Source organism: Lynx canadensis, chromosome D4, assembly GCF_007474595.2.
Source record: "Lynx canadensis isolate LIC74 chromosome D4, mLynCan4.pri.v2, whole genome shotgun sequence".
Lineage (NCBI taxonomy): Eukaryota > Metazoa > Chordata > Mammalia > Carnivora > Felidae > Lynx > Lynx canadensis.
Window position 1 is genome coordinate 62,406,882 of NC_044315.2, and position 288,358 is coordinate 62,695,239.

A 288,358-nucleotide genomic window follows, 5' to 3' on the forward strand; every position below is an offset into this window, starting at 1 on the left:
AGCCAGGAAGGCTGTATCAACAATGCTTGTTTCTTTTTAAGTAATTGTAGCTCCCAAAGCTAGGTTTTCTTTGTCCTGTCAATTCCTCATAGGTTTATTGTCTTTTTGTCTAAAGAGTATAAAAACTGCCTGACTCGGTCATTTCTTTACGTTTCAATTTCATTATTGGGCCTCTGTGCTCACCGAATAAAACTGTGGCTTTTTTCTCCTGTTAATCTGTTTCATGCAAATTTAATTCTTAGTCTCGCTAGAAGACCTTGAGGAGTGGAGGAAGAAATTTTTCTTCCTTCCATTAGTTTCTTACAGTAAAATGTCCACCATAATAAAGCAATTTCCATGATAGAAGAATTCCGCTTCTAGGCATGTACCCAGAAGAAACGAGTGCACATGTCCAAAAAAAATTGTACAGGAATATTCATAGCAGTTTTATTCATAGAAGCCGAAAATGGAAACAACACAGCTGTCCATCAGAGGAAGAATAAATAAAGAATGGAATACCGTAGTATATCGCACAGCAGTATAGAGGAATGATATTAGTAAACACTGTGTGATTCCATTTATAAGAAGTTCAAGAACAGGGGCACCTGGGTGGCTCAGTTGGTTAAGCAACCATTCTTGATTTCAGCTCAGGCCTTGATCTCAGGGCTGGAGTTCAAGCCCCGCACTGGGCTCCATGCTGAGTGTGAAGCCTACTTAAAAAAAACCAAAAACCAAAAAAACAGTGGTTGTAATGTGCCAGGGGAAGGGCATGGGGGCTGTAGGGCATGGGATGAGGAGACATGAAGGAATTTTCTGAGGAGAAGGAAATTTCTTTATCTTGACCTAGACAATGGTCACACAAGTATACATGTTTGTCGAAATTCATAAAGCTTTACACAAAACTTGTCCATCTTTTTTTTTTTAATGCTTATTTATTTATTTTTGAGACAGAGAGAGCTCAAGCACAAGCAGGGGAAGGCTACAGGGAGACAGAGAGAGAGAATCTCAAGCAGGATCCACACTGCCAGTGCAGAGCCAGACTTGGGGTTCCATCACACGAACCATGAGATCATGACCTGAACCGAAATCAAGAGTTGGATGCTTGACCAACTGAGCCACCAGGTGCCCCTAAACTTACCCATCTTAAAAAAAAAACTTTTTTTAATGTTTATTTATTTTTGACAGAGAGGGAGAGACAGACAGAGCATGAGCAGGGGAGAGGCAGAGAGAGAGGGGGACACAGAATTTGAAGCAGGCTCCAGGCTCTGAGCTGTCAGCACAGAGCCTGATGCGGGGCGCGAACTCACGAACCGTGAGATCATGACCACAGCGGAAGTCGGACGCTCAACTGGCTGAACCACCTGATTAACTTGTCCATCTTTTAATACCGAAGTCATACACCACTAAAGTACTGTTAGGATAAAGAGTTGGAGAATGGACGTTTGTATGTTTTCTGAAGAGGAATACAGGACATGTCAATGGGCTCTAAAAGTTGATGGTATTTACTCTTTATTTAATTTTACTCAGAAACTCTTTTATTTCCTTTCCCTGTGTCTATAACTAGTACTCATTTCACCTGGTTAGTTCCGTTTCCAGAAATAAAATAGAACTGAGACAAGGAGAGAGAAGAAAAAGTTGTACATGATGTACTATGATAAAGATAGAAATAGATTTAATTACTTAATGAAAAGGCTCTAATAGAATTAACTAAATTGTAGGTAGTGACAAATACAGGGAAAGAAGTATTTCTCCAGAGAGAAGGAGGGATATCTTGAAGGAAGTCTTTAGAGAGAAAAGGTGAGCCCAGAGCACTAATTAGCTGTATATGACCTCAGGGAAGTCACTTAGTCTCTCTAGGGATGCTTCCATTTTACAGATTTTCTTGCATTTTAAATGATAGGATTGAACTGAGCTCAGAGCATCATGTTATTAAAGTACAATATAATAATTAATGTTCCTGAGTCATCCAGAAAAGGTTAATTTCTATTCTCTGTATTTTGTTTCATTAGGTAAAGTATGTAACACATTGATTCGTAACAAAAAATTACTATTGACATATTGAATGTCTACATTACTGTGCCAAGTAATGTCCTAGGTAATACACTTTCATTGTCTTATTTAACTTCCATTTTAATTAATTAGCAATTTTTATAATTTGTATGATTGGATCAAATAAAATGTTTTAAAATAACATTTATATATTTTTTTCCATTGTAAAAACAATATAGCATTTTTGCCAAAAGCAAGGAAAACATAGAAAATTATAACAAAAAAATAATCCTGTCACTTCAGAATTGACTGTCACCATTTTGGAGCATTAATATGTTGAATCTTTTGTATATATACACATCTGTTTTTAATTTGTTTTGTTTTATAAAATTAAGATCAAATTCAACATATATTTTGTATCCTTTTTCTTTTTTTAAAAAACGTAATTTTTCAATCAACAAATAGCATTCAATTTCTGTAAATATAACTGATTAGAAAATCCATTGTTGTTGGCTATAAGAAAAGTCTTGACACCAGTGATGTAAATTTTACTTACACGAAAAATTCCCTGGGGCAATGTCTCAATCAGGGTCCCAGGGGGAAACAGATGGCACACTTCAAGAGAGTAATTTGAAGAGTGTTTAACACAAGATCTATTCAGAAAGGAGTGGGTAGGGATTAGGGAAATCACAAGTAATAATGCAGTATGCGACACACTGGGCAAGAGGAGGGAGGAGTGGGCAGTTACTGGAATGTGGAAACAAAGAACACTTGGTGGAGACCCCTGCCTGGTCTAAGCTGTAGTAGGCACTTGGTTAAGGGAACAGACTGCCCGCAGCAATCCTGAAAGAGAGATCAGAGGAATAAATGCCAAAATACCCCACCTGGCTCTGAACGCCTGTCTGTGCTCCCCGCTCAGATTGTTTTCCCCAGTCATAAACCAGAGGGCCAGGGAGTCTTTGGTGTGGTCCTTACAGGTTGGCCTCCTTAGATAACAAAGCATGGTAGAAAAGGTGGAGAATGTATCTGGAGGGGTAAATGGAAATCTCTCTGTAATGGCCTGGTCTGTGAGTCAGAGAAATTTTCTGTTCAAAAAAAATTTTTGGGGGGGGTGCCTGGGTGGCTCAGTTGGTTGGGCGACCGACTTCGGCTCAGGTCATGATCTCACAGTTTGTGAGTTTGAGCCCCGCGTCGGACTCTGTGCTGACAGCTCGGAGCCTGGAGCCTGCTTTGGATTCTGTCTCCCTCTCTCTACCCCTCCCCTGCTCACACTCTGTGTCTCTCTGTCTCTCGGTAATAAATAAACGTTTAAAAAATAATAATAATAATAAATTAAAAAAATTTTTAATGTTTGTTTATTTCTGAGAGAGAGACATAGACAGAGCGTGGAGAGAGAGGGAGACAGAGAATCCAAAGCAGGCCCCAGGCTCTGTGCTGTCAGTACAGAGCCGGATGCTGGGCTCAGACTCATGAGCCGTGAGATCATGACCTGAGCTGAAGTCAGATGCTTAACCCACTGAACCACCCAAGCACCCCAAGAGAAGTTTTCTCTTAAGAAGTTATGTTGAATCTGAGATCTAAAGGATGTGTAGGTGTTAAGAATGTGATGAGTACAAAGAAGACATTCAAATGGCAAATGGGTATATGGAAAGGTGCTCAACATCACTAATCATCAGGGAAATGCAAATTGAAACCACAATGGGAAGTCACCTCACACCTGTTAGGATAGCTGTTATCAAGACAAAAGGTAACATGTCGGCAAGGATGTGGAGAAAAAGGAATTCTTATACTATGTTGATGGGAATGTAAATTGGTATAGCCATCATGGAAAACAATATGGAGGTTCCTCAAAAAATTAACAATAAAACTACTATATGATCTAACAATGCCACTTCTGGATATACATTCAAAGGAAATAAAATCAGTATCTCAAAGAGATATATGCATTCCCACATTCATTGCAATATTATTGACAGTAGCCAAGACATGGAAAAAACCTACATGTTGCTGGTGGATGAATGGACAAAGAAAATGTGTATATATATACCTCATATACAAGTAAATGAAATATACGATAATAGGTAATAATGTGTAATATGTAATAAAAGATAAATGTGACAGAGATATAAATATATATAAAATATGAGATATATATTTCTCATAATAAATATAAACATTTATTTCTCATAATAAATATAAAAATAAATACTTTTCAGTCATAAAAAGAAGAAAATCTTTTCATGTGCAACAACATAGGTGAAGGTGCTATGCTAAGTCAAATAAGCCAGACAGAGAAAGATAAATACTGTATGGTATCACTCATGTGTGGAATCTAGAAAAAAAAGCCAGTTTCATAGAATCAGAGAATAGAATGATGGTCGTGCCAGAGGCTGTGGGGGAAGAGGAAATGGGGAAATGTAGGTCAAAAGGTACAACTTTCAGTTACAAGAAGAATAAGTTCTGAGGATCTAATGTGGAGCAAGCATGGCAACTACACTTAACATGGTATTGTACACTTGAAAGTTACTAAGTAGATCTTAAGTATTCTCACACACACACACACACACACACAAAGAGTGTGTACAAAAGAGTTAACTTTGTGAGGCGATGGATGTGTTATCTTTATTTTGGTAATCATTCCACAATGTATATCAAACCATCATGTTGTACACTTTAAAAGTATACATATTTGTTAATTATTCTTCAATGAAGTTATAAAACTAAAAAAATTTTTTTAAAGAATGTAATGAATAAGAAAAAGAACATACTAAACAGAAGGAATAGCTTGTACAAAGTTCCTGTGGTAGGAGAGTATGTTTAAGGTATTGGAAGGACAATGGATGAAACAGAAAGACAAAAGGGGAGAACAGAGTCAAAGAGAGTGAAGATTTTGGCAGGAGCACATTGTAGGTTCCATTAAGGATTTGGGTTTTTATCCTTAAAAAATAAAGTAAACCATTGATAGGTATTAGGCATTCAATGACAAATTAGATTTGTGAATTAAGAAAATTCTTCAGGGGAGGGGTACCATGGTGGCTCAGTGAATTGAGCATCTGACTCTTGGTTTAGGCTCAGGTCATGATCTCAGGATGTGGGATTGAGCCCCACAACAGCTGGGAGATGATTGTGGAACCTGCTTGGGATTCTTTCCCTTCTTCTCTCTCTGCTCCCCCCCCCTCAAAATACATAAACATTAGGGAGAAAGAAAGAAAGAAAGAAAGAAAGAAAGAAAGAAAGAAAGAAAGAAAGAAAGAAAGAAAGAAAAATTCCTCAGGGGAGAATGGATTGTCAGGGAGGCCAAAAATGAAATGGAGGTGGAGATAGCAGTAATCCAGGTGGGAAGTTAGACTAAGGTGGTGGATGGTGATGGAGAGACAAAGAAAAGTTTGAGAAATATGGGGGGACATAAAATTGAGAAGACTTTGTAATATACCTGACATGGTGGTGTGGGAGTGGGGACAATTACAAAAATTCTGAGATTTCTTGATTGTAAGACCGGAAAGATGGAAAGCTTTCTGGAACTGGGACATTATAAAATAGTCAATATGGGCCGCTGACTGGTTAGGTAGAGTATGCAACTCTTGATCTCAGATGGTGAGTTTCAGTCCCACATTGAGTGCAGAGCTCACTGAAAAAAAAATTTTTTTAAGTCAATATAAGTAAAGAAAAAAAACAAAGATTTGGCTGCTTTTTTTAATGAGTGAAAGCCTCTATATTCTGGAAAGGAAGGCAGTTTAGGAGCTGAACAATGGGAGCAGAAACTATTTCTACAATTTAGGTTTGTTAATTACTAGGGGAATGTGATAAGCCTGAGGAGGAAGAACTGGAAGGGAGGGCAGAGGGGTGACATGAAGTAGACAGTGAAAAAATAGGAATTTATGCAAAAATGGCTCAAGTTGCTGCAGATTTGAGAAACTAAAACTTTGGACAATATAGAACTGCAATAAAAATAGTTTTTCACAAAAATACAAATAAGCAAGGGAAATCATATTTTTCTATCCATTACTTATTTATTTTGCTTTCTCCTAGTTAACAGCACAGCATGCTGTTTCCATTCTTTAATTTTTCTTTTTGTCAAAGATAGTGAGCTTCCTGAGGGAGGCGCCTCACTTTCTCAAGTATTTTGAATATGTCAGGCCTGTCTTTACCTACTTACTTTGAACCACAGTGATAATCCTGGGGACCATTGTGAGGATTGTGTGTCTTCTACAAACCCTCTCCAGCTGTTTGCCCCTCCGTTGAGTGCAGGCTTTCCTCATCTTATATTGTGGTGGAGTGTTCTAAGCCCACTAGAGTGTAAGCTTCTAGAAAGCAAGATTGACGTTAAGTGCGGAGTAAGTACAAGTGCCATGGAGAACAGAAGAGAGTGTAATGGAGGCTTTAGAAGCAATCTGACTACCATTTCCCTCGTAGGTGTGGATATGAACCCTGACTTAGGCCTATATTTCCTCCTACTGCGTTAGATATTGTCATGCATGGGTGTTGGGAGGGAGGGGGGAGGGGGATTTCAAGGAACATCTTTCACATTTCCTAGTCTGTCCCTCTCGCATGTTTTATCTGTCAAATGCGGGAGCCGAGGGAGGACAGTATTCATGCCAGGTGGGCTTCTGCACACAGTAGTCACTAAGACTTATTTCTGGAATAAATGGATGGATGATGAAACTCTTGTGCATGGAAACATCTTGAGGTTCCTTCCCGGGAAGAAGCTCACTCCCCACCATTTATTTCCGCAAGCCCAAAGCCCGGGCCTCTCGCAGTTTACACAGAGGCCCCACCCACCTCCAGGCGTGGCCCCGCACCAAGCGCCCCTCAGCACCTGTCCCTTGCACTTGAGGATGCGCGGAACCTTAGTCAAATTCCAGGCTATAGTGCGCTTGCGTTGGAGGCGCCACCCCCAGGCGCCCCCCCCCCCCCCCCCCCCCCCGGCTGGGGGGCGGGGCCTGCGGAACTCAGCCTGCGGTCATAAGGAAAATACGGATAGGATCCGAAAAGGAGTCGGCTCTGGCTCCTCGGAGTTAGTGCAGGTGGGGCCGGGTAGGGGGTGTCGGCGGATACTCAAAGGGAACCTGTTGGAGACTGACCTCAGTTTGCACACGATGCGCCTTTTACCGCTAACTGTAGAAGTCTGTTGATTTTGCCTTTCAGTTAAATTTAATGGTCAAGAGCTCATGCTTTGTGGGTTCCAATCCATTTATGACTTAGTGTGACTGTGGCTTTGGGCAAGTTAATCGCCTGAGACTACCTGTATAACTTGCCTTTGGGCAAGTTAATCGCCTGAGACTACCTGGCTCAATCAGGTGAGCATCCTACTTTTGATTTTGGCTCAGGTTGTGATGTCAGTTGGTAGGTTTGAGTCCTGGGTTGGGCTCTGCACTGAGGGTGCGGAGCCTGCTTGGAATTCTCTGTCTCCCTCTCTCTCTGCCCCTCTCTCTCTCTCAAAAATAAGTAAATAAACATTTAAAAAAATAAGATAAAATGGAACCGATAATAGTCATGGACTGCAACAGGCTTTTGTGAAGATTAAATGAGACTGTGTGTAAATTGCTTAGCACTCTGCCTAGCACACAGAAAACCCCCGATAAGTGGTAAGTACTATTATTATCATTATCATTATTAATAGCATAATAGTCATCATATTGTGGTTTTTGTGCCAGGATCTTTTGTTTGCCATTGCTATGCTAGTAATCCTTGGAAAATGTCAGAGTATGTGTGTAGTAACAGGAAATTCAAGACTGGAACATGTTCTGATTTTAAAAAGGAGAAAAAAGTAATCTTGAAAAATGCCATCTAGTAATCTTGACTTTTACTGAGCACCCATACACACCCAGAATGGATCATATCAAAGGTAATTTGTAGGCATTTAGAAAAAGAACTGGTGTTCATTATGCAGCAGTCTGCAGTAAGAATAAATCAATCCAGGTGTGCGTGGGTGGCTCAGTCAAGTAAGCTATCAGCTCAGGTCATGATCTCACATGGAGTCCTGCCCTGTGCCTCTATGCTGACAGTGCAGAGCCTGCTTGGGATTCTCTCTCTCTCTCTCTCTCTCTCTCTCTCTCTCTCTCTCTCTCCCCGCCTCTCTCCCATGTGCAAGCGTGCTCTCTCGGTCTCTCAAAAATAAATAAACATTAAAAAAAAAAGAATAAATTAATCCATACTAACCTTTTTGAATGGAGAGTAATCTGATAGCTCAGCAGAAAATCTTTTGTCTTCCTGGGTTTAAGTCATCTGAAAAAAAAAGCCTGAGGTGCTACCCCATTGTAAGCTCCTTCCCTGTCAGCAAGTCCCTTTCCATTTGACATCAGTCTTATACAAAAAATGTTTTTTTACTTACATAGGTAATATGTGTATACCTTTATGTTGTAAGAGATTCAAAAAGTGAAAATGAAGCTAAAGCCTCCCAACATCTCCTCCCCATTCCACACCCACCTCCAGTTGTCTTTTATCAGTTTAGTCTACACTTTGTTCAGATATTTTTAAATCTATCTCCACACTTGTATGACTCGTGGCAGTTAGGACTCTATTCAGCCAACTGAATACCCAACAAAAGAAGGCAGTTCACTGGTGTCTTCAGAAAGAAGCTCAGGGGTAGACAGGGCAGAGCCAGCAATGCAGGACAGCCCTGTGATATCATCAGGAGCCCAGGCTCTTTCTTTCATTTCCACCATCCACAGCATTTGGCTTTTGTCCTCACAAGCCACAAGGTGATTGCTGCGCCTCTAAGAATGTGTCCACACACTAGACAGGAAAGGACAAAAGTCATCTTCTTGCGAAGTTTTTTATTTTTATCAGGAAAGGAAGCCTACCAGAACATCTGCCTATAATTCATTGGCCAGAGCTGTATCACATGACCCGTCTACCAACAAGGGAGTCTAGGAAAGTAATTTACCTTGCAAGTATCTGAAGTATAGAATGGCACAGTAAAAGCAAGTTGTGAATATCTTTTAGGTAACCAACTTTTCAGTGTCTGCTACAGAAATATAGAGGCTGATTCTGCTTTTTCCATAAATGAGCTCATAGTGTATATATTTCTTGCAACTAGCTGTTTTTCCTTTGCAATATGAATTAGAGCTTTGCATGGTAGCATATATGAAACTGCCTCGGTCCCTTTAGCTGTGGCCTGATATCCTTGTTTCATTATTCTAAGGCACACATTTTCATTCACATTTTATGATCTTTAAAATTGATATGCACCTTACAATTGCTGTCAGCTAGGCAGCAATAGTGATGTAGCCGTCATTGCCTGCTGGATATGCTTCAAAACTTGCAGAATGGATGTTAGCAGCCTGGAATATTGATGATTCGGAGTCTAAACATGATTCAGAAGGTTCAGGCTCTGAGAAGAAGATTTAGATGTGTCTTTATTTTGTGAATACTTTCCTTTTAGTGTATGCACAAGGATGATATGAAATTTTGAAAAAATCCATGCCTTAAGTCTTAGTTGGCTTTCTGAATAAGTATGAAAAAAATATGAGTGATAAGTGTGTCATAATTAGGAGCATTTTTCTTAGTGATACATAAAATAATGATGTCTATAATTGATGATGCCTGTAGTCAATGAAATGTGGTGTTCTACACTATGGCTATTCCATAGTTTATTTAATCATTTCCCTATCAATAGATGTTTTTTACTTTTTTTCAAATAATGCTCCAAAAACCCTTGTCTGTACCCTTTTCCCATATGTGCAAGTAGTATTTCTCTAGATGCGCAGAATTTCACAATTAAAAATTCTAATAGTTACTTCCCTCCCCCAAATCCATAACCCCCATCTAATATTGAGAAAAACTGAGGGACATCCTATAAAATACCTAATACTTCCTGAAACTGTGAAAGTCATTCCAAACTAAAGATAGTACAGTGTTTGCATATACCCCCCACACCCAATTTTTCCTATTGTTAACCTTTGATATTAGCATGGGGCCTTTGTCACAATGAATGAACCAGTGTTGATACATCATCATCAATATCATCATCATCATCATCATCATCATCATCATCATTATTTGATTATTGATTATTGATTATTATCATTATCATCATTATTTTTTTTAACCCAATCTGTTTTCTATCTTGCAGTCAGCATTCTCCCCACTATGTCCAGCCTGAGGTTGGGAAAAGGAACACTGATACATTATTATTAACAAAAGCTTATACTCTATTCAGATTTCCTTTGCCTAATGCCCCCTTTTGGTTCCCGGTTTCATCCACACAGCACATTATATTTAATTGTCATGTCCCCTTCAACTCCTCTTGGCTATGAAAGTTTCTCATATATTCCTTCTTTTAATGACTTGGTCATCAAATTTTTGACCTTGTCCAAATTTTTACATTTTTATTTTACTGAAATTGTAACTGAGAGGATTAATAAAATCAATTCCTTTATGAAAAGTTTCTATTTTCTATTTAATTGGTTAGCTTTTCTGCTATTTGAGTTCTAGTTTATAATTAGCATTTCTAGTAAATTCTGTTTTTGCAAGTCAAAGTTGGCAGATCTGACATCTGCCATGTGCACTTTTAGCCACTGTCAACTTAATTTTGTATTGTGTCCACCAGAAATATTTATTATGAATTGGATAAAATACTGACAGTTTATACTAATTCTTAATTTGTGAGACTATGTAAGGAAATCCTTTCAGGTGTTCCAGAGGAGTAAAATCTCCTTGTCATCTTCTGTAGGTCTATTGCTTTTTTACCTTTGCTTACAGGACCAGCTATTCATATTCACTGTAGAGTTAAGAGCAAGCTAACTTTTTAGTTGCATCAAAATGGATCACAACATCCTTAGATCACAATGTCCTGGGTGAAAATATGCCCAAGACTAAAATATGTACCAGTTTAAAATTGTGGAGTCAAAATGACTGGGCAAAACCAAACAAAACCAAAATTAAGCAAACAAAAAACCCCACATCAATAGAATGCTTTGTTGTCCTATAAAAAAAAATCATAGTTTATTGAAGTATTCTCCTATTGATGGACCCTTAGGTATTTTCCAAAATTTCCTTCTCCCTTTATCCTTTTCTTTCCTCATCCTTTCCTCCTCTCCTCCTCCTTGTTCTTCTTCCTTTCTGCATCTCTCTCTCTCTCTCTGCCTCTCTCCCTCATGCCTTCCTTTACGTTCCATCATCAAAGCTGCAGTGAACATGCCTCTTGGTAACCACAGGTAAATATTTTTCCAGAAGAGACACCTAGCAGTGGAATTGCTGTGTTAGAAATTGGATAGTGAAAGGAAGACAGGAGTGGCAAATAATGCCAAAACAGCCATCGAGGATGTAAACCAAACTCTTCATTTTTCAGGCACTAAACCTCCCTCCCAAGGTTTCACAGCCTATTAGTGGCAGAGGAGGTCTAGAAATGCAAAACAGTGTCAAGCAGTTTTATGAAAAGTAATGCAGGCTTGCCCCAGTGTCTTTGGACAGTTTCAAGGGGTTAGGCCTGACGTAATTGTGACAGCTTGTGGAACAGTGTGTTCAGGCTGCTGTTGCCTCGAGTCTAGTGTTGAGCCTGGATGTAGATGAGATGAAGGACAGACGAGCACCTGTGAGGACAAATTCGGGTCTACAAAGAACATTGGAATCTGCCTCTTGCCCCAGCTGACATCTTGACTGAAACCATCTGACAGACCTGGAAGAACTGTTCAGCTAAGCTGCTTCCTGCCCCACTGAAACTGTGAGATAATAAATGTTTGTTGGCTTCCGCCTCTAAATTTTGGAGTGATTTGTTACACAGCAATAAATAACTAATACACCTAGGTACCAACAACATGTTCCCCAAAACCACTTCAATGTTAACGTCAAATTACTATGGCACCAGCAATTTTAGTGGCCAGCAGCTTGTGAATCCAGCCACTTTAAAATAGACAAGGTGGGGCACCTGGGTGGCTCATACAGTTAAGTACCCTACTTCAGCTCAGGCCATGTTCTCATGGTTTGTGGGTTCAAGACCTAGATTGGGCTCTGTGCAGACAGCTCAGAGTCTGGAACCTGCTTCAGATTCTGTGTCTCCCTCTCTCTCTGCCCTAGCCCTCTCTCTCTCTCTGTCTCTCAAAAATAAATAAACATTAAAATAAATAAATAAATAAATAAATAAATAAATAAATAAATAAAATAGGGTGGGGGAGGGAGTCAGTGCCTGGGTGGCTCAGACAGTTAAGTGTCCAACTTTGGCTCAGGTCATAGTCTTGTGGGTTGTGAGTTTGAGCCCCACATCAGGCTCTGTGCTGACAGCTCAGAGCCTGGAGCCTGCTTTGGATTCTGTTTCTCTTTCTCTCTCTCTCTCTCTCTGCCCCTCCCCTGCTCGGTCTCTTTCTTTCTCAAAAATAAACAAACATTAAAAAATTTTTTTTAATAAATAAAGTAAAACAGATAAGGTGGGTCTCAGGGAAAGGTAGAGGGCAGTGTTCAACTCAGGTTGAACTCCCTGAGTCCTGGAAGTTTCAGGCAGCCTGGATTTCACGTTGGCCTCTCCCCCCATCACTTTCTGATCTGACACTCCTCTAGATTGTTCCATCAACACTGGTTTTTGTTCTTAACAGCTTCACCTGTAGCCTCTTGTTCAGCGCTCCATGCTCTGTGCCCCTCATTCCTTCCCTCGACAGATAGGTCCTGTAAACTGAGGCATTTTTGTTGATCTCAGTGCCCACGTCTTATGAAAGATATTTGGATATATGTGGCCATTGAAGAATAATAGCCTACCTTTCTCTAACTTAGGCAAGGAGATGTTCAGATAGAATATTAACTCAATGCCCTCAGTGGTAAGATCCTAGGAGGAATCCCTGAGGCTTCCTAAAAACTATCTTCCTGCTTATCTGTGCTTAATATTGTATTTAAAGAGAAATGTGCCAAGAGACAGATGGACCAACAGTCAGGGATTGCCTGATAGTATAGTTGCACCTTAGTAGGATCACTACAGATAGGTCTTCCACTATGTGATAATAGCTTGTATTATATGGGAACTACTTAAGTGATTTTTATATACAAACCTCAGTCCTCTAAACAATTCTGTGACGTACGTATGCTGCTTTATAAAATCACTCACCATCTTAGAGTAACTAATATTTTCCAGAAAGGTCTCAAGTTCAAAAATCTGTGTTTATTATTGTCATTAGCTTTCAAAATGCTTCAGAAGTTTTGATATTTTAGCATCACAACTATATCTCCTAGATTACCTCTACCATCAGAGAATGGATTGCAAATACTCTTAGTACAACTTATCCTGATATTTGGCTCAGAAAGTATGATTTTAGTGCATCTATCCACCCATGCCCATATCCAGTGAATACCCCCACTCCCAGTGTCCGTTGTGCTGGGTGGTTATTTTTGTACTGGATGATACCTCCCTTATATCCCACAACTGCCGATTGAGTCAGAAATGGACTTCTAGTCCCAAACTAGTCAATTCATAAGCTGCCAGCTTGTGTCCTGGCGTGAAATGATAAGCTAGACCAATCACATTTTTTGTGTGGGTAAATATGAACCAAGAGACAAGGAGGAGGTTTCTACCCTAGGCCAAGGTACCCATGATGGTCAAGTGCAGGCAAGTAAGCAGAAGGAACAGGCTGGGAGATAGGGGAGTACATGGACAGAGGGAGACAAAGGCAGGCCAAGACAAAGAGAGGGGACTGAGAGACAAGAAGAAAAAGTCAGAGAGGCAGAGACAGAAAGATACACCTCAAATAAGAGAGAGAAATGTTCCTATTGGCTCTTAGGTGCCTGTGAGGCCCTGCTCAACTTGGGTTCTTGTCTTCCAATTCACCCGTAATTCAATAAACATCTTTTTCTTTAGCAAATTTGAATGAATCTACTCCTTACCCCCCCCAAAGAGCCAGATGAAAGAAGTCTCTAATGTCTATACTTCATTAGATTTTAGGAAGACTGGATCTGGCCGGTCAAAATCAAAACAGGCACATGGATAAATGAAATACCAGTGCATTAATTTTCAAAGAGAACTGTACTTTCTCAGAACTCTAGAGTGTTCAGTTTAGATGATCCGTCTATTTTTCCTCCTGTAAGGAAACTTGTGTAGAAACCAACTCCTATGTCGACTGCTTGGTGAGACTGGACCTGAGTGTAGAGGAGACCATTTGCAGAGTTGTTCTCCACGTGCTGTCAGAGCGCAGTGCATCGTGTGCCTCCAGCATGGGGATGGACCATCTGAGGCAAGCCCCATGCTCTTGGGGAAGAGACGAGTCACCTGGATGTGTTCTTTCTGTAGGACTTCCTTTTACTAGATATGTGGACCCTACCCTTCTGTTAACATTTTCTACAGAGAAGTTATAACAGCTGTATTATTATTATTAACATTTTTTTAATGTTTATTTTTGAGAGAGAGAGAGCACGAGCGAGCAGGGGAGGGGCAGAGAGAGAGAGAGAGAGAGGGAGTCACAGAATCCAAAGCAGGCTCCAGGCTCTGCACTGTCAGCACAGAGCCCCATGTGGGGCTTGAACTCATGAACCGAAGTCTGACGCTTAACAGACTGAGCCACCCAGGCACCCCAATAACAGCTTTATTATTAATAATGAAATAACAGCTAACATTGATTAAGTATTTTCTATGAAACTTGCATTGTGCTAAGCCCTTTAGAGACAGATACAGTACTGAGTCATCAAACAATCTTGTTAAGTGGGTATTGCTACTCTACTTTCCAGAGAAGTTTCAGACAGATTAAAGAAGTTTGTTCAAGGGAAAGGAACACGAAGAGAAACTCAGTTAGGACACGGAGAGAACTGGGAGGGCAGTGACCACATTACAGGTCTGAGTAGATTCCCTGGTCATGTTTGTTTTGGAGAACGTTTGCTCTCTTGATTCGAGGAGGAGACACATGATTAAATATGAGTTTTCTGGGGCACCTGGGTGGCTCAGTTGGTTAAGTGTCCAACTTCGGCTCAGGTCATGATCTCACGGCTCTGTGCTGACAGCTCAGAGCCTGGAGCCTGCTTCAAATTCTGTGTCTCTGTCTCTCTTTGTTCCTACCCCACTCACGCTCTCTCTCTCTCTCTCTCTTAAAAATAAACAAACATTCAAAAATATTTTTTAATTTAAATATGAGTTTTCTGTGTTTCCTTAACAGCATTTCAGCATGTGACTCATGTCAATCATCATTACTTTAAATAAACAAAAATAACAATAATGATACTGGTCATTTACTGAAGTCAAGTAGGTTAATCTACCCTGCCAAGTTAGGTATTATTATTCCTACCTTAGAAATGAGAAAACTGAGATTCAAGGAGTTTAACTTAGTTCACAAAGATATAGGCAGTAAAGTCAGGATTCAAACCCAGAATCTATCTGTTAAATCCACCGTTTTTCCCATTCTGTGCCCTCTGTCGATCACATTTCTAATCCCAGTTGACACTCTTATTTTCACACCCCAGTTGTTTTCTCTGGACCATATCCCTCTTTAAGAAGGAAATATTCATGGATGTCTAATGTGGCACTGGGGTGGAAAACTATAGTAGAAATGGTATCTTGCCTTGGGTTCCAGGGACGTGATTGTCATAAAGTTTGTTTATCAATAGCAACTCCCTCAGGCTGGTCTTAGTTTCCAGGTTCTCTGGAAAATTTCAAAGCCACTTGGATACTAGACAAATTCTTGTTATGATAATAAACAAGAAGCAGTAAAACTCTTATAATATCTTCATTTTTACTGGCGCTTTTGATCCTGGGAAATCCTAGGTATGTATATCTCAAAGAATTGAAAACGGGCACCCAGTCAAATACAATTACAGGCATGTTCGGGGCAGCACTATTCACAAAGGATGGAAATAACGGAAATATCCATCAATGGATGATGTATAAACTAATTGTGGTATACATACAGCGGAATATTATTTGTCCTTAAAAAGGAATGAAGTACTGATAGATACATGCTACAAGATGGATGACCCTAAAAATATCAAGCTAAGTGAAAGAAACCAAACATAAAAGGCCACATATTGTGATTCCATGTATATGAAATGTCCATAATAGGCAAATCCAGAGAGACAGAAAATAGATTAGTGGTTGCCCAGAGATTGGGGGGGGGGGGGAGGGGAGTGAGGAGGGAATGGGGAGTCACTGATGGGTAATAAAAAATTTTCAGAACCAGACAGAGATGTTGGTTGCTCAACATTGTAAATGTAATAAATGCCACTGAATTATTCATTTTAAAGTAGTTAATTTTAGGTTATGTGAATTTCACCTTAATTAAAACAAAAAGTTCAACAGCCCTTTCCGCCCTTCTGAGCTTGGAATCTTCTCGACGGACACAGGACATAAGAAACACCTAGCCACCATCCTTGTGGGAGGTGCAATAAAACGTGCCTTGTTCTACACTTTGATATGTTGTGCATTCATTGATCTGCGCGTGAATTTCCACTTACTCAGCACAAAGTGTCTGACCCAGGTCCTGGGCTCCAGACGGCACACACAGTCCTTGCCCTAGGAACGCGCAGCCTAGGGGGAGACACATCCCGCAAATAAAAAAACAAAACAAAACAAAACTCCGTGATGAACCAAGCACGCGAGGGCCGGCTGTTTCGAGTAGCAGGGAGTCCCAAAAGAAAAGGGGAAAAGGGGGCCCTTTTCAGACAGAGGACTTGGACTGAGCTAACTCGTGTCCATGGCCGCCAAATCCCTTGTGACAAATGGATTCTTTTGTTGTTCAAGGAGATGAAACACAGTTTCTCGGGGCCTCCAGGAGCCCCTCCGCAGAGGTGGGAAGAGGGAACTCAATCAGCACTGGGATGTCGGCACGGAGGAAGACGGTCGGGTGGGCGGGGGACACCCCGCGCCCCGCCCCGCGCCTCGGGGGAGCCCGGCGGCCGCAGCTCAGGGAGGTGGGGACTGCGCGGGGCCGCGCTCCCGCCCTGCTCCGCGCCGACGGACCCGCAGCCGGCGGCCGGCCCGCGAGGGGGCGGCGGCTCCCGGGCTTTGTGGCCGCGGCGCGCGCGGCGGGGCCTGGCCGGCCGGGGGCGCGCCGCCGCTGCCCGGTGCTCCGGAGCCCGCGGCCCTCCCGGCCGCCCCGCCTGCGAGAGGAGCCGAGGCCGCCCGCGCTCGCGCCTCGCCGGCCCCTCCCCCGGTCGCCTCGGCCGCCGCGCCGCCGCTGCAGGTAGTAGGCTCCCCCTCCGGGCTGGGCCGCAGCGGGGCGGGGGCGGGTGGCGCGGGCCCGGCGTGCGGGGGCCGCGGGCCGGCATGGCGGGTTTCCGGGCCGAGCCACCGCGACCCCAGCCCCGCAGGCCAGGCGGCCGCTTCCGCGCGCCGCGATTGGGACTCGGTGAGTGGGGCCGGCCTGCGGCGTACAAAGCCCCAGGGCGCGGACCTCGGGGTGATTCGGCGGCGCACCCGGGGTGGGGGTGGGAGGACTCTGGTTCCCCCGGGCCGGGGGAGCAGCTAGGGAGGAGTCCAGGCGACCGCAGTGCCGCGGTCTTCTCATCCCAGGGTCCCTGCTCTTTGCCAGACACTGTGCTCAGCGCTTTTCCATACTTGTCTCCTTTAAGGCCCCCCGGTGCCCCGTCCGAGGGTATAATGGGAGGGGTCCCTCAGTCAGAGGCCGAGGGCCGAGCATCATCATATCGGTGCCCGCCTGACCTTGGGAAAGCTTCTTTACTCCGAGCCTGGGCTGCTGCTACTGTGAATGGGGTAAGGAGGAGGGGGTGCTGGGGTTTGGGGAATGCGTGATATAATACCCACCCCCTGGTACTATTGTGAGAGATAGTGTACATAAATGATCATAGCCAAATTTTGAGTACTTTTTGTGTACCAGGCCCCAGGTACTAAACAGTTGGTATGAGTTATCTAAATCATCACACCAGTGCTATGAGGTAGCTATTGTAAATTGCACGAATAATCTTTATTTAGGAGTAGGAAACCATGAAGAATTTATTTAGCCTACCTCTTCTGATCGGAGAGATTGGTTGTTTCTTAGATGTGGTAACACTTAAGATTACAAACGTTCCTGCAGTACAGGAGAAGGGTTGGATGCAGAGCTCTATTTGTCACACACTTAAAACCAGGTGGAAAAATACAGGAGCCAGTGATGTGGATTTCAGCATGCCAGATGAGAGTTTGTGTTACCAAGGGAATTGTTGAATATGAATTCAAAACCATAGTTCCTAAGTTAAGATTGAGGGCTGTTATGGGAGTTTGGGACCAGGGAGAGAAAGGGGTGGACTGGGGAGGGGGAGAGAGAAGAATTCTGAAGCTCTGGAAGATGTTGAGGAAGGGACCAGAGTTCACTACCCCAGAAGCATTCTGGACCAAGATTCCATCCTGCCCTTAGAGACCAGGCATCCTGCTCCCAGGGAGGGGAAAGGGATGCTGGGATGAGATCACAGGTTGTCTTTTCTTACACCCAGGCCACCCCAAAAATATTCAGATGGGTTGAGAGCCAGATGATTGGGCTTCCTAAAATGTCATTGTCCTTCTTGTGATTCCTGAAATTATTTTCATGTGTTTCAAGAGATTGGGGTACTCACAGATGCTAAAGGTTGATAAGACACTTAAAATACAAAGGTCTGACCGATGTAATGAAGGAGTGTGTTTTAAATTTTTTTTTTTCAACGTTTATTTATTTTTGGGACAGAGAGAGACAGAGCATGAATGGGCGAGGGGCAGAGAGAGAGGGAGACACAGAATCGGAAACAGGCTCCAGGCTCTGAGCCATCAGCCCAGAGCCCGACGCGGGGCTCGAACTCACAGACCGCGAGATCGTGACCTGGCTGAAGTCGGACGCTTAACCGACTGCGCCACCCAGGCGCCCCGAAGGAGTGTGTTTTGAACACAGTTCACTTGGGGTTCAGTTTGAAATGGGGAGAACTTGAAGGTTTTGGACCCTGAAGACTGGAGAGAAAGGCACGAAGGCCTAGTGACTGTACCCCAGGGAAAGGGACTGGTAGGGGGAGCCCAGGACCTCACAACACCATCTGCAGAATACCTATGCAGCCTGCTCAGTTCTCACCTACCCCTACTGAGAAGGTGCCCTTTCCTCTCCTGAATTGTGGCTGTTTCTTACTTGAGTGTTGTGGAAGGTCTGGGCTGGACCTGAATGAGTAGGAAAGACTTCTTGGAGAAGGGTTTTTTTTAAACCAGACCTTGAAGGAGTGGATATTTGAGTAGATAGTGATGGTGAAGGTAGGGAGCAGTGTGCTAATGGAAAGAGCAGTTGCTTTGGAGAGATAGTTTGGGGTTCAAATCCTGGCTCTGCCATTTCTCAGCCATGTAATTTTTTTTTTATGAGGATAAAACAATGTTTTTTCAAATGCCTGGTAGGGAGCTCACCCAACACTAGTACCCTCTTCCCTGTCCATGGTGACATTCATTCAACAAATGTCTGCTGAGTACCAGTTGTCTGCTGAGTCATATGCTTCCTGCTGGGGATACAGAGATGAGTCAGAAATTATGTATTCCCTTATGAATTTCTCAGTCCAGTGAGGGAGATGGACACAAAGAGCAAATTACAAAAAAATATGGGAAGTGCTACAGTATAGTCATATACAACTGGCAGTGAGCTCACAGAGGAGTAACTAATTCATTTTGGATAGAAAACTCAGGGTCAAATTATCTCTAACAAGGGGAGTATGAGACATTATGATAGAAGTTTTGAATGCTACACCACTCCCTAGCTTCTGGGCTTTTTTTAACCCTTGCCTTATCTTTGCCCTGATATTCTCTCCAAAAAAAAAAAAAAAAAAAAAAAAATATATATATATCTATATATATATATACACATACACACACACACAAATATATAAATATATACACATACATATTTGCAGTGTGTGCATGGTTTGTCAGCCACCTCAAACTCCTTTTAGTAGGAAACTATTGTAAATTAACATGACAGCCTGGACTTTAGTTGAAGAAGATGTCATAAAAATGCCATGAGAGTTGGATCTTGAGGGATGAAAATTAGCCCTTGGTGGGGCACCTGCTGGCTCAGTTGGTAGAGCATCTGACTCTTGATCTCAGAGTTGTGGGTTCGAACTCCATGTTGGGTGTAGAGATTACTTAAAAGTAAAATCTTTAAAAAAGAAAAGGGAAGAAAGAAAATGAACTCTTGGTGGACCTTGGATTCCAGCCAGAGGAAGCCCCATGTACAGAGTCATGAGAATACAGCATATTCAAGGGCATGAAGGTGAGTTTGGTCTGCTGGGTTGAAAAATATAGGGAAACAGGGGTGGGGTGGAGGGGGTACTGTAATCGGGGCCAGATCTGAAAAGGCCTCGAATGCTATATGTGGAGTTTGGACTTGATCACTGAGGAGTGAGGGTTAGGGTTAGGGTTAGGGTTAGGGTTAGATGTAAGAGGTTTACGCGCAGGAGTTATGGCATGATCACTGAGTTTTAGGAAGAGCCCTCTGGCAGCTGTGTGGAAGAGGGGCTGGAAGGTGGGAGATGATTTTGAGAACTGGGGCCTGACCTCAGGAATATAAGGCAATAAGGATGAGAGAGGAGATAATAAACATTAAGGTAAAATGTACACTAGGTCTTAGTGATTGGTTACCTGTGATGGAAGAACATGCTGAGTTTTCTGCTTTGACCCAAGTTAATGTGGCTGAAGTCATCGGCAATCAGGAGGTTTAGGAGTAGGGGAATAGTTCATTGCTTTTTGTGCATGGAGAATTGGAGATTTCTGAGGTGCCCACAATGGACAGCTAGACAGAGGTAGCTGGTGGACAAGTGGAGACGTGTGTGGTGCTGAGGGGAGAGAATGGAGCTGGGGAGAGAGGATCTCCCTGACACCCTTACTTTCTTTTGAACAAACACTGAGAATCTGCGGTATGCTAAAAATACAAATAAGGGGCGCCTGGGTGGCGCAGTCGGTTAAGCGTCCGACTTCAGCCAGGTCACGATCTCGCGGTCCGGGAGGTCACGTCAGGCTCTGGGCTGATGGCTCAGAGCCTGGAGCCTGTTTCCGATTCTGTGTCTCCCTCTCTCTCTGCCCCTCCCCGGTTCATGCTCTGTCTCTCTCTGTCCCAAAAATAAATAAATGTTGAAAAAAAATTAAAAAAAATACAAATAAAACGTAGTTCCAAGCCTCAAGAGTTCACCCTCAGATATTGGTGACCCTTGAGAACATGGATAGATCATAGTACTGAGTAATTCTGAGTGCTGCAGAGGGGTAAATACTTGGGATCCTTGTCCCAGAGATCTGAGAGCCCCTGGTTGTTTTGAAGTAGTGGGGGGAGAGGAGCGAGTACCCACAGGCAAGAAGTGGGCTGGAATGGGAACTTACTGTATTATAAAAGGGCTTTGTGTAGACGATACTTTAAAAAATGATTTGCGGGGAATTTCAGGGAGCTTGGGGTTGGGGTGGGGAGACGGTTTAGGTTGGAGCTGTGAGGGAGGGAAGGTACGGGTAGGGACTTTTAGGAACCTTCATCTGGTCTATAGAGGAAAGTGTGAGGGTGGAAAGATAGGAGGTATAAGTTCATGCCTTAAACACAAGGCTGGTTCTGGTCACAGTCACACTCAGACACAGATGGTAAAAATAAACACTTCCAAGTTACATGGCCGCCTGGGGTGGGTAGTGAAGGGGAAGACGAGGGGGAGCATTAGAGGAAGCAAGTTCATGGCAACGTATAAGACCGTAAAGCCCTCTGAAGGAAGGAGGTGGAGAGGGCCCAGGTGAGTGGCCATCTGGAGTGGTCAGGTCTGGACTTGTGAGAGCAGGTATACGGGGAGGTGGGCACAGGCACCATAAGGTCTGATCACTCCTACCTCTGGATAGAATGAAATCATGAAGCCATCACCGTCATAGTGCAGCTCTTAGAAATTTGGCATACAGTACAATAGCATTTACAGGGAGAAGCAAAGAAGTAATTTCTATTATAAATGCTCTATAAAAGGACAAATTTTAGGTAGTAGAACAATTAGATATAATTAGTAAAAAAAAAAATGCAAATGGCGAGCAGGTTAGTTTCAACATATATCCCACAAATATTTATCAATATTTATTAATATTTGGCGCCTTCTGTGCGCCAGCTACATTCTAGTTGCTGGGGCTACTGTAGTGACGAGGGCCAATCACCTGTTTCACCTGGAACTACTTAACATCTAGGTTAAACCTGTGTACGGGCCTTCACTGGCCCGTGTTCATAAAGTGCTGAAATCGCTTTACACTGTTGTTTCAGTGTTCTCTTTCATTGGCCAGTAGCACCACCAGCTTCATAAATAACCAGAAGATACCGTTGATGTGTATTTGGCAGAGAACTGTGGAAATTAGGTTGCAGAAAACCCATCATAGCCTCAGAGTTACTACGGACTGCCAGGACTGGATGGGGCTTTAGAGAACACCCACTTTAGCTTCATAAGTTCGAGATGAGGAATTGACAAGGAGGGAAGTGGACTTGCCCTAATTGTCACAAATTTAATGTCAGAGCTGAGAGCAGTTTCCTTCAAGTTCCCGGATAGGATGGATAGCGGGGAAGGCTTGAGGGCACCTCACAAAAGGACATCTTGACCATGAGAGGGTCCCAAAGAGGAGATGTGGGGGGGAGGGGTTGAAAACAAATGAGGAAGCTTTGCTTCTAGTCTCCTCTGTTGCTAGAATCCCAGGAAGCCCCCTATTTTGCTATGAGCCCCAGTTTCCTCATCTGTAAAATGAGAGGATTGGACTTAGTTTTAACATGTTAGGATCAGTGTCATGGGGATGCCGAGTGAAGACACCGAGGCAACAGACCAGGTTAGGAAATAGCCTGTCATCTGTCTCCTTCAGAGCCAAATAATCACGCATAACGTGTTGCCAAGCCTCTCTTAAGGGAATGGGTGCCACATCTGCCTCCCCTCCACTCACCCACACATCTGTATGCATTCCTTCAGTGTCTCCCAAGTCGTGGCCCTACTTTGCTCCAATGCTAACTCTAATTCCAGTCTATTCTAGTAGGAATTAAGGTTCTTAATCTAGATCCCCCCAGTCCTGGAGTAGGGTCCCTAGGCACATCTCTGTCATTGTGCTTATCACTGTCACCAGCCTGCCCCACACAATAAGCTGTACTATGTTAGGTCTTCATTGAAATATGTATGACCTCCTCGATCCTAAACAATACTTCTCTTTCTGGTGCCTGCACAGAGTGGGGGTTCCTGTACCCTCGTTGCTTCTGCCTCCTCTTGATCCCCCCACCCTCGTGCAGACACACACACATGCCTTGGTAATTTCTCACTTTGAAACAGCCTCTGGTGTGCACCTTCTCCTTCCCATTAACATGGTCACCACTCAGAGTCTAGGCCCTTACCAATTACTTATCTGAATGATCTCCTTCAACTCTCTGTGTTCATATCCTCTACATTCTTAAAGATCTAGCTCCAAAGTCCTCTTGTTCATGAAGAATGCAAATTAACCTCTTCCCTTCTCTGACTGCCCAAGGTGCTTTGTCCTCTTCTGTGGTGTCTGTGTCATTGTGCTTCTCTGTTATCAGTTTAGGCATGCCAGCGTTCTTTCCAGGCTGTAGGCTTCAGCTTGTTTTTGTGTCTCCTGCATGCTCTAGGACAGTACATAGCCTTTGGCAGGAATTCATTACATTTGTTGAATTGTGTGTCTGTGCAATAAAAGAGCCAATAAGTATTCGAGTATATCTTGTATATAGACCACTATTCTATTTTTGGAAGCAGCTTAATATGAGTGGGAGGGGTGGAAGAAACTAAAATTTATTGCAGCTTTAGTCTGTGTTTCTTCTTTACACCCATTGAAGGGTAGCTGTGCAGAGGGAGTGAGACAGAGTAGGGGTTTAGCCTCATTTTACAGTGAAACACTGGAGATTAATTGACTTGGCCAGAGCCACACAGCTAAGCGAGTGCTCAAGTCAGGATTTGAGCCCAGGTTTTCTGCGTTCAGTGTCTTGGTTCATGTCACTTCACGAGCAATAACTCATTAAGGTTTAAAAGGTCCTGACATCTCTCCCAGGTCTCAGCTCTACACAGATCTTCAGCCACGGTTCCTATTCTGAGTACTGACTTCAAAGAACTCCCTTTTCCATGAAAGGTAATACTAAAATCTGGTCAAGTTTCTCTCGTCTTGGCTCAAATTTTAGGACTTAGATTGACCCTTGGTGGACTTAAAATATCATTCGATGGTGTGTTAGTTTGGACTGTCATAATGAAAATACCACAGGCTAGGTGGCTTAAATATCAGAAATGTATTTCTCATAGTTCTGGAGGCTGGGAAGTCCAAGATTAAGGTGCCAGCAAAGTAAGTTTCATTCTGAGTGAACCTTCTTCTCTAGGCTTGTAGGCTGCTGCCATCGCTCTGTGTGCTCACGTGACCTCTTTGTGAGCCCCTGAGAAGACAGGGAGAAAGGGGACAGGGAAGGAGGGAGAGACGAAGGCAAAGGGAAAGAGAATGTTGATGTCTCTTGTAAGGACACTAAATCCCCTTGAACCAGGGCCCCCCGTTTATCACCTTATTTAACCTTAATTACTTCCTTAAAGGCCCAATCTCTAAATACAGTCACTGTGGGAGTTAGAGCTTCACCACATGAATTTGGGGGCTACAAACATTCAATCCATAACAGATGGATTTTTGTTTTAAAGTGATATTAAATGTACTTATTATAATCTTCTGGTGGTTTAGTCAATGGTAGTGTTTGGAGAATTGTGCTGTATTCTCTGTTTTTTTTGTTTTTTTTTTTAGTTTTTGTTTTTTTGGTATTGGATTCATGCTCTTATTTAGTCCTGTCTACGAGTCTTTGCCTGGCCCAAGGGCAACTTTCATTGCATTTGGATTTTGCTATTTTTTTGACCACTTTTACTTGAATGCAGCTTTTGATGTACAGACTATTATGTATGATACTCATTCTGTGCATCATCATAGGCAGTTTTATGCCTATATCAAAATGTATTCATCCATTAAATGGTTTTTAAGTTTATTTATTTATTTTGAGAGAGAGAGCACAAGCTTGAGCGGGGAAGGGACAGAGAGAGGGGGAGAGAAAGATCCCAAGCAGGCTCCGCATTGTCAGCGCAGAGCCCAGTGTGGGGCTCAAACCCATGAACCATGAGATCATGACCTGAGCCAAATCAAGAGTTGGATGCTCAACCAACTGAGCCACCGAGGTGCCCCTCATTCATTAAATGTTTAATGAAGGCCCACTCTGTGAGGGTCACTGGGCTGCTAGTTGAACCACAACCACGCATCAGGACCAGTAGCACTGTTGTCTCCAGAACAGCAGACAGAAAAGATGATCTATATTGAGCAGAGTTGGGGGGCAGGGAAGGCCCGTCTTTCTCTAATAAAAGCTGATGCAGCAGAGAAGGCTTGTTATGTTGTCGTCTATAACTAATTATGGACATTGCTGAGTAGTTTTAAGCTAGAATGTATTTTCTAGCCTTGACGTTTCTATTAACAAGCTTTGCCTGGAGATTTCTTACTTTGGGAAGTTTGTTTACTTGGGACTGTCAGATGCTTAAGCTAAATATTAATGTTCCCCTGGGGCTTAGACAATTTTAAAGCTCCATATCATCTCTTGAGTTCGAGCCCCAATCGGGCTCTGTGCTGACAGCTCAGAGCCTGGAGCCTGCTTTGTTCTCTCTCTCTCTCTCCCTCTCCCCCTCCTCTGCTTATGCTCTGTCTCTGTCTTTCTCAAAAATAAATAAACATTTAAAAAAAATTTTTAAAAGCAAGCTCCATATCATCTCTACAGTTACGTTTCAAACATACGTTCCCATCAGGTCAACAGCAGAACTTATTTCAGAGCTCTGGTTAGAGAACCGTACACTGGGGCGGGGTGGCTGTGGGCCCTAGGTCTGAGACATAGAGGTAGAGGTGATGGGAGGGAGGGGAAGAGGCCCCAAAAGGAGATGGACAGAGGCGGGAACATCTCCTGAGTAGCTTTACCCTAGGACCTTTCCCTGCTAACATTGCTAATTGACATGTAATTCGAGCAGGGACACAAGCAGTCACTAGGTCTGAAGAGGAGAGCTAAGCAGGGTGGAGTGCAGAATCCTGGTTCTGCCACTTACTCTTTGTGTGGCCACAGGCAAGTTACTGAGCCTCACTTTTCTGATCTGGGAAATGGAAGTGGTTACTGGGAATAAACAGCCTCCTTCATGAAGCTATTGGGAATCCATAGGGGACCTTTGGGGTACACCATCTCATACCAGAATCCTTTACAGCCCTGCAGAATGCAACCACATGGCCCAGGGAGGCCTGCTGTTCTACAAAATTAAGCAAAGTAAATTGGTAACTCTGGATTTACTTAGCTAGTGATTAAATAACAGTTTAGTTAATAGGCTATTAATGGTCCCCAGGTGTTGGTAATTCTGAGTTTGCTTTTGAGAGCAGTTGTATAATTTCTTCTGGTACTTTAATAAAGTCTTTTTTTTTTTTTTAACAGAAAATACTGTAGTGTAACAAATGGTAGTCTCAGGGACTATTTTTGGGAGTATTAAATGATAGAGTGCATATTAAGCACTTAGTATAGTGTCTAACCCACAGTAAGGACTCAATAATGGTTATCTGCCACTGTTATTGTAGTTATTAGAGACTCAAGTGGTCACACACATCAGTAGACTTCCCACAAACGCACCACCACCTGGTGGTACCTTGCGGTACTGCATACATTGTAAGGTGGAACCGTTTAATTGCTTGAAATTAATTCTCTGGGGTTTCAGTTCCACCAACTACCTCAGAGACTTTGTTTAGAGTGTGGCTTATTTGCCTAAGAGCAGGCATTCATATTTCATTAAACAGTGAAGCGACATTTTGCACCTCCACAGCTGGGATAGAATAAAAAAAATGTTAACAGCAAGAGTAAATGGAGTGGGGAAACAGAAGTGCTCATGTGCTGTTAGTAGGAATGTAAATTGGTATACCATTGCTGGAGGACAGCTGGTGATGTAACAAAAGTCCTTTTTTTTTTTTAAGTTTATTTATTTTGAGAGAGAGCACGAACAGGGGAGGAGCAGAGAGAGAAGGAGAGAGAGGATCCCAAGCAGGCACTGTGCTGCCAGCTGCCAATGCAGAGCCTGATTCAGGGCTCAGGTTCACAAACCATGAGATCATGACCTGAGTGGAAACCAAGAGTCGATGCTTAATGGACTGAGCAACTCAGGCGCCCCAATGTAACAAAAGTCTTAAGTGTTTTCATCTTTTGTGGCAGCCATTCCTCTTTTAGGAATTTATCTTGAAGAAATAAAGTTATTTTAAAAAATGTTTTCTTAGAAAAAATACAGATACATATAAGTAAGATAGCATTACCTATGTTAGAAAAAAATAGGGAACAATCTCTTTTTTCATTTGTGAATCAGACTTCTTAATCCTTAGAGCAATGATTCTTTTTTTTAATTTTTTTAACATTTATTTTTTGAGAGACAGAGAGAGACAGAGCGCGAGCGGGGAGGGGCAGAGAGAGAGGGGGAGACAGAATCTGAAGCAGGCTCCAGACTCTTGAGCTGTCAGCACAGAGCCCGACGTGGGGCTCAAACTCATGAACCGCGAGATCATGACCTGACCTCAAGTCGGTCTCCCAACCGACAGAGCCACCGAGGCTCCCCAAGAGCAGTGATTCTTAAAAAGAGTGGGAGTGTGGGGGCACCTGAGTGGCTCAGTTGGTTGAGTGTCCGGTTTCGGCTCAGTTCGTGATTTCACCATTTGTGAGTTCCAGCTCCGTATCGGGCTCTGTGCTGACAGCTAGAGCCTGGAGCCTGCCTTGGATTCTGTGTCTCCCTCTATCTCTCTGTCCCTCCCTGCTCATGCTGTCTCTCTCTCTTTCTCTCAAAAATAAATAAACATTAAAAAAATTAAAATAAAAAAAGTGGGAGTGTGACGGAAGGTAGGCATATTGACATCTGGTGCAGAAAAGCTGGGATGGGGGGGGAATCAGAGTCTGCTCTAGGAGCTGTGCAGTTTAAGAACATTCAGGGGCGCCTGGGTGGCGCAGTCGGTTAAGCGTCCGACTTCAGCCAGGTCACGATCTCGCGGTCCGTGAGTTTGAGCCCCGCATCGGGCTCTGGGCTGATGGCTCAGAGCCTGGAGCCTATTTCCGATTCTGTGTCTCCCTCTCTCTCTGCCCCTCCCCCGTTCATGCTCTGTCTCTCTCTGTCCCAAAAATAAATAAACGTTGGAAAGAAAAATTAAAAAAAAAAAAAAAAAAAAAAAAAAGAACATTCAGTATACCTATTAATTTTATAATAAAAACTACATAAAGTTGGATATAGATATCTTGTTAGAGATACTACAGAAGAGTTATATTGTAGCAGGTGTGTATTAATAAATTTCCGTTTGGGGAATGTTGGTTAATAGGGAATAGGAATATTGATGTAGGCAAAAAGTTTTGGACCTTTGGGGAGGAAGGGGACTGGTTATTATAGGGACATTAGAACAACACGATTTTCAAAAAAAATTTTTTTAATGTTTATTTTCTGAGAGAGACAGAACGTGAGTGGGGGAGGGGCAGACAGAGTGGGAGACACAGAATCCGAAGCATGCTCCAGGCTCTGAGCTGTCAGCACAGAGCCCGATGTGGGACTTAAACTCACCAACTGTAAGATCATGACCAAACCGAAGCTGGATGCTTAACTGACTGAGCCACCCACGCGCCCTGAACAACATCATTAAAATACAGGCCTGGGAAGTTAAGGGTTCAGTGATACATCCCCAAAGATACATTTCTCCTTGTTTAGCTTTGTCCAAGACCTGAGGGTCAAAGCACTTTGACATGTATCTGAATCTCTTGATCTGTGATACTGATATGTCCACAGTGAATGTGAGGCAGGGTATCTGGTATGTGGAGATGCCAGTCACACTAGTCCTTCATTCTAATCTTACCTTTTGGGATGAGGTGGTGCATAGTGAGAGACCCTGATCAGGTTCTATTGCCTTCATGTAAAGCCCACGCTCCTTGGCCTCAATCTTAAGGCTCTCTGATATGGCAGGATCTCCTCCAGCCTCAGGTCTAAGATTTCAGCTCTTCACAACTCTCTTAGTAACCTCTCCCCAGGCATAGTATGTGAATAGCTAGCTTGTAATAATGTGATTTGAAATTAGTATACCGTGTATTTAAAAGTCACTGCCTTTGTTCCTTAACTTAAAAAAAAATTGTTTTTAAAGTTTATTTTGAGAGGGGTGCCTGGGTGGCTCAGTAGGTTAAGCATCCAACCTCGGCTCAGGTCATGATCTTGCAGTTTGTGAGTTTGAGCCCCACGTTGGGCTCTGTGCTAACAGCTTAGAGCCTGGAGCCTGCTTCAGATCCTGTGTTTCCCTCACTCTCTGCCCCTCCCATGCTTGTGCTCTGTCTCTCAAAAATGAATAAACGTTTAAAAAAATTTTTTAAGTTTATTTTGAGAGGGAGAGAGAGAGAGAGCATGAGCAGGAGAGGGAGAAAGAGAGCGAGAGAGAGAGAGGGAGAGAATCCCAAGTAGGCTCCACGCTGTCAGTGCAGGGCCCTATGTGGGGCTTGAACTCATGAACCATGAGATCATGACCTAAGCTGAGACCAAGAGTCAGATGCTTAACCACCCAGGCACATCCCCCTAACTTTTTATTGTGGAACTTTTCAAACATACACAGATATAATAATTTAATGAATATTTGTGTACCCATCGTCCTTGTTGATGTTCAGATATTCCATTTTTTGGCTAGTGGGACTCTTTTCAAGTGATTCCTAATTCTTTTGATTTGAGTTGATCAGTTTTAAATGGACTACATCATCAGAATCTTGATGCTTGCCTGTTATTCTGAAAAAATCAGAGGCTTGGAAAATAAAAGGACTGAGGTGTCTTGGCTCTTTCCACAAAGGGAAATATGCAATGCTCAATTGCTGTATTCAGTGTTACTTAGGAACATTCTTCCCATAATGTATTTGAGAGATTAAGTTTGTAGGAAGCTTAAGTGGAAAAAGTGTGGGGTCACAAAACACACATAGGTTCAGGGGAATAAGACATTTACTAAGCACCTTTTGTTTGAAAGATCCTGGCTCAGTAATGGGGAGGATGGTAAGATGACCTAAGGTAATCATGGTTGTTGAGAAATTTGGAATCATCCAACGTGAGAGTCCAAGAGATAGTTGTGAAATGACACAAACAATACCAGACTATTTAAACACACCTTACCAGGGATTGAGGATGTGGTGGGAGAAATGGGAAGATAATAGACAAAGGGAACAAAGTTGCAGTTATGTAGGATGAATAAGTCTATGACAAAAGTTACTAATACTGTATTGAATACTGGAGATACGTGAGAGAGTAGATTCCAGGGCTCTTGACATACACACAAAAATGGTAGCTATTTTGGGGCACCTGGGCTGGTTCAGTTGTAGAACATGTGACTTTTGATGTCAGGGTTGTTAATGTCAAACCCCATGTTGGGTGTAGGGATTACTTAAAAAATAAAATCTTGGTGCACCTGGGTGGCTCAGTTAAGTATCCAACTCCTGACTTTGGCTCAGGTCATGATCTCAGGGTTGTGTGATCAAGCCCTGTGTCATGCTCTGCACTGGTTGTGATTCTCTCTCTCCCTCTCTCTCTTTTCCCCTCTCCCCCACTCACTTGCTCTCTTCTCTCCTTCAAAATAAATAAACACTTAAAAATAAATAAATATATAATACATAAGATCTTTAAAAAGGTAACCATGTGAGATACGTTAATTAGCTTGTAATTATTTCATTATGTATATGGCTGTCAAATAAAATTTATGTACGTTAAATATCTATTTTTTAACTAAACATAAAAAGGTATGTAGACTTATTCTTAAAAGATAATGGAGAAAATGTATATTTCAAAAATTATAAATAATATATAATTGTAACTAATTATAATATGGAACAAAGACTTTAAGGGAATATGCATAATAAAATGGATATTTGGTGTGTTCAAAAAAAAAAAAAAAGGATACCAGATTATTAGGACAGTCCAGGTTCTTGACCTCCCAAGGTACCATCTTTGTGATCTTGGGCAGTCCAGTTCACTCGCCCTTAGTTCCTTCACTTGAAAAGAGTGGTAGGGGCCCCTGAGTGACTTAGTCAATTAAGTGTCTGACTTTGGGGGCACCTGGGTGGCTCAGTCATTTGGGCATCTGATTTCAGCTGAGGTCATAATCCCGTAGTTCGTGAGTTTGAGCCCCATGTTGGGCTCTGTGCTGACAGTTCAGAGCCTGGAGCTTGCTTCAGATTCTGTCTCCCTCTCTCTCTGCTCCTCCCCCAGTCATGCTCTGTCTCTCTCTTTCTCTCTCAAAAATAAATAAAGCTTAAAAAAAATTAAAAAGGGGTGCCTGGGTGGCTCAGTCGGTTAAGCATCCGACTTTGGCTCAGGTCATGATCTCACAGTTTGTGAATTTGAGCCCCGCATCGGGCTCTGTGCTGACAGCTCAGAGCCTGGAGCCTGCTTAGGATTCTGTGTCTCCCTCTTTCTCTGCTCCTCCCCCACTCATGCTCTCTCTCTCTCTCTCTCTCTCCTTCAAAAATAAATAAAAACATTTAAAAAATTTTAAAAAAACTAAAAAAAAAAGTGTCTGAGTTCGGCTCAGGTCAGGCAGCTCACGGTTCGTGAGTTCAAACCCCACATCAGGCTCTCTGCTGTCAGCACAGAGTACGCTTTGGATCCTCTGTCTCCCTCTCTCTCTGCCCCTCCCCTGCTCACTCACTCTCTGTCTCTGTCTCTCTCTCCCTCAAAAATAAATAACCATTAAAAATTTTTTAAAAAAAGGAAAGAAAAGAAGGGTACTGGCCCTTTCACCTCTGAAATTATGTGAATTATTTACATAGGACTGTATACTTAAAAGTGGCCTCAGACCTTAGGGATCATAGACTCCAAGCCTTCATTTTAAAGGTGAAGAGAAACTGAAGTTCCTATTGGGAGCATGGCCCTATCCAAGGTCACAGATGGAAGTGATGGAAATGTCAGTTCTTTTTCAGGTGATTTCCTGATGATTCTGAAATCTCGATGTTTATATTATCCATTCTATTTGGTTACTCGGTGGCATTTCTTGTTTTCAGCTGTGACAAAACTCTGAGAAAGCTGTTTAGTTGAAAAGCTGCCTAACATGAGTTTGGGGAATGATCAGTTCCCTGATATTGAGCAGAAATGAATTAACAAATTAAGAGTTCTGCCTAGATGTTCAAGCTTTCTTTTCTTTTTTCTTTTTTTCTTTTTTTGCCGTGGCATACAAGATATTCACAAAATGGCCAAGAAATACAACAAAGGACCTACTTGAAAACCTTCTTTGAAGTAAAACCCCACTCCTAGTGAACTTCTGAATGTTTTCCTGAGAATATCATAATTCAATACTAATGGGAAAGAAAGTACTGTATTTCAGGCAAGGGAATCAAGTCAGGGATTAAGATTGTGTGATTTGCTGACATTTTTATTGCTGGGGTTAGTAATTATTGTTTTGAACTTCCTTTTACAGGATAGCTAGCAGCCAGGAGAAATATAGTGGAAAATGCAAAACAACGAAATTATAAAACCTGCCAAATACTTTTCGGAATTGGAAAAGAGCATCCTGCTTGCTTTGGTAGAAAAGTACAAATATGTGCTGGAATGTAAGAAAAGCGACGCGCGAACGATTGCCCTCAAGCAGCGTACCTGGCAGGCGCTTGCCCATGAATACAACTCTCAGCCAAGTGTGTCACTGCGGGATTTCAAACAGCTAAAGAAGTGCTGGGAGAACATCAAGGCTCGGACCAAAAAGATTATGGCCCATGAGAGGAGAGAGAAGGTGAAACGGAGTGTCAGCCCTCTTCTGAGCACCCACGTCCTAGGGAAGGAGAAGATTGCCAACATGCTGCCAGAGCAGCTCTACTTCCTGCAGAGCCCCCCGGAAGAGGAGCCCGAATACCACCCCGACAGCGCGGCCCAAGGTACTGGTTCTTGAGGCCGGCGTGCGTGTCCTCCCTGGGTACCTGCTGGACTTGGTGATTTTAAAATCTTTAATTTTGAGGCAGTTTAGTAAAGAGAAACTTTCACGGCAAACTTGATTTTCCCAAGTCAAAACCTCCAGATTATATGGAACATTCTAGTCGTGTAGCACATAAAAAACAAAGGGACTTGTTAATATCCTTGTTCTCGCTCTCTCTGAGATCTCTCATCTTTATTCTGAAGAATAAGGAAAAATAAGAGGCTCTAGTCGTATAGTTATGAATGAAGGACCCCTGTTGCTTATCTCAGCCTATGTCATGTATATTAAAGGGAATTTCTTTGAGAATCTGTATTTATTCACTCAATCTTATTTTTTGTGAAAATGATTTTTTTAGGACCTATTAGGTGCAGAGCACTGCATTAAGTCACTCAGAGGCCACATTAAAATAAGTGAACTATTTCAGACTTAAGAATTAAGTAGAAAACAGTATAGCAAATACCTATTTAACATTCATCTGGGTTAAAAACCAGCCTTCCTACCCATTATAGTATTGTGATGCACAGTTTTGGTTTGTGGTACTCCAGCTAACTTGAGAAATTCTGGGAAAAATTCATTTTAGCTTTTTTTCATCTTAGATTTAATATACTTTCATTGAAAAAGAAAAATAGGTTATACGTAATTCTTAGGGAAGGAAAAGACTGTCATGGAATCGAGGATATTATGATAGTGTGTCATAGCTTGGAAAGGCTATTGAAATGACTCAGCAAGGGGAGGATGGGAATGCATATAGATAAATTGCCAATAATTCTTGCCTCCTTTAAGATTGAAATGGCCAATTTATATAAAGATTCATTGCAGTTTGCAGAAGGCACATCTTGAAGCAGAGGAATATTCCTGGTGAGGCCAGAGGGCTGCTCCAAGGACCCAGCAAGCACTTGTCTAGGAAAGCTGTGATCCTTGGCTTGCAGGATGAGAAATTCACTTATTAGCGTCCCCAGAGTAGATTGAGCTCTGAGGCAGTGGTTAATTAAAAGTCACAAGAAACTATCTGAAACCAAGAATGTTATCCACGTAGAGTGAAAAAGATAATAACCAAGTGAATTGAATACATGTTTTTGATTAGCACGTTTTTTCGCCCTGTAGGCAAATCATCCTGGAAAGCTGCATTGTGATCAAAAGTTTGCTGATCATTTACCAAGATTAAGTCCAGGGAACCAGTTAGATGACCATAGTGTCATGAACCTCACGTACTGTTTTCCAGTGTAGAAACCTTATGTGAGTTTTGATTCTTGAGTTCCCAAGCTGGGTATCTCCCAGCAGACAGCATTTATATGGACACGGCCAATTCTCTCTTTCCTCCCTTCCATGTTACTTCTGTGGTGGATGGGGCCCACTGCTAACTGACAGTGTCCATGCTTTGGAGATATCCCTAGCATTAGCCAGTTACTCTCCATCTTGTTGGCCTCAGAGCCATTCATTCTCTGCAGGCGGTGAGGGGAGTGGGTGCTGAGGGAGGGAGGCAGGTGAATCAGCAGGGCTGCTTGTCAAATAGCTTCATTCCCTGGGAGATGTTGCCGAGGAAGATGCTGATGTAGACCACTTTCAGTTAACTTTGCAGATCTTTGATCTGGATTACTGGGTATTGATTTCATAGGGTTATTCTAAGGGGACAGTCTTATTTCCCCATTTTCAAATTCTAGAGTAGGATCTAGAAAGTTCACTTCAAAAAACCCTTTCTCTTTCTTTTCAGAGGAACTGATGTAATTCATTTACTCTTAAAACACAACTTCTAAATTTCCGGCAAGAAGGGAATGAATGTGGATTCTCAGTGTCTGTAGTGACATTTCTAGAGACTCACTTGTAAAAGGGATTTATTTTAGAATTCAGTGTTTGTACTTATATGACACAGGAGACTTCTCTTTTTGCTAGTGATTATTAAAGTATAGCCTGTGCTGACTATTTTTGTTTCTGGGCCACACCGTGGAGAACCAGGGTGCTTTGTCAATTGGGGAGTGTGTCCAAAGTAATCTGTTAACACTAGTAGTTAAGGTGCTAGAACTCTCTTTATACATTAAAACAGCCTTGAGGTTACCTTACTCATTTTTTATTTCAAATTACTTTCAAGAAAGAAGAAGAAAGCTATAATTGTCAGTCATCCCTTCAGGGTCTTGGGGGAATAAGTTGAAAACTTGCTGTAGGGTATGGCTTTCATTTTGTTGTATTTCATTTGACATGTGGACTCTGTGGTGTGTGTGTGTGTGTGTGTGTGTGTGTGTGTGTTAGTTTAGTTAGTGTCTCTAACCCTGGGCTGTCCAATACAGTAGTCACAAACCACAGGAGGCTCTTTAGCACTTGAAACATAGGTAGACTGAATTGAGATATGCTCTAACTATTCACACTGAAATAGAAATGCTGTTTTTAAATTTTATTTAACTTAATTTTTTTATTTTTAGAGAGGGAGAGAGAGCACAAGTGGGGGAGAGGGGCAGAGGGAGAGAGAGACAGAGACAGAGACAGAGAGAGAGAATCCCAAGCAGGCTTCATTCTCAGTGTGGAACCTGGCACAGGGCTTGATCCCACGACCCTGGAATCCTGACCTAAGCCAAAATCAAGAGTCGGACACTCAACCAACTGAGCCACCCAAGGCACCCCTCAAGAAGACTTTATACCAAAAAGAGAATGTAAAATATCTTACTAATAATTTATATTTTGATTACATGTCAAATGATCATGCTTTAAATATAGTGATAAAAATGTTATTAAAATAGTTTAATTTTATCTCCTTTTACTTTTTAAAATTTTAAATTACACATGTAGCTAGTATTATATTTCCATTGGACAGTGCTGTTCTAACACCTTACACATTGCCTATTACAGAGTTAGGTGATTAGAGATTTGTGGAAATTCATTGAACAGGACGGAACCTGGCAGGATTCCACTAGAGGCCTCCCTCCAACTATCTCTTGTGCGAAGTGCTTTCAGCTGTGTCATCTTGATCGCCATTCCCTGGATGTTCTTAGCTTTGTCCACAACTTTCTTGAAATCTGCATCTGTATTTGAACACAGTAGTCTTAAGATTTAACACTAAGGAATGTATTTTCTTATACAAAACAAACAAACAGTATTTTCCCCTTCAATACATTCAAACAATTTGTACCCTATAGATTTATAATATGGCTCATTTGGCTGTGACACCTATCTCCCGTTACCTTGCGGCAACAGGTTTGCAGAACAAAGTAAGGGAGCCAACAAAATGTGCTATAGGGGTGGTCAGGGGGGTAGGATGACTAAACATCAAATACATTTAAGAAAACTAAGCTCTCAAGTACTCAACTATCTTAAGAGAACTTCCACTTAATTTCATATTCTATTATTTACTGTAAAGCTATATAAGCAAATAATGCAAACATGGGTACACAAAGCTATAATTAAATAATGCAAATGTTTATTAATAAATTCCATTATTATTGGGGTATCTGGGTGGCTCAGTCAGTTAAGCGTCAGACTTTGGCTCAGGTCATGACCTCACGGTTCGTGAGTTACGGCCCTGTGTTGGGCTCTGTGCTGACAGCACAGAGCCCGGAGCCTGCTTTGGATTCTAGGTCTCCCTGTCTCTGTCCCTCCCCCACCCCTGTTCACACTCTGTCTTTCTCTCTCAAAAAGAAACACTAAAAATAAGCAAATAAATTCCACTACTATCACTTTTTAATCCAATCCCCTTCTTTTGGGGATGGGAACTCCAGTACAGAGACTGAGTTACGTATCCAGTCATGGCACATTAACAATCATTGGTCTGTGAAAAGTCCCTATTTTGTGTTCCTTATGTGTTGATTCCCTTGTCATTTGTCACCATGCACCTCATTTATTCTTTTCTTCTGCCCCCTAATCATAACAATGTGCTCGTGCGTTCTCTCACATGTTCTTGAGAGCAGGTGTTGGTGTTTGGTGTACATTTATTTTATTATTAAAATTTTTTTTAATGTTTTTATTTTTTTTTTTTTTGAGGTATGTGCGTGGGGGAGGGGCAGATAGAGGGAGACAGAGGATCTGCTGACAGCAGCAAGCCCTACGTGGGGCTCGAACTCAAAAACCATGAGATCATGACCTGAGCCGAAGCCAGATGCTCAATCGACTGAGCCACCCAGGGGCTCCTGTGTGCATATATTTTAAATTTACATAGATTGAAAATTGTGCTTTATTTTTTTTTTTTTTTTAAATTTTTTTTTTTCAACGTTTATTTATTTTTGGGACAGAGAGAGACAGAGCATGAACGGGGGAGGGGCAGAGAGAGAGAGAGACACAGAATCGGAAACAGGCTCCAGGCTCTGAGCCGTCAGCACAGAGCCCGACGCGGGGCTCGAACTCACGGACCGCGAGATCGTGACCTGGCTGAAGTCGGACGCTTAACCGACTGCGCCACCCAGGCGCCCCTGAAAATTGTGCTTTAGATAACATTTCCTTTTCTTTTTTTTTTTTTTTTTTTTTTTTGCTTTTTTCATTTAGAATGTTTTTAAGATCTGTTCCCATAAATTTGTTTCTTTTAGTTGATGCATGACATTCTGTAGTATGCACTCACTGCATCTTATTAATCCATTTTTCTAGTCAGGTCTATTCCCTTTGTTCTACAGGGGAGAAGAGCTGGGGTTTGGCCTGTGCACAGTTTCCTTTCCATCCATTTATTGCCATAATAGGTATTTTCCTGCTGATATTAAACTTACTCAAATTGCCCAAGTGGAAGAATACCTCCTTGCAGTGTCCTCTGCCCCCAGGAAAGCCCTTAGGCCATCCTATCCATTTTGCACAAGACTGAGTTGTTTTCTATGTTGGGTGGCTTTGTTTTACCTGGGAGACAGATTACATGGTGTGTGTTTTTAGCAGGTTGCCATTCCCAGCATAGTCTTTTTCCTAATAATTAGGAGAAGATTCTCCCCATCTGAACACTAGCTTCCATTCATTGGAGCTAATATTTGTGTGAAAGTTAAGTAACTACTCCATCAGGCTCCTCTAGTTTTAAGCTCCAGCTTCTGCCTCTTAAGAGGCCTGGATTTTTTAAAATATTTATATATTAGTACACATTTAAACTACAAAAGAACAGTTTGAAAGTAGAGTCATTTATTTTCTCTGCTCCCAGACATGACCGTACTTGACTTCATGTTCCCAGCTCTATAGAGACAAATTTGGAGATAAAAATTTGGAATATGCACCCATATTCTTAATAATAAAGGGGTTTGTAGTGGATACAACTTGGAGGCAGCATTTTAAGATGCATAAGTGGTCAGCTGAGCAAGGAAGGAGGGAGAGGCTGGGCGTTGTAGTGGTTGAGCTTGGATTTTGGAGTCGTGCAGACCTGGATTAGAGTGCTGGCTCTTTTAGCTAGCCAAATGACTTTGGATATTGTATTTGGTTTTCTCTAATAATACCTCCCTCAGAAGGTTGTTTAAGGATTAAATGAGGTGATGCTGCAAAGCACTAGCCTAGTGCCTGGTTAGCTACTCAGAAAATGGTAGCTGCCTTCACCATCATCATCATCATCAGGCCCCTAAAACTTGGAATCGTTTAGACAAAAATGAACATTTAGAAATGGGAAGAGATGAGCAGCATTGTAAGGGCATGAACTTTAAAGACTTAGAGGAGCATACAGAACTATCTTCTGGAATGGAATCAAAGAAAACAGAGGCCAAAAGTGCCAAAAAATGTCTATGTGTCCAGTCTTCAAAGAAGATACTTTCAGATCTAAGGCTAGATGGGACGCAGATGAGGTAACCTCTTTGCCGTTGTTCACACCCGAGGGATCTTATTCCCGGGGTGAAGCCTTTCCCATTTCCTTGTCCTGTGCCTTGGCTCCACTCAGAACACTGTCCTGTCTACACAGTTGTGCTGTGTTGGGAGGGATGTGACCCACCGCAACCAGTTCATTCCCGCACATTTCTGACGTGGCCAGCATCGTCCAGGCCCTGGAATGTGTTCTCCACGAGGATGAATAAGAGACACTTTCTGTCTTCAGAGTATTCAGAGACTGGATGGGGAGGTAGTTAAGCCACCAGTTTTAACAAGTGCTCTGCCAGAGGTACACTCAGGAGGCAGCAGGAGCATGAAGGAAGGACATCTAATTAAGGCATAGCCCTTGGAGTTGGGAAAGATTTCCTAGGGAGATATTTTCATTATCTCTGGATGACACAGAAGTACTTTTAACCTTCTCTTTCAAAAGTGAGACTTCTACCTTCTTTCTCTTTAATCTTAATTAGGGACCAGTTATGGTTGTTACCTAACCCCTTGGAGTGAAATAATCTAAACAGTAGCCATTTTCCTTTTATTAACAGAGTATTACGAGTTAGGTTTCCCCCAGTAGCCATTAACATTCCCGGCATCCCATCTTCTGGAATAATGGAGTGGACGTAATAATGTAATCAACTCTGTTAATAAATTGATATTATTTTTCTCTAAGGAGACAATTCTCATTATTGGGAACATAAAGCTTCCCAAGAAAGCCTTGGAGTCACAGCTGGAAGACTCCATGGGTTAGTGGAGTTAGTGTCTTCCATATTGAAACTCCTTAATTGATAAAATGTCATTGCCCTATAAAAATACTAGTATGAATGTGGCACCAGCAAAACTGGCATCTTTTTGTATCCATAAGCTCTTCTCCCCTGTGTTCAAAGCTTCAGTCAATAAATATTTACTAGGCATCCTCTATGTACCAAGCAAAATAATTGGTGCCCAAGGATAAAAGAAATGAATAAGGCATGGTCCCAAAGTAATACTAGAACATGGTAAGTGCTATTACAGAGGAGTACTCATAGAGAAAGGAGCGATCTGGGGTTTCGCAGATGCTGAACAAAGTGGGGGTTGTGGGGAGGTTGGAAAGGAGAGTCTGGAATAAGAGTGCATGCTTGAGTGAGTGTGGGGTCCTGGGTGGGGAGGGAAGAGGGATGAATAGCTGGCCCAACTTCAGGCTGAAGGAACAGAGACAGAATTATAAAAAAGAGCATGGTCTGTAAAGAATGTGAAGTTTTTGGTACGATTGAAGGGCACCCAGGGTATTTTGGAGTAAGGCGAGAAAAAGCAAGGTCAGAAACCAGATTATGAGGGTTACTAGGCTGCAGTGAAAACTGAGCCAAAAAATGGGAACCCCAGAGGAATATTAAGAGGTGAGTTGCAGGTGCAGTAAGAGTCTGAGTCCTGGAAGGAAGCTTGAGAAGGAGCAGTCAGAGAGGAGGTGTCGAAAACTGAGGAGAGAGCCATGGTGTGGAAGCTAACAGAGGAAAGAGATTTCAGGAAGGATTGTCAAGGGCTAGGGAAAGTGTTCACGGCCAGATGAGAAACTGAGACAGAGAGGTCAAACTGATGGAGAACTTAATCTGAAAACCCACCATTGTGCTCGTACCATGGTGTTCTGCTTATTCGGAGTTGTGCACACTTCGGTTTAGAACTTAGGTCAACAGTTCTTGATAAGCACAGTCTCGGACCACTGTTCCTATAGTTCACAGTTCTAGAAACCACATGACGAAACCCTTTATCATTGCTTCTGGAGGGAACACTGGTTTTGACTTGTGGGTTTTGAAAAGTCAGGTGTGGCAAGAGTACCCATAGACAAAGCAGGCCAAAGCAGACACTGTTTCCGCTACATCCTGTGATGGGGGACCTGTCATTTGGAATAGGATTGATACACTCTCTGCCTGTAAAATCTTTGAACGTATGTTTTCTGCTACTGTTTTTCAGAATCATTTGCTGTTTCAAATAGAGAACTGTGCGATGATGAGAAAGAGTTCATACATTTTCCTGTGTGTGAGGGGACCTCTCAACCTGAACCCTCGTGTTCAGCTGTCAGAATAACAGCCAATAAACACTACAGGAGCAAAACCTCTCAGGAAGGTGCTTTAAAAAAGATGCATGAGGAAGAACACCATCAACAAATGTCCATCTTACAGCTGCAGCTGATACAGATGAATGAGGTGCATGTGGCCAAAATCCAGCAGATAGAGCGGGAGTGTGAGATGGCAGAGGAGGAACACAGGATAAAAATGGAAGTTCTCAATAAAAAGAAGATGTATTGGGAAAGGAAGCTACAAACTTTCACCAAGGAGTGGCCTGTCTCCTCATTTAACCGGCCCTTTCCCAATTCACCCTAAGACTGTGGGGGCGGCTCCCTTGTAACCAATCTGTGTCGGCAAAGAAAGCCTGGAACATGAACTTGCGGTCAGTAACTTGTAACAGAGCTACAACTAGGAAAATTAGAGCGGTAGTAGTCACGTACTTAAGAATACATTCAGGTAAACTGCTGCACCCCATGTACCCCTTCAGTGGCAAAGAAGCTGATCCAGTCTCCTGAAAACTATCACTATGAGTGCTATGATTCTGAATGTAATGTCTCTTAATTAGAATTCATACAAGAACCACGTGTGAGTGTTGTTGTTGTATTTTTTTAATCAGATGCAAGTGTGACTATAAAGGAGTGTGGCTGATTTTTTTTTTTTTTTTTTTTTAATAGCGGAACTTTTCTATCCAAGTGAACACGTTCCCGTTGAAAGTGGCCGAGAGTCCCTGGAGGCCACATGTTTCTCCAGGGGTGATGCTATTGCTCAGAACTCGCTGGAGGTCTTTAGGGAAACCTCCATGAGAGCCTTTTTCCTTCCCCCCACCCCCAGTGTCATTCTTTGAGTGGCTTTTCTGATTTTAAACACCCAACATTTGGAAGGATATTTTCTCATGTGGCTCATGAACTGCCTTTGAAGGCCTTTCCCCAAAGAGGGGCTCCAAATAATGGCTCCAAAAGCAGTAGCTTTGTTGGAACTAAGGATGTAACTGCTTTGAGGGACAAATGTTCATTTAGATTTCTATAACCTATCATGTTTGTTTTATTAAAAGATAAGACTTGCAATTTTATAGTCACACTGTGTATGTTTTTAAAAGGTGCTGCCAACCCCACTGTGCTCATTTTTGCTTTCCCTCTGTAGTTTCCTCCCAACTTTGTGCTACTGAGTTAATGGGTGCCCTGTTTTTAATCATCAGCCACCTAGGGAAAGGCCCTTCCCTCACCATGCTCATGGTGCTAGCTATTAGTAATGCTGTGGAGTTTGCATCACACGGTTAGCATTGGCTTTTTAAGAACCCGTTACCAGCATATTTGGAACTATGGATTGGCAAATGGATATTTTGATTTAGTTGTGAGATAGCTTCTCCTGTAGCCTAGTGTTAAAACCAGTTCTGGGATGTTGGGCACAGCAGTAGCTGGAACAAGAAAAGTGACGTGTCAAGGCAGGTCAGCAATTTCTGAGCATGAAATTTCAAGGCCACGTGCTGGGGAAAGAAAAGTATGTGTGGCAGAGGCTATGTAGGGGGGTGTAGGGTGAGAAGCCATGGCCTGAATTCTGATCTTGGCTCTGCCTCAGAGTGCTGTGTGACCTGGGGTACCTCCTTTTAATCAGTGCCTGTAATAAAGTAAGGCATTGGTTTAGATAATGTTTAGAATCTTCTGCAACTCCTTGACTGTGGTGTGGTCTGCATAGTCTTGAATGGGTACTGCTAACATCTGAATTGTCCAGAAGGTATGGGTCATTAGGGAACAATTGATTACTGCTTTGGCTAAGCTTCCCGCCTTCCTAAGTTTTGAATTTGGGTCCTGGGGACTATAAGTTGAGTAAGATAAACATATACTTGTTATTTAATTTACGCACTACATAAAACTTAAATGGATATCAATTTATACTCTGATCATATTTTAAATATCTTAGAAGCACTGGTTATTTGAAGGAAAGCTATAAAGACTAGATTTGAAAGAAAGGATCCTTTTGTAAGGATTTGTATTCTTAATTTCATGTTTACAAAATGGACCCTTTAGAGAAGACACATCTAGGTAAAGTCCCAAGCTTAAATGGTTTATGGAAGACAGAACTTGACTCTCCATGCCCTCCTACCCGCTCAGGATTAGGGCAGGGAATGGCAGGCCCTCAACACAGATGTGAACAGAGTGAAGTTTCCCTTTGTTTCACCTACTGATCCATCTGGAAATCTTGTTAATATGCAGCTTCTGGAGTGGGGCCTGAGATTTTGCATTTCTTACAAGCTCCCCAGTTTTGCCAGTTCTGCTTGTCTGGTCCCCACACTTCCACGTAGCAAGGTTTTTTAGAGGCCTTTGTGAAGTTTTTACTTATCATCCTCCCCAGACTCTCCCAAATTGGGTTAGGTACACTTTGTGTATAGCAGTGTGCTGGACATTATCCTCTCTCAGGATTTATCACTTAGGCACACAAACAGCAATGCAGAACAACCCAAAACATGCTCACACACATAATGAAATTATGAAAACAGAATGAATTCCTAACCACATAAAGGATAATTAAACCGAAGCCTAAAGTACCATGCTCTACTGTTAACGGTATTTATGAGTTTATAACGGTAGTTTTCAACCTTGGCTATGCATAAAAATAGTATTTTATAAATAATTAGTCCCACCTGGTCCCAATCCCAGAGGATTCTGGTTCAGTTGACTTGGGTTGGGGCCTTGTCCTCTACATTTTTCAGAAGGTTTATTGGAGGTTATGATACATCACTGGGATTGAGAACCAGTGGTGTAGAGTTCAGTTATGTCTCATTTGATCCTTAATCCTGTGAGGTCATGCAGAAGTCAGGAAATGATGCTCAGAGAAGAATCATCTGGTACCAGACCAGTGGCTGGTAGATGGCAAAGCAGAACTTCAGTCCTAGGTCTCTCGACTCCAAAACAGATAGTCCCACCTGCCTGCCCCTATCCCGTCCCTCAAAATTATATCATGGATTTGTTTTATCCTGAGAGATCACACCTGCAGTGTACTTTGGTGTCTTCATTCGTGGGCAGGTATATGTTCATTTCACCATTGAGCAGTTCCTTACTGAGTTGGATATGCAATAACCAATTCTTGGTAGGTGCTGTAGGGAATAGACAAATTTTAAGACAGTTCACCATCCCCCACCCTGCCAAATCGTGGACACACCCAGTCGGGGAGGTAAGACTTACACACAGTTGTCATGTACTCCATTAGTGCATGTCTTCAAGTGCATTTGTAGCTCAGAGGAAATGCCACCTCCTCGGGGAAGGAAGACCTCTTGGGAGAGGTGGTATCTGAGCTAAGTCTTTAGAGTTGGCATTTGGACAGGTGGAGGTTCAGAAAGAAGAGAACCTTTGCTAGATGCAACAGATGCAATCTGTTGAAGATTCAAGATGATGAGACACATAATTGGGAGGCAGTGAGAACATGGTGAATTTCCAAAGTGCAACTGAGTTTAGGGAAGATTGGAGTGCAGGAGATTAGGTAGGAGGGTCTTGCCCTGGTCAGGATGAGATGATAGGATCTAGAGGAGGCTGTCGTCAGACAGGGAGACCAATGTGAAGGGCACTGCAGAGGTGGAATCAGTCAGGCTTGGCAGTTGATTGCTCTTGTTGGAGAGGAGGGGTGAGGTGTTAAAGCTATGTGCCAGAAAGAACCATGCTGCCGATTGAAATGAAGAAAGGATGCATTTCTGGCTCTGACCCAACCTAGGAGGTGCCGAGAGATGAACTAACATTGTTGCCTCCATGCAGCCTCGAACATGGAATGGGAGGGAGCACCTCTACCCATCTCTGCCGTGGCTGGCCTCTCTTTGCTCTGACTTCTTCTTCCGCCTGTCCCTCCGATGACACTTTAGCCCAGGGTCTTCGTCAGCCCCCTCATTTGGTGCTGCCTCGGCCACCAGTACCTCCAATGCAGGTGGTGGTGCATGTCACCATCACTTACAATGGCTTTGCCCTAGAAAGATCAGAAAAGGTCCTTTCTTTAGTGTCCCACGTTGTAGAAAGGGGCATTGGCCGAGAGGGGCTGTTCATGCCCATGTATGCCTATTACAGCCCCTTTATAAAAGTCAAACATGGAATTCTACCCTACTCATCAAAGTTTTAGGGAACGTTTTAGGAATTTTGCAGAGAGAATCTTGAAAGGCATTGACTTTGTTGTTGTTGTTTTGTAGTTGTTGTTGTTGGAAGAAAGAGACTAGAAGAAGAGGCAGCATGGTGGGAGAGTGCATTTGAGTTGTCAACAGCCTCTGCAGTGTCAGGTCAATTACATCAGCACTTGGTTTGGACCAGGGGAGAGGAATGGCTCTGCCCCCTGGGAATGTCAGAAGGACCTGATAATTATATTTGGCAAAGCCACGAGGAATGGCTCTGTAATGTCATTGTGAAGAATTACCCTTTTAATAGCATTTCTGGATGTCTGAGCTTTTCACATGGAGTGACACTTCTTTTCTGCTCTGGCTTTCTTCGTTGGGCTGCCTCCCGTGGCTCCTCCTGTTCTTCCTTGCCCTTGCTTTGATACCAGTTCGTGTTTTCTGTCTTCCACCTTCCCAGCCCTGTTCCTCCAGCCCCTCCTCCTGTACCCACCATAGCTCCTACTCTCCCCTGTTTTAGAGGTGGAGTCATGTGAGAATGTGTGTGAGGGAAATACTGGCCAAAGGGCAGCACATTCAACATCTGGGGTCAACAAGGAGAAGCGTAGCCTTAGACTAGCCAAACTGAGGACAACCTGCTTCCATGCTGCATCTGCTACTTTTGTGTTGGTGGGACTCAGAAGTCATGGGGCAAGATCACCAGTGATCCGTGACTGCAACAAATTATTTTCCTAATCGTGCCATATATTATGCCCTTCAACACAATTTACTAATCTTTGCCTCCGTTTCTCCATCTGTGAAAGTGGTGTAATACTTATCTACCTCCCTTAAATGTTGTGAAGATTAGTCTATGTTAGTAAAGCACTTTTGAAATAAAGAGTGATGTAAAGCATTTTAACATTATTGTTGTCATTGTGGAATGGATGCCCTCCTGTAGAGAAACTCCTTTATAGGGGAAGTACCCAGGTGCACTATGGTTCAGGAACACCCAGTGTAGAAAACTTACATAAAGTTACAAGAGTGAGATTATTTTCTTTGTGAAAAATTTCAACATGACATTTCCTAAAACAGCCCTTTGGTGCATTTAGAATGAGGTTCAATTTATAGAAGGGTGATTTAAGTACATTTTTTAAAGAACATACCTATTGAACCTCCATAACCCACTGTAACTGTCAGGATTGCAAGCTGACTGTTACCCCAACAGTGCAGTTTATCATCATTAGGTGGAAAACTTATATTCCTACATTATCCAGATACCCAGATTCTGTGTGAGGGTTCCCTCACTGTTGCCACTCACTGGAATGGACGGAATGGTGATCCGCTACTTCTGAATGAGAGGATCAGAAGCTCTAGTTCTGCTTGCAAGATGCCTTGACAGCACTGCCACTGTGTGTGTGTGCGCGCGCGCGCGCGCGCGCATGTGTGTGTAAGATTAACCTGTACCTTTATTAAAGGGCTCAGGGCGGGAGGTTCTCCATCCATAAATATGGGCTTCCTTCTCCTGGTGACTGCCAAGAGATTTAATTGGGTTCTGTTCTGAGTTTTCTTTTTGTGGGTTTATTGAGGTGGGGGGGGGAGATTCCAAACCCTGTTACTTAAGAGATAGGTTACTTTTGATAAAAAGAATGCTTGTTAATAGAGAAAGTACTGTAAGTAGCAGAAGTCAGTAGAAGTAGAAGGTGTCAGGTTTTGTCCCATTCTTCTGGTTCAGCTTCCAGAGTCACCAAGAAGGAAGCTCAGTGGTTGTTGCTCTGCTGGTGAAATACATACGGATCTAGATTCTTATCCTTGAGTATTTTGTTTGTTTGTTTAAGTTTCTTTATTTTGAGAAAGAGAAAGAAAGCACAAGCATTCATGTGTGGAAAAGGGGCAGAGAGGGAGAGAGAGAACACCAAGCAGGCTCTGTGCTGTAAGCACAGAGCCCAATGTGGGGGTTGATCCCGTGAACCCTGAAATCATGACCTGAGCTGAAACCAAGAGCCAGATGCTTAACTGACTGAACCACCCAGGTGCCTCAAAATTCTTACCCTTGAGTCTTTTTTTTTAATTAAAAATTTTTTAAATTTATTTATTTTGAGTGAGAGACAGAGAGAGAGAGGAAGGGAGGGGCAGAGAGAGGAAGAGAGAGAGAGAATCCAAGCAGGCTCCACATGTCAGCGCAGAGCCTGACATGGGGTTCGAACTCACGAATCGTGAGAGCATGTCCTGAACTGAAATCAAGAGTCACCAAGCCACCCAGGCACCTCTTAATTTTTTTTAACATTTATTTATTTTTGAGAGAGACAGCATGAGCAGGGGATGGGCAGAGAGAAAGGGAGACACAGAATCTGAAGCAGGCTCCAGGCTCTGAGCTGTCAGTACAGAGCCTGAGGTGAGGCTCGAACCCATGAACCCCAAGATCATGACCTGAGCTGAAGTCGGACATTCAACCAACTGAGCCACCCAGGCGCCCCTCTTAAACTTGAATCTCGAAGAGTGTCTTTGGATGGGCTAGTATTAGATCTTCTGTAGGATTGGAGGGTGGTTACTTCACACTTAACCACTGAGAAGTCTAGGGAGTAGCAGGGCAGAAGCTATTCAGGGGAAGCTCTTCTCAGTGTGATAGCAGAAGTACAAGAGGACAAGCCCAACTGTAGAAGCATTTTTATTTCAAATTTTGGTGTTAAATCTGCTAATATTTCCTTGGCCAGAGCAAGTCATATGGCTGGGCGCAAAGTCAAGCAGAGGGAAGTAGAGTCCTCCTAAGAAGGTGAAGTGAAGAGGTGAATATTTTGAACAATAATTTAATCTACCACAGTATCCCAAGTCGAAGGGAACCAGTGGAATACCAGACTTGAGACCATATAATAACAGAGAATCTAGGAGGAAATGCTTCCCTGTTTTTCATCTTCTACTGAGGCACTCCTTCCTTACTTCTTTCACTCCTCTTTGTCCTGGAGGAGAGCTTTTAAAGTAGTGATGATAATAGATAATAGGGATGTTGGATTAAATGAGTAATATGTATTTAGTTCTATGCATTTAGAACAGAGCCTGGCACATAATAAACACTAAGTTTTAGCCATTATTTTTTTCTCTCAAGTTTATATGGCTTCTAAATGGGGCCAGACAGATTTAAACCCAAGTGACCTGGCTCTGGAGCTTATGCTTTTTTTTTTTTTTTTTTAATTTTTTTTTTCAACGTTTATTTATTTTTGGGACAGAGAGAGACAGAGCATGAACGGGGGAGGGGCAGAGAGAGAGGGAGACAGAATCGGAAACAGGCTCCAGGCTCTGAGCCATCAGCCCAGAGCCCGACGCGGGGCTCGAACTCCCGGACCGCGAGATCGTGACCTGGCTGAAGTCGGACGCTTAACCGACTGCACCACCCAGGCGCCCCTGGAGCTTATGCTTTTAAGAATCATAATACACATGGGGCACCTGGCTGGCTTAGTCAGTAAAGCATGCGACTCTTGATCTCAGGGTTGTGAGTTTGAGTCCCACATTGAGTGCAGAGATTACTTAAAAACAAAAAACAAAGACAAGCAAACAGACAAAAAAAGGATCATAATACACCGCCTTGCTATTCAGAGCCCTAGTTCAAATCTTAGTTTTGCAAAGAACATGACCTTCTGAATATTAGATCATCATCTGTATAATATCTATTTCCCAAGATTGCTATAATGAGACTACAAATATGGAAGAGCCATATAAACTATAAAAAAGAGTCCCTAAAACTCTCTTCTGATATTCTGTGTTACAAGAGAATCCAGGACTTTCTTCTAACGTCACAAAACTTCATCTTAATCTCTCCTTCCAGCCTCCCCACTCTGACACTTCCTGGGTACATTCATCAGTCTCTCCATTTCAGAGCCTGGCTCTGTGAAATTACTTCCATTGATCCCTCTACCAGGAGTGCTGTCGGCCTCTCCATAACCCCTTCCCATCACCTGTGCTGCTGAAGTGTCACCCATTCTTCAAAGTCAAGTGACACCAGGACACACTCCTGGAACCTGGGCTCTGGTCCCAGGTTTGCTAGTAACTCATCATGTGAGTGAGGGCAAGTTACTAGGTCTTTCTTGATATTAATTTCCTTATTTGTAAAATAAGGCTGTTGGAGGAGAGAATCTCTAAATTCCCGTCCCCTGTTCTAATTAGTCTAATTCTCAAGGTAAACTAATCTTTTCAATTTACTGCATGTAACCCAAGTTTTCAATTTAGCATCTCTTTAAAAGATTATGTGCACATGAATGGAATTCAAATACTGCATCCAAGTGGATCAGCCCCAAGGTTGAAAGCTCCACTTGTAAAAGTTATTGATGTTAGGATAATGATTGTACTTGAATTGTTTCTAAAGCAATCTAAGTACAGTCTGTGCAAGAACTTCTATATAATGGGTACAAAAGGGTTGCTGCTTCCCAAAATGTAATTTTCCCAACAAAATGCAATTGGGTACTCTTTCCTTTAGCTATTTCAAACTGGCCAATGCTATAGATTATAGAATAGTTTTATTTTACAAATTGCCCTGTTCTAAGGCAATAATATGTACATTTTTATATATGCTTTGAAATTCTTATCAGTTGATTTCAGTAGATGGCATCTGTTGTAAAATCAGCGCTGTCTGAAATCTACTTAGAATGAAAGGAAGGGAGTTAGCATTTATTGAACATCTTCTGTGGGTTCTAGGCATGTATGTGTATCATTTAATTCTTTTTTTAAATCTCGTTTAATGCTTAAAATACTCTGCAGCAGTAGGTAATATCACCTATATTTTAAAGTTAATGAAATGGAAGATTAGAGAGGTTAAGTGACTTGTTCAGTATCACATATCTGAACTGTATGCTTAAAAAATTGTTAAAATGGTACATTTTATGTCACTATAAGAAAAAAAAATCACATACCTGGTAAATAGCTTAACTAGATTTAGATACCAACTCAGTTTGCTTTGATTGTCCGTTTACAGCACGTGAGAAGATAAGCAACTTTGGTTATGTTTATCGAATATCTTCCACCACTGAGGAGCCAGAAACAAAGAGAAGCCGAAAGAAGAGCTAAATGAGGTTAAGGGTGTCAGCAACAGCAAAGCTAGTAGCTCAATTCTGTCTGACAACAAGCGGAGAATCAGGACCAAGACGAAGAAGAGAGGCCACCGATCAGTTTTGGCATGTAGATTAGTGTTTCTCAAACATTAGTGTGCATGGGAGTCACCTGAGCATCTTGTTGAAATTGCAGATTCTGGTCCAGTAAATCTGGGGTGGAGCCAGATTTTGCATTCCTAACAAGCTCCCAAGGTGCTGGTGATGTTGCTGATCCACGAACCAAACATTGAGTCCAAGGATTTTAGATCACGGTAACCTCCACGGCAGTGAAGTGTGGTTTTCAGATCCCTCTCACCAGAGAAAGTGAGGGTGCTTTCACAAAGCAAATTCTGGGCCCAACCCAGACCTACTGAATCAGAATCCCTGAAGGCCGGACTGGAAATCCACACTTTTTTTTTTTTAATAAATTTTGTTAATGTTTATTTATTTTTGAGAGAGAGAGCGCAAGCAGGGGAGGGGCAGAGAGAGGGAGACCCAGAATCCCAAATAGGCTCCAGGCTCTAAACTGTCAGCACAGAGCCTGACATGGGGCTCACACTCACAAACTGTGAGATCATAACCCGAGCTGAAGTCGGCCGCTCAACTGAGCCACCCAGATGCCCCTATACTTTTTTTTTTTTTTTAAGTTTATTCACTTATTTGAGAAGGGGGGCCTCAGAGAGAGGGAGAGACAAAATCCCAAGCAGGCTCCACGCTGTTAGCCCAGAGCCCAGCTCAGGGCTCAAACCCATGAACCATAAGGTGAGATCATGGCCCGAGCCCAGATCAAGAGTTGGACACTTACCTGACTGAGCCACTCAGGTGCCCCTGTAGATCTACACTTTTAACAAGCTTTCCAGTTGCTTGTTAGGTATAATACAGTTCTGGAACCACTGCTAATAGGACATCAGCATGGCATGATAATAAAAATCACTTCACTTGCATACTCCTTTCCAGTTGATAAAGCCTTTTCACATTCTGTTTCTCCTGTACCTACAGCAAGATGATGAAGGCAATACCATTAGCCCCACTTTGCTGACAGAGAATCTAACATCTCCTGTGGTTAAGTGCTGGACTCAAAGGTCTTCTGACTCCTAGGAAAGTGTTCTTTTTATTATTTTGTGGCTCTCTCTCCCACTTTACCATATCTTCACTTATACTCCTACACAAATTAGAAGTTCTTTTATGTCTAAAAAGCTTTGCAGAGCAATTTTCTTGCTATGATGCTTTTAAAGATTTCAATCTAATTTAATTTAGCACATTAAGAAGCACAGTTTATGCTTATAAGCATAAAGCTACCCAAGGTCATGGCAAAAAAAAAAAATGTTTGATGAAGAAATAGACTGCATTGAGTATTTTAAAATCTTTTTTTTTTTACCCTCCACCTAGATTTACCAATTGTTAATGGCTTTTCTCTCTCTCAAGCACTTGAAAGCTGCAGATATGACACTTTGCTCCTAAATTCTTCAGCATGCATGCACTAAGAACATGTTCCTACATTACCATGATCCCATTATCACACCTAAGAAAACTGATATTAACTCAATAATATCATCTATGTGTAATCTACATTCAAATTTCTCAAGTTGCCTTAAGAATGTCTTTTATTGCTATTGATTTTCTCAGATTCAATCAAGGCTTATTGCATTTGGTTGGTTTTGTCTTTTTAGTCTATTTTAATGTAGAACAAACCTCTCTTCTCTCCTTTTTTGTTTTTCATGACATTACATTTAAAGTCCAGGCCTTGTCAATGTGCCCCATATGCTGGATTTATTTGATTTCTTCCTCATGATTAGATTTGATTCAGGTTAAACCTCTTTGGCAAGACTAGCATGTATATTATGTTATATTCTCATTACATAACGTGGGGAGTTACATTGGTGAGGCTAAATTTGATCACCTGGTGAAGGCACTATCTGCTAATTCTCTCCATTATAAAGTTGTGTTTTTCACTCATAGGTAATAAGTTATCTGTGGGGTGATACTTTAAGACTCTGAATATTCTGTCCCCAACAAACTTCCACCCAATGGTTTTAGCATCCATCAATGATCATCACTCTGATGTTATTTCATGGGGATTACAAAATCATTATTAAATTAGTCTTGACTATTTGCCAGCATTCATATGGAAAGAAGGTATGCCAGATCTGAGAAAAATCTGAATTTAGTTCAGAAAGCAAAGGGTCCCCTTTGCCCCTTCTTAAGAAGCTGTCTTCCTTAAGGGCGCCTGGGTGGCTCAGTCAGTTAAGTGTCTGACCTTGGCTTAGGTCATGATCTCGTGGTTCATGAGTTCAAGCCCTACATCGGGCTCTGTGCTGACAGCTTGGAGCCTGGAGCCCGCTTCAGATTCAGTGTCTCTGCCTCTGTCTCTCTCTCTCTGCCTCTCCCCTGCTTGTGCTCTGTCCCTCAAAAATGAATAAATGTTAAAAAAAAGAAAAAGAAGCTATCTCCCTTAGAACTCCTCTTCTGGAGGTGAGTAGGAAGAGGGGTAGGTTTTTCCTCTCCCCCCACCCATGTTAATAAGTGCACACCTGAGATAAAAGGCTCCTAACTTCCTTTTCCTAAGCACTCCTGCTTCTGGGTACCTTTCTGGTCTGTGCCTCTGGTGCTGTGGATCTCTCCTGAGCTGTGCTGGGAAAATCACGTTTTCTTTCCCCTTAACATCAATGACCACTCTTCTCAAATCTGACCCCATGTTTCTCTGTAGTAGAGCAGTAATCTGGCTAAGAGAGAGGGCTAGGTACCTGATTTGAAGTGGTGTCTAGTACATACATTGCATGTTTTAGGTCAGTTTTTTAAAAAAAAGGAACTTTGCATAAAAGATAGGGAGAATGAGATTGTCCACATCAATGATGGTTGATGAAGACTGGGGTAGAAAGTCTAAGGAGGGAGTTTATGGGATTACAGTGGGGCCAAAGCTGCCTTCACCTGCCTTTTGATCCAGCCACTTCCCCCACCCACCATGCCCACTCCACCCCTATTTCCCTTTCTTGTCAGAGAACATCAAAGCCAGGATCCAGGAATTTCTTCAATATCTCAATACCATATGTGTAATACCCACATGAGTCAGCCTCTATTCTATCTTCCCTCTTGTTACAAAGAAAGTGTCTTCTCTCAAGTCAATCCCTCCATCTGTGCTTTGAATTCCACCCCTTCCTGTCTTCTCAAGTATCTTGAAATTATCCTTATCCCACTACTGGTTATCCTTTATCCTGTTTGTATACTCAACTCCCCCCACCCCACTGGATCTTTATCATCATTATTTAAATACTGTACAGTCTCATCTCTTAAAAAGTCCCTCTTCTACCTACAGTCACCTTCTCTTCACAGCCAAGCTGTTTAAACGTTCTTCTCCATTTTCCACTTATTACTCATGTCTCAACATGCTCTAATCTGGATTCTGCCCCTACCACTTTATTGATGGCTTTTGCTAAAATCACCGATGACTTCAAGTGGATATAGCCATTGGACACTATTCAGGACTCATCTGCTTGATCTTTCAGCAACATTTGACTAGTTGACCACGTCCTGCTTCTTGAAATACCTTTTGGTCACTATGACATTGTTCTTTCCTCATTTTCCTCCTAATTTTCTGGCAATTCTTTTCTAGTCCCCTCCATTGGAGTTCCTCAGGGCTTCAGCCTAGGCCCTCTTCTCATTTTGTAGAATCTCCTACACTTTCAAGTCATCACATCCACTTCCATGACTTCAATTAATTGATCCTTTGATGACTCCCACACTCTATGCCCAGTGTAAATCTCTTAAGAACACCAGACTTATAAATCCAACTGCTACTGATGGCTTGATACAGATACCTCACTGGCCCCTCAGACTCAGTGTGCCTACAACTGAACTCATCATCCTCTCTCCAAACCTGCTTCATCTCTGAAAATGGCTATTTTAGTGAATGCCACTGAAGGTAGGGCTAACCCTGGCTTGACACTTTCTCTCCATCAGCCCCTATATATCTAGTTAGTCACCAGATTCTGTTGATTCCCCCCTCCCTTAATCTAATTCATTTACTTGTCCACATCTTCTCTAGTCCAAGCTACCATCATCACTTACCACTGCAATAGTTCTCCCATGGTTTTCTTGGGTACACTGTGCCTTTCCAATCCACTCTGTACACTGCAGCCCAAGTGATTTTTTCAACAGCATCACTGAGATATAATTAACATACCTTACAGTTCATGCCTTTAACCAAGTAATCTTTTAAAAACACAAATCTGAGCAGGCTATTTCCTGTTTATAATCTTAGGATGGAGTTTGAATCCTTATCCTGGTTTAAAAGGCTCTGTGTGATCTGGCCTGTGCTTCCTGAAGTCTCCAACTTCATTCTTTTTTTTTTTTTTTTCAACTTCATTCTTTATGTCATTCACCTCCTCACTTTCTAAAACTTCGGCCACAGCTGTCTTCTCTGTTTCTAACCTTGCCATATTCTTTCGTTTTTTTTATGTCAAACTTTCTTCATGGATTACTGTTCTCTTTCTATCTCCTTCTAACTCTTCATCAGTCTTCCAGCCTTAGCTTAAATGTCACTTCTCTGGAGAAGTTTTCCTTGATACTCTTAGCCCCTGGTATGTAAGGGGTCCCTGTCTGATGCTTTCACACATACTTTGCAAAACCCTTCACAATTGTAATGGATTGTTTAAAGTCTGACTCCCTATTGGACTCTAGGACAGGGACTGTGTCTATCTTGTTCACTTGTGCATCTTCAGTGCCTAACACTGGCACATAACAAACACTGTTAGATGGATGTCGGATGAATGGCACTACTGTCACCACTCTCCATACCCTACCCTGACCCCTGCTCCCACTGTTGTTGAAACCACCACTACCAGAGCTGCCCTGAGTCTTATTATGATTGTTCTGTGTTGAGAGAAACAGCTCTAGCACGCAGTCTTTGTTTCACCTTTATAACTTCCTTAATTAGGAACCCAGACTAAGTGCCGAGTCTAACTGTATTGACCCTGATGTTGAGTCCTAAGGCCATCAGACTGTAGGAAATAATTTTCAACTTAGAACCAAAGGAGGAGAATTAAAAAACGGCTGACTCAATTTAAGCTCACATGTACATGTACCGATGATTTGCTATATATGGTGATGTGTGCATGGATACACACATGTAAATGTGCATGTACAAACACAGAGCCCAGCTGTTACACTTAGATTTGCATACATACACCCTCTCAGAGAGGCAACCTGATATATACTCATTCCCCACATATGTACACAGAGAATAAAATGGCATATGCTTGGCACTTTTGCATATGTACAGAGGCAAGCTGATATACTCATTACATATGTACACACACAGGCAAATGACATATGTTCCATACATATGTATACATACAGAGGCAAGCTGACATACTTAAATACACACAGTGGCAAAATGTAGTTATTTAACTCCACTGGGCTCACTTTAATTCCTCCACGTAGTTAGCTCCTTGCTTTCTCTCTTTTTCATGATTCTTAGCTCAGTGGATGCCATTCTCAAGTTCCCAGACTCTTGGCTGTAACCTCGTGTCCTTCCCTTTGACCCACCCACCTGGCTATTTGTCACCACTTTCCTCCTCCTTGTTTGGCTGCCTCCGCCAGTCAGGAGGCTGCCCTCCTGCAGGTCTCTCCGGCAACCAGCCAGCTCATATGAACTGTTTTGACTGCTGACTTTATCTCTTTTGAGTTTTTTTTTTAGACCATAGGCTTTCGAGTCAGACAGACCTTGATTTCAGCATCAGTCCTGCTGACCGCTCACTGTGTAACCTCAGGCAAATGACTTAACCTCTCCAAATCTCAGTTTTCTCATCTACAGAATGAGGATAATAATATCACCTTCCCCATTAGGTTTTTGGAAACATTATATTAGATAATACACATGAAGCTCTTAGCCTAGTATATAAATGCAGTTAACGGCTACTGCCACTAATAAGAACTATCACTTATTATGTGCTTACTTTGCCACGACTACTCCTAGCCAATTATTTATTGAGTACTTACAATGTACTAAGCATGAATCTAAGCATTTTGCCCATACAAACCCATTTTCTTCTTAAAACAGCACTGTGAGGCAGATAGAAGTTTGATTTCCACGTTACAGATTATGCAACTGAGGCATAGAGAAGTTCAATAACTTGCCCAAGGTCATAGAGGTAGCAAGTGGCAGAGTTAAGATGCAAAACTAGATGGTTTGGTTCCAAAGCTTACACTCTTAATTACGATGCTATACCTCTTACTACCATTTATGTGTGATTGTCAGAGAAGCTATTTCTTTGGTACAATCCTTTATGAGTTAAACCCTGGGAGAAATTTTTGAATTGCAGCTGAAAATTTCCATTTGCTGAAAGATGAGGAAAAATCTTAATTCTGTATTCAGGGCAATACTGCACAACTGAACGACAAGAAGACCTGCAGGAGAAACCCAGAGATGCCGCCTCCGTCTCCCTACCCACTCATAGAGACTGTTTGGGTGAGAAGCCTTTCAAATTGACAGAATTATAGTGTTGAAGCCTGTTCTCCAGGCGGAGTGAGGCTACTTCTCTGGATTCCCATAGCACTTTTTTGTTCAGATATCTGTAACCCTTGCCTCCTTGGCTTCTGCCCATCTATGTAATTGAGGACAATTAAGGGGATGTGGGTAACAATCATAGTGCTTTCAACTGGAGTTGTAATTACAAGCAGTGTAATCACATTACTGTAATCCCTGCATGATCACAAGAAGCCCCAACTAAAGTCTCCTGACATGCTGGCAGGGGGCTCAGGACTGTTTGTGCACACTCCTTGGTGGCTGCAGTCTCAGTGGTGACAATCTTTGCTCCATTTTGTATTAGATGATGATGCTTCTCCACCAGCTCGCTCACCTTAGTGATGTGGCGGGGCTCTGGAACCAGAGTCAGGTGACTCCAACTTCCTAGTTTTGTAGTTTGAGTAGTCACTTACCCTCATAAACCTCAATTTCCTCATTTATAAAATGGAAATAATACCTACCAACAGGTGGGTGGGAAGATTAGTGACAACGAATACAAAGTGGCTGGCAGTACCTGGGATGTAGTAGGTCTTCTGTGAATTATAGTTGCTTTTGTTATGGCCTGATCCAACAATTATTCTCTCCCACTGGTATTATTGTTATGAGGTCTCCTCACTAGACTAGAAGTTTTATAAGAAGCAGGGACTTTGTTTTGTTCACTGCTATTTCTTGGCATCTAGAACAGTGCCTACATCATAGTAGATACTCAGTAAATATTTGTTGAATCAATGAATGAGGTTTAAAACAAGCTGACCTTGCTGTCTTTACTACACTGGCTGACATTCAGACCCTTTTTACTCACAGGCATTTGCTCATGATGTTCCCTCTGCCTGGAACTCTCCCTCTTCACTTGGTTAACTTTACTCACCCTTTTTGTAAACCTCTGAACTTCCCCTTCATAGTATTTATCAACATTGTTGCAATTTCACTTAAAAAATGTTTTTTTATTTATCTTGAGAGACAGAAAGAGAGAGAGCAAGCAGGGCAGGGGCAGAGAGAGAGAGAGAGAGAATCCCAAGCCAGTTCCATCGGCTCTGTCAGCACAGAGCTTGATGCCAGGCTTGATCTCACCAAGAGCGAGATCACAACCTGAGCTGAAATTGAAAGTCGGATGCTTAACTGATTGAGTCACCCAGGTGCTCCGCAATTTCACTTTTATTTGCATAATTGTTTAATATTTGACTGTAAACTTCATTAAGACAGGGACCAGGTCTGTTGTGCTCACCATTGTATTTTCAGGAATGAGAAGTAGGTCTTTAGTACAGACTTAATGAATGAATGAATGATTTCACTCTTTAAAAAAAATTTTTTTTAAATGTTTTATTTATTTTTGAGACAGAGAGAGACAGAGCATGAGCAGGGGAGGGGCAGAAAGAGAAGGAAACACAGAATCTGAAGCAGGCTCTAGGCTCTGAGCTGTCAGCACAGAGCCCGACGCGGGGCTCGAACTCACAAACCACAAGATCATGACCTGAGCCAAAGTCGGATGCTTAACCGACTGAGCCACCCAGGCACCCCTACTTTTTTTTTTTTTAAAGGGTTGCTTTCTCTAGGAAGGGGAGTCCAATTTCTCAAGAGGGCCAGAGGTCAGCCCCAGGCTTGTGTCAGTGCTGTACCATAAATCATTTCAGTGTTTCTGGACTGAGCTCAAGTGCTGGGACTCTCTCCTACTAGGGCCAATTTGTCAGTCCCAAATTGTCTCATTACCATTTATCAGGCCTTCATTATGCAGCTAGACCCTGCAGCGGGAGGTCCAGAAAAGCCCAAATTTTGGCCAGGCTGGGAGTGTGGAGTAGGATTTGCCATTTACTCCTACCCCCGCCCTCATGCTCCATTTCAATCTAGTGTTTATCACACTGAGTTGTAATTGCTAATTTTCAGATGTCCTCCCCTCCTCCTCCTGAGACAGTGAGGCAGAATTATCTCTCACCCCTCAAGGCTACTGTGGTGCCTAGCACACAGCAGATGCTCACAAAGAATTCTTGAAGGAATGCGATGTTTTCCATGAGTGAAGCCTTATTGAGGACAAAGCCAACTCATAGGAGAGGGCACTACTTTTTGCCTTTTTTTTTTTTTTTAATTTGAGCCCATAAATCCTTTTTTAAGTTAATTTGCGTTGGTTTTTCTGTTACTGGGAGCTGAAAATATTCTGACAGAGCATAAATAATGACATTCAAGTACAGGATTTCTGATAGATTTTTTTTTCAAAAATATTCACCCCGTATTCACTCCCTCTCACTCACCTCCACAGAGTAGAGTTCCTTACTTGTTGTCTTTGGGTTCAGCTAGGAGACTCAACTGAGCCAGTGGAATTTTAATAGACAAGTGTAAGCAGGGGTGTGAAAAAAGCTTGCACAGTTGGGCTTCCCCTGCTGCACCACTGCCAACTCCATAAGAGTTCCTCCAGGTAGCTGCTTGCTGCTCCTTCAGCTGGGACCCCCAAAAGAGTAATATTGGAGAAGATCAGAGTCAAGTTCAGCTAGACCTGCAGCTTGAAGCAGAGCCATTCAGCCAAGCCCAGTCTAGATTAATCAACCCCCAGATTTATGAGAAATGAATGTTTATTGTGGCACACTGCTAAGGTTTTATGGTTGTTTGTTTTGGAGCCGTAACTGATCAAGGTTAGATCAGGGGTTTCCAAACTGGCAGTCCATGTGAGGTTCTAGAGAACTTTAATATAAATAAGGGATACTTGAATACCCCCCCCCCCTACCCCCTGACTCCCAGCATGTCTGGAGTGGTGTTCAGAAATCTACTTTCTTTTAAAACTCTCTGGGTGGTTTTCATGTAGTGAGTCCCATACTCTTTTGTTACCTGACATTTTGGGGTCACCAATACTAAAGCACGTGACGTTTGTGTTAGATGACCACTAAGATCTTTTTTTCCTGAGATTGGATAATTAAGGTCAGAGAAATCCTATTTCTGAAGTAGAGTCCTTTTCAATTTGACAACTTTTGAGAAATCTATGCTTAATTTTTCCTACCTAATTTGGAGGAAGGTGCAGATGTAAATTAATTGGTGATTTATGGCCACAGTGTTTTTGCTTTTTATTTAAGGGTTGTCTCCTCTTAGTTTTTATGCCTGAGCTATGGTTAGCAGTCAAATGAAAATTAAAGGCAGAATACAGGGGGTGAAAGAGCCAAGACAGAGGGCAAAAAAGAAGCATAGAAGAGGTCAAGATTAGCAGAGAAGCTATTGAGGGAATGGTCTGAGAAGGAGCCTTTAGCTAGCTGTGGCTTAGCAGTCAGGAACCTGGGATCATACCTGAACTGGAAGCCAGAAGCTGAATTTTCATTGTAACAATTGCTATGCCACTGCTAACAGTTCAGAGGTTTGAGGCAAGTCTTAACAAAATGTTAACAATATGAATTTATATAAAAAGTATGTTGAAAATACAATTTGAAAGAAAAGAGAGTTTTAAATTATAACAAAAATTTTCATTGAAAAAAAATTCAGACAAAACAGAAAAATATAAAAGACAAGGGCCACTCATAAGCCCAATAGTCACAGTTAATATATAGCTGTATATTCTTCTTGACTTCTTTCTTATGGATATGCGCACACACACGTATATTTTAGAAATACAGGATTTTATTATACTCATCAGTAGCCTGCTGTTTTCCATGTCAGTAAACTATGATGTCAGTTAATCATCATAGTTAAAACTGCAAAATACTCCTGGGTACAAAGAGGCAGGATACTTTGTTTTCCAGATGGACATTTAGATTATATTTACTATTATAAAAAAGCTCTGATGAACATCCATATGCACATTTTTGGGTGCTTGTACAATTATTTCTTTAAAAAAATGTTTATTTTGAGAGAGAGAACATGTGTGTGCGAGTGGGGGAGGGGCAGAGGGAGAGGAGAGAGAGAATTCCAAGCAGGGTTCATTCACACTGTCAGTGCAGAGCCCCACTCGGGCTTGATGTCATGAACCATGAGATCATGACCTGAGTGGAAATCAAGAGTGGGGTGCTTAACCTACCGAGCCACCTAGGTGCCCCATGTACAATTATTTCTTTTGGATAAATTCCAATACACAGAATTCCTAGGTTTAAAGGGTACACATATTTTAAAGGTTTTTGATATATATAGTCTAATTGTCCTCCCCAAATGTATAAATTAATAGTGCTAGGTTTTGTCAATTCTTTTAACTATTGTTAATCATCTTCAGGAAAAAAATCTTGTGGTTTTAATCTGCCTTTCATTACTAGTGGGTTTAAATATCTTTTCATATATTTACTGTATTTTATGTGAATAAGACAAGTCAGCCCCTCTTCTCATTTTTCTGTTGTGTCAACTGTTTCTTCTGGATTTATGTTCTTTCTATTAAGTACATTGTCTCCTATTCACATTGAAAACATTTCCCCTGATGTGTTTTTGCTTGTGGTGGCTTGTCCCACACGCTAAAAATTTTGAGTCATATTTATCAGTTTTTCAGTGAGACTAAGAAATTTCTTCTTAGGGGAGAAGCAGCATAGTCTATGAAAAAAGTCAGACACCTTCGAACAATTCACTCCATAATCTTACTACCTGAGGCTAAATCTCATCTATCATGATGTGATAGGGAGAGCACTGGATTGGGAGTCAGATCACTTTACCTCTGGGTCCCAACTTCCTCATCTGTGGAATGGGGATGAGAATGAAAACTCCCTTGTAGGGCTGTAAAAAAGAATTGGAGAGAATGCTCTGCTCGTAAAGGGCTTCGTCCAGGTCTTGAATATGGCAAATCTGCTCTCTACGTTGGCTATTATGAGTGGGAGAGGGCAAAACAGATTTTTAAATTCAGTTGGTGTCTGTGGGAAAGGGTGGGGGTGAGGAGCCTAGAAATTTAGCCCATCTCTAGGAACTGCAGAGTTGGGGGTCGGAACTTGGGTTCCAATTCGCGTCCTGGCCATTTCTTGGTTTGTGACCTTGGACAAGTCACCTTCACCTCCCAGTGGCTCAGTTGCTTCACCTAGAAAATAGATGTATAATAGACCACCTGCCCTTCTTTCCCAGCCTGGCTGCTGAGCGAAGGAAATGCTTCAAAACCACTTGCAAAGGGCGGCAAAAATGTCTGTCAGGGTAATGCCTACGGAGCATCCCCGCGCCCGCCAGCTCCCCGCGGCCGGGCGGAGGAGCGCCTACGACCCCCGCCCTCGGCGCTCCCGCCCCGCCGCAGGAACAATAGCTCCCCCGGAGGCGGCGCCGGCCGCGGGCGGGGGCGGAGCTGCCGACGCGAGCGCTGGGGGTGTGCGCGGGGCGGGGTCGCAGCCACCCCTCCCGCCCGCGGCTCTGTCACGCGCCCCTCACCGGGCGGGCCGGGGTCTTTGTGACGCGGTGGCGACGGCCGCGGACACAAAGGGAAGGCGAGCGGCGAGTGAGGGGCTGGGTCTGCCCCCGCCCCGCGACCCCCGCCCGCCGCGCGCGCGCCCGTTCACGCCCCCAGCCTCGGTCTCCCCAACGCGGGCTCGCACCCTCGCGCGCACCCTCGCGCGCCCGCGACCCTCGCACGCGCCCGGACCCTCTGACTCCGTCCCGAGCGCGGCGGGCCGGGGCCTGGCGGGCGCTGCGGGTGGGACCGGGATGCTGAGGGGCTGCTCCCAGGCGCAGCGGCGCGGCTGCTAGGAGGCGCCGAGGCAGCGGCGGGGCTCCCGGTGCGCGGCTGGATGCCCCGGGCCTGCGGCTCCCTGCGCTTCCCGCCGTCCAGGGGCGCCAGTCATGGGCGCCGCGGCCGCTGAGGCGCCGCTCCGGCTGCCTGCCGCGCCCCCGCTCGCCTTCTGCTGCTACACGTCGGTGCTTCTGCTCTTCGCCTTCTCTCTGCCCGGGAGCCGCGCGTCCAACCAGCCCCCGGGTGGCGGCAGCGGCGGCGGCGGAGACTGTCCCGGCGGCAAAGGCAAGAGCATCAACTGCTCAGGTAGGAGCGGCCGGAGCCCGCCTCTGCGGCCCCTCCCTCCCTCCCTCCCTCCCTCGCCGCCGCTGCTGCCCTCCCCGTCCCGGCGGCCGCGCTGGGAAAGGCCCGGGCCCGGGCTTCCCGGAGAGTGTGGCCGGAGGGTGAGCGAGGGCGGAGGGCAGGGCGCGAGCGTGAGGCGCGGGCTCGGGGCCCGGCGTTGGGCATGGGGAGTGGCCGTGAGTGCGACCATGTGTGTCGAGTGTCTGGGAGAGAGCGGCCCGGCCCGGCGTGCTCTGAGGTGGTGGGGACGGGACCCGGCGAGGCGGGGGAAGCCGGCCGCGGTTCCTGGTGTGACTGTAGGTGTGCACGCGGGAGCGCGTGTCTGTGTTGTGAAGGCACAGGGGAGGCAACGAGCGTGTGTGTGTGTGTGTGTGTGTGTGTGTGTGTGAGAGAGAGAGAGAGAGAGAGACAGAGACAGAGACAGAGACAGAGACAGAGACGGTGAAGGACTGGGGGTGCCGAGCCTGAGGGCCAGGGGAGTGACCATGTGCTTTGGAGGTTCTTAGGACACTGGGGAGTGGTCGTGTGGGTAAAGGTAACGGGTGTCCCAGAGGACGTGGTTTGTAGAAGTGACTGTGTGTGTGTGTGTGTGTGTGTGTGTGTGTGTGTGTATGTGTGTGTGTGTGCGCGCGCGCGCGTATGTCCTTTGGGTTTAGAGGTGGGCTCTGGGGGCCAGGAGTGACGGCGGGTCTGTGGAGGTGAGCAGGGAAAAGTCCTGGGGCCCAGGAAGTGACCCTATGTTTTTATGCGTCTTGCGTGGGGCTCAGGGGTATACCCTGGGGTATGCATTGAGGAGAAAGGATGGGAGTCCCGGATTGAACCCCGTTAGTATCCTTCCAGAGGGAGGGAGCTAGGGAGTCATCCTGTGCAGGGTTTGGGTATTGAAAGAGGTAATTAGATTTCAGGAAGTGCCTCTGTGTGACCCTGGGTTTTTAAGGTGGTGTGGAAAGAGGGAACCGGCTCAGAGAGTATGGTCCTGTGCGAGTGTTTGTGTTCTGCTGGAGGGCCTGGAGATTGGCAGCTACGGGAGCAAGGGAGTGACCTCTCCCCTTCTCCAAGGCCGCCTGTCCCGACCCTCCCCCCCCCCCCCCCCCCAGCTCTTGGAAACAAAGAGCTTGCTGGGGCTCTAATGGATAAGAATGGGGAGGAGGTATCTGAGCAGTAAAGTTCCTTCTTCCTTTCAAAAGGGGTCCCAGAGGAGCCCTGGGGCAAGGAGAAGCTTCCAGGTCTCATTTAGGAGTGGGTGGGTCTTCCTGGAGCTGGGCTAGCAGATGGTAGTGGTCCTCAGCCATGCCTTTCTAACTTACCCTTTTATCAATTCTCAATTCTCCACTTGTCTTCTTTAAACCACGGGGGCGGAAGAGGAGGCGTGGTGGGGGTGGGGAAGGGGGAGGAGGGGAAAGGAGGAAGGACTTCAGGCCACCTGGGATCTACTGGTCTGTCTGCCTGACAACCTTTGTACCTTTGGGCAATGGAAGGGGCATTGTTTCTGGGGGAGTGAGGAGGGAGTAAGAGGGCCTCAGCACAGATGCTGCCCTCCATGAAGAAAACCTTTGGCTTGCTGTTTAGATTTCAGGGTCTAAAATCTTTCAGTAATTTTCATAATGGTGTGTTTTATGTTGGGGATGGGATTTTGAGCACAGTAAACAATGGCATGTCCGTTAAAAGCCTTTCCATCGTGTAATAACTTTAACTTTATTCTTCTAATGTTAAGTGGGATATGGGATAATGTTTAATAAATAATCACGCATTCATGGTTAAGAATAAAAACCATTTGTATATTAGAGTGCCTTTTTGTAGTAAATATTTGTTATCAAACTTGTAAGTGATCACACCATGTCAAAATATTTCACTGGCTAATGTGCAGTGATTATTTGTTCTTGCTAAGCTAATTTGTCCTTAGCAAAATAGTGTGTTGACGGATGTTTTTGTGTATGTATGTTTTCTAACTTTTTAGTGCAAAGTACAACTTTTAAGAAAGGAAGCAGAGGGCTGAAAACCCACATGGTGTAGGAAAAGGAGACCGATTTGGAGATCCTGACCCTTGCTAAGCAGCTGTGCTATTTGGAGCCAAGTTACTTAATTTTTAAAAATTTCCTCTTCTATTAAAAGACGGACTTGGATTTAATATCTAGCCTTCTTTCAAGGATTTATTGATATGTCAATAAATTAGGCTTATCAAATGAAATGTTTTCTAATGCTAAGATGCATTTGAATGACTCTGGGTCTAAAGCTAGAGTTTTAACTAAGTGATATTTGTAGATTCTTGTTATAACTATTTCTAGGATGAAAATCTGGGAGTGATTCATATGGAAAAAGATAATTTTTTTAAGGAGTATAGAAATCCAGTGTGGTTTTCTGCATCTATTAATGAATGAATGCATCTTGAGATTTTACATAGTTTTTTTTCCTAGTTGCTTTTGTTACCCAGGTATTTCCCCACATAAACCGAAGTTTAGTCCTTCATAGATTTGAGTTTCAAAATCTAAATGCTGGTCTTGACTCCCTGTTAATTTTCATTTTGAATTTTGGATCATTTCAGCCTACTCTGACCTTTTGGAGCCTGATTCTGTCAGGTTGTTTGCCTTTTGGGTCACTCAGCATCGTGGCCCTTGCACGTCTGAAGACCAGGTCTGTGCTTTATTAAATTAATAGAAGATGTCTAGATCATGGGAAAAGATACCACTCTGCGATTTTTTACTCGAGACTTCCTTTCAAATGGGTTGATGTTGATACATTAATCAACCAGATGTTCAGTCGGCTATGCACGCTCCTGGTAGGGTTGAACAGATTTTTGAACTTCTGCTGTTCAACATTTTCTCATTTTGTTCACTAGCCTATTATTTAAAGATTCTGTCAGATCATCTTGTTAGAATCAGTTATGTATATGTATCATCCTCTGTTTTTCCCATTTTAGTGATCCTATCAAAAAGCAAATGTTGTATAGCCTGCCTTAATAAAGAGCCCATAGTGGCTTTTTACTTTTTATTGTGTTCAAAAACTTACCTACACATTCTAGACTTTTTCAGGGGATACATGGCAAGTTTACCCACTGGTGTTTTCCTAGATCGGCATTTCTCTTTTTTTGAAAACTGAGAGTTTTCTTCGTTTCTGGTCTTCTGGCATCTTGTCATCTAAAAGTTTTTCAGTGTCGTAGAGTGTAATTTGTTTATGTCAGGATGCAAATTTTGAACTAGCTCCATATTCTGTTACGGTCCTTTCTTCATTGCACTTACCTGAGATGTTAGCTTCCTTTTATCAGAGTTCTGCCCTTCCCAGTTTGAAGATCATGGTCCTTGATGAAGATTACCAAAGCAAAGAAGAAACTGAATGGGTCTGTATTTGTCCTTGTCATCTCTTGACTATTACAACATCTTCCCAAAGCAGTGGGCCTTTTGTTTATTTCTTCTTGTTCTAAACACACCTTTTTTTATTGTTCTCATGCCTCGAGTCTTCAATCATTCTGGACTTTATAATTGTTGCTTTGGTCTTTTTTTTTTTTATTTGTACTTATTCTTTGAAAATTTAACTTAATCAGAAATTTCCCTGTTCATCCAAAGAGAAGAAAGTTGGGAAATACATGATTTATGTGAAGAAAGATGAATTTTGAACTTGAGAGACCAGGTGACCTTAGACATGGCGTTCTTTTCTTATTTGCAACATGAAGATAATGATGGTTCTTTTTGACTCTAGGGTGTTTGAGAAGAACAGATGAGGCTAAATATGAGCATTTTTGTCTTAAGGAACGTGGTTAAAGGAGTGGAAAAACATACTGAGAGACCAATAAGTGGCATTTGGTGATAGATATAAGGTAGAGAATTTGGATTGGATTTAAAAAATGTCACAGAAGTTAGAAGTGGGTCCTCTGGATTGTGATATGGTGGTAAGGATGGTATGAATGGATGGTGTAAACTTCATATTAAGAGACATGCCTTGTTAGTGGCAATTCAGGATTTTGGGGCCAAAAAGTGAGTTTTTTCAATCTGTTTGGAATCTTCTAGATCTCTGGTATGTAATATGTGGGTATTTAATAATTTATTTATTGAACTTGATTGAATACCAGCTTAAGGTACTCTACTATGCTAGATGTTAAGGGAAATAAATGAGAGGCCATCCCTGCCTTCAGGGGCTCTATATTCTAACAGAGGTAGTTAGTTAGCCTCTTATAAATCTATGTGAAGAAATTTCTATTTAATACATCCGGGCTTTCTCTCCTACCCCAGTTAATAAGCTGTTTATTGAACACTGACAGCAATGGGATTTTTTAAAAGATACACAATTAAATATATTCACAAAGTTGTACAACCATCATGATTATCTAATGACAGAACATATTCATCACCTCAAAAAGAAAACCTTTACTCCATGTTCCTTTCTTTCCACAACCCCTGACGATGCTAATCTACTCCGTCTCTATGGATTTGCCTGTTTTGGACATTGCATTTAAATGGAATTATATAATATATGGCCTTTTGTGATTGTCTTCTTTCACTTAGGATAATATTTTCAAGGTTCATTCGTGTTGTAGCATGTATCAGAACTTCAGTGCTTTTTTTTTCTTTTTTTTACAAAATCTTTGAGTCTTTCATAGCATTTTTTTTTTTAATTTACATCCTAGTTAGTTAGCATATAGTGCAACAATTATTTCAGGAGTAGATTCCTTAATGCCCCTTACCCGTTGAGCCCATTCCCTCCCTGACAACCCCTCCAGTAACCCTCTGTTTGTTCTCTATACTTAAGAGTCTTTTAGGTTTTGTCCCCTTCTGTGTTTTTATATTATTTTTGCTTCCCTTCCCATGTGTTCATCTGTTTTGTATCTTAAAGTCCTCACATGAGTGAAGTCATATGATATTTGTCTTTCGGAACTTAAATGCTTTTTATGGTTGAGTAATATTCCATTGTATGGATACATACCACATTTTGTTTATCCATTCATCAGTTGAGGGACACTTGAGCTGTTACCACTTTTCATCAATTATGGACAATGCTGCTATGAACATTCATGTAGAAGTTTCTGTGTGGACATATGTTTTCAACTCTCTTGAGTGTATACTTAGAAATAGAATTTCTGAATCACCTGATAACTCCATGTTTAACATTTTGAGGAACTCCCAACCTGTTTTCTAAAGCAGCTGTACCATTTTACATTTTCACCAGCAATGTGTGAATGTACCAGTTTGCCCATATCCTGGCCAACATTTGTTACTGTCTTTTTGATTATAGTCAACCTTGTGGGTGTGAAGTTGTATATCAACGTGGTTTTGATTTACATTTCCCTAACAACTAATGACGTTGAGCACATTTTCATGTACTTATTGGCTATTTATATATCTTGTTTGGAGAAATGTCTATTCAGATACTTTGCCGGTCTTGATTTTAACTTTCTGGATTAGACATTCCCTTAGTAAACCATTCTAATCGATTCCCACAGCACACAGATGCTCAGGCTGGTAGATTAACTCTAGTTTGCCCATGTATCATTTATTTCTTTGCTTACCAAGAAAGAGTCAGTTGTGTTTGTTTTCAAATTTATTTATACCAGTGGTCCTTTGAGTATAAATTAATAAAAATCGCTCAGATTGGTGCAATATAAATGTAAAATGTTGTTTTTTATGAAATACTTCAGAAAGAGTTGATAAAGGTGAGAGGCTGAGAGAATTGCCTTTCAGTGAATTTGACTGTGGTCAAGACAACTGAAACAGATTGGGGAAATCTTACAAATCTCTGGAAGGATTCTGCTCCTACAAAATTTTGCAGGTATTTTTAAGTCTCCCTTTTACTTTAAAGGAAGGGAAAGTGGACATTGTAGATAGTAGATTATGGGTGTGGCTTATCCAAGAAAGGAGGGAACAGCATTTTGTAGACCCAAAGGTTTTGGTGCTACATAGGAAAATGAATATATGTTTTATGTGTGAAGTTAAAAACAGTTAAAATGTTTAATTTTCAACAAAGTATGTCTTATTTTTAAATGATTTTCTCCTTTACAAGACTTTTGATTAATTGATCAGCAACCACTCATATATGTTTGAAAGGAGTTTTCACTGTACAAGTGTTCTAAGAAAGATAGTAGTACAGTGTTGAGGGCATGAATAATTCTGATTTGAAGGAATCAAAAAACAGTCTTCCCAAGTACATGGCACGCAGTTGGGCCCTATAGTCCCAAGCTGAGTAGAATGTCAGCTTGAAACACTAGGCACCCTTTTGCCTGAGGCCTTTGCTGTTGATATTCTTTGCTTGGAAACTTCTTGTCCCAATTATTTATCCCCTCAGCTCCTTCAGGTTTTTAATGTCACTTTCAAAATGATGCGTTAAAATTGAATCTTTTTCCACCTTCCATCCCCTCTGCCCCTTTCCCACCTTAATCTTTCTTAATGTTTTTTTCTTGTGCCAAGGCACCCTTTCCTGTGTGACTTAACTATACATGTTATTATCTGTCTGCTCTGTGTAGCTCCATGAGGGCAGGGGTTTTTCTTTGTTTTGTTCACTGCTATATTGACCGTACCTAGTTAAGGGCCCCTTATATATTTACTTGTAGAATGAATTAATAACTGAATAACACAGAAACTGAGGAAATCTGGGAAGGGTAGGTGTTCTAGGCCGTGGGAATGGTGATAGAAAAGATGGGGAAGCAAAGGGAATATTTTGAGATACTGAAGTGTGGGGATTAAGGCAGGAGATGAGTTGCACATTGCCACATTAGTGGAAGGCCTTGAAGGCTGAGCTGAAGGTTTGGCACTTGCCTTGAAGACAGAGGGAAACTTACAGGATTTGAGCGACATCGTGGTTTTACTTTATTTATTTTTTAAAGTTTATTTATTTATTTTGAGAGAGCGTGAGCACGTGTGAGTGGGGGAGGGGCTGAGAGAGAGGGAGAGAGAGAGAGAATCCATGCAGGCTTCAAGCTATCAGTGTAGAGCCCGACTCCGGGCTGGAACTCACAAACCTTAAGATCATGTCCTTAGCTGAAACCAAGAGTCTGAAGCTTAATCAACTGAACCACCGAGGTGCCCCTGGACTATTTGTTTTTATAAATATTCACCCACTTAAATGGGTGTAATTAAATGAAGTAATTATGATATTTGTGTTACCCTCCATCATCATCATATAGCCTTCTTTTTGGCTATTATGAATACTGTGAACATTCATATACAGATTTATGTGTGGACATATGTTTTCAGTTCTCTTGGGTTTATAACTAGGAGTAGAATTGCTGAGTCATTTGGTAAACCCTATGTTGAACATTTGAGGACCTGACAAATTGTTTTCCAAAGTGGCTGTGCCGTTTTACATTTTCTCCAGCAATGTGTGAGGGTTCCAGTTTCTCCATATCCTGCTCAACACTTGTTACTGTCTGTTTTTATTATACCCTACCATTTTCTTTTTAGTTCATTTCTTTAATCCCTCATTTCCCCTGTATATGTAGTTTCTTTAATAGAATTTTAAATTCTCAGTTTCTTTTAAGCTGGATTGGGAGATAATGTCAACCCATTTATCCTCTTCCTCCCCCTCCTCCCCCTTTTTTTCCTTGTTGGAAACATTGTTTTAACAGAGCTATTTTCGTTATTCCTACAATTAGTTCCATTATTAGCTTCTCTCATGGGATAAATGAGGCATTTAGGAGTTGGCATACATTCTCTTCTCATGCACTTTGAAATTCTGTTTGAATCTTAAAATTCCCTCAGTATTTGCTTTTAGTTTATTAGATGCTTTACTGTTAATCCTTTGTTACTATTTGAATATATTTCTTTTTTACAGGTGTCATGTATTTTTCATGGCTCAGCTGTTTCATCATTTTTTGAAAAGTCATTTCAGGTTCTGAAGTTCTTAATACATTCTTCTGCCTTCAGAAACTTTGACAGGTATTATGTTTTCAACCATAGCTCCATTTCTCTTATTTTTGTGCAGATATTCTGAGTTTTCTTTTCCATGGTTAAAAAGAAAGAAAAACCCATCTTTTTGTTGCTGTTGTTGTTACAAAGGCAGCATTTATTGGATGTTAAACACATGAGGAATACGGAAAGATATAAAGGAGAAATCTGTGATGATTGCCATTCTCCTGTATAATATTTTAATGTTTATACTGAAATTGTTTCATTTTATACCAGAAAAAATTTGAACTTTTATCTCGATTTCCCCTATTTGCTTTGCCATTTTTATGTTAACCTGGAGATCTTGTTCACAGGTCGGATCACCTTTTCGAATTTTTAAGTTCAGTTTATTTTGCATGGTCAGCTTTCATCTAATACTGCTTTGCAAGTATTATCTAAATAGATACCTATCCATGTCTAAACTGCTGATATTTCTTTATCAGTTCGGTTTATAGCCTAAATGATACGTTTAGATTCCCCATTGTTCACAAGACTCTTTAGTCTGTGTTTAGTGTCCTGTGTTTGGTTTTTCATACTTTTTTTCTTTGAAGTGGTTTAAGGTATTTTTTTAGGTGGTGCTGTTGTTTACCATTATTGTTCCCTTCTTCAGGTTCAGATCATAAGCATTTCCTAATTACAATTAGACCTAGTTGTGTGTGTGTGTTTTTTAATTTTGTAAATTATTTATTTTTTAAATTGTTATCATTTTTTTTAAATATATTTATTTTTAATTTACTTTTGAAAGAGAGAGTGCAGGGATAGGGGGACAGAGGATCCAAAGCGGGCTCTGTGCTGACCACCCAATGCAGGGCTCAAACTCATGAACTCGTGAGATCATGATTTGAGCCGAAGTTGGACACTTAACCGACTGAGCCTCCCACGTGCCCCTGTGTGTGTGTGTGTGTGTGTTTAATTCTTCACTATTTTACAACAGTTTTTTGAATTTTAAGGTTGTGATTGTGTCGTTTTAAAGTTTTGGTTCAGCACTTGGGTATCTCAGTCTGTTGAGCATCTGACTCGTGATTTTGACTCAGGTCGTGATCCCAGGGTGATGCTGAGCGCGGAGCCTGCTTAAGATTCTTTCCCTCTTCCCCTCCCCCCCCCCCCCCCCCCCACTCTCTTTCTCTAAAATAAAAGCTAAAAAAATGTTTAAAAAAAAAAGTTTTGGTTTTGGTTGTTTCACCTAAAGAGGAAAAGTATCCTGTATAGTTTCCATTTCTCTTTTGTAAAGATCTCATTTACTCCTTGCAATCCAATGAGGGATTGTTAATACCCATTTTTACTTAAGGGAACCGAGATTTGTGAGCGAGATTTATTTAGTGCTTGGCCAATATCATACAGTTATTTTATCAAATAATTGGAACTCCAAGTCTGGAACTCTTCTTAATGCAGCAGAGTTTTGTGAAGTCTTTTTTAAATGCACTTTTAAAATAATGTCAGATTCCCAAGTGCCAACTTTTAGCTTGTTTTATAGATTTTTGTCTTTGTGGGTGACTTCCCTGGATTCTGGCTACTGCCTATTCCACTTAGTGTTGTAGACACTAAGGAATAGTGGTTGAAAATTGAGCCAGAGGGGGATATTGTTGTGTTTAGATTTATTTATTGATATTTATTGGTAAAAAAACTTTGATGCAGGAAATGTGTTAATTGTACCTACAAAAATCTTAAAATACATATGTAAACATGTACATGTTGTAAAATCTAAATTGGATTATAGCTCTGTATAGTTTTACAACCTGCTTTTCTTCACTTCACAGTGGATCTTGGTCTTTGGATATCAGTGTATATGTTTCTAGTATCTACCTTAATGGCCACGTAGTATTTCATTAATAGTTTATTTAACTAATTTCCAACAGATGGATGCTTAGGCGGTTTTCTACTTTGCTGTTATAAAAAATGCTGCTGTTAACAATCACCTATGCATTCATTTTTGTATGTTTTTCTTCTATCCCTGTTATAATTTCCTAGAAATAGAATTGTTTAGTTAAAGGGTAAAGATTATTAAAACTTCATTGTTTATTGCCGCATTATTCTGTGAGAGGTTCTACCAATTCACACTTAAAAAAATTTTTTTTTTTAATGTTTACCTTTGAGAGAGAGAGAGAGAGAGAGAGCGCACACAAGCAGGGCAGGGGGAGAGAGAGGGAGACACAGAATCTGTAGCAGGCTCCAGGCTCTGAGCTGTCAGCACAGAGCCCCACGCGGGCCTCGAACCCATGAACCATGAGATCATGACCTGAGCCAAAGTCGGACGCTCAACCAACTGAGCCACCCAGGTGCCCCCAATTTACACTCTTATAGTTGGTTTGAGCGCTCATTTTCCATACCTTCTCCAGCAATGGTGTAAAAAATTAAAAAACAAACAAAAAAAAGCTAACAGTATAGCACTTATGATGTGTCATGCACTGCTTTGGGTGCTTTCCATATCTTTATTTAATTCTTTGCCAACATTATGAGATAGGTACTTTTATTATCCCCATTTTACAGATGAGAGAATAGAGGTAGAGAGTGGTAAATTACTAAGGTTACAGAGCTGATAAGTGTAGAGCCAGGGTACTGATCTTGGCGGTGGGTCCTAGGGTCCGTTTCTTAAACATCAAATTATAATCCCTGTTCATTTCTGTTTGTTTCATTTTTTTTTCACAATTTAGTAAGATTGTTTTATCTGATTATAAAAATTATTTTTGTTTTTTATTGAAATATAGTTCACAAAACTTAAAGTTTTGAAGTATACAATTCAGTGGTTTTTTTTTTTTTTTTTTTTGAGAGAGAGAGAGAGACAGATTGAATGAGGGAGAGGTGGAGAGAGAGGGAGACACAGAATCCGAAGCAGGCTCCAGGTTCCATGCCATCAGCACAGAGCCCGACATGGGGCTTGAACCCATGAACCGTGGGATCATGACCTGAGCCGAAGTCGGAGGCTTAACTGACTGAGCCACCCAGGTGCCCCAATTCAGTGGTTTTTAACATATTTAATATGTTGTGTAACCATCACTACTATCTACTCTGTAATTATAGAACATTTCCATCACCCCAAAAAGAATTTCCATGCCTATTAACAGTCAACCCTAACACCTCTCTGCCCCCATCCTCTGCAACCATGTAGAGACTTCGTGTCTGTATGGATTTACTTATTCTGGACATTTCATATAAATGGAATCATACAACATGTGGCCCTATGTGCCTGGCTTTGTTCACTTAACATAATTTTTCAAGAGTCTTACATGCACATATTTGTTTTATCGATTAATTTTTTTAAAGTTTATTTTGAGAGAGAGAGAGTGAGCGCTCAAGCACACATGAGTACGAGTGGGGGAGGGGCAGAGAGAAAGGAGACAGAGAATCCTAAGCAGGCTCCATACTGTCGCTCCATGCTGTCAGCGCAGAGCCCGATGTGAGGCTCAAACTCACCAACAGTGAGATCATGACCTGAGCCGACGTCAAGAGTGGGACGCTTAACCAACTGAGCCACCCAGATGCCCCTCTTTTGTCTGATTTAAAAAGTAATACAAGTTCATTCTGAAACTCAGACAATTCAGAAAAATACAGAATAAAGAAGAAAGTTCAAATTCCACCAAGTGATAACTGTGGCTTGTATTTACATGTATATACCTTTAGATTTTTGTATGTAGGCATTATAAATTAGTTTGTGACATACATTTAAAAAAGTCTGCCTTTAAGAAAAATTTACTGTGTTATGTCAGGAAATAGGGAGATTCTTCATCATTCTTTTTAATAACTACAATGTAATAGTTTTTAGATCCACAAGAGGGAAAACTCACACAAGTTTGCCAAGCTAGTCAGAAAAAGGAATAGGGGAGAGTATTGCAGTTTGGGATCTGTGGTTAGTACTGGGTAGGGCTGGGAAGACCCTGAGTATCTAATACCCAGCTTGAGATCTGGATTTTTTGTTCTTTCTGATCCTGCAATAGACAGTCCTTCCCATCATTGCCAGAAGCAGAGGCATTTAGAATTGAGGCAGCAGGGAATGATTTTAGGTGTTGGGTGGAGGATTGACACTTTCAAAGTGGTGCTTAACAAAGGGTAGTTTGGCAGTAGTGTGTAGAACGGGATGAAAAATATCAGAGTCAATTAATTGGGTGGCATATGTAAAATTTTTTTGTTAAATATAGCTTAGAAAAGTTTTAGTCATCTCTACCGTTAGTGCTTTTTAATATTAATGTAAACTACTTTTGGATTTGTATCATGAAATACTAAGTTTATTTTCCCTCATATCTTTATCATAGGGGATAACTAATATAATATGGTTAATTTAATAAACAAATTGAAGAGAGTTTAATTCCTAGTTCATCTTATTTGCTTGGACAAAAGCCATCATTTACTAAACTTACTGTTTGATTTTCACCCTGAAATGTATTTTCAGTGATTTGTGTCATTAAAGGTGTTCCTTAGATTGGTCTGGAGAAAGAAAGACACAACATTTTTTGTTGTTTACCTACTTGTTCTAGGCATTGTTGCTTTTTAGTACATATCTATCATTATAATATCTAGGAAAGAGAAGGTGTTATTATTCTAAGAGGTGAAGAGCTAGCATGTGAACCTGGCCCTTGTTGACGTATAAACTAGTGCTTTGTCCATTGTATAGGCAACCTCTCTTTGGGGCTGTGTTTGGAATCACATTGAGTTTTTTCCCCTATTAAGTATAACCAATATAGAAACTTAAAAAGAAGGGAAAATAATCTATTGCTCAACTGGTATAAAGACAGTACCTTTACCATTTTGTTTTTTTCTGGCTGGGTTTTCCTATATGTGTTTTTTACACAATTATGGTCCACGTGTTGTCTTCTGCTTTTTCACTTGACATTTATAAGCATATTTCCATAGTGCCACATAATATATGCAGCCTTTTAAATAGCTCTATAATATTCCATGGCTGTACCACACCACTTCCTGGTGTAGGGTGTTTTAAATATTTAAATATTTCAAATATTTCTGCTGTTTTCAGTGTGGATATTGTGGACTTTGTCAGAGACTTTCTCATCAACAGTTGGATACAGGGTCAGGAACATGCCTGCCTTGTTTTGGGAGTGAAACCATCCAGCAGGATGTCTAGTCAGATTGGATTGGTGTGTTTTTCTAAAAAAAAAAAAAAAAGGGGGGGGGAAGGTTTTCTCGAACACTGTTAACATATAGACATGTGTATAAACCCCTTGAAATGAGGTTATTCTTAAGAAGAACAAGGTAAAGAGTTTCAACATGTCCTGTAGGGAGTCAATAAGAAATTAACTGGAGATGAACTAAAGATTCCCACATGTTGATGAGTACTTTGCATTCATTATAGGACGTTCCCCCTGCAGTGCTCTGAGGACTGGCAGTGACAGGTGAGATGACTTTAATAAGGTTGGGGAAAAGCAGGTTTGAAGACTTGAAGTGGTGTAAGTGAGATGAGAATGCTCAGAGAAAAGAAGCAAGACAGGACACAGTGGGATGGCTAAGGGCAGGACATTTTTATACATAGTAGGAATCCTCTTGTCCTGGTGCCTTAAGATTCTTGTAAGTTAGTTGGTTAATCAAGAAAGTCATTTAAGGGGCGCCTGGGTGGCCCAATTGGTTAAGTGTCCGACTTCAGCTCAGGTCATGATCTCACAGTTTGTGGGTTCGAGCCCTGCGTTGGGCTGTGTGCTGACAGCTCAGAGCCTGGAGCCTGCTTCAGATTCTGTGTCTCCCTCTCTCTCTGCCCCTCCCATGCTCATGCTCATGCTCTGTCTCTCAATAATAAATCAAAGTTAAAAAAAAAAAAAGAAAGTCATTTAAGATGGGAGTCACAAAAATGATTTATAAATGTGTGTAGCATTTTATGTGAACCTAAAAATATACATACATTTATCACTTTTTAAATTTTAATTTTATTAATGTTTTATTTATTTTTGAGAGAGTGTATGCAGCAGGGGAGGGGCCAAGGGAGAGTGGGATAAGAGGATCTGAAGCGGGCTTTGCATTGACAGCATAGAGCTGGATGCGGGGCTTGAATCCACGAATCATGATATCATGACCTGAGCCAAAGTTGGACGCTAAACTGACTGAGCCACCCGGTGTCCCTGGAGGCAATATATTTAGGTCCCTCTATTGAAATGAAAAATAGCCATGGTCAATGAGGAAGAATGAAATCTGACCATTTGCAGCAGCGTGGATGGAACTGGAGGGTATTCAGCTAAGTGAAATAAGTCAGGCAGAGAAAGACAGATAACCATATGTTTTCACTCATATGTAGATCCTGAGAAATATAACAGAAGACTATGGGGGGAGGGGAAGGGGGAAAAAGTTACAGAGAGGGAGGGAGGCAAACCATAAGAGACTGTTAAGTACTGAGAACAAACTGAGGGTTGGTGGGAGTGGGGGAGAGCGGAAAGTGGGTGGTGGGCACTGAGGAGGGCACTTGTTGGGATGAGCACTGAATGTTGTATGGAAACCAATTTGACAATATATTTAATATAAAAAAAATACCCATGGTAATGTGCAGAGGTCTTGGAGATTGCTGCTTATTTGACTTAATTTTCTTTATAGTGAAGAGAATGAAACATAAAGCCTTTAATCAAGGCTTTGGTCATCTTTGATAGTGGTTCTCAGTGGATGGTAATTTTCTCCCCAGTGGACATTTGATAATGTCTGAAGACATTTTTGGTTGTTACAGCTGGGATAGTCCTGCTGGTATCTAGTGGGTAGAGGGCAGAAATGTTGCTAAACATCCTCCAGTGAACAGGATAGCCCCATGCATCAAAGAATTATCTTCCCCAAGATGTCAGTAGTGCTGAGGTTGAGAAGCCCTGAATTCTATTGTAACATCTTGCAAGGTTTGTTCACTTTTGGCTCTCCATTGGTGTTAGCTATCTTATAAGATTCCCTTCTGTTTAATGGAGTGGTGGTAGAAAAGGCCTATCATTCTGGAGGGCTAAGGGGGTCCATTTTTTAATTAAAAAAATTTTTTTTACATTTATTTATTTTTGAGAGACAGAGAGAGATAGAGCATGAGTAGGGGAGGGGCAGAGAGAGGGGGAGACACAGAATCTGAAGCAGGCTCCAGGCTCTGAGCTGTCAGCACAGAGCCTGACAGGGAGCCCACGAGCTGTGAGATCATGACCTGAGCTGAAGTTGGATGCTCAACCAACTGAGCTACCCAGGTGCCCTCTAAGGGGTCCATTTTGAACTGTAACCTGAACCTAGTTAGCGCTGCCAAAAGTTGGGGATTTTGGCTGCTCAGGTTCAGAGTGAGTAGGGTTCCTTTTTCTAGTGTTTATGGTTTCCCAGCTTTGAGATCTTAATGAAAATTGAGACAGACTTTTTGTTTCTTTCTTTGTTTTTCTGAGAGAAGTTTTACATTTAGAGAATTGTGTGATGGGCACATTTGCAACCAGAGCAAAATATTTTTGTTTTGAGCCACTTTTCTGAGTGCTTCTTTGTGTAAAATATTTCTGTTTGGAGAATTGATTTTTGAGGGCCTTAGTAATGGCTCATCTATTTTGCTGAATTTCCATTTTGGGTTCAGGAAGGCAGCTATGTAATCATCATCATCATTGACAGGTAGTAGAGTGCCCTCTTGATGCCTGGTATTGTACAGAATACTTGAAAAGAAGTAACATTCAGAAGATGATCCCAAAATAGAATTCCTTCTGTACTGAGTTTGAGCTAAGGCATTGGTTCTCAAATTTGTGATAGAAATTGGAATAGCAGGAAGTCATGTTCATGATAAATTAATTTTATCATGTGGACTGGAATGTACCACCAAATTATTTAAGGTTTTGGCTTAGAAATATCTATCTTAATTAAATTTATATGCAGTCATTATGTCAGGATTATGTTTTACTACATGTATCAGTGACCTGACCAATGGTGGCTTAAATGATAAGGGCTTTATTTATTTATGTGTTTATTTCCTATGACAGTAAGTCTGGATGGGTGAAATCCAGGGGAGGTGTGGTGATTTTATAATTCTCTCTTTCCACACTCTTGCTCCTGTCCTTCTGGTCTACCATCTTTAACTTGTAGCTTTCATCATCATATATGTAAGATGGCTGCTACAATCTTAGGCAAGGGTTTTACTCTCCAGGCAGGACAAAGAATGGAAGAATGAAGGAGGAAGGGACAGTGCTTACATATGGAACTATGGTACATTGCAAGGGGGTCTGGGATATACAGATTATTTAGCTGAGCATCTTGCTTCCTTGAACAAAGGAAGCTTCCTTGGGGTTCTTAAATTTTTTTTTTTTTTTCAACGTTTATTTATTTTTTGGGACAGAGAGAGACAGAGCATGAACGGGGGAGGGGCAGAGAGAGAGGGAGACACAGAATCGGAAACAGGCTCCAGGCTCCGAGCCATCAGCCCAGAGCCCGACGCGGGGCTCGAACTCACGGACCGCGAGATTGTGACCTGGCTGAAGTCGGACGCTTAACCGACTGCGCCACCCAGGCGCCCCTGGGGTTCTTTTACAAAGTAAGAGTAGATCCAGGGTAGGCAATTAGCTGTGACTGCCACAATAACAAAACAACTTAAAATGTACATTCATGAGCTTGTGTTCTCATAAAACACTGTTGGAGTTTTGTTTATTAATATTCTTTATTTGAGGAACATTGGTTTTGTTGACAAGTATCAAGGAAGTAATCTCAGATATTGAAGGTTTAAGAAATATGTGAAAAACTTAAAATGAGAAAATTCTTTCCATTGACTTTTTTCCCCTTGCAAATGAGAAAATGAAACTCTTACTTGATTTTAATGTACATTAAATGTATATTTAAGGTACAATGTAATCTAAGAGAGCAGTTTTCATAAGGACCATGGTTTGGGAACCGCTGGTATTCATATTTATGTGTACGGTTTATTTATTTGTGTCTCTACTTTCACTTATATTGTTTTCCTAGATAAGAACATTCTCTTTCAGTATTGTATGGTGTGGGCAATTAAGACATTATTTATTAAAAACATTTTTTTAAAATGTTTATTTTTGAGATGGAGAGAGACACACACAGAGTGCAAGTGGGGGAAGGGCAGAGAGAGAGAGGGAGACCCAGAATCCGCAGGAGGCTCCAGGCTCCAAGCTGTCAGCACAGAGCCTGACATGGGGCTCGAACTCACAAACTGCAAGATCATGACCTGAGCCTAAGTCAGATGCTCAAATTGACTGAGCCACCTAGGCGCCCCGAAAACATTGTTTATTTTTAAAATTTTTTTTTTCAACGTTTTTATTTATTTTTGGGACAGAGAGAGACAGAGCATGAACGGGTGAGGGGCAGAGAGAGAGGGAGACACAGAATCGGAAACAGGCTCCAGGCTCTGAGCCATCAGCCCAGAGCCCGACGCGGGGCTCGAACTCACAGACCGCGAGATCGTGACCTGGCTGAAGTCGGACGCTTAACCGACTGCGCCACCCAGGCGCCCCATAACATTGTTTATTTTTAAATGTTTCTAAATTCTGTGTAATGATCCTGTATTTTTTTTTTTTTAAGTTTATTTATTTATCTTGAGAGAGAGAGTGCACACACTAGTGGGGGAGGGACAGAAAGAAAGGGGGGGGGGAGAGAGAGAGAGGGAGAAAGAAAGACAGAGAGAATATCCCAAGCAGGCTCTGCACTGTCAGCACAGAGTCCAATGCGGGGCTCAAACTCATGAACCACAAGCTCATGACCTGAACTGAAATCAGATGCTTAACTGACTGAGCCACGCAGGTACCCCTGTTTTTTTTTTTTTTTTTAATCCTGTGGTTTTTTTTTTTTTTAATTTTTTTTTTTAATGTTTATTTATTTTTGAGACAGAGAGAGACAGAGCATGAATGGGGGAGGGTCAGAGAGAAAGGGAGACACAGAATCTGAAACAGGCTCCAGGCTCTGAGCAGTCAGCACAGAGCCCGACGCGGGGCTCAAACTCACGGACCGCGAGATCGTGACCTGAGCCGAAGTCGGACGCCTAACCAACTGAGCCACCCAGGCGCCCCTAAATCCTGTGTTTTATAATCAGCAAAAAAGTCTTACTAATTTTTCAAAGTCAGTGCAAGTCTTGACATCTTTGACCCTGCATCCTCTGCCTCAAATCCATTTTTATCCACTTCTTTTTGTAGAAGTTTATTTTTTATATTTTTATTTAAGTGATCTCTATACCCCATGTGAAGCTTGAACTCAAAACCCCGATATCAAGAGTTAGATGCTCTTCTGACTGAGCCAGTCAGGCGGCCCTTTATCTCCTACTTCTTGAAACTCCTAGAGCAATTATAGCTTGTACAACAGCATTTTCTCCTTATAGACTATATTGAATGCATTAGTAATTGTTCCATATGTTAGCAAGATCACAGGCTCCCTGTTAATATTTTTCTGTGTGCCCCAATTTCTTAGCATAGTAATAGATATATAGTAGATACTTGTTTCCTGAATCAACTAAATAATCACATTTAACGCATTAATACACACAAAAATATCATGAATTTAATAACAGGGTAGGCATAAAATGAAACATGACTAATAGCCAGTGTAATCAGAATTTCATGACTTTTGCCCTCACCTATTAATGTGGAACCTCTAGCTTCCCCAGATTGCTCTCCCTCCAGGTTTATTCTTGGAATCACCAAAGGGTGTTTCATGTGGGCTCACTAATGTATTCTGGCCACTGCCACATGGCACATCTTTTTCCTCCTGCCATGTTTGCTGCCCCTAGATATCAGAGGTGTATCTCTACGCCTGATTATCTCCTTGGCTTTGTGCCATTCTGCCAGGTGTGGTGCTGATGCTGGGGCTTTTGAGGTGTCCCAGCCTTTTTTCTCCCCCGCTATTCTGTCTTGTTGTGTGGACATCAAAGCAGAACTCTTTATACCTTGTTGTTTCAGAGCTTTTAGCGAAAGCTGCTATTTAGTTTCTCACTGTAGCTCCTCTGTTATGTTGAGTTCTTGGGGCTGGGCTGGGGGAGTAGTCCAAGTGATAGACACCATCTTGTGCACAGGACCACTCCTCCTGTTCAAGCTCTGTTTATTGAACCAAGCTTTTCTGCCTGTCTTTAGTAAGGATGATTATTGTCCTAAAATGTTTCTTAGTCCTTCATGCAAATAGATGCTTTGAAAAAAATTTTTTTTAATGTTTATTTATTTTTTTTGAGAGAAAGAGACAGAGCATGAGAGGGGGAGGAGCAGAAAGAGAGGAAGACACAGAATCTGAAGCAGGCTCCAGGCTCCAGCTGTCTGCACAGAGCCGGTCGTGGGGCTCAAACTCACTAACTGTGAGAGCATGACCTGAGTCGAAGTCGGGCACTAAACCGACTGAGCCACCCAGGTGCCCAAACAAATATATGCTTTGAACAATCCTCAGTCTCCAGAGATGTGTGAATCTTAGTATCAGGGATTGTTTAGGTTCTAGATTTCAAGGCCATTGTATAATTTTATTTATTTATTTGTGGGGTGGGTGGGGAGAGGGGCAGAGTAAAAGAGAAAGAGAATCTCACGCAGGCTCCATACTCAGTGTAGAACCTGGTGCGGGGCTGGATCCCACAACCCTGGGATCATGATCTGAGCTGAAATCAAGAGTTGGATGCTCAACTGACTGAGCCACCCAGGCACCCCACTGCCATTGTACTTTTAAAATACAATAAGTAAAATATACCTCAAAGATTCTCAAGCCCAAGTAGCAAGTCAGAGCTACTCAACCATGATCTTGATCCCCGCCCCCCAAAAAAAAAATTTATCCTTGTTTTATATGTCTGATTGTATTGGAACCCAGTGTGAACTTTAAGGCTACAAAGAAAAGGAGGAGAAATGCACTCAATTTTATTTCTCAAATTGTACAATTCTTTTTATTTCTATGGCCCGTAAAATTGACTAAGCATGTAGTTGAACAAAAATATTATGCATTGTTATCCTCTTCTCCAAAGCGGTTCTTTATTAATATTTAGTTAATCTTCCTTGGGTTTCAAGATGTACATTAGAGTGTATTTGGAGCGGCACCTTGTGCAAATTCCCAGTAGGAATGAGGGTATATAGAAAAAAAGCAAGCCCCACACTTAGGATTGAGTCTCAAGTACTAATGCAAGTCATCAAGGAGGAGAAGGATGAGTAAGCAAAAATTGGGAGATGAGGGGAACCAAGAACATAGAGCCTCCATAGCCAGATAGCCAAGGTGAAAGGAGTTAAAAGATGATCATCTGTGCCTGAAATAGTTTGTGAAACAGTGAGAACAACAAAATAGCTCTAGTAGTTTCCTGTTGTTTTAAGTTTCAGCTCATGTCTTTTTTAAAATGTGAGTTTCATTTAAGGAAAAGAAAAAAGTTTTGTAACCTATAGTTACATAGATGTATAGTTAACCTAGTGTGCAGTGCTTGGTTGAGAGTGGTTATTCAGATAAGTACTGTGGACTCCTTGGGTATTTAGGTACTTGACTGCCAGTTCCTTGGAGGGTCAGTTCTGAGGAGTAGGACACCCAAGACACCATTGCAGAGCAGTGAGAACAAACGGGGCAGAGAGATCCAATGAAATGTCACCAGGACAGATGCCATTAGATACAGAGACACTGGACTCTGTGTCTCTGAGTCCACTGAGTCCTGCTTTGAAATCTAGAAATAGAAAACAATGGAGGAAGGGGGAATGCTGAAGAAATGCTCCCTGAGATCTGTTTGCCAAGACTTCATCATGATCTAGAGGTTCAGGAGACCTTGTGCCCTTCCCAGGGTCCCTCAGTTACTGAGTGACAGAGTCAGAAGCTACTTTAGGCCATCCTGCTCCCAGACTTCTTTCTTTACCTGTACAATGGAATGGGTTTTCAAAATAATCATTTATTTATTATTTGTTATTGTTGCTGTAATTTTATTGTTTGTTGTTTGTTGTTGTATGTCTCATTCCTAATAGAATATAAAAATTGCATTATAATGGTTTTTATTTACTTCCATATGATTCTAGGTAGCTTAATTTGATAGTTCCAGAGCAAGACCGATGGTCTTGGAGCAGGAGCAAAATGGCCACAGAATGCTAGTATTGTTGATTGGAGCTACTTCCTGTGGTAGAGTGAAATTAAGTCATTAAAAAATTTTAAGAGTGAGATTTTTAGTCTTTTTAATTCTGTGCACATAAATGCTCCATATATATCAATTGTATGATATTCAGGTTTACTTTAGAATTCTTTTCTAATTAAATTAGTTGGTCTAGAATGAATTATGTTCACCTGAAATTTATTTAGGTACCAAAAGAATTAAGATTTCTTCTAATTATTCTCATTCTCCTTAAAAGTAACTTAATCACTAGAAAAATGATCTAAGGGAGTGCCTGGCTGGCTTAGCCGTTAGGGCATGCTACTCTTGATCTGGGGGTCATGAGTTTAAGCCCCACATTGAGTGTAGAGATTAGTTTTTAAAAACCTATTAAAAAATAATCTAAGATATTAAGACAATGGTAAGAAAACTGTCTTAAGCTGTTGGTAGCCAACTAGAAAAATTCTGAGATTTACCTTTGGGAATTCTGTGAAATCCTGAAATTTTGAGTTTTATTTTGGTTTGGGTTGCTTATTAGGCATATTATTATGCAAGGTTCTCTTTGGGGAATTTTGAACATTTTGTGTCCTTGCTTTTCGTATGTTATGTCTTGTTACACTGTGAATGAGACGATGAACACATTTTAAGGTTTTTTTTTCTTTTATATATGGACATTTGGATACAAAAAGACATATGAAACATTTTTTTCTCTTTTTCAGAATTAAATGTGAGGGAGTCTGATGTAAGAGTTTGTGATGAATCGTCATGTAAATATGGAGGAGTCTGTAAAGAAGATGGAGATGGTTTGAAATGTACATGTCAGTTTCAGGTGAGGAAACCAATCCTATTTTGAAGAATTTTACATTTTTAACATTTTATCATTCTACATTTTTCAAATTAAAAAGCTTAAAGCACCTTGAATCCCATAAAGAAGTTGGACTTCCCAGCCCACTGATTTTTTTTTGTCAGATGAAATACTATTATTTGTACATTCTTTGCTTCTTTCTTTGAGTTAAGAGGGCAGACTGGCAATAATAGATGTGAAGATGCTTTGAAAAAATATTAAAAGTTCTATTCAAATGTAAGTTCTACTTGTCACTGAAAAGAAATGAGTTTCTTATTTAAAACGTTGGCAATTTTCCCCCTTTCCTTCTCTTTCTAGTTTTTTTGCTTTCCATTAAATTTTTTTTTTTTTTAATTGGAGTGTAGTTGACCCACAGTGTTAACGTTAGTTTCAGGTGTACAACATAGTGATTCAGCTTCTTTATATGGTATGCTCTTCCCTTCCATTTTTATTTGCTACTGTCTCATCTCTTTATGCCAAAGAACATGGCTGACTCAGTGCCTCAGGGTAGGTCAGGGTTAGAGGTAAACTAGACAGAGGAACCTCAGACTAACATCTTTGCTTTTCAGATGCTCTTTTAGGTTGTGATTGTGTTGTCTAAAAAAAAGCTAAAAAGAAGGAATGCAAAGGCTGTTACATTCAATTCTTTTTATTTGCTGGGATTAAATTATAATCTGGCTTCAAAAAGCTGCTCAGAAGATGGTCCCTGATTTAGGATTTGAGATGAAACAAAGACAAAACTGGAATTTTTTTCACTTATCATTTTATTCTAATTGGACCCATCATTTTGGATTTTAAAGGAAGGAAAGGGTACAGAGATTAGAGACAAAAGCATAGGACAGTCAGTATTTCCAGTAACCCTATAACCTCAACAAGTTCCTATATGTTCCATCTGAAAAGAGATGTTTTCTACCTTTTTTTCTACCCTTTTTTATGTTTTGTACCCTTTTTTATGATACTGTAATGAGAATCAAAATCAGAGAGGCTGCATATGAAATCTCTGAAAACTTTAAACTATTGGAGGAAGAGTAGGGAGGGAGATATACTATTGTCCAGCTACACAGACCCTTCATAGTCAAAAGCGACTTTATAATGCACTATTTATTCACAGTAGCTATCTTTGATGTGGTTTAGCTGACCTTGTGCCCGCACCTACCTGGTTACTCATGCAATGAATGTTCTCTTCAATGTGTTATGTTTGGCTTCCCTGCCTGCTCCCTAAACACTCTTGAAAGGGATAGCAACTAAAGTGGGCTTCTTTCCTTAAAAGAAGGTATTGGTGTATATAGTGTTACTAAGCCCTTATGAACTTTTACCTCTTTCTGTTCTTCACCTTAGATAGTTTTTTATGATCTGCCTTCAGATTCCCTGATCTTTTCTTCTCTTCTCCATTCATTACATCCAATGAGTTTTTATTTTCAGATATTTTATTTCTAGAATTTATAGTTTTGATTTCTTGACTGAGATTTCCTGTCTTTTCATTCATCACAAGCATATTTTCCTCTAGCTTAGATCCTATTGCTGCTTCAAAATCTTTGCTAATTTCAGCATCTGGGACATCTCAGGGATCATCTCTGTTGATTGTCTTTTTATTTGAAAATGGATTGTGTTTTCCTTTTTCTTTGTATTAGAGTAATTTTGAATTTATTGTACACAGTGTGAATGATATGTTTTAGAGTGTTTGAATTTTGTTATGTTCCTCTGAAGAGTACTGTCACTTGGAAGCAATTAAGTTGGCTGAACTCAAACTGCACATTCTCTTCCCTGTTGTGGGAAGCAACACAAATATCAGTTCATTTCTTTTAGTCTTTGCCTGGGCTACTTAGAATCTGCCTCATGAGTGGTTTGGGAATCAGCCAGAAATTTGATCTGAGTTTATATACAGAATCTGGAAGGCCCTTCTGACTCTTTCCTTTCTGGGTTTCTCTCTTTTTAGTGGCTCTGATTGCCCTGAACGCTATTCTTTGGTTCATTGAGCCAGAAAGATTGGAGGTTACTTACTGGTGTTTTAGCCACTCCTGTATTGGGAAGACTGAAGCTGTTCCCTCTTCCAGCTGTCTTACATTTCTTTAGGTTACATTCCTTGATGTGGAAATGTTGAGCCAGTGGATGCTTATGTACAGATAACATTCTCATCAATAACAGTACATTTGACTGCTGATTTCCTCTTAGCCTCTTGGTAATGGGTTTTGTCAATCCTTTAAAAATTTTTTTTATTTTACTGTTTACTTATTTTGAGAGAGAGTGATCATGAGAGGAGAAGTAGAGAGAAAGGGAGAGAGGGAATTCCAAGCAGGTTCTGCGCTGAAAGTACAGATCTCATGAACTGCAAGATCATGACCTGAGCTAAAGCCAAGAGTTGGACTCAACTAACTGAGCCACCAGTCACCCTTCAGTCCTTTTAAATTGTAAATCTGTATGGCCAAAAAAAATTTTTTTTTTTAATTTTCATTTGATTGTTAGAGAAATTGAAAATTTGCCATGTGTTTATTGACCATTTTTTTGTGAATTCATATTTCATATTCTTTGCCCATTTTTTGGAGTATTTTCTTTTCTCCTTGTGTTGATATGTGAAGACATATGCATACTCTATATATAGTATACTATTTGAGTACTTATATATTGCTTACTATGCTGAGCATTATCCATTAATAGTTCTAAATGTGTATATACATATGGACATATATATACACATGTGTGTGTGTGTATATATATATATATATATATCCATATATATAAAAGCCTCTATAACTCATAAACTCCCATGAGAACCTGTGATATAGGTACCGTTTTTATGTTTTTTAAAAGAGTAATGTATGCCCATTTACATACATTGAAGGATTGACAACAACTTGAACATTATATAAGAAGATGTATATGGGGCGCCTGGGTGGCTCAGTCGGTTAAGCGTCCGACTTCAGCTCAGGTCACGATCTCGCGGTCCGTGAGTTCGAGCCCCGCGTTGGGCTCTGGGCTGATGGCTCAGAGCCTGGAGGCTGCTTCTGATTCTGTGTCTCCCTCTCTCTCTGACCCTCCCCGTTCATGCTCTGTCTCTCTCTGTCTCAAAAATAAATAAACTTAAAAAAAATTAAAAAAAAATAAACATTTAAAAAAAAAAGATGTATAATACAATGAAAAATGTCTTTCACTCCAGACTACCAATTGCTCTTCTTTTTTTTTTTTTTTTTAATGTTTTTATTTATTTTTGAGACAGAGAGAGACAGAGCATGAGCAGGGAAGGGGCAGAGAGAGAGAGGGAGATACAGAATTGGAACAGGCTCCAGGCTCTGAGCCATCAGCACAGAGCCCGATGCAGGGCTCGAACTCAGAGACTGTGAGATCATGACCTGAGCCGAAGTTGGATGCTCAACCGACTGAGCCACCCAGGCGCCCCTCAATTGCTCTTCTTAAAGGCAACATCTGTTACTTGTATTTCCTTCTAGAAATATTGTACATTCTATAGGCATATGCGATTGACCCTTGAACAACACAGGCTTGACCTGTGTGGATCCACTTATACATGGATTTTTTTATAGTACAGTCCTGTAAATGTATTTTCTCTTTTATGTGATTTTTTTCATAGCATTTTCTTTTCTCTAGCCTACTTCATTGTAAAAGTACAATATATAATACATGTAACATACCAAATATGTGTTAATTGTTTATGTTATTGGTAAGGCTTCTTGTCAATAGCAGGTTATTAGTAGCTAAGATTTTGGGGTGTCAAAAGTTATGCATGGGTTTTTGATGTGCGGGGGATTGGTACCCCTAACACCCATGTTGTTTAAGGGTCAATTGTAGGTATTTTAGTTTCTCTTTTAAGTTTTAAACCACTCAGTAGTATTTACCTTAGAGTGTTCCTTTTTATTTTTTATTTTTATTTTTATTTTTTTTTAAATTTTTTTTTTCAACGTTTATTTATTTTTGGGACAGAGAGAGACAGAGCATGAACGGGGGAGGGGCAGAGAGAGAGGGAGACACAGAATTGGAAACAGGCTCCAGGCTCTGAGCCATCAGCCCAGAGCCCGACGCGGGGCTCGAACTCACGGACCGCGAGATCGTGACCTGAGCTGAAGTCGGACGCTTAACCGACTGCGCCACCCAGGCGCCCCGAGAGTGTTCCTTTTTATTTATTTATTTTTTTTTAATTTTTTTTTTTAATGTTTATTTTTTTTTTTTTTTGTGAGAGAGAGACAGAGAGAGCACGAGCGGGGGAAGGAGCAGAGAGAGAGGGAGACACAGACTCGGAAACAAGCTCCAGGCTCTGAACTGTCGGCACAGAGCCCGTCGCGGGGCTCAAACTCACAAACTGTGAGATCATGACCTGAGCCGAAGCTGGACGCTCAACTGACTGAGCCACCCGGGCGCCCCGAGTGTTCCTTTTTAATTGAGAGTACAAAAGTTTTGAAGAAGTTATTCTAGTGTCATTTTCATTTTGTTTATAATTTTTAATATAAATAATTTTTTTAATTTAAATTCATGTTAATATATATATTATATGTGTGTGATATAAAGAAGTTTAAATTTTTGTATCATATTTATTTTATTTTTGTCTTTATGATTCTGCTTTTCATTAATTGAAAGTCTTTCCTTGCAACTTTAAGATTATAAAGAAATAGCCTCTTTGACCTTTGTCACATATTTGGACAGCTAGAAAATCCTTGTATGATCTGTCTGAATCCTTTGCATTCTTACCTGGTGGCAAAGCAAGAAAGAGAAATAAAAGTTAGGAGTTGAGATCACTAGATATTTATCCAAGCCTTTATCCAAGGCTTGCTTTGTGCTTGGTGCCAGATGCTGAGGATATAAAGATGTTTAAAGACAAGTTGCTTGCCCTGTAGGAGCAAACTGCCTCAGGGCTTACAGCATGATTTGATCCTGCTGCTGAACAAACCTTCCTTTGACTATTCTGCCTTCTTATAATTTATAAATCCGTTCAATTTAGACCTAGGTGATTGCCAGTTGAAGAAAAATCACCTCCTATGTCCATTAAACACTTATTTGCTGGTTTCTTTAGCAGTATCTTCCAATTAATTTAAAAAACTTGGTTATGATTCAGCATGCTTTTAGTGTTAATATTGTTTATTAACCATATTATAATTTCTGGCTTATAATTTAAATACATTTTAACAGATAATAACAGGAGTTTAAATAAAGTCTAAAATTGTTTTTTTTCAGTCTGCTAGTAAGAGCTATTATATCTTGTGACATTATATACACAAAGCTACTTTTATTTTGTACCAAGAAAAATGATCAGTATTGCATCTTTCTGTGAATACTTGGATTATATCCAAAGAGGAGTGCCTACGACTTTCCTCCTATTTTCTTTTTTCCTCTTTGTCCTTCTCCTTCTCCCTGGAATACTCCAGACTGTGTTTTTTTTTTTTTTCCTGAATTTATCAATGTCTGCTATTGCTAGGTGTTGCATGCCCTCTTATTAGACCTTTGTATTAGAGTTCTCCAGAGAAACAGAACCAATAGGAAATACACACACACAGAATGAGGGGAAAAGGAAGGGGACGATATATTTTAAGGAATTGGTTTGCTTGATTATGGAGGCTGACAAGTCTCGTGATCTGTTGTCTGCAAGCTGGATGTCCAGGAAAGCTGATAGTGTAGTTCCAGTCCAAGTCTGAATGCCTGAGAATGCGGGGAGATGAAGGTGTAAGTCCCAGTCTAAGACTGAAGTCCTGAAAATCAGGAGAATAGCCTTGTCCCAAATCCAGCAGTCAGGCAGGGAGACCCAGTTCTCCTTTCCTCTACTTTTTTGTTCTATTCAGGCCCTCAGATCGATTGGATGATCCCACCAACATTGGAGAGGGCACTTAGTCAGTTGATTCTAATGGAAATTCAATCAGAAACACCCTCAGAGAGCATCCAGAGATAATGTTTAATCTGGGCACCCTGGGGCCTAGTCAGGTTGACACATAATATTGACCATCACAATCTTGTTGCTATTTTCTTACTTATTATATTCAGCAAAGTTCTTGACATACAGTAGGCACACAATACATGCTTGAATGGATGTGGCTCAGAGTTGTACACTCTGCACCTTTCTAAACTACTTCAAATTACATTCTTCTAGCTAAATAGAAGGTATAGGGAGAATTGTTTCCCCCAGCAAGGGTGGCAGTATGGAGGAGGCGGACCTTAGGTTAGAGTCAGTGCCCACGTCAGAAGTTGCATGTTGTTAAAATCGCCAATTCCTTTCATTTGCCTAGAGCATAATGAGAGGCTCCTAAGAGAGACCCCTGGAAACAGACTGACCAAAGAATAGCAGGTCTTCTCCTTCCATCTCATGCTCACTCCTGGGTATGTGCTTGTTAGGTTGAATTTCAGGCATGATTTTAAGCTCCCTGTTCACTACCACCAAATGACACATGGTAACACCCTGCTGAATAACTCAACTGTGTAGTGGTTAGAATACATCACTTGTGAGAAATTGTGGGTCTCCCACTTACTAGCTATGACCGTGGGCAACTACGTAAGACTCAGAAGTGATGATAGCATAGCAAAACCAGCTAATATTTACTGAGAATTTACCATGGCCAGATATAAATGCTAAAGATGGATTTCTCTTATTTAATCTTCACAACAACTTTATTAGGTAGATGCATTAGGTGGAGGAAATGGCAATGATGCTAGCCTATAGTTACGTGGATGGTAGACCCAGAGATCATGTATTTCTTTGTGTTTTCTATAGCATTTATCTTGGGACTTTGCATTCCAGTGGTATTGAATAAATGAATTTTGATTTTAATGAAATGACATTATATAATTAGTGCTTATTAGCTTATTATAAACATAGCCAAGAATTTCTCTCTTACCTCATTGGATTTTTATAGCAAGCAAATGCACTAGATAGCACAGGGATTTTCTTATCTTTATGGATAGTTGATAGTTATTTTCATTATAAATGTGAAAAAAGGTGTGAGAAAATGGTATAACTCTCTTATTTAAACCAAACAAAAGAACAAACTATTCTGTAGAAGTATGTCACAGTACTATGGTATTGCATTCATAAATATGAAGTGAACTATTAATATTCCTGCTTAGTTTTGAAAGTTTATTTTTGTTTCTTTTGCAGTGCCATACAAATTACATTCCTGTCTGTGGATCAAATGGGGACACTTATCAAAATGAATGCTTTCTCAGAAGGGCTGCTTGTAAGCACCAGAAAGAGATAACAGTAGTAGCAAGAGGACCATGCTACTCTGGTATGTGTGATACTCTTCTGAATAAATGTTAGAGATGATTCCATCATAGTTTCTAAAAGGCAATTTCCAGTCAGAGATGTATTCCCAGAACTGCTCTATGGATTAGTTGTTTGGGGAGTGGAGGGGCTCTTTTTTGTCTGCATTTCATGTCGTTGCTTTAAATTTGTTTTTTAATGTTTGTTTATTTTTGCAAGAGATAGAGATAGAGAGAGATAATGTGAGCAGGGGAGGGGGAGAGAGAGAGGGAGACACAGAATCTGAAGCAGGCTCCGGGCTCTGAACTGTCAGCACAGAGCCTGATGCAGGGCTCAAACTAATGAACTGTGAGATCATGACCTGAGCCGAAGTCAGATGCTTAACCGACTGAGCCACCCAAGCACCCCTTGTGTTGTTGCTTTTTAACCCCAGGTGGTGAAATTTCGTGGGGTCTTTGCCTGTCTTTTGCCTTATGGTTTGAATATTAGAATGAGATTTGGGGTGGAAATTACATGGGATCCATTTTGTTGGGTTTTATTTTCATGGCAGGGGAAAGAGGTGGAGCATATTTATAGAAAGTCATTAGTGGCATCCCAGGATGTGTCTCTTTCCAAGCTTGTCTCTTTTTATATCTTCTCTATTCTGTCTGCCAGTCCTTGTCACCTATCTTCCCCCAGGTTTTTTGTATTTATTTCTCTTTTCCTTCCTGAATCAGTAGTAGTTAATTTTGGAAGGCACTAATGTAAGTTTCTTACTTGCATTTGTATTTGGGGACAGGGATGCAAGTGAAGTGTTGTAATTAGAATTATCGTATGAAGGTTAGCAGTATAGGTGTAGACACTTCCTATATGATATACTTTATTTATTTATTTATTTTCCTATGTATTATAGTGCCTGTGTCCACAATTTTTACTGGGGCTCCATTTCATAAGCATGAATGATCCATTGTCCATGTGGTTGATCTCAAACTCCAGGTCCACTAATACCATATGATTGAAAGCCCCCACTCTAAATTAGGTGGCTGGTCTTTGTGGTTGGCCAACCCTCTACCCTAAGACTGTAGAGTGTGGCCAGCCCCACCCTAACATCTGATGTGGTTAGCACCCTCCTGAAACGAGACACTTCTGGCAAGTATGATGTAGATTACCTTAAAGGAGCTGAGGGCAGGGGTGCCTGCGTGGCTCAGTCGGTTAAGCCTCTGACTTTGGCTCAGGTCATGATCTCATTCATGGCTCTCGGGGCTCTGTGCTGACAGCTCAGCTTTGGATTCTGTGTCTCTCTCTCTTTCTCCCTCTCCCTGGCTTGCGCTTTGTCTCTCTCTCAAAAATAAGTAAACATTTAAAAAAATTAAAAAGAAAATACAAAAAAGCTGTGGGCAAAGACCAGGCCTTTCTTTGGACAATACCAAATTCTTTTCCCTACATCAAATAATTATGTGCTTCGTGAAATGATTATGTTCTCAGGCCAATAGACTATCATTTGTTGTGATTCTTGTATACTTCTCTAAGTACATTGTGTTTCACAGACTTGGTTTAGAAACTAAAAAAGAGGGGCACCTGGGTGGCTCAGTCGGTTAAGTGTCCGACTTCGGCTCAGGTCATGATCCAACGGTTTGTGAGTTTGAGCCCCATGTCGAGCTCTGTGTTGACAGCTCAGAGCCTGGAGCCTGCTTCGGATTCTGTGTCTCCCATACTCTCTGTTCCTCCCCCTCTCGCACTCTGTCTCTCTCTCTCTCTCTCTCTCTCTCTCAAAAATAAATAAAATGTAAAAAAAAAAAAAAAGTAAAAAAGAATATGGAGCTCTTTACAATCCCAAATTAATTATGTGTCTCTTATGAGGAGCGTGTGTTTAAGACACAAAGTGCTTTGATAGGCAGTGAATGGTAAACATTAGAATCAGGGTGGTAGATTGGAAAGAGCCCTGCACTGGGGTTGAAAGACCTAATTTTAACTCCAGCTCTTATTTATTTTTTATTAAAATTTTTTTTATGTTTATATTTGAGAGAGAGAGAGAAAGAGAGAGAGTGTGCATGGGCGGGGGAGGGGCACAGAGAGACAGAGACAGAATCTGAAGCAAGCTCCAGGCTCTGAGCTGTCACTCAGAGCCCAACATCGGGCTTGAACTCACAAACTAGGAGATCATGACCTGAGCTGAAGTCAGATGCTTAACTGACTGAGCCACCCAGGACGCCCCCCTCCAGCTCTTGTTTACTTATTTACTATATGACCTTGGACAAGTCACTTAGTTACTCTGAGCCCCAGTTATTTAAAGTGTTAAATGGATACCATCTCTTGGGATTGTTAAGTGAGGATTGAATAAGCTAAGCTGTAAGGTGCTATATTGATCTTGTTAGATGCTTGGTGGGACATTGCTAGAAATAAGTCTTTTGTTTACTTGCAAAATGCTTACTTAGAGCTTTAGCCTTTTTTCCTCTGTGAAATTTTTCTCCTGTGGCATCTCCTGACAGAGTTTTTTTCACACTTTGTGCGTATCTCTATGTATATATCATACTGTATTTCATTTATCTGACACATCTGTCTTCAGCTGGATCAGTTGCTTCTCAACAGGAGGGCAGGATGCCCTATCTGGGGAGGTAGATTATAGTCCCAGGGTTTGGGTGGAGTTGTGTGGATGGGGAAAGGCATATGAACAATGAAAATACAATCTACAAGAAGAACTCAACTCATTATCAGAGTAGTCACAATATTTCAGAATTTTTATCTTACTTTATTTTATTTTTTAATGTTTATTTATTTTTGAGAGAGCGCAAGCAGGGAGGGGCAGAGAGAGGGATACAGAGGATCCAAGGTGGACTCTGTGCTGATAGCAGTGAGCCCGATATAGAGCTCGAATTTACGTACCGCCAGGTTAGGACCTGAGCCGAAGTCGGACGCTCAACTGACTGAGCCACCCAGGTGCTCCTATTTCAGATTTCTAAAGGACACTAAAGGAAAGTTTGAGGTATTATATTCATTAAAATTTAGCATGGGTTGAAAACAGATTGAGAGCATTTCATGCACTGGGGCTATCTTATTCAATTTATTCCTACCATTTACTATGTTGCCTACCACATGATATGTACCCAGTCAATGTATGTAGAATGGAAGGAAAAAAGGAGTGTTTTCCTTTTTTTTTTTTAATTTTTTCAAAAAAAAATTTTTTTGTTGTTAACATTTATTCATTTTTGAGAGTGAGACAGAGCATGAGCGGGAGAGGGGCAGAGAGAGAGGGAGACACAGAATCTGAAGCAGGCTCCAGGTTCTGAGCTGTCAGCACAGAGCCTAATGTGGGTCTCTGACTCACGGACCATAAGATCATGACCTGAGCCGAAGTCGGATGCTTAACCGACTGAGCCCCCCAGGAGCCCCAAAAAGGAGTGTTTTTCTAAAAAAAGTTTGGTCATAGAACAATTTTTTAATTGATTTCCCTTCTTTGTCTTTTTTGTGCTCTTCTACTCTTTCTTTTTCTTTTCCTTTGTGTACTCAGATCTAATTATTTGTGGTTGGTTAATCAGAATCGAGCACAGTTTTAGACTTTATAAAATCCCTTGAAGATTTTGCAGTGGATATTACAAAAAACATGTATTGTTCCGGTTCCTCCTATTTCCACTATGTTTGAGAATTTGATTATTGTCTGAAGGAGATTAAAGGGAAAGGGACAATATTGTGAAGGCTGTTATCTCCCACTCTGGGGAACCATTTGAAGAACTGGAGCGGGTTCCTGAGGATGTGTCTCCCCCCCAACCCCTGAAAGTGCTGGATAAAGTGTGTCAAGCTCTTTTGCCATCTCTGCTTTTTTACTGCATCATGCTGATGATATGATAGCACTACCCTCTCTTCAACATGCTCTGCATCATATGTTGGCCTTTTTAGGATTTATAAAATAAACATTTTATATTAATTACATTTTAGGCCGACTTTTTGCTGGTAACTTTGAGGGAGGCTTTTTAATTTCACTAGTAACAAGTGTCCCACCTACACCTTGGTGTGAGTCCTTCTGGTGAGGTTTCCTAGAGGAAGCTAATATCATCAGTAATATGAAAACCTCAGCTCAGAAGTTCTTTCCTTTTAAGCCTTGAGGCTTTTTCTTACCTTTTGGCTTTTGGCCTTTATCCACAGATTTCATTAAGATTTTTGGAGCAAGACCCAAAGCTCTTTTCCTCCCTTTCTAATAAAAGCAACTTATTCATTATTCCTCTTAAGCTTTTACAAAATTAAATTTTTTCTTTTTTTACCTTTTAAGTGAGTTAATTAAAATTATTTTTATATAGTCATTTATTTTACAGTATTTATTCGTCTTTACTCGGTGCAGGGCACCTGGATACTTCCTGAATATGCTACAGAGATGTATGAGTTATAGATGATTGTGTGTCCAGGGAATTAACATTTGGGGAAAAACATGGAATAGGTACATAAGAATAAATGGTTTGATGTCAAAAAATGAGAATTGCTATTGCAGTTTGATTTTTGATGAGAAATTTGACTATTGGATAAGATGACATTTCCAGCGAAAGTATTTCTATTCACTGTTTGTTTTTCTTCTTAGATAATGGCTCTGGATCTGGAGAAGGAGGTAAGTTTCAAGTACCCCTTAAAGGACATTTGTTTTCTGCTGATTTTTACAGCTTTATTGAGTTAAAATTCACACAGTGTACAATTTGCTCATTTAAAGTGTGCCATTCGGTTGCTTTTAGTATAGTACAGAGTTGTACATTCATCACCACAGTCCATTTTAGAACATTTTCGTTACTCCAGAAAGAAGCCTTTAGCCATTACACCCAACCCTTCTGTCCCTTTTAGCCCTAGGCATTTTGTTTCATACAATTATGTCTCACTAAAGCTTTGTTGACAAACAAAGCAGAAATGTAGCTCCTGTTAAATTGAGATTGCACCAAAGTGCCTTCTCCTTGGGATCATCCACACAAGTGATTTTGGGTTGGACCAGAGTATTTGTAACTCTCCCACCCCTTGCTTACAAATTTTTGCTCCTAAGGAATTTTCAAGGTGCTGGGTTGTAAAACTCTGGAGTGAATTGTGCATGGCAAAGAGAAGGCTTACAGAATAATTGTAGTGGAATCTAGACTTTATGCCATTAAAATTCTCCTGTGTATGTTTTTGATTTTATTTTACAAATATATAAATTATTTCTGCTGTTTAAAAAAGTAGTATCTGGTAATAGTGTATAGCAAGAGTTTAAATTGTCAGAATTAAGAATGACTCATTTATTTCATAGTCTAATGAAGCTGTAGGACTTAGTGAGTGTCTACTGTATACAAAGTAATGCTGGAGGTACTGTGGGGATACCTACACTGAAAGAAAACTTACTCTAGTAAAATTCACACTCATACAAATGAAAACTACAGTTATGATCCTTTCAATACTATCTGAAACCTTATTCCAGATTTCCACATTTCGTAGAATCCTAAAATATCAGAGTTGGAAGGCACTTCAAAGGTCACTTAGAGAATAGAAGAACCATCCTGAGGAAGAAGTTTGGGGATGAAAGTTTCAGGGGAAAAAAAAAAAGATTAAAGTTATCCTACAATAGAATGTGATTTAAAGGGACATGTTCAAGCAGAAGCTTCATGATCACATGTGAAGGATCAGACCATCAATTCTAGATCTTAGAGCTGGAAAGGATTTTAAGAGAGATCATGTAGTCTAGTCTTTGTGGTCAGATATTCAGTAAGGAAACAGTCATGTTTCCATACTAAAGAAGTAGAAGTTGATGTCATGATTTTTTTTATGTCATGTAAATACTGGATGTCTTGCTCTGAGAATGTAGGTTGACTTTCTTTTCAGGGAGTATGAGTTTAGAAAGGCTAAGTCGTTTACTCAGATTAGCGTACAAACTTAAGTGAGCTTGTGGTGGCCATACGATTTCCTGATGTTTCTGAACCCTCGGAAATAATAGGATTATGATCCCTGGAATCTGGGAGTGTTCATGAGAATTTGGGAAAGATTTCTACTTAAAGTGCATGCAGACACTAAAAATGGAAGGTTTGGAAGTATTACCAAATAGGTATATTAGGTTTTTGGACTTGCCTTGTAATGTCTTGTTTACTGATAGACACCCCCTGAAGAAGGTGTTATTTCCTAAACCAGAATGAGAGATCCTTTGAGTAAACTGTAATCCCTAAATTGGCTTCAGAACAGATCTCCCTGCCCAGTTTGAGATTATCAGGGTAGGATTCATTCTAGTTGAGCCCAGAAATGTAGAATCCCTTGAATGTGGGATATGAGTTGGAGACTTAACTGGTAACCACTGGTTTTTTGTGCCAGATCATAGGAGATCCACACACTTCTGCATTCTGGGTATTTTTGGTGTGCTAAGTGGGCAAACAGAAAAGGAGGCAAGTCCTTTGTAAAGAGACCCCTTTCCTTTTACAAATTTAATAAGAAAGGCAGGTATGAAACTGATGTGAGGAACAAGTGGTTATACTCTATTGCATTTAATCATTTATTTGTTAACTGGCATTGCATAGGGTAAGGTAATCACTGTACCAAATTTATTGCTCATGTTTTATTTTCTCTCTCTCTTATTTAATGTTATATGGTAATTCTTTTAAAGGCAATTAATTATCAAAACCTGTAGTGTTCTTTCATACATAGATTAAGGGATTATTTTGCTAGCACCAATACTTGTTTTCCTCATACAATATGTTGTACTCAGTATTGGCAACATTTTTGGATGCAAGCATTGATAGATTTTGGAACTGATTGTTTTCAAGAGCGCAGGTACATTTTCCGCAGAAATGGGATAATGGCTGCTGAAAACATGAAGCTTATCTGGAAAGGAAACCAACTTTTGGTTGAAAATTTAATTTTTCTTTTTAAGCAGAAGAGGAAGGGTCAGGGGCAGAAGTTCACAGAAAACACTCCAAGTGTGGACCTTGCAAATATAAAGCTGAGTGTGATGAAGATGCAGAAAATGTTGGGTGAGTTGATTGAGGGAAAGGGGTGCACTTATGTGGAGGTTAATCAGTACTGTTCTATTGTAGAGAGGTATCTTTTAACCTGGTTCTAGATATTTCGTGTGTGCCTTCTTTATTTTTTTGTTTACTGCTGGTCTGTTGACTTTCTTATGTTGATATAATATCATAGCTCTTTAAATTAAAGTGTTATATTTTAGAATGAGACTCCACATATAATATTTTCAGTTTTACCTGTCTTTATTTTTGATCGTTTTATATATTTTATGCTAAGTGCTAATTTTATTCATCAAAAATACCCTTATTCTGAATTATCCTACCATTATACTTTCTAACAGTATCAATAAGTTTTTCTTTTGCTTAACTTGCATTTTTACACAGAATTTTTCATATATTTCAATGTGTTAAGAAAAATCCAAAATTGCTTCAAAATTTTAGATACAGTAATTATTATACATAAGTAAAAAATATTTTTATAAATCCTAGTTGTACAGACTGACATTATATTGTTTTATTTTGTCACTAATGTTCAGCCTTCAGGATTGTGGGTTTTGTAGTTGGACAGCATTGTCTGTCCAATTTCCACATGGGTTTGGTCGAATAGTAATGATACTGACATCATCAACATAGCCATTTTTGTTTCTTCTTTTCATCAGATTCCTGTTTGTTTATTCCAGTCTCAGACTTTCATTTCCCTGTGGTGTTTGCTTTTTGCATAGTTTTTTTTTTTTTTTTTTTAAAGTATATTTGTTTTGAGAGGGAGGGGGAGAGAGAGCATGAGTGTGCAGAGGAGGGGAGAGAGAGCATCTCAAGCAGGCTCCATGATGATGCAGGGCTCAATCCCAGGGCTCAGTCCCACCACCACAAGGTTATGACCTGACCCAATACCAAGAATATGATGCTCAACTGACTGAGCCACCCAGGCGCCCCTGCTTTTTCCATAGTTGATTCTAAAAGCTTTAATGCTGACTTCAGGACCTTATAGCACAAATTGATCTTCACTTCCCCAATTACTCCTTAGCGCATGTTTTAAAACATTTATTTTGTAGAGATTTGCACTTTCTTCCTTACACATATTTTCACTGTGTGTTTTCTGGTCCCATGTTTTATTCAGCCCTAAACATATTCAGGTCTCTCACTGAATAGGAGTAATATGGTTTAATTAACAACCCAAAGTGAGTTTTATAAGTCAAGATGACACCATTTTCAGGATTATGGTTCAAAATCAGCTATTTGGGTATGTGGTAAAATTAAAGTGTGATAATTTACTTGATATATCAGAGTTGGTGAGAATTGGCACAAGTTCAGTAAAAAATTCTGTATAACTTCAATTTGCTCTGTTTCTACATGTTGGTCACTTGGATTGACATGTGTCCATTCATTTCAGTAAGAGTGATTTGATTAGGGAGAACATGTTTTGCAAAGTAGATGTGGGTCTATAGAGCAATGAGAGATATGGACTTACAGAGAGAAGAGATAATAGATGTTATGTTCTCTTCTTCTCACTTTGTGCTAATGATATGGCACGATGAAACGCTGTTGGGTGTGTGTGTGTGTTTGTAGAGATTTAGTTCTTTTTAGTGTTTTCTCTCAGGACTGTTACATAAAAGTATTCAGAGTCAAAATAGTTGTTAGTGATTGATTGGCTTGGTCCATTGATCTGTTTCTATTCCTTTGATGGTACCTCTGTTCAGTCAGTCCTGCTTTAGTCATTTATCTGCTCTGATTTTTCATCCCTTAATTGAAAGAGATAGAGATCTTTTGCTTAGAAGTAGAACAGATTCCATTTAGTCTCAGAGGCAGCCCCAAATATGACATCTATGGTAAAATACACATCTGTCTATGTACACCACCTCATGATATGACATATACCCTATGCCCAATTAGGGCAACTCCCTTGTATGTACTAAATTCATTTTGTGTGTCTATTTGAGAGCTTGGAACCACTGTTTTTGCAGATACAGGCTATAAGCATAAGAAAGTGGGTACAGACCACGGAAGAGCTTACCAGTAGAAAGGAGCATGCAATCCGAGGAGACAGCCAAGGAGCACATAGACTGGGACAGGCAGCCAAGTCCAGGCCAGGAAATCAATGCGAAGAATAGGAAAACATTAAGGAAGCAATTGAAAGCTTTACCTAGAAAAGTCATTAAACTAAAATGGTTGATCCTACTAGGTAAGGAGACAGAAGGAAATTTTAGGAACATTAATCTTTGAGTGTATAAAATACTTCTTACTGATTGCAGTTGAGCTTAACAATTTAGATGTATCTCAATGGTTATTGTAATTTTTTTAAAAAAACTTTTAAATGGGCATGGTATCAAGAAAGTTATACGGAGGTTATTTAACTCCTTCAGAGCACCTTCTGTGTCTTTTCGTGGTTACTTCCAGGTGAATACTGACATGTTTGCCTAAGGGTAGTTTTGGCCTAGCCAACCAGACCTTTTCAGTAAGGAAATTTGAGAGATGCCCAGATGTGGTAGTAGCCATCAAGCCTTGATTAGGAAGATGTAATATAATTTTTAAATTAAAAGATAATATTGTAGTTATTAAATACAAAAGGTCTTACTTACAGAACAAGTACTCATGTCATGTTTTAATTATTATAAACTCTACCAGAATCAGAGAATGTTGAGTAGGATCTTAACATTTTTTTTTAAGTTTATTTATTTATTTTTGAGAGAAATAGAGAGAGTGTGAGCAGGGGAGGGACAGAGAGAGAGAGAGAGGGAGAGAGAGATCCCAAGCAGGCTCCATGCTGTTCGTGAAGAGCCCGACTTGGGGCTCATTCTCATGAACCATGAAATCATGAGCTGAGCAGAAATCAGGGTCAGACACTTAACCGACTGAGCCATCCAGGTGCCCCTAGGATCTTAAAATTTATCTTCTATTCTAGTCCTCTCATTTTACAGTTGTGAAAATTAAGGATTAAATTCAGAGAGTTTTAGGGGGCAGATTCTCCTAAGTTCCAGTAGAGTGTTTTTTCTGTATTGGCCTTTTTTATTCCTAGAAGGAATGCTGTTATCTTTTTCTTTTTTTTTTTTTTCAATATATGAAATTTATTGTCAAATTGGTTTCCATACAACACCCAGTGTTCATCCCAAAAGGTGCCCCCCTCAATACCCATCACCCACCTTCCCCTCCCTCCCACCCCCCATCAACCTTCAGTTTGTTCTCAGTTTTTAAGAGTCTCTTATGCTTTGGATCTCTCCCACTCTAACCTCTTTTTTTTTTTTTTTTTTTTTCCTTCCCCTCCCTACTTCAAGGACTGCTGCTTGATGACTTAAAACAAAACAAAACAGAACAAAACAAAACAAAACAAAACACTGCCCTCTTCAGTCTGGTCCCACATGACATTTCTTTACTTTCCTTGTCTTCTCCTAGTTACTCTGAGTACTAGCTGCTTTTACATTCCTTATTTATGCCTTGGCTGCCATCTAGAATGCCCCATACCTATCTGTCTGTTTTGTATTAGTGACTTTCAGACTTTTTTTTAAACTCAACTCCATATAAGAAATAGATATACACTGTGACCCAGCACTGTGTATGTGTATACATTATGATAATACATATTAAGTATAACAAAAGTCTATGAAATATATACCTACCTTTATTAAATGCAAGGTACTCAAATATTTTCTGTCCTATTTTCTTAAAAAATGCTGGAATTGGCGTCAATATCCACTGGTGATTATGACCTACAGTTTGAAAAATATTCCTTTATAATATATCTGTAATGGATATTGTATTTTCTGTTATATTTTTAGGTATGGGTATTCATTTAAAAAATATTTTATCTTTTCTCATTTTGAAATGTCATTTTGTTACAAGAAATGCTTATAAGCTATCTGGTTTCCAAAGGGCAGCTGAAATCTTTCTTTTGCTTTAAAGCTCTCTTTCTTGTTAATAGTTTTTTTTTTTTTTTTTTTTTTTTTTTAACATTTATTTATTTTTGAGACAGAGACAGAGCATGAGCAGGGGAGGGTCACAGAGAGAGGGAGACACAGAATCCGAAACAGGCTCCAGGCTCTGAGCTGTCAGCCCAGAGCCTGATGCGGGGCTTGAACTCACAGACCACGAGATCATGACCTGAGCCGAAGTTGGACGCCCAACCGACTGAGCCACCCAGGCGCCCCTCTTGTTAATAGTTTTTAAAAAACCCTGGCGTTTTGGGGGAGGGGATCAGCACTATCATGTAATTTATTTTTTTGCTGTTAAGAAAACTACTAATTTTTTATTTAGCCATTTAAATGGGAATTTATTTAAATATATTATGTTCATGTTATATATTGTATAGTATGTTACATATCGTATAGTGTGTTATGTTTTTCAGATAATGTTACATGAACTATTTTTTTAGCTCTTTATGGCAGTTTTGTCTGGTAGCAAGGAAGTATTATCCTGATTTTACAGGTGAAGCTGAGCTCAGAAGAGGCTGAATGGCTTGCAGTTAAGCAGCAGAACCAGAACACAGGTCTAATAATAATGGATTTATCTATTGTGTCGTGCATACACATGTGTAATACCATGATGTTCTCAGTGGTGGTGGTTTTATCCCTAAGCTGAAAGCTCCATTCTGTCTTGTGTTTTGGATTCTTTAAAAATAAGTTTTACTTCTCTCAGGCTCTTAGCTGCTGCTTCTGGGTTTTGTCAGTGTGCCTTGACAATGAGCCTGGGTGTAGATAACCCCAGCTTTTAAATTTGCTTCTCTTCTTTTCTGGAATAGGAGATAATACAATTACAGAATAAATAATTTAGAATAAATTCTAAACATAAACCAGAGTAATTAGGTTCTTTTTGTTTTTTAAGGTTTATTTATTTTGAGAGAGAGAGAGAGAGAGAGAGAGAGAGAGAGAGAGAGAGAGAGAGAATGAATCCCAAGCAGGCTCTGTGTTGTTAGCACAGAGCCTGATGCAGGCCTGGAACCCGCGCACCTTGAGATCATGACTTGAGCTGAAGCCAAGAGTTGGACACTTAACTGATTGAGCCACCCAGGTGCCCGGTAAATAGGTTCTCCTGAGTGAAGTGTGTGAACTGTATTTATTACATATGTCTTCTCTCTTGTCTGCTCAGTGGCTAATTTATTTATAATTTAAATTATTTTTAGCTTTTGAAAGGTTTTTCCCCCTTTTCTTCCTGATGTATAGTATGCCTCTCCAATGACACTCTGGTGTTTGCATGGGTTAGTGATGGCTATTTTCATTGATGCTTACCTTTTAATTTATACCTAGAGCTAGGTAGTGAGGTTGTAAGAAATTTAACTTCCACCTAGGTGAGATAGATTTCAGTATTTCATTGTGACCATTGTGAAGTACAGTGGATAGACCTTGTGCTTAGTCTTTTTAAAATTTTTATTTATTTATTTATTTATGTGTTTAAGTAGTCTCTACACCCAACGTGGGGCTCAAACTCACAACCCCCGAGATCAAGAGTTGCATACTCCTCTAAGCCAGCCAGGCACCCCTTCTGCTTAGTCTTAAAACTCAGAAATGGCACCTGCTTTACAGCACGTTATATTTCTTAAACCATAGGGATCTTAGCAACCACACCCCCTCTTTTTCTAAATGGTATTTCTAATCTGACCAAAGCTGAAGTTATTGTTGCAAGATAGCCATCAGCTGTTTGTCTGGACATTGGGGCTGAATAATCCTAGAACTCCTTTACATTAGTACCTTTTATATTCCTGACCTAAATCTTGGCCCACAAATGGTTTGTGGAATCTGTAGAGTCATCAGGCATAATGTCAATACAGGTAAGTTATAAAAATCCTTTAATTATTTCTTTTTTTTTTTTTTTTAATTTTTTTTTTTTCAACGTTTTTTATTTATTTTTGGGACAGAGCGAGACAGAGCATGAACGGGGGAGGGGCAGAGAGAGAGGGAGACACAGAATCGGAAACAGGCTCCAGGCTCCGAGCCATCAGCCCAGAGCCTGACGCGGGGCTCGAACTCACGGACCGCGAGATCGTGACCTGGCTGAAGTCGGAGGCTTAACCGACTGCGCCACCCAGGCGCCCCCCTTTAATTATTTCTTTTGAACTTTGTGTATGGTGCACTTTATGGAAATAGCTCCTGTTCTGCCTCTTTGATGTCAGTCTCTTTGGAGATGCTCTTTCCTTGAATGATAGGAGATCTTAGAGTTGCTCAGAGAATCATTGTAGGTATGCAGTATGACAGACAACATTGATAAAGTTAATCTACCTGCTGGACATCTTTGTCATTTGTGGGACCATTTTCTGTTTGACACAGCTGGTCAGTGTCACAATCTGATGAGTCTCCCCCTTAGAAGGTATGATGAAATCTTTTTTCTTGTTTAAGCAAAGAGAATGATGCTTATATATGTGTGTCCTCTGTCATGTTCTCCTTTCTGGAGGCCACATATACTTCTTAGTAAAGAACCAAAGAAGTACCTTTCCTACCATTATCTTCTACTCTTATTTCCTCTAATCAGACAATATTTTTTGTCATTTAACATTGCCTTACTCTGGATACATAGAATATAGACTTAAAACTATTTAGGTTTAGTACATTCCTATGATGATTCCTTAGATTATAATGGAAACATAATTGTATGCTGTTCTTTTTCTTCTGATAACAGGAAACAACACTATTAAACATAATTTTGTACAAAGTACAAATTGGATATTAGCAATGACAGGCTCCTTTGTCCAGAAGTATCTTCCTGTAGTGCTACACAGCTGCCAGTAAAGCTTTCCTATGAGAGGTTTGTTTTTAAAATGCAGAACAGGGGCGCCCGTGTGGTTCAGTTTGTTGAGCATCTGACTCTTGATCTCGGCTCAGGTCCTGGGATTGACCCTGCATTGGGCTCTGCACTAAGTGTGGAGCTCTTTCTCTCTCTCTCTCTCTCTCTCTCTCTCTCTCTCTCTCTCTGCCCCTCTCTTCCATTTGTGTGCTCCCTGCCATCAAATAAAAAAAAATTAAAGTGCAGACCACCGTATCTCCATGACCTTTGGCAGTTTTTTGAATGCTCTGTTACTCTTTGATAGTTTGTCTGTTATTCCCTCTTCTGGACTCGCATCCCTATTTATGTACTTGTTTAATACCTACTCTTCCTTCTTGACTTGAATGAAATTTAACTCAGATCACAGGATAACACCTCTTCTGGAAGACTCCCTTGCTGTCTTCCATAGTCCCTATGAGTTAGGTGACTTTATTCCCTGTTACTCCTTGTTCTTGAGAAATAACCTCTTCTCTTGGGATCACTAGCAGAATGTGGGCTCCCTAAGAGCAGGGACTTTGTCTTGCGGATTTCTATACTGGATGAACTTGCCATAAGGTTGGGTTGTAGGATCCCTCTATAGGTCTTTGTTGAACTCATGGCTGTTCACATTAGATCTTTATTATTCACTTAGAGCTGCACATGGGGTTGTTGTAAGGATTTAATATATGTGAAAAAGACTGGTATTAAACTTGTTGAAGGCTTCATAGGTGTTTGTTAAATCTAAATATAAATAACTTCACATGAATTAGTTTAAAGCCAGTGTTTTCTTAACTGCTAAATAAACTTACCATATCAAGAAGGAATAACACTTTCTGTGTAAAGTAAGGAGAAAGAAGGAAAAGGATAGATTTTTTTCAATAAAAATACTACTACTTTCAGATGTATATAGTATTTGATTTCAAAGCGTTTTTTTTACAAAAGCTTATTTGGTTCTTTCATCAGTATTAGGAGGTATCATCCCTATTTTAAAGACTTAAGAGTTGTGATTTGCAGAAATCATAGAAGTCATTGAATTCATTTATTTATGTATGTATGCATTCATGCCTTTGAAATTTGCAGTGTTAGAAATGCAAAAGCTTTAAAAGACTTTACTGTAAAAAGTCTTTTTCCTACCTCTATTCCCCAGCCACTCAGTTGTCTTCACTAGAGGCAGTCACTGTGATGTTTATTTAATCTCTCAGCGATTATTTTATGCATGTACAAGCAAATATATACACATATTCTCTTTCTTTCCTTTTTTTAAAAACTAATGGCAGCACACTATACATACTGGTCTATGCTTTATTTAAGACTTTTATTGTAAAATGAATATTTACATACAGAAGTGCTTAAAACATATGCATGCAATTTAAGGAATACTACATCTGTGTACCTAACATCTAGAGTACAAAATAAAATATTGCCATATTACCAATATGGAGCGTTAATCCAGCCATGGATGGAAGGGGCAATAGTGCCACTATTACGTGAAACCTTCCAGAAGAAGATACATTGAACAGTCTCTGAATCAGAGTCTGGCTTTTAGTTTCCCAGAGAGTTTACAAGATTCCCTTCTGGGGACGTCAGTGGGCAAGAACATGAGTGAGTCATGGGGAACATAGGGCTCACCACAGTTGAGACATCTGGCAGGATTCTAGTGTGGCCAGGTACAGATGACTGGCAGGAATGTGGTCAGGGAAGGGCCTGCCCTGTGTTTTCTACTTCTCCTCCTGCCATAGCTGACCTCCAGCTCTCAGGAGTCAAAGGAGTATGCTCATTTGAGTCAGGCAGTAGGACATTGGAGGGGAGAGTGGGAAATTCACCACCATACAGTTAAGACAAGCCAAGTATGAACCAGAATCTGGATCAGGCTTACCTGGGCATTCTGTCCCCTGGCTAAAAAGGGCACAGTGGCACTGGGCCTCTTAATAATTGCAGCCATCAACAGAACTGTCTACAGAGTGAAACTTTGAATGTGGACTGGTTGCCCTGTACATCTTGTATATAGCTATCACCCTGGGATCTTCCTTTAGTGTTGTATCTTTTTCAACAACAACCAATTCTTCAGTTTCCTACACCAACCAGGTGTCTTACGATTTAATTCAGTTCTGACACTCTGCTTGGAGTTTGCATAGAGCCCACAGATTGAAGGCACAAACCCACAAGACACCACCTGCAAGTGAGGTTCCCTGCATTTTGGCCGAGCATACTACTAATTTGAAGATCTCCTGCAACCTTCCCTCAGGTTTGGTAATTTGCTAATATGGCTCACAGAATTTAGGAAAGTGCTGTGCTTACTGTTTATTATAAAGGATGTAAATAGGCAGGCAGATGAAGAAGTACATAGGATGAGGTCTGGAAGGGTCTTGAGCACTGGAGTTTCTGTTTTCTTTCCATGATGTCAGGTATACCACCTTCCCAGCACGTGAATGTGTTCACCAACCTAGAATGTTTCTGTTTGAAGTTTTCTACTGAGGTTTCATTATTGGTTAAATTATTGGCATTGGTGATAAACTCCATCTCCAACCCTTCTCTCCTTCTCCCCTTCCCAGAGGTCAGGTGGGTTGGTGGGGTGGGGAAATGGAAGTTCTGATTCTCTAATTACCATGGTTGGTTTTTCTGGTGTCTAAGTGGCCCCTCTCTCCCCTCACCCAATGATGCATTTCCTTAGCATTTCCTTAGACTCTCCTTAGACAGTTTTGAGGGTTTTTAGGAGCTCGGTGTCAGGAACAGGGCGTTATACCATGAGTATCCTAGAAATTCATTTACCTCTCTCCTATATAGGATAGTCTGTTTCTTGCATTTTTTTGCCTTTAATTTCTTGGTTTTAGTCTCCCATTTTAGCATATTTTTCAGTACCTTCTTGAAAAAGGGTACAAGATGTTAAAAAAAAAAAAAGCCAAAAAACTTTTTAGACCTAATGTTTGAAAGTGTTTTATCCTACGCCTAATACCTGACTTATAACTTGTCAAGTACATAATTCTAGGTGGGAAATAATTTTCCCTTGAGAAAGCATTGCTCTACTGTCTTCTAGCTTTCAGTATTGCTGTTGAAGCCTGAAGCCATTCTGATTCTAGAACCTTTGCGTATGATTTTTTTTCTCTGTATTGAGGCATGTAGGATCTTTTGGTCCCCAGTGTAGTGAAATTTCACAATGTTGCACCCCTTCTTAGAAAGTTACTTCCTTTTTTTTTCTTTTTAAGTTTATTTATTTATTTTGAGTTAGAGAGCGAGCAGGGGAGAGGGAGAGAGAGAGAATCTCGAGCAGGCTCCACACCACCAGCACAGAGCCCAATGTGGGGCTTGAACTCACGAACCATGAGACCATGATCTGAGTTGAAGTTGGATGCTTAACTGATTGAGCCACTCAGGCACCCCAAAAGTTACTTATTTCTGACTTGAGAAATTTTCTTCAATTAGTTCTCTGATGATTTCCTTTCCTCTCTTTTCTCTCTAGTATTTCTGTTATTTGGTTGTTGGGCAGCCTGGACTAGTCCTTTAATTTTCTTTTCTCCCATTTTCTATGTTTTAAAATTTTTGCTGTACCTTCTGAGAGGTTTCTTCAGCTTTATCTTTCGGTCCTCTTTTGAGTTTTTTGTTTCTGTTTGCTGTAATTTTGATTTCTAAGAGCTTACCTTTATTGTCATGGTGCTCCTTTTTCATTGCATCCTATTGTTGTTTTATGATTGCAGTATCTTTTTGTGCCTGTGCGTTATTGGTTGGTATTCTGTCTGCTGTAAGGATAGATTTTCTTTTATTCATTTTTACTCAGTGAGTGCTGTTCTGTTAACTTTTGTGTATTTTTTAAAGTTTATATGGCCTTGGTGAGTTAGGGAGTGTTCCTTCTATTCTCTGGACAACTTTGTGCAAGAATAGAATGACCTATTTATTGAATGATTGGAGTGAATGTGTTCATGAATTTTCTTTTTAAAAGACACCTGGCTCTGAAGCTGTCTTTGAAGGACACATTTTTTCAAACAGATGATTTAATTTATTTAATGATTATAATACCATTTAGCTTCTGTTTCTTTTTTGGTTAAATTCAATAGTTAATATTTTTAAAAAGTTACTCATTTCATATGTTTTCAAACTTGCTATCTTAAAGTGCTTTATAATAACTTTTCATTATTGATTAAACCATAATCCCCATTGAATCTAGTCTTTTTCACTGCTGATATGTTTTTCTCTTGTTCTTTTTCTTTCTTTCTGGATTAATCCTCCTTTGTTGATTTGAAAGTTTTTTCAAAGGATCAGCTTTGGCTTTATTGATCTTTTCTGTTGTAACCATGTCTTCTATTTCTGCTGAGATATATTTGTATATCCATATCTCTATCTCCATGTATCTATATCCATATCATCTGTTTTTCCCTTCTTTTTTGTTTTCATTGGATTTATTGTTTTTTTTCCCTAGCTTCTTAAATGGATGCTTAGTGATTTAATTTTCAGCCATTTTTTTAAGACTTGAGAAAAAACTTGAAGGAAGTGATGGATTGAACCTGGTGGGTGTCTGAGGGAAAAGTGTTCAGGGAGAGGGAAAGCCCTGAGGCAAGAATGTCGCTGGTGTGTTTGAGGGAAAAGCAAGGCCAGTTTAGTGAAAGATTTTTCATGATAAATCATGAAAATCATGTGGAAAATACTTACCTCCTTTCATTTGTTACTTTCCATACTGAGATATCTATTTTACATAACAGCTATGAGTAGAGAGAACACCGTCCCAGCCGCTTATTACTGATCTTGGGCTTTTTAACTTTGTTCATATTCATCTTCCCTTTTCATAATTATTTGTTGTCGGGATTAATAAGGCAAATGTGAGTATTCCTGCACAGTAGGTACAGAGTAAATGGTTGTTAGATGTCTTGAATTTGGCATATTTACTGAAGTGATTTCTTTCCCCGTTAGTGCACACTCCTAAGCTTTGGGCATCCTGCCCTCTGCTATGGTTGCCGTGTGCAAACAGCTGTAATCACTGTAATCAGTAGTATCAGCAGCCTTTGGAGTCTAATATTTTCCTCCTCTGCTCATTGTTTCCCTGGACTTTCCTTGACATGGTAATTTGATTTTCTTTCTGCCTGTGCCATTGAGAAGAGCAGCCTGGTGTGTTCTCACAGTTTGCAGTCTGACAAGCAGTGGTGCCATCCCACCGAGGAGCGCTGACTTTCTCCTACACTTAGTCACAGTTGTGCTCAGTGCCCACTGCTCCATCGCTTGTTTCTCCTCACTGGATTGGTGTGGTATCTTGCCTTTGTTGTTGAGCTGTTTCTGATTCCTGGAACAGTACTTTAATCTTTCATCAGCCCACCTTTCTCTTTTATTGCCATTCTACTTTTGCCCACTCGTATCCTGTCAACCTGAGGTCCGCAAGGATGTTCTGTAAAGGGCCAGCTGATAAATATTTTACACTTTGCAGACCAGATATGCTCTCTGTCCCGTTCTTTTTGCCCCCTCTCTCCCCCCTAAAATGTAAAAGCCATTTTTGATTTTAGTAAATAGGAATTCTTAATTTTTTTTCTGGTGCCTTGATTTTTAAATTGTGAAATAGCATATATATTTAAAAGTGCATGAAAACTTACATACTTGGTTTAGTGCATAAAAATGAAACAAAATTTTGTGAATCCTACCTCCCAAGCCAGGAATAGAATATTACCAAAACCTCAGAGCTGCCCTCCCATGTTCCTCCCTGAATACATCTGGTATACTGCATTTTGTGGAAATCATTTCTTTGGTTTTTAAAATAGCTTCACCACAGATGGTAAATCACTTAATATATGATTTGGCTTTTGATTGATACTTAGTTTTGTATAAATGGAATCATCACTATATGTACCTTCTTTTGCTCAGCAGTTATGTTTTTGGGATTCATTCATGTTAATGCACATAGCCATAGTTCATTCAATTTCAGTGTTTATTGAATTTAATTAAAACAAATTTTTTAATGTTTATTTTTGAGGGAGAGAGAGTGTGTGTGCGAGCGGGGGAGGAGCAGAGAGAGAGAGAGAGAGGAAGACACAGAATCCGAAGCAGGCTCCAGGCTCTGAGCCAGCAGCACAGAGCCCAACGCGGGGCTTGAATTCACGAATTGTGAGATCATGACCTGAGCTGAAGTCAGACGCGTAACTGACTGAGCCACCCAGGCGCCCCTATTGAATTTTTTGACTATACCACAGCCTTTTGCAGTCCATTTTACTGTTGATGGACATTTGGATTGTTTCCAGTCTTTTGTTCTCATGAATAATGCTGCTGTGAACATTCTTTCTTATGTCTCCTGATGCGCAAGGAGCTTACCTACCAAAGGCCTTACCTACTAGTGAAATTGTCAGGTCCTTGCAAGGCTAGCTTTGGTAACATTATGTACAGATTTACACTTTTGTTCTTCATTTGCATTTCAGATTTTCTTTATAAGATTGGTTTTCAACTGCCTTTATGATTACCTTTACTGACAGCCAGCGGGTAACAAACTCTTTAAGTTTTAACTTCTTCCAAATTTATTTTATTTTACTTTCATTCATGAAAGTTATTTCTCTTCATATACATTTCTTTTAATTTCAGCACATTGCAGGTATTATTTCACTGTCTTTTGCTATAAATAAACAATTTGGCTTCAGTATTGCTTTTGAAAACACTTGTCCCCCTTATTTTTGCCTCTGTCTTCTTTCTGGCTGCTTTTAAAATACTCTTTTTTGATGTTTTTATAAAATTCCACTGTGACATCTCCGTGTCTACATTCCTTTTTAATAATCCTGTTTGGAATATATTAGTCTTCTTGGGCATTTAGATGAGTATCTTTTTTAGTTTTAGAAAGTTTGACAAGAAATTGCTGAGAATATTGCCCTTGCCTCATTCCTTTTACTCCTTTTTGAGGTCCAATCAGATTTTTTCTAGATTCTGTTGCTCTTGTCTTCCATATCTCTCTCTCTATTTTTTTTTGAAGGCCTTTTACCATTTTTAAACATGTTTTTTTTTAATTTTTTTTTCAACGTTTATTTATTTTTGGGACAGAGAGACACAGAGCATGAACGGGGGGGGGGGGCAGAGAGAGAGGGAGACACAGAATCGGAAACAGGCTCCAGGCTCCGAGCCATCAGCCCAGAGCCCGACGCGGGGCTCGAACTCACGGACCGCGAGATCGTGACCTGGCTGAAGTCGGACGCTTAACCGACTGCGCCACCCAGGCGCCCCATGTTTTTTATGGGTGAATGAGTGTGGGAGAGGCAGAGAGGGAGAGAGAGGATCTGAAGCAGTATCTGCACTGTCAACGGAGAGCCTGATACGGGGCTCAAACTCATGAAACTGTGAGATTGTGACACGAACTGAGGTCAGACGCTTAACTGACTGAGCCACCCATGCGCCCCAGTCTTCCGTGTCTCTTAATCTTTTTTTCATGTTCCATCTCTCTTTGCTGTGGTCTGGGTAATTTCCTTTAACCTGTCTTCTGCTTCCCTAACTCACGTTTAGTTTATCTAATCTGCTGTCAAATCTAAATAGTTTTTTTATTTCTAATCATACATTTTTTATCTATTAAAAATGCAATTTGGTTCATTTCCTTTCCTTTCCCTCTTCCTCTCCGCTCCCCTCATTTTTTTTTTTTAATGTTTATTTATTTTTGAAAAAGAAATAGTGTGAGCGGGGCAGGGGCAGAGAGAGGGAGACACAGAATCTGAAGCCGGCTCCAGGCTCCAAGCTGTCAGCACAGAGCCCAACACAGGGCTCACACCCACAAACTGTGAGATCATGACCTGAGCTGAAGTCAGAGCTTGACTAACTGAGCCACCCAGGCACCCCCTCCTCCTTTTTTTTTAAAGTGAGCTCTACTCTGTTGTGGGGCTCAAATTTAGGATGCCAGGATCAAGAGTCTCATGTTCCACTGGTTGAGCCAGCAAGATGCCCTGCTTGGTTCATTTTCAGATCAGCTTGTTCCACTCATGGTGTTTTATTTCCTTATTTCTTGTAGATATATGACTGAGTGAGTGTGTGTGATCTACTTATTTTTCTCACAACTGTATCTTGGAAAATGTGTGAGGCTGAAGGTAATAAAGTTGGGTTTCTCCAGAGAAGATTGCATTTGCTTCTGTCAGTTGCCTAGGGCCCCTTCTAGTCCTTGGCTCTTAAAATAAACTCTGGGTTTGAGGTTTTTCAGAACACCCAAGTAGTATTTTAAGTTGTAATTACCCATGTGAGGGCTGGCTTATGGTTTTTAATTCTCAGGGGAGATGTTTTTCTTCCCTCTCTTCAATGCCATGGCTCAGGACAGCATTCCCCCCCGCCCCCCTTTAAATAGTCCCTGTGGAACATGACAACTCATTTCTAGTTTACCCTCATGCTGAGAGTTGTTACTTTTTGACATACCCACTTATCTAGGGTCTTCAGGCTCCCCATTTAGGTAGGTCAGTATTCTTTGTCTTTTGTTCCCAGAGACCTGCAAAGCCACAAAAGTTGATAATTGAGTTTACACAATTTGGCAACCACTTTCAAGGTGAAAATCAGCTTTAGCAAACTCAATTGACCTTTCTCTCTTCCTGTCTTCATTTAACTTTTGTCAGAATATTCCCTGATTTCTTGTCAACTTATGAATGCATTTGAGAGGATATTTTAAAATACCTTTCCTATATTTTTTGTTGTTTTCATCAGGAATATTAGTTTAGCTTCTAAGACTACAGCGATGCTAGAAGGAGAAATCTGTTTTTTTTTACTTTTATATTCCCAGTTAAATTTTATTGTTCTTGAGAGGAGTGGCCATGTCTTAGATTTCCTTATGCAATCTTAGTATTGAGTGGACACTCAGTGGTATAGGTAGATATGCAGCTAGTAACACTTTTGAGGGCTTTCAAATTACATGTTTTATATCAATTATGTTTTTTAATCTTTCCAGTTATTTGGCGATATAGGTATATTATTATAACCTCTATTTTGCAGGTAAGTAAACTAAAACTTAGGGGAAGAATCTGGACAAAAATTTGGTAATTAGTTGGGCTAGGATTTAGATTCATGACTTTTGATTCATAATTCTGTGTTCTTTCCACTACACCATGTTGCTTTTTAATTAATGTTGACATTTGACATCTTTTGATTATTATATCTAGATATGAAAATTTCAGGGAAACCACCGGATTAACAATATCTAGATGAAATTATCCCTAAACTCTCACTTGAAAGAAATTGTTAGGGGTACCTGGGTGCCTCAGTCGGTTAAGCGTCTGACTTTGGCCCAGGTCATGATCTCACGGTTTACCAGTTTAAACCCTGTGTCAGGCTCTGTGCTGGCATCTCAGAACCTGGAGCCTACTTCAGATTCTGTGTCTGTCTGTCTGTCTGTCTGTCTCTGCGTCTCCCCCACTCATGCTCTGTCTCTTACTCTCTCAAAAATAAATAAAAACATTAAAAAAAAGAAATTGTTAGCTTGTTATTGTTAAACTTTTGTTTTACAGTTGTTAAACTTTTATTACTTAGAATAATATATTGACTTCTGTTAACAGAAAGCAGAAAAGAAAATGAAATGCAGCATTGTGAAATTTTGTTGTATTAAAATATAGGTAATTTATATCTTTTCCAACAGGTGTGTATGTAATATAGATTGCAGTGGATACAGTTTTAATCCTGTGTGTGCTTCTGATGGGAGTTCCTACAACAATCCTTGTTTTGTTCGAGAAGCATCTTGTATAAAGCAAGAACAAATTGATATAAGGCATCTTGGTCATTGCACAGGTAACAGCTATTCTACTCACCCAGAGACCTGTCTTTATTATATTGTGTGTCTGAATTCTTATTTGTCATTTTGGTAGTGTTCCATACTTGTAAAATGAGAAATCTTTGCTTTATTTATTTTTTTAATTACTTTATGTTTTAGAATTTCTTTGTTCTGTTACTAATTTAGAATTTTTTCCATTTATTTTCATCTTAAAATTCAAACCATGCTTTTTTGTTGTTCATATAGTTACTAAGCTATTCCTTACATGGACTTATAGATACATTTATCGTTCTTAAAGGTTGTCTCGAATTTATAGTAACAAATATGCTGTTTAAGAATTAGTCAACTTATTTCAATTATAATAAAACTATAAGCATTGCCATGTATTTCTTCATCTTTTTTTCTACAGCAGAAAAGTTTTCACATTCTATGTTCACATTCACATTTCACATACTATGTTTTCACATTCTCTCTGCAGTTTTTGCCCCTACATATTATATACTGTTAAGAGATTTTGGTGTGAAGTTACAGAATATAAGGAAAAATTATCACCTTCAGTTTAAAATTCTTTTTTCTCTTTTTGCTTTATGTCATAGTTTGGAAGCCATGATACCAGCTAAGAATTTATTTTTGTTTTTTATTACAACTAGAAATATCCAGTCACTAAAGGCAGAGGTTCTCAATCTTCTTTCCCTAGTAATACACGTATGGGTGAGGATAATGTATCATTCCTAGTAATATACAAGAGCCAGGCACATTGTCATGGACTAGGATTGTGGTCCTAGTAGTCCTGCTTAGGAAGTCCATCCCTCCTACCTGTTTTGGATTTATTAAAGGGATATATTTTTTATCTAAGCTAAGAGAAAAAAATGGTAAGGCAAAGTTTGGTACTTTATGTTGGTAACAAATTATTTGTGGAATACTGCACCAGGGATTGCAATACCTCTGGTCTAAGCTACCAGAGAATGCCCAAGGGGCTCATAAGAGGATTTCCAGTTGGGGGTCAAAAATGGGCAGGAGAGTGGCCCCTGGGTGGCTCAGTCGGTTAAGTGTCTGACTTAAGCTCAGGTCATGATTTCATGGTTCATGGGTTCGAGCCCCGCGTCAGGCTCTGCACTCACAGCTCAGAGCCTGGAGCCTGCTTCAGATTCTGTGTCTCCCTCTCTCTCTGTCCCTCTCCCATTCTCTCTCTCTCTCTTTCTCTCTCTCAAAAATAAACAAACATTAAAAAAAAATTTTTTTTTAATGGGCAGGAGAGCAAACCATTTGCTGGTAGAGGCCCTTCTTAGGTCCCTTGATCTTAAAGACGTATTATGGTTTGTTTTTCTGTTTGTTTTTTTAATTTTTATTTTTTTAATGTTTGTTTATTTTTTGAGAGAGAGAGGGAGACAGAGCGCGGGCAGGGAGGGGCAGAGAGAGAGAGAGGGAGACATAGAATCCAAAGCAGGATCCAGATTCTGAGCTGTCAGCCTGACACAGAGCTCCAACTCACAAACTGTGAGATCATGACCTGAGCCCAAGTCAGACACTTAACCGACTGAGCCACCCAGGTGCCCGGGTTTGTTTTTCTTTCCTAGAATGGTGTTTAGAGCCTAAGTTGAAACAGTAGCTTAGAGAAATAATATCTTTTATGAGGAACTGGCTCATGATTGAATGGTACTACCAGAATTTCAAACTTCAAATTGGTCAAACTTGAGAATTTTGATAATTGAAGTTCATGCAGATTTAGAATCCTTTGGAGTAGTTGGTCCTTAATTTTTATCTTGGTCCTCTTGATAATATTTCCATTCATCCCTAATGATACTTTCCCTTTCCTCCCTCACTATGTACTGGGAAGCTGAAGCTTGTGTTTCCAACAGGCATTTGTGGTTCATTTATAGTCTTCCCAGTCCAAATACAATTCGCCAGTCTGAGGTCATTTCTATCATAAATTTTGTCTGATAACATAACTGAGATTCCACATTTATCTTAATCTGATATGTTTCTAGGGAAACAGTGGTAGGAGAAGGTAAAACTTGAGACTATTGTCCCTTGGAGACAGGGTTAATCTTTTCATGTCAGGGTATCTGTTATTTTAGTTTGCACAGGAAAGACTTTTTCAGTAGAGGACATTTGAGCCGAAGTCTAGATGAAATTAGGCTGTTCATCATGCAGAGCAGAGCGTGTATATATTTGGGATGTCTTGAAGCCTAAGATAGAAATGGCACAATAGTCAAGAGATTGGAGGGAAATGTAAGCAGGATAAGTGGATGAAGTTGGGAAGGACCTGGAGCATTTGGAATATTTGGAAGTTTCATGGTATGAGTTAAATATCATATGTGTCTTAATTTGAAAACTTTTCTTTTATAGACACAGATGACACTAGTTTGTTGGGAAAAAAAGATGATGGACTACAGTATCGACCGGATGTGAAAGGTATTGAATCACGATTTTCCAAATTTTGGCCAACTATTGAAATATGGTCAGTATCTGTCTGTAGTAGTTCTATTTCCATTATAATGACCCTTCCAACTTTGCTGTCTGTAGCAGTATGTTGTAGAATGTATTATTAGTAATAATATGAACTGAAATGGCTAAGGCACTTATTCTCAATTTGCAGAGTACTCTCACATATGCTGTGTTTTTGCAATTGAAATTTTTATTGAGATAATTGCAGATTCACATGTAGTTGTAACAAATTACACAGATTCCTTCATATTTGCTTTTTAAATCCTCTTTACTTCTCTAGAATCTACTATTAATGCTTGCCCTCTGTGTACAGGTCTTGTTCCCTCTGCCTGGAACTTTTCTCTAATTAATATTCATCCTTTCAGTCTTAGCTTAGAAGTCATTTCCTCTTAGGAAATACTCCTTGACCCATAAGTCTAGATTAGGTGCCTCTCTATTATACTCTCCTACTTGATCACTTAACCAACTTTAATTATAGTTGTCTCTTTTATTCATCTGTATCCCCTTGTAGGCTTTGAGTTTTGTAGGGACAGAAGACTGTATCTATCATGTTCACTTTTGTATTCCTAATTCCTGGCAAAATGTTTGGCACATATGTAGGTGCTTTGTACTTGCAGAGAATGGATGCAGCTCAAAGAAACTGTAGGATTTGTTTGTACAGAGTCTTAGATATAGTAAAGGTCAGAGCTGCAGAGACTGGATTCCTTGACCTTAAGTCCAGTGCTCTTTGATTTAATTTGATTCTTCAACTACTCTGAGGGCTGCTAAGGATCAAGGGGAATGTTGAGACTCCATGAGGTTCTGTCTAGTGAACTGAAATAGGTCTAGATCTTGGGACTCCTAGTTTGGCACTAAGTGCTCTTTCACACATGCATCTTCTATCCATTTATTAGGTTATACTAATGAACAATTGTTTTTAGATGTGTGATCTACCTTTTATGCCTAATTTCCAAAAAATATGTAAAATGAGAATAGTAATCGTACCTATCTCATAGCTTTATAAAAATTAAATAATATATGTCAAGTGCTGAGAATAGTATCTGACATACTCATAAGTGCTCAATAAATGATAGCTGTTATTATCACTGAATTTGTTATTCCCTCAATAGAATCATATCATACCTGAATCATTTATATTCCATGAGCTCCTGAAATACTAGTTTGCTATGTTGATACAAGTGCTATATTTAAAATAGAAAATCTCCTGTATTCCCATAGGAGACATAATAGATCAGCCCCAGTTTTATTTCTTTATACTGTTAGTACATGACCTGAATAGGAAGGCTATTTTTCAGTAGCTAGAGGCTCATACTTAAGGTAATTTGGGGAATTATGTATGCCCCAAATACTTGCCTGCCTTTGATAAAACTACAGGGATAATTTAGTGCCTAGGCCACTTTTGAGATACTGAAAATTCTTTACACATAAGAATGGTCTATAACTCAAATGAAATTACCATAATCAGTAGATATAAGTTATTATGTGCCTATTCTATACTGGTTGTTTTATCAGACATTGTTGGTGGATAGAAAGATAACTAACACATGACCTCCTTCTTTAAAGAGTTTCTTCATAATAAGAAATGAATATAACCTACTTCTAACAAAGTAGAAATTGGCTATTGTTATACATGTAGTGTGGTTGAAAAGTGCAATGGACATTCAGAAAAGAAAAGATTGCTGTTTGGTGGAGTATAGTGAGGATCTGAGAAGCTTAATGGAAGAGGTGAAATTAGGACTGAACCTTGAAGGATGGTTAGGATTTTAACAGAGATCAAAAAGATATTTAAGGAGAATGCAAGGGCATGAGCAGAGGTGTGGATGCAAACGTTATGATAGAATGTATTGGACAGTGGTAAGGAGTCCTTTTTTGGCTGGAGAGTAGGGGCTTAAGAGGTAGAAAATGAAAGAAGAGACTAGAAAGGTTGGGGCCAGACTATGTAGTGTCTTAAATGCTGTATTATCCTAAGACATTTAAACTTTATTTATAGAATTATTAATATATTTGAAAAAGACAAGGCTGCAGAGTTAACCAGTTGAATGAATGGTATGTGGTAGGTACCTTGTGCTTATTATTATATATATTGGACTAGAGGCAGGGAGATCAGTTAGGTTGACTCAAAGGGGATAGACTTCTGCTTAGATCAGAGGGATAGAGTTGAGATGACTTGGACGATAGATTCTATTTACACAACTAAGGATGTTGGGAGAGGCAAGGTGTTTAAGGTAAGGGAGGAGTTGATGGTGGAGGTGATTAATTTTGGAGTTTGAGTTTCTTGTGGGACTAAATAAGTCCATGTTACTTGTTTAGCATAAATTTGCAAGTCAGTCCTTTGAGACAGAGGTGATAGATAACTGAAGTCATGAGAACGAGTAAGAGATTAAAGAGCTGCATTGTGTAGACTATTGCACACTTGAAATAGGGCTAGCATGATTGAGAAACAAAACCTTTAATTTCATTTCATTTTAATTCATTTAAATTTAAACAGCCACATGTGGCCAGTGGCTATCGTTTTGGACAGCACACACATAGAACATATCGAGAGTTGTAAAAAGTTCCATTAGATGGCACAGTTATCCAGATCCAGAGAAAACCAAGAAAACTACAGTGCCACAGAAGCCAAAAGGGAGAAGCTGCATAAACATTTGAGAGGATGAGTATTGAATTTGAAGACAAGGGAGTCATTGGTAATCTTGGACCAAAGAGTTTCTCTAGAGTTATAAATGTGAAATCAAATTGTTGAAAGAGTTAAGAAATGTTCTAGTAGGGAGGAGTAGAGGCCAAAAGGTACTATTTTGTATTTTTCCATTTGCTTCTATTTTTTGTCCTCACAGGCATTTATAGGAGGACCTTAGTAAATATTTGTGTCCCCAGGACACAAGACTCGCTAGGTAGATAGGGCTCTAGGGATGGAGGCTACAAAGTGAAAAGCAGCAACACAGCATTCGCAGGTAGCTGGACAGATTGGAAGGTAGTGCTCAGTAGGGAAGATTTTTTTAAAGTTGAGCTCTTAGAAAGTAGTGCTCATGAAATGGAACATTTCAGTGTCCAGCACGGTGGCTGAATTAGTGCTTGTCTTGGGCTGTTAGAAAACCTGTGGTAAATGCTGAGATTGTAGTGTTGGAAGCATTGTTGTAGATGTTTATGCCGTACAGGGTATGATGGTTGAACATGAGGTATGGCAGATGGGTATGTGACATTTTAAAAGCTTGATTATAGAAAATTTCAAACGTATGTAAACAGAATAGTATAATGAACCCTCCTTTCCCCAGTACCCACCTTCAACAGTTTACAGCATTCTGTCATTTTTATTTTGCCTGTATACCTCTACCCTCTTGATTATCATTATTCTTATTTTACAGGTGTTTCTTTGAGGTATAATTTACATACAGTGAGATACATGAATGTTAAGCTATCAGTTTTCAAAAATGAATGCACCCCAATATACCCACGTATACCCACAGTCTCTAATATTTCCATCTATCCAGGAAGTTCCTTTGTGGCATATGACATTTCAACGTGACCATTTTTGTCCAAAGATATTTTCGTACAGCCTACAATCTAACTGTAACACCTTCTTTATTTCTAAGACATTCTCGCTTGTCTTAGTTCCTGAGCTTCACCACCCCATCCCTCATCCCATCTTTGACCTCCTTCTCTCAATATTCTCTCTTCCTGCTAACCAGTGATGATACCAGAGATACTGAGATATTGGTACTATTTTTTCCATTACTTGGCGACTGTCACTTACATATTTTAATACAGCTCTTTTGATATGCTCCATTTTTAAAGTCTTGATAAATTCCCCTCATTGAAAGGTAAGACTGAGACAGTTGCTAAAATCTTTGAGAGAAGTCTGAGTGTGTGTGCTGTGGAGTGTGGGAGAGAGTCCTGATGAGTTTTAGAAGGCTGTCTGGGTGGATGGCACAGACCCCTAAGAGATGAAGGTCACTGGGAGATGAGAGTGGAATACTGATCTGGAGGTGATGGGTAGGAAGCACAGCAGGGGAAGGTGGAAGGAAAGGGGATATAGGAAGTAACGTGATCTTGGTATGTCAGGGAGATGAAAGGAATACTTTCTAAGGGAACGGCTGAGGAAGTGGATGAGTTTGTTCACATTAGAAAATGTGTTTTGTTGGGAAGAGTGGAAAGGCTAGGAAAGGAAGAGTTAGGGTTAGTATGGAAAATGGGATTTAGAAATGTGAGAGTTAGAGGTGTTGGAGAGTAGGTAGCTTTTTATACCTACGTATTCTTTGATGGGGTATGAGGAGACTGGTGTAGGGAAAGTACGTATGGAGGGATATTTAGTAATGAAGATGAGGTGCAGGATAGTATAGGGGAAACAAGAAAGAATATATTAAATTTTTTAAGTTTAGGGATTTGTAGAAATGAGCCAGAGTTACTGAGGCAGTGTTGATGTGTTGTTGTGGCCTCAGCAGATGACCTACCAGGTGCGTGTCTTGGTTGTTAATAGCAACTCCTTATGCTTTATTTGGGTTGTATGTTGATGGACCAGGACAGCCAGCCAGTGGAAGATGCCTTTGCAGATAGGCCATCTGGTACTGGATTTTCTTATAACATCATCGCTTAGAACCATACTCTCCTTTGTATTTGAAAACACTGCCGCTGGTGGTAGATTTGTTTCTGAATGCCTCTGTGGGTGGAAGGAGCCACTGAGTGACCAAGTATACTTTTTATATCGCACACACACCAACATTGTTCAGAGACTAACAGTTGCAGCTGTTGTTCGTGGAGCCTGTCACCACTTGCCTGAGGGCATTGTTTGGAGAGGACCATTCTGTGCCCAGTTCTTGCTGTGCGAGGCTGCATCTCTGCTGTGGTTTCTGAAACTGTGCTTTATTCCATCTTTAAAGCCTTTTTATATTTCCTTTTTGAAGTTAATCTAATTTACTTGGCCCAGAGAGCAGGTGCTTGGACATTCTGCTTTTGTCTATTCCCTTCACATCTCCCAGAGTGGCTGGTGAAATAATAGTGTGATGGTTAAGAGCTTGCTCTGTGGAATCAGACTTGGTCTACACTTAAAGGCTGTGTGGCCTCCTTTTTCTGATCCTTAATGATATTATCTATATAGTGGGGATACTACTGTCTACAGCCTAGGATTACTCTGATTATTAAATGCTGTATCACTAAATTCCTTATGGAGGTTATTAGGGTGATGTTAATACTTGTGTTTTCTGTTTTCATTGTTGGTACTTGACTGCGGTCAAAGGTCTCACCATTGGTGAGTCTACCTATCTGCATCATGTTTAATGTGGTTCATGAGTGACATCAGTGTGATATTCATTCATTCAACAATTATTCTTGCGTGCCCTTCTGTGTGTCGGGTGCTTTCACATATTTGTGTTATTATACGATCCTTATCACAACCAAGTTATCCTCATTTTGTGGACAAAGAAGCTGAAACAGTGAATTGGTGGCTCATGTAGAATAGCAAAGACTGGAATTTAGGCTTTCTGACCCTGAGCCCTGGTGCTCTTTTTTTTTTGTATCACAACTATTCCAGAGTTCTCTACTGCTGCTTTGCTTTCTTTCTTAATTTGCTTCAGAACTTTAATATACTTTCAGCCATCACCTTGGTGAACATTTGTTTTCTAGCTTTAATTAAGAGCTTAATCTTTTTTTTTTAAGTTTATTTATTTTGAGAAAGAAAGAGGGAGAGAGAGTGTGCAAGAGGGAGAGGGGCAGAGAGAGAGGGAGAAAGAGAATCCCAAGCAGGCTCCGTGCTGTCAATGCAGAGCCCGATGTAGCGCTTGGTCTCATGAACTGTGAGGTCATGACCCGAACTGAGATCAAGAGTTGGCCGCTTAACTGACTGAGCCACCCAGATGCCCTTAGAGCTTAATCTTAAGCTCCAGTTTCATATATTCATATGTAGAGCCTGGAACATAATAGGTGCTCAGTAAATACTTTTGGATAGCTAGAGGTCTAAATTTGAACTTCATTTACTATGTTCATTCTACTGAACCTCCTGTCATTAGGTTCACATTTAGAGTCTTTTTTTCCCTAATTTTTTAATTATGGTGAAATGCATATAACAAAATTTACCATTTTAATCATTCTTAAATGCACAGTTCAGTGGTATTAAATATATTCATGAAGTTGTGCAATCACCACTACTATCCATTTCTAAAAGTCTTGCAGCTTGTAAAACTGGAACTATACCCAATAAACAATAACTTCCCACTTCTTCCCTCAGCCCTGGCAACTATCATTCTTTTTGTTTCTATAATTTTGTCCACTCTAAGTGCCTCATACAAATGGAAACCTACAGTGTTTGTCTTTTTATGACTGGCTTATTTCGGTGCACATAATGTCCTCAAGGTTAATCTGTGTTGTAGCATAAGTCAGAATTTCCTTCCTTTTTGAGGCTGAATAGTGTTCCATTGTATATACGTACCGTGTTTTGTTTATCCATTCATTCAATGATGGACACTTGTATTGCTTCCAATTTGAGCTATTATGAATGTTGCTTTGAATATGGGTTTATAGCTATCTCTTTGAGACCCTGCTTTCAGTTCTTCTGAATATATCCCCAAAAGTGGAATTGCTAGGGGCACCTGGGTGGCTCAGTTGTTTGGGCGTCTGACTTCGGCTCAGGTCATAATCTTGCAGTTTGTGAGTTCAAGCCCCGCGTGGGGCTCTGTGCTTACAGCTCGGAGCCTGGAGCCTGCTTCGGATTCTGTGTCTCCCCGTCTCTCTGCCTCTCCCATGCTCTGTCTCTCTCTGTCTCTCATAATAAATAAACATTTAAAAAAAAATTAAAAAAAAAAGAAGTGGACTTGCTAGATCAAATAGTAATTATGTGTTTAATTTTTTGAGAAATCACCGTACTGTTTTCCACAGTGGCTATATCATACATTCTCATCAGCAGTGCACAGGGTTCTAATTTCTCCACATGCATGCCAACACTTAACTATTTTCTTTTTTTTCTTTCTTGGATAGTAGTCATCCAAATGGGTGTGGGATGCTGTCTTGCAGTTTTGATTTGCATTGCCCTAATGATTAGTGATGTTGAACATTTTTCATGTGTTTATTGATCATAGTTTTTTTGAATTCATGCATATTTTCTTTGGAGCATAATTCTGTATTGAAAGCATCTTTAATAAAGACAGTTCTGTTCTACCAAATGCTTAAGGTACATTTAATGGGTTAGTGCTGGGCACTACTTGTGAAGATGGTTGTTACAAGTTATCTAAAGGGTGGGACTGGGGAAGTTTGACCTTAAGAAAAAAAATTGTTGGACAGTGGGCTATGGGGTAAACAGACATGGAGAAATCAATAGTTAAAGAGATTTCGTTCGACATAAGGAACATTTGATAATACTGGAATTAACTGGGTTGATTTTTTTTTTTTTTTTTTAAACTTCTGGAAGTGGTCAAGTAGAAACAGGACCTTGGGGTTGTAACTTTATAAAGAGATTCCTTCATCAGACCAGACAGGCCCCAAAGACCCTTTCAGCTCTGAGTTTCTGAGAGCTTATCCCACAGCAACTTCAAGCTGTATGTATTTTTTTCTGTATCTCTAATATTTATTCCTACTGCTAAGCCCTAGCTTAGTTTTTCATTGCCACAAGTTTGGATTATGTAGTGAATTCCTAATTGGTCACCTGGTCTTCCTAGTTCCCCTGCCCCTTTATCTTGCATGCTGTTATCCAATTGAAAATTTTAACAACTTTTTGGCGTACAATTTACATACCACTAAGTTCACCTCTTTAAAGTATGCAATTCAATGTTTTAAAATAAAAAACCAAAAAACATTTTTAAAGTAATCTCTATACCCAACATGGGGCTTGAACTCAAACCCCGAGATCAAGAGTTGCATGTTCTACCGACTGAGCCAGCGAGGCACCTTCAGTTCAATTTTTTAAGAAATATATTTAGGATTGTACAACTATCATATCAAAATCAAATTTTAGGCCATTTTACTTAGCCGAAAAAGAAACTTCACATGCATTAGCATTCACTCCCCATTCTCCCTAACCACCAGCTCTAGGCAATCACTCTTAATTATGCAAAACATGGCTTTCATTGGGCTGTTCTTTAGCTAGAAGACTGTCAGTGTCTTCCTTGTCCATATGATTAAGAAAGCATTTCTCACCTGGGTGGTTCATATTTTTCCATAATCTGATTTCAGCTTATTTTTCCAATTTTGACTTAAACCCTTCCCTGGTTTGAATATACAACTCTTGCTAAGGCTCATCTACTTCTCGTTCTTAAGAATGCTGTGTGCATTATACCTTCCTTTTGGTTTCCACTCTTCCTCTAAATAAATCTGGATATGCTTTGAGACCTAACTTGAGTCCTGTCCTTTCCATGAATACTTCCCTGAGTAATATCACCTACAATGAGTTCTCCTTTAAACTTGAACTTCCTTGGGCACTTGGTCGAAGTGTGTAATGATCTTGTGGTTCCTGCGTTTAAGCCTCGCCTCAGGCTCTGTGCTGACAGCTCAGAGCCTGGAGCCTGCTTCGGATTCTGTGTCTCCCTCTCTCTCTGCCCCTCCCCTGCTCGTGCTTTATCTCTATTTCTCAAGAATAAATAAACATAAAAAAAAAAAAAAAAAAGCTTGAACTTCCCTTAGCACCCAGTATTGTACAACTTTTTTTTTTTTTTTTTTTTTTTTTTTGGCATTTAATTGTAAACTGTCATGTGGAAACCCTTCTCTTGTGTTATTCAGCTTTTCATGTGTATACCTTAATTCCCTAAGTCGATTATAAGCTTCTCAAGGGCAGGGACCATGTATACTTTTTCTTTATATCTTCTGTAGCTTAGCTGAGTATATGGCTATGCACAGAAATAGTGTGTTTATTAGGGGCGCCTGGGTGGCGCAGTCGGTTGGGCGTCCGACTTCAGCCAGGTCACGATCTCGCGGTCCGTGAGTTCGAGTCCCGCGTCAGGCTCTGGGCTGATGGCTCAGAGCCTGGAGCCTGTTTCCGATTCTGTGTCTCCCTCTCTCTCTGCCCCTCGCCCGTTCATGCTCTGTCTCTCTCTGTCCCAAAAATAAATAAACGTTGAAAAAAAAAATTAAAAAAAAAATAGTGTGTTTATGTATAATGGAATGAATAGAGCTGGCACTGAGCAGAATGCGAAATTTGGGCTCTGTGACAGCCACAGATTTCAAAGTCTTACTGGACATGTCTGTGTTTTTAGATGGCTTTGCCTTGTCTACAGCCTGATACCACATTCTTTCATTAATTCATTCAGTAAATGCCACTGGTGCTATGCTTTGTTTACTAATTTCTCAAAACCCTGTTCTTTGATTTAGTTAACTTTTTCTTATTGCTGTGATGTAGCTGAATTCTCTGATAGCATTCAGTTCTGCATTATTCTTGAGACTTCCTGCTGTTGATAGGACTTTTCTTATGGTAGATTAGTACATTACCACAGCCTCTGTAGACCTATAGAGTACCATTATGATACACATTACAAGATCTTATTATTATAGGTTGGTACATAACCGTAGTCTCTGTAGTCCCGTTATTATATACTTCATGGTGTAACACACCATGACAGTATCATGTTCTGAGAAGTTGCAGGGTGATGAGTGCTACGGGAGACAGTTGTATTGCTCAAGTCACTTATGGTTTGATTGCAAATGTGGAATAGCACTTTTAATTTGAAACCATAGCAAGAAAAGTACTATATTCTAAGTGTTAGGAGTTATACAGAAATAAATGATACAAATGTCTAGATTCTTAAGGAGCTCACAGTCTCATAGTAGAGACTGAGTTAAAAAACCCAAATGGTTGTAAGACAATATCATGAGTATTGTAGTGGAGAAGTGGGTGCTTAGGATTATAGCAGCCCCAAGGGATTTCTTCTGTCATGGCAAAATTATAGTTTGGGACCTGGAGGAGACCATATAAGCCCTTTGAGGACAGGATATTTTTCTGTCCCCAGCACCTACAGAGTACCTGGCATATGAAAGATGATCAATAAATGATAAATGAATAGTCATCTATACTGTGCTATCTTATATGGTGGGTACTAGCAGTATGTGGTTATTGAGTACTTGAAACAAGATTAGTCAGAATTGAGATGTGCTGTGAGTGAGTGTTAAGTGGTCACCAGATTTTAAAGACGTATTTAAGAAAACGTGTGTAAAAAAAAAATCACAATTTTGTAATACTGATTATATGTTGAAGTGATACTTATTTGATAGATTAAATAAATATAGGATTAAAATTAATTTTCCTATTTCTTTTTACTTAAAAAATATGGCTACTAGAAAACTAAAAATTACACGTCTCATATTATGTTGGACAATGCTGATCTTATTCAGCTGCTTTAGAGAGACAGTGTGATTTGACCAAGGTCACAAAATAGGAGAGGGGCGCCTGGGTAACTCAGTTGGTTAAGTATCTGACTCTTGGTTTTGGCTCAGGTCATGATCTCACAGTTCATAAGTTCAAGCTCTACTTCGGGCTCTGAGCTGTCGGTATGGAGCCTGCTTGGGATTCTCTCCCTCTCTCTTTCTCTCTGCCCCTCCACTGCTCATGCGTGCTCTCTCTCTCAAAATAAATAAATACTTAAACAGAGCAAAACAGCAGAGATACCTTGAGAATTTCCATGTTGGATTTCTTGATTTCTGGTTCAGTTTTCTTTACAGGCATAAGTTAGTACAATGTAAATACATAAATTTTGAGGTAAAATAGCATCAGTTTCATCTTGTGAGGGATGACATGATTTCTCTGCTTTTAGGTATCCTATTATTGAGCCTAATAATCATTACGCATTTTTCCTTTTGTATGTGAATTTCAGTCTCCAGAAAATCTGCATTTTTAGTACTCAGGTTTCTTTTCCTACTTAGTACCTCCATTCCTTTTTCTCCCTTGCTCTTCCCCTTTCCTACACATACATATTTATACACACAGTCTTCTATTTTATTCCTTCTTAATTTGGTTCCATTAATAATTTCCACATTATAGCAATACCTTTATTTGTATTTGGGGGAGATAGCCTTTGCTGTAACATGGTGTGGTATATAGATTGAGAGCTGGTTGTTCTAGTGGTCTTGTGCATACATCAATTATCTCACATAATCCTCTCAGAACTACATGAAGTATAGATCCTGTTAAGATCCTGACTTTACAGTTATGAAATCTCAGTCTTAGAGAGGATGGTACTCTCAAGGTCACACAGCTGATCACAGAATTTGTAAGCTAGAAATGTGAGAAACTGACAGGAAGCCTGGGAATTTTTCCTACATAAGCACAGGCCTGTGTAGGAACTCTTGAGTCCATAGACTAAGGATGAATATATTAATGTATACGCCAGGAAAAAAAGTTTAAAAGTCCATTGCAGAATGTGTGGGTATTAGGTATATGCTTATGTAAGTACATGAGAGAGGGGATAGGGAGAAATAGAGAGGGATAGAGAGAATGAATGGATGAAATGATATATTTTGAAGACCGAGTCCTTATGCCTCCCTCCCTCCTGCTCCTTTCTGTCCTTCTTTCCTGATTCTCTTCCTATTTATGACATTGAAATTACTCACCATACTCTCATTTTCTTCACTTCAGCTCAGGTCAGTTCAAATCAATATACCTAATTGAACAGATGTTCATCAACATGTTTTCAATGGTTCTGTTTGGTTAGAGGGGTTTCGGGTGATTAAAAATTTTTTTTTATTTGTTCTCTATGTTATTGAATTTTTTATACAATAACATATACTAAGAACAGCCAGATAAAAAATCAGCATTTGGAAGAAAAAATCAACATGCATAATAGTTTTCATTCCCAAAATATTTCACCCTAAAATTTCAAAGTGCCATACCTTGCTCTCTGCCATTCCAGGTTTTTTTACTTCAATTTCATAGTCCCCAGGTTAATGACTAGACTAAGTCAGTTTTTCAAAACCCAGAGCTGTAGTACACCATCTCTGGTTCATAGAGATGAGCTTTCTTATCGAGCTAGCATTTATTTCTTTAACCAAGATGTTTATGTTTTGGGGGCAGATTGTTTGTAAACAACAGTAACTCATAGTGGTCATGTTTTGCAAATATTTTTAAATGCTTTGAATCTAAACAGCCTACTTATTGTGTTTATGTCATAATGAGACCTTGGTTCTTATCCAGCCCCCTATCTGATAATTTTCTTTTCCAGATTACCAGCCAATTTATTTGTTGTTAGAATCTTTGAAAAGTCCATATTTTTCAATTGCTTTTCACTGTTTATTGCCCTGGTTTATGTTCTTTTAAGATGCTAGTGATCAAAGAGAAGATGTTTATATTGGAAACCACATGCCTTGCCCTGAAAACCTCAATGGTTACTGCATCCATGGGAAATGTGAATTCATCTATTCTACTCAGAAGGCTTCTTGTAGGTAAGTCAGCATCTCCAGATCAGAGGTGAGGAACTTTTTCCTGCAGTCACTGCTCTATAGAAAGCTATAGTGAAATATAGATTAAATATTACCAAAAAGTATTATTTATTTGCAGTTGAGTCAAAAATAAATTAGCAGTGGGGCACCTGGGTGGCGCAGTCGGTTAAGCGTCCGACTTCAGCCAGGTCACGATCTCACGGTCCGTGAGTTCGAGCCCCGCGTCAGGCTCTGGGCTGATGGCTCAGAGCCTGGAGCCTGTTTCCGATTCTGTGTCTCCCTCTCTCTCTGCCCCTCCCCCGTTCATGCTCTGTCTCTCTCTGTCCCAAAAATAAATAAACGTTGAAAAAAAAAATTAAAAAAAATAAATAAATAAATAAATTAAAAAATAAATTAGCAGTATCATTTGGAAAAAGCTGACATGTATAATATGCAAAACCAAAAACAGATGTCATATTAGGATTTTAAGATTATGGGCTTAACATTTTTAATATGATGTCCATTTTTTATATAAGAAATAAATATGCCATATTTCAGCACTATTTTGGTTTTCAGGCAATCTGTCACAAGGTGATTTAGGGACTAAAGAATGTGTTAAGAACAGAGAATTTGTAACTCAAAACATATACTGAAATAGATTTCTAAAAATAAGGGAATGGGGATGTAGAACCAGGTGTGAAGAGAGAAGTAGAAATGGGAAAGGTGTAAATCTTCTACTGTCTGAAGCAGGAGAGGTTATGAAACTTGTTCAAGGTCAGCAGCAGCAAAACTAGATCTCGGATTTCCTGACACTCAGCCTAATGATCGTGATGCGTTTTGCTGTTCTGTGTCTGTTTACCAGTAACACTTCTTGCTGGTGCTGGGAGCTCATCCTCTATCTCAGACTGGTCTGGTTAGCCAGGGTACAGTATTTCCTTAGACAAGGGGAGATTGCTGTCATTCTGCACGTTTCTGCCTCTTGCAGTTTGGCCAGAGTCCTTTTTTTCCTTTCTTAGTCAAAACATCAAAAGATGGAGAAATACTACACTTTTCCTTTGTTCTGTCAGCCTAGTAGGCCAGTGAATCTTTCTCTCCAGAAAGTAAAAGAAAGCTGTTTGAAAGCAGGTATCCTGGTCCCTCTACCCTTAGCTCCCTTCTCCAGGCTCTCTTTTTCCTCTTCTCCTTCTGCTTTAAAAACAGAACAAAACACTATAAACTGTTAATGATTAAATAATTCTTTGTTAAGCTTTTGGCTTTTTCCTGTTTGAAAGTGCTATCGCTCCTTTCCCACCCCTCTTTCCTAAATGTTAAAAAAATACAGCTGTGCAAAGGGGAACAAGCCAGTTTAAAATTTTTTTATCTTTATTTTTGAGAGAGGGTGGGGGAGGGGCACAGAGAGAGGGAGACACAGAATCCGTAGCAGGCTCCAGGCTCTGATCTGTCAGCACAGAGCCTGACGCGGGGCTCAAACCCACAAGCTGTGAGATCATGACCTGAGCTGAAGTCGGATGCCCAACCAACTGAGCCACCCAGGCGCCCCAACAAGCCAGTTTTAAAACAAAATCATTCAATGGATTCCTCCTATTTGTCCCAAGTGGCATACATAATCTTGATAGAAATTCAGATTATGTTGTTCTTAGGATAGGGCATCTTTCAAGATATCTAAAAGTGAGGGATGAGAGAGGACGGTGTCCTGATAATCAAGTGATACCAAGTCACTTTGCAGTATTTACTGTGAGTAATTGACAGTGAGAGGATTCAGTGGTATAGTGGTTAAAGGCTTTGGAAGCAGGTACGCCAGACTGGCCAGTTACTGACTGTGCTCTTCTGAAGTTACTTAAATTTCTAAGCCTCATTTTCTCATTTCAAAAATTAAAATAATAATGGTACCTATCTCCTAAAACTTACTAAATTTAAATTTAAATTGTTGCTAAAATTAAATGAGATAATATATGCAAAGTGCTTAGCACAATACCTGGTACTTAGTATGTATTTAATCAATAGGAGTTGACATTATTAGATTATAATTGCCTTTAGGTTTGAGACTGTTTTGCTAAACCTGTCTTCCCATTGCCTCGCAGGGGGCCTATTCGTAGCTACTTAGGTAACTTTAAAAAAATGTTTATTCATTTATTTTGAGAGAGAGAGAGGGAGAGAGAGAGGAGGAGGGGCGGGCAGAGAGAGAAGGAGAGAATCCCAAGCAGGCCCTGCACTGTCAACGCAGAGCCCCATGTGGGGCTCAAACTCATGAACTGTGAGATCATGACCTGAGCCGAAACCAAGAGTCGGATGCTTAACCAACTGAGCCACCCAGGTGCCCCAGTTAACTATCTTTTGAATGCCATGTGATGATGATCAACTCCACCTTCTTCTCCAGACCAGAGTTGTTTCTTAAATGCCAGAGAATCTCTTTTCTGCATACGTATAATCCTAAAAAGCAGCAGATCTTTTTCTTTTGTCTAAGCATTTACAAAGTCTATAAGAATCAGGCCATAATATCACATGCACTTCAACTAATAGGTGGGTATGTTTGGGTAACAGTAAGCAGGCAGGGATGAACAATCGCTAGCCACAGTCCTATTATTAGGTTAAAATCTTTTAGTATTATCCCACCGTTAATTTGTTTGTTTGTTTATTACTTACTCTGTACCAAATTCTGCCTGCCCCTGGCGTCTCAAATTCAGGTATGACGGGGATCCAGGCATCTTGCCTTCCAAAAACCCTACCGTCTATAGGTTCCAAAAAACCTAATGTCTGGTTGAAGACAATAATAATAAACAATTAAAATATAATATGAAAAATGCTGCCACACAGAGATAGATATACTCAAGATGATTTGGGACTTCAGACAAGGCACTTCACCTTGATGAGGATGAGGGACATTGTGGGAAGAGGGACAGGTCTTACAGGAACATTTGTGTCACTCCAGGAACTTGCCCTTTATTTTAAAGGATGTTTGAGAAGCCACTGAAGGATTTAAGTTAAGAAAGTTATGATCAGATCTGAAAGCCGCTGGTTTTGTGGAAAATGGATCAGGAGACTGAATGTTGGGAGACTGTGCGTTAGTAAGAAATTAGAGCCTGAACTAAGTAAAGGAGTTGTAGTGACACTGAGATCAGCAGATGAATTGCAGAGAGAAGATAAGGTAGTTCAACCCCTAGGTTTTGGTGACCAGTTGTTTGAAGATGGAATGTGGGAGTTGGTGGAGGGTGGTGGGAAGGAAGAGTCAAGAGAGTCTCCCGGGTTTCTGGGTAAGGCAGAAGTGAGTGGGGACAGGGAACGGGAAGACGGAGGAGGTTTGGGTGGAAATGATGTATTCAGTGTAATATACTTGGTCTCAGGTGCCTGTGGGGGATCCACCTATGGAAGTCTAGCAGGCTGATGGATGTATGTTGGTTTGAGAACTCAGGAGACAGATGCAGGTTGGAGGCATACGTTTGGGAATCGTTCTACTCTAGCATATCCCTTGTAGTTCCTACCCAGCCCTGCTTCTGTCCCTCTAGGCCTCCAGTTTGTCCATCCTTTCACCTTTTTTCCGTGTCCCTAGCCCCTTGAATGTCTTCATCCCCTCCTTATCCAGCTTAAATTCATGGTCAGTCATGGTCGTCCCTCTCTTGTTTCATCATACTCACTTGACAAAACTATAATCCTGGTTCATTCCTTCCTGCCTAATGTGTACCTATACAGCTATTCTGTATACCCATCCAGCTGAACATGACTGTTGATGAAAAGCACACCACCAGGCTAATGCATCTCACCGATGTTTGTACTCAAAATGGGCCCTACGAGCTGCCAGGTTGTCTTTCTGAGCTTCAGTCCATTCATCCTCCTCTTGTCCCAGATGCTGGCTTTCTGTTGTCACCCTTCTCTTCAGATTGTCCGTACCTCCTTCTCCTCCTTAGCTGATCATCTTGTTTCTGAGTTCACTGAGAACATTAAAGCATTATGAGGAGGACTCTCACAGATTTTTCACCCGCACCAACCAGAAATTCTCCCTGCTTTTCTGTGTTTCATATGTTCTTGTATAGATATGTTTATATATATATATATATATATATATATATATATATATATAATTTAAACATATTTTCATTTCTTCTGTCTTTGAAAAAAATTCTCACTCTCTCATCAGCTGCTGTCCCATTTATTTCCTTTGTAGAAGAACACAAAATAGTTGTCTGTGCTCTCTCTCCAGCTTCTCACTTCCTGTATCTCATGAACCCACCCCAATGAGCTTTTGCTCCAACACTTCCCTGAGGCTGTTCTTGTTGCTAAATTCAGTGATCAATTCTTAGTCTTAAATTACTTTTGAACAGTCAGTAGCATTTGACTCCTGTGCAATATGCATAATAATACAGTTGGCTTTAGGGATTGCATTCTCTCTCTCTTTTCTGCTGCCTCACTGGCCATTCCTTTACATCTTCTTGGCTGGTTCACCTTTTGCTCCTGACCTCTCATTGTTGGAATGTCCAAGGGTCCAGTCCTGGTCCTCTTCCTTAGTGATGCCACCCAGCCTTAGAGCTTTCCATGACATATGCTGATGACTCCTACTTTGCATAAATCCCAGACCCCTCTCCTCAACTTGAGACTCATAGATCCCTCTCCCTCCTTGATATTTTCCTGTGGATGTCTTGACTCCTCCATTTCAATAGGATCTAAGCCTATCTCCTGATCTGCCTTCCCTCCTCTAAACCTGTTCCATCTGCTGCCTTCTTCATCTTAGTTGATGCCAACTCCATGTTTTCCTTTGCTCAGAGAAAACACCTCTGATACATCTTCGAGTTCTCTCGTAATCCATACCCAGTCAGTTGAGAAATCCTATTACCTCTGTTTCAGAATATGTCCAGAATCGGAGTTCTTCTCCCCATTGCCACTGCTATTCCTGGTTCAGATCACCGTTTCTTCTCTCTGGCATTATTGCAACAGCCTCCCTGTATCCTACAGTCCATATTCAACTTAGAAGCCAGATAGAGACTTTTCATTTTTTTTTTTAATGTTTATTTTTGAGAGGGCGAGGGAGAGAGTGAGCATGCTTGCAAGTTGGGGAGGGGCAGAGAGAGGGAGATAGAAGATCCAAAGTAGGCTCTGTGCTGACAGCAGAGAGCCTGATGTGGGGCTTGAACTCATGAAACATGAGTTAGCTGTTCATGACCTGAGCTGAAGTTGGGCACTTAACTAACTGAGCCACCCTTGCACCCCGAGATGGAGACTTCAAATGAAAGTTCATGTCATTTCTCTGCTAAAACCCTCCCAGTGGCTCCTCTATCTCATCGAGTGCAGAAACCCTACACAATTGACCCCTTCACCTCTCTGTCTTAATTCTCTGTATCCCTTCTGCTTGCCCACTCCACTCCAGCCATGCTTGCTATTCTTGGACATGGACATGTGCTAATAATGCTCCCTCCTCAGGGTCTTTGCACTGACTCTTCCTTTATCTGATATGTTCTCCTTCCTGTTGTCCACATGGCAGATTCCCTCACCTCCTTCACATCCTCACTTACATGTCAGCTTCTTAGTGAAGCCTACCCTGACCATCTTGTTTAAAGTTGCAACCCTCTCTTCCTGACCTGTAATTTCCTTTAACTAACTCTTTTCTTTCTCTTCGTGTAGTGCATATCACCTTCTAACATAACCATTTAATTCATGTTTATTGACCCTCCCTCCTCCAGCTAGAGGTTAACCAGACCAGCGATCTTTATTTGTTTTGCTCACTGATGTATCCCAAATATCCACAGTACTTGACACATGTCAGATGTTTAGTAAATGGACAAATGGAAGAATCAGCACATGAGGGCATGGTAGTGAACGAGATTACTATGGACGTGTGTAGGATGAAAGAATGGAGAGTGTAGAAGACCAAATGCCTGGATCTGCCTTTAATCAAAAACAGCAGAAGTAGTAATAACCTAGAAGTTATTATCCAGATATTTGGAAAGTGTAACCCAAAAGTCAGTTGCAGAAAATAATATCCAAGGAGGATTGCCTGAATGATATATGGCCTATACATTCTTTCTGATACTCTGATTTTAATCTTTGGATTAAGCTAAACTGTCGGAGAGCTGCATATCTAGGACACTGTTATAGCTCCCTATGGACCTGTTTTTATTTTACTGAGCTTTGACTTTTTGCCATTAGCTTACCACAAAAGACATTATTTTAATTTTTTTTTTTCAACGTTTATTTATTTTTGGGACAGAGAGAGACAGAGCATGAACGGGGGAGGGGCAGAGAGAGAGGGAGACACAGAATTGGAAACAGGCTCCAGGCTCCGAGCCATCAGCCCAGAGCCTGATGCGGGGCTCGAACTCCCGGACCGCGAGATCGTGACCTGGCTGAAGTCGGACGCTTAACCGACTGCGCCACCCAGGCGCCCCCAAAAGACATTATTTTAAAAATCCTATAAGATTTCATTATATTGTTGAATTTATTACAACTATGTTATTGAGGATGATGTTCTCTGCATCAAAAAGTGCCCTCTTTAAATCAGGACCAATGAGGTAAAATCCCCTTGAATCTAATATTAGTAGTAACTGTGGTTCTTTTGAGCAACTGGTTTGATTTTATTTTATGGAGATTGCATTTTATGTTAATAATCTTACCATTTTTATCCCACTTATTCTTTTTTTTTAAACCAGTGATTTTTAGTATTTAGTATTTTTTTTTCACAGTTTTGTAGTACCACAATCAATTTTAGAACGTTTCATCGCCCCCAGAAGAAACTCTGTGTTCTTTAGCTGTTACTCTCAAATCTCCCTGCCCACCGCCCTTAGTCTTAGACAATCACTGGTCTGTTTTGTCTCTATAGATCTACCTGTTTTGGACATTTCATTTAAGTGGGCTTGTATAACGTGGTCTTCTGTGTCTGGTTTCTTTCACTTAGCATAATGTTTTCAAGGTTTATCCATGTTGTAGCATATGTCAGTACTTTGCTCCTTATAATACCACATTTTGAATCTGCTTACCAATTGATGAATATTTGGATTGTTCCCACTTTTTGGCTATTAATGAATAATGCTGCCCTAAATAATTGTTGGCAGGTTTTTGTGTGGACTTGTGTTCATTTCAGTTGGGTAAGTGTCCGGAGTGGAATTGCTAGGCCAAATGGTAACTCTTGTGTTTAACTTTTGAGGAACTGCCAGACTGTTTTCAAAAGTGGCTTTGCCATTTTTCATTCCCTACAGCATCTTCATCAACAGTTATTATCTGACTTTTTGATTCTGGCCATTCCAGTGGGTATGAAGTGATCTCTTATTGTTGTTTTCATTTGCATTTCCGTGATGACTAATGATATTGGTATCGTTTCATGTGCTTATTTGCCATTTGTTTATCTTGTTTGGAAAAATGTCTATTCAGATCTTTTTGCCCATTTTGTAATTTTTTTTTCTTTTGGTTGGAGTTTGTAATAGTTTTTTAAATATATTCTAGATACAAGTCTTATCAAAAATATAATTTGCAAAAATATTCTATTCTTTTGGTTATCTTTTTACTTTCTTGATAGTGCCTTTAAACACAAAAGGTTTTAATTTTGATTTAATCCAGTTTAACTTTTTTGTTGTTGTTTATGCTTTTAGTATCATATCTAAGGAAATCTTTGCCTAATCCAGATCATGAAGATTCACTTTTTTTTCTAAGAGTTTTATAGTTTTAGCTGTTACCTTTAATGTTTATTTTTTGAGAGAAAGAGAGAGAGAGAAAGAGAGAAAGACAGAGTGTGAGTTGGGGAGGGGCAGAGAGAAAAGGAGACACAGAATCTGAAGTAGGCTCCAGGCTCTGAGCTGTCAGCATAGAGCCTGATGCGGGCCTGGAACTCCCTGACTGCAAGATCATGACCTGAGCCTAAGTCCGACGACTGACTGACTGAGCCACCCAGGCGCCCCTATAGTTTTAGCTGTTACCTTTAGATCTGTGATCCATTTTGAATTATTTTTTGTGTATGTTGTAAAGAAGAGGTTCAACTTCATTCTTTTGCATGTGGACATCTACTCGCAGCAGCTTTGTTGAAGAGGTTATTTTTTCTTATTGAATTGTCTTAGCACCCTTGTCAAAGATCAGTTGGACCATAGATGTATGGGCGTATTTCAGGGCTCTCAGGTTCTATTCCATGATCTATAAATCTGCCTTACTACTTTGGTTTTGTTTTGTTTTGTTTTGTTTTTTTTTGTCTGCTAGTAGACTTAGACCCAGTGTGAAATTTTCTGATAGGTGTATAGGAACCTCAGGGATGGGAGGAGTGGACTCACATCACCCCTGGCTTCCTATTTCCCTATTCCTATTTCTTCTTATTCTTTATGTGTGCTCTATTAAAAAATCTTTTTTTCTAATGAAGTGTGGGATGTTAATAACTCGACTATCCTCACACTTCAGAGGTTTTATTAATGAGTTCTAACTGAAGGCTGGCTAATTATACATTTTACTTCTGTCAGCTACAAAGTGTGAAATTTGTTAAATATCTTAAATGTTTCCCCCTGTCAAATTATTATCATCAGCTGATGTTGCCTTTTTATTTACTTGGAATTCAGATAATTTCTAAGATTAGCTCCTGTTTGGCTGCTTGACTCTGCTTTTGTCAATAACTTATTTTACTTTTCCCCCTGCATCTTAAATGATTATATTTATGTACACTAAAGTGTGTTGGATATAATATAAAAAGTGCAATTTACAGAGAACTGTAAATGTTTATATCTATTTATTTAGTCATCCCATTTCCAAGTACCTAGCCTTTTGAATAACACTAAATATAGAAATGTGCACACTCACCAATATTTGTTACACCTAATTCATAGTTGTGAAAAATGGAAAATAGGAGCGCTTAGATGACTCAGTCAGTTAAGCATCCAACTCTTGGTATCAGCTCAGGTCATGATCTCAAGATCATGGGATTGAGTTCCTTATGGGGCTCCATGCAGAGCATGGAACCTGTTTGGGATTCTTTCTCTCTCTCTCTCTCTCTCTCTCTCCCCCCCCTCCTCCCTCTCAAAATAATTAAATAAACTTAAAAAAAAAAGGAAATAGCTGGCATGTCTCTTAGGCTGAGGATTAGATGTTAGCTATATGATAGCCAGTGAAGGTACTATTATGTACCTTTTTTTTTTGAGAGAGAGAGAGCATGTACTTGTTTGAGTGGGAGAGGGGCAGAGAGAGAGAGAGAGAGAGAGAGAGAGAGAGAGAGAGAGAAACCCAAGTGGGCTCCACACCCAGCGCAGAGCCTGACGTGGGGTTTAATCCCACGACTCTGAGGTCATGACCTGAGCTAAAGTCAAGAATTAGACTCTTAACTGACTGAACCACCAGGCGCCCCTTATGTATCTGTTTTTTTAAAGGAGGTGTAATAAAGACCATTTAGCAACTGTAAAATTAATGTCCTATAATGATAGGTGAAAGATGCACTGTGAAATAGACATTGAGTAGCGTTTAAGGAAATACACAGATGGAAGTTTTGGGGTTTTTTTTCAGATAGTGGGAAAGCACCTGATTTGCTATTTTTGTATAAATTTATTATTCTTTTGTATGTTCTTCTAAAACCTAGAATTATTAGAATCTGTAATTCTCATAGGAATCTTTTTTCCTCCCCTTTTCAGATGTGAATCTGGTTACACTGGACAGCACTGTGAAAAGACGGACTTTAGTATTCTCTATGTTGTGCCAAGTAGGCAAAAGCTCACTCATGTTCTTATTGCAGCAATTATTGGAGCTGTACAGATTGCCATTATAGTAGCGATTGTCATGTGCATAACGAGGTAGGTAATGGCCTAAGAAATACCAACCTTAAATTAGAGTTGGATAGCTGTTAAAGTAAAGAAGAACCTTGAAGCACACTCAAAATGATAGGGGCTTTAAGTCTTCCTGTCTATTAGGAAAAAATCCTAGGATCAGTTCCTAAGATTTCTAAGTAGGTCTGACCTGTCCTTATCTTGCTTCCTTAGAGTATGGACAAGAACTCATTCTCAGGGTTACAGGTGTAGCTGGGCAGCTGGCAAAGGGAGCATGGATAATATTCAGTGGCATAAAGAATGTAGGGATCTTAGAACTGCATTCTGGAATGATGATTGTAGTAGCAGAATGGCCTGCACATGCACAGAAGGGCCTGCCCCAATTTTTAAGGCGCTGATGAACTGCAAGGTGTTTTTTGCCCTAAGGATATACTTTATCCATAGTAAATATAATAAGAAAGGAAGAAATCAGAGCTCAAAGAAAATGGCTTTTCTTTGTATATCATTGTCTTAACATTTCATTTTCTGGAACACAGTTATAAGTAATCTTTAAAATTCTCCATCATAACTAAAACCATTGGCATTTATCGTAATTAAACTCAAAATTAAGGGACATTCTTGGATTGCAACAGGGAAAAAATAGGTATTTTCCAAACTTAGTGGAAATGTAGAAGTCAGAAATGAAGTGGACCCAAGAAAAGTCCAGCTAAATCCAGTTCATATTGTCTTTCTGCTTCCCAGTGTCCTGTTTTCTTTTTTTTTTTTTTTTTTTTGTCTTGCTTGGCTATTCCTGTCTCCTTTAAGATTTGGTTCAGAAGTCCCATAAACATCATTTCTGTACTTGTCTGCATTATTCTGGGCAGAGGATCGGAGCATATCAAGTACAGATATTGGCAGGCCATAATGGATTTATAGCTCTTCTATCCAAGGTCTGGATAGAAGCCAGACCTTCACTAGTCTCAGCCATCTGGAGCTGAAATGATAAATCTAGAAATGATAAAAAATGTTCTCTGAATAACAGGTATTTTTCATAAAATTCAAGTGCTAAAATCAGTGGACTTTATTCCACTGAACAGATGATCTGCCCTTAGGCAAGACTACTGAGTATAAAATTGGGCAGTAGGAAAAAAAAAATGGGCAGTAGATTAAAATTGGGATAATAATATAAAAAATGACAGCAGAAAGGGAAAATAGAAAAAAAAAAGCCCCACGTAACAGCAGAGCTGCCTGTGGCCATTTAATATCGGCTTAGAGGTTAAGTAGTTTGCCTGTGGTCATCCCACTAGTAAGTGGAAGTGCTGGATTTGGATTCAGTGCTGCCTGGTTTCCAAACCATTCCTCTTTCCACTGAACCATCAAGAGGAGGGTCTATGTTGAGTCACCTCAGGAAATACATTTGCCAAGTATGACCATTGCTTGCTAGCAAGGTTCAAACTTAATTTTGTTAGAGGGACAGGGCTTTTGAATAGAGTTGGGGGGAACGACTTGGTATGAATCATTTCTTCAGAGCATTAATCTGGGTGTCATCTGCAAAATTTCACTGGAGGAGAGAAAATGTGAGGTCAGGGGAACTATTTAGGACGTTATTCGAGTAAAGCAGGAGCGGAGTAATGAATTATTTGGAGGGTGAAAGAAAGAAGGTAAAGATGAGGGAAGCTTTTGAGGCCTGGTGACGATGTCATGTTTAAGAAGATCAAAGGATGTTAGAGTTAGCAGGAAGCAGCTTTGAGTCAATGCCTTCTATTCTAGAGAGGTGAGGAGACTGAAGGCTTAGATGGGGGAATACCTTACTCAAGATACTTAAGCCCTTTACAAATCCCAATCCAGCCTTTTATCTTGTTCTACACTTCTGTTTTCAGTGTGCTACAATCTTCAAAATTCTAATTCTACTAAATTAAAATTACCTGACAAGTAGTTTTCAAGTTTGTGCCCTCAAATTTATATCCCAAATCCATGTGCTGCCTTCACAGACTTTAGACATCACAGTGTTTTTATAACTGTGTTGCAGCCGTCTTTTGCTGCCCACTGTCTCCGTGACTGAAGGCTCATCTCATTGAATTTATCTTACATGTCTCCTTATTGAGGCCTGTCTTTTTATTGTGGTGTTGTCTCCCCTCAAATGTTTTGCTCTCTTGAATTTAGAATATTATAATTATGTACTTGGACTTAGCTCCACTGAATTTTTAAGGAGTGCCTCTCCCACACGGTCCATTATGGGACAGCTGTTCACTTATCCCATGGTGGCTGTTACATGTGAGGAATCTTCCATTAAAAGGATGTTCCCACTGACTCACTGAGCAAGACTGCATGAGTAAAATTTTCTTCTTCTATACTTGGAATCTTCTTTTATGTTTTGAGACCCCTAGAATGACAATAGCAGGGACCTCAAACATCATCTTAGCCAAACACCTTTATTTTATAGATGACAAAACCATGGCCCCAGGAAGTTGGAATTTTTCCAAGGTCATGGTGAGTTGGTGACAGTTAAAGAGGTTTGCTTGGCTTCTTAACCATGAAATGGACGTGATTTCATCACTGTCTACCTCAAAGTGTTTTTATGAGGATTAGTGAGATAAAATTTGCAAAAAACAGCATATAAGATGAAAGTGTTAACACCAAGGCTTTTAAGTCAAGGCAAAGCAGTGCTCTTTGAAACTGAACTAGAAACAGAGAACTTTAGGAATATTCCTTGTCACAAGACTTTCTTTCCATTAGATTATAAATACCTTGCTGGCAGAGATTTTAGAGGTTGGCACAACTTTTAATATTTCATATGTAGGAAAAGGAGATTGCACAGCTAGTTTTTAGCAGAGTCCAAACTCAGAATTCCCAGAATTCATCCCAGTGCCTTTGTTCCACACTGCATACCACAGCACTTTGTGCATAGTAAGAGCTCGTATGTTTGCATTCTGGTGGGCAGGCACAAGAGCAATTACAGCACAATGAGATTGATACCACCACGGAGAAACATGTACACTAAAGGGAAAGCAGAGTCCAAGACTATCCCTTATCCCCAGGATGACAGTTCTTTATTGGGTTCTGTGATTTGCCCAAGCAGGGTGCAGAAAAACTTCTTTCGACTCCTTGTCTAAAATCGCTAAGCATTTCCTGTCTATTCATATCTGAGGTTAATAAGCACACTTCTTCCCGATTACTCCCTCGTCCAAGCTGTCCTTGTCACTTTGGGGGTGTCATAATGCTCAGAGGAAGTACATGGATCAGGATCCTTTCTACTATCCTAGGTTTATATGTTATTGGTCACCGCAGCTCGGGAGTTGTCAGGCCAGAAGAAGGGCGGGGAAGTGCATCTGCAGCAGTAGAGACCCAGGAGTGAGCTTTGCTTGTGCTTACACCTGCATTCTGTACCTAACGTCTAGTCCCCAGCTGTGTAGGGAAGATAGCAGTCTGACACGTTGGTCCTCAGCTTGACTTGCATCAAACAGCATCCTGTTTCTCATTAAGGCTTTATGTGTGAAATGTGTATTACTTTGGAAACATTTGAAATATCTTAAACAAAATGACCTTTTTCTTTTCTTTATTTTTTTAATTCAACAGAAAATGCCCTAAAAACAACAGAGGACGGCGACAGAAGCAAAACCTAGGTCATTTTACTTCAGATACGTCATCCAGAATGGTTTAAACTGATGACTTTTATATGTACACTGACCATGTGATGTACATTTATTATGTCTTTTTTTAAAGAATGGAAATATTTATTTCAGAGGCCTTATTTTTGGACATTTTTAGTGTAGTACTGTTGGCTCGTATTTAGAATATTCAGCTACAACAGTTTTGGACTGTTTCGTAGTCTTTGTTTTATGTTTTTAAATACAGAAATTGATTTCACAAATTTATACCACATGGTAATTCTAAGACTTGTTCTTTACCCATGGAATGTAATATTTTTGCAAAGATGGACCACTTCACAAATGGTTACAAAGTCATACCCACTTCTTCCACAGTGACCACAACAAATGACCAAGCATGAACTAAAGGTAAAGATGTTTACAGATTACTTTTCTTACAAAAAAAGATAAAAAATCTAGAAGACACTGTGTTTAAATAGACATTTAAATGTTTTTTGAGATTTAGTAACTGATTTTTTAGACCCTGCCTATCGCATGAACTGTAGAGCTGTGTGTTAGATGTAAAATATTTATAAGCTGTATGGATTGGAATTTGATTATTCCTCTCTTTGAAAAAATAATTCTGATAATTCGGAAAGATATCTGGTAGCCAAGATGGAACAGATCACTGAAAAGTAGGTTTAGGTATCGTGAAAATGGTCTGTTTAACAAACAGATTGGAATAAAGCCTTCTCTATTAGTTAAACTACTTTAATACACATTCATTTTTTAAAAAATATTTGTTTTAACATAAATAAATTGTATCAGTGTTTGTGAATAAAATGCAAAAATGATTGTTAATGATGGGTGCTCTTAAAGTGAGCTTAAAAATTATCTAAGACCTCTATCCAAATTTGTCCTGTAGTAATAGTTATATTAATAGATTGTTGGTGTTTAAAGATCTGAAGTGTGAGTAGAATGTATCCAGCTGTTTAACATGTAGTTTAGATAATCAGAAGTATGCATGTAGAATTTAAGAATATGTTAAAAATTAAATATTAATTTTAATATTTGGTTTGGAAAAGCATGTTATAATATAATGTTTTCACTATATGGCCTCTGTTTTGGTGTGTTTATTTTACTACATTCTTTGATATTGATAAATCGGTACATTTAATGTGTGAAGTAAGTACAAAAAGATTTCAGTTCAGAATTCCCCTTTGCTTTTTCAAATACTGCTTCAAATTATTTAAAGGCAAAAGCTTCCCCCAATATTTAGTGTTTGCTTTTTTTGATCATTTGGTTTCTAGGCTTAATATTAGTAACATGGTGGCTTCAGGGAACTTTTTTTTTTAAAGCTTTCCTCTTCTCTCCACACAGTCTTATTTGAGTCCATTAGTCAGTCACCAAGCATGTTTGGAACAGTACCCAGTGCTCTGCAAGGATTCATATTGCAGACCAGTCACATGTGGGTATTTGTAGTTATAAATACTTGACCAGTCTCCAGGGGTGGGGTTTCCAACCCTTTATACAACCCTGTTGCCTGTTATCAAGCTAACTTTTTGCTCTTAGTGCCAGAATTGATTGTGGTGGGACATCTTTCACTGAGAAATAAGTAAAATGGAACATAATGGGTCTGCCTCAAATGCTGATAAAACCCATCAGAATCGCCTGTCAAGTGTTATAGAAGATGAAGACCAAGACGCTGCTCTTACCATTGTGACTGTGCTGGACAAAGTAGCCACCATCGTGGACAGTGTGCAGGCAAGCCAGAAGAGACTAGAGGAGAGACACAGGGAAATGGAAAATGCCATAAAATCTGTCCAGATTGACCTGTTGAAGCTTTCACAGTCACACAGCAATACAGGCTACGTCATTAACAAGTTGTTTGAGAAAACTCGAAAAGTCAGTGCTCACATTAAAGATGTGAAGGCCCGGGTGGAGAGGCAGCAAACTCACGTGAGAAAAGTTGAATCCAAGCAAGAGGAAATAATGAAGAAAAACAAATTCCGTGTGGTAATATTCCAGGTAAGATTGCCACTTGTGTTTTGCTTGATTACTGAAAAATCTTAACATCCTTGAATTGCCAACCAGTCCTATCAGAAGTTTCCAGCATCTCGTCATTACTATTGTATTTATTCACGGAGTGGCATTCTGTATCAGCAAGAATCTCAGGATAAAGCCATTACTGTGTTGACTAATGTACTATCCTATCAGTATTTTGAGCCTCTCAACCATTTTGTGTAATATGAACTGTGGATCAGAGCTGAGGCTATTTCTTGCCTTTGAAACTTAATATTGGTAAGACTCCTCCAGCATATTAGCCATATCAGCATGATGCCCTTTCATACATTGAGAGTGTTAGTTCTAGAAGAGATCTAAGAAGCCTGTAGTTTAAAACACCTAAAAAGAGAAATGGAGGATAGTAATCCCACAATGTGGTTTTCCCCCTTCTATGGAGACCTGGAAAGTTCTAAACAGTAAAATGTAAACTTTTCAGAATGTTGTTTCTCTGTTGGAATTTTTACATGTGAGAATATGTAAAATAATTACAATAAGCAAAACTATTACTTAACAATCAGGCAGTTGTTTTTATGTTTCTTATAATATAGTTTTGTTACAGTTTTACAAGCATAGGAGTCAATTATATAAGTAATTGCTTATAAATGCTTATAGTCTTTTGACTTAGCCTATTTAATATAGTAGTTTTTGTGTGGCATTGTGTATTGTGCTAAGTTCTTATATTACTCTGCACTTGGCACTCATTTTTTGAAATAGGAACACATCCATGGCAAGATGCATAATATTTATAATATGTTTTATAACTCTTACAAATCAAAAGGAAAAAGTTGAACTCTCATCCTGTGGTAGGAAAACTGAGAGTCATTATCAGACTGTTCACAAAAGACAAATGAGAAGAATTCCATTTTCACCCATTTAAATATTTTCAGTTATTAAAACAAATACCCAGAGTTTAAGGGTACTTTCATATTCTGCTGGTTAGGAGTATTAACTGGTACAACATTTCTGGAGGGAAGTTTTTGTAGTATGTTATTAAGAACCTTCACAAACCTTCGGGCACCAAAATTTTACATCAAAGAATTTTTCTAAGCATAAAATCAGGAATGTGTGTAGGGATGTTCACCAGTGTATATATAATATACAGTGTTATCGCAGTGTATTTTAAAAATAGATGGCTATTCCTATGCATAGGAAAAAACCCTAGAAGAGCAAAACCAAAATGAAATAAGAACACAGTTGGATTATGTATGTAGGCAGATATTTGTAAGACACTAAGGATGTGGGCCACAACTCTCCACAGCATTCTTTACACATTAGGCAGTTCTCCATAGCACTCTATTGACTGATACAGTTACACTGGCATGAAAGAGTAGTATTTTGGGTCTGTTTTTAAGAACGTGTTTTATTTAAGAAGAGACCAGTCCCAGTGTTAGTGCATGTAATAGGGATCTAGATTTGGTACTAGAGAATGTAGGATCCATTCTTCAGTTCACCTTCCAAGGGCATCAGCAGGAAGGGGTTGTGTTGCACCCTTCACTTGCATGGGGCATGCCCGGCAACATTCTTGGCATCTAGCATTTCTCCTGAGAACCTTTATGGAGAGTGGGCCATGTACCAATCAAGATCTACAAAAGCTAGAGGAAAGAAGTTTCTGAAAAGTTCTAATTGAACTTTTGTCAGTTGGTCTGTTGACCTAATTTGTTTATTATAGTTAAGATTATTTTCTTTATTCACCTATTTATTACCTGACGCTTGCTATTTTTTTCTCTTTGAACTCCTATAGTTACTTGAACAAGTCAAAGATTAGTATGTAAAAAACAACTGAGAGGCACTAATTTAAGTCAGATCTTAGTAGTCCTGGTAAGATATAATGCTGTGAAGGTTCTATGAAATTAAGTTGCTCAGGGTCAGCAATGGTTTGTCAGTAAGCAGTTGCTCTTTTATGATGGCAGAGCTTCTAGAGAAAAGATAAAGGCAATTAGGAATGGATTTGATGATTCTTTAGCTGTTAGAACACTATATAGTATTCACATGGTTATTCTTAGTTAAAATTAGTTTCTACACTTCATTCTCATAGTTAATACGTGTAAGTGGTTATTTTGAGATCACCTGTCCTTCTAAAATGAACTTAAAGCTGGAGTAATTCAGCTGTAGGATACTTTCATTTCCATTTGGGTTTTTCCTCAAGAAGTTTTCCCTAGTTACATCTTTTGGTGGCAATCTTTTTTTTTTAATGTTTTATTTATTTATTTTTGAGAGAGAGTGTGAGTGGGGGAGGGGGCAGAGAGGCGTGGACAGAGGAGCCGAAGTGGGCTGTGTGCTGACAGCAGCAAGCCTGATGCGGGGCTCGAGCTCACGGACTGCAAGATAATGACCTGAGCTGAAGTTGGACGCTCAACCGACTGAGCCACCCAAGCGCCCCTTGGTGGCAATCTTTATTGGCATTTTATTTCCCACAGTTGTGTATGGCTGAGCTTTCACCTAATCCTGGACATTTGCATTTAAAAAACTATCTGCTAGTTTTCATTAATTATCATTTCTCCTTAACATACGTCCACTTTGATGACCTTCTCATGAAAGCCGGCAGTCTTACCATCTCTTTTAACAATTTTGCTTACAAACCACATGTCTACAGTTACCAAATGAGATATTTGGTTATTCCCTAGTGACAAATCCCAGACTTCTGTGTATTCGGAAGTCCCCTGGCTATGTTACTTTGATAGGGCCCACTTTACTCTTATCATAGTACTCGTTTTGTTACAAAAATCATCGTTTTATCTGGTCTTTTACATAAAAAGGGATAATAATAATTATTTGGAAATCAACCGTAACCCAGCCTATAATCTTTAATTATTATTACAGCGTATTCATCATTAACTCATGGTATCTCTGACTCATAGGAATTGCAACAAATAGATCCGTGTAACAAGTACTTTCTCTTACTCTACCTCTGTTTTGTTTTTTAAGCCTGATTTTGTATAATTTGTGCATTGAAGAGAAGGGTATGTGATTCCTGAGTTAAGCTATATCTGATTCCTTCACAGCAAGACTGTGAGGGTTTTTCCCCCTACTAAGCAGTAATTATTCTTTGGCTCCTTCCTATTCTAATTATACCTTCTCAGGCCATACCAACCCACTTGGTGTTGCTGAAGCTACTCCCTGTAGCAGGTGTCAGGAAAGGAGAGGAATAATTTTGCCGCTTTCACTGATTCATCTGAGAGCTATGACACGCCCACCTGCCTTTTCTTCTTTTTTTCAAAGCTGCTAGATAGACTCTCCAATCCTGTAGCCAAAGAATTTAATTTTAGGCAAGTATCCAAAGAAATCAGGTTCCAAGGACCTTCTTGACTATCAGGCTGATAGGTTTTTGGAATAAACCTGTTTCTTACATATTTATTTAATTTATTTTATTGAACAGATTAAAAAAATGTTTTTATGTTTATTTATTTTTGAGAGAGAGAGAGACAGTGTGAGTTGGGGAGAGGTAGAGAGAGAGAGGGAGACACAGAATGCGAAGCAGGCCCCAGGTTCTGAGCTGTTAGCACAGAGCCCAACATGGGGCTCGGACCCACGAACCTCAAGATCATGACTTGAGCCGAAGTCAGATGCTCAACCAACTGAGCCACCCAGGTGGCCCTTATTGAACAGATTTAATTTAGATCTCAAGTAGGAGCACAGTTTCTTTTAGAAATTGTAACTCATGAGGGGTGCCTATGTGACTCAATTGGTTAAGTGTCTAACTTTGGCTCAGGTCATGATCTAGTGGTTTCTAGAACCCCGTGTCAGGCTCTGTACTGACAGCTCCAGAGCCTGAGGCCTGCTTTGGATTCTGTGTTTCTCTTTTTCTCTACCCTTCCCCCATTCGTGCTCTCTCTCTCTCTCTCTCTCTCTCTCTGTGCCCCTCATCTCTTTGTACTCTCTCTCTCTCTCAAAAAATAGTAAACATTAAGAAAATGATATATGCAAAGGCATTATACTGGAAATTCAAAATAGAAATTTTAACTCATGGATTCCCTTAAGAGTCTCATGATCCTTAAAGTCTTGCCTGTTTAGTTTTGGAAATAATCCCTAAATAGTAAGTTGGGATTCTTTAGCAGCTGTGTTTCTAGGCTGGTTCTCAAGGGTCCCCAGTGTCTGCTTTGTTCCCAAACCCAATCTTCATCCTTATCCTTTGACACATATGACATAGTTGGTCCCTCCCTCTCATCTTGAAACTTGTTTTCCCTTGGCTTCTGAGGGTGCTACTCTCTTGGATTTCTTCGTGCCTCAATAGCTGATACTTCTCCTTTTTTGGTTCTTTCTCATCTTTTCCTTCTACAGTTTCGAAATCTATCTTAGAAATCCAAAATCCAAAAATTTCTAAAAATTAAAATTTTCTCATAACATACTGGGTAGCTTGCTACCTAGGGTTGACCTGAACCCATTTGGTGGCAAAACCTGACCTGAAATAGCACAAGGCTGTTTACATACTCTTTTTTCTTTCCTTTTTTTTTTAAAGGCAACTGCCACCTTCTTCTTCTCCTTCCTCCTCCTCCTCCTCCTCCTTCTCTTCTTCTTCTTCTTCTTCTTCTTCTTCTTCTTCTTCTTCTTCTTCCTCCTCCTCCTCCTCCTCCTCCTCCTCCTCCTCTTCCTCCTCCTCCTCCTCCTCCTCCTCCTCCTCTTCGGATGTTTATTTATTTTTGAGAGAGAGAGAAACAGAGTATGAGCAGGGGAGGGGCAGAGACAGAGGGAAACACAGAATCCAAAGCAGGCTCCAGGCTCTGAGCTGTCAGCACAGAGCCCGACGTGGGGCTTGAATCCATGAACCATGAGATCATGACCTGAGCCGAAGTCGGATGCTTAACTGACAGAGCCACCCAAGTGCCCCCTACTCTTTCTTTTCCTTTTTTTAATGTTTATTTATTTATTTATTTAGAGAGTGTGTGCATGAGTGGGGGGGGGGGGGGCAGAGAGAGGGAGAAGGAATCCCAAGCAGGTGCCACACTGTCAGCACAGAGCCTGATGCAGGGTTCTATCCCCAAAACTGTGAGATCATGACCTGAGCTGAAATCAAGAGTTGGATGCTTAATTGACTGAACCACCCAGGGTGCCCCTGTTTATACGCTTTATTGTACCTTATAGTGAACATTCATTCATATTCATGTCACAAAATTGTTTCTTCACAAGATCTGACTGGAGAGGTAATGTAAAAGTTATTTTCCTCAAATCTGAAATGTTCTGAATTCTGAAATGTACCTTGGCCCCAAGGAGTTAGAATAACATTAAGTGTTGTCCCATTCAGTCAGTCTCTTAATAGTCTCCTCCATCTGGTCTCATGATTTTTAATTCTTGACATTAATGACTCCAGAATTTATATCTATCTCCAGTCCAGACCTGTTTCCTGAATTCCAAGTTTGTATACTCAGCTGCCTACTTGACATCTCAGATCTCATCTTTCCCTTCCAGTTTCTTCCACCTGCTTTCTTCCCCATGTCAGTTAATGGGAAATCTAACCTCGTGCTTGAAAATCATCCTTGACACTAACACTCCACATCCAAATCTAGCAGTAAGTCCTGTCAGCATCTACCTTCCCAGTAGATCTGGAATCAGACTGCTTCTTACCACCGCCTCTGCCAACACCCTCATTCATCTCTCACCTGACTTACCTCAGTGGTCTCCAACTGGTCTTCTTGCTTCTTATCTCACCCCCTAGAGCCTGTTTTCAGTAGAGCAATACTCTTACCGCATGGGTCAAATCATGTTGCTGTTCTCAAAACTTTTTAAAAGGCTTCCTATCAGACTCAGAATAAGAGCCATGGTCCTTATTATTAGATATAGAACCCCTACATAAGCTGGCCCTCTCGCTACCTCTCTACCCTCTTTCCTCTTTTTGCCCCTTGATCTCTCTGCTCCTGCCATGCTGCCTTCTTGCTGTTTTGGTTTTCCTCTCAGATATATGCATTACCTTCAGGTCTAGGCTAGGATGTCATCTTATCAGTGAAGCCTTTCCAAGCATCCTCCTCAGTCACTGTATATCTCCCTTCCCTACCTTATTTTTCACTTTAGCATTTACCACCATCCAACAGACTACATATTTAACTTGTTTATTTCTCTCTCTACAAGAATATAAGCTCTTTTACTCTGCTTTCTCCACAGGAGTTTCTCAGTTCCTAGAACATTGACTGGTGCATGGTAGGTGCTTAGAAACTATTTGTTGAATGAAGGTCTGTGCCCTTTTTGATTGAATAGTTATTTATTGAGTATAACTACTATGCACAAGGCTCTCTGATAGATACTGGGCATAAAACATAAATAAGACACATCTCTGCTTTCATCGAACCTATTATTTAGTGAAGGCCTCAGTATATAAATGAGCAGAGTTCCAATTCATTCAAACAGTGGTATTAGTGGTATTATAAGTAGAGGTATGCACATGTCATTCTGGTATAAATTGGGGAAAGAATTAGCTTCTTGAGGAAAGTTGGGGACTTTTTAATTGATTCTTGAAGATTTTGTTGACAGAGCTGAAAAGAGGTGAAAGGGATTAAAGTGAGCAAAAAAAAAAAAAAGAATAATGAAAAAGAAAGATACACACAGGCATGAAGGGATGAAAACACTGTGTTTGAGGAGTAGAGAGTGGTTGTGTGTTGCTGGGCTGGAAAGTAGGTTTAGCTCAAACTGAAGAGCCTTCTGATCATACTAAAGAACTAAACTCTCTCCTTTGAGTATTTATGAGTTTCCAAAAGTTTTAAAGTAGAGAAAGGATGTGATAAGAGCTATGCTTTAGAAATATTTCCTGGGAAATACTTAGGTGATGCTTTGGAGGTAGACATATTATTGTACAAGCTCAGGTCTGAGGTGACAGGGTCCTGAATTAGGACATTGGTAGTGGTAAGGAGGAGGGGACAGGAGTTACTAAGCAGTGTTCTTGAGAGTGCTTGGTGACCTGTTGGACATGGGATGACAAGGAGGGGAAATATTGGGGTTGAAAATTCTCAGATTTCTATTTGGGTGGCACCTGGATGGGTGCTGGTGCTGAGAAACCCAGGAAAAGAAGATGTGGAGAGGATGCTGGGTCGACCTTAATTTTTGGACATGTTAAGTTTGAGGTGTGTCCCTGTTACATCCAGGTGAAGTCTATCATTTAGAATTGCATCTTCATCTTAGGAGAAGAGGAGAGGTGAAGATAAAATATTTGTGAGTTTGCTTACAATTGGATCTGAATACAGAAGAGTGGATCAGTTTGCTCTGATTGAACTTGGGAGATAAAACAGGACACAGAGAGAGAAACCCTGAGAAATATTAATAGTTAAGGAGCAGGCAGAAGGTGAACAACCCATGGAGGAGATTGAAAAGGCATGGCCAGAAGGTAAAAGAGCTGATGTCTAACATGCTTACTTTTTCTCTCCTTCAGGAGGAGGTTCGGTGTCCGACATCCCTGTCTATTGTTAAAGACAGAAACCTAACTGAGAATCAAGAGGCTGAAGACGATGTCTTTGACCCTCCAATAGATCTGTCTTCGGATGAAGAGTATTATGTTGAAGAAAGCAGATCTGCCAGACTTAGAAAGTCAGGCAAGGAGCGCATTGATAATATCAAAAAGGCATTTTCCAAAGAAAACATGCAGAAGACACGGCAGAATTTTGACAAGAAAGTGAACAGAATTAGAACTAGAATAGTGACCCCGGAGAGGAGAGAAAGGCTAAGGCAGTCGGGAGAAAGGTTAAGGCAGTCGGGAGAGAGGCTGAAACAGTCAGGGGAAAGGTTTAAGAAATCCATTTCTAACGCAGCTCCCTCAAAGGAAGCTTTTAAGATGCGTAGCCTTCGGAAAGCTAAAGACCAAACTGTGGCTGAAGATGCAGAAGAGGTCAGGGAGATGGGTGTGGACATCATTGCCAGGAGCGAGTCTCTGGGCCCCATTACTGAGCTCTACACTGATGAGCTCAGTGAAACAGACCGTGAGGAGGCCAGGGCTGTATATCCTCCCACAGAAGGAGGGGAAATCTCAACCCCCGAGGCTTTAAAAGTTACTTTTAAACCCCAGGTGAAAGTGGAAGATGATGAATCTCTTTTGTTAGATTTAAAGCAGTAATCATGAAGAAGAACTAAGTATATTATAGGTATAAAAGTCTTTAATCACAAGGTTCTAGTTTAATAGCATAGTCACTTACATTGATAGTATAGTCATTTAAATTTATAAAATAGTGAAGTCATTTACATTTATTTATGGGAAAACATGAGTGATATAGCTGGATTCATTTCTGATGTTTAAAATCTTAAAAATAACATGAGTATTGTATACATTTCCTTATAACTTCCTTGGGAATTCTTTTTTTCTCCCCTGGGCTAACAACTTTCCCTTTTATGTCATTCTCATGGCAGCTGTGGATTTTTAAGTTCCTTTCTATTGCCCAGCAGAAAAGTAGTCTCCTAGTGAGGGCCAATTAGGTATTTGGTGTCTAAAACAAATGAAGGTAAATTTCTGGCCATCATTTGCAAGTAAACTCTCAGTTTTGGCCTAGATTGATGTTGTGGCCAAGCTCCAAGGGGAATAACCCATGTGTGGATTATATCATCCATATGTTCAAATAGAGTCATTAGTAAATTAGTAGTCATACCTCTTTTTGATGTTTTTGCATAAAAAATGAAGTTCTGGACTTGAGCATTTGGTTCTGGCATTTTAGCTTTGCTTACAGCAAGTTATTTGGCAAGTCATTAGTAAAATGGAGAGAGTTTGTCTATCCTATCTCAGAGGACTGTTGTGTGAAGATCAGAGGAAATGTGACACATTCTGGGGGAACAGGGAGCACATCCATAGAAAACAAACCCTACTGGTTCCTTAGGAATAGAATTGAAATAATTACACCTTATGAAAAAGACTTGAGCTCTAAGCATTGAGGACCTAGGTTGGACAGAAGCTAAAGTTGGTCTTCAGAAGCCTTTTCACAGAATCAGGAATGAAAAATAAATGTTTGAGTGACATCTTTTCGTCAAAGACTAAAATCAGATCTTGGGTTTCAGTAGGGTCTTAAAATGTTTCCTGGAAACTCCTTTTTTTAATGTTTATTTACTTTTGAGAGGGAGAGAGACAGAGCATGAGTGGGGGAGGGGCGGAGAGAGAGGGAGACACAGAATCTGAAGTAGGCTCCAGGCTCTGAGCTGTCAGCACAGAGCCCGACGCGGGGCTTGAACTCATGAACTGTGAGATCACGACTTGAGCTGAAGTCGGAAGCTTAACCGACTGAGGCACCCAGGTGCCCCTGGAAATTCCTTTCCTAATTTTCTTTTTATTTAAATCTATGGTAGACTAGAGCTATCTTTGAGCAGCATGAAGCATAAAACTATGGCTGTGTCTTCAAGAGGTTTTTCTAAATTCTTCCCTGATGCAGTGGATTTGGAAATGACCTCGTGTTTCTGTTTTCCAGAGTGAACCCCTCAAGGGCTGTCTGTCCAAAACAGTGTTCAAAGGAATTCATCATAGCTGGTTTGGGAGGATTCCAGATTCCATTTAACCATTAGCCTTAGATCTAGCCAATCCCAAAGTAGATATTATTGCTATCGAGAGGAATGGTCATACTGGTCCTGCACTTCTGCTATGTTTAAATCTTCTGGTTTTTTAATGAGGAAGAAATGATGAAATTGTTGAATTTGAAAAGTTTAGACAAGCAGCTTTCAGATCGATTTTGGATGCTCCTATGGTAGTTAAAAATTGTTATAAATGTACACATACACACACACACACACACACACACACACACACACACACACACCAGCTTTAAAGTATTTGACTATGTTACCCAGATATTTGGGTTTGGGAGTTTGATTCAATATCATTTCCTCTTCACTCTGTATGATTATATAAAATCATGAATTGTTCATCCCAAGTATCTTTTTATATTGAAAACTAAAGTGTTTACAACATTCTTTGAAAAGAATAATTAAAAAAAATGTTATAGTTTAGAAAGAGCTTAGATGCCTATATTTCCTTAAAGCCATAATAAAGTTGAATTTTAAAAAGATACTATTACAGAGTTTGATGTTGGTATCCTATTTGTAAATATTTTTACTAATAATGAAGACAGATAATATGGCATGAATTTGATATAGTAACCCTTTTATTTATTTTTTTTAATATTTGCTTATTTTTAAGAGAGAGAGCATGAGGGGGGCAGGGGAGGACAGAGGGGAGAGGGAGTCAGAGGATCTGAAGTGGGCTCTGCGCTGACCAGAGAGCCCAGTGTGGGGCTCAATCTTATGAACTGTGAGATCCATGATCTGAGCCAAAGTTCGACGCTCAACCAACTAAGCCACCCAGGCACCCCTGATACAGTAATCCTTCTTATAATAGATATGTTTCTAAGTTAACACGAATATAGAAAGTTAGAATCTCTTTGTTTTTTTCTAGCCCTACACAGAATAAATATCAATTGGGCTAAAATATTTTTCTGCAAATATTGCTGTCAAGGAATTTTTGTAAAGATTGCTTACTGACCCATTGTATAACCAGACCTGACATTATGGAACATTTCCCATATAGATACATTTGAATTTTGATGTGGAAGGCATTATAATCTGATAGGCTGTTCATCATGGTAGACTTTGTACAATGCTAGAAACACAATTTTATGTTGCCAGAGGTTCACTGAAATCTTATACTTCTTTCTTGGTACTAGGATTTTCCCCTCCATGTCGCTTATGTCTCTTAACATTTTCCACCATATTTAGGGTATTTCTCAATTCCACATTCCTAATTTTTTTCTCTTTTCACCCTGTTTTCTTAATGTAAAGAATGTCATTTAAAAAAAATTTTTTTTTTTTTAAGTTTATTTTGAGAGAGCAGAGGAGGGGCAGAGAGAGAGGGAGAGAATCCCAGGCAGGCTCCATGCTGTCAGAGTAGAGCCCGATGTGGGGCTCGAACTCACGAACCGCGAGATCATGACCTGAGCTGAAACCAAGAGTCAGACGCTCAACCAGCTGAGCCACCCAGGCGCCCCAAGAATGTCATTTTTTATAGGCTGCAAAATCACACACTGCCATTTAATGCAGAGTATTCTAGTCAACATTCCTTATTTCAAAAGTTTCAGACAACACAAAATAGATTTTCTGTTTATTTTACTCTTCTGTGTGTTAAAAAAATTTTTTTTAATGTTGATTTGTGTTGAGAGAGAGAGCACAAGCAGGGGAGGGGCAGAGAGAAGGATAGACAGAATCCCAAGCAGGCTCCGCACCACCAGCGCAGAGCCCGATGCGGAGCTTGAACTTGTGAACCACCAGATAATGATGAGCTGAGATCAGGAGCCAGACACTTAGCCAACTGAGGCACCCAGGTGCCCCATTCTTCTGTGTTTTTGAAATTATACATGTTAGATTCTAAATAATGTATTCAATAAAACCATGAGTGGGATTTATCCTTTTTTTTTCCTTTTATGAGGCAAAACCATGCAACATCTATAGACACTGAGGCCATGGAGCCTCGTAAGTACAGCTCTGTCTTATACGCATGATAGATTTAGGGGCTTTCCTCTAAGAGTTTATGGTGGTCTGGTTCTGGCTCATTCGTTAAAAAACAGGCCAAGTGTGAAATAGTGATGAGGAGCATGGAAATTTAGAGAGTGTATTGGTGTGTGTGTGAACTTCCTTCAACAAGTTTTCATAAATTAAAAATATAAACCGGAATACAGTATTTTCATTTTGACTTCATTCTTTGCCATTGATGCACATTTAAGGGTTTGGTTTAGAACAAAGCCTGAAGTTCACTGTCACTCCGCCAGCTAAAGAGCATGGGTTATGTTACATAAAATAATTTCACAGAATCATTGTTAACTGTTCATGTAACTGTCCATTACATGAAATTACTAGGCCTTTTTCTCTTTTGATACATGTTTTCTATAGCTCCTTTTATTGAACCCTACTAAAAAAGTTACAGCTTACATTACCAAAATAAGTTGTTTTGGCATATTTGAGACAAGACTATGGGGAATGACAACTATGGTCTCAGTTCTATTTGAATTTTGGGCATGCTAGTACCTGGTCTGTAGTGAATGAAAAATGCTGAATTTTGTGTGCCATTCTTGTGACTGACTACCTCTGAGTTATGTGATGTGAGGTCAGAATTCTTCAGTGTATTTCATAAGTGAATAGGGGACCTAGGATAAGTACCTCTTCACTGTGAGTCTCTTAGGACATCCAAGAATCCCTGAGAGGATGGAGCAGAGTGGCAGAATATACTCAGGCTTTGAATTTACCTTGGGCATCTTCCTAAAATCAGCTGTGCTTGTTTCCCCGCCCCCCCCCCCCCCCCCCCCCAGCTCTGCCTCTTGATGCCTTTGCTCATGTCATTTGTCTTCCTTTCATTCTGGGAGATGACTTTCAGGTTCAATGATAGTGTCGATTTTCTCATTTTAGCTTGCTTTGGTCACCTCCCACCCCCTAGGAAAGGTATGATTAATTTCTCCGTATATTCAATATATACAGCACCTTTATATGCCAGCTTCTTCTGTGTGAGGCACTGAGGATTCAAAGATGAATAGGATACAGTCTGTGTCTCTCCTTCCCCTCCCCTTTCCCAACCCTTATCTTGGGCTTACAGCATTCTGGGAGAGAAAGTCAAGCAAAATTTCAGCAGTGTGACTAGTGGTATGTATAAGATGATGGCACTGTAGGGATGGAAGTTGCTTATATAGAATTTTGATGATACATCTGTCATAGCACTTACATTGTTCTAGTTAATTTGTTCTAGTTTATTTGTTTAACTGCCTTCTAGGCTAGACTATGCTTCTCAAGGGCAGGAGATGTATTTTATTCATCTTTGGGTCACTAGCACTTGGAGAGCCTCCCATGTGCTAGCAGCTATCATTAGATATCATGAAAGACATGGTTCCTCCACTTACCGAGCTTTTCCCTGGGTGGAGGAGCTAGGTAACCCAACATTATTGTGATAGGATCCACAGATGTAAAAAAAAAAAAAAGATGGGAGCATAGAGGAAGAGCATCTAACAAGCTGGTGAGGAGCTGCCAGAGAAAGCTAAAGAAGATATTTCAGTTGCCATTTGAAGACTAATGAAGAGTCAGCTAAATAACAGAATTCAAAGCAAGATTCAGCTAGAGAGGTTGTGTGAAGTGTTTTGGGTTTTATGTCAAAGGCCATTAGAGACCCACCGATCAATCTTAAGCCATGGAGTGCATGATTTATGTTTATGAAAGGATGCTGTTGTTAGCATACCAGAGGCAGAGACACACAAGTTTCTAGCGCCCTTGAATATTTCTAGATGGGAGAGTAGCACCTAACCTACAGTATCAACAGAATTATGAATGGGATAAACTTGGATGTGGGTTGTGATGGAGAGCAAATGATAGCTAGAGCTTGGGCAAGCTATGCCATTCATTGAGATCGGAAACATGATATTCTGTCCAGGGATTCTAAGACTCCATTCGCCTGCTGCTCCTTTTACTCTCTGCTCTGATAGCCTTGGTTGCTAGTCCCTTGACATAGCCTGTATACCAAAGGAGAGCCATGCCCATACTCCATAAGTTCCCACACTAGAGGTCTGCCTAATCTAGCCATTACGGTTCTCATCCATGCTTGAAGAAGAAAAGCCTGATTTGAAGGGATCCTTTCTTGGCTCTAGCAAGCATGTTGTCCTATCTACTGGGACTCCAAAGTCCTTGAGAGGTAGCATTGCCTTTTAGTTTTAAGGACACACAGTTTCTCTCCCACCTGTATCTGCTTAAGGCCAGATTTCTGCTTGCTCATTGTATGCTACAAAGAAAAACTACTCCTGATTCTTAGAATGTATTTTTTTTTCTGCGATCGTTTGGCACCTGAAGATTCCAGCTAGAGCTGTGATTGACACTCCAGTGTCAAAGCAGCTGACATTACAGTGAAAGCTGCTATAACTTGGTACACTGACCAAGGCCAATTGCCCAGTTTTATGTAGCTACTCCTATCAGCTGCCATGGTTGTGGCATGAGCCTCAATCTCATTGTGGGTACTTTGGTTCTAATTCCCTGGTGTCTGTAAGTGTTAGATCTGAGTTAGGGCATCACAAATGTATTAGGGGTTTGAAGATGAGGTTTGATGGCAACCCATTTTCTTTTCTCCAAGGTTCTGGCTGATAGAATTTATATAAGAACTGCCAGCAAAATGGAGACCATCTTTATTACTGGCTGGGCAGAGGTCCAGTAAATCTCCCAAATGTAGAACATCTGGTAAATTCTGTTGGAAAATAGGCTTAGACCTAAGACAGGAGATAGGCTCTCCTGTCTCCCTGCCTGCTCTAGAGTGGCAGTGGGAGAGAGCAGCAAGGTTTGTGGAGTAGAAGCAGAGTTCATTGTATCAGCTAGTAGTGAAGCCCACAGGCCTGCCTCACATGCTTACCCAGAGGGAGCAGTGGAAATGGAAGACCTCTCCTCAGGTGAGCAGATAGCAAGGAGACTGGAGGCAGAGAAATTGGAGCTCCTGGGCTAGGAGCCACACAGCCTGGTTTGTGCTATTGGGGCCTAATGTGCAGAGTTACTACACTTGATCTTAGCCAAAAGGCCGAGAAGCGATCCCAATGTGCAGAGTTAAACAGCCCAGTGAAGGTAGTTACTACTCCTTGGAGGCCTAATTTGGACACACTGAATTGAGGTGCTCATCTCCTTGGTAGAACCAAGTGGAGGATAGGAGGGTAGGATATTATAGAACCCAGCCCAGAGGAGGAGAGGGCTGGAGGAACACAGTTGTCAGATAAAGTACAGATAAGTGAAATTGTGTATTTTTATGAGAAAATTGGGGCAGTTGGACTTTGAAGGAAGGGGTGGGTAAAGAAGTTGGCTGACTTCTAAATTAAGCTATTTTTCCGAACAATTCTTGGACTCTCGTCTCAAGAACAATTTGTTCTGATCAGTCTGACCATTACCTTTGTGAGAGCAGAAATTCCCTACCCCCAAACATTGGCTAGTTTCCAAACCTACCTGATATAATTCACTTTAAAATAGGAGAGACATGGGGCGCCTGGGTGGCGCAGTCGGTTAAGCGTCCAACTTCAGCCAGGTCACGATCTCGCGGTCCGTGAGTTCGAGCCCCGCGTCAGGCTCTGGGCTGATGGCTCAGAGCCTGGAGCCTGTTTCCGATTCTGTGTCTCCCTCTCTCTCTGCCCCTCCCCCGTTCATGCTCTGTCTCTCTCTGTCCCAAAAATAAATAAACGTTGAAAAAAAAATTAAAAAAAAAATAAAATAAAATAGGAGAGACAATAAATATTGTCCTAAGCTTAGATTTAGAACTACAATGAGCACCACAGTCTGGGGAGTTTGGTTCGATTTCTTGCTGTGAGTCCAACTCCTGGCTGAAGTTTGTCTACAGCATAATGTTATAAAGCAGCCAAATTATCCTTAAAATCTTAAGGGCTAGTAATATTCATAACTTAGCAGAGTCTCATTAGGCCTTTTATCTAAATAAGCTTTAAATTCTCAACAAACTGGTGATGTAAATATCTTGTTTTAAAGTAAAATAAAATCCATTGAAATGAGTTTGTCATTTTAATTGTATTAGCACCTTTCAAGTGGCCACATTTATTTGGAATGTTTCCATAAGGAGAAGAAATAAATTAACAGGATTATGCATGGGATATGTTTGGCTGTACTTCAAAGCAACGGAAAAGATTTCAGAGGGAAACAGTCATATGCTTCTCTACTTTAAAGAAATAGGAGCAAATTTTCTTTAAAAGGAGAGAAAATATCCAAATAGATCATAGGTTGTAGATCCAAGGAAAGTGCACCAAAATGTTCTCTATTGGAACTCATACATGTTCTTATATTAAACATCAGCAGCATTACAGACAAATCTGTGTTGGAGAGTAAAGCTGTTTAAAATTTACTAGTCATTCTTCCATATTCTTAAAAAATCATCTTCGAGTGATAATCTGCTCAAACATCTCCCTCCCCCCTCCCTTATTTATTTCCTTCCTTCCTTCCTTCCTTCCTTCCTTCCATTAGAATGACAGTGTCTGTGAGGGTGGAGGGGTTGGAAAGAGGCTAAATATTGATTTCGGTCCAGAGGAGCCTGAATTTACTCCTAGTAGTTTGGTGGAACCCAGGCCATATGCATATGGTGGATTATTTTTCTTGACTTTCACTTTTTGTTTTTCTTTCGCAGAAAGGACAATGGTTATTTTTTCCCCAGGGGCATGAGGTATAGGAATGGGAGAATGGACATGGAGATAATGAAACTTAATTGAGTCTTCTGGGCAAAAATACAACTCAGCTTCGAATTAAAGATCAAAGCAAAGAACACCTTTAAATAGTGCATATTGAATAATCTGGAGAAAGGTAACTGGGTGGTTTTCATTTGCATTGAGGACAAACCAAAATAAATGGGTTTCAAATGCAGGGGACGGGAATGGGTTACCCACGAAGAAAGGCTCCTACTCTGCAGAAAACATCTTCCAAGGAGGGTTTAAGAACTGAACAATCTTCTATTTGGAGGCAGGGTAGTAAATAGGCCTAGAGGTGAATGCATGCATCACGTTTTTGTTGTTCCCATAGTTTTCCACAGTGGGCAGCCATGATTGTCAAATAGTTCTTTTTGTAAAACCTTTTAAAATATTGTGCATGCGGGGCGCCTGGGTGGCGCAGTCGGTTAAGCGTCCGACTTCAGCCAGGTCACGATCTCGCGGTCCGGGAGTTCGAGCCCCGCGTCGGGCTCTGGGCTGATGGCTCGGAGCCTGGAGCCTGTTTCCGATTCTGTGTCTCCCTCTCTCTCTCTGCCCCTCCCCCGTTCATGCTCTGTCTCTCTCTGTCCCAAAAATAAATAAACGTTGAAAAAAAAAATTTAAAAAAAAAAAAAAAAAAAAAAAAAAAAATATTGTGCATGCATTCTCTCTGAGATGTTATATGAGTTAAGAGCAAGAGACTGTGCTTCTCATCAATAAGATAATGTCTCTCATACTTCCCATAATTCAGTGCCTTCTTTATATTAGGTTTTTAATAAGCATTCACTGAATGAAAACAAATGACTCTTGGAAGTCTGTCCCAGAGAGACACTGACAGTAAGTAAATGTAGTGTGTCAGGTGGTGATAAGTATTAGACAAAAAATAAGTCGCTATGGGTGGTGTGGTGCAGGCTGGGTGCCATTTTACAAAAGGCGTCCAGGAGGACCTCTCCTGAGAAGATGGCCACAGTGTCCAGGTGTGTTCAGGGGAGAGTGTGGCTGAAGTGGGTGAGAATGGGGATGGTAGAGTGGGATATTAATAGGCTGTGGTAAGGAGTTCAGTTTTTACTCTGAATGAGAAGGGAACATATTGGAGATTGTTGAGCAGAGAAGTGACATCATCTAATGTATTGGCCCAATTATACTTGTTGAGAAATCAAACTACTGTGTTGGTACAAAGAGCTAACTACAATTCCAGTCTTAGTTTACAGTACAAAAGAAATCCCCCAAACTCTAGACCTTTTTTTTCCATTTCTTGCTCTCTCCATAACAGCTTACCTCCCTGGCCACGTCCCAGTAAACCCCATTGCAGCTCAAGGCTGACATCTAGTGGGTACTTTCCTAACTTTATAAACCTACAATTTGGAACATCCTAGCTCTTGATTAGGAATAGAGGGTAGAAAATCAAAAGCAGGATAATAAAACAATTATTAGGAGAAGACTGATTTGCCTCCTTGTTTCTCTTTGGCTCATATTCAGGTAAGTTTGTATTTTTCTAGCAAATATTTTTTAAAAACTGTTGGGTTTAGCTACCAGATGACTGGGACATCAAAATCTTGGGCTGGTGAGGAGAGAATGAGCCAGAACCAATGGAATCAATGCTCTGGTTCTAGGGGTGGCCTGTGGTTTATTGTATGGAGTTTGGTTGACAATCAATTTACAAAACAGGTGTGATCTCATGATTGGGCACGATGGGAGAAAGTCCAAGACAGTGTGAAAAAACCCAAGTCAGGTGAGATTGGGTGTTTCCGAAGCTTAGGCGGGATATTTCGGTGTATTAGTTCAAGCTTTAGCTTTATAATTGGACGTCTGGCTTCATGTCTTATTCTGCCATTTACTGCCTGCGAGAACTTTTACAGGTTGCACTCTGTATCTCAGTGTCGAAATAGTGCCCACTTTGCAAAGATGTTTTATTAAGTAATTTAATTTATGCAAAGCACTTAACACACTAGCATTTAGTATACAGTCAATAAGAGCTAAGTGTTACTGTTCACAGGAACCACAGGTAGGCATCAGAGGTAGAGAAGCAGGTTGTTGTAGTAATACCACCTGCTTTGAATATATAGATATATTTTGCCCCCAGCACTTAGCATTAACAGAATTTAGGTTTTAGCCATTTTGTATATTTATATGATCCATTTATCTACATCGATTGGGGTAGTTGAATATTCTGTTTGAGGTATATCATTTATGCCTGACAGATTAAAACTGTTTAGTGGCTTTCATTACTTTTAGGAAAAAAGACCCAAATATTTAGCTCTGCATCACCTGGCTCCTGCTTGCCTCTTCATTTTCGTCTCTTACTGCTCCTCCCTCTCAGTTTCTGCATTTCAGATTTGCTGGCCTTTTGGGTCCTCCAGCTCCTTGTTCCATCTGTCACAAGACTTTGCAATTTCGTTACCTTGTCCACACTGTTCCACTCCCACCCCAGCCTCACAACCAAGCTCATACCTAGTTAATGCCCACTCATCTTTGACACTTTAAAAATTTTTTTTTATTTTAATGTTTATTTATTTTTGAGAGACAGAGAGAGACAGAGTGTGAGTGGGGAGGGGCAGAGAGAGAAGGAGACACAGAATCTGAAGCAGGCTCCAGGCTCTGAGCTGTTGGCACAGAGCCCAATGCAGGGCTTGAACTCACAAACTGTGAAATCATGACCTGAGCTGAAGTCAGACGCTTAACAGACTGAGCCACCGAGGCGCCCCTTGTCTCTGACACTTCTGTGGGGAAACTTTCTCTGCCTCCACCCCCACCCCACCCCCACCCTCACTCTGCTGGGCAAGCCTCCCTTCTTGGTAAGATCTCATAGCATTCTGCACTTTTAATTTTCCTTCAGAACACTTACCATAGTTTTAAAGTATATATTTGGATGATTATTCACTTCCCAACTAGACTGTAAGTATCTTGGAAGCAAGAACGATGTCTATTTCACCCATTAATTTGTTCCTGCCACAGTGCTTGGTGCATTTAGATTCCTATTTTTGGGGGGAGCCTGGGTGGTTCAGTTGGTTAAGCATCCAACTTTGGCTCAGGTCATGATCTCACAGTCTGTGAGTTCAAGCCCCGTGATGGGCTCTGTGCCGACAGCTTAGAGCCTGGAGCCTGCTTCGGATTCTGTGTCTCCCTTTCTGCTCCTCCCTTGCTCAACGCTGTGTCTCTCAAAATTAAACGTTAAAAAATTTTTTTAATTAAAAAAATGTAGACTCATATTTTTTGAATAGTGAAGAAACTAGTCTGAAGGATGAGGGATCTTATTTTAAATTAAAATATAGAAATCAGTAAAACACTTGGTAACTAATGGAGTATGGGGATGTAGTGGGTACTGTGGTGTGATGCCCAGTTTTCCTCTTGTAGACTACTCATCCCTCCAGATGCTGAGAATTTTTAAAAAAATGTTTACTTTTGAGAGAGAGAAAGCACACTCATGTGCATGTGAGTGAGGGAGGGTCTGAGAGAGGGAGAGAGACAGAATCCCAAGCAGGCTCCATGCTGTCAGTGCAGAGCCCAGTGCGGGGCTCAATCCCATGAATGGTGAGATCATGACTTGAACCAAAACCAAGAGTCAAACACTTGACTGAACCACCCAGGTGCCCCACATGCTAGGAGTTTTGATGGCCAATGCTTCTCACCCTAGACCCTCTATAGTAATTGCCCACAGGAAAGAGAGCCACCTTACCTAAGGTCACGCCCCTTCCTGAAAGGTCACTTGCAGTGACAGGTTAATTGGGGGGCATGTGCTCCACTCATTGCCTCAGTGAAGGGCCATTCCAGGTCGTGGTAGGATTGACTGAGGCCACTGTTTGAACTGCATCAACTGTTCAACCCCCTCCCACTTCACCTTTCCTCCCTCAGGCCTCACATGCTGTTCCTGAGAGCTTGTCTCCTCCCTCTCCCCCCAATAAACCACCTGCACACAAGTCTCAAGAGTCTGTTTCCCAGGGAACAGACTGAGAACTGTGGGCGAGGGAGAGGGAGGATCCTAAGGTAGCTCCTCAGTTTCTGTTTTGAGACAGCACATGATGCCATGCACTGAGATGAGCACAGGAAGGTGATAATGTACAGGAACTGAAGCAGGTTTGCTGGAAAAGGTAAGTTTTAGAGGTGTTAAGTCTGACGTTCCTGTGGGATAACCAAGAGTCTGAAGCTCAGAGGAAAGGTCTAGGCTAGAGGTGGATGTAGACTTGGGGTCACTGGCACTCCAAAACGACATGAAAAAGCTTGCCTATGAACGGAGAGTGAAAGAAACAGGACTAGGGTGGCCTGGGAGCCAACAGAGGGAGACAGGACAAATGAGACAAACTTGTGGCAGATAAAGAGTGATCAGAGAGGTAGGAAAATGAGTGTGAGCATTAGGAATACCAGTGGGTGTGCAGAGGGGTTTACAGGGATTACAGGCATAGATGTGTCAGGTGTAGATAGTATAGCATGTAAGTGTTCGTTCACTAGATCTAATGTCACTTGCTGGGGATAGTTTTAGTGGAGCCAGATTCCAGTGAAGTAAATGGGGTGGGGGGGGGGGGATGAAGAAATGGATGTGGTAACCTTTTTACAGTTTTCATGAGTTAGGAAGAACGAGATAGCATTGAGGATCCAAGACAACAGGAGGATATTTGTGTATAAATGATTCCGGAGATGGGCTGAAGGAGAAAGTCCAGTTAGAAAAGTATAAAGTGGAGGCCATAGGAGTGAGAACTAATAAGTTCTTGAGAAAGTGATACATGATCGAACACACAAGATTAATCTTGGTGAAGTGAAGCCAAATTACTACTAACACCGGAAGGAAAATGAGTAGACATGGAGGCAGTTAATAGTAGCTACAAATTATCTATGCTCTTTAAGCATCAGGAAGTTTTAATAATTTAACCCTCACAACAAATCTTCAAGAATACCACCCTACCAGTCTGGAGCAGGTGGTGCGAAGGGGGCGGGGCCTCGGTTCTGATAGGCTTCCGGCCTCCTTGGAGCCCTGCCCAGTCCCCCAAGCAGGCCGGTAAGCACACGCTTTGGGGCAGGTGGTTCGTGGAGGGGCGTGCTCTCTAGGATGGAGTTTATTCTGGAAGCCACCCTTAGCTATCTTGAGGCAACTTCCACAAGGAGGAAAGACTGTATTTTCCGAAGAGGGCAACACGACCCAGAAAGATGGTTGCGGAAAACGGGACTGAGTGACGCATGCGCGTTGCGGGAGCGACGGAGAGTGCGCAGTGCCGAGGCCGCAGGGACCTGGCGTTTGTCTCTGGAGAGTCAGAATCTGGGTGGTGCGCCTGGCTGGAGCCCCACGTGACCCCGCAGTTTGATTTGTAGGAATTGTGTTAATAAAAAAATTGATGGCGATCTAACCGTCTACCAATAGGCAATTCATCATTTAAAATATAGTTATGTACATGTGGTGGAATATTTTGCGGTCCCACCCGTGCAACCCAGAAATTTAGAGTGTGTGTGTTGGTCTGTTTATAGTCTAAGTACTAATATTTTTTTCTTGAACCGTTAATTATGGCTGGCAGCCAGGCTGTTACTTCAAAGCTTTGGAGGTGGAGCAAATGCGTTACTTTCCCATGGGTAGAATTAGATTTAGGAACCAGTTGCAGTTATGAGAGGAGAGCAATAATGAATGAGTTCTGTCTGTGCGAGGTGGGTCTGTGGTAGGGAGCTGGTGTGGTGGTCACTTGGAGAGGAACTCTCCTAAAGGGCCTTTCTCCAAGGTGAGGGGACCTCAGCAGAGGGGGCTGGAGTTGTATTGCTAGATGCAGATGTTGAGTGGCTTGCTGGAGGAGAGGCTTTGCAGGAGGAATCTCTGAAAGTGCTCCACAAATAAAAGAATCAGCCCTGATAAATTGCCACACCTGGAAGGCACCATTATTCTCCATATTTCCTAGATGGGAGTCAGACGGCAGTCCACTGTGGCTCCTCACTGCAGGCTCGCTGGCGGATCCTGGGGAGGTCTAACCTTGAAGTTAGAGGCAGGCCTCTCATACCCACCATCTTTGGTTGGAAGATCAGCAGCGTTCTCCAAAGACATCCTCCAACTCCTCTTCCAAACTGTATCCTTACCCTTTTATATCTTCTTTATGGGCATGATGATGGATTCAAGGTTTTCAGCCAAGTCCTCCTTTGCAAACTCAACCACCAGGATGATCTGTTTCACTACTGATTCGTGCCTCCAGAGATTTTTATATATTGATTAATGCCACCAGAACAAGAGTTTTGTTTTGATGAGACAGCATTATCACACTCCGTCTGCAGGAAGCAAGGAAAACTTTCATGGAATAAAGGAGCTTGTTCAACTCTATCTCAGAAACCAAGCCTAGATTCAGACTTGTCCAAATCTTAGTTCCACTGAACAAGCAGAGCTCAATTATTTTTTTTTTCTCCCAAGTTTTAATTTAAATTCTGGTTAACATACAGCATAATACTCGTTTTAGTTTCATGTGTAGAATTTAGTGATTCGTTATCACTTAAATACAACACCCCGTGCTGATCACAACAAGTGCCCTCCTTAATAGCAGAGCTCAATTCTAAACAGTTCTTTTTTTGGCGCACTTGCTGTGGATGCCCTTATATTAAGAGAGCTGAGATCAAAGAAGTGCTAGCAGAGGGACACTGTGTTCTTTCCCCACAGACCATCTCAGCCATGTCCTATATCTTTTTCAGCCACTCTCAGATAATAAAAAGTCCTTGAATCACTTTCAGACCCAAGAGTAATCTTTGAGTAATTAAAATTCCAGTCCAGTGTTGTAATGATATAATGACTTTACTCATTTGAATGCTTCTCTCCACCTTTATTTCAGGGCTGGTTAAAAGAATATCAAACCACATAAAAGGGTGTATTTAAAAAATCACTGCCCCCCTCCTCTCCCCACCCTTAGTTCCGCTACTCAGAAGGAGCCATTATAACTTCTAGTTGTTTTTGTGTTTAGTAAATTTTGGTTGTTGACAAATTTACTTCAAACCCTGGCTTCTCAGGCAGTATTCAAGATCTACCAGCTGGTGATATTAATGCTTTGGAGGAATGAGGGATGACTCCTTACAGATAAGCTATGGCACTTTACCCCCTTCACCTGGACCCTGCCCCCCTGATGATCTTGAGACAGTGGGTGAATTGAAAGCCTGTATGAAGGCCAGACTTACTGGCTGTTAAAAAAAAAAAAAAAAAAAAGCTCATTCATTTAAAAGCTTTTTAAAAATAGGAATGATGTTTTGTTACAAATTGTGCTCATTTTTCTCTAGTAACATTTTAGACCCAAAGGCCTACTTTTGCAAGCCTGACTGTGGTAGTGTTTGCATGGATTAGATGTAGTTTTGATTGCACCTGGTGTGTAGGGTAATGTCTCTTGGGAGCAATACCACTCCTGTGCCTTATGAAGCTCTCCTGTGCTTCAGTGCAGCTGATGCTATCAATTTCTTATCTAAGGACCCATGACAGCTGACCCTCTTTGCTTTCTTAGCTACGCCTTCCAAGGCAGCATGTATGCAAATCCAGTGAGCACAGCGACATAAACCACACTATTTGGTGTCTTTTCTGTAATCCACGGTGGAACTTATTAATGTATACTGTCCAGCACCTTATAGGTTAATATCATGTTCTCCTCTCTCTCCTGGACTACTTAGTACCTCCTAACTGGTCTATTTGCTCCTCTCTCAGGAGGCTCTCCACATAGAGACCAATCGGTTTCAAATCCATTGTACATGTGAAACTGAACCAAATGAGAGTTTGTCAGCTCCATGAACAGCGAGCCAATAAAAGACTGACACTGAGCTTTTGGAGTGAAGAAAGATAGGCTATTTATTGGTGTGGAGAATGTGGAATTAATGATCAAAGTCCTGAACTCCCCAGTGGCTTACAAGTGAGGGTTTTTTTTTTTCCTTCCTTTAAAAAAATATTTTTTGATAGAAAGGGGGACAGAGGATCTGAAGCAGGCTCCACCCTGATAGCAGAGAGCCCAACATGGGGCTCAAACTCACAATCTGTGAGATCACTGCCTGAGCCAAAGTCAGAAGCTCAACTGACTGAGCCACCCAGGTGCCCCAGAAGTGAGGATTTTTAAGGGCAAAATTTGAGGCAGGGGTCTCCTGAGAAGGTGGATGTTGTTGATTGAAGGTCCCGTAGAGTCATGTTAATAGATGTTACTTAGTTACTTCCAGTCCCACGGAGGCCTGTTCTGTCTCAAGAGACTTGGACTCTGAAAAATATTCTGTTTGAGATGTCATTAGGTGCATCTGGTGCTTATGTGTTCAGGATAGTGCTGATTAGCTGCCTGTCAGCACTCTACCAACTACTTGTATGTCTCTTGGGCCTGGGTCTGTGTCCTTTCTGGCCATGCCTGGGGACGATATAACCTCTTGTGTTTTTTCATCCAAACTAACAAGATGGGTGCTGGCTTCAAACTGCCTGCTCTGCTGGGGCCTTTAAATAATTTTCCTTTGCCAGAAGGCACGATGCTAACCTTTGTCAGTAGAGGGCACTGGAGAGACACTGGAGGAGGAAGGGGTTTTCTTTCCTAGTTGGGACGTACTGCTCCATGCAGGCTCCTGCAGTGTGCACGGATTTTCAGTGCCCAGCTTCTCCAGAACTAGGTTCCTGAGCCCAGCTTCTGCAGTGCACTGTGGCCAGCAGCACCCAGCCGTCAGAAACTTCTTGTGGATGCTCCCCTTACGTGGTTTCCTAGTGGAGTGCCTCCAGAGGGTTACCTCCCTTTGAAGGGCTTCCCCTAGCACCCTAGAGGGGACATTTGCAGCAAGTTGCAACACTGTGACGTCTCTGCCAACCAGGGGGCCATGGAGGTTTCCTCTCCAATAAGGTCTGGGTCTCAGCCCTGGGAGTGGGAGGCCCTTTCTTGGGGAGTGGCTGCTCCTTATATGTGATATGTGTATATTTTTTTAGAATTTTGCTTCTATCTTGTAGACCAGTCCCTCATTACTTCAATCTCCTGTTAAAGAGTTAGTAATTCTTGATTTAAACTTTCCCTGTTCAAATTACTGTGTAGTTTCTGTGTCCTGACTGGACCCTGACTGATACACAGTTCAGTCTTTTTGAAATGCAGATCTGATTTTGTCTCTCCTCCTTGCTTTAAACCATGTTATGGTTTCACTCTGCTTATACGATAAAGAAAACTCCCTTATTTTCCTGGTTTCTGAGGCTCTGCACAATCCTGTCTTTACCTCCCTGGCCTTATCTCATACCAGAGCCCCCCCTTGCTTTCCTCCTGCTGCAGAGTTTTTATGGCCACTGTTCCCTTTCTCTGAAATCAACTTCCCTCAGTTTCTCACCTGAAACATCCCTGCCCATATCCAGGCCTCATGTTAATCATCTCATCTTCAGGGAAGCTTTCTCCACCTTCCGTGTCCAGGTTGAGTCCCTTATATTCATTTTCAGATCATGTAAGCTCCTTCAGACCACTTTACATGTGTTTGTGCGAATTTTTTTGATTAATACCTCCTGTCCTATAGATTGTAAGCTACTTGAGGACAACGGATTGTGGCTTTTTGGCTGCCTATATAGCTCCTGCATCCAGCACATGAACAGAGTAGAGTGCCTGTTACAAAGTAGGCATTCCACCTGTGCAACCATTTCCCTTTCCATACTCCAATCTGCCACAAGATGGCAGGATAAGACCCTCTGGTACTTGATTTCCTTTGGGATAAGAAGTGGTGCTTCAGTTTAAAATGACTTTCTGGGCCAGAAGAGGATCCCTTTGAAGTGAGATTGAGTCACATATTGCAGCAGATTTCTCTGAAAATGTCCTCCGCATCTTCACTTCTTCTGCTGAGTCTGTGGAACAATCAGGAATACGAACAAGGAAGACAAAGGAGAGATCCTTGTCTGCTTGCCTGAGGTGCTATTTAGAAAGCAGTTCTTGAAAACAAGAAGGCTGAACTCTGATTCGTGTGGGAAAATAGGGTCGGGGATGTTTCCTGCCCCTCTCACACTTTATTTTGCAGTAACTGAGTTCTAGAGGAAAGGCCAGCAAATTATGGCCTATGGCTAAATCTGGCTCTCTGCCTGTTTTTGTAAATACATTTAATTGGACCCCAGCCATATCCATTTGTTGACATATTGGCAGCCTTTTGCACAACTATGAGTAGTTGTGACAGAGACCATATTTTTGCAAGGCAAAAATATTTACTATCTGCCCCTTTAAGACAAAAATGGGGGAACATTTGGTCTAGAAGGATGTAAACATTTAGAAGCCTTAATATCTGGTTAGCATTTAGCTGACTTTTCATAAAAAATAGTAATTTGGTCTTTTGTGGGAAAGATCTATCTTTCTTTCCAAAAAGCAAATATTCTGGTTGAGGATGATATATTCCCTGAGGTTTCTTAGAAGTTGTACCCATGTGGAGCACCTGGGTGGCTCAGTCGGTTAAGTATCTGACTTTTGATTTTGTCTTGGGTCATGATCTCACAGTTGGTGAATTCCAGCCCTGCATTGGGCTCTGCACTGACAGTGCAGAGCCTGCCTGGGATTCTCTCTCTCTGCCCCTCCCCCACTCACTCTTTCTGTCTCTCAAAGTAAATAAATAAACTGAAAAAAAAAAAAAGAAGTTGTACTCATGTAACTCAGAATTATATTTATTAATTCTTTTCAGGAATTATACATTTAAGTGTGCTATATCTTTTTTTAAGTAGAAAATATTGGCATATGTGATGTAAATTTTTTGTAGTTTCTTAGCACACTTTCCTGTAGGAGGACTAATAAGTCACTGTTATACTAATTATTTCATTTGCCAAGATATCAACAAAAGGCTCTGTGGCTATTTACCTTTCATTCAATAAATATTCTTGTGATTACCTTTCATTCAACAAATAGTCTTGTGACGGATGGTGTGGCTTATGTTGGAGGGGAAAATTTTTCTACTGCACTTCAAGTTCTTTTAGCTGGTCTAAGAATTAAATTGACATGAGATAGTTTAGTAGGAAAAATGAAATTTAATTACGTATATATGGGGGAAACCACATAAAAATGAGATTACAAAGAAAGGAGAAATGAGGTATATATGTCATTATGGATTAAGGAGAAGAGGGTAGGGGCCTGAGGCTTGAAGGGAAGGAATGCAATTCACAAAAAGAATAGAAAGAGTAAATGTTGGGTAAATGTTTGTTGGGCCATACAGAAACAATGGGACATAGAGACAATTTAGGTCAAGGGGGTATTGCTAGTTTCCTCCCTGTCTAGCATACCTACGTCATGTTACACTATAGGTATCTATAGTGATATCTCCCTTCCTGGAATAGGTCCTCTATCTAAATTCTTTTAGGTGGTTACAAGGGAGGCAAAAAAGAAAAACTCCTTGAGTCTTCTGTCTTTTAAAAATAACCAACCTAGGTGGCACCTGGGTGGCTCAGTCAGTTAAGCATTGAACTTTGGCTCAGGTCACGATCTCACCACGTGTGGGTTCGAGCCACACGTGGGACTCTGTGCTGACAGCTCGGAGCCTGGAGCCTGCTTCAGATTCTGTGTCTCCCTCTTTCTCTCTCTGCTCCTCCCCCACTTGTGCTCTGTCTCTCTCAAAAATAAATAAACATTAAAAAAATTTTTTTAAATAATAAAACTAAAATAATCCACATGCCAAAGAGGCATATGTTGGGATAGCAAATTTTGGCCCCTACACTTATTTATGAGTTTGTAAGTGCTCAGCTATTGCTAAGTCAGAATCATGGTAATTCATTTTGAATTACAAGTTTTGAATAGTAAAATACACTTTCTACAGATCCTCTTCCTAACAAAACATTTTGGGTAAAGATAGTGGTAGTCCTTACAGTTTCTTAGTGTTGTTATACTTACAAAAACTGGCAAATCAGAGCAAAGGTAATTAGTTTTAAGTGTACATAGACACGAGATTATCTGTCCCCTTTTAGATCCCTTTACATAGGCAGATCATTGATGTGGCCCAGTGGGAGGGTCTGCAGAAAGGAGCTGCCAGAAGGGAAAATTCTGTTTATGAGTATTGGGGGAGAACACGACAGGTAGGCTCTCCACCCTCCTCACCACTGCACTTTATTTGCAGAAACTTTTTCAGGTATGTAGGGGAAACCCTTCTGTATGGCAAGGTGGTTATGGAATAGGATTTCCTCATCTACTTAAGGGAATTGGGGGTGGGATAGAGTGCCTGGCTGGCTCAGTTGGTAGAGCAAGTGACCCTTGATCTTGGAGTTGTGGGTTCGAGCCCCACGTTGGGTGTAGAGATTACTTAAAAAAAAAATCTTAAAAAATAAAAGAAGGGAATTGGGCATGGGAGGGTGTCAGAATGTTATATTTTCACCACATTTCCCCAGAATCCTCCCTAGATTGTTGTAGTTTAATTTATTTTAAAACTATTGTGTTGTTTTCAAACCATGTTTTTCCTATTTCTGTAACCTCTTAATGTTGATTTATGTTTCAGTATGCTGATTTCTTCAAGCACTTTTTTAAATGAAGGTGTGTGTGTTCTATATTTTATATGTATACCTGTGCCCTTGCATGTGTGAGAATACCTTTGTGTTTTTTTCTTATATAAAAGAAAGTGGGCACAATATTTTTGACTCACAAGAGTTTTTTTTAAACACTATAATTATAGTGTTAAAAGATACTTTAAAATGGGGAATTTTGACTCACATACAAACATACAATGAACATGTATCAAAGATTTTATTTAACTCATTAGTTAGAGAACCAGTAAGATGCTATGGTTGTTTCCAATGGAAATTTGAAGAACCACATATTATACAGGCAAACAAGGAATGCTGGAATAGATTTACCAATAGAATCAAGATAGGTCTATCTATGAGGCAATAATCAATTATATTCCACTAGATACAATTATTTTGCATTTTTATGGACAAGGATAATTTACATTATTCCCCATTTTCTAGAGTTGTGAAGTAGCTCAATGACAATGAAAGGTTGATATAACCTGGATGGGCGTGCTATATGGGATTACACTCGGTAATTGGTCCATTTCAATGTCTTTCTCAATTTTTCCCTAAAATAATAACATTTGGTAATGTTCATTATGCTTGGCGTAGTTATAAATACATTATTATACCCGACTCAATAAACTCTTACAAAATTAGCTTTATTTTACAGATAAAGAAACTGAGGCATGCAACTCTGGTCAGCTGGTGGGCCTCACCCACATGTTTGGTGGTTGGCAGGTGATAAGCCAGAGAGCCATGATTTTCTCTGTCTGGCTTTTCATCTTCTAGTCGGTTAGCTCGGGTTCATTTACATGCTATCTCAAGGTTTTAGGATCAGCAAGAAGCAAACCACAGAGAAGAAGTGTTTCTCAGGTCTCTGCTTATATTACATCTGCCAATGTCCATTGGCTCAATGAACGTCTGTGGCCAAGCCCAGATACAAGGTGATGAAAAAGCAGACCTCTTTCTCCCCTCCCCCAGCTTAATTGAGATATGATTGATATGTAGCATTTTGTAAGTTTAAGGTGACGATGTGATGATTTAATATATGTGTATATTGAGGAATGATGACCACAGTTAGGTTAGTTAACATGTCTATTATCTTATACAGTTACCATTTGTGTGTGTGTGTGTGTGTGTGTGTGATAAGAACTTTTAAGATCCACTCTTTTAGCAACTTTCAAGTGTAGAATATAGTATTGTTAACTGTACTCACCATGCTGTGCATTAGATTCCCACAATCTCCCGGTCTTGATGGGAAGAGCAATGTCCCATTGCAAAGCACTATGGATACTGGGGTAGAAAAATTTGTGGCCAGTTTTGCAATTCACCACATTCTGTTCATCCCATATTTCTCTCTTGTAGTGTCAGGAGGTATTTTCTGTCATGGGAGGGTTTTCCTGACATTTTTTCCATGTTAACAGTCACGTTTTCTACCTCATAGTCCTTTTCATTCTTAGGGAACACATTTTCATGAACATCAAGCAAAAATGCTTCCCAGAAGTCACTTTTTTCTTTCACTTAATCTGAGCAAAATCTCATATTAATATTTAGAGGATTTTCTAAGAAGGAAGATCCTTATTTAAAATATATATTTATGGGGGCGCCTGGGTGGCTCAGTCGGTTGAGCGTCTGACTTTGGCTCCGATCATGATCTCGCAGTTTGTGAGTTTGAGCCCCACATCGGGCTCTGTGGTAACACCTCAGAGCCTGGAGCCTGCTTCAGATTCTGTCTCTCTCTCTCTCTCTCTCTAGCTCGCTCTCTCTCTCTCTCATTCTGCCTCTCCTCCACTCATGCTCTGTCTCTCTCCTTTGGAAATAAATAAACATTAAAAATATTAATATATTTATGGATTTTAAAAATAAAGATGTGAGTAATACATGTTAACTCACAAAATCTAGAACATAGATTGAGTGCAAAGGAAAAAAAATATTCAACCACAAACATACTAGTGAATGTCTGTCTGGTTGTTTTCCCTTAGAGAGAGAGAGGGAGAGAGAGGCACAAGCAGTGGTATAGAAAAGATGTAAAGAGCATAGACTTTGGAGTCAGATTGCCTGGGTTAGAATTCCAGATCTTCTGCTCACTAGCTGGAGAGGGCAAATTAGAGAACCTTGTTGTCCTTTGGTTCCTGCATTTCTATATAACAATACCTCTTCACAGTTGTTCAGAGGATGAAATGAGTATACATAAAGAACAGTACACAGCTCAAGGTAAGTGCTTTGTGTCAGCGTTTCTGTGTGTGTGTGTGTGTGTGTGTGTGTGTGTGTGTGTGTGTGTGTTCTCTGCTCCCCAGTTGTCCAGCCTCAAGGCATGGCTTTTCCCTTTGAAGCCCAAATATTGAGTCTGTGCACTTATTCTGCTGAACACTGCAACTGCAGTCATTTATCAGGTTCACCTCCCCAAGTCCTTTCTGGGGCTTGGAAGGAATTGTTGCAAGTTCCACAAATCCATCTTGGCTGTTGTTTATCACCTTTGTCTGCCTCTCCAGGGTTGCAGGGCTTCTGGCTGGTGCCCAAAGTTCCACCAGGGACTGCTGTGTTACTGGCCACCTTCTATGGTACCCAGACCATTGTCTCCTGAGAAATGAGGCTGCATAATATCTCTTCCCAGTTAAGAATTCACTCTCTTAATTTCTTGAATGCTAATTAAAACAAAGCGAAACATTTTGTAAAAATGTACTAAAGGCTTTGAGACAGAGGAAACAAAATATCTCCGTGTCTCTCCTCAGCCCACTGCAATTTGGCCTTTGTCTGCTTTCCCTCAGTTTTAAAGAATATACCAAAGTTAAGAGAAAAGTGTAATGAATTCCTATGTACCTATTACCTAGACTCAAATTTACTAATCTGTCGTGTTTTTTAAAAATATAATTTATTGTCGAATTGGCTTCTATACAACATCCAGTGCTCATCCCAACAAATGCCCTCCTCAATGCCCATCACCCGCTTTCCCCTCTCCCCCACTCCCATAAACCCTCAGTTTGTTCTCTGCATTTAAGAATCTCTTATGGTTTGCCTCCCTCCCTCTCTGTAACTTACTCATCTTTTGTCAACCACATTTCATTTATCTTATTCCCTTTCTAGATCATTAAAAAGCAAGTCCTAGACATCATGTCATTTTACTCAAAAATGCTTCATTATACATCACTAATAAATAATGGCATTTAAATATATCTTTTACATGCCACTATCGCATCATCACACAAAATGTCCCCATGTTATCTGATGCACGGTCCTTATTCCCCACTAGACTTGAATGATCTGCTTAAAGTCATTGGTTCAACGAGGACCAGACAAGTTCACATGGGTAGGAGATAACGTCTCATCTTTTCCCTTCACCTGTTCCTGCTTCTCCTCCTTTTTTCTCTCTCCTTCATCCCTTACACTTTTGGAACACAACTTTTACCATGTATTTAAAAATCTGCAAACAGGAAAAAGTGAGGGGAGCATCCACAGCAAAGAGCTAGATGTTTTACATCATGAGTTTTCTGGGTTACCTATAATTACTGAGTATAACTTAAGGTTCCCTGCCACCTCCTTCATTTTCAGAAGTTGTTTTGGGACCCACAGAGGAGGCAGTCTTTGTATTCACAAGAATACTTATATCACACATTCAAAAAGTGACTGAAGCAGACGTTGCACAATTAGGAGAGTAATGACAAGATGAAGTATACATTTGCATGGAGACACAAATGTACCTCTTGAAAAATAAGAGACGTCATAGTAAAGAAGATTAAATGTGCCTCTGAAGGGAAATTCAGATATATATTTGGAATGAAAAGAAGTCACAGTATTCCCATGGTTTATAAATTTTAGAATAAGAGATACGAAGCTCTTTTGTTTTGCTGATCTTATTATTCTTCCCTCTGTGTAAGGTCTAATCCACACACTTAGAGCTATATATTTGCTAGGCTGTAATTATACTGTAGGAGACACTTGAGGGAGGTTATGATAATTTGACTGTTCTCCCCACATTGATTTTGACCACCCCCTTCCACCGTGGCTGCACTGTAGCCAGGGCGACTTTTTATTTATTATTTTTTTTTTAATTTTTTTTAATTTTTTTTTTCAACATTTTTTATTTATTTTTGGGACAGAGAGAGACAGAGCATGAACGGGGGAGGGGCAGAGAGAGAGGGAGACACAGAATCGGAAACAGGCTCCAGGCTCTGAGCCATCAGCCCAGAGCCCGACGCGGGGCTGGAACTCACGGACCGCGAGATCGTGACCTGGCTGAAGTCGGACGCTTAACCGACTGCGCCACCCAGGCGCCCCAGGGCGACTTTTTAAGGCAAATAATCTAATCATCCCCCATTAGTGGTTTCCCGTTGCACTCAGAATAAAACCAACATTTTGTAGCTTGGCTTACAAGGCCTTGGATGGTTCACCCCCTGCCTGACTCTCAAGTTTTATTTTGGACCACTTGTCTTTCTTTTGATTTGGGCACAATGTCCTTCTTACAGTTTCTACAGAATGTCATGCTTCCTCCTGCTATCAGGCTTTGTCCAGGCCATGTTTTCTGATTGGAATATTCTCCTCATCCCCTACCTTCCATCTAAGTTGGGTGACTTCCTTAAAAATTTTATTTATGTATATATATTTTTAAATATTTACTTTTGAGAGAGAGAGCACGAGCAGGGCAGGGGCAGAGAAAGAGAGAGGGAGAGAATCTCAAGTAGGATTGGCACAGTCAGCGCACAGCCCAACATGGGGCTCGAATTCGCGAACAGTGAGATCATTCCCTGAGCTGAAATCAAGAGTCGGATGCTTAACCTAAGTGAGCCACCATGAGTGACTTCTTTGTTAGAGAACCATATTCTTCTCTCATAGAGCACTTAGCTAAGTCTGTGATTATTAATTCATTAATGTGATTGTTTGGTTACATTTGTATTTTCTAGTCAGGTTGTGCATCATATAACATATATGAATGGTGGCCCTTCCCTGCTAGACCACAAATGTCTAGAAAGTCATGGCAATGTCCATATTTGTGCACCACTTTTATCTCCAATATTCATTCATTGAAAAAATGAATAGCTATCAGACATGGATCTTATTCAGGCTCATTTCTCTAGCTTAAAGGATTAAAGTTCCAGGAGCACCTGGGTGGCTCAGTTGTTTAAGTGTCTGACTTCGGCTCAGGTCTTGATATCACGGTTTATGAGTTCAAGCCCCATGTGGGGCTATGTGCTAACAGTTCAGAGCCTGGAGCCTGCTTTGGATTCTGTGTCTCCCTCTCTCTCTCTGCCCCTCCCCTGCTTGTGCTCTGTCTGTCTCTCTCTAAAATAAACATTTTAAAAAATTTCCTAAAGTTTGTTATCTATGTATGTATGTATGTATGTATCTATATCATTCTTGTTATCTGCTGGTAGTTATATTCTATAAACTTGCTTTGAACAGAATACTGCATCATTGCCCCTAGGGCAGATTCAGGGTTAGGTTCCTATGAGCCTCTGGTCACATTTTTTTGTCAACTGATCAATATATAACCTTGTTTTATATGTGTTTCTATTTAGAGACACTAATATCATTGCTGGTTTATTAATATTGAACTCATAGCTAGCAGCATTATAACTAATGCCTGAATGAAGCTTGTTTAATACATGCTTTTCTGCATCAGGCACATCACAGCCTTCTTGCACTTAGGAACACTAGACAGCACTTTAGCCCTATGTCTGGGATCCATGTAAAATCACCAACAAAAATGTGAAAAATGTGAAAAGCACAGAAATGTGAAAAAGATGGCACTAAGTAAACCATGATCACCTGTTTAACCTCAATTGACAACATAAATGTTGGGCAACTCAAGATTTTCCTCCCTTTTTGAAGGTCAGTGAATGACTGCAAGAGTTCCCTTAGTATTAATTTTGGTGTTACAAGTACATTTTGGCAAATAGACAAATTTGCATATATGGAATCTAAGAATAATGAAGAAATTATGTATGTGTGTATAACAAAATATATACTATATATCTTACATATATTTAGATATATAAATAATTAGATAAATAATGTATCAATATATAATAACACAATTGTTACTATCTTATACATAGTGTTGGACTACTTGGAAATGTATGCATGTCAATAAACATTCTTCTATAAAATATATACCAAATGGTGTTTTCCGGGCCAATGTTAAATGTGCACTGGGTTATAAGGATTCTTTGGGAAGTCAGTTTGGAAAATGCTGATGTTAAGAAATTCTTGGGGCTCCTGGGTGGCTCAGTTGGTTGAAAATCCGACTTCAGCTCAGGGCATGATCTCACGGTACGTGAGTTCGAGTCCCGCATCAGGCTCTGTGCTGACAGCTCAGAGCCTGGAGCCTGCTTCGGATTCTGTGTCTCCCTCTCTCTCTGCCCCTTCCCTGCTCGTGCTCTGTCTCTGTCTCTCTCTCTCTCAAAAATAAATAAACAAAAAAAGAAACGTTAAAAAATAAAAAAAAAAAAAAAGAAATTCTCTGTGGCATTTGAAAAAAAAACCAGTGACTCAGACTCTTCTAGTGATGCTTTTGATGGGAACAGGGTCACTTGTGCCAAAACAGAGGCTAGAATCAATCTCCCTTTTGCAGCTGTGTATTTTGTCTGTTGTTTGGTGCTTTGCTTTGCCAAGCTCTTACAGCTGTACTCTACAGTGGTCCCCCTTATCCATGGTTTCGCCTTCCAAGGTTTTCCGCTCGGTTTGGCCCTCCTCCCTGGTCTGGAAGCAGATGCTCCTCCTTCTGACGTAGCGTCAAGTGACGTCACAATTACGGCGTCACTCACGGCATTTCAGCGCTTCGTCTCGTCACTCGGGCTTTTTATCATCTCCACGTCATCGCAAGAAGGGTGAGTAAAGTACAATAAGGTATTTTGAGAGAGAGAAAGAGAGAGAGACCACATTCACATAACTTTTATTGTTTTAAGTGTATATTTTAAGCGTATAGTGTAACAGGATATTGGTTTTTTTTAAATGTTTATTTTGTGTGTGTGTGAGAGAGGGGGAGGAGCGGAGAGAGAGAGAGAGAGAGAGAGAGAGAGAGAGAGAGAGAGAGAGAGAGAGAGAGAGAGAGAGAATATCCCAAGCAGTCTCGGTGCTCTCAGTGCAGAGCCCGATGTGGGGCTCCAGTTCAGGAAACGTGAGATGGTGAGTGACGTGAGTGGAAATGGAGAGTCTGACATTTAACCGGCTGAGCCACCCAGGAGACCCAACAGTATGTTGTTATGGGTGTTATATTTTATCGTTAGTTATTGTTAGTCTCTGACTATGCCTAATTTATAAATTTAACTCTATCATAGGTATGTTTGTATAGGAAAAAACACAATATATATAGGATTTGGTACTATTGGGGGTTTCAAGAACCCAGTGGGGGTCTCAGAACATATCCACCACGGAAAAGAAAGAATACTGTACCCCCTTGGGTGGGGCATAACTTCAATCTTTTTTTTTTTTAATTTTTTTTCTTTTTTAGCATTTTTATTTATTTTTGAGACAGAGAGAGACAGAACATGAATGGGGGAGGGGCAGAGAGAGAAGGAGACACAGAATTGGAAGCAGGCTCTAGGCTCTGAGCCATCAGCCCAGAGCCCGATGTGGGGCTCCAACCCACAGACCATGAGATCGTGACCTGAGCTGAAGTCGGACTGAGCCACCCAGGCGCCCCATAACTTCAATCTTTTTGATAAACGTTGACAAATATGATTGAGCAAAATCAGGGTTGCCTGTTTTTGTCATATTTTGCACAGATTTTATATGCAGCTTTCACCTGAAAATGTTTAATGTAAAATTCCAATAAGTACCTTGGTTCAGTCAGTGCCTCAGCATCAGTTCAGTAAGTTTTGCATCCTTACAAGCCTTGTTTTGGGTTTTCTTGTATTTAATAGGAGCTTCATTTGACAAGAAGCCATGGGCTGTCCTCAATTCAAATGATTTCAAAATCTCTTCTTAGATGGCTCTTTTGGAAATGTCAATAATTTCTAAACTGTCAATGCTACAGTATAAACAATGCTGCATATACTGTTAATAATGAAGGTAATTTCTGGTCCTAGTAAAACAGACCTCAGGGAAGTTTGTTGTGGTGATACGTTTTTTGCCTGCAATCGCGGACGACTCAAGTACAAGCTGTGTGTTTGCAGCCTGGCATCTTATTTCCTGAGACCTGTGTGTTATGGATTACATCTGGCATGTTAAAGCATTATCTGATCATGGGTGCAATATCATTTCAACTACATACCACTTCTGACAGTGAATATGTATAATCTTTGCCTTGTAGAATCTGTATACCCTCCCTGCTCCCTTATTTTTTCTTTAACCTTTGAATTGGAAAAAACTCAGTTATTCTAGTTGAGAATATCCTTGTGGTATGGTTTTTATGTTCTTTGTTTAATATTCTATAATTAATCCAAGAAACAAAACCTAACAGATAATGTGAGTTGGTAATTGTGCTGTCCTGATTTTGTTTTCTCTTCTATATTTATGTACTAAATCCAGATACTAAGAAAAATACATTGCAGATGCAAAAAAATTGACAGTGAAAAAACTCCCTGTAAGAACCCACAGGATATGACCAAAACTGCCGAGACAAATCCATGGCCTTATTACTTTCCTTATTAAATGACAATGAAAGTAAATAAACCTAAACAGAATTAAAAGGTGAGCAACAAACTCTTGTAATGTCAGTCTGAAATACTACAAATATCCCAGAGGAAAAATGGAAGAAAGAAGGGCTGTCAAGAAGGCGACCTACGTGCAAAAACTTTTAGGGTCCCTAGAAAGGAAACACTATCTAAAATATTTTGGATGGTATTGTTGGAGAAGGTCATCATGACTGCTGGCTGACCCTGGAGCTGGATGTGGGCTATCTTAGGCTCCTCACTCCTTCCCTCCCCTTTCCCTGGCATGTACATTCTGCCCGTACTTCCCACAGCAGGAGCCCTTTTCAAGGCTGCAGGCTTGAGAGAGTAAGGTGCTGTTGGGAACATCAAGTGTTATACGGGACAGAACCCCATTAAAACCTCTATGTAAATTTAAGAATCTGGTGGGCAGGTGTGGAGCTCTCTCTGTCTTGCAGCTAGCCAAGACAAGCCTCCTAAGTAAGTTCCCTTGCTTTTTAAACATGCCATCTGCCAAGCTGCAGTGGCCTGTCTCTCCTGTCTCTCCTTACCCTCCGTGTGAAAACCAACAGGTATTTGCTTTGGAACCGCTTGACTGCCATTACTGTGTGATGTGCCCCAGTTTTCCTTTTTTCCTTCTGCCTTGGTAAAAGGTATGAAATGGCCATTTATGCAGGGACAGTTTCAGATGTCAATAGATCTAATAAGTGTTCATCCTTACTAAATAATAAATATAATCCAAAATGAATCTAATACTGATCAGCCACTTTGTCCTACCAAATTGGCAAAAGTAAAAAAGGATAATATCCACGTGGCCAAGGGTGTAGGAAAATGAGTACTTTTTTTTTTTTTTTTTTTTTTTTTTTACTGTTTATGGAAGTGTAAGCGGATTCAGCTTTTCTGAAGGACAGTTGGACCCTATGTGTCATGAATCTCTTGATCCATTAATTTCATGTCCAGGATTTTACTCTAAGGAAATTAGGGATGTGTGTAAAAGTAGATAAGGATTTCTTGCAACATTTGTAAGAGGGAAAAAAAGGCTACCATGCAGTCATTAAACATATTCATTGCTATCATTATCAAACATTTACTAGATTCAAGACATTGTACTAAGTAAATGTAATGTCTCACCTATTAGGTCATAGTTTTAAAAATTGTAGTATAAAGAGGTTAAATAACTTATCAAAGGTCACATGGTTAAGAATTAATAAAGCTTAAATGAAACCCCAATCTTATAACTATATTGTAATAAATGTCCTCTGTCACTGAACAAGGATACTTAATGACATAAGGAAATGTTTATAATATATTGCTGTATGGAAAAAATACCAAGCTGTATTCAATTTCTCTAATAGTTATAGGACTTACCAGATTTTCTGATACTTTTGCTAAGTTATATTTTTCTAGGAATTAGTCCACTTAATTTATTATGTCAAATGTTTTGGCATAAAGTTGTTAATATTTCCTTATGTTTTAATGTCTGTAGACACTGTAGTTGATGTCCTTTTTCTTCCTCTTCCTCTTCCTCTTCTTCCTCTTCTTTTAGCCTTTCTCAATTTTCCTATATGCACATAAGGCCATAAATGTCCTTCTAAGTGTGACATTAATTCTTCATCTGGAAAAAATGAATATGCAATTAAAAAAATTGTCATTCATCTCAAATAGTTCTCATTTTAATTATCTTCTTTAACCCATGAACTATTTAGAACAGCATTGGTTAATGTCCAAACATATGGGGATTTTTTAATTATCTTTTTGGTATTAATTATTAGTTTTAATTCCACTGTGGTTAGTCAGGACATGACATGTGTTACTTAAATCTTCTAAAATTGGTTGGAACTTGATTTTTGACCCAGATCTGAGATTATTTGGTAAATATCCTGTGGTATTTGAGAAGAATGTGTAGTTGACACTAGTTGGTGCTCTGTTGTCTGTCTGTCCACTAAGTCCTTTGTTAATCTTGCTCTGTATCCTTACTGATGATATATTTGCTTTTTCTCTCAGTTACTGAGAAGAATGTGTTAAAGTCTCTAACCATGATGTGGATTTTTCTATTCTTCTATTTCTGCCAGTTTTTGGCTTTACGTAGTATTTTTAGATTCATCATATAAATTTAGGCATTGTATTTTCCCTTTAGATCTATGCTTTTGCCATCATAAAACATCCAAAAAAATTGATGATAAAATTTGTAATATGAAGAGTAATGTTTCTTGCCTTTAAATCTGCTGTATCTTACAGTAGTGAAGATATACCAGCCTTCTTTTAGTGAGTGTTTGCATGGCATATATGATTTTCCATCCTTTTGTTCCCAACCTCACCTATTGATGGTGTATCTTTTCTATGTAATTGAGTTGCCTATTTGTGATGATAGTTTGACAGTTTTTCTAAAATTATGTATTTGATCTATTCACATTCAGTGTATTAATTATATATTTGGTATAAAGCTATCTTAATACTTATTTGTCCTACTAGTCTATGTTCTTTTATCTTACCATCTTTCTGTTGATAAAATATTTATTCAAGTATTGTATGTAGTACTACCTTTACTAGTTCTGGGAAATGCAAAGAGGGCAGAGTAACCCCCTCATGTCTTATGTGCTACTAATGTCAAGGTTATTAATGATATCTTTTAAACTCTAGATGATATTGTTCCTGTTATTTTCTAGTCAGTATTTACTTAAATGTGCTGACATACTTTACCCTTTCCATTGTTCTGCATTCTGTTCTGTATCTTAGTTCTTCTTTCTGGGATGATTTTTCTTTCTCTTGAAGCACTCCCTTTTGTATTTCCATGAGTGCATTTGTGCCAGTCACACATCCTCTCAGTTTTTGTATTAAAATGTATTTGTCTTAAACTTTGAAGGATATTTTTGGTGGATAAATAATTCTGTGTAGGCAGGTGTTTTGTTGTTTTGTTTTTAGCACTTTGAGGATATCATTACATTGTCCTCTTGTTTTTTTTTTTCCTTGTTGAACAATCAGCTGATGGTTTTAGTGTTGTTCTTTTATTTATTTATTTTTTTTTTTGAGAGAGAGAGCACGAGCAGGGGAGAGAGAGAGGGAGAGAGAGAATCCCAAGCAGTCTCCACACTGTCAGCACAGAGTTAGATGCGGTGCTTGAACTCACAAACCATGAGATCATAACCTGAGCTGAAATCAAGAGTTCAACGCCACCCAGGTGCCTCAGTTGTTCTTCTAAAGGTAATACATCTCTTTTCCTCCAATGGATTTGAAGCTTTTTCTCTTTCTCTTTGTTTTTCAGTAGTCTGACGATGGTGTGCTCAGGTGTGGTTTTTTTTGTATTTACTCTTCTTGGAGTTTGTAGCACTTATTGGTGTTTTGACATTTTTGGGGGGAAAAGTTTTGCCATTATTTCTTCAAATATCCTTTCTGCTTTATTTTCTCTTATGCTCGGACACTTTCTCCTTATCCCTTACGTCTTTTAGGATCATTTCTCAATTCTTTCATTTTGATTTTCCATACTTCAGGGTATATATTCCCCTCTGATGACCTCTTCACTAATTGTTTTTTCAGTTGCATGTAATTTCCTGTTGTCAATTTACCATGTTTTATTTTCTAATTTTAGACTCTGTTTGATTTATTTTCTGGTTTCCAGTTCTCTGAAATTCTCCATCTTTATCCATCAGTTATTGATTGAACATAATAATAGTTTATCTGGTCTTTGATACTTCAATATTTGTATCACTTGTGAGTTTATTTCCATTGTGTTTTTTTGTTGATTTGCAGATAAATCTTACCCTCTTACATGCTTTCTTCCTTTTTAAAAAATGTTTATTCATTTTTGAGGGAGAGAGAGACAAGCAGGGGAGTGGCAGAGAGAGAGGGAGACAGAGAATCTGAAACAGTCTCCGGGCTCTGAGCTGTCAGCACAGAGCCCAACCAACGTGGAGTTTGAACCCATGAACTGTGAGATCATGACCCGAGCCAAAACCAAGAGTTTGGATGCTTAACTGACTGACCCACCCAAGTGCCCCGTGCTTGCTTGCTCTTTCTTTCTTTCTTTCTTTCTTTCTTTCTTTCTTTCTTTCTTTCTTTCTTTCTTTCTTTCTCTCTCTCTCTCTCTCTCTCTCTCTCTCTCTCTCTCTTTCTTTCTTTCTTTCTTTCTTTCTTTCTTTCTTTCTTTCTTTTTATTGAAGGCCAGGCATTGTTAATGAAAAATTTTAGATAAAGAAATTGTGGTTTATATACACAATGGAGTACTACATGGCAATGAGAAAGGATGGAATATGGCCCTTTGTAGCAACGTGGATGGAACTGGAGAGTGTTATGCTAAGTGAAATAAGCCATACAGAGAAAGATAGATAACATATGTTTTCACTCATATGTGGATACTGAGAAACTTAACAGAAACCCATGGGGGAGGGGAAGGAAAGAAAAAAAAAAGAGGTTAGAGTGGGAGAGAGCCAAAGCATAAGAGACTCTTAAAAACTGAGAACAAACTGAGGGTTGATGGGGGGTGGGAGGGAGGGGAGGGTGGGTGATGGGTATTGAGGAGGACACCTTATGGGATGAGCACTGGGTGTTGTATGGAAACCAATTTGACAATAAATTTCATATATTGGGAAAAAAAAAAGAAAAATTTTAGAGATAATTTTGGGCTCTAGGTAATGTTTTTTGTCCTGGGAAGATTTCCTCCGGCTCTTGTATACAGTTCATTTGAACAGAATCAATCTCATCCCATCAGAAACTGAGACCAGATTCAAATCTGAGCTTCAGTTCTTGTGAGGGCTGTTCTGTTCCTAATTCCTCTTAAGCCCTTTCAGAATTTCACTGAAAGTACAGGGTATTTACTAAGTCCCTCCTTGTTCTGATGCCGTGTACTCAAGTTTTTATTTTATTGTGCTCACTTTCTTAGCCTCTCATTTGTTGTTTTCATTTTCAGAACTGGCATTTTGCCTCAAGGGGAAAAGTGCCCTAAGTTCTGGATTACCCCTCTTGGTTTCCCTCTTCTCTTAAATCTTGTCTCACCTCTTCTCACTGTCTTGGTAGTTCTTTGAGGCCAACATATATTTCACATATATATTTTATTTTTTTTAGAGTTTATTTATTTATTTTGAGAGGGAGAGAGCGAGGGAGAGAAAGAGAAGGTGAGCATTAGTGGGGGAGAAGTAGAGAGAGAGGGAGAGAGAAAGAATCCCAAGCAGGCTCCTCAGTGTCAGCATAGAGCCTGACACGGGGCTCAAACTCACGAACTGTGAGATTATGATCTGAGCTGAAAACAAGAGTCAGATGGACGCTCAGCCGACTGAGTCATTCAGGTGCCCCTCAAGTATATATTTTAAAACACTGTCCATCTTTTAGCTGTTCTCAACAGGATGGGTGTTCTGACACTATGCATCATTCTTTCCTTGAAGTGGAACTCTTGTTTCTTTCTTCTATTCATATAAATGTGCGCAGACAAAAAAGACTCAAAGAATTTAGAATTTTTGTAGGATTATGGATGCTTTTTGTTTTCTTTTTTATTTCCTTGTGATGTATATGTTTTCTGAAAAAAGCATGGGTTGCTTAGATTTACTAAAATTAACATATATAGATAGGATATTAAAATTAACATATAATAAGATTCTAGTAGCAGCATTTATTTGTAACTGTTTAAAAATATTATTATAAAAATAAAAGGTAAATAAACCAAATCACCCATAATCCCCTTACCTAAACTTACCTCTTTTATTTTCTAGTCTGTGCCTTTATTTTATATGCAGATATAACAGTGCATGAGTGTTCATAGTGAATTTTAGTAAGGTACTTTGGGAAAAAAATAGCCTTCATATATTTTTTCTAATATTGTGTTTCTAATTTTCACCCAACATCTTATTCTTTGCCTAGAACTAAAAAGATTGGCACGTTTATAGATATATTTTTTATCCAACAGGCATCTAGTTAAAATGTTGAATAAAAATGGTTAAAAATATTAACATCACTAGAGGATGTATATGGTATCTCTCTACAATTTTTTTTTCAAATCAGAAGAGGCATAGGAAAATTTTGTTTTAGAATAGACTTTGCCAGCCTTTAAAAGCTTTCTTTTAGCCTGGATAAATTATTTCCGCTGTTTGTTTGAAGTCCATTTATCAAACTCTGGATATATATCCTTTCCCAGAACAGTGCCTGTGTCTCATTAATGGTGATGGTATTGATCTTTAATAATACTAGACTCTGATGGCTTGAAATCTTTTGGTAATATCTCGATTATCACTTACAAACTTTTGGCACAGATAAACTATTGGTGAGATTCACATTATTATCATTATGTTTATAGGCATCTTAATGAAATTGATGGCAGTATAAAAGGAAGCTAAAATTTAAGTGGAGATGGCCCTTAAAAATGAAAGAATCTAATATTTTTGGTAGTTAGGTAACAAGTAGGTGAATATAGGAAATAAAAATGGGTTTGAAATAAAAAGTTTCAAACATTAGTGAACTGGATTTTCTCTGAAAATCATGCTAATAATTGGTGGTACATTAAAACATCAGTCATATTATGAAAAAAACATAGGGATTAATCTTGGCCAGATATCTACTCTCTTGAAATGTAGTGACTGTAAATTATGTAGTGAATCTTACTTTTCTGAATGGCTTCAGTAAGCAACTCATAATAGAATGCCAGCTCTAGAAACTTACTTAGAGGTCATAGATGAGACCCAAGAGGTTTTTCTGGGCATCTGGTTGGTGGATAATTTTGTGAAACTCCTAGAACAGTAGTTGGCCTTGAACAAAGTTTCCATAAATGTTCATTTCTTTTTTCTTTTTGTAGAACACAGAAACCTAGTCTCCCCATTCTTGGGATAAACACATCATGATTTGTTTGTTGTATTAATCATCTGTTCTGTGATGAAAAGCAACCCCCAAATCTCAGTGGCAAATAACATGCATGTCCTCCGTGCACAGGTTGAAGCTTGCCCCTGTTGTTGTTGGTTGCCTGCAGCTGCAGCTGTGGCCAAGGCTAGGTTCCATATGGCTCTTTTCCATGAGTCTTCCTTTTGGAATCCAGGCTAATGGAGCATTCCATCAAGGATATGCTATTCTTTAGGTAGAGATTAAAAAGCAAGAGCAGGCCTCTTAAACAAGCTCCTGCATGGAGTAAGCACACTGTCATTTCTGCTGATGTTCACTGGCCAATCAAGTCCATGGCCAAGTCTGACTATGGGCAGTGAGATTTGCTCCGTCTTACAGGAATCAGGGCAAACAACAAAGATGTGTAATTCTCTCACAGGGTAGGGAGCAAATAGTTGCCAACAATTACATGAGCTACAACACAATTGAGAAATATTTTAATGTGGCGCCCTAATTTGACCTGCTATTCTTTCTCAATTCCAGTTCTGCAGAAATGTAAGATCTTGGCTCTTGCTACATTTTTCTATGGCAAAACTGAATTCTAATTTTTTCACATTAGACTAGTCATTTTGGTTACTTGGGAAGAGTGTTTCCAAAGCTGCAACAGAATTTGAGGACCATCTGCAGAAATCAATTCTCCTTTGAATCAAATTGTTTCTACTAAACTTGAGGATATTAATGTTCTTATAAAAAATGCTTGATGGAAGAGGGACATTATATGAAGGAGACTGTTGTCTTTTATCTTCTAAAAGAAGACTTTCAAGGCTTCAACTTAATCCTCAGAGAAGGTTTAAACTTTAGATGGTTAAGTATTACTGGTCATACTCATATGAAGATGAAAAGCCATGAGAACAAAGGGTATGTGTCCACATAGTCTTTAAAAAATGTTTCAAGGTCAATTTAGCAATCAGTAGGGTATTACACATCCCTCAAGGGCGTTCTTCAAAATTTGTTTTCAAGGAGAGGAGAGCTCTGGGTAAAGTGGGGGTAAGTTGGGGGAAAGGAATAGGGGGGAAATGGGAATTAGTTATCTAGGGTCTATTATATTTCTTTTATACTTTAAAAATACATTTAAACATCACAGCAAACCTTAAATGGATGGATGCGTGAAGACATGAGTTACAGTGATAGAAAGGGAGAAGGGTCATCTTTCTCATGGCTGAGAATTGGATGATCTCTTCAGATTCTTCATATTAAAATTTGTCTATCTCACATGTATCCATCTGTATCTATTAAGTGATAAGCACATTCACATTTTTAGGGGCTGAGAGAGGAAAGAATAGAACTTCAAGTGATATAAAGAGACTGTAGGGAAGGGGCTCTTAGAGGCATAGAGTGCAGATGGAGGCAGAGGAATGAATGATGAGACAGAACCAGGGCCAGAGATCTGTGTGGTCCCCTAGAACACTCGCCTTTTCTTTCCTTATCCTTCACAAGAGCCATATTGGTGGAAAGAGAATTTGCTGTCATTTTGAATGTAAATGGGAAATCTGCATCTGTTCAGTGTGCTATTAAAAGAAGAATCATACCAAATTACAGGGTATGAAGTGGTAAGTCATTTGAGTGAATTACCTACTAAATGTCAGCCATGACCTAATAATATGTTTTCCTTTATATGGAAAAGCTGTGCCACTCACTGCTATCACTAGGACCGTTTCTCCTCTGTCTTGCTTTGTCCCCCTTGCCACCAGCTGGAGTGAGGGGTAAGGTGGCTGTCACGAAACACAGTGATCCTGAATAGCCTTCATAAGAACTGACCCTTGGCCATGGCTTCATTTACACCTTGTCTGGTGTTCTGAGATTAATCAGTCTCAGGCAATAATACAATAGTTTTATAATTACATAATGCTTATTCTCATAATACACAAGACCATGAGTTATTATTAAAGAATGTGTACAGTTTTTTTTCTCTTAGTTTTTCTAGATTGAATTTTTTATAGATGGCAAACAGTGATATAAACGGCTAAAATGAGGATCTGTAACAATCTATTCGGATGGAAGAATTTTACTATATCCCATTTAGTCTGAGTTTTTAAAAAATACCTTTTATTGGGGCACCTGGGTGGCTCAGTCGGTTAATTGTCCAACTTCAGCTCAGGTCGTGATCCCACAGTTTGTGAGTTTGAGCCCTGTGTCGGGCTCTGTGCTGACAGCTCGGAGCCTGTAGCCTGCTTCAGATTCTGTGTCTCTCTCCCTCTCTGACCCTCCCCTGCTCGCTCGCTCTCTCTCTCTCTCTCTCTCTCTCTCAAAAATAAACATAAAAAATACCTTTCTTTAGGAGAGGTTGCATCTGCTAGTGAGTGGGCACAAGCATTCTCGATGTTTGTTGGCACTGATCATCTGTCTACCTAACGACTTGAAAGTACCACTCGGGAGCTCACTCCTCAAACCCTTTACCCTTAGCTTTTCATGCTTTCAACTCGACAAATCCTCTTCTGAACTTGTCTTCTGTTTAAAGTCCAGAAAATATAAATTGTACAGAGCTGTGTCTTCCAGACCCATGCAGTGGCATTTTCAGATACCATAGCACATTGTGAAAATCCTGATTTCTTCATCCTAATAGAGTATTTACTAAATGGTGGGCTTTCTTCAACATATCAGTGAACTTTGGCATAACCATGCTGGCTTCTGTGCTTTTATGCCTGTCTGTACCCTAGAGTCCCCTACTTTATTTTCTCCCTCAAATGCCTGCAGCCGGACTTCCCAAATCTCAGGACTGTTGCAGCAGGAGCTGTTCCAATCCTGGCAAGGGGAGCAGCAGCCTCAGCCTCCATATTTCATCCAAGTTAGAATTAAACTTTGCTTCAGACCAGACCTTGGATACGTCGTTCCCTGAGGTGTTTGCAGTAGGTTATTTACCCTCAGCCCATATTTTATGTCCACGTGAATGAGAACCCCCTGGATCTCAGTGTAGTCCCTCTCCTGTTGGCCTCACATGGTTACCTTTGCTTCATACCTGAGCCAGAGTGCTTTGAAACTTATGTGTGACTGTAGTATAGCCTAGGGGGTAAGAGTTTGGATTCTGGAGTCAGGATGACGTGATTTTAAATTCTTGTTCTACAATTTACTAGTGGCATGACCATGGGAAAGTTATCTACCTCTCTGCAAGCTTCAACTTTTCTCCTCCATCAAATGGATAGGGGCGCCTGGGCAGCTTAGTTGGTTGAGTGTCTGGCTCTTGATTTCTGCTCAGATTGTGATCTCATGGTCATGGGATTGAGCCTTGAGTTGGGCTCTGCGCTGACAACACAGAGTCTGATTGGGATTCTCTCCCTCTCTCTCCCTCTGTCCGTCATCCTCCACTTATGTGTGCGTGTGTGCATGCACATACACTCTCTCTCTCAAAAAAAAAAAAAAAAATGAGGATAAGAATAGTAACTCCTTAGAGAAATGTTGAAGGTTTCAGTGAAGTAATACATGTCAGATCCAATGGTTCAATAAGTGTTAGCTATTATTATTATTATTATGACTGAGATGTTGACTATTTGACTCAACCAGTAGAGGTGGATATAACTCTAAAGCTCCTTATGGGTAAAGACTGGCATATTAATTAATGTTCATTAAATGAGTAAATGATGGGAATGCCCTTGTTATATAGTTTTCAAGATAGAGATTGAAAATAGGACCAGAGTCGTTTGTTCTCTAGAAATATTTTTAATTGCTTTCTGTATGTAAGATCTCATTAGTGATACAATAAGGTAAAGTTTTCTCCCTCTAGGGAAGTCATATTCTTCATCACATTCTTCTATATGACAGCATAGCCATAGACAAACACAGAAGGAATAAGGCAGATCTAGTAGGATTATGATTTTCTAAATCATAAAGTGATTACAAACTGAGTATGTTTTCTTAAAAATGAAAACAGCATCATTGTTTGTCAGATTATTGAAACAAATTCAGAAAAGATTGTAACTTGAGTATCTGTAGATAACTACTACTTAAAAAAATACGGTCGTCTAGAAACTTGCCATTCAGTGTCTTAACAGTATTGGCCTCACCTGGGAGCTTGTTAGAAAGGCATACCCTTCAACCCTATCCAAGAGCTAGAAGCAGAATATGCCTTTTATCAAGATCCTTAGCTGATTTTATGTAAATGAAAGTCTGGGAAGCATTGATCTGGTGGACTGTATAATATATACCAAATTGAATTAATTCTCTACATACTGCATTTCTCTTTTGGCAATTTAGAGATTAGATAACCTGAAAACTTTCCTGCCGCAGAATGTCTGGGAAACTAGGTGAAATCTAACAGATATCTCTTTGAAGGATAACAGAGTGCAAGAGAAAGAGAAATTGTTCAGGAGCAAAACAAAAACTAAAGACAGGAACAAGTGGATGCTGAAGTATGAGTTACCCTGAGTGGGTTTGCTGGTAGTCAGGGAGCTTAGGTTTGAGTGGCTCTGGGGATGGGGATGAGAGCTTGTGCTGAAGATGTGGGACCCATAGAATGGAGCCCCAGTCTAAGGCCGTGGTTCTCAAAGGCCAAATGGCCAGGAAAGGGCAAACTAGAAAAAAATCAACCCACATACAGAGGGAGATGAAGTTGTAATTTGTGTGTCTCAGTCTGAGCTCTGGGCAGGAAAAAGGTATTCTCTGAGAATGTGTAATCACAGTGCTTCTTTTACTCACATTGGGCATTTGAATTCATATCAAAGTAATCCTCAAGCCAAGAAGTTAATATGAAAGTCCTAATTTGGAAAGAGCCCCAGGGTGTCTGAAAGAAGCAAATGCACATCCTCAACTCAGCCCCAAAGGATGCCCATAGCTCTACTAAACATGAGCTCTTAATCTAAAAGTACAAAGCACATAAAAAAAAAGTGATCCCCCTTGAGTTAGACTCACTAGACACAAGTAACAGAATTAGAATTTCAAGAATTTTGAATGATACAGTTATTGGGTGCAAAATAAGTATGTTAAGATGCTTTAAAAAAAAAGAATCGTAGGTGGGGGGGCGTGCTCCTAGGTAGCTCAGCCGATTAAACATCCACTCCTGGTTTCAGCTCAGGTCATGGTCTTGCAGTGGGTGAGGTTGAGCCCCATGTTGGGCTCTGTGTGGCATTGAGAAGAAGCCTGCTTGGGATTCTCTCTCTCTTCCTCTGTCTCTGTCCCTCCCCCACTTGCACTGTCTCTGTCTCTCTCAAAATAAATAAATAAAAACTTAAATAAAAAACACCAGAAACAAAATCTTATATACTCTAGTAATTTCTTGTAACCTCCTTTTGTTCTTCTTAACATCCCTTGAGAATAATTTTATTGTCCTAAGACAGCACATATCCAGGACATGGATCAACTCTCACTTCAGCAGTAAACAATCAAGAGAAAGAAAAAGCACCATTATATGCTGACCTTTTCTGCATGGTGGCTCCACCCACTAGCTTATGTTATATGATCTGTGCCCTGGAATATGATTTATAATTAGGATTTTCCCTCCTTGGAGAAGAGAATGGGGTGAGGGTGGGGTTCAGAGCAGGGGTGTAAAGTGGGCAGGGGAGGTTAGAAAGGAGCCCAAAAAAGTGTGTCTTTTCATAGAAGACTATAATATCAGAGGATATATTTAAGGGAAAAAATGATTCCATTGAATTCCTTAATTGTAATGAATTTACTCCTGCTGTTTATGTTGTAATTATGTTATTTAAAAAACCATTCAGGGGTGCCTGGGTGGCTCAGTCGGTTAAGCGTCTGACTTCAGCTCAGGTCATGATCTCATGGTCCTTGAGTTCAAGCCCCACGTTGGGCTCTGTGCTGTCAGTTCGGAGCCTGGAGCTTGCTTCGGATTCTTGTCTCCCTCTCTCTCTCTGCCTCTATCCTACTCATGCTCGGTCTCTCTCTATTAAAAAATGAATAAATGTTAAAAAAAAAAACATTCAAAGTGCATGTCAGCAGTGAAGACCCTGACCTATTTAGGTGATGATTAAAAATGAAATGATGTACAAGCCACTGTTTTCCAAAGTCCCTCAGGATTGCTCAGTTTGAGAACCAATAATGATTGCTTGCCATCTTGAGGCAACACAAGAAAGTTCCACATGTGAACATTAATACTGCATTTGCTGCTATGTGTTCTTTACCCACAGAGGGTTTCTGCTCCTCTTCCCCCATGTTGCTGACCTTGGTAATTGATCCCTCAGAAGAGAAAAGGCACCATTCCATTGACGTGGACATTTCTCCTCTGAATGGAGGTCTAGGAAAGCTTCCTCATCCCATAGGAACTCAGCAGTATCCTAGTTTCTTCCCACTGAGCTCTTTCTGTCCCTCCAGGGACTCTTTTGGACAAGATCTAAGAAGACCCATGCTAGCTCTCTTGCGCATGGTCTCCACCTGGTCTACAGCAAATACTCACATATCTTTTGTTCCACAAGCTCCAGGAATGCAGGCTGCCCCAAGAAGCTGCATCTTATTTGCTTTTCTGTTAAAGCCTCTAGCTAACTGGTTTCTTGCCTTTTAGATTTTTCAGGTGGGAGTCAGTCTATAGGGGCCTCATCTTTAGGGGCCGTATATCAAAGTCTCTAAGCGGTCTTCTTAATTTGATTTGCAGGTCGTCTTCTATTATTTGCAGGGATGGGGAAGCAGCCCCTTAGTTCACTACCTTGGGAGGGAGGTTGGGTCTCTTGGTACACTGTTAACTTTCTCCAACATCCTAATCTCTGACTTCTGACCCTTTTATATCCTGATATAGCTGAGGGAGTAGGAGACATGTAACTGGTTTTCTTTTTTAATTACATTTTTGATTTTGACATAGTTATAAATTCACATGCAGTTGTAAGAAATTCAGACAGATCTTGTGTACCCTTTACTCAGTTTCCCTCAGTGGTAACATCTTGCAAAACTAAAGTTCAGTATCACAGCCAGGACACTGGTTTCAGTCTAGTCAAGATACAGAATGGTTCCATCTTCACAACGTCCTTTGGCTAGAGAATGCAGACTTTTGGGGGGGCTTTTTCATCACCTCCATTGGTGTTTCTTGGTTGTTGGCTTCTTCAGATCTACTCTGGGATTTATGAGGCAAGAAATATAAGCCAGGAAACTCACCAGCATGTTATTCTCTGGCTAGTCTGTCTCATCTCCCTGCCTTTCAGAGTCTTTTATTTGTTTAATGTATAATGTCCAGGGTTTTTAGTTGTACTTAGTGGGAGAGACAGGGGAAAATATGTCAGCTCCATCTTCCGAGAAGTAGAATTCTACGTAACTGTTTTTTAATCACCTCTTTTGCAGGTTCTCAGCAAAGCATTGCTCTTCCTTGGAGTATGGCTTTTATGTCTTGGTGCCTCAGTCAAAATTTCCTACTAGCATTTAGTTATGTACATGTGATGAAGAAAGGGTTAGCAATCATGATTATGAAAAGTACCTGTGTTTTCACTGCTTTAGTAACAACACATACACATGTTCCTAGATTTTTCTTTCTTCTGGCTTCAGGGAGATTATTCTAGAAAGATAGGTCTTAGGAAAATGATGAAGGAAGTGACCAAATTCCATTGGTGAAAAAAAGAATGTTGTTATTTTGTATTCTCTTCCCCTGTTACAACTTGAGGACTGTTTATGACTTCTTATAACATGGCAGCTGCAGTATATGGTATAGATAGTGGTGGAATGGGGTCAGTTTGTACTGGCTTGTAAAAGGCAATTGTTTTCAGGAATTCTACAAGGCAATAAACATAGTCATTGTTAACAATTAAATTAGGGGTGCCTGGGTGGCTCAGTTGGTTAAGCATCCGACTCTTTGTATAGGCTCAGCTCGTGATCTCTCAATCGTGGGGTCGAGCCCCGCATCAGTTTCCATGCTGAGCATAGAGCCTGCTTGGGATTCTCTTCTCTCTCTCTCTCTCTCTCTCTCTCTCTCTCTCTCTCTCTCTCTCAAAATAAACAAATAAACGTTAAAAAATAAAATTATGTAAAATTTCAGTAAATTACATGAAAAACAAAGGTAACAAATATTCAAAATTTGCCACTTCCTAGTTTTTTAAAATCTACATTCTTGAGATTGTGTCCATATTATTTTACTAACTATGTTCTTGTGTGTGCGGGATAAATACTGTGTGTTGGCATCCTCCTGTGCATCTCCTTCCAATTCTGTGTTCAGTGGTGTCACCTTAGTAGCCTGACCTCATCCACAGTGAGGGTATTTACAGAGATTGGAAATGTTACAAGTTGGGACTTTCTTCCTTTTTTTTTTTTAATTTTTAAACAATATTTATTTTTGAGAGAGAGAGAGAGACAGAGCGCGAGTGGGGTGGGGCAGAGAGAGAGGGGGAGACACAGAATCCCAAGCAGGCTCCAGGCTCTGTCAGCACAGAGCCCAATGTGGGCTCAAACCCACAAACTGCAAGATCATGACCTGAGCCAAAGTCGGAAGCTTTACCACTGAACACCCAGGCTGGGGCTTTCCTCCTAATCAGCCTATTGTTAAACACTTTCCAGGACACCAGTGAGTTTAGGTTATTTCCCCAGATTCTCTCTATTCCTGCGAATAATTTTTCTCATTCTCCAAAAACTTGCCGTATCTTAGGAGCTTTTGAATTTCCAGACTTAAATTACTTGCATTTAATATAATGTAATAGCAAGATAAGAGCAAGTATTTCTTCAATCTTCACAATCCACAGTGGGAAACAGATAGATGTTTCCTATTATTCTGCCTTTTGAAGAAGCCTTGACGATGGAGCTGATGTTATGTTCAGATTAGCTATGTGAGCAGAAGGGGTGGGGGAAGGGGAAGACAAATGAATTGTTTTTTCAATACAGCTGCTCTGGCTATTGTCTTTAATTACACTCCTGCTGGACTGATAAGAAAACTGGCTTCTGACAGCTGTGAGGAACTACCATGCCGCAAAGCCCTATCTCTTTTTGGGTGTAAGCAGTCTCGTGCACTGAGCAGCATAGACATGAATTATTTTTGGTGACTGTAATTGGCTATGTTTCTACTATGTTTAGGGCCTTCATTTTCTTAAAGCTACATGACTCCCATTTGGAAGTTTACCTATTGCATTTAGTGAGGCAGGAGATGTTACTGGTTACAACGTAGATGCATTTATTTCAGCTTTTCGACATACTCCTTATATTATTCAGCATTTAAAAATGTGCTGATACCTGCTTGAAAACATGACTGATAACTATACTCGTGCCTTTTCCTTTTCGGTTTGGCCAGAATATTCCCAGGCTCTTCTAAATATCCTCATGCTATGAACCCAAAGCAAAGACACATGATATAGAGAGCATGTGCCTTAATTTTTTTTTTGTGGGAAAAATAGGTAACAGAACTACACACTTCTGTCTTTTATCCCGGTCATCTTCACTTCTTTTGTGGCAAATGACCAAATGCCAACACAAAAAAGAATTATAGAAAGACAGACACATTACCGTATGTCCCAAGTGCCAAGGGAATATCATTTGGAGAAAAGGTCCACCTGACACTCTTGTTGTGCGCTGCAGGGTGGAAATGCTGTAGAAATCAAAGTCCCTGGAGGTTTTGTTTATTAATGAGTTTTCAATTTAGAATCTACCAAAATGTGATTAAAAAGTCCTGCTCCCTGCTAGAGTATTTTAGAATAACCTATATAAAATTGGGCATGAAATAATTAAACATTTAATGTGGAGTTGTCAAATGGTATTTCATAAGGAATGTCGTTCCCTCCAGGTTTCTGTCTGATGAGGAAGTCATTTTAACTGTCTACTTCAAGCAGATACATACTCCACGTCAGAGGGACTTTGAGATATACTAATCCTGCTGCCAGTGCTCAGCTATGCAGCAGGGAACACTGGGGCCAAGAGAGCCAGCTGTAGAGCACTCAAGTTGGAGAGCCAGGAGCTCTAGCACCAAGCAGACATTATAACATTATCTAGAATCTGTGGGAGGGAAGCAAATCCAGATGGGTAGGGATTAGGAAATGATTAAATCACTTCTTTGAATAAGTACTTAAGCAGAGATTCAAGACTTTATAACAAGAGTCCTGAAACAAACATAAGACCTCCAGGCATCCCAGCAGAGGACTAAGTGGGATGGGAGGCACATATGCTGAGCTAATCAGAAAAAGACCCAGAGAGAACCATCTTAGAAAGTCTGACTAGTCTCTCTGACCCTGCTGGTTAATTGAGGCTAGGGCTATGGTTAAGTGTGTGGGCTCAGGAGTTAGGTCACCAGGTTGATAGTCTGAATCTGCCATGAAATAACTATGTGACCTTGTGTTTCTCAAACTCAGTCATGTTATCTGTGAAATAAGAATAATTATAGCACACCTCATGGAGAGCTCTTAGCAAAGTTTCTGGATCCAAGTAAATTCTCTACAAACGTTAGCTGTACAAATACCAATGCGATTATATTATTATTAGTTCCATAGTGAAATGAGACATATCAGAATCCCCTCGGCATTTTTTATGGCTTTTAGTGTGTTAGTGTACTTAGTGAACTGTGTTTTGTTCCCATTATAAAATAAGGGTTTAGGAATCCCCCATCAATCCTTTTATATTCTTCATAGAGTTTTTTTAAATACATATTTTTTTGATGTTTATTTACTTTTGAGAGAGACACACACACAATCTGAAGCAGGCTCCAGGCTCTGAGCAGTCAGCACAGAGCCCGATGTGGGGCTCGAACTCTTGAACCATGAGATCATGACCTGAGCCAAAGTCAGTGGCTCCACCGACTGAGCCACCCAGATACCCCTCTTCATAGTGTTTCAAAGCAGAGAATCCTTAGGGTGTTATTCTACATTGACACTAGTTCGGGTGGACCCCACCTGACTATTGGACCGACGAGAGTGAACACTAGTCATATAAGCAGCCCCCTTACAGAATGTGGGCTTAACTGAGTCTATATTTATCTGAATTTGCTACCAGTTAATTTAGTTTGTACCTTGTATATGCCTCTCATGTGTGGTGGGGCAACATCTGAGGATACAGTGATGCTACTGTCCTCTTTTACTCATTCAAGCCAGGTATGGGACAAGGTCAAGAGTTAGGAAGCAGGAAGAAAGTCTTTGAAAGCCAGGTTGACTTTTATTCTAAGAGCAACAAGGTATCATTGATGGGTTTTAAATAGGGGGATGATGTGGTCTAATTTACATTTAAAAAATGTACTTCTGGCTGCTGTGTGGGGACTAGATTGTTGGAGGTGGTTGCAGTATTCCACATGAAGGAGGGCAGTGGCTTGGATTGCAAGGCAAACAGTCTAGAGAGGGGAGATGTCAATGCATTTGGGTGTGTTTTGAAGGTAGAGCTGACAGGATTTGCTTATAGGTTGGATGTGTGGAGTGAGGGAAGAGGAATAGGTGCAAGGTAAGCTCTTAGGTTTTTGGCATGAGCAACTGGGTGAATGAAGGTGCATTTTACTGAGATGAGGAAGTTTGGGAAAGGAGCAGAGTGTGTTTTGATGGGGATGGGGGGAAGCTGAGGGGAGAGGTGTATTCTGAAATAGCTGAATAGCTGTATGGAGTTTGGGATATCTATTAGATGCACAAGAAAGAACATGCCTTCCACTTGTGGGACTGGCATGGCAACTGGCACATTCTAGGTTGGGTCAGCAACCATATTTGGATGAAAGGATGAATGAATGAAGTAGAGGGTAGCCTACTCTGTCACTACATCTGCACTCTTGTCAGATGCTGCCTCATCATCACATGTGGGAGCACAGAAAGACTAATTCAAAAAGTAACACATTCAGACAAAATTAGGCTTAGATAAGTCTGCATTTGTAAAGGACTACTATTTGTTTTTGTTCCCCACAAGTATTAATTTGAATATACAAATCTGAAATCCTGGGGTGAGGTGAGATTTGCAGAGAAAGATTTGGAAATTGTGGAATATAGATGTTTTTTTAAAACCACAGGATTGCCTTGAGGTCTCTTAAGAAGAACATTATCAATAGAGAAAGGAATGGGATCTGTATTAGTGCCCAGTTGAGGCTATAACAAATTACTACAAAAGTAGTAGCTTAAAGCAACAACACAGATTTATTATTCTATTAAAAAATTTTTTTTTAAAAATATTTTTTCTTTTTTTTTTTTGAAAGAGAGTACATGTTTGCAAGTGGGGAAGGGGTAGAGGGAGACAGAGAGAGTCTCAGGCAGGCTCCATGCCCAGTGCAGAGCCTGACACAGGGCTCGATATCACAAGCGTGAGACCATGACCTGAGCTGAAATCAAGAGTTGGATGCTTAATTGACTGAGCCAGTCACGCACCCCACAAATTTATTATTTTACAGTTCTAGAGGTCAGAAGTCCAACATGGGTCTCACTGGGCTGAAATCAAGGTGTTGGCAGGGCTGAATTCTCTTTGGAGACTCCAGGGCAGGATCTGTTTTTTCACCTTCTCTACCTTCTAGAGGCTACCTGTGTTCATTGGTTTGTGGCCCCATCTTCAGTGTTTATAGAGTATCACTCAATCCCTGTTTCCATTCTCATAGCATTTTCTGACTCTGACTTTCCCGCCTCCCTCTTTCCCTTATAAAGATCCTTGTGATTTCATTGGGCCCACCTGGATAATCTGGGATAATTTCCTCATGTCAGGATCCTTAATTATACCTGCAAAGTCCCTTTTGCCATGTAAAGTAGAATATTCACATAATCTGAGGATTAGGATGTGAGCAACTTTGGAGACTGTTATTTTGCCTACCAAAGAGCCCAAACTGATCCCTGGAGTGGTCTGAGGGGGCTGAAAAGAGAAGATGCAGCAAAGAGGAAAAGGAGAAATGGATAGTGAGAGAGGAATAAAACCAGGAAAATGTAGTGTTGCAGAAGCCAAGGGTAGGCAGTTTTAAGAAAGGGAATGTTGGGGCGCCTGGGTGGTTCTGTCGGTTAAGTGTTGGACTTTGGCTCAGGTCATGATTTAGTGGTTCATGAGTCAAGCCCTGTGTCAGGCTCTGTGCTGACAGCTCAGAGCCTGGAGCCTGCTTCAGATTTTGTGTCTCTCTTTCTCTCTGCCCCTCCCCTACTCCTGCTCTGTCTTGCTCTCAAAAAATGAATAATCATTAAAAAAAAAAGAGGAATGTAATTGTATCAGTTAGCTTTGGGTTTGGCTGTAGATAATAGGAAACCCTATTACAGTGGTTTAACCAAAGAAGGGCTTTACTTTTGTCCTGTAACAGTAAGTCTAGAAGGAGCTATCTTTGGATGGGGTAGTAGTGCAAGGTACCTATGTCTTCCTCCTTTGCTGTGTTTAGTGAGTGACTTCCTTTTTATCACATTTCCAAGATGGTGGCTACATCTCTAGAGTCAGAAGAATGGGAAAGGGTAAAGAGCAAAGGGCAAAGGGTAAAAGGAGGATGACTGCTGAGTCTGGTTCCTTTCTGTAAATCTTCCTTAGAAGTTCTTTCCCAATCACTTCAGCATACATTTCATTAGCCAGGTTACATGGCCATCTCTAGAAGCATAAGAGGAGTCTGTTGGTCAGGAAGAGGGAAGCGTGGATATTGGGCAGGCAAATATCATCTGCTGCTGTACTACAGTATTTGTTAATCATAGAATTTTTGTGAAGGATAAGGCATCAAGAAGTCTTTCATTCAGGATCACTTCTTCCAAGGAGGTTGGGCTTTAAAAATACACTTAACTCTTTTTTAAAAGAATATTGATGATTGGTGTTCTATAGCCTTCATAGAAACTCTTGTAACATTTGATTTATACACTTAAGAAGCTTTTTCCTTCTGTCTCAGAATTTCCTTTCAGATGTGATTTAATTCCATTTCTTTTTGTTCAATCTTCTGGAGAGATGGAGTAACACCAGTCAGCATCAATCAATCATCTGGGCCCTTGAAATAGTTTGAACTAGCAATCCTCCAATGAATTAGTGGAAAAAAGGCATTGGGAGATGAAATATAGGTGTAATTTTGTTAGAACTTACTGAGGGAATTAGTGAAATACAAAGTGAGGAAAAGTGCACTTCATTTTTATTGGGAAAGAGCTGGTTGAATGAATTTTCATACAAATTGAAGGGGGTGTTATATATGGTTTTTATTGATGAGGAAGTAAATTTGAACACTTATAAAAAATGGAAATTAAATAAATATTCTAAAAGACTACAGACAGATGACTGCAAAGTGAGAGAAAATGGTTTGGCTGTGTTGAAGTGTCCCCCACAGGAGGAGCGAGAGAAGAGAGCACGGCACTCCAGTGAAGGCATTTCTGTGCCTGTATTAAGTGAAGTTGCCATGTGCCAGTCTCTTCTGACAGCTGGTGTTTTTCTGGGTTGGTGGTTTTATCTCCTATTTGCTCTCATTGGCAGGGTGAAGGCTAGTTTGGGCAATCGTTATAAAAGAGAAACATTTTAAAATGTCATCTTTTGGTGAATTTTTCAAGTATGCCTTAAAAGGTGGAAATAAATGTCCTTTGAAGTTCTTCCCTACACCCCCCCCCCCATGCTATTTTTTGGCCTATCCACCAGGCTGGAAAATTGTTGTTCTCTCCTTCCCTCACCATCAGTGATCCAGACTTAAACTGTAACTCTTCAGAATGTTATAAAAGGGTTCCACAATTCCGGAAATTCTGTCTAGTCAGTATGTGCTACTCTCCTTCACTCCCAACACACACACACACACACACACACACACACACACACACACACTCTGTAGACTGCTGGTTACATTTATCCTGAGTCTAAACCCCTATGTAACACACATACACACTCTTACTCTCCTGTCAGGATGAAGTTGAGTGTAACTTTCCCAGGTAAAATGGCTGTTCTCATTAATGAGATTTGCTCATAGTAGATCCTAACTAGAATGCCAATGAATATTAGACACTTTAATTTTTGATTGATTTGATAGCAGAAATCAAACCCCTGAGTATTTGAAAATGTAAAAAGGTTTTAACCGTAATCATTCTATAGACTGATTGTCATCATTGATTACATCTTCATGGCCAGAAAAGGTGGTGTTTGAATTGGTGTTGAAAGATTTTGTCAAGAGGAAAGGGGAAAAAAAAAGAGCAGTTCAAGCTAAGAGCACAGTGTCAGCACTGGTAGGAAGGCAAGACATTGTATTGCATACACAACAAATAGCAAATACTCTGGCAAGGCTGGTGCACAGAGTTTGGGTAACATTGGGATGGAACATAAAAGTGGAGATATACTTTGGAACTGGATTTTGGAAGGCCTTGAATGTCAGACTAAGGGGTTGAATTTTATTCATTAGGCAAGAAGATTTTTGATGATGGAAATGATCTGAACTATGCATTAGGAAGAGAATTTATAAAACAATAAAGGTAATTTTAGTGTACAGAATTCTCATATGTGTACAGAGTTCTAGAGTTTACATAGCTTTTCTACCTACTTGAAAAACATTTAATCTTATAGAATGAAGTAGATAAAGCCCTACATGGGGTTGGGAATTCATGTCATACAGAACTTGTTTGAAATTGTTCAAACTGACTCTCACTATTTGGAGGGTTCTATGTAGAAAGGGTATAGATTTGTTCTGTATTGTCTCCGTATGCAAGGCATAAAGCTGAGAAGATTAATCCAACTCCTCCAAAAAGTCTTTAAAAGTTAATAAGATGGAAAACACAATTAAGTAAGGAACAACTTAGAAAGCACAAAAAGTTATCTCCCAAAGACAGTCATTCTTAGAAATCTGGTGTATTATCTTCCATTCTTTTGGCACACATATTCATCTGTCTATCCATTCACCCACTTATACAACAAATATTTACAGATATTATGGTAGGTTATATAGATACAAGATAAATAAGATAAACATGGTTCCTGTTCTCATGGGGTTTGTGGTTTAGTTTATTCTTTTTACAAAGTTATACTTGCATATTCACCTCCTGATTTTTCACATTAACGATTTAAAGTATCACACCACGTGCACTTGCAATGCCTTTATAGATGCATCATCTGTAAATATTTTACCTTGTGCATACACCATGTTTTTTTCCTACTGCTAAACATTTAGATGGCTCCCAGTGTTTTTGCTATTGTAAACAATTTTAATAAACAAATACCTATTTTTTCCCTACACTTTAGATAATTTTCTTAGAAGAGATTTCTACAAGAATTACAGGGCCAAAGGCATTTGATAGTAGTTATTGGTTAACAAACAGTGCCCACATTTATTCTCTGTGTAGCAATGTAAGAATCAGTCCATCTTATAGCAACCTCACCACATTGGTCATTGCATAGGGAAAATTAATTTGGCATGAAAAAAGGTAGCCAATATCCTTAATCTTCATTAGAGAAGACTATGAGATGACTCATTCCAGCTGTCAGAAAATGCAAGGTGATAACCTTGTGCTTTTGTGGATGCCTTGTGACTGGAGGTGTGCAATCCCGACTACACAGCCATGTGATCTTCCGTCTAGAATCATTCTAAAGTCTCAATTATTGCATGGCATTTTTATTCTCTTCTATGATGGTAGTCCAAAGTGATCATTAATGAAAATGTGCTATTTTGTTGGTTTTGGAATGAGTGTCAATGGATAGGGAAACATGGAGGACATGTGAAAAAACAAAACTTTAAATAATCCAAATAGGATATAATTAGAAATAGTCAAGAGGCTTGCTTGCAAGAGTTAGCGAAAAGAAGGAGCACCACAAAGAGAAACAGAAGCACCTACAGAAGCAAAAAGGAAGGAAACCGAATGCTCAGCAGTTCCAAGAGACAGAACAGGTCACCAGGGCTTCGATACAGATACGCCATAAGTATTAATTGCTTTGTTACAAGAGAAACGGCCTAAAAATATGTGAACAAGGCAGGGCCCTAGAGGTACTAATGGCAGTGGAAACGGTTGCCATGACAACGGCAAGGAAAAGTCAACCAAAGGAATTACTAATACATATGAGTGTAAATGTGCCTGACATTGAATAATGTGAGCTGATTCCTTGGCAGATTCCAACCTATTTTTGAACCAAAAAAAAAAAAAAAAAAAAAAAAACCTCCAAAAAAACCATTTAAGCATTTATCACATGCAGTTTTCATTGTATGGAAGCATGGTAAGGGGTAACCAACTTTCCTAAGAGGTGGGCTTTGATTTTAAAATAGCTTTTATTATTAGGGACCCCTGGCTGGCTCAGTCAGTGGAGCATGCAACTCTTGATCTCAGGGTCGTGAGTTCGAGCCCCACACTGGGTGTTCAAATTGCTTACAAATAAAATCTTTAAAAATAAAAAAAGTAACTTTTATAATTAGAATATCATAGGAACATTAGAGTGTATTTTCAAAAGAAAAAAGAGAAATTGCTTATCATTCTCCCTATCAACAGCTTGCCTTTTCTTTCCATCTAACCGCATTATTATGTGTCTGTAAGCTGAGTATTCTGACAGTTTTGCATTTTGCTTTTATCATTAAATCTTAATTCCAAAGCATTTTCCATATTTTAAAATCTTCATAATTGGCAATTAAAATTTTTACGCAGTAGTCCGTCAATTGGATTGTATCATTTACTCAGTCATTTGCCTATTGGAAGGAATTTATATATTATTCACAAGTTGTGTTATAAGCAATGCAAGAGGGAATAGGTAGGGTTCAGATTAATGTTACTGAAATGCTGATTCTCAGCATTACATAGAATTGAGCTTGTGTTGGGGCCATGGTGCATTACAATACACAAATATCTGCTAGCTGGAGGGTGGGAGAGGTCAGTAATTCTTGATTATCAGGTAGTGCCAATGATTAATGGGATAGGGACGAGTGCTTTTCTCATTATGCCTCATATTGCTTTATAATGCACATCTGCTCCTGGGCTCTGCTGAATCCCCTCGTGCTTTTCTGGAAGACCATTTCTTACCTCAAATGAATCTGTCAATAATAATTTTTATGGTAAAAGTAAAAAACCCAGCTAACATGACTGAAACATTCCCTCATAGTCTGCAGTGAAGAATAGTAGCCGTATACCACAGGATGACAATTGTCTCTTGAATTCATGCTAAATCAGGTGTCTTTTCCATCCGGTATTGGAAGGGATTCTGCTTGGCCTCATGTACTGTACCATTCATCTTGTTTTGTGTACGTAATGGTACTCCTGGCTCAGAATGACTTTCAGTGTTTCAGGTTGTTAATAGAGCTGTTTGCTTCCATGAAGATGCCTTCTGAAAGTATGACTATTCTATCAGCCTGCATGATTAGCACATCAAAGGGCAGCCTGTAAGTCACTTGTAGAGGTGCTGCTTGAATTTGGGAAATTCAGTGCAAGCTTAATGCTCTGATGATGAGTTGATGACAGATTGAAAGTGGAAACAATTTTTACCAAAACTACAGTTTCCATGACCATTCAATTACTAAAGAGTTGTACTGATTCAAATCAACTAAAAGATGGTTTTGTGTAATTGTGGTTAAAAATACTTAATGAAGAATTATAAATTAGCATTTTGCATTCCAATAGGCTATTTGGCTAGAAGGAAAAATAGAAGGATTTGAGGAGGGAAAGGAATAAGCAAGAAAGGGTTGAGAGAATGAGATTAAAATAAGAAAGCCAGATGGGGCACCTGGGTGGCTCAGTCGGTTGGGCGTCTGGCTTTGGCTCAGGTCATGATCTCACAGTCCGTGAGTTCAAGCCCCATGTCAGGCTCTGTGCTGACAACTTGGAGCCTGAAGCCTGCTTCGGATTCTGTGTCTCCCTCTCCCTCTGCCCCTTACCCGCTCACACTCTGTCTTTCTCTCAAAATAAAATTAAAAAAAAAAACATAAAAAAAAATTAAAAAAAACCAAACAAAACAAGAAAGCCAGAAAGAAATAGGATAAGATCATAGATCCCAATCATCAGACACACTTGGGAAATTTTTTACATACTTAGGGTTATTAATAAGCCACTTGGTCAGAGGACTGTGTTGGGCTTCTGTGTCCAGGGATGCCTGTGGGGCAGCATTTGAGAATCAGACTAAATATCTGCTGCTTTCCTTCGAAGGGAAAAAGTTCTTGGTTTCTTTCTCCCAAATCAGAAAGGACCAGTTAAGAACAGTTTATTTTCTTGTGGTGAGTATATTCCTAATGTCTCTGCAAGGAAGCTTAAATTCTGAAGAAAAGGGGATTCTTCTCATTGCAAGAGGGAAAAAAGAGGGCGTAAAGGAACCCCAGAGATCTCAGAGGAAATGTTAGGAGGGAGGAGGGTTAGAACAGTGGGCTTCAAACTTTGGCTCCAACTCACAAGAACAAACACATTTTACATGGTGACCCAGTGTGTGCATAAGCACACAACACTAGACAAGCAGTTTTTGAAACAGTGCTTATCCTCACTGATCTCTTTTCATCAAACACATCACCACTAGTCTACTGACAAGATGACATGCATTAATTTACCAGATCTCATCCTCATGATAACCCTAAGCAGGTATTATGTTGTTTTCTAGATAAGGAAATAGGGCTTCAGGAAGTGAAATCACTGGCCTGTGTTCACATGGCAGTTAAGGGGAGGAACTGAGATATGGGCCTGTATCTGACTGATCAGAGCTAAGCCATTTGCCACTGTGCTAAGTGCCCTTTCCCCAGGAAGTACTAAAAATTGGTCCTGACTTTCTTAGCAACCAAAGAAAGGAGAAAAAGATGATCAATGAGAAGAACTGTAATATCTCAGGAACTAGCTCAGAAACCCAGGCTTTCAGAGTCAGTATGGTAGCACTAGAGCCCTGGGATTCAAAGCATGGGCTCCATCAGTTAGACTGCTTGATTTGACTGTTGGAGCTCCACACTGACCAGCTGTTGTACATTGGGCAAGTTAAAACTCTCTAGACATCACTTACTTCATTTATAAAGTATTTATATTAATAGTAGACTCCATGTAGGTTTGCTGTAAAGGAGAAGATCCATGGAAGTATTTAATATGGTGTTGACAACAGATTTGGCATTCCATAAACGTTAGTTGTTACCATGGACATGGGAAAGGTGCATGAGTGTGTTAGCAACCCCTTCATTTAAAGCCAGGATCCTTGAGCCTGTAACTCGGTAACTTTGTTTATGGCACTCCAAATCCTACTGAGAAGCCAAATGTATTATTTGAACCAATTAGGGCTAGATGGAATCTCATAATAAACATTTGCTATTCATGCAAAGACCCCTAAGCAGTTACTGAGATGAAGGGGACAAAATTGCTTCTAGGTCATTACTTTCATTATCGCTCTTATAACTCTGACTAAATACAGTCATGAGTTCTCTTGTTGATAGTCCCATCTATTGGAATTAGTGGCTTCAGTTCACTTTTCATTACCCAGGTCTCTCAATCACAAAATCATAGATCCCAAAATTGGAAACTCACATTCTAAAATGAATAGAGTATATTTAGGAAGCCTGGGAGAAACTAAGAATCCCCACTGTAAGTAATTGCTTCTCATATCTTTTCCTAAGATATGCTGTTAGAACAACATGAGGTGATGTTCTTTGATTTTGATTATATCATAAATACCTTTTCAAACAAGGCACTTACACCAGGCATTTGATGTGAGAACAATATCTTTTTCTCTTGTTGAAGCACTTCCAGTTTTGTTAGTAACAACTCAGCCTCCAGGTATGGAAGTCATCATCAAAAACTGTTGAGTAATACCGTCCCTGGTCAAAAGCAAACCAAGCTATTCAGATAACTTTATGCATGAGTGTTATTATTATTATTTTTGAGAGAGAGAGTGTGTGTGTGTGTAAGCAAGGGGCAGGGAGAGAAAGAGAGAATCCCATGAAGGGCAGAGGGAAAGGGACGGAGTGAGAGAGGGAGAGAGGAAGAGAGAGAGAAGTGGGGCTCATCTGAAGCAGGGCTTGTGTTGAGGGGGCTTGTGCTCACCCACAGTGTGTCACGAGCTCAACCGATGTGGGACTTGAACTCACGAACTGTGAGATCATGACCTGAGCCATGCAGGTGCCCTACATGAGTTTCATTTTGTGAGTTAGATCTCATCAGATAATATTCCCACCTCTGTCTCCATCTCAACAGCTGGAATTCTTGGTAAATAGTATAAAGCTTAGGGAAGCTTGGCCCATGATCATCTCAAATTCTTGGAACACATTATTTGGAACTTGGGTAACTAACTTCACTGGTGAGGTCCTCCAGTGGACCTACTCTCTAGAATGAATTGGAGAGAGACGAGTGAAAGACTTAATTGATATAAGCAATTTGAATCTTATTATGCTTTCAGAATTTCTGGAACATGTTTTATTCCCATATATATGCTTTCTATGAAAATACATACTGTGTGGCATTGACAGGCTCATAAAATATCAAGCATTGCAATATTGGTGATAATAATGATTACATTTTTTGAGTGCCTATTGTATGCCAAACTGTGCTAAGTATTCCACATTAAAAATCTCAGTTCCTATTCTGTAAGGTAGGTACCATTACTACCTCCATTTTACAAGTGAGAAAACTGAGACGCAGAAAGTTTACTCATTACTCAAGGTCTTACAACCAGTCAGTGCTATATCACATTGACAAGCTATTAACAGTGTTTTATATCCCTTTTTTTCAGCCTTGATTGCTCTTTAGTAAATCTCTTGAATAGTAACTACAACTTGTGGTGGCTCCTAGTCACCCAAGAGGTCTTCTAAAATATATTGTATCTTTGCTTTATTATTGTCACATGTGGATCGCTAACAGTTGTGGATGACAGCCACAGCCTGAATAGAGCCATTGGTGCCAGGTCGTGTTCTACAAAGTGTAGAGTATAGATACTACAAAGAGTATCTGTTGACATGAGCTTTTGCCCCTGCAAAAACATCTCCAATTCTAGAACCCAGAAGTTACTGGGTCCTACAAGAATAGATAGGCCTATGTGCACAGTAATGCCTCAGTGGCCTCTATACGCACCATGACCATACTTGGAATGGCTTTCATCTCCTTTCTTTTAAGACCCAGATGAGGAACTCTGCCTCTGTAAAACCTTCTCTGACCTCTTCATATCTTCCCCAGCCAGGGTGGCAGCATGCACTTGGACAGGCACATTCAGGGTGGCTCTCTGGTATACCTAGACAATAGGATGCTTGGGGAAGGGTATCAGCAGAAAAGGAGGAAACTTATTGATAAGAGAGGACCTTGCATGTTTATTCTCGGAAGTTAGGATTTTATCTAGAGGGCAAGAGGGAACCACTGACAAGTTGTAAGCAGGACAATTGACATAAGCATATTTGCATTTAGGAAGGTCATTAATAGGGAAGGAGTGGTAGTCCTCAAATGAGTAGGCATTAGAACCTGCCAGAGCGCTTATTAAAACACAGACTCCTGGGAGCCTACCCCAGAGTGTCTGATACAGTGAGTCTGGGTGGAGCCTGAGAATTTGCATTTCTGAGTTCTCAGGTGATAGTGATGTTACTGGTGTGGGAACCCCATACTGAGAACCACGAGAACAACTGTTGCAGGGAAACAATGGTGATTTGATGTAATGGTGAGGTTAGGGATGCAAAGATACTTTTAAGAACTATTTAAGACATAGAACTTGACTGTGTTGGTGATTAGTGGAGGGAAGTAAGGAAGAGAAAGGTTTTGAACTGGGTAACTGGGTGGGCAGAGGGGCCATCAATAAGCTGGGGGAATCAAAAAGAAACAGCATCTTTAAAAGTACAGTAGTCTTAGGGTTAATGCATTTTGCTGTACCTCACATTGAGGGCTTCCTTTTAAAGATGACTCCATTTTTCCACTTCAGCGACTTCTACTTTTCTGAGTATTTTTATGAGGGCCTTTCAGTAAATTAAGTGGCTTCCATGAATGGTTTTATGTTACCAAGCAGGCATGTGTAAGGGAGAGGAATTCATGGAGAGATGAATGAGGCTGTCAGAGGGTGTGTGTTTGGGGCTACATCATATTCTTTTCTCCTTGCTTGTCCCCTGCAGTGCTGTGGTTACAGTGACAGTAGGAAACGCCCACAAACAGATTCTCCTGGTTGGCAACAATTATAAATATTATCATTCAGCAAGCACGGAAGTTGTTCACCATTTTTAAAAAGGATGAACAATAATTTATTGTTCAAATATAGCACAATGGAAATAGTGCTTGAAAGCGGAATCCTAAGTGGGTTAAGTCAGCAGCAGCAGGACTTCCCTATGTTTGCAACCAAGCAGGAAGGAGAGAAAACCCCTGTTCATCTTGGCTTTGAGAAAAGAACATAAATTAACTGCCTGGTAAACTGTCCGGCAAGGGATTGGTCAGCAGACGCAGAAGCTGCCAGTGTTTTCCAATACTGAGCTCTTTCACCCCGGCAACTCCATTGGAGGTACGACCGTGACCGCAAATGAGAAAAGATGTGCTTGTGGAAAGATGCTTGCCCGCCAGGCTGGTCATAATTCATGCTCCAGCAGCGCTGTGCCTGGGGGAGGGGGAAATGAAACATTTATGAAAATGGCACTTTCCCAGCCGCATATCATGTTTGTCAAAGGGAAGAAGGCAAAGGAGCAGGAATCGTCTCTGAAGAGAGGCCATGCTGGCTTTGATTTTGTTTGTATCTTTTGGGCTAGACGGCATGTGCGAGGATTTGAATGTGAACCCACTGAGTGGTTCCTATCCTTGACTCTGCCATTTCACTGCATCTCAAAATATCTTCCTGAAGTAGAGGATAGAGTGGAAGAGAGTGGATTTGATCTTTAGAGGGTGGAGGTGTAGCCTGAAGCATCCCCCTAGGGGTGAGAAATTCTTTGCAATGTCATTGGAACACTAAAAAAAAAACCCGAAGTGCATTTTGCATTCTATTCCCTGATATGCCCTCATTTGTTGTAATAGTAACAGTCATCTGTACTCTCCTACTAGAAGCATAAAATTTAGAAAATTCTCCCCAGATGACACCAAGGCAATTTGACATTCTGTAATTCTTCCTGCCACTCAGTAAGCAATTAGGGGCATTTTCTCAAATTCATGGTGATTTTATCCAAGGAGAAGGGCCCAGTAGTTCTCTGGAAGGAGTAGAATCCAACTTTGGTCAGAAGACAATGAGATCTGTTTGGAATAAGAACAGCGGCTTAATCAGCATGGGCCCTGTGCTCACGCAAGTTTTGCTGACATTTTCTTTCTCCCAGATAATTTTAACCATGCTCAGGCTTTCTGGTATTATCTGAGAATATGTGGAAAGAACACTGGGTTGGCAAAGGAAGCACCGTTATGATGAGCCTTGTGCCCTGGGACAGCCACTTCACCTTGGTTTCCTCACCCATAAAATGAGAAGCTTAAGCTCAGTCATCTCTAAAATCAATTCCAGGTACTAAATCCCCATTTTTCACGTAGGGAGCAATGTTAACTACTCCCTATGCACTGACTGTACACAGACTTGGTGAAAACAACTGGAGGGGAAAAAAGCAGGCTCAAGAGTCTGAATTTGAGCTGTATTTTCTTCTCTTTTGAATGACGTGGCACAGGTATAGGTCTGGAATAATATTTATTTCTCAAACAAATATTTAAAACAAGTGTTTATTTAGTTCCAGGTCCTCTTCTAAGTTCTTTACAAATACTACCTCATTTAATCCTCATGGTCTTGCTGTGAGGTGGGTGCTATTGTAATCCCCATTCTACAGATGAGAAAACTGATGCATGGAGAGGTTAATTGACTTGTACAAAGTTGTAACTGGCAAAGGCAGAGCCAGATTTTGAACCCAGGCAGTCTGGCTCCAGAGTCCCTGCTCCTCCCTGCTGCATTATGCTCTCTTTCCATGGAACGATGGACATGATATATTTTTCCCTGCTTCCAAGTTACACTGCAGTTGTGCCATGACATTTATGCTCTTGGCATGAAGATGAATATGATTTGCCCCTACCTTCTTGGAGCCCCCAGTTCGGGGGGAGGAGAGAGATACAAAATCAGCAAACCATAGTAGGAGTGCTTTCAAAGGCATAGTGACGGAGGCAGAGGTGGGAGTGATTCTGTCTGGTTAGGGGAAGGTTAGAGGAAGGTGGGGGATAAAGTGAAGGATGCAAGGAAGACCTTGAAGGAAATTTGGATAAGAATTTTAGGATGCTTATAGATTTACCAGAGAGGGAAGGGAGTGTGGGTGAGTCTGGATGGGGATTCCAGCTGAGGGTGCAGAGGGCACAGAAGTGTAGTGAGACCTCCAGTGGGTCCGAAGCTTTGGGGATTCCCCCTGAACTGAAGCTCTTGCCATGAAGTAGGAGCAAAAATTTCTGTATTATTTAAACTTTTTACATCGAAGATGTATTTCTTTTACAAAACCAAAAATAAAGCTATTTTATTTTAAGGCACATTTGTTCACTTTTAAAAACAACTTGTCTCTGTTCCTTTAGAGAAATCAAAGCTATATTATGTACTTGGCTTCCCTAAAATGTGAGCTTTGAAAACAAATCCAAGCACTTACACTCATTGGCTGTATGTCCCTGCCTTTTCTGGGTTTCAGTCTACTTTTCTATAACTTGGAGATAGTTATAACTACTCTACTGGCTTGATGGGAGAAATATAAATGAGACAATGAATATAAAATATATAATAGCTATTGGAGCTTGGCACAGAGGGGATCAGTAAATATTATTTTGCATCCCCCTCACGTTTGTAAAAATAGTTTTCCCACATATATTGGGTTAAATCTTAGTTAACTTACGTGGTTGAAGAATGTTGAGAGCACAGCTTCATGGCCACACACGAACTTGTCCTTGTACATGCTTGGTGTCTCTGGTTTCAGGATGGATGGTAAGCAGGTTCTTGAGATGAAAATATTTTATGTAGATTATAATTAGCCTTCTCAGCTTGTATAGCTCTGGGAGAAATGTTGGCATGTAGCCAGGAGCACTTAACAACTTTTCCCAGTACATGGAGGACTCTCCTGAACCCTAAGCAAGGCAGTGACATATGACAAACATCAGGGCACAGATAGATGATCATGCCTGCTCTGTTAGAGTTGTACGCACACCCCTCTGCTCTCTCACACACAAGCAATCAAGGGATGCTCCAGCTTTCTGTGCTTGTGGACTCAACTTCTATTGTTTTTTTCCCCAAGGCTGTATTGTAAAAAGATGTATTTGATTTCCTATTTGTAATTATTCACCTTTTTTTTTTACAGTCAGTTTTCAATCTGCTCTTAGGAAAGATTGACATGGTCCAAGCCATCCTCACGGGGACAACACTAGGGCTTCCTTTTGCAATCCTCCTCTTCCCCTACAAGCTGTTCTCCATCCTGTAGCCTGAGTGACCTTTAAGAAAGTCCCACCCTGCTTAAAGCATTCCAGTGGCTTCCCATGCACTAGAAGAAAATCTGAACACTCTACTCTCACTTACAGAGCTCTTACTGAGTTCTTATGGCATGATCATTTGAAAACTTGGAGGAGGACAGTGGTTGATTTTCTACCGTGTACAATAACAAAATACAAAGGTTTATTTTTCTCCCAGAGTATGGATGGTTTTATGGAGTGACACCTTTTCTCTTGAAGGGTCTGTTGTTATACTGGACAAGCAGAAGGAAGTGCTAGACATAGAAAGTAACCCACATACACATTTCTTTGACATAAAATTACTTGTGAGGCCTGTTAGGATGGCTTTATAGAAGATCCACACTTAGAATATATCACCGAAGTGTGGCTTATGACTTAGTAAAATGTGCCAGATGCGAAGTGCTGAGAATCCAAGGACTGTGTGGATTGGCCAAAGAACTGCTAAGAACAAAACTTAGTGTGAACAGTGTGAACAGTGAATCGTGAATTGAATTCTTACTGTCTATGACATGATGTGTCATAGGGAAATCAACAGTGGGTCAGTGGAAGGAAGTGTACTCAAAAAGTGGAACAAGTGCTTTCCTGAAGGCATTCATCATTAAGGAGAGATAAAATATATGTTAACCATGAATAGCTTGAGAAAACTGAAGGGGACCCTAGAGATATCAGGGCAACTAGAGCAGACCTAGTGTGTATGTGCTGAAGGGTGAAGATCAGTGAGGAGGGGTGTGGGGTCCTGGGGAGAGATTCTCATAAGAGGCGAATTTTGAGCTGGGACATAAATGATTCAGATTGTTGTGAGTAATAAGGAGGTCATCTGAGGAGAAGGTAATGTCTTGAACAAAGGTAGAAGAATCCTAGGGAAATACATACAGAACAAAGGTCGGAAGGACAGAAACTGAGGGGCTATGATGGCAAAGAAGGCTGTACTTTTATAAACTACTGTCAAATATCTACATAAAGATGAGCAATATGGAAACAAATAGAAATTTACAAGAAATATACGATACTTAAAAATAAGCCAATTGCTTTGGGCTTTGAGTATTTTGCAATATAATTCCTGGGAAAGAGATTTTGAGTTGCTTTGCTGGAACATTCATTCCTTCAGCATCTGTTGGGTACTGTGTTCCAGGCATCAGGTTAGATGCTCCATCCTAAAATATAAACACAAATCTTTTTTTGGAACAAGGAACGGTACAAAAGCTAAATGAATACATACATACCCCATTGTTGATAGTAATGCGTTCATTCCCAGAATAATACGGTGCCTGTGTGAACAAGGAAGAAAGATATTTTTAGAGAGCTGATCTCCCTATTTTGGAATATGAGGACAACACCTGCCAAATTTGGCACAAAATGATCATTGCGCCCCAGCAGAGATACACATGAACAACTGACTCAGCCATGATGGGTGGTTTCAAAATCAACAGCAGTTTCTGGGCGTAGGATTTCAGCTCTCAGCGCCTGTTGTAACCCTGTGCTAATTCCTTCAATATTTTTAGTAACTTGTAGTTACAAGTACTAAATTGTTAATAGCAAGAGCATAAAGGACAGATTTATGATGACTGGAAACTAGTGTGCTTCAGTTATTGAACAATCAAGTCAAAAATTTTTTAGAGAATGTTCTTTCTTAGGCTACACTTAATTAATCTCTAATATTTCACCAAATGACCTGGAAGAAGTAAAATGCATTTTTTTTGTCCATTGCATTTAGTTCATTAATAAATTATCCTCATCATTTAATAGTATGAGTTGTTAATTTATAACCCAGATCATATCCTGCTCTCCCAGCATTCTTTTTAGTTTAATTAATATTTTCTCTAGGAAAAATATTTAGGGAACAGATTCACATATGAAAAGGAATGCTGAACATGGATACTAGTTATTCTGTTTTTCTTTAAATTCTCTTGATTCAGGTAGAAAATTATAAAAAGCTCATGTAAAGATAATTACAATCAGCAACCAGAAAGGAACTGAGTGACACTAGGTCTTCTCTGTCACCTTGAATGACATGCTTTGAATAATCATTCCTTCAGGTTAGAGGAGGTGTTTGGCCTTATGACAAAACTCATTTTCCTAATTAACCTCAAATTAATGCATGGGGTATTTTAAAAATTGTGGCTGCGTGCCTTTAGCCAATCTTCCCCATTTAACCTGTGTGAGTTCCCAGGTTCGTGTTTCTATCATGCTGGAATGGGCTCATGTGTAGGAGAAGAGTGGGAAGGTCACTGTGCACCACACATTTCACTGGCTCTCATAGACTCTCTAATTGGGCCTAATGATAGAAAATTGCAATGTTTAAAATAGTGTGAGGTTAGCTGTCTCTGACATAGCCTTTCCTAACTTTGGTTGGAAATGTCTATGAGGTGCAAAGAAAATCCTGAAACTATATTATACTATCTAAGAAGATTTAAGAAAGAAAGTTTATTGGCAGAAGGTGGATTAAGAAATACCTCCTCATCTTCCCTTCTGGCACACCCATACTTTACCTTATGGAACAGACCCATTTGAAAAAAAAAAAAAAAGGAGGATAGAAAAATACTGATTTTTCCTACCAACCATTTGTCCTGTCTTCAGGACCTAAGGTCTGATTTTCTTTTCTTCAGAATCAGTGATTTTTTTAAGATGACAAAAGGACAAAATTACACCTCTCTATCCTTCTATATTCATTAGCACAAAAGGTTACTAGAAAATACCAGAATTTGAAGAAGGGAGTAGGTGCTGGCAGGGATATGGCTTGGTATAGAGTAATGAATGAACAGAGGGGGCAGGGTTAGAATCTTACCTCTTCCACTTCATACCTGAGAGGCTTTGGCAATGTGACTTACTCTTCTGGAGCTTGTTTCCTCATCTGTAACATGGAGAAAATAATATTTAGCTTACAGAATTATTTTATAGATTTGATATATAAAGTATCTTATACAGCGTTGGCACATGGTTAGCATTCAAGACATGGTAGTAGCAGTAGTAGTTGTTGTTGATGATGATGTGTAGATTCCAATAGATAAAACATTATGGTTAAAGGAGGAGACTTGAAGATAGATGCTTGTTGGAGCTCATGCTGGGGGAAATGGTTTTTATTCATTGGATTGGTTTAGTATGTCAGAGATCCGGGCAAGGAGAACCCCTCATCTCAGAATAGTGGAGCTGTCTGTTAGAAGCCAGGATGGAGACAGTATAACCCACTGCTAACCTATAATCTTTTTTTTATATTAAATATACTTTATTGTCAAATTGGTTTCCATATAACACCCAGTGCTCATCCCAACAGGTGCCTTCCTCAGTGTCCATCATCCACTTTCCCCTTTCCCCCACTCCGCGTCAACCCTCAGTTTGTTCTCAGTATTTAAGAGTCTCTTATGGTTTGCCTCCCTCCCTCTCTGTAACTTTTTTTCTTATTTCCCCCCTTCCCCTCCCCCATGGTCTTCTGTTAAGTTTCTCAGGATCCACATATGAGTGAAAACATATGGTATCTGTCTTTCTCTGCCTGACTTATTTCACTTAGCTTAATACCTTCCAGTTCCATCCACGTTGCTTGCTGCAGATGGCCAGATTTCATTCTTTCTCATTGCCAAGTAGTATTCCATTGTATATAATCTATTCTCCAGCAAGTAAAAAGTGGGCAAAAGAAATTGACTTACCTGAGTTTTGGCAAATACGTCACTTAAAAAATCTCACTGCATTGGATGTGTAGATTACTTTGGGTAGTATTGACATTTTAACATTATTTGTTCTTCCAATCCATGAGCATGGAATGTTTTTCCATTTCTTTGTGTCTTCTTCAATTTCTATTATAAGTTTTCTATAGTTTTCAGCATATAGATCTTTTACATTTTTGGTTAGGTTTATTCTAGGTACTTTATGGTTCTTGGTGCAATTGTAAATGGGATTGATTTCTTGATTTCTCTTTCTGTTCTAGTGTATAGAAATGCAACTGATTTCTGTACATTGATTTTCTGTATCCTGTGACTTTGCTAAATTCATTTATCAGTTCTAGCAGCTTTTTGGTGGAGTCTTTCAGGTTTTCCATGTAGAGTATCATGTTATTTGCAAAAAGTGAAAGTTTGACTTCTTCTTGGCCAATTTAGATGCCTTTTATTTCATCTTGTTTCTGATTGCTGAGGCAGGACTTCCAACACTATGTTAAATAACAGTGGTGAGAGTGGACATCCCTGTCATATTCCTGATCTCAGGGAGAAAGCTCTCAGTTTTTCCCCCTTGAGGATGATATTAGCTGTGGGCTTTTCATATATGGCTTTTATGATGTTTAGGTATGTTCCTTCTATCCCGACTTGAGGGTTTTTATTAAGAAAGAATGCTGTATTTTGTCAAACGCTTTTTCTGCGTCTATTGACAGGATCATGTGATTCTTATCCTTTCTTCTATTAATCTGATGTATCATGTTGATTGATTTGCAAATATTGAACCAGTCCTGCAGCCCAGGAATGAATCCCGCTTGATCATGGTGAATAATTCTTTTGATACACTGTTGAATTCGATTTGCTAGTATCTTATTAAGAATTTTTGCATCCATATTCATCAGGGATATTGGCCTGTATTTCTCCTTTTTTGTGGGGTCTCTGTCTGGTTTGGGAATCAAGGTAATGCTGGCTTCATAGAATGAGTCTGGAAGCTTTCCTTCCGTTTCTATTTTTTGGAACAGCTTGAGAAGGATAGGTATTAGCTCTGCTTTAAATGTCTGGTAGAATTCTCCTGGGAAGTATCTGGCCCAGGACTCTTATTTATGGGAAGATTTTTGATAACTGATTCAATTTCTTCACTGGTTATGAGTCTGTTCAAATTTTCTATTTCTTCCCGTTTGAGTTTTGGTAGTGTGTGGGTGTCTAGGAATTTGTCCATTTCTCCCAGATTGCCCAGTTTGTTGGCATATAATTTTTCATAGTATTCTCTGATAATTGTTTGTATTTCTGTGGTGTTGGTTGTTATCTGTCCTCTTTCATTCGTGATTTTATCTATCTGGGTCCTCTCTCTTTTCTTTTTGTGAAGTCTGGCTGTGGATTTATCAATATTGTTTATTTTTTCAAAAAACCAGCTCTTAGATTCATTGATCTGTTCTACTGTTTGTTTTTTTTTTTTATTTTATATTGTTTATTTATGCTCTAATCTTTATTATTTCTCTTCTACTTCTGGCTTTGGGGGTTCTTTCTAGTTCCTTTAGGTGTGTTGTTAGATTTTGTATTCGGGATTTGTCTTGTTTCTTGAGACAGGCCTGGATTGCAATGTATTTTCCTCTTAGGACTGTCTTTGCTGCATCCCAAAGGGTTTGGACTATCATGTTTTCATTTTCATTTGCTTCCATGTATTTTTTAATTTCTTCCTTAATTGCCTGGTTGACCCATTCATTCTTTAGTAGGATGTTCTTTAACCTCCATGCATTAGGATTCTAGTAGGGTGGGCATGCCCCTTGGAAATTAAAGAGGTTAGTTTGGATGGAAAAGTACATGGGAAATTTCTTTCCAGGTTGTATCATTCTTAGTTTAACACCACATCCTGCCATAATATCCCTCCAATGACTTTTAACAGTCAGTAATATTGAAAACACCTGCTAACTGAAAGATTATTATGGATAAATTTAACTAAGGGTAATGATTGATCATGTCCAATGGCACCTTCATTTCAGAGGCAGGCCTCCAACTACATGAAAGAGAGCATTGTATTGAAAAGACTTAATGAAATATAAAGGCTATTTCACTATATTCTTTCTCTCTCACACACACAAAATTAGTTTGAGAGAGGCATTGATACAGAAGTCTGAGAAGAAACAATGGTTTTCTAAACAAATGTGTTATCTCAGGATCCAAAGCCTTAAATACAAATGCATTGCAGAACAGAGATACTCACAGTGACAGTTCAAACATGACCTTTAATGTCATCTTTGTTCTTTTAACTCAAACTGCAACCAGCAGGCTATGTGATATGAGTTGGATGCTGAGTCCTAGAAGCAGATCATTAGTACGAAGCACTGACAAACCTGGGAGCTCTCATGAAATCTCTCAGGCAATAATTGTTGCATGGAATTTAGCTTGGAGACAGTGAATTAATCTCTTTAAGGATGCTTAATTTAAATAGGATGGTAATTTGCCCAGATAGTTAACAATGTTAAAAGTCCTTGAAAACACCTGAGAGAAAATGTATTTATGGGACCTCTAACAAAACATATAATGAAGAAACAGACACATCAGAAGCAGCACGTTGCCTTAATTGTACCCTTCATATTCTTCCTCTTCCATTATCCCTTTAAAGCAAAAGCCCAAAAGGGGTGCCTGGGTGGCTCAGTCGATTGAGTGTCCGACTTGAGTTCAGGTCACGATCTCACAGTCTGTGAGTTCAAGCCCCGTGTTGGGCTCTGTGCTGACAGCTCAGAGCCTGGAGCCTGCTTTGGATTCTGGGTCTCCCTCTCTATCTCCCCCTCCCCTGGCTCACGCTCTGTCTCTCTCTCTCTCTCTCAAAAATAAACACTAAAAAAACCAAACCAAAACAAACAAAAGCACAGAAGATCCAATCAGCCCTGGTATTTGACCTAAGTGGAACAACCTTAAATAAAAACCATAAAAAAAATCTCACTGCATCTAATGACAAAATCCCAAAACTCAACATAGGACGTTTGGAAAAAGATTGTAAAACAGAGGAGAGTAAATATGATTGGTAAAGACTCAGAAGAAGAGCACATCCGTGAAAATGAAATAGTGTGGAGTTCAGAAGAAGATTTCAGGTATTTATTTTATATGTTTTGTAGAATTTAAGAAGATTTGTGAACCAAAAAAAAAAAAAAAAAAAAAGAAATCATAGAAAACAGATTGATATGAAAGGATAGGAGGACAGATGAAGAGGAAAATAGATCTGATTAAGATATAATTGTTTTTTACATTTTTTTAAATTTTTATTTATTTATTTTTTAAATTTAATTGTTTTAAAAATTTACATTCAAATTAGTTGGCATATAGTGCAACAATGATTTCAGGAATAGATTCCTTAGTGCCCCTTACCCATCCCCCCTGCCAAAACCCCTCCAGCAACCCTCTGTTCTCCATATTTATGTCTTTCCTGTTTTTATATTATTTTTGTTTCCCTTCCCTATGTTCATCTGTTTTGTCTCCTAAAGTCCTCATATGAGTGAAGTCATATGATATTTGTCTTTCTCTGACTAATTTCACTTAGCGTAATATCCTCCAGTTCCATCCACGTAGTTGCAAATGGCAAGATTTCATTCTTTTTGATTGCTGAGTAATACTCCATTGCATATATATACCACATTGATTAAGATATAATTGTAAAAAAAGAAAATGCAGTAGCAGAATTGATTATAATAGTTAATCGTTTTTGAGTGTCAGCTTTGCTTTAAATGTATTAACTCATTCTATTCAACTCTGAGATAGTACCTATTATTATCTCTATTTTACAGATGAAAAAACCAAAGTATGGAGAGGATTAGAAATGCAGCTCAAGTCACAAAGTTGGTTATGAGAAAAACCCAGATTTCTAATCCAGGGGATGCAGGGGGTGTGCTCTCAACTAGTGTGCCTTACTGCTAAGAGAGAGTGAGAGCAGAAATAGCACTACTGAAAACTAAAATGGTTATGAGAAGACAAACCTAGGAACATTCACAGAATATCAAGAAAAAGAGGAATAGATGAAAGAAACAATAGAAAGGAAAGGTGTAGAAAACAGAGATTGATGAGCAAACCTAGGAATTATAGGTATTCCTGAAAGGAAAAATAAATACATAGAACAAAAACAATTATCAGAGCTATAATTGATAAAACTGTTCCTAGGTTGAAAAGATGTCTGTGTCTATAGACAAAATAGGGCTCCTGTACTCCAGACAAGGTCTAAAAAGAAATCCACACGTAAATATATACCAACAAAGTTTCTGAATGAAAGGAAAATAAACTCTCAAATATTCAAGGAAAAAGAAAAAAGAAAAAAGAAAAATCCTGGCATCAGAGTTCCTTTTTCTGTGTCATTAAATGTCAGAAGACAATGGTATAATATTTACAGAATTCTGAGGGAAATAGGTTGTGACCAAGAAATTTGTACCCAAATAAACAATCTTTCAAGTGGTGGAGTCAACAGAAAAAAACAAAAGAGAACAAAACTCAGGTATTCATGAACTTAGAAAATGTTTTACTTTTATTTATTTTTAATATTATTATTTATTTTTGAGAGATAGAGATAGAGCTCGAGCAGGAGAGGGGCAGAGCGAGAGGGAGACACAGAATCTGAAGCAGGCTCCAGGCTCCGAGCTGTTACCACAGAACCTGATGAGAGGCTCAAACCCATGAACTGTGAGATCATGACCTGAGGTGAAGTCAGAGCCCAACTGACTGAACCACCCAGGTGCCCCATACTTCTTAAAATAAGATTTGAAGGTGTATTTTATTTTTTTAAAAAAAAATTTTTTTTTTCAACGTTTTTTTTTTATTTATTTTTGGGACAGAGAGAGACAGAGCATGAACGGGGGAGGTGCAGAGAGAGAGGGAGACACAGAATCGGAAACAGGCTCCAGGCTCTGAGCCATCAGCCCAGAGCCTGACGCGGGGCTCGAACTCACGGACCGCGAGATCGTGACCTGGCTGAAGTCGGACGCTTAACCGACTGCGCCACCCAGGCGCCCCTGAAGGTGTATTTTAAATAACAAGTAGATGAAGCAAAAATAGTGATTTGCAGTGATAAATGAAACAGAAAACATAATTGGCTGGCAAAACAGACTGTAATACCGCCAAGTGTAAGACTGATCCCAGAGTGTTTTAACACCAGTTCATTCAGACCCACAGCTAAGCTGATAAGATCACAGACAAACTGTCTTCACAGTAACTCCACATAGACTTGTATTCCAAAGATAAGACCAGTGATTATTCCAGCAACTGGCCCAGTTATAAATCGTGACCAATTCCTGCCTGGACCATACTTACTTCCACTTGAAACTCTATAACTAACACCAGCTTCTGAAACCTTGAAACTTTCCTTCCTAGGCTCGTCTTCCCTTTAGCAGACCCTTCTGAGACCTCTTTTAGGTGATGCTCTGTTCTGCTGAGCACGTTTAATAAAACCCAGCTTTGTATGATCAACATGCCTCCCTTGTGTCTGTGGAGTATGGGAAGGCTGGTAGTGAGCACTGGAATATATTAAACACAGCAAATCAGATTATAAAACTGAATGCAAATCCCAAAATAGTTTTCTTTTCTTTTTTTTTTTTTTTAAATTTTTTTTTTTCAACGTTTATTTATTTTTGGGACAGAGAGAGACAGAGCATGAACGGGGGAGGGGCAGAGAGAGAGGGAGACACAGAATCGGAAACAGGCTCCAGGCTCTGAGCCATCAGCCCAGAGCCCGACGCGGGGCTCGAACTCACGGACCGCGAGATCGTGACCTGGCTGAAGTCGGAGGCTTAACCGACTGCGCCACCCAGGCGCCCCCCAAAATAGTTTTCATGAGAACAAAATTAAGGTAAAAATGATAACAGATGAAAAATATAAAGAATGGAAAGTTAGATTATTAGAAAAGTAGTAGTATGTACAATTATGCTAAAATTTTAGTTTTAATTATGGTGGACTCTGAATATAATTTTTCATTTTAATGTTTATAGCTAGAGAAGTGTCAGTTTAAAATATTTTTGGAAAGTAAATATAACTTAATGGAACTATACATAGATCAGTGCTTCCAAGATACCAGTGAATATCTAGTAAAGCCACATGCCAGTAAATAAAAATGAGTAAAGTCTCCTTATTAAAAGATGAAGATTCTTGGGGTGTCTGGGTGGCTCAGTCAGTTAAGCATCTCACTTTGGCTCAGGTCATGATCTCATGGTTTGTGAGTTCAAGCCCCGCATTGGGCTCTGTACTGATAACCCAGAGCCTGGAAGCTGCTTTGGATTCTGTATCTCCCTCTCTCTCTGCCCCTCCCCTGTTCACACTCTGTCTCTCTCTCTCAAAAATAAAATAAAATATATTAAAAAATTAAAAAAAAATTTAAAAGACCAAGACTGTCAAATTGCATGTAAAAATATAATCTAATTATTTGTGTCTATCTACAACAGACATACCCAATTAAAAATTGACTTATTAAAGTTAAAAGAAGGAAGATGGGAAAAAATATTTTGTAAGTAAAAATTAAAAAATACTTTGTGATATTATCAGATAATTTAAATATTTGATGAAAAATGTTAATTTTGTTAATAAAGAGTATTTCTAATAAAGCCTTAACTATCATGGAATTTTATGTGCTGGAAAGAAATGACTAAAGCAACAGTGAAATTTGGTTTTCCCCATTAGATTGGCAAAGATTTAAAAGATTCTCAATACTTTGTGTTAATGCCTAGTGATGTGACTGCAAAGAGATGGGAACTCTAGATATTTATGTCATAGTAGAACTTGGAATCAGCTTTTACAGGCTTGTCCTGCAATATCTACAAAGAACCTGAACAGTATGTATACACTATACTATATATACCCATTAATTCCACATTTTTTTTTATATATATGAAATTTATTGACAAATTGGTTTCCATACAACACCCAGTGCTCATCCCAAAAGGTGCCCTCCTCAATACCCATCACCCACCCTCCCCTCCCTCCCACCCCCCATCAACCCTCAGTTTGTTCTCAGTTTTTAACAGTCTCTTATGCTTTGGCTCTCTCCCACTCTAACCTCTTTTTTTTTTTTTTCCTTCCCCTCCCCCATGGGTTCCTGTTAAGTTTCTCAGGATCCACATAAGAGTGAAACCATATGGTATCTGTCTTTCTCTGTATGGCTTATTTCACTTAGCATTACACTCTCCAGTTCCATCCACGTTGCTACAAAAGGCCATATTTCATTTTTTCTCATTGCCACGTAGTATTCCATTGTGTATATATACCACAATTTCTTTATCCATTCATCAGTTGATGGACATTTAGGCTCTTTCCATAATTTGGCTATTGTTGAGAGTGCTGCTATGAACATTGGGGTACAAGTGCCCCTATGCATCAGTACTCCTGTATCCCTTGGATAAATTCCTAGCAGTGCTATTGCTTGGTCATAGGGTAGGTTCTATTTTTAATTTTCTGAGGAACCTCCACACTGCTTTCCAGAGCGGCTGCACCAATTTGCATTCCCACCAACAGTGCAAGAGGGTTCCCGTTTCTCCACATCCTCTCCAGCATCTATAGTCTCCTGATTTGTTCATTTTGGCCACTCTGACTGGCGTGAGGTGGTATCTGAGTGTGGTTTTGATTTGTATTTCCCTGATAAGGAGCGACGCTGAACATCTTTTCATGTGCCTGTTGGCCATCTGGATGTCTTCTTTAGAGAAGTGTCTATTCATGTTTTCTGCCCATTTCTTCACTGGGTTATTTGTTTTTCGGGTGTGGAGTTTGGTGAGCTCTTTATAGATTTTAGATACTAGCCCTTTGTCCGATATGTCATTTGCAAAGATCTTTTCCCATTCCGTTGGTTGCCTTTTAGTTTTGTTGGTTGTTTCCTTTGCTGTGCAGAAGCTTTTTCTCTTCATAAGGTCCCAGTAATTCACTTTTGCTTTTAATTCCCTTGCCTTTGGGGATGTGTCGAGTAAGAGATTGCTACGGCTGAGGTCAGAGAGGTCTTTTCCTGCTTTCTCCTCTAAGATTTTGATGGTTTCCTGTCTCACATTTAGGTCCTTTATCCATTTTGAGTTTATTTTTGTAAATGGTGTGAGAAAGTGGTCTAGTTTCAACCTTCTGCATGTTGCTGTCCAGTTCTCCCAGCACCATTTGTTAAAGAGGCTGTCTTTTTTCCATTGGATGTTCTTTCCTGCTTTGTCAAAGATGAGTTGGCCATACGTTTGTGGGTCTAGTTCTGGGGTTTCTATTCTATTCCATTGGTCTGTGTGTCTGTTTTTGTGCCAATACCATGCTGTCTTGATGATTACAGCTTTGTAGTAGAGGCTAAAGTCTGGGATTGTGATGCCTCCTGCTTTGGTCTTCTTCAAAATTCCTTTGGCTATTCGGGGCCTTTTGTGGTTCCATATGAATTTTAGGATTGCTTGTTCTAGTTTCGAGAAGAATGCTGGTGCAATTTTGATTGGGATTGCATTGAATGTGTAGATAGCTTTGGGTAGTATTGACATTTTGACAATATTTATTTTTCCAATCCATGAGCAGGGAATGTCTTTCCATTTCTTTAAATCTTCTTCAATTACCTTCATAAGCTTTCTATAGTTTTCAGCATACAGATCCTTTACATCTTTGGTTAGATTTATTCCTAGGTATTTTATGCTTCTTGGTGCAATTGTGAATGGGATCAGTTTCTTTATTTGTCTTTCTGTTGCTTCATTGTTAGTGTATAAGAATGCAACTGATTTCTGTACATTGATTTTGTATCCTGCAACTTTGCGCAATTCATCTATCAGTTCTAGCAGACTTTTGGTGGAGTCTGTCGGATTTTCCATGTATAATATCATGTCATCTGCAAAAAGCGAAAGCTTGACTTCATCTTTGCCAATTTTGATGCCTTTGATTTCCTTTTGTTGTCTGATTGCTGATGCTAGAACTTCCAGCACTATGTTAAACAACAGCGGTGAGAGTGGGCATCCCTGTCGTGTTCCTGATCTCAGGGGAAAAGCTCTCAGTTTTTCCCCGTTGAGGATGATGTTAGCTGTGGGCTTTTCATAAATGGCTTTGATGATCTTTAAGTATGTTCCTTCTATCCCGACTTTCTCAAGGGTTTTTATTAAGAAAGGGTGCTGGATTTTGTCAAAGGCCTTTTCTGCATCGATTGACAGGATCCTATGGTTCTTCTCTTTTTTTTTGTTAATGTGATGTATCACGTTGATTGATTTGCGAATGTTGAACCAGCCCTGCATCCCAGGAATGAATCCCACTTGATCATGGTGAATAATTCTTTTTATATGCTGTTGAATTCGATTTGCTAGTATCTTATTGAGAATTTTTGCATCCATATTCATCAGGGATATTGGCCTGTAGTTCTCTTTTTTTACTGGGTCTCTGTCTGGTTTAGGAATCAAAGTAATACTGGCTTCATAGAATGAGTCTGGAAGTTTTCCTTCCCTTTCTATTTCTTGGAATAGCTTGAGAAGGATAGGTAGTATCTCTGCTTTAAACGTCTGGTAGAACTCCCCTGGGAAGCCATCTGGTCCTGGACTCTTATTTGTTGGGAGATTTTTGATAACCGATTCAATTTCTTCGCTGGTTATGGGTCTGTTCAAGCTTTCTATTTCCTCCTGATTGAGTTTTGGAAGAGTGTGGGTGTTCAGGAATTTGTCCATTTCTTCCAGGTTGTCCAATTTGTTGGCATATAATTTTTCATAGTATTCCCTGATAATTGTTTGTATCTCTGAGGGATTGGTTGTAATAATTCCATTTTCATTCATGATTTTATCTATTTGGGTCATCTCCCTTTTCCCATTAATTCCACATTTAACAAATTTATTCAAAGCAAGTAATTGGAGAACTTTTCGAAGATGAAGATACAGGATATATATTGCAAAGTAATATATGGTAATAAAAATGGATAACCATTGTACTCTCCAGTATAGGGAATTGGTTAAATAAAGTGTAGAATATCCATACAATGGAATAGAATGTAGTCATTATATTATTACTAATATAGAATGTGTGCCTTAGACAAACAGTGGGCAGTAGAACCAGGAGTTAATTGTTTAGAAGTTGGACCTTGATAAATCCAATTTTTTTTAAATAACAAACTCATAATATATTATGAAATGAAAATAAATTTCACACTATATAAAATACGTAATTTCAGGTATGTATATGTACATAGAAAGGAGAAATGGAAGGATATCTGTCAAAATTAAAGCAGTGGATATCTTTGCATAGGGAGACCAGGGTGGCTCTCTGTCTTCTATATGCTTCTTATAGTATATCATTTTCAAAATTATTTTTTTTCATCATGGTAAGTATACTCTTTAATATCCATCCCCTATTTCTTCCATCCCCTGACCTAAATTCCCTCTGGTAACCATCAGTTTGTTCTCTATAGTTATGAGTCTGTTTCTTGGTTTGTCTCTCTCTCTTTCTCACTCTTTTCCTTTGTTTGTTTGATTTTGTTTCCTAAGTTCCACATGTGAGTGAAATCATACAGTATTTGTCTTTCTCTGACTGACTTGTTTTGCTCAGCCTTATACTCTCTAGATCTATCCATGTTATTGCAAATGGCAAGATTTCATTCTTTTTTGATGGCTGAATAATATTCAAGTGTGTGTGTGTGTGTGTATGTGTGTATGTGTGTGTGTGTGCGTGTGTGTACCACCTCTTCTTTATCCATTCATCTATCAATAGATACTTGGGCTGCTTTCATAGTTTGGCTATTGTAAATAATGCTATTATAAACATAGAGGTGCATGTATCCCTTTGAATTAGTGTTTTTGTGTTTTGGGGTAAATACCCAGTAGTGTGATTGATGGATTTTAGGGTACTTCTATTTTTCATTTTTTGAGGAACCTCCATACAGTTTCCCACAGTAGCTGTACTAATTTGTATTCCCCCAACAGTACAAGAGGGTTTCTTTTTCTGCACATCTACTTGTTTCTTGTGTTGTTGAGTTTAGTTATTCGACAGGTGTTGTGAGGTGGTGATATCTCATTGTAGTTTTGGTCTGCATTTCCCTGGTTATGAGTGATGTTGGCCATCTTTTCATGTGTCTTTTGGCCACCTATATATCTTCTTTGGTGAAATGTCTGTTCATGTCTTCTGCCATTTTTAATCAGATTATTCATTTTTTGGGTGTTGAGTTGTATCAGTTTTTTATATATTTTGGATCCTAACCCTTTATTGGATATATCATTTGCAAATATCGTCTCCCATTTAGTAGGTTGCTTTTTAGTTTTGTTGATTGTTTCCTTTGCTGTGCAGAAGCTTTTTATTTTGATGTGGGCCCAATAGTTTATTTTTGCTTTTGTTTCCCTTGCCTCAGGAGACACGTAGAAAAATGTTGCTACAGCCAATGTCAGAGATTATTGCCTGTGCTCTTTTCAAGGATTTATTTTTTTATTTTTTTAATGTCTATTTATTTTTGAGAGAGAGATAGAGCACAAGTGGGGGAGGGACAGAGAGAGAGAGAGGGAGACATAGAATCCAAAGCAGGCTCCAGGCTCCAAGCTGTCAGCACAGAGCCCAACATGGGGCTTGAACTCACGAACTGTGGGATTATGACCTGAGTTGAAGTCAGACACTTAACCAACTGAGCCACCCAGATGCCCCTCTTCAAGGATTCTTATGATTTCAGGTCTTACATTTAGGTCTTTAATCCATTTTGAGTTTATTTTTGTGTATGGGTAAGAAAGTGGTCCAGTTTCATTCTTTTGCATATGGCTGTCCATTTTTTCCAACATCATTTGTTGAAGAGACTGTCTTTTTCCCATTGTATATTCATTCCTCCTTTGTCAAAGATTAATTGACCATATAATTATGAATTTATTTCTGGGTTTTAGGTTCTATTCCATTGATCTATGTGACAGTATTTATGCCAATATCATACTGTTTTATTTACTACTGCTTTGTAATATAACTTGAAATCTAGAAGTGTGATACTTCTAGTTTTGTTTTTCTTTCTCAAGGTTGCTTTGGCGATTTGAGGTCTTTTGTGGTTCTGTACAAATTTTAGGATTGTTTGGTCTAATTCTGTGAAAATGCTGTTTGTGTTTTGATAGGAATTGCATTAAGTCTGTAGATTGCTTTGCATAGTATAGACTTATAACAATATTTGTTCTTTTAACCCATGAACATGGAATGTCTTTCCATTTCTTTGTGTTGTCTTGAATTTCTTTCATCAATGTTTTATAGTTTTCAGAGTACAGGTCTTTCACTTCTCTGGTTAACTTTATTCCTAGATGTTTTATTGTTTTTGGTGCAATTGTAAATGGGATTGTTTTCTTAATTTCATTTTCTGCTGCTTCATTATTAGTGTAGAGGAATGCAGCGGATTTCTGCACATTGGTTTTGTATCCTGTGACTTTACTGAATTCATTTATCAGTTCTAGTATTTTTTTGGTGGAGTCCTTAGGGTGTTCCATATATAGTATCATGTCATCTGCAAATAGTGGAAGTTTTGCTTCTTCCATGCTGATTTGGATGCTTTTTCTTTCTTTTTGTTGTCAGATTGCTGTGGCTAGGACTTTCAGTTCTACGTTAAATAACAGTGGTGAGAATGGACATCTAACAGTATATTAAAGAAAATTAAAAAAAAGAAAATCATATACCGCAATGAGATGGGAGTTATTCCCAGGTTACAAAGTAGTTTAATATTTGGAAAACAATCTGGGGCACCTGGGTGTCTCAGTTGGTTGATTTCTTGATTTCTGCTCATGGTTCATGAGATCGAGCCCCGGATCAGGGTCTGCGCTGACAGTGTGGAGCTTGCTTGTGATTCTCTCTCTTCTCCTCTCTTTGTCCCTCCCCTGCTTGCGCTTTCTCTCTTTCTCAAAATAAATAAATAAACATTTAGAAAATATTTGCAAAACAATCAATATGGTGTGTCACATCAATAAGAGAAAGGATAAAAACCATATGATCATTTTAATAGAGGCAAAAAAGCACTTGACAAACTACAACATCCATTGATGATAAAAAGCCTCTGTAAAGTAGGTCTAGAGGGAACATATCTTAACATAATAACGGCCTTATATGATAAATCCACAGCCAACATCATGCTCTATGGTGAAAAACTGAGAGCTTTTCCCCTACAGTCAGGTATGAGACAAGGATGCCCACTTTCACCACTTTTATTCAATATAGTATATGATTTTTAACATAGTAAGAATGGTTTAATAATCTGTAAAACACTATAAAGCCATGTCCTTTATTAAGTTTATTTATTTTGAGAGAGAGTGCACATGTGTGCAAGCAGGGGAGGGGCAGAAAGACAGGGAGAGAGAGAATCCTAAGTAGGCTTCAAGCTGTCAGCACAAAGCATGATGCATGGCTCAGTTCCACAAACCTTGAGATCACGACCTGAGCTGAAATCGACTCAGATGCTCAACCAACTGAGTCACCCAGGCTCCCCTAAAACCATTTCCTTTAAATAAGCTCTTTCTGAAGGTCATGAAATGGAGGCTTGAAAACATGCACAGACACACCAGATTCTTGAATGAGAAGTCATATGTGTGTGTGTGTGTGTGTGTGTGTTTAAATTAATTTATTGTTTAATTTACAATTGTTTGAGTTAGTTTAAATTGTTTAAGTTAGCATATAGTGCAACAATGATTTCAGGAGTAGACTCCTTAAGCCTCTTACCCATTTAGCTCCATTGTATATATAATCCACATCTTCTTTATCCATTCATCCATTGATGGACATTTGGGCTCTTTCCATACTTTGGCTATTGTCGATAGTGCTGCTATAAGCATTGGAGTGCATGTGCCCCTTCGAAACAGCACACCTGTATCCCTTGGGTAAATACCTAGTAGTGCAATTGCTGGGTTGTAGGGTAGTTCTATTTTCAGTTTTCTGAGGAACCTCCATACAGTTTTCCAGAGTGGCTGTACCAGTTTGCATTCCCACCAGCAGTGTAAAAGGGATCCTCTTTCTCTGCATCCTTGCCAACATCTGTTGTTGCCTTAGTTGTTAATGTTAGCCATTTTGACATGTGTGAGATATCTCATTGTGGTTTTGATTTGTATTTCCCTGATGATGAGTGATGTTGAGCATTTTTCATGTGTCTGTTTGCCACCTGGATGTCTTCTTTGGAGGTGTCTATTCATGTCTTTTGCCCATTTCTTCACTGGATTATGTGTTTTTGGGGTGTTGAGTTTGATAGTTTCTTTGTAGGTTTTGTATACTAACCCTTTATCTCATAGGTAGTTTGCAAATATCTTCTCCCATTCTGTTGGTTGCCTTTTAGTTTTGTTGATTTTTTCCTTCGCTGTGCAGAAGGTTTTTATTTTGATGAGGTCCCAATAGTTCATTTTTGCTTTTGTTTCCTTTGCCTCCAGAGATGTGTTGAGTAAGAAGTTGCTGCGGCTGAGGTCAAAGAGGTTTTTGCCTGCTTTCTCCTCTAGGATTTTGATGGCTTCCTGTCTTACATTTAGGTCCTTCATCCATTTTGAGTTTATTTTTGTGTATGGTGTAAGAAAGTGGTCTAGGTTCATTTTTCTTCATGTTGCTGTCCAGTTTTCCCAGCACCATTTGCTGAAGAGACTGTCTTTATTCCATTGTATATTCTTTCCTGCTTTGTCAAAGATTAGTTGGCCATATGTCTGTGGGTCCATTTCTGGGTTCTCTATTATGTTTCATTGATCTGAGTCTGTTTTTGTGCCAGTACCATACTATCTTGATGATTACAGCTTTGTAATACATCTTGAAGTTTGGGATTGTGATGCCTCTAGCTTTGGTTTTCTTTTTCAAGATTGTTTTGGCTATTTGGGATCTTTTCTGGTTCCATACAAATTTTAGGATTGTTTTTTCTAGCTCTGTGAAGAATGCTGGTGTTATTTTGATAGGGATTGCTTGAATGAGAAGTTATATTAAGTGATAACAATTATTTTCCAAATATTGAGGAAAATTTTATAAAGGAATGATAATTTACATGGTTGTCCCCCAATAAAATATTAAAATGCATTAAAAGTTAGAATATGGAAAATAAAAAGTCCTAATGAGACACATATTGATGGAATAGGAGGAAGAGTCCTGAAATATATTCATGTGATAAAGGTTACATTTAAAATCAGCAAGAAAAGATTGAATGTGTCATAAATCAGGCTAGACATTGATTAAACAATTTTGGAAATGTTACATCATACCACATCAAAATAAATTCTACTTGAATTAGAGATATAAATGTTTCAAAAGCAGTGAAATAAATAGGATATAGAATAAGTAAATAAATGTAGAAAAACTGAAGTACATATAGGTGACTATCTATATCCATATATCATCTAGAGGCATGAAATCTAAGTATGCCACCACAGGCAGAAAATATACAATGGAAAGGTATGGTACATAAAGAGTAAATTTTTCCCTTATGTCAGAAACACCATAAATGAAAATAAAAGACATATACATGAATGATGGATTGCTTCTGTATTCTGTGCTTTCTAATTTTTCCACAGTGAGAATGCTACTTGGTAGTCTCCATGAGGACCTGATGTACAAATGATGATGGGGAAGCAGAGTATGGGGGGTTAAGGGGACTTCGGTGCCAGACAACATGTGTTCCAATCCTAGAATATTTTTTTGTGTGACACAGGCAATTTAATCTAACCTCTCTGTGCCTCATTTCTCTGATCTTTGTAATGAAGATAGAACCTACTTGAGAGTGGTCAGGATTAAGTGTGTTAATTTTTATGCATGACTCTCAGAATACTGAATATGTAGTAAGCACTCTAAATGATAGCTATTATTATCTAAGACCTTTTGAGTTCCAACATACTTTGATTCTATGGATGACTAAAGAGTGAATGGGATCTAGGAGCAAACTGCTCTTTCCCAGTAGAATAATTGACTTCAGGAGAGGACAACAGAGCCTAATGAATTGTGCTTTTGCCTCAAGGTTTAAGAGAAGCCTGTGGTTCTAGGCACTGGTCAAATAGGGCCAGTTGATAGGGCTGAAGTTACATTACTGAGATAGAAGAGGAAACAGAACAAGAAACAGCATGTCTCTTTTATTTTCTGCATAAGCAAAGCAAATGTATAAAATGATAGCACAAATTGTATTGCGGTGGGAGGGAGTAGGTGAGCAGACAAGCTCTCTTTGTTTATTCTAACATATGGACAGTAAATGCAATTCCAATTTTCCCCTAATTTTTCTCTCTACACAAAAGCTGAAATTCTGGATATACCGGCTACAAATGATGCCTCTTCTCAACTTAGCCTTTTATTTCCTGTTTGACTCTGCAGCAGTGTTGATGAGCTGCTTCATTGTTTTTCCATGGTTGCCCAGATGACACACACCTACTAGAGCCATGATGAAAATAATAGACGTGTTGAACAGAGGATGAGTAATTATAAATCTGCTGTGTGTCCACATGATATCTGCACCAGGGAAAAGAGAAGAGAAGTAGCAATCAACTGAAATACGACTGTTTTGAAGCAGATTGAGAAGAAACATATGACCAAAATACATACTGGGTTTGGAGGCTCACTCTTTTTACTTTTGAAATTATTGTAATCTTTTTTTTTTTGGTATTCTTTTTTTAAGTACAAAAGCAACATATGCTAATTGTAGAGAAAAAAGGAAACAGAGACAATAAAAATAACATGACCTACAATCTCAACCCCAAATCTTGCAGAGGATTAAATAATGAATGTGGACAAGGAGCAAACCACTCTTTTAAGAGTAGAACATTTTGGTATATATCCCTCTGATCTTTTACTTTATCTTTGTGCAGAAATGTAGTCAAATGATATTTGGTATTTTATACTTCGTTTCACTTAATATATATTTGCTATATATTACAAAGGAGTTGTAAAATATTTATGAACCAAATTTTAATATCTGTATAAAATTCTATTATAAAATCTATTATAAATAGCACAGTTTATTTTACCTATCTCCTGATTTTGGACATTTTAGATTACCTCTTTCCTGTGACTATTGTGGTACAGAAATATTTGGACACATGAGTTATTTCCTTAGCACAAATTCTTAGAAATTAAATTGCATATATATATATATTTATATATGCTTTTTTAAAAAATGTTTATTTTTGAGAGAGAGAGACACACACACACAGTGCAAGCATGGGCAGGTAGAGAGAGAGGGAGACACAGAATCTGAAGCGGGCTCCAGGCTCCAAGCTGTCAGCACAGAGCCCGACGCAGATTTCAAACTATGAATGGTGAGATCCTGACCTGAGCCATGTCGCTTAACCGACTGAGCCACACAGGCACCCCATAGTTTATATATATTTAAAAGAACTTGATACCTTGCCAAATTGCTCTGAAGTCAGGTACTATAAATTTATGATTTACACACACACACACGTGTACACACACACACACATATATATATATATATATACATATATATATATATATATATAAAGATTTCAGTGTAGAAATATAGAATAATGAAATTTAGGAGCATATTTTCATAACCATGGGTAGAGAGAACTTCCTAACAGGAAACCCAATTGCAATAAGAGACTAATAAATTTCAAAAAACATCAACATTTGTATGTTTAAGTATAACATAAATGAAAGCAAAGGATAGAAGACAAAAAGGAAAAAAATATTTCAACATCTATGATGGACAAAATTTAAGAAGCTTGAAAAACAAAGGCTTCCTATAAATGGATAAGAATAAGGCAAATGACCTAATAAAAATGGGCAAAGTATATGCACAGGTAATTCACAGAAGAATACAGATAGCTAGTAAAGACATGAAAAGATGCTTATTTCACCCGTACTCAGGGAAATAAGAAACAATTAGTGTGGTAAAAATGGGAAACTTTGGAAACACTAAGTGTTGGTGAAAATACAAAATGGGTAGTTGTACATTGCTGGGTGAAATTTGAATTGCTAGAAGTTGATGGGAAAGCATCTGGCAATATCTGTGAAGATGTAAAATACATGATATCATCTGATCTTGTAATCCCTTTTTGTAATTTATAATAAAGAACAGAAGTGCGAGTGTTTAAGGATATATGAATAAGGATATTTATTTAGTGTTGTTTGTACTGGCAAAAAAAAAAACACCCCAAGCTGGAAACAACTTGAATGAACATTAATAGGAGAATAGTTGGATTGATTATAATAATCTTTACTACAAACTGTTATACCAAAATTAAAAAGAGTAAACCAGATTTACATATTTTGAACTGTATGGATTCCAATGATATAATATTATGTGGAAAAAAAGTGGGAGATTAATGTACAAGATAGTATCACATTTCAGATTAAAAAGAAAAAGAAGTGCTAATCTAATATGTACTTTATTGGAGAATAAACGTGTAATGCTTGTTTTCTTCAGTAACTGTCACTTTCAGATCTTTTTCAGATTTTCTCCCTACTGTAATAGGAATGCTTAGTAATATTCAGCCAAATCCATAACTTTTCAGTTTTTAGAATCTTATTTTAGTTCTCGAGACTCAACCAAAGATATGCATGAGCTATGCATTTTATCCCAATTTCAACAATCAGATAAGTTGCTTCTCCTCTCTTCCCGAAGAGCAAGAGGGTGGAGTTGTTGATGGAAGTTCCTCAAGAGGGTGGATGTGTTGGTGAAAGTTTCTACTTTATGAATCCAGAGAGGACTTCATGGGAAGAAAGAGACTGGCTTAACCTACACTGATTCACACGTTGTTGATAAAAGATGGAATTACAAGATTGCTGTTAGTGATCATTCCACTTGCTTTTTCACTATATCCATTTAATTAATTCCTTGTTAAATTGAGATTATTTAGAGTAGTAAAAGTTAAATATCTAATTGGAAAACTGGTTCCCATCGTGTATGATACAGAAAAGACTATTCAGTTGAAAGGACATCTAGTGAAGTAAGTTAATAAAATGTCTTCCTTAAAAGCCCATATAGAAATTATGACTCCTAATGTCCAAAGTCTGTCTGTCTAGTAGCAGGGACACCTTTGTTCACTGGGTTTTCCCAAAGCATCAGAATTGATCTTATTACTGTGCATTTATAGGACTTTCTAAGGGCATTTGGACTATTTTCAAGAGACTTAGCCCTGAAACATAATGCAGGAAGTCATACATATGACTACCGCCTTTCTTTCTATTTTCCTCTGGTTCACATGAGTGTTGTTATTCCCTCTCCCACTGAATGTAGCAATTGTCATTTCCCACGTGACCTCTATTCTCATACAGTTGCTGAGATATCTCTGTTGACTTCTCTTGCATCTGTTCTGTTCTTTCCTCAGCCCAAGGATAAAGCCTCCTATATCCTAAGACAGTTTTTATTCTCTTTGTCCATGGTTAAGATTATTCATTCTCCTTTCTTCCCATGCATCAATATCACTATTCAAAGTAGGTGAGAGCTTGGCACAGTAGGTGAAATCTCCACCTGATACTGACCCTGGCCATGATTCTGATTTCTAAGGGTGGTCCACCAAGATGGCAAGTTCCATGGTGCTCAGGATTTGCTACCCCATAAACAAAAATCACATGCAGGGCATCTCTGTATAAGCAGTTGCTTTCACTCTTGGCCTGATCCTATGGACACAATACCCGCTGCTACTGCCAGAGAGAAAAATCTTGAAATGTTTACAGAAAGTCGTGATTCATAAAATGCAAATCATGTTTTTTGCTTTAGCAAAAACATGTAGAGCAGGAGGGGACACAAGCCAAACCCTCTCATTTTACAGTCAAGAAAGCACACGCTCAAGAGACTTATCCAAGGTCACACAGCTGGTTGACTTGCAAGCTCAGAACTAGGAGTCAAGTCTTGGTACTTGCTGTTGAGTTGTTTATTTGTGAAATGGAATACCAAAACAGCATGGGAAGGAAATCCTGATAACCTATGTTTCTTTCTGTTCACTTAAAAATAACTCCCCAGGGGTGCCTGAGTGGCTCAGTCCATTGAGCATACAACTTTTCATTTCTGCTCAGGTCATGATCTCAAGCTTTGTGAGATTGAGCCCTGCAGCACAAAGCCTGCTTGGGATTCTCTGTCTCCCTCTCTCTGTCCCTCCCCCCTCAAAATAAATAATAATAAAAAAACCTCCCCAAACAACCTGAAAGTGTTAAATTGTGCTTAGTCACATTGTAGGTTTTACCAATTTGAGAGTCTTAAGAAGAAATCCCCTTGTAAAATTCTTGTCTTTGTGTGTTAAGGTGCAGGTTTTTCACAGATAATTGTAAATTGGTTCATTAACATTTCTGTCTTCCTAATGCTTTGCCATTGTCATTTAGGGAATAGAAGGTAATTTTGTAATGTGCACATACTGGGATGCACTTTCAAATTACCTAGGGAGCTTTTAAAAAGTATCAATGCTGCCAGGGCCCACCCTTAGAGACTGTGATTTGATTGGTCTGGAGTGAGACCCAGGCTTGGGTATTTTTCAAAAGACTCCTGAATAACTCTAACGTACAGCTAGAGTTGAAAATCACAACTCTAGAGTCGTGATTCTCAAGTTGTGGTCTCTGGTCCAGCAGCTTTGGCATCACCTGGAAACTTGCTTGAAATGCAAATTCCCAGACCCTTGCTTAAACCTGATCAGAAACTGAGGGCAAGGATGAGCAAGCAAGTTTTAACAGGTTCCCAGAGTGATGCTAATGAATACTAACATTTGAGAAACCACTGGTCTAGCCCATAGTAAATATATGGCCTGTTTCAGCAAATAGTTTCTTTTTAAAAAATTTTTTTTAATGTTTATTTATTTTTGAGAGAGAGAGAGAGAGACAGAGACAGAGAGACAGAGCACAAGTGGGGGAGGAACAGAGAGAGAGGGAGACACAGAATTGGAGGCAGGCTCTGTGCTGTCAGCACAGAGCCCAACGTGGGGCTTGAACTCAAACCGTGAGATCATGACCTGAGCCGAAGCCGGTGGCGCAACCGACTGAGCCACCCAGGTGCTCCAGTAAATAGTTTCAAGGGAACACAGCCACACACATTCACTTATATATAATACAATGACAGAGTTTAGTAGTTGTGATAGAGACTGTATCACCCATAAAGCCTGAATTATTTACGATCCAGCCTTTTATTAAAAAAATTTTTTTTTAACGTTTATTTTTGAGAGAGAGAGCGCGCGTGCGCACGTGTGCACAAGTGGGGGAGAGCCATAAGAGGGAGTCAGAGGATCTGAAGCAGGCTCCTTGAGCGCAGAGCCCGACACTCAGGAATTGTGAGCTCAGACCTGAGTGGAAATCCAGAATCGACCACTTAACTGACTGAACCACTCAGCACCACATGATCCAGCCTTTTAAAGAAAAAAATTTGACCCCTGAACTGTGCTTTTCAAAAATTTTTTAATGTAATGAGATTTTTAAAATTGTAGTTGACACACAATGTTACATTAGTTTCCGGTGTACAGCACAGTGATTTGACAATTCTAAACATTATCCTGTGCTCACCAGAAATGTAGCTACCATCTGTCAACATTCAAAGCTATTATAGTACCACTAACTATATTCTCTATGCTGTACCCTTCATCCTCACGACTTTTTCATTCCATAACTGGAAGCCTGTATCTCCCACTCACCTTCACCCATTTTCCCCATCCCCCACTCCCCATCCCACTCCCCTCTGGCAGCCATCAGTTCTCTGTATTTATGGGTCTATTTCTGCTTTGTTTGTTCATGTTGTTTTTTAGGTTCCACATATAAGTGAAATCATATGGTATTTGTCACACTTATTTCACTTAGCATAATATTCTCTAGGTCCATCCATGTTGTTGCAAATGGCAAGATCTCATTTTTTTTTTAAATGACTGAGTAATATATACGTGTGTGTGTGTGTGTACACATATATTACATTTTCTTTATCCATTCATCTATCAGTGGACACTTGGGTTGCTTCCAGGTCTTGGCTATTGTAAATAATGCTGCAATACATATAGGGGTGCATATATCTTTTTGAATTAGTGTTTTTGTTTTCTTTGGGTAAATAGTAGAATTGGTATTATATAGTACTTCTGGATCATATGGTATTTCTATTTTTATTTTTTGAGGAATTTCCATATTATTTTCCACAGTAGCTGCACCAGTTTACATTCCCACCAGCAGTGCATGAGGGTTCCTTTTTCTCCCATTTTCTTTTTTCTCCTTTCTCACCAACACGTGTTATTTCTTTTTGAGTCTATCCATTCTGACAGGTGTGAGGTGATATCTCATTGTGGTTTTGACTTGTATTTCCATGATGATGAGTGATGTTGAGCATCTCTTCAAGTGTCTGTTTACCATCTGTATGTCTTCTTTGGAAAAATGTCTATTCCAGTCCTATGTACTTTTCAAACTTCAGTGTAGAGATGAATCACCTGGGGATATTGTTTAACTGCAGATTCTAATTCAGTGGACCTGTGATGGGGCCTGAGATCCTGTTTTCTAATAGCTTCCAGGTGATATTCAAGTTGTTGGTCTGTGAAGGACACTTTAAGCAGCAAGGGTCTATAGCAATGTTGTCTGATAGAAACACAATGTGATGAGACTTCTCAGTTGGGACTCTTAAAATATAGTTAGGGAGATTTTTGTGGGGAAGTTTCTAGAAGCCCTGAAATCTTTGGTATGGGTGTGTGAAAGTCACATTAAATCTGGAAAGGCCCTTATAAAGGGTGACCATATAAAGTACATTCCTAAACTGGGACACCTCTGAGAGGGAAAAAGGATGTTATTAATAAAATAGGAGAACAGATGTCAATTGGAACTGTCCTGGACAAATTGGGTGTATGTGTGGTCACTCTGCTTACAAAGGATCTAATTCATAGTTCTTGAAGGGACCAGCTATATACTGTGAGGAACTTTTTCCAAAATAAAAATGCAGCTGGGAATGGGAGGGGAGTGTGGTGGAGAGGGGAGCTGTTTATCAGAATTTGGTAATAAGAAGGGCCGTGTAGTTTACAACAGCGCTCCACGTGGCTATCTTGTTCCCCTCACCCTCCATCCTGAAACCCACACTGAGGATCACGGTATTAGGGTCACAAGGCAGCACAGTCAGGACCAGAAGCCAGAGCCCAGCACTGCACCCGGCACAGAGAAGGTGTTGATTGTGCGTTTATTGACTGCTTGACAGAATGCAAGTGCCTTAACCTCTAGTCTGTAACCCTTCCTATGGGATTCTGTTTTTGGGGCAGAGCAGCCTGAAGCTTGCGCATGTGCGTGCGTGTGCACAGACTCCAGGGGGCGCTCTCACCGGGGTCACTGCAGTTCCCTCCACAGGCTGTGACCGAATCTTCCTGCCACTCACCTGGGTAAATTACTGAGGCGAGGCACACAGCCCTATCCCCGCAGGACCGGGAGCCATTTGTTAGAAATTGCTTTGCCTGGGGAGACTCTAATCTTCGGCTTGTACTGGTAGCCCATGACTGAGGTGCTGGGGAGAAGGGCTGAGTGAGAAAGAGGCAAAGGACTGCAGAACAGCGCCTCCAGCCACTGTGTGCGCGCCCACGTGATGAAGGGCAGCCAGCGATACAGGCGCCATATTTTCTGGGTTTAGTCTGTCAGTAAATAATAGGGCACAGATGTTGCTGAATATTTTATGATTAACTTGCCCCAGGGGTCCCTAAATGTTTTATAATTTCTGAGTAAAGAAAGAAAGCATCCAAGGCTGTGGATTTTTAGCAGCAAGTTCAGCATCATTTTAATGCCTAATATAAGGAGACATTCCTTCTCACAATCGCACTTAGAAGAGGGCGGTAGCCATAGAGGTCACAGCTTCTGTTTAATGTGAACAGCCTGAACACAGGAAAATAACATCAAACCAGAGGACTGGAGGCTGATTTCAGGACCACTGTAATGATTCTGTGCCTTGAATTTGGACAAAATTTTGAAAACTGACATGGAAGTCTTGCTTCTTTTAGTTGAAGGCTTTTTTTGGGATAGACCCATGGAGCAGAAGCGTTTTCTTTGTGAGCAGGAGGTACAGTTGTTTGTTTATAAGGGACAAATTCATCTCAAGCTTTGGTCTCCTTATTATAAGGAGGCCCTCTGAATCTTCCTGGCCCTCGGTTCTTAACCCACATCTACATCATCTTTAACAGCAGAGGGCACCCTGCTTCAGCATTCTGAGGGATCACCCCCTGAGAGGATCAGATGATCTGGGTTATATGTGTGTCTATTCTTAATTTACCTCTTCACATCCTTTGAGTGAACTCAAAGTGGAATCATCCACAGGTCAGGGAGGGTGTGGGGGTGTGGGTAGATGGCAAGATGTCATTAGAGAGTAGGGAGGAATGGCCGTACCCTGCAGGGTGATGGTGAAGCACATGGGTTTGGGAGGATGAACTTGGGTTCAAATTCTAGCATTGCTTCTTACCAGCTCTGTGTTGTTGAGGGAGTTATTTTTCCTCTTTTCAGTTTCTACATTAATAAAATGGTGATGTATATTTGTAAAGTCCTTGGCACAATGCTTGGCTCATAGGAAGTGCTCAATAGCTTTGAAAACTGGCAAGCAAGCAAACAAGCAAATGTCTTCAGGTTCAAGCTAGGGGAAGAGAGAGGCAGAAAATGAGTAGAGAGCTGCTTTCCTACCAGGCTGGAGTAACTCATTTTGGGAAATACTACACAGACTCAGGTTTTCTGTATATTCTCATTGACTGATTGATTAAAAACAATCCCTTATAAGATGTGAATAGACTTTGTTATATTTCATTTTAGTTTTCCATTTATTTGGGAGGTGCTGGTATTCTTTCACTTCTAAATGATTTAACAGTGTGAAATTCTAAAATAGGAGTTTGAAATCATTCTCTGAAATAATCCTGTGCTTTTTCAGAGAGAAGCTTGATACGCTCAAGGATTAAACCAATTTAAAGAAGAAGAGTGATATAAGTTGTTTGGAGGTACTTTCCAAACGTTGTTCCAGATTTGGGGTCTGAGGATATAAAGGAAGTGGCTTTTACCACGCTTCACTTTGAATGGTAAGAACCTCCTTTGGTACAGTTGATAGAATTTCAGAGCGAGAAGAATCTTTAAGGTTTTAGCATTTAAGAAAAAATATCGTACCTGTTTCTACCCCCTCAACTAAATAAAAATCTCTTAGCATCAGGCTAGGTTAGCAGTGCTTTTACAAGTTTCTCAGGTGATTCTAATATGCAGCCAGCAGTGTGAACCCTTGTTCTACACAACTTATTTTACTAATGGGGAAAGTACTTTATGCTGGTGGGGGAAAGTACTTGTCTGTCTTCCATGCAGCCTCTCGAGTAGAGAGGCTTAAAATAGAAATCCAACAGGTTAAAAACCTTCAGTGACCTCCCTCTCCCCTTCCCCCCACCATCTCTTTTCAGTTTTTGGGACAGAGTTCAGGGTTTTCAGTCTAGCTCACAACTCTTTTCAGTGTTGGCCTCTTGCTAAGCATCGCACCTCAATTTTTCTATTCCCTTTACTTCTCCCCCTACACTCTTCTGTATAGTCATGCACGACTGCTTACATCTCCATGATGTGGCATGACACGTCCCAGTGGCATACTTTACAATACTTTCCTTCCTCGTGCTGGACTGCCTTTATCTCTTCATTTTCAAAATGTAGCTCAAGCTGAGATATTCAAATAGGGAGGGAACAAGGAAATACTAGCTGTGGCTGCTTGGGTGAAAACACTGTAGGTTTTTTTTTTTTCTTTTTTTTTAAGACTGGGAAATATTCTTTGAGATTTTAGCATTTCTAGCCCAAATTTTTCAGGGCTAGGTTGGTTTCATAAATGTGTAAAGGAGGATCAGTTATGAGAAAAAAAAGTGATGGGGCTCTGGCCGCCTGGACAGCATGTCCTCCATTTAAATATGATTAAATTAAACTTTTGAGAAACAGGGCAGTCATTCCAGGGACTGCCAATTCACAACCTTGAATCACTTTGTTTTACAGACGAGGAAACTGAGAACCAGAGAGAACACTGGGAACATGGTAGTATATAGCAGTGCAAGAGCCCAGGTCTTCTAAATTTAGGTCCAGTCTTCACAATGCACCATACAACTTGGCACATTTCCTTTTTAAGTTCTAGTGTATTTATTCCAGATAATAATAATACTCATTAACATTTAGTCAATGTTATACAGTTGGAAAAAAACACTAATTCCATTTTATAAACTGCAGCTCAGGAAGGTGCTGTAGAATGATGTGTCTTGCTTCCTGGGTTAGACTTCTTGTGTTCAGAGGCAGAACAGAGGGCTGCCTGGAGTGTCCTACTGTGAAATGCAGTCTTGGCTCCCAGTGAGACCATGTAGGAGGCAAGTGAATCCCTGCCATGCTTCCCTCCCAGCTCACACTTACTATATAGTGAAATCTTAGCTCTGGTGTCGGATTGATTGATTTCCTTCTCTAGGCTGTGTGGGTAGATTTTACCCTTTAAGAATTTCTGAAAATAAAAGCCTTTTCCCCAACCTTCTTTTCTAGAAGAGATTTTATTCACCCAGACGAAAGTACACAGTAAAATGTGAAAATTATCCTCCTACATTCATACATATGAAGTTGAAGCTGGACATTTACTTTGGTCTGGTGAACAGTTACTGTACTGGCTGGGTTTTGAAAGCTTCCTTGCTGGAAGGAAGATAAGGCTTTGTTCTGACACATGGACACTCTGGGCCCATTTGCCTGCTTCAGGGGCCATGGTCCAACCCACGGTATGGAGAGCACCTAGGTCTGCTTTGGCTCTTCTAAACAGAGCTTTCCCAACTCCCAGTTTCTATACGTCTCAAGAGACAACTAAAGTAAAGCCTTTAGCTTTGCCAAGAGACTCACTATTGGGGATAGAAGAAAGTCTTACATACACGATACAATCAACAGGAATGGGAAAGAGCAGAAATAATAACCTGTGAAGGGAGGTGTATAGGATAAAATTATGCTTCTCCATTGGTCAGGAGATGCTACAGGTGTGGAGAGGAGAGGCTGGGAATTTGGGATGTCCATGGGTTGGCAAGACTGCCTTTGCTCCCTACATGAAAGCATCTCTCACCATAGATAGGAGATTTCCTTCTTAACTGTGGACACTTGCTATTTCTCTGTCTTGTTCTGAAGTTGTGGTGACTCATAGTGGTTTATGAGATGTAGGCAACTTCCTGGCTCAGTGTTGCTGAATGTCCAAGTGTGTCTTTATTCATGCTGTGTTCACAGAAAGGGTAACTCCCCTTGCAAAGCAGGAAAGTTTGTGTTTCAGGAAGACTTTTCTCAGTTAATACACTTTATTTATTGGACTTCAAAGCCTTTGTTGAAGAAATAGAAATATTTAAAATAAAAGAAAAACGTAAGTTAAAATTAAAAATAAAACAACAGGGACTGAAGAACATTAAGTTATTTTCACTTTATAAAAGGGAAGGGAGAAGCCACAGGTTTATTTTATTTTATTTTATTTTATTATTATTTTTTTTATTTATTTTTGGGACAGAGAGAGACAGAGCATGAACGGGGGAGGGGCAGAGAGAGAGGGAGACACAGAATCGGAAACAGGCTCCAGGCTCTGAGCCATCAGCCCAGAGCCCGACGCGAGGCTCGAACTCCCGGACCGCGAGATCGTGACCTGGCTGAAGTCGGACGCTTAACCGACTGCGCCACCCAGGCGCCCCCACAGGTTTATTTTAAATAGCAACATCTCCAGTAATTTAACAAGTGTTTTCCTTTATATACAATTTTTAAGAAACAAAATGTTAATTTATTTATATTTATATATTATTTACATTCTTTTCACTGTTCATTAAAATTTTTTTTTGATGTTTATTCATTTTTGAGAGAGAGAGAAACAGAGCATGAGCAGGGGAGGGGCAGAGAGAAAGGGAGACACAGAATCTGAAGCAGGCTCCAGAGAGACACAGAATCAATCTGAAGCAGGCTCCAGGCTCTGAGCTGTCAGCACAGAGCCCAATGCAGGGCTTGAACTCAAGTTCTTTGCGAAGTCATGACCTGAGCCAAAGTCGGATGCTTAACCGACTGAGCCACCAAGGTGCCCCTCTTTTCACTGTTCGTTTTAAATACGAAGCTGATCTTGAGATATATAGACACCTAAGCCATTTTTAAAGATGAGGAAATTAATATTTACGAAGGCCTCCCTTTCCATTATGATTTGCTATATGTTATGGTTACAAGTTTCAGACTTGTATTCACAACTTGATAAATTTGTGTGTAGACATTATATATCTGTATTATAGTCCCTGAGTTGCGGTGTCCTTATGTATCTGACATTATGACAATGGCATTTTCTGTATTAACTGCTGGAGGTACCTGTCCTCACCGTCTAGTTCTTAGAAAATCCTTCATATTCAAAAGGAGCTAGTGAGTGGGAGCCATCACAATTGTTCTTTAAAAGATTTTAGATAAGAAATGGATCCACTAAACAATCTGCAAGGAAAGCCATCTCTCTTAGGTGGTTTCCATGTTCTTAAAATTCCCCAAATGTGTAGTTTTTCTTTGGTTATTTAATCTCTGCTGCAGATGTCCATCTAATTTATTTGCCATTTATCATAGATTTTAATTTATAGTAAAAGTACTGGGCCATATTTGCAAAGAGATAATATATTTTTTTCATGCCTCATTCCTCATTCCAATTTCAGTGAATAATTGGTTTTTTCCATTATTATGAATTTATCTTTGGATGTTAATACTTTTGGATAATGAGTAGTTTCATAAGTTTCTTCTCCAGATGTCACATTGCAAACCTGACACACCTGGAACCTTCTTGTGCCAATGTCTAAATGACACCCCTGGTCACCATTCAGGCTTAGTTTTCACTAATACAACTTGTGAGTACTAAAACAAGTTGTTTACCTTAATGCGAATCAGAATATCTCCATGTGTGTAGTAAAAATGTAATACTTGCCCTGCCTGCTTCAGAAGAAGGCAGTGTATCTTGAAGGTTATGAGAAATGAGCTCTGTGGTCAGATTGGCCAGTGTTCAAGTCTTAGCTCAGCTACTTAGTACAGTGTGATTCTGGGGTGGTTACTTGACCTTTCTGATCCTCAGTTTCTGCATCTAGACAATGGGAAAAATAATACCAACCTGTGGGATTGTCATGAAGGTGAAATTCAGCAATGTATTTTATATGCTTAGAGTAATGCTGGGCATATTGTGAATTTCTTCAATTAATTGTGGCATATTTATGCATCTGTAGTTACATATTTGTGAAGATCAAATAAAATATACACAAAAGTGGTTTGTAAGTGTTAACGAGCCATTCAGATATATTGGCATCATTACTTGAGCATTCTGGTACTTTTTGAGCTTTGAGTTACAAACCTCCTGGGGACCTGAGTGAAGCAGCCACCGAGCCACAGGAAGGCTGATGCTTGTCCACCTTCTATCTCTAGCCCCAAATAGGACCCACCATCTGTTGGGCAGCCACTGTACTCTAGGTCCTATCTTTTGCTTACTTTATTATTAACCCTCACAACAATCCTCCAAGGTAGGTATGATTCACATTATACAGATAAAGAAAACAAGTTCAGCAAATTTAAATAGATTTAATAACTTATTGAAAGTTTATGTTAAACAGCTCTTAAGTTGGGGGATTAAAATCAAAACTTCAGGCGCCTGGGTGGCTCAGTTGGTTAAGCATTGGACTTCAGCTCAGGTCATGATCTCATGGTTCATGAGTTCGAGCCCCGCATCAGGCTCTGTGCTGACAGCTCAGAGTTCAGAGCCTGGAGCCTGCTTCAGATTCGGTCTCTCTCTCTCTCTCTCTCTCTCTCTCTCTCTCTCTCTCTCTGCCCCAACCCCACTCACGCTCTGTCTCTCTCTCAAAAATAAATAAATGTTAAAAAAAAATAAAAAATACCAAAACTCAAATTTATCTGGTTTTGAAGTATGGGTACTTTTACTGTACTATATGCCCTGGTGGGAGTGTAACGACAGTTGTGAGCCAGACAGATTTATACCTTGTCCTGGTTCTGCCACTTACAAGCTCTGTGTCCTTGGGTAACTTGGCTTACTAGTTGAACCTAGGTTTCTTCATCTGTAAAATGGCAGTAACAAGACCTACCCCACAGGAATGTTGTGAGTATTAAATTAGAAAGCACGTAGTAAGTGATAGTAAATAATAGCTGTTTATAGTTTATCTTGTCTTCAGGTGCTTTCCATCTCCCATGGGGGTGCTGGAGATCCGCTCCTCCCTCTTCAGGCCAGCAGGGGGCAGTAGAGACCATAAAGGATATGACCAAACCAGGGCTGTAGTTTTAACCACCGTCTCTCCCCCCCACCCCTCCTGCCCAGATGGTGTCCACCTAGCAGTCTAGGAATTTCTGAATCAGATCAGATCCTTAGTGGTCTTTGATTCTGGCTCTTAGAAGGAAAAATAAGCCCCCCCCCCACCCCCCAACCATCCTTGATTTTATAGAGAAAATGAGCCACAACAGTAATAATCCCTAGTGTTTGGATAAGACTCAGAATACATGGTTTTCTGTTATACACAAAACCATTCACAGCCGGCCCATGTTAGCAGTTTCATTAACCTCATGAAGACATTAATATCATTAGGAAAACGTAAGGAGAATACCTCCAGCTCCTCCATTAGACCCAATTAGCTGAGCGCTGCAGCACAAAGGAGGTCCATGCCATTCCTGTCTGTGCTCAGGCTTGCAGCCACCATGATCCCCATTAGATTGCTACTCGCCAGTCATTAAATCAGTCTCATTCGTGTTACAGAGCCATCATTCCCAAAATAGGTTGCTTTCAAGGAATGAATATTGGTAAGTGATAATGATGACAACGTAAGATGATAAACACAGATGCAGATAGGATCAAACATTGATAGATGGAGTGGGGGTGATATATCCCAATTGCTTTGAAATATTACTTATTCTGGGGCGCCTGGGTGGCTCAGTCGGTTAAGCATCCCACTTCGGCTCAGGTCACGATCTCGTGGTCCGCGAGTTTGAGCCCCGCGTCGGGCTCTGGGCTGATGGCTCAGAGCCTGGAGCTTGCTTCCGACTCTGTGTCTCCCTCTCTCTCTATCCCTCCCCCGTTCATGCTGTGTCTCTCTCTGTCTCAAAAATAAATAAATGTTAAAAAAAAAATTAAAAAAAAAAAGAAATATTTCTTATTCTTTCTTCATTTCTTACAACAACCCCTATGGGATCCTTATTATTTTCATTTTTGCTGTAGTTTCTCTGACTTGCTCTCACTTGCTGTCATGAGTCCCTGCAAAGTTCTTTATGTTTTTCTGGTAGTTCTCAAAGATGGGGTGTCTCATGTGTATCATGAACAAATACAGCATGGCACATGTACTTTTATTCCTCCTGCCCTCATACCCCCACATGCTGAGGTCGGTTTCTCCCACTGGTCACAGTTTCCTCTGCTCTATAATGTGGTGACTGTTTCTGCTGGTTATTACTTTGGGTGTTTTGCAGCTCTGAAGGTGACAAACTTGTGGTGTTTTATGTTCAAATGTGTATGTGAAGATTGTGCCTCTTTCCTCTTAAAAAAAAAATCACATCTTGTTAGACACTCTATCAAGAGGCCCTTGGATTCTTTATGAAAATGGGCGTCTTTTGGCCCATCCTGCCAATTTCTCATCCTTCAAGATTGAGCTTGGATATCCTATTTTCCAGGAAGTCTTCCCCAAATCCCAGGTTGCTCTCCCCACCCCTTTGATCCCAAAATGCTTTGCTTACTGTCTTGGCACACCATATCTGCAAAAGGCTAGCAGGGCAGATGATGAGTAACTCCTTATTTGCTCTCGAATCCCCAGCACCTAGGGCAGTACCTGGCCTCTAAATCCATGTTCAGGAAGTGAAACTAATTTCCTCTTCAGTGTTGTGATTGCTCCTGGTTCTGTTTCCTCCACCCTGTTAGCTTTCTCTAATCACTTCTGTTTGGTGCCTGCCTTCTTCAAATTACATGTTGAATGCCTCTTTTTACCTAGTCCTCTGGATTAGTGGTCTGGTTTTGAATGGTCCACCAGGTTTTAAACCAATACTGTATTTTGATGATTGTATTAGTTTCCCGGGGCTGCTGTAACAAAGTACAACAAACCCGGTCACTTAGACCCGGGGGTTTATTATCTTCGTTCTGGAGGCCAGAAGTCAGAAATCAGGGTGTCAGCTGGGTTGGTTCCTTCTGAGAGCTAGGAGGGAGTCTCTGTTCAGTGCCTGCTCTCTTAGCTTTTGGTGGCCTCAGGTGGTCCTTAGCTTGCTGATGATGTTCTCTCTGTGTCTTCAAGTCATCCTCCCTCTGTAAATGTTTGTCTCTTTATCAGAATTTCCCTGGTTTATAAGGACACCAGTCATATTGGATTAGGGCCCATCCTAATGACCTTGCCTTAACTTGATCATCTGCAAAGACCCTAGTTGCAAATAAGATCACATTTACAGGTACCAGGGATTAAGACTTCAACATCATTTTGGGAGACACAGTCCAACCCCTAACAAGTGTCTCATCTGGTAATAAATACTTCAAGGGTAGTTGGTGCTACACAGCTGGCCTAGGTTTGGCCAAAGCTTCCCATATTGGCTTCTGTTTTCTAGGAGAATTATTGCTGGTTCACTTTCCTTTTCCACCTTCTCAAGGAGAGTACGGAGCTCAGGCTAGGACCTGTTTCTAATGTTTCATCTTTCAAGTGGACTGGGCTGTACGTTTATTTTGAGAAGCATTGGCAGCCAGCTGAAACCAACTTCAGTAACATCCTGGGCTATTCAGGGCTTCTGTCCTTCTAGCCCATTTGTGGGAAGACAATGTATTATTAACTGGTATCTTACAGCAGCCTTCTGATAATGCATTCCAGCATTTTATAGGTTTGCTACCTCTGAATGGATTGGAAATTCTCTGAATAATCCCACAGAGGCTGGGTAATCTTAGAAAATATCTTAATAGCAGTGAATTGATCAGAATAGACTTGTTTGGCACAATCCACAGGGATCACCTCTAGGGAGAAAACAAAGCAAAAACAGCAGAAAGAACTGAGTGGAAGAAATGAAACCGGTGGAAGATTTAGCCAATTTCTAATTTGGATTTAAATTACTGGCTTAATCTTGGCTGAGGTGGTGCTTCGGGAGGTGCCTCCATTGCTTTCCTTTTCAATTTGACGCTCAGTTTACGAACTGTGTGTCCTTCCATTTCATGTTCTTTCCCTCTGTGGTTTCTGACTCCCTGGAATGATGTTCACAGGGTAAGTTACAGTTGAGGGGGGAGTCCCTTACCTGATGCAGACTCATGCAGGTTTGCAGTCCCTTACTGAAAGTTGTGGCTTTACACTGGTGGTTCTCAGTCCTGGCTACATTCCCACAGATTCTGTTGCAATTGGTCTGGGTGGGCCTGGGTATCAGTGCTTTTTAAGAGTTGATCTGGTGATTCCAGTATATTGCCCATGTTGGAAACTACTCTTGCACCTTTCTGGTTTGTTTGATTCAAAAGATAAAAGGGCTAAGTTAGGGGACTGTTTGAAATGTAGAGTCAGCCTGAATCTCTTGAGACCACATCTTCTCTACAACCCCTATCCCTAGCTAGGTACATTAAGGAGGCAAAATTCCCACCCCAGCTCCTGACCATGGCCATTGTAATGGAAAGCCATGCGGCTCCATGATATTTGTTTACTGCCCACAGCCTTGAGTCCATCCTGTTGTCTGATTCTCTAGACACTGGGTTTTCAGTTCCTGATGAAATTGCCTTTTACTTCATGTCCTTTTGGCCGGATTGGTAAGTTTAAGTTACTTGACTACTTTAAGACTTTCTTAAATGGTGTGATGGTGGTTGTACAGCATTGTGAAAGTACTTAATGCCACTGAATTGCATGCTTAAAAATGGTTAAAATTGTGAATTTTATGTTTTGTGTGTTTTACCACACTACAAAATAAAAAAAAAGACTAGGTATTTGACTATACCCTGTGGGACAATAGTGGCTCTCTGAGGAAAAAAGAAAAGCCTTATTGGTAATATTTGCTGATTTCGGTGGTGTAAATGCTTCCCCCCAGGCCAATTTCAAGCTATTGACATGACTTTGAACTTGGAGTTCAAAGAGAAAAGCAACATTGGCTCTTCTGAGCCCACTCCTTTCTTTGGGAAACTTACTATGCCTTTACTTCCTGCTTCCTCTCTCCACTTGCTGCTCTTTGTTGTAAATTGGAGTTTTAAATCCAGATTATTAAACAATTATCATTTTTACATTGGACAACATACAGCCCTTTAATGATAATTTGACATTTACATTAATTTTTTGTCCAAATGTTAACTAGACTGTATTTCACTAGCTACTTTCTTTTATAATATCAATTTTTCTTTTCTTGAATTTTTGCTTTCATTTTCAGTTATATATATACTCTAGATGTTTTTTTCATGAAGAGTACATAAGTGTTTTAATTTCAGAATATTTAAATTTCTGAAATTTCTTTTTGTCTTTGAAGATAACTACTTGAATAGATGTGATATACTTTTTTCCCTCAAAATTCGGTTCATAAAGATTGAGACCAATCTGATATTTGCTCTTTCGCACATCACTTTTATTTCTGATTGTTTTCTTGCATATTTTTTCACAAGTCTTGAACTTCAAAATTTTATCTAGGTTACATCTAAATAATTTTGCCTAGTACTCTTTTAGGCTTTGGGATTTGCAAAATGAATTCTTCATCTTAAGACATTTGCTTCTAATTTTAAACAGTTATTTCTTCTCTCTCTTCTCCGTTTTTACATCTGACATAGATAAAATTCTAATCTCTCCATATATCTTACCCTTTCTTTCATTAAATTAGCCTGTTAATCAATTTCTCCTGAATTTGTGGGAGAATATTTTGAATTCTACAATCTTATTTCTATAATCCTGATTACATTTTCTTAAGTTTATTTATTTTAAGAGAGAGAGAGAGAGGGGAAGTGAGTGGGGAGGGGAAGCGAGAGAGAGGGAGAGAGAATCCCAAGCAGGCTCTGCACCACCAGTGCAGAGCCCCATGTGAGGTGTGAGCTCACAAACCTCGAGATATGACCTGAGCTGAAATCAAGAGTTGGTCTGAGCCACCCAGGTGCCCTGTAATCCATTTTAGAAGGATCTGATCAGTTACTCCTTATATCCATCGTGGTGTTTTCACTGCATGTTTTTATTACAGTGTGTGTTGTTTTCTTTTTTTTTTTGACATCAGGCTATTGTGACTTTTTAAAAAAAAATTTTTTTTTTTGAGATAGAGAGCACGCACATGTGCACAAGAGGGGAGAAGAGTTGGAGGGAGGGAGGGAGGGAGGGAGAGAGAGAGAGAGAGAGAGAAAATATCTTAAGCAGGCTCCACACCCAACTCGGGGCTTGATCTCAAGATTGTGAGATTATAACCTGAGCCAAAATCAAAAGTTGGACACTTAACCGAGTGAACCACCCAGGTGCCCCATGACTTCTTAAGGGTCTGTTGTGGTTTCATGTATGTGTGAACATTTTTCTCAACTCATCTTTTGAGAATGTGTATTGGGAAATGCCTAAAATTCTCTCTTGTTTCTGGTGGTCACATATTTCAAACATATTTCATACTTGCTCTGATTCCTCAGGTGGTTCCTTCTCCTTAATTTGATTTATTTTATAACTTTACATGTTTGCTGATTTTTTCCCCCTGTTTGCTTTTCCTACAGAAGAATGTCAATACCTGTGATCTGCTGGGAGTTGAAGTGGGTCTAATGGAGGGAATATGGATCCTTGTTTAAATATTTCAGACATAAATAAGAAGAAAGAGAAAATGAAAATGTTAGGTTGTCTGGAGCTTTAAACTACCAATTAATTTAAAGATTTAGCATTCTAGTAGGGAAAGAATCAGAGCTAGAACCAGCATTTTTTTCCATGTTTGTTGTGGCAATCAGACTTCAATACGGGCAATTCCATATTTTTATGTGTGGCAAAATGAGCTAGTCATGGCAGTGCCCCTGTACAAGGGCAAGCCTAGTAGTCCCCTAGATGAGAGCTAGGAGGAGTAAGTCCCTCCCAGAGTCCTGTCTTGATGTGGTCTCTAGCACCCATGCTTTTTCTAAAGGCTCAGATGGGAGTTAAATGTGATGTACGATGACCCCACAAGACAACTTTGGCCTCCCTCAATTGCTTATCCTTTTCAGTGGGTTCTGTTGAGCTCTCTTCCACTTACTTGTTAAGTAAATTCATCCAGCACATGAGAGAAGTCATGGGAATGGTCAGCCTTCCCTTCCGTCTAGTTCCCTTTGCATACATCAGTGTTTCTTGTGTGAAGATGTCATATACTTTTCATACTATTAAAAATTTTTAAGTAATCTACATTGGCATTGGGAATGGGATATGCCCAGATTTCCACCTTAACTGGCAATCTGACAAAGGAGATAATAAACTAAATGTATGGGTTTAGAAGGTGGCAGTTCTATGCTGCTGGGAGATTGTTGTATGTTTGTTGCCGGCATAACTTCTTCAACAGGCCAGTGCTTGGTCCTTTCTCCAGTTGGGCTGTGTAGATCCTGCCTTTGTAGCAGTGTAACCATTGTAACTTACTTTATTAATTTAGGGTACAAATATGGTCATATCACCTTAATTTTGTCAGGTTAATTATTTCAGACCCCAGATATTCTAGTAGAAAGATGTCCAGTGTTTTTCCAAAGGCTTACCAAAGGCTTACCTTCTTGAAATTAAGGTTATTTCTTCTTCTAATGCCAGAATTAGAGGGAAACGAGAAGTCTTGGTCATTGCTTTCTATTAACTGCTAGCACTGCTGTTGAAGCTGGGTGCTCTAGTATCCCATGAATATTGATGTTTCCCTTTGCAATATGACAGTGGTCCAGACTCATGTGCCAACCACTGTGGTGCCTTACGGTTGAGCTCCAAGATCATACTTAAGTCCATACTCATATGTTCTTTAGTCTATAGTCAAATGTCCTCTAAACACAACATTGTGCTTGGATGTCTGGGTCCTGAGAAACTTCTAGGTCTGCATTGTTATTTCCATGCCCCCTGACTTCTGAATCTCAGGCCTTTGAGCTCGGATTGCTAACCTTTCCACAGACAGTTTTATTCTAGAGGGCTTGCCTTTTTTTCCCTGTGGGTCTTATTCTGGACCACCCTGGTCTGCCATCATTGATCTTCCTGACTTTGAATCAGGGAACAGGGTTTGAGTGTATCAGACCCTTCTGCAGATTGGTTCACCTTTTCTCCTAGAAACCAGCTCAGTTGCCAATGGGTATTATAAGGGGTCTGACTTAGTAAGGCACAAATGTTTCTATTATATTCTTCTGCCAGAGCAGAGGTACATGCTCATCTTTTATAAGAGAGATGACTCAAATGAGTCTTTGAAGAACAGATATCTAGTTCAAAGTGCTACTCTGCCCCTGCCTATATTGAAAAGCAGTGACTTTCAGCGACAGTGCTTCAAGTGACAGTAACTATTAATACAAAAGCAAGTGTAATCATTATATTTCTTGCTATTCTTTCATCATTCTGTTTATTTTAGAAGAGAGCATGACTATTGAAGGTATATTGAGTCACAGTATTTGAAATGGCAGACAGGTACTAAGTGTAACAGCTGGAACACAAACCCAGGCCTGGCTCACTCCCTGGTAGTAACGGAGTTCTTACCACCATACTCTATATTGCTGGAAGCCTGAGTTACTGGCATTGAACAGTATTAATTACATGTGCATGAAAAAAGACTGGGTGACATTAGGCAGGTGTGACCATAAAAACTGCTCTTTCAGTGAATTTAATTGTCTCCCACTATTGGTTTGAATTGGTTGTGAACACACTGATAGAAGGTAATCAAAGAGCTGAATGAACCTGGCAGTTGTAAACGGAAGCACAGGGTCCCCATCAGGCCAGTACAGAAGTGAATGCGTCCATTGTTTTTAATAGGCCAAATATTTCTCTCTTGTTCCCTAGGAGGCAATTGGAAGAGACATGCTGATAGCTCCCCTTGGGGCATTAACTGGAATCAAATTAGTGAAGTGAAGCTTAAGTTGGTCATTTTATCCCCAGTTCACAAAAACAGGAAGTGAATGGTAGTGGGAACAAAGACATTTTCTAGTTCATCAAAGATTACAAATTGTATTAGTGGGGTATTTTCATTGTAGGAATTATGGGCATAGCAATGTAAAAGTATCACTTCTGATAAATTCCCATTTTTCTGTTGTGGTTCTTTTGTAAAGCAAGTCTTTCCACTGTAATGGATATCTTTTTTTTTTTTTTTTTTAATTTTTTTTTTCAACGTTTATTTATTTTTGGGACAGAGAGAGACAGAGCATGAACGGGGGAGGGGCAGAGAGAGAGGGAGACACAGAATCGGAAACAGGCTCCAGGCTCTGAGCCATCAGCCCAGAGCCCGACGCGGGGCTCGAACTCACGGACCGCGAGATCGTGACCTGGCTGAAGTCGGACGCTTAACCGACTGCGCCACCCAGGCGCCCCTGTAATGGATATCTTAATAACCGACATGGACATCTCTCCTTGCCTTGGTTACTGATTCCTCAGTGACATAGTTCCATAATCTACATTTAGTTTGTGCTTTATAGGTGATAAACACAGCTGCCCTGTCTGCAGGACATGGATAGCATCTATGAAAGTGAAGTGTGACACCCTCATGAACTTCTGGCCCATATGGTTTTTTTTTTCCCCTAATGTTTCAAGTTTTTATTTAAATTCTAGTTATTTAACATATAGTTTAATATTAGTTTCAGGAGTAGAACTTAGTGATTCATCATTTACATATAACACCCAGTGCTCATCACAACCAATGTCCTTCATACCCATCATGCATTTAGCCCATCCCCCTGCCCATTTCCCCTCCAGCAGCCCTCAGTTTGTTCTCTGTAGTTAAGAGTCTCTCTCATGGTTTGCCTCCCTCTCTTTTTTCTTTCACCTATGTTGATCTGTTTTGTTCCCTAAATTCCACATATCAGTGAAATCATGTTAGTTTTCTTTCTCTGACTTATTTTGTTTAACATAATACACTCTAGCTCCATCCATGTCATTGCAAATGGCAAGATTTCATTCTTTTTGATGGCTGAGTAATAGTCCAGTGTGTGTGTGTGTGTGTGTATTCATACATACATACATACATACATATCACATCTTTTTTATTCGTTCATCAGTCAGTGAACATTTGGGCTCTTTCCATAGTTTGGCTGTTGATGATAATGCTGTTATAAACATTGGGGTGCATGTGCCCCTTTGAATCAGTATTTTTGTATCCTTTGTGGTGGATATGTTTTGAGTGCGGTATGGTCATAAGTTTCAAGACATCATTTGAGGAGTCAAAGAAAAAAAATGAACTATCCCGTATGCTCCATTGATGTTTTCCTAAGATAAAAACAGAAAAGTTGGAATATCCTAAATCAGAAAAGAAGTTCTTGGGCAATAGGAACCAGTAGGGGATACTTCCATTCTGGGGGTTTAGAAATGTTTGATGGACATTTCCTGGAGGATCAAGTTGTACCTGTAAGTAAACCTCTAAGGATCTGTGTACACAGAAAAGAAGAGGAAAGAAGAGGAAAGAAGAAACAAGGGGAGGCTGTTAGTGCCTCAGTGCACTGTGCTTTTCTTTTCATCCACTAAATTACAAATTTAATGAAGTTACTTAAATTCCTGTGAAGTCAAATAAGAGTTCAGTGTATTTTCAATTGAATTATCCAGATTGACTATTGATATGTACAATATTTAATTTAATTTATTGCTCCTTACATAGTTATGGACACTCAGTATAAATGAAAACAATGAATCTGGTTGCATTTTTAAAGCAGTAGCCTCACGTGGGAATATGAACAATAAATGGATGTGGCAGCTTTCAAAAGGAAAGAAACTTTTTAAAAATGTGTATCCTATTTTATATCATATTAAATAAAATAGTCTCTTGATTTCAGAAAAAGCTCATTGCCCTTTATTGGAATGTTGAATTGTTTATTTTTAGTGAATGAAATGTGTCTTAAACCTTAATGCAGACAGTGAATTAAGGTTCTGTGTGATAACTTATTTTGTAAATAGGGATTATTTTTGTAAAAAGGAAACTTATTATAAATGGATCTTTTATATCCTGTTTCTTAAAGCGAGGGCCTGTCTCTAATGTAGCTGCCTCTTAAAACAGGTGTCTAAAATAAAAAGAAGGGGGGACTTGAGGCTTGCTGAGCTTTAAGTATTCTGGCTACTTACCTCCCACTTTTCCCCATTTCAACCCTCCGCTTCAGGGGCTACTTCCCCTCCCTGTTTTCACACACCTTATTCTCACCTTCCTTGGTAATTTGCTGAGTATGTTCCTTATACCCAGAATTTCTTATTTTCTCTGATAATCCAAACGTTTCACTGATTTTAAGATGTGATTCAACTCTCTTCTTCCTTAAAGTGTTTCCTACCCTTAGTCAGAACTCTTTTTTTAATCATTGAATTCTGGGAACAATGTCAGGCCAATTAGCACTTGATCAGTTTCTAGTGTTATAATAATATTAATGATAACAAAAACAAGAACAACTTTTACTAAGTGCTTACTGGGTGCCAGTGTTACCACCATCTAAAGACACAGGTGCTATTATTATCTTCATTTTATAGATGAGAACGTTAAAGCATGGAGAACTGAGTAACTTAATCAAGGTCGCACAGCTGGAAACTGGTAAGACCCAGACTATTTGACTCTGGAGCCTGAGCTTCTACTCAGTGGTGTTTTTCAGTGTGTGGTTGCCTGACCATGTGGATTAGTTAGAATCACCTATTTGGATACTGTTAAAAATGCAGCACTCAGTTCCTAAAGTTACTCAGTTCAGTTACTGAACACACCCCAGAAATACTGTCTTGTTGGAGTCCCTGGGTCTAGGTCTGCAGCCTGGAAATCTGCATCCTTAAAGTTCCTGAATAATTTTTACAAACTGTATTTTGAAAACCACTGCACATAACTGACTTTTCATTTTTATCTCTCTAATCAGACTGTAAACTTTACTTTTTATTTTAAAAATTTTAATTTCAGTATGGTTAATATACAGTGTTATATTAGTTTCAGGTGTACAATATAGTGCTTCGACAATTCCATACATTACTCATTGCTCATCATGATAAGTGTACTCTTAACCCCCTTCACCTCTTTCACCCATCCCCACCCACCTCCTTTCTGGCAACTACCAGTTTGTTCTCTATAGTTAGAGTCTGTTTCTTGGTTTGTCTCTCTCCCTTTTTTTCTTCCTTTGGCTCATTTGTTTTGCTTCTTAAATTCCACATATGAGTGAAATCATATGGTATTTGTCTTTCTCTGACTTATTTTGCTTAGCTTTACACTCTCTAGCTCCATCCAGGTTGTTGCAAATGGTAAGATTTCATTCTTTTTTTTGTGGCCATCTATATCTGTATCTATCTATGTCTCTGTATCTATCTGTCTATCCACCACATCTTTCTTATCGATTCATCTATCGATGGACACTTGGGCTGCTACCATAATTTGGCTACTGTATATAATGCTTCTATAAACAGAGGGGTGCATGTATCCCTTTGAATTAGTGTTTTTATATTTTTTGGGTAAATATCCAGTACAGACTGTAAACTTCTTGAGGTCAGGGATTATGTTATCTACTACCTTCTGAATCCAAAGTCTGCGATAGATATTTAGACATTTACTATATGCTTTCTCACTACTTGCATTTTTGATTTAGAAAGCAAAATTAAATGTATTCATATAGGAGTGGGAAAGACTCAATATGGTGGGACTTCCAATTAAAGCTTCGAGTAAAAATCAGAGGCACCTGGGTAGCTCAATCAGTTGAGCGTCCAACTCTTGATTTCAGCTTGGTCATGATCCCAGGGTCGTGGGATTGAGCCCTGTGTCAGGGTCTGTGCTGAGCATGGAGCCTGCTTAAGAGTCTCTCTCTCTCTCTCTCTCTCTCTCTCTCTCTCTCTCTCTCTGTGTGTCTCTCTGTCTCTGTCTCTCTGTCTCTGTCTCTCTCTCTCCCTCCCTCTCCCTCCCTCCCCCTCCCTCCCCTCCCTCCCCTCCCTCCCCCTCCCTCCCCCTCCGCCTCCCCCTCCCCCTCTCCCTCTCCCTCTCCCTCTCTCCTTCCCTCTGCCTCTCTCCTCAGCTTGTGTGCTCTCTCTCTCTAAAATAAAAAAAAAAAAATAAAGCATCCAGTAATAATCAAAGGTCCCACAGAGTTAGAACCCAGAGTTAGGGTCGATCTCATGAAGACTTCTCAGTTTCTCACACTCACTCACTGCATCCTTATTTCCTGCTTCAGTTTGCCTGCCTTTAAATTTGAGGAGACTTTAATAATAAAAAACAGAGATATTGGTGGGAGTTAATAATTATAATTAGAATATAGAATTTTAAAAGACTGGGGTGCCTGGGTGGCTCAGTTGGTTAAGTGTGTGACTTTGACTCTGGTCGTGATCTCATGGTTTGTAAGTGTGAGCACTGCATTGGGCTCTCTGCTGTCAGTGTGCAGCCTGCTTCGGATTCTCTGTCCCCCTCTTTTTCTGCCCCCCACCCCGCTCCTGCTTTCTCTCTCAAAAATAAATAAATATTAAAGAAAAAGTTTAAAAGTGATTAGGCTAACATAACATTTAGAAGTTTAAGATAATAAATGAAACTGTCTTACTATTGGAATGAGATCATACAGGAGCTTGAAAAGCCCACTTCCAATCCATTGTGACCAAACTTCCACATCAGTTCAATTAGGTAGATATTAAGGAGCCACACAGAGTTTACCTATACCCTCTGACTACTCTTTTTTTTTAATGCTTTATTTATTTTTAAGACAGAGAGAGACAGAGCATGAGTGGGAATGGGGCAGAGAGAGGGAGACACAGAACCCGAAGCAGGCTCCAGGCTTCGAGCTGGCAGCACAGAGCTGGATGCAGGGCTCGAACTCACGAACCGCGAGATCATGACCTGAGCTGAAGTCGGACGCCCAACCGACTGAGCCACCCAGGCGCCCCTACTCTTGATAATTGTTGGTAAGCCACTAGTGGCCTGTCGTTGTTGTGTGGTAATAGGGTGCTCTCCTTCCCCATACCATTTGGTCCACCATCTTAGATGTCATCCAATCCAGGCTCCTAGTTTAAAAACAAGCTATTTGAATTCCTAAGATCGAGCTAGGATTTTAACCCAGACCTTAATATTCCAAATTCAGTGTTCTCCCACTGCATCATGCTGTCTCCTTTCATTACATGTTATTGAACATGTTAGCCAAAGAAGGCCAATAACACAGAAAAGAGACTTATTTTGTTACCTGCTCATTTTTGTTAGCTAGTCTCTCATGTGGCATCAGCTACTGAAGGACCACTGACAGTGTTCTAACCACTTAAATCTTACCCACTGACACTCAAAATTATGACAGTCCAAACCTACCTACCTTTTTCTTTCTGTCTCTCCCTACCACCCCTCCCTTCCTTCCTTCCTATATATTTTTTCCAAACCTTTATTTTTAATCTGAATGCCATCCATACCACTAGGTACTTGTTACTATTAAACTTTAGACTGTGGCTAATGTGCAGTTAATAAGTTAAACTTCATGGGCTACTATCCAGCCTAAGTGTGTTGACAATTGTTATCAAAATTTTGCTTAAGGAATAGTTTTGGAAACAACTAATGAAAAATATGAACATCATCTACCATACTCTAATGAGGATGGAAAACATCTAATACCTATTTAGAGATACAGTGGATTAAGGATAGACTGTGAACAGAGTCAGCACTATTGTCTTTCTGGAAGTCGTTTGTTTTGCCATCACATGTCTGCCTATCACCTGCCTATAAATATGTTTTTAGATTGCCTGCCCTGAAAGGAGTAGTTTAAACTTTGTAGGAATATGTAATTAAATAATCTCTTAAGGAGATACTCCAAAAAGCTTCTCTTTTCCTTAGATGAATTAAGCCAATGTACATGAATTGTTGAAGCCCATCCAAATGAAATATGAATTCGGCAGCCTCCTTCCTTTAATGGCCTTCTGCCCAAAATAAAACTGGCCAGCAAGCAATATTTATCTTAGCAATGCAGCCATTTCATATCACAAAGTGACCGTGTAGTCTCATAAACATAGTCCAAAAGTGCTGACTTTTAAAGGCAGTTGATTTTTTACTTGCTACTGTTTTATAGCTTTGCATAAAATGCTAATGCCATGACATTTGTAGAACTATTAAATCATTTTAATGAAAGAGTAACAGTTATACAACTAATTCATTTGAGTGCATTTCCCTTGCAGAATCCTTTAGTGGTTGATTGTAATGGGAAAGAGTTTTTTTTTTAATTTTTTTTTTAAGCTCCATAATTTTCTCACATGGAACCAAATCCCATTATTTTGGTGTAGTTTGTAACCCAAGTCTAATGGAACCAAATTCATCGACAGAATTTGTTGTCCCAAATCTGAGCTCATTTGCCTCATGGCCCCACTTAATTTGATCTATAGTCTAGGCAAGCCAAGTCTGCTTTTCTTGAGAAATACAGCGTTCTGTTTCCCTTTTATGTGTTTAGGGGTAAATATGTAGTCATGCATTTTAGCTACTGAAAAATGAGCTCAATTGCTATACGCCAAATCAAGGAGATTATTTGGGCTTTAAAAATTATCTTGCGATCACATAAGATGACAGCTGGTATTGATTCTTGTCCTAAGCCCACATTTCTTTGTTAATGGCCATCCCATGCAGCATATGCTATCGTACCTGGGCCTCCGTAGAAGGAAATGGCTGGAAAATGCTGGAGACATTAAGCACTGTGAGCAGTAGAATTGGATCTGTATTCCCAAATAGATCACCACTGTTATCAACCTGCAGCTTTCTTTTACAATAGAAATGATTCTTATCTCTGTGTTCTGTGTTTTCAGACAAAGGCCCCATTTGTAGATAATTCTTATTTCTTGAACAGAAGTATTTTTTTAGAAACATTGTATTTCCTGATGCCCTCAATTGCTTGGGAGAACAGAGAGTTAATAAACTTCATTGTCAACATATTTTTTTTTTTTGCCCTTACAAATAGGTATATTCTTGTGAAATGTAGGAGCCTGCATTTACTTTGCTTACCCTGACTATAAATTTTTCTTTACTTTCCATAGTTTTGATTTTCTTCTGGAGCAGCTAATCTCATCATTGTTCTACTATGAGTTTAAGGATTTTGCTGCTAAAATGTTCAACCATTTAGTCATATCTTTTTCTTCACCCCAGGCTTTTCTTGAGCATAGATATAAAATATTGTGGAGAGGGGCGCCTGGGTGGCGCAGTCGGTTAAGCGTCCGACTTCAGCCAGGTCACGATCTTGCGGTCCGTGAGTTCGAGCCCCGCGTCAGGCTCTGGGCTGATGGCTCAGAGCCTGGAGCCTGTTTCCGATTCTGTGTCTCTCTCTCTCTCTGCCCCTCCCCCATTCATGCTCTGTCTCTCTCTGTCCCAAAAAAAAAATAAATAAACGTTGAAAAAAAAAATATTGTGGAGAGATGTGGAAACCAGAATGTATTCCCTTAGGATGAATGGATTCTTTATGAAGCCTCGTAGAACAACAGTGCTTGTATGTATTTTATCTAGTGTTGATTAAGCATTTTTGGACAAAGTTTTCTGCTAAAATAATGCCTATACAATATCACTCCAAGAATATAACATGAAATTGATTCACTGATGTTTGGTACTTTTATCATTCACACAATATTATTGATTTGATTAAACACATCTGTTTAGGCTCTTGTGGGCAGGTTTCTTTACTGTATTTCCTTATTCACAATGAAAGGGCTAGAGTTTCTTTTTGTATTTATGTAGGTGCTGATTGAATGTGTATAATTCTATGATTATTTTTCAGCTAGATCATCAGAATACAAATTTTGTCTGTTAAAATGTCACATATTTGGGTTAATGTCTTACTGTTTTTATAAGCTGTAGTAAAAATTAAACAAAAATCACTTTATCGCTTAATTCTATGTGTCATTAACTGTACATTAAACCCCAGGGTCTGATACTACTAATAGCAACTAACAATTATGAAGTGACTGAAAGTTGATAAAACACTTTTACAAATATTTGATCCTCACAACTCTGTAAGGTGCATTTGTAATTCCAGCTTTCCTGTTGAGAATATGGAGGTTTCCAAGCATATAATAAACTGGATATTTATTTTTTCTTTTCCAGCTTTGTTGAGGTGTAACTTACAGATAATATTGAATGTAAAGTGTACATGTGATGATTTGATATACATGTACTTTGTGAAATGATTGCTATAGTCAGGGTAATTAACATGGATGTTTGCTGCTGATCAGTGTAATAGAAGAGGCCATTTACTATATGTCACTGAATAACTTGAAGAATTACATCTAAATTGTTACCAGGAAATAAGGATGAATGTAAAGACTTAATTTGCATAGGGTGATTTTGGCCACAACAGGTTTAGTGTGTTTCCAGAACCTTGTCATACAGGTTGGCTGCATAATATCAACGATAGATTTGGTTTCCATGAACTCAGATGCATTTAAAAAATTTTTTTTTTTCAACGTTTATTTATTTTTGGGACAGAGAGAGACAGAGCATGAACGGGCGAGGGGCAGAGAGAGAGGGAGACACAGAATCAGAAACAGGCTCCAGGCTCTGAGCCATCAGCCCAGAGCCCGACGCGGGGCTCGAACTCACGGACCGCGAGATCGTGACCTGGCTGAAGTCGGACGCTTAACCGACTGCGCCACCCAGGCGCCCCCTCAGATGCATTTTATTTGACAACTGTGCCATTGCCAGGCCAGCATCAGCCCATAAAAAGGCCAGGATTCTGTAAACAAGATAGAAGTTAAGCAAGTACATCTGAGAGGAAAGCATTATAGGACAAGAGAGCTTGGAAAGACCATTATCACTTTCTTGTTCTTCCAAGAAGACTTGAATAGAGTAGCTGGTTGTCAGTATGGTGTATTTGAGTACAGAAAACCTTTCCTACTTTTCAGTATCTCTCCTTTAAGCATGTTCTGTCCCCTTCTCTCTTACCTATTTCAAATATAAGACTTGCTCTCTTGGGTATTATTCATTTGGTTAAAGTCTCTACAGTTACTTTTGTAGTCAGTGACACATCTTTTCATGTGCAGACAAATGTAGTCTTCTCCAGGTTTCCTTTTAGACATTTTCCCTCGGTGATTTTGTACATTCCCAAGTATTCAAACATTACTAATATACTGGACCCTCAATTTATAGCACAAGCTCATTCTTATGTTCTAGGCTTTTTGGTTTTTTGTTTTTTCAAATTTGAATCCAATTTGTAATCTTGTTCCCCAAATCTTGTTTCTTTGTCTTCATTAATGGCACTCCCATCTCATCACCCTCTGTTGCATAAGTTAGGAACCTCTTTGTTTCTTTTCCTCTGTGTAAAATAGGTTAGTAAGTTGTGCTGATTTCTCCCCTCAAAAACTCCAGAAACTGCCTTTTCCTCTCTATCCCTGTGACCACTGCCCTGCTTTAGCTCATCATGATCTTCTGTGTGGATTGTTGTAACTGATCTTTGATGGATCGGTTATCTGTGCTGTAGTTCTCTCCTTCCAGTCCATCCTATGCATCGTTATCACTGATTTTATAAAACTGATCATGCCTCTCTGCTTGATTAAAACCTTTGAATGTGTTCCTTTAAGGTCACATTCCCTAAGGGTTATAGTCAAAGACTTCACTATCTGATTACAGTTTGACAACTATATACATTTATATTTATGCACTCATTTGTATTTATATATAATATACAAATATGTATACATATGTGAATATATGTATATACAGGCATATGTATGTGAGCACTTGTGTATGTATACATGCTTATAGGCTAGCTTCGTTTTTGCTATTTCCTACCATATTGCCTATATCTGAACACACTGGACAACCCAAAAGTCCTCAAGTACAATGTGTATTTTCAAGCCTGCTTGTCTTTGCTCATGCTGTACCCCCTGTTTGGAAGGTCCTTCATCCTGTATGATAATGTTCTATTTATGCTCTACAATCAAGCTCAAATGTCATCTCCCTTGTGAAACCTCTCTTGACTGTTCCTTCTCAATTACCTGTGCAACCATTTGCTCTCAGGTGGAATTAATCTTTGTGAGTTTTCCCCCCCTGCTGTAGAATGGACTTAAGTATTGCATTTAGAATGGATTCAGTCATTGCAGTTCTCCTTATACTATAAATGTGTCCTCTCCTGAAGGAGGGAAATAATCAATGTTTGTTCATGAGGCTTGGTCAATGGTCTTATTAACCTTAGCCGCTCAGATGCTGTCTGGTTTCTCCTTATCTGAATCTGTCACATCGCTTTCATTCTCAGACTCCTGTAGTTAACCACTATAGCCTGGATAAAACTATGCCAAAGCTGGGGAAGGAAATGGTTCAGTAATCCAGGCTCCTCAGGCAAAATTACTCAGTTTCTATGAATTCCTTATTTCTCAGATTTAATGTTACTGGTTTTCTGACCCTGTGCCTGACCTGACTTTAGATAGCTGAACCTGTGCTGTTAGCCACCTGCCTAGTTGTTTTCTCCTGTCAATTAGCTGCCATCTGAATCCCTGGGTACTGGACTGCCGCCATCTGTACCTGCCATATCCTTTGGCTATGTGCCAAACTGTCCAACCTTCTGTGCTTTTGTGGTCATCTGAAATTCTTCACCTTAACCCCCCTTGTTCTGACCAGGGACCTCTAGCTTCCAATCTTGGGAACCAAACTGATAATTTGTTATCTTTGAGGGGGAATATACTAAAGCACTTATAATTAGAATATATTGTGGATTTGTTTTTGTTTTTGCTTTGGGGAGATTGGAAATAGAGAATATGACTGAGAAAATAAAATCCTGGACACTTTTGGTAGGCACAAAAATGGAAATGGGAAAGGTTTAGAGTTTAGGGAACTTTCTGTGGGCATGTGTGGGTGACACATGACAATAGTAGGATATCTAGGGTGAGGTACCACAGAAGAGGTAAAGAATCAGCAAAGACAACTTCAACTATTTCAGCATTTGGTGTAGGCTATACTGAGTTCTAGCTGTATATGTCTTCATTATGAAAAGAAAACAAGACTGTCTTATAACTGTGGTACATATAAATTCAACCTTTTTAAGCTGGGACTAGGTCTAATAATTTAAATACACAACAGAAGCCCAGTATATCTCTTTGCACATAGCATTACACCTTCCAGGACCTCACATTGAAAACTATTATTGAAAAAAAAAAAAGATTTCATTGAAATGTTCCATTTCACAGAAAAATTCAAATTTAATTGCATAAATTCATCATTATGCAATTTATTATTGAAGTGTTGTTTACAGTGGGACAGTGTCCTTCCTTTATAGTGGTAGGATTAAGCATTCAAAGATTTACAGTGAAATGATGAAACTCAGGTAGGCATGGTTTTGGTATCCTAGATATCCAGAAATACTGGGTTTTCAGGGAAGCAATAAAATCTGTTCAGCAGGGCACAGGCTAGGGGCTGGGAAGAAGTTGTCCAGTGATAGAGGGCTGGCCTGGCGTAAACACCTGGGCTACTCAAATACAATATTCTCAAGTTCATTCTGGGAGGAAATGGTGGGTAGAACTCTGTGTGATCCAAAATCAATGCAAAGTGACCACTTCCAAATGATCACTGTTTTGGGAAATCCTCCCATATCTACATGGAGAAATTGGAGATAAATTCAGACCCTAAGGGAAGAGCCTATAATGAACTAGAATCTAAGAGGCAGGTTGGTGCAGTGGAAGGAGAACTGTTTCTTACCTGCAGTGTGACCTTGAGTAAGTTTTTTTTTAAAGTATTTTATTTTATTTTAGAGTGCATGCACGTGTAACCTGGAGAGAGGGGCAGAGGAAGAGAGAGAGAGAATCCCAAGCAGGCTACACCTTCAGCATGGAGCCTGACATAGGGCTCGATCCCACAACCTTGGGATCATGACCCGAGTAGAAATCAAGAGTTGGATGCTCAACTGACTGAGCTGTGCAGGTGCCCCTTGGGTAAGTTTTTTAAACTCCCTAAGCATCAGTTTTCTTATCTATAAGATGATGATAATAGCACCTTATCTAAAGATCATGTATTAAATATATGAAGAACTTAGAACAGTGCCTTGTTAATGGTAGATTCTCAGTAAATCATTCACTATTCACATCACCTAGCCATCCTGAGGTCTTTTTATTGAGCCTGGAATTCAAAGTCACCTTCATTTAATATGACTCTAGCCAAAAATAATGGAAATGTGGGCAGAGCTCCAGTCCTAGAAAAAGAGCTACAGTTACAGAAAGTAGAATAAGAATGAATGGGACAGACGTATGTGGGCTGCAGTTGCCTAAGGCTTTCATGGTGTACTACTGATTTTTGTTTCTGGTTAGCAAAATGAAGGAATCAGAAAATATTTCACCATAAAAAGATAATTCATATAACTTATTAATGCCAATGTGCATAGGCGATGATCTTAACAAAAACAACAATTGTCACAAATTGCCAAGTCATTCTTGGAGGTTATGTTTCTTAGCCCTAGAGTGGGGAGAACTATCATTTTATACCCCATAAGTAATATTGTCTTGTTCTTCTTGCCAGGAATGATAAAGCATCTTTCTTCTGTTTAATGCTATTACTATTTTTGGCAACCTCATGTCCCATTAGCTTCTTTTCATTTTCAATTTAAATTTTAGTTAAAATACAGGGAAATACTGGTTTCAGGAGTAGAATTCAGTGATTCATCACTTAACATACATACAACACCCAATACTCCTCACAAGTGCCCTCCTTAATACCCATCACCCATTTAGCCCATCTAGATCAAACCTCAGTTTGTTCTCTATTGTTAAGAGTCTCTTGTGGCTTGCTTCTCTCCCTCTCTCTCTCTTTTTTCCTCTTCTCATGTTCATCTGTTTTGTTTCTTAAATTCCACATATGAATGAAGTCATATGGTATTTGTCTTTCTCTGATTGACTTATTTTGCTTACCATAACACATTCTGGCTCCAATCTGTCATCACAAATGGAAAGATTTCATTCTTTTGATGGCTGAGTGATATTCCATTGCATGTATGTATATATGTGTATATGTGTATATATGTACATATATGTATATATGTACATATATGTATGCATATGTGTATGTATGTGTATATACATACATGTATATATACACCACATTTTCTTTATCCATTCATTAGTTGATGGATATTTGGGCTCTCTCCATAGTTTGGCTGTTGTTGATAGTGCTGCTATAAACACTGGGGTGCATATAGCCCTTCAAATAAGTGTTTTTTTATCCTTTGGGTAAATACCTAGTAATGCAATTTCTGGGCCATAGGGTGGTTCTGTTTTTAGTTTTTTGAGGAACTTCTAGTCTGTTCTCCAGTGGTTACACCAGTTTGCATTCCCACTGACAGTGCAAGAGCGTTCCTCTTTCTCTGCATCCTTGCCAACACCTGTTGTTTCTTGTGAATTTTAGCCATTCTGACAGGTGTGAGGTGGTATCTCATCATGGTTTTGATTTGCATTTCCCCGATGATGAGTAATGTTGAGCATCTTTTCATGTCTGTTAGCCATCTGGATGTCTTTATAAAAATGTCTGTTCATGTCTTTTGCCCATTTCTTAACTAGGTTGTTTGTTTCTTAGATGTTGAGTTTGATAAGTTCTTCATAGATCTTGGATACTAACCCTTTACCAGATGTGTGATTTGCAAATATCTTCTCTCATTCTGTCAGTTGCCTTTTAGTTTTATTGATTGTTTCCTTCACTGTGCAGAAGACTTTTATCTTGTGAGGTCCCAATAGTTCATTTTTGTTTTTGTTTCCCTTGCCTACAGGGACATGTCTAGTAAGAAGTTGCTCCGACCGAGGTCAAAGAGTTTGCTGCCTGTGTTCTCCTCCACGATTTTGATGGTTTCCTGTCTCATATTTAGGTCTTTCATTCATTTTGAATTTATTTTTTGTGTATGGCATAAGAAAGTGGTCCAATTTCATTCTTCTGCATGTCACTCACTGTCCAGTTTTCCCAGCACCATTTGCTGAAGAGACTTTTTTCCACTGGATATTCTTTCCTGCTTTGTCAAAAGATTAGTCAGCCATACATTTGTGGGTCCATTTCTGGGTTCTCTATTCTATTACACTGATCTATTTGTCTGTTTTTGTGCCAGTACCATACTGTATTAATGATTACAGCTTTGTAATATAGCTTGAAATCTGGAATTGTGATGCCTCCAGTTTTGTTTTTCTTTTTCAGGATTTCTTTGGCTATTTGGGATCTTCTGTGGTTCCATACAAATTTTAGGATTTTTTTTTCTAGTTCTGTGACAAATGCTGGTGTTACTTTGATGAAGATTCCACTGAATGTGTTGATTTATTTGAGTAGTATAGACACTTTAACAATGTTTGTTCTTTCAGTCCATGAGCATGGAATGCTTTTCCATTTGTTTGTGTCCTCTTCAATTTCTTTCATAAGCGTACTATAATTTTTAGAGTACAGATATTTTATCTCTTCTAGTTAGGTTTATTCTTAGGTATGTTTTAGTGCAACTGCAGATGGGACTGATTCCTTGATTTCTTTTTCTGCTGCTTCGTTATTGGTGTGTAGTAATGTGATAGACATCTGCACATTGAATTTTATTTCCTGTGACTTTGATGAATGCTTGTATTAGTTCTAGCAATTTTATGGTGGAGTCTTTTGGGTTTTCTACATAGAGTATCATGTCATCTGAAAATAGTGAAAGTTTTACTTCTTCCTTGCCACTTTGGATGCCTTTGATTTCTTTTTGTTGTCTGATTGCTGAGGCTAAGATTTCCAGTACTATGTTAAATAGTATACATTAACCTCTATATGAAAGAGGACTAAAGTCTAGTGGCCAGGCTAAACTTAAGGGAGACAGTTAAAATCAGGACAACCAAAGAATGCCTTCCTTTATTTCCCTGGCAGAGTGCTTATGTGACTTGAGAGAACAGCCACGATGGGGTGATCTCAGGGGGAAGATAACAGGGATGAGCACAGAAATGAATGGGGTACTCCCCTGGGCTATGGATGCAGCCCTCACAGGGATTATCAGTTATCAGTGGAAACGTGATCTCAGATCATAATGCGTTCGTGGTAATGCTGCCTATTGCTATACAAAAAGGCTGCCTTTTCCTATATAAATGAATGCAGGAATTAAGAAATCTAGAATCATTTATTTGTAAAGCAGTACACATTAGAATGTCTGTTGAACGCTTTATTAGAAAAAACTACACCTGAAACATTAGTGAAGTTTTGAAAGTTTCCATTTGCTTATTCTGTAAGGCATAATCAGGTGACTGAAGCATTCAGGGCAAAATAGCAGGTTTTATTTAGTAATAGCTTGTGGGCCAAATAGGGCTTGCTACCTGTTTCTGTATTGCCCAAGAACTGAGAATGGTTTTTACATTGTTATATGGTTGAAAACAAATTGGAAAGAATAATATTTCATGACACCTGAAAACCTTATGAACTGCAATGTTCAATGTCAGTAAATAAAGTTATATTGTAACACAGTTACATTAATTCATTTTCATGTTGTCTATGGCTATTTTTGTGCTACTTGACAAAACTGAGTGGTTGTAACAGAGACCTTATGGTAAAGCCTAAATATTTACTGTAAAGCCTAAAGCTTAAAATATTTACTATCTGGTTCTTTCTTTTTTCTTTTCTTTTCTTTTTTTTTACATTTATTCATTTTTGAGAGACAGAGACAGAGCGTGAGCGGGGGAGGGGCAGAGAGCGAGGGAGACACAGAATCTGAAGCAGGCTCCAGACTTCGAGCTGTCAGCGCAGAGCCTGATGCAGGGCTCGAACTCACGAGCTGTGAGATCATGACCTGAGCCAAAGTCAGACGCGTAACCGACTGAGCCACCCAGGACCCCCACTATCTGTTTGTTTACTGAGCAAGTTTGCTAATCCTTGCTCTACATTTCAGTATAGCTAAAATAATATAACAAAACATAACTATATTACTCCCAGGTATAAAAATATGTAGATCTTTAGAGTTTGAAGCACACTGGATGAAAAGGATTGACAAGTATCTACACTTACCAGTTGAGAAAATGTGAAATGACAATTTCTGACACATAGATCTTTTGACTTATGAATGAATAAAATGACTGTGGCTTTTGAGGCAGATAACATGCTTATGCTAAAATACTTAACTATGGTTTTTCATAATAGGAAAGAGGCTATGACCATGATAGAAACTGGATTATGATATGTATACAAGTAATATATCCTTATGCTGTTTATCAGAGATGATGATATGCTAATATTTCCTCTTTGAAATGTTGATGGAAACCTAGACTATGTGTAATTGCCCTATTAAATAATCGTGGTGTTGTTAGTATTAAGAAACAGTCAAGAATCAATTTCATGTGTTTTGTAAGCAATACATATATTCTCAGACTAAAAGGCAATTAGTTCTTTTCCTCAAATCTGTTGTATCAACAAGGAATATATTTTGCTGCAACTAGTGGATGGACAGCCTGGCATACAGAGGCTTAAGCAAAGAGGTATTTGTTTATCTTTTAACTTAACTGTGTTGTTAGCGACCTAAGCCTTGTCTATCTTTCCCCTTTACTGTTTGGTATGTTGCTTTGTAATTTCATGGTTGCACTAGGGCTGCTGCGGGGCTAGACATAACACCTATGTTCAGGGAAGAAAGAAAGTATCATGGGGAATGTAGAAACCTAATCAGAATAACTAAAAGTTCCCAGAAGTTGCTGTCAGATCTGTTTATATCCCAATGGCTGGAATTGTGTCATGTGGCCACTCCTAGCTTTAAGAATTCTATTCTTCTTAAGGCTAGGAGTGAATTCTATTCTTCTTAAAGCTAGGAGTGAATTCTATTCTTCTTAAAGCTGGGAGTGGGAATGTATTCAAACTTTAATGAAGGCAGGCAAGTGGGAATGGCTTTTGGGGGTATCTGCTGCATCCTCCAATAAATGTAAATAACCAACTGTGGAAACATTTTTTGAGAACAATCACTCCATCTTTTTGTTTGTTTAGATACACTTTAAAAAGACACAGATATTCTAAAGGGCCAAAGCCAAAAGGGGAAGTGATTCAGCAAGCACCTGCTGACTTAGATATTAGTGATAACTATTTCAGAGAATATTGTCCATTCATTTCCAAATTATCCCAAAGCATCATGTTTTCTATATTGTATAAGCATAGCTAGTAGTTATATGCATTTGGAGAGGAAAGAGGCATTGAATCATCTTTGTGACTTCTGCAAAGCAATTAAACATTTTGTGCAGAAACATTTCACATGAAACTGGGACTGGGTGTGAAAAACGTTCATCTGTTCCCATTTTAATCCTCAATCTACAATAAAAATGCAAATCACAGAATGTTGGAGCAAGTAGGAGGGCCTTCATAGACCTTTTGGTCCAAAGCCCTCATTTGTGATTCAAAATGGGCCTGATTGTGCCAGTCCTGTGAGAAGGTGTCTGTGTCTTACCCAGGATGATTGGACAGAGCTTCCTGCTTTGTTATTATTTCCTTAATGACTTCCCTGAGTTGATATCCAGTATGTAGGTCACTATTTTCCCTTTCCTGGGAACCCTCAAATGTACAGCAGATGGAAACTTATGGAGTGCCAGATAATCTTTCTGCTTTCATTGCTTCTCTGTATCCATTTGAATGGTGAGTGATTTAATTATGTCCAGATGTACGTTCTATTGCTGCTCTGGAGTAAGTTTTGAGGGGAGGAGTCTTTCTGTTTTATCTCTAATCTGATTCACAGTAAATTATGGATGCTGAAGAAATTTAAGAGAGTATCCAGTGTAACCTCCTTGTTTTTTGGATGAAAAGTAGAGTTCAATTTGAGTAATGTGCTCAGGGTCACAGCGATATTTAGTGCCAAAATTAAAAGTTGGTTCTGATTTCTAACCCAGTGCTCTTTTCATTATACCATGCTACAGAAAAAACTATTTTATTTAGGAAGTACATAAAAGCAAAGGCAGAATAAAACAAAATGAAAAAGGATCTTGAGATTTGAGACCGAGATAAAGAGCTATGTTCTTGTCTTTGACTTGCTCTTTTAAAAACAGCTTAATTGATCATCAGGGAAATATGAATCAAAATCACACCTGTCAGAATGGCTAAAATAAAAAAAAAAAAACACAAGAAACAAGTGCTGGCAAGGATGTGGAGAAAAAGGAATCCTTATGCACTGTTAGTGGGAATGCAAACTGGTGCAGCCACAGTGGAAAACAGTATGAAGGTTCCTCAAAAAATTAAAAATAGAATTACCATAGGATACAGTAATTCCACTAGTGGGTATTTACCCAAAAATATGAAAACACTAATTCGAAAAGATGCACCCCTGTGTTTACTGCAGCATTACTTACAATAGCCAAGATATGGAATAAGCACAAGTGTCCATTGATAGATGAATGGATAAAGATGTAGTCTAGATATACCATGGAATATCACTCAGCCATAAAAAAGAGTGAAATCTTGCCATTTGCAACAATATGGATGGAGCTAGAGAGTATAATGCTAAGTGAAATAAGTCAGTCAGAGAAAGGCATTACCCTCCCCATTTTCACTCTGCCTCTCTCTTTCTCAAAAGTAAATAAACATTAAATTATAATGTGATTTTTATTACTGGATACTCTTAAAATTTATCTTTTAAGATAAATTTATCTTTTAAGATAATTTGTCCTTTTTTTTAAATTTGATTTTGTTGTTCCTTGGTGTAATTTTTTCTCATTTCTTTTATTTATTTTTATTAAATTTTTTTTAACATTTGTTTATTTTTGAGACAAAGAGACAGAGCATGAGGGGGAGAGGAACTGAGAGAGGGGGAGACACAGAATTGGAAGCAGGCTCCAGGCTCTGAGCTGTCAGCACAGAGCCCGATGCGAGGCTTGAACTCACAAACTGTGAGATCATGACTTGAGCTGATGTCAGACACTCAACCCACTGAGCCAACCAGGTGCCCCTCTAATTTCTTTTATTTGGAGTTTGTTGAGTTTCTTGGATCTGTGGGTTGATAGCTTTTTACCAAACTTGGAAAACTTTCAGCTACAATTCTTTCAGATATTTTTTGTCCTTTTTTTATTCCCCCTCTTTTTCAGGGCCCCCTGAAATACATGTATTAAGCCACTTGAATTTGTCTCACAGCTCACTGATACTATGTTGTTAAAATTCTCTTTTCTCTTTGTTTTTCTTTTGAATATTCCTATGTCTTCAAGTTCACTGATGTTTTATTCTGCAGTTTCTCTTCTTCTTCCATTAATCCCATCAGTGTGGGATTACACACAATACATGCTATTAATGTGTATAAAATAGAATTTTTTTAGAAATTTCATTTGGGGCTTTTAAATATCTTCTATATCTCTACTTAACTTTCTGAATTTATGGGTTACAGTTATAACTCTTTTAATGTCCTTGTCTACTAATGATAACCTGTTAATGCTAACGTGTCAGTTCTGATTTTTCTCCTAACTATAGATCATAGTTTGCTGATTTTTTGTAGATTTGATAAACTTTGATTGAATTCTAGGCATTGTGAATTTGTTTTGCAGGTTCTGGATATGCAGTGTATAATTTGTGGAGATATACTAGCTAAAGAAGCAGTGAAACTATCAAAACTTAAATATCATTTACATGCGGAATTTAGCAACATGTGCATTCATCAAGTATATGTGTAATTTGCACATGATCGTGATAGGAAGGAAGAATTAGCATATTTTTTCAGCTTAGTTGCCATCAAACATAATGAATTCTAAAATGTATAAAACTATGGATAATTACATTGTCAAAAATGTGGTTTAGAGTTAAAGATTTACATATGAGTATCTTCTAATGGTGTAGCTGCAGTGATAAAAATATTCATTAGTTATTAAGATTATATTAATGTATGTTATAAGTTTATTTATTTTTTAAATAAACATGTTGACATCACACTATACCTACAAATTTTTAGCCTGCTTTAAGAGAGAATATGGTGCTGTTGAGACCATCTGGACTGAATAAATGACTGAACCCAGTTAAGGCCTCTATATGAACTTTTTAGATTCTGGTAGACAGGTGCAGAGATCTACTTATCTTGTAGCTACCCAAGACAAGTCTTCTAAGTTCCCTTAAAACTGCTTTGTTTTAATCTGGGGTAGTCTGCCTCTTTCCTTGGTCTTTCCTGGCCTTCCATGTACAGGGCTAATTTATGAACTAACATTTATAGAGATAGTATAATATTCCACTGTAACTTTATCTTATTTAACCAGTCTTGTATTCACAAACAAGTGGAGCTGTTATATATGTATTCTTGTACAATTTATTAGGCTAGATTCCCATTAAGTTGGGGAATAAAGCCAAAGGATATAATACATTTTGTCAAATGTGCCTATACACTCTCTTAGACAATGGGTGTTTCTCAGTTTTTTTTTTTTTTTAATTTTGTAACGTTTATTTATTATTGAGAGACAGAGAGAGACAGAGCATGAACATGGGAGGGGCCGAGAGATGGGGAGACACAGAATCTGAAGCAGGCCCCAGGCTCTGAGCTGTCAGCACAGAGCCCGACGTGGGGCTCAAACTCACAAACCGAGAGATCATGACCTGAGCTGAAGTTGGACGCTGAACCAACTGAGCCACCCAGGTGCCCTTTACTCAGTTTGATCTTAACTGTGTTACAAGAAAAATTGATAGTTCATAACTATTATATCTGTGATCTTCATTAATAAGGGGTTTCCTTGCCTTTAATTTTAATGTTTATTAAGAATTTGTTTTCACTCTTTTATAGGATGTCTGATCATATGTTTTGCTTATCTTTAAACCGGAGTCATTGTACTTTTCATTTTGATTTGTATGAATTTTTAAACTATCTCTTGATCATTCATATTGTAAGTATTTCCTAAGTGTTTCATTTTTATGATGCCTTTCTTATATTTTTGCCATTTTTAAATTAGCATTAAATTAGTATTTTCCTTTGTGTTTTCAGGCTTTGCTATTATGTTAGAAATATCTTTGCTATTTAAAATTTCCAAAATTTTACATACATTTTAATGGTTTCATTTTAGTTTTATATTTAAATTTTAATAAATCAGGAATGAAAAAAATATAAGATGAAAGATACGAATCTATTTTATATATATATTTATTTATTTATTTATTTACATCTAAGTTAGTTAGCATATAGTGGAATAATGATTTCAGGAGTAGATTCCAGTGATTCAGTCCCTGTGTATAACACCCAGTGCTCATCGCAGCAAGTGTCTTCCTTAATGCCCCTTTCCCATTTAGCCCATCCCCCACCTCACAGCCCCTCCAGCAAACCTCAGTTTGTTCTCTGTATTTAAGAGTCTCTTAGGTTTTGTCCCCCTCCCTGTTTTTATATTATTTTTGCTTCCCTTCTCTTATGTTCATCTGTTTTGTATCTTAAATTCCTCATATGAGTGAAGTCATATGATATTTGTCTTTCTCTGACTGACTAATTTTGCTTAGCATGATACCCTCTAGTTCCATCCACAAAGTTGCAAATGGCAAGATTTCTGAATCTATTTTTAATTAGTGCCTGGCTAGTTTTCCCAATATCATTTACTGAATAACACATCATTTCTCCTCACTAATTTAAATTACATTTTGTTACTTAATATATTCTCAATAGGTTTATATAGTAAATATTTGTTTGGTTGTAACCACATAGTTACCAATATATTTTCTCAGACTTTTTAACTGGATTGTTTTCCTTCTGGTTAAGTTTAGAGTTTTAAAAAACGTTTTCATTTTTTGAGGGTAAACTACAGGTTTTGTTCTATGTATAAATTCTTTGTGCTAGAAAGCTAGTCTCACTGGTTTTGTATTACTTCAGACTGGCAGCTATTTTCTCTTAGCACATTGTAATTATTTTCTGTTTCCCACCATTGTTATTGAAAAGTCACTTGTCAATCTAATTATCATTCCTCTGTTAGTGCTTTGTCCTTTCTTTCTGGCTGTACTTAAGTTATTTTCCCTCTTCATGTTCTGCAGTTTTATTGTGACGTGTCTGAGTGTATTATTTTGGGAGAGTATGTGAGCATGGAATGCACTGAGATTTTTGAATCTGAGAAGTGGAATCTTTTATCAACTCCGGAAAAATATTGGTGATTGCCTGTTCAGAGTGGAGCTGTGATTGGACAGCCCTATGAGAGCCTCTAACTCTGTACTCCATGGCTCTTGACCTTTTTAATTTTTATTTTGTTGGAAATATTCCTTTGTTGTTTTTTTGTTTCCCAACTTTGTTGAGATATATTTGACATATAACATTGTGTACGTTTAAGTTATACAATGTGATGATATCATATATGTATATATTGCAAAATGATTACCATAATAAAGTTAGTTAACACATTTATCACCTCATGGTACCAGTTTTTCTTTTTTGTGGAGAGAACTTTTTAGTTTTTATTTTAGTTCCAATTAGTTAACATACAGTGTTTTATTAGTTTCAGGTATACAACATAAAATTCAGCAGATCCATACATCAGCCCATACATCTGTATTCACTGGGTGTGTTGTCCTGTAATTTTCTTTTCTTGTAGTGTCCTTATCTAGCTTTGCTCTCAGGGTATTGTTGGTTTTAGAAAATGAGTTTGGGAGTATTCCCTCCTCTTCATATTTTTATAAGAAGTTGAGAAAGATTGGCAATCATTCTTCTTTAAATGTTTAGAATTCACCGTGGAATGTTCTGGTCCTAGGATTTTCTTTGTTGGGAGATTTTTGATTACTGTTTCAGCTCTTTATTGTTATTGGTCTGTTCAGTTTTTCTGTTTCTTCATGATTTATTCTTGGTAGGCTATATGTTTCCAGGAATTTTCTCATTTTTTCTAGGTTGTCCAATTTTTTGGTCTATGATTGTTCATAGTATCCTATGATCCTTTGTATTTTTGTACTATCAGATCTGAGTGCTGGTTGCTATAAGTTCTAAACCCTTGTGTATCTCTATCTGATCTCCAGTGGTTTGGCCCAGTAGAATCCCCCCAGTGATCTCCATGGCATAAGACCTGAGTAGGCCTCTTGGAAAATGCTCCATAAAGCTAGGGAAGCTGAATGTCCATCTTGGGATCTCTTAACTACCAGACAAACTAAGGCCTGGGGAGGGGAGCATCTCAGTGCAGTGCTGTGCTGGCCTGGGGGATGGGTAATGCATTCAAAGCAAAACCTCTCCTCTTACCCTTCTAATGTGGTCCTCCTTTGTTTCTGTGGTTCAAGGGTATTTCAGCCTTACCCAGAGTTCTGTGATTTTTCACAATGGTGTCTTTTCTATGGATAGTTGCTAACTGGTCTTGTGAGGGGGACTGAGGTCAGAGACAACCTATGTTGCCATATTGGTGATGTCATTAACCTGTTTTTCATCATTTTCATCTCTATTTGTCTGGATTTAATTTTGGGTAATTTAAAAATATCTATTTTATAATCCACCAATTCTCTTTTTAGCTGTGTCTTGTCTATTTTATCTTTCCATCAAGACTTTAATTTCATTTATTTTAGTATCTATTTCTAAATTCTACTTGGTTCCAATTCCAAGTGCTTAATTATGAGTTCTTGTTTCTTAGATTTTTAAGCCTCTCTTTTATTTCTTTAAATCATAGTCAATATGGTTATATTATTTTTGTTGCCTAAGAATTCCATTTGCAGATCTTTTTGTGGGTCTATGTTTCAGTCGTATTGCCTTATTTTTCTTGTGTTTAGTAACTTTTTTTTTAAACTGTGGACTATTTTATTTGGGGTTCTGTCTCTGGGAAACATTTGAGCTCTGGATTGAAGCTGAGTTCCCCTAGACAGGATTAGCATTGGCTTCTGTTAATTGCTTAGTGGAACTACCAAATTGGGACCATGTTGAATTGAATTCTCTGCTTGAGGATTTTATTCCCACAGGTAGAGTAAATTTGGACTACAAAATCATGGGTAACCTAGCTTGTTATTAATTTTCAGGGGATTTCCCTCTGTCTCAATTTAGTGCCAAAGTAAAAACAGGTAAGATTTTTCCATCATTCCCTTTTTAAAAGTTTTAGCTTAAATTCTGGTTAGTTAATATACAGTATAATATTAGTTTCAGGTATACAATGTAGTGATGCAACACTTCCCTATAACATCCGGTGCTCATCATATTAAGTGCCCTCCTTAGTCCCCATCACCTATTTATCCCATCCCACCGCCCACCTCCCTTCTGGTAACCATCAGTTTGTTCTCTGTAGTTAAGAGTCTGTTTCTTGGTTTGCTTCTCTCTCTCTCTCTCTCTCTCTCTCTCTCTTTTTCATCCCCCTCTTATCATTTGTTTTATTTCTTAAATTCCACATATGAGTGAAATCATATGGTATTTGTCTTTCTCTGACCGAGTTATTTCGCTTAGTATAATATTCTCTAGCTTTATGCATGTCATTGCAAATGGCAAGATTTCACTCTTTATTTGCCATCCCTTTTTGTGCAGTGGAGTTAATTTTGCATCTGAGAGTGGGGTGCTCCAGCTTTATGTGTAATTTATTAGTTTACTTATTTTGACTTCTCAAAATGAGATCCTAGGAATGATCTCTCTATTAAGGTCTATGCAGTCATCGAAGTAGAAAGTTAAGGTCCCTAGAGTTCAGCAGAAACTTCAGGGTAGAAGCCAGCTTTGGTGTGTGCTTACCTGTATGGGTGCCTGTTTTCACTTTATTTTTGGGCTCTGTGTGTATTTTGTTTTCCTTCCTGCTCAGTTTTGCACTTAATTGCATTAACGTTTTTTTTTTTTTTTTTTTGCTATTTTATCCAACATGTTATTGTTTCATCCTTGAGAGTTGTCCACCCACTTTTATCCATCATGCTGCCATAAGTGGAAATCCTGGTAATCTTTATTTCCTCTCTAATCTTCCCCCCCCCCCGTCTTTTGGCATTCATTTTGATAATAAGAAACTTCAGTGCAACTATAAAATGAAACGTTTTAGTGTTTGAATGTTTAAAGGGAAAATTTGAATATTATAGAAATAACTTCATATATGAACTCTGATGATTTTTTTAATATAGATGCATTTCTATTTTGTATTTGTAATATAGATGAGTTTCTAGCTTCCCTAGTACTGTTGCTAAATTTGGCATAATGTTGACTTCTAAATATTCATTTATTTCCATGTTAACTTTCTATTCCTTCTTTTGTAATGTTAACAGATTATTTTTAATTAAAGATAGAGAGCCATCCATTCTCTCCTACCTCAATCATTGATGAACTTTTGTTTGCTCTGCCACAAGTCATACTTAAGGCTGTAAAGCTAGTGATATTTATCATTTAGCCAGGAGCATTAAAATCACCAGTTCCCTTGGAAAGACCTCATTTAATGAACACATTAGTAATCTACTTAATGCAATCATAGGCTAAGTGAATAAAAAAAAAAGAAAATGAGTATATTATGCCAGTTAAACTATTGGAATCTGTAGAGTTTGATAGGAAGACACAATTAAATTATAAAATCTTTGTTTTTTACCCTACTTTAGTTCTTTCTTCCCCAGCAGGTGAGAATCTGTATTATAGCATCATCATCATTATTTTTTTTAATTTGAGTATATTTGACACACAATTATATTAGTTTCAGGTGTACAACATATTGACAATTTTATAAATTATGCTATGTTCACCACAGTGTAGCTGCTGCCATCACACATCGCTATTACAATATCATTGTCTTGTATTCTCTAGCATCATTATTATGTAAAATACTTGATATTGTCTATAAGTGTGCAAAACTGCTTTTATATTACTTGTATTCTTGTCATACCGTGGTATAAAGAACTATCTGCATTTGACAGCATATTAAAGATAGTCTAAGATAGGAGATTAGAAAGAAACAAAGCTGATGAGATTCTTTTTCTCAAGAAATCTTTTTCAGGTCACACTGGGAGAAGGTATATTTGATCTCTCCCCCCAAAAATCATCAGGTTGTTTTATGCTTAGGTTAGCTAAATTTTCAGAGGAGTACATCTTTGTTTGGTAGTCAAGAACATCATTGTATTACTAAGTACATTGCTATAAACTGAAGAGCATTTTAAAGTTTAGATTTCTTACTGCTCTGATACATTAGGTTAGTTTAGCACAAACTTCCAGGTGAGTATGAGAGGTTGGAGGAGGGTTTTCTCTACATGCCTGTGATTTTCACCCAAAGATTTTCAACATTGACTTGGCATTGCTTAAAATATTTCAAAATGCCACCTTTGCTTTGGAGAGGCAGCTGAAATATTTATTTGTAGGGAGATCTTTTTGTTCTGCATGTAATCTAGTCTAGATTGTGGTGCTCCAGCTAGATTAAGTGATTTTCCTCTGCTCTGTTGCTTCCTGTAAGAAGCCTGGGGCACACAATCCTGATATCTATGTGTCTCTTTCCCTGGACACCAGGTCTTGTGTCCTGCAAGGTGTCATGCACATCATAGGTGTGCAGTAAGTGCCTATGAAATACAGAAGTGTATGAATGTTTGAGCTGCTTGGAGTGAGTTTCCTATAATCATCCCTTTGGCTCTCTGTCACTGTTATCTCAGAATTATCCCTAAGGAAGCTAAATCTAGAGAAATCCTTCATCATTTTCAGCATGGATTTACTGGCCAAAAGGGGGTTTCAAATTCAAAGTAGTGCTTATTTTTTGGAAACTGGCTTTTGACTTTATACTCACATTTATATTTAGCGTTTGTAACATGTAGAAGTAGAACCACATCCGATTCCTCACTTATATGGTGAAAAAGGAGTTGGGCTGTCATGATGTAATTAAGGCCACTGTACAGGGAGATTTTAGAAGTTTCTTTTATGTGATGAATCTTGATTCTTGCTTTGAGTTTTTAACTGCCCCTTTGATACTACATATATTTGTCATGCATGGATCACTGAATCTTCTACCCTGAGACATAAAAAGGATAAGAATTAGAGTATTCTAAGCATGTCTTAAAACTGATGGACAAAGAAGTGGTTGAAGTTAAAGAGAGCCAAGGTAGAGATGCTGTCAAGGAAAAGGGACATGTATTTGTCATTAACTTGTTATAATTAAAGCACTATAGAGGGGCACATACTCTCCATCTCCCACTTTTCCCCTTTTCTCTAGAAAGGGTAAAGCTAGGAATTCCAAGGTTTGTTGAGTTAATTTGCTCACCTATTCCACAAATAGGTATTGAGCATCTGCCGCGTGGCCGTGGGGCTTGGAACTGGTACCCATGCAGTTTTCTTGCTGCTAGGGATAGGCAGACGTTATTAGAATAATGTCTGGTGCATGGTAGAAACTCCATAAATACTACTTGGGGTTATTATTATTAAAGTAATTCCTTGGAAGGGGGTGCACAGACCAACAATGTCAGTTACAATGTGACTATATCTCAGGGGACTAGACACAGGATAATCAGATTTCAAGAAGGAAATCTGTAGTAGTAGTTCCTAAATGTAGTTCCTAAAATGTAGTTCCTACATTTTATTTCTTCATTTCAAATTATTGATCTCAAAGAGAACCCCTCCACCAGGAAAATTGACAACCTCATTTGCTGAGTCAATGCAGCAACTTCAGGGGAATCTCAGTAAAACGGGAGGCTCCTTGGAGACCAGTCCACAGCAGGAAGCGTAAACAGGATCTTGATGAACAGTATCATCCAGCCCTCCTCAACTCTACTTGCGTCTCCAGGGCCCCTCATTCATTCATTGCAGTTGACACCAGGACGTGCCCTGGCTTTCTGACTGATCCATGCTGCCTGCCCTTTAGAGTAGCCCCCTCTTCATCCAGGTGGTCTGATGTGCTTCAGTATACTTATTATGTTCTTACTAGTTTCTTTTTCAGAAGGTGTCCTTATTTACTTTTTTTGGGGGGAATTTTTTTTTTCTTTTTGTCTTTTACATACTGACTGCAAATTGGAATTCCAAGACCTAATTCAGATTGTGATACGGGCCTTGCTACCTGGAGTCTTAATTTATGAGGCTCCCATTTCAGTAGGAATGTTTTGGTTCACTTGATGGGGCTGCCATTTTAATATGGATATTTTAGTTCCGAGATTCTACTTTGAAAATCATACCAATGTGCTAATCTGTTTGTGATGTTTTAGTCATGGTAATTTTGATTTATGAATTGATGTCACAGGAGAAGAAAGACAGATTCCTGTCTCCATTTCTTCATGCCTAGAGTACCTGCTGAGTAGTGTTCCCTCCTAATATGATTTTTTAAGTTCTCATTGTGAACTTTTAGAATGATGTCACGTTCTGCTTTTTTTTCTATGTAACATAAACAAGAAAACCAGTTAGGCAGTAGAAAAGAAACTATTAATCAAATGACTTCCAGAAGATTCAAATTAACCAAAACCCTGTAGGTATGTACCAAATATACTGATGTTGTCTCAAAAAAATAGAATGAATTTAAAATAATTTATTTTTAGCACATTAGTAGAGATGTCACCTGTAGGGATTCCCATGTGTAGTGATGATAATAAAATGTCACTTTAACATGTTTTTATATTACTTTAAGTAAAAACCTATTTAAAAGAAAACATGCATGTAATGTCTCAGTATTTTCGTGCAAATTTCCACATTATCAGATTTTCGTGTCATTCCATCTGTCTTTATTTTCAGTATTAAGTGCCCTGGTTCAATTTAATTCAATCAAACATTGATTGCACATTTACTGTGTGTCAGTGATATCTTTCTCTCTCTTCTAAGCTCCTATATAACTTGCTGTCTGAACCACTTATATGGCACTGATTGATGTATTACGGGGTGTGTGTGTGTGTATGTGTGTAAGTGTGTAATTCTTACCTACTTTACTACATTTCACTGTCTTGAAGTTTAGGGAATTATAGTTCTCTTTCTTTTATAGTGTCTATTAAAGGTACACAGTAGGCTGTCAATAAATATTAGCTCATTAGATTAAATGAATTAATCTGTGTAGTGGCACCTACAGAGACATTAAGTAACATGTGATGGGTAAATAAAATTAAAATTATTAAATTAACAGAGTAAATTAAAAAAAACCCACCAAATCCTTAGATTGGTATATTTTAGGAAGTGTAGTTAGAGCCTAACAGGGTGCTGGGCGCAAAGAAGGGGACAATATGTTTGGCAAATGATTCAATAGATGATTCATATAAATCTATATTGTGGTAATTTCGCTGAGGTGAGATCTGTTTGGTGTCAACTAGATATGGCCACAGTCTCTTAATAGAAATATATGGGCAGAAGAAAAAGTATAGTGGGGTTTAATTAGAAGGTGTTAGGATAGGGGCACCTGGGTGGCTCAGTCAGTTAAGCGTCCAACTTCGCCTCAGGTCATGATCTCATGGTTCGTGAGTTCGAGCCCTGCATCAGCCTTCGTGCTGACCGCTCTGAGTCTGGAGCCTGCTTTGGATTCTGTGTCTCCCTCCCTCTCTGTTCCTCCCCCTGCTCACGCTCACTCACGCTCTCTCAAAAATAAATAAACATTAAAAAAAGTTGAAACTAAAAAAAAAGAAGGTGTTAAGGTAAAGGATAATTTGCCCTTGGCTGAGCATGTGTTGATAACAGTGCAGGACATTGGAATGAAGTAGAGGTAAGGAATGGGTTTCCCTCCTGGTTCGAGCAGGTGGGTAGGTGGGTGTAGAATCAAGTGATGGGTGGGAGTGCAGTTCTGCTCATCATGTTCAATCTTAGATTCTGTCAAGGAAGTGACACTCAGCTGATGTGGTAGGGATGGAGGTAAGGAATCTTTTTTTTTTTTTTCAATATATGAAGTTTATTGTCAGATTGGTTTCCATACAACACCCAGTGCTCATCCCATAAGGTGCCCTCCTCAATACCCATCACCCACCCTCCCCTGCCTCCCACCCCCCGTCAACCCTCAGTTTGTTCTCAGTTTTTAAGAGTCTCTTATGCTTTGGCTCTCTTCCACTCTAACCTCTTTTTTTTTTTTCCTTCCCCTCCCCCATGGGTTTCTGTTAAGTTTCTCAGGATCCACATAAGAGTGAAACCATATGGTATCTGTCTTTCTCTGTATGGCTTATTTCACTTAGCATCACACTCTCCAGTTCCATCCACGTTGCTACAAAGGGCCATATTTCGTTCTTTCTCATTGCCATGTAGTACTCCATTGTGTATATAAACCACAATTTCTTTATCCATTCATCAGTTGATGGACATTTAGGCTCTTTCCATAATTTGGCTATTGTTGAGAGTGCTGCTATAAACATTGGGGTACAAGTGCCCCTATGCATCAGTACTCCTGTATCCCTTGGGTATATTCCTAGCAGTGCTATTGCTGGGTCATAGGGTAGGTCTATTTTTAATTTTCTGAGGAACCTCCACACTGTTTTCCAGAGTGGCTGCACCAATTTGCATTCCCACCAACAGTGCAAGAGAGTTCCCATTTCTCCACATCCTCTCCAGCATCTATAATCTCCTGATGTGTTCATTTTGGCCACTCTGACGGGCGTGAGGTGATATCTGAGTGTGGTTTTGATTGTATTTCCCTGATGAGGAGCGACGTTGAGCATCTTTTCATCTGCCTCTTGGCCATCTGGATGTCTTCTTTAGAGAAGTGTCTATTCATGTATTCTGCCCATTTCTTCACGGGGTTATTTGTTTTTTGGGTGTGGAGTTTGGTGAGCTCTTTATAGATTTTGGATACTAGCCCTTTGTCTGATATGTCATTTGCAAATATCTTTTCCCATTCCGTTGGTTGCCTTTTAGTTTTGTTGGTTGTTTCCTTTGCTGTGCAGAAGCTTTTTATCTTCATAAGGTCCCAGTAGTTCATTTTTGCTTTTAATTCCCTTGCCTTTGGAGATGTGTCGAGTAAGAGATTGCTACGGCTGAGGTCAGAGAGGTCTTTTCCTGCTTTCTCCTGTAGGGTTTTGATGGTTTCCTGTCTCACATTCAGGTCCTTTATCCATTTGGAGTTTATTTTTGTGAATGGTGTGAGAAAGTGGTCTAGTTTCAACCTTCTGCATGTTGCTGTCCAGTTCTCCCAGCACCATTTGTTAAAGAGGCTGTCTTTTTTCCACTGGATGTTCTTTCCTGCTTTGTCAAAGATGAGTTGGCCATACGTTTGTGGGTCTAGTTCTGGGGTTTCTATTCTATTCCATTGGTCTGTGTGTCTGTTTTTGTGCCAATACCATGTTGTCTTGATGATTACAGCTTTGTAGTAGAGGCTAAAGTCTGGGATTGTGATGCCTCCTGCTTTGGTCTTCTTCTTCAAAATTCCTTTGGCTATTCGGGGCCTTTTGTGGTTCCATATGAATTTTAGGATTGCTTGTTCTAGTTTCGAGAAGAATGCTGGTGCAATTTTGATTGGGATTGCATTGAATGTGTAGATAGCTTTGGGTAGTATTGACATTTTGATAATATTTATTCTTCCAATCCATGAGCACGGAATGTTTTTGCATTTCTTTATATCTTCTTCAATTACCTTCATAAGCTTTCTATAGTTTTCAGCATACAGATCTTTTACATCTTTGGTTAGATTTATTCCTAGGTATTTTATGCTTGTTGATGCAATTATGAATGGGATCAGTTTCTTTATTTGTCTTTCTGTTGCTTCATTATTAGTGTATAAGAATGCAACTGATTTCTGGACATTGATTTTGTATCCTGCAACTTTGCTGAATTCATGTATCAGTTCTAGCAGACTTCTGGTGGAGTCTGTCAGATTTTCCATGTATAATATCATGTCATCTGCAAAAAGCGAAAGCTTAACTTCATCTTTGCCAATTTTGATGCCTTTGATTTCCTTTTGTTGTCTGATTGCTGATGCTAGAACTTCCAACACTATGTTAAACAACAGCAGTGAGAGTGGACATCCCTGTTGTGTTCCTGATCTCAGGGAAAAGGCTCTCAGTTTTTCCCCGTTGAGGATGATGTTAGCTGTGGGCTTTTCATAAATGGCTTTTATGATCTTTAAGTATGTTCCTTCTATCCCGACCTTCTCAAGCGTTTTTATTAAGAAAGTTTGCTGAATATTGTCAAATGCCTTTTCTGCATCGATTGACAGGATCATATGGTTCTTATCTTTTCTTTTATTAATGTGATGTATCACATTGATTGATTTGCGAATGTTGAACCAGCCCTGCATCGCAGGAATGAATCCCACTTGATCGTGGTGAATAATTCTTTGTATATGCTGTTGAATTCCATTTGCTGGTATCTTATTGAGAATTTTTGCATCCATATTCATCAGGGATATTGGTCTGTAGTTCTCTTTTATTACTGGGTCTCTGTCTGGTTTAGGAATCAAAGTAATACTGGCTTCCTGGAATGAGTCTGGAAGTTTTCCTTCCCTTTCTATTTTTTGGAATAGCTTGAGAAGGATAGGTATTATCTCTGCTTTAAACGTCTGGTAGAACTCCCCTGGGAAGCCATCTGGTCCTGGACTCTTATTTGTTGGGAATTTTTGATGACTGATTCAATGTCTTCGCTGGTTATGGGTCTGTTCAAGCTTTCTGTTTCCTCCTGATTGAGTTTTGGAAGTGTGTGGGTGTTTAGGAATTTGTCCATTTCTTCCAGGTTGTCCAGTTTGTTGGCATACAGTTTTTCATAGTATTCCCTGATAATTGCTTGTATCTCTGAGGGATTGGTTGTAATAATTCCATTTTAATTCATGATTTTATCTCTTTGGATCATTTCCCTTTTCTTTTTGAGAAGCCTGGCTAGAGGT

The 288,358-nt window shown here is 39.7% G+C and overlaps 2 protein-coding genes and 1 pseudogene across 5 annotated transcripts; 2 read left to right on the forward strand and 1 right to left on the reverse strand.

Annotated features, from left to right (window-relative positions):
- Nucleotides 1–17,462: 17,462 nt before the first annotated feature.
- On the forward strand, nucleotides 17,463–143,418 carry LOC115499785 (tomoregulin-1). 4 transcript variants are annotated; one of them, XM_030293958.2, is made up of 11 exons: nucleotides 17,464–17,581; nucleotides 32,279–32,729; nucleotides 83,678–83,787; nucleotides 90,890–91,019; nucleotides 95,541–95,567; nucleotides 97,836–97,932; nucleotides 114,197–114,345; nucleotides 116,678–116,743; nucleotides 128,998–129,121; nucleotides 138,676–138,834; nucleotides 142,363–143,418. In XM_030293958.2, the coding sequence occupies exons 2-11, from the start codon at nucleotides 32,312–32,314 to the stop codon at nucleotides 142,445–142,447; spliced, it is 1,365 nt and encodes a 454-aa protein (XP_030149818.1). In that variant the 5' UTR covers nucleotides 17,464–17,581; nucleotides 32,279–32,311; the 3' UTR covers nucleotides 142,448–143,418. The 4 variants fall into 4 exon arrangements, with proteins under 4 accessions (XP_030149812.1, XP_030149818.1, XP_030149810.1 ...); XM_030293950.1 differs by lacking the exons at nucleotides 17,464–17,581; nucleotides 32,279–32,729 and adding an exon at nucleotides 61,910–62,105 and having other exon boundaries at nucleotides 97,833–97,932; XM_030293951.1 differs by lacking the exons at nucleotides 17,464–17,581; nucleotides 32,279–32,729 and adding an exon at nucleotides 61,910–62,105.
- A 472-nt stretch (nucleotides 143,419–143,890) lies between these two features.
- On the forward strand, nucleotides 143,891–153,356 carry CAVIN4 (caveolae associated protein 4). Its single transcript, XM_030294380.1, has 2 exons — nucleotides 143,891–144,401; nucleotides 151,789–153,356. The coding sequence occupies exons 1-2, from the start codon at nucleotides 143,994–143,996 to the stop codon at nucleotides 152,464–152,466; spliced, it is 1,086 nt and encodes a 361-aa protein (XP_030150240.1). The 5' UTR covers nucleotides 143,891–143,993; the 3' UTR covers nucleotides 152,467–153,356.
- A 5,388-nt stretch (nucleotides 153,357–158,744) lies between these two features.
- LOC115500214 lies at nucleotides 158,745–158,925 on the reverse strand (annotated as a pseudogene).
- Between the last annotated feature and the right edge of the window lie 129,433 nt (nucleotides 158,926–288,358).

Coding starts and splice junctions, on each gene's coding strand:
- LOC115499785 (XM_030293958.2), top strand. CDS start 32,312: ATGCAAAACAACGAAATTATAAAACCTGCCAAATACTTTTCGGAATTG. Junction 32,730..83,677: donor CCCCGACAGCGCGGCCCAAG/GTACTGGTTCTT, acceptor TCTCTTTTTCAG/AATTAAATGTGAGGGAGTCT. Junction 116,744..128,997: donor GTATCGACCGGATGTGAAAG/GTATTGAATCAC, acceptor TGTTCTTTTAAG/ATGCTAGTGATCAAAGAGAA.
- CAVIN4 (XM_030294380.1), top strand. CDS start 143,994: ATGGAACATAATGGGTCTGCCTCAAATGCTGATAAAACCCATCAGAAT. Junction 144,402..151,788: donor TCCGTGTGGTAATATTCCAG/GTAAGATTGCCA, acceptor TCTCTCCTTCAG/GAGGAGGTTCGGTGTCCGAC.